We start from the raw sequence: 224,332 nt of genomic DNA, 5'->3' as shown, positions 1-224,332 counted from the left end.
GAGGTTAGATTGGATGCTATGTGATTTTTCTGCTTCCAACATTCCATGGCTATATCATACAATTGCAGAATTGGATCTTTCCTCTGCAAGCTGCTATTTTGCTGCATCTTGCACAGGAGGAATATTTCTCTGCTCTTCCCTTCCTCTTGTTAGTAATCAGATTACATTTGCATTGAAAAGAAAATGTTTGTTAACCAACTGCTGTTTTCTCGCCAGTGGGTTTAATTTCCTTGCAGATTTCACAATCAAGTGAACATACATTGGCTCTCAGGCCCAGGCGTATTTGGGTCAATTATTACCCGTCACTCTTATGCAGACAAATACTGACAGCCAGATCCTGCCAACAATGAGTTAGCTTATCAGTGTATTTGATTTGCTTTTGGGTAGAGTTCATTGCCTTTTTGAAAAGTACCTGAACGAAAAAAATTGCAGTGGGGGGGAAGAGGGCAGTGGAGTGGGACTAACTGGCACAGATGTCGTCGAAGGACATCAGTGAAGCAGATGGGTTTTTAACAGGAGCTCAGCAGTTTCATGGTGATATTTAGTGATGATGTTTTTGATTTATTCTAGTTCATTTAATAAATTCTGTCCTGGTGAAATTTGAACTCCTGTCTCAGGACCATTAGTACAGGCCTCTGGATTATAAACCCTGAAATATAATCACTATTGCTCTACCCCATATTTTGTATTTAAATGTTATCAATCAAAGTATGACAGAGAGATGTGACACAAAGAAATACATCAGATGCACTCTTTTAGTCTTTGCTCAAGGTAGCTCTTGGGATATGAATGCAGGTGTCACTTTGTGGTTGGGAATTGTGTGTGTGTTCTTTCTGTAGTTTAGTTTGTGTGTGCTCTTGTGCCTTGGTCTATGTTGTGCTTCTGGTCATAAGGCTTGCAGTTTCTCCCTCCTGGCATCATATTTGCACAAGCATGATTTTTTTGGGGGGTCAGAGAGAGTGAAATATCAGCTTATGTAGAGAAGGCCAAGGTTGCATTATTGCAGCATATCTTCTAATGAGTTGTTGGCATGTACAGCCTTTCCACATCAGAAGACAGACAAATAAGTGAGCCTGGAGATATGAGAGATTGCAGGTGCTGGAATCTGGAGTGAAATACAAACTGCTGGAGGAACTCAGTGGGCAAGGCAGCATCTGTGGAGGCAGAGGGATGGTTGCAGTTTTGGGTTGAGACCCTGCATCGGGACTCAGACGTATACATACTAATGTATTTCCCCAAATTACTCACTGTGTCCCTAAGCCTCTAATACATCACTCCTTGCACCAATTTACCTTGGAGGTGCATCCATTCTTCTCTGTCCGTCTAATTCCATTCCTTCCCATCGGTCCAATCACCATGACCTCATGGTGATTGTCACAATGTCACAATCCTCAATCACAAAATTTCTCCATTCATTCACTCCCTGCCTTGCTTCTCACTCTGGTCCATCCTCCCCCTTGTTCTAGAAACAAAGAGCACAGGATGCGGGGTGGGGGGGGGGGGGGGTTTGAAGCAGACAATTGGGGTGACCCTGCAGTTACCTCACAACCAGGGCTTCAAATCCGACAGCTCTGGAATTTAAGGCACATATTAGAATGAGAATGGGGAAGGGGTTTCCCACTCTCAGGTCCCCTCCCACCTGCAGAGGAGGAGGCATCAGAGGCTGCGCTTCACTGGGGAGTCCCAGGTCATCCTCAGAACACAATGACTCGCAGTTTATCTTCATTTTGGCGCAATTCACATACTGAATTTGACGATCCTACATTCCCGAGGCGTTTGCTCCGCGTGTTTGGGGTGTGCACATCTTGAGTTATTTTCCAAAACGTCGTTGCTTTAACTATATATATAAAATCCTACACACGAATCAAATTCAACCCCGCTCTCGGTCTGGGTGGAAGGAGGATCTGTCCGGTTTTCTAAACTGGGATTCTCTCCTCACCCAGAGTTTACATAAATTAATGTTTAGCCCCGGACCAGCCCGGAGTTTGCATCAATCAGTATCCCGGCCTTGTGGAAGGAGAGCCGGGGTGGGGAGCAGCCAGAGGCAGTGGCGGTGGGGATGCAACGTGCGGTGCTGGTGACCGGGGCGAGTCGCGGGCTGGACCAGGACCTGGAGCTGGAGCTGATCTGCCAGCTGGGCCGAGCTGAGCGGCCGCCGCGTTACCTGTTCGCCGCCTGCAGGGAGCCCGGGGGAGAGTGGGTGGCTTCGGCAGATTAAACTTGTTCAATGAGGTGAATCCACAGCACTTCTCCGGTTACTATGCGAATTACTGTGGCTGTAAAAACCTTCACCTAAACACTAGAGATTACAAAGGCTGTAATTAATACCCCAGCACCTTTTCTGTCACTGGCAGGTGTCCCGCCACGTTGCCTAAGGTACCTGCTGTGACAGATCTGAGCGCTGCTCTGAAGCTTACAAGGGGAAGGAGATGGTTGCTCAAAGAATAAAGCAGTGGGTACACTTATCTGAAGGAACAAAGAATGTTATTTTCATAGAGGGGCTCTGCCATTAAGAATGAGCTAGTCAGGCACTTCAGCAACTCCCCCTGTGGAATTAGTGAATGCCTCAAGAACCTTCAGCTCACTCCAACTGGAACCAACATGTAATGGATATCAGTGCCTGCACCCCAACTCTAGAAGCCATGGATTAGGCCAAGGAGAACTTTGACTCCAGTCTTGGAATAAATAAACCCTGGTCTGCATTCCCGAGGGAAAATAATTGATCCTCCTGGGAAACTTCAACCCTAGATGAGAAAAGACCCAACTGATTGGCAAGGATGGAGTAGGGGAGGCTAACTCTGAAGTCCTCCTGACAGACATGACTGGGAGTGCCTCGTCATAACCAACACCTGTTTCAACGGAAAGATGAGGACAAGACCTCATACCAATTCCTCTTGTTTAGTCATTGGCATTGGTTACATTATATTATTGTCTCAACGAAAAACTGCAGGGATGACTGTTGGACTGATCACTACCTAATTTACCCTGGAGGGTGTTGGAACTGCACTGGAACAGTTTGGCCAGAACCATGGTTACTTCTGGTGCACATCTTCAGCACTACAACTGGGAGGTTGTTAGGACTCTTAATCTTTACAATTTCCAATTTTTCAGCTATTTTTTAATATTATGTTGGATGCTCATGGAGTCAACTCCTCCACTGATTAAGGCATTGATTGTGAGAATGCCCAGCCCTACTTCTCCAATTTAGCATCCATCTGTAATTCTGCTTTGGCCCCTAGGTATGTCAACTGCTGTTCCTGGCTTGCTCTTCAACACCTCATTGGACCAGGATTGAACCCTAGCTTGATGGCAATATTATTATGAAGCTGACGTTGGGTGATGTGGTTACAGATTGTGGTAGATTTCCATCCTGTTGCCACTGATAGTCCAAAGTACCCCTTTGATGCCCAGATTTGAGCTATTGGAGCATTTTTTATTAGTGCCACAAAATTCATTGAAGGATGATGTCAGAGGGTGGATTGGTCTTTAACTTTATAATAATTGTGCAGTGTCATTTCTACCAAAACTTTTTTAATTTATGTTTATTACGCAGTTATGGCTCAAATCCTTTATCTATTTCTGCTTTTGAGTTTAGCTACTCCCATTCTATAAACATACTGGAAAATAATTATTTGCTGATTAAACCCTTAGGAAACATTATTCACTTTAATGCAGTATATATTTAAGGACCTAAACTGGCTTGAATCTGCTGTACTGATCACCAGAGGGTTAGTAACCACAGTGCATTGTCTCCCAGTAAATCAAACCACAAGGAGTGATTCATTCTTTCCCAACAAATGCAGTTTGGTTGGTCATTTGCAATGTATCTACTGTCTGAACATTTTGACATGTTTCATGGAATATAGAGTCCTCAAACTGCTAGGGAACAAACAATGCACTTGAGGGATTTAATTACTAAAATTGACTGTGCAGTTTTATTGGCATAGTGGGATAATTAACTAAAATGAGTACAAGCTAGACAGGAATGCCACGCATGTGTGTTTACAAACAGTGGATGTATCATTTTTGAAGAATCATTAAAGTGGTCCAATTGGGATCAGCGGTCTTAAATAAAAAATATATGCAGGAATAAAAAAATGCTTACTGAAAATAATAAAAGTGAATAATGTAGTCTTTGCACTTAAATAATATTAATTGGGAATATACTAATTAACTGAAAATAAAACAATATGTCTATAGCATGTGAGCCACACAGATCTTAAAATGCAAAATCTCAGCAGGTGTAAGACTTTGTGATGCAGGCACTTATGGAAATCTTTCCAAATTTTCTTCTTCCATGTGCCAATTAGTATAGTATTATGTATTCATCAAATGCTTTTGGATGATAACATAACCAACTTTTTCTTCTGATCCATGTGTCTGCTCCATAGGACCTAAACAACCTTGCAAAATGTTTCTCAAATGTAAAAACACTTAAGATGGGTAAATGATAATAAATACTACAGTAATTTTCGTTAAGATTATCCTGAATTCATTTCAGAAATTCAGCTTGCTAATTATATCAAGTACTTCATGTAATTTGCCTTTTCATACAATTAATAAATTAATTGGATTTATAAAGTTGGGCTTCAGAATTTGCATTTTCTGATGTACACAATCTGAGTTAATTCATAGTCCCTGTACTATTGGGAGAATTTATTGAAACCATTAGATGAAAGATTGTGAAGAACGGACTTCTGCCAATATGAATTTTGTTATATAAACATTCGTTTTATTTCCATCAATAATTACTTCAAAACACCAAATAGTCATGCAGTGAATGAATTGTCTCAAAGAAATTAATATAATAAATTGTGATTTAATCTTCCTTACTCTTGGTTTCTTTTGTTTAATTATCATTTTTTGGAAAAGAATTTCATGTCCCTCCAGTTTGATCTGATGAGAAACTCGCAATAACTTTTGGCTAGAAATTCTTTCATGGACAGAGTTATTTCCCAAGGCATACGCCCACCATTATGTATCCTGTAGAATATATAAGTTGCCCTTTAGATGTCACTTTTTGTTCCATGTGCAAAACAATTATATAGAAACCAGTAAATTAACTCTGACCTGGAGCCAAATTCCAAAATCCCTTCACCAAGCTGAAGAGTGAGGGAATTGTGTTTATTAAATAACTTTTGCGACAGATCTTAACTCCTTCCAACAGCAGTCAAGAAGTTAAATTGCAGAGGTGGGTTTACTGCCTCATTTGCTGTTTGCCGCCTCTATAATGTGGGCGGCTTATGCAATGTGTTTGGCTCAAATGGGAAACTTTGTAAATTCATTCATAGTGGGGCCCTGCAAAATATAATGGATCCTGATGCCATTTCAACAGCATCCTGGATAGAGCATCAGTTGTTAGCAGGTGTCAAAAGATGAATATGAGACCAGCCTGCATTCCCCACCCTCCCCACCAGTTTACCTTTCACCCAACTGTTGGCTCCTAAGCCTTGTAACATTTTAATAGCAACCTGCATTGGGAAGTCTCCTTGAAGCACCATCTTGCCACTGTCATGTTTATGAGACTGACCCTCAAAATGGGCCAGGCTGTTTATGTCAGGCTGTTGGCCCAGCTAGTGCCCAATAGTTAAAAACCACTCCTGAGACTTTGTAGGGTTAAAAGAAACATTATTCCTCAGCAAAATCCTAAAATGTGTCCATGGTAAATAGCAAATCAAATGAAGTGGTATCGGCAAAGCCATGGGAGATTAAATTAAAAATAGTTTCCAGCATGCTTTTCCTATCTTGCATTCTCCATGTGTCATATTTGATATATTTTCTCACATTTATTATTCCTAAAACAGCTACAAATCAGAAGTTGTATCATTGTTAAGTGATCAAAATCTTGTGAAGACACAGCACTTGCTCGAGAAAGTTTTCGAAAAAGCTTATGTTTGGTTTCCGAATAAAATTTAAATGTCCAGGTTTCAAATTAAGGTTTAGAATATCATTCTTTTATCCAAGGTATTCACAATTTGGTTCCATGAATTATTAATAGGAGGTCCCTTCTCCTACTGCACTATAAATGGTAGAACATTATGCATGATGAAAGCCCCCCTCATATAAATAATTCAGGGGTCTGACCGGGATGTTTTTATATTTAAGAGAAAACATGGGAATGAATAACATGTTTTTTTTATTTGTTCTGTGGGACAAGTCATTTTTACTAAATCTGGCAAAAGTTTAAATAGTCTAATTCTTTGCTATACAGTATATTCCAGATATATATTTGATATATCATAGATATTCTTCAGATATTATTACCTGTGTGGTAGTTGGTTCTTGCTACCTGATGAGGAATCCTTGATTATCCTCAGTCATCAGAAAAGAGTCTTTATGCACTCTTCTGTAGTCATAGCTTTTCATCCCCATTACCTAAATGAAACAGTTTAAACAAACATTTTGAGGCTCAAAATGTTTGTTTATTTTATTTGTTAGCAACAGTAGAAACTTAATTAAAGTTCAAAGCTTGAATGATGTAGATAAGCAAGATCCCAAGGGTGAATCTCAATCCATGCCCAATTAGCATATTGCAGCTGCAAGAGAGACAGGCTACAAATCAGAGTATCCCAATGCAAGTGAAGGGGGAATTGTTAAGTTCTGCTGCTTTCGAGATCCAGAATGGAAGTGCATCAGGCTGATATCACTTGAGACATTTGTTTAGAGGTTTGTGCAATGATAATGTCTACTTGACTGAAGTATCCAAGGGTTGCAATGACAATGGAATTATATCCATCCAAGGAGCCAAGAAAAGGAGAACATTGGTTGAGGAAAAGTACTTTTTGAGACTTGCAGAGCTTGTAGCACATTTTTACTTCAGCTTATATGTGTTAAGTGTACTTTCAACCCAAACATTCAACATTCAGAACAACCCCAGTGTTAGAAAAAGTTTAGTAGTGTCCTAAACTGTAACATGATGGGAGTTACCTTTAACCTGGAAAAATAAGTATATATGTGCAATTAAAGTTCTTTATTATGCAACATTTTAAGATGTGGATGACCTTGACGGTATTCCAGAGTACAGTGAACAGATTCAAGATGTATTGCAAAATAAGGGTCTAAGTTTGTTAGTGAATAATGCTGGGATCAACCTTGGTGGAAACCCAATGAAATTACTCTGGAAACAATGATGAAGAGTTATACAACCAATGCTATTGGACCAATGATGGTTACCAAAGTAACAATATGTTTTAGTATTCTTTGCAAGTTTGTAATACTGAATTTTAATTTATTTATTGTGCCATTGATTCCATTTTTTTTCAATGGCTGAGTAGGGAAGGCTGGAAAGAGAGTGGTCCCCAAATCCAGAAATATGTAAATGTGATGGTATGTGAATGGTGTACCTAATGGTACAACTTTTTTAACATGCTGGGTAATGAGGCACTTTTTCATTTCACCTGAGCTACAGTAATTAATGCTATCTATCCATGACCCTTGTTAGATACTGCATCTGTTTATGATAAGTGCAAATTTGAGAGAAAAATTGATGTTTGATAGTGGTTGGACTGCAAAATCATCTGAATTTCACCGATTTAGTGTATCATGGAGATTCTATTTGACACGATGTAAAAACTCTGATGAAGAATTTAGCAGTGATGAATGAATGATAATTGGGTTATCTTGATTGTCATAATCATTTGACATTTCTCACCTGAAAACTTTTGAAGACTAAATGGAATATCACGATGTTCATCGCTGCTGGTGGCATTTCAGACAGTCAATGGCAGCACTGAGAGGAGATATCAATGAAATGTACACATTCTGACAAGGCTTGATAGGCAGGATGCAGGAAGGATGTTTAGCTGGCTGGTGGAATCTAGAATCAGGGAGTCTCAGGATAAGAGGTGAGATGCTTTGGACTGAGATGAAAAGGGTGGTGAACCTGTGGAATTTCCAATCACAGAAGTCTGTGGTGGGCGAGCTTCTGGATGTATTTAAGAAAGAATTGAATACATTTCCAGACACAAAGGGCATCAGTGGGTATGTGGGGAGCGTTGGTAATATGGTATTGAGATAGAAGATCAACCATCGTGGAACACAATCATATGCAGGCAGATAGGTTTAGTTTAATTTAGCATCGTGGTCAGCACAGACATCATGGACCAAAGAGTCTGTTGCTGTGGTTTACTGTACTATGTTCTATGTCCTAAGTGGTCTTGGATTTGGGTATTGCACCTGTCTGAGTGGTTATAAACTGCAAAATTCTTCATGTTATCTTTGGCTCTTACTGATGTTGCATTTTTAAAGTTTAATTTTGATTATTGGAAGTAAATTAGGGTTGGTGTTCATTGGATGTGCACTATTATGGTTTTAATTATCAAATATAAATGATGCTCAATAAGATTATTCTGAAATGGAGAATTTTAACAGATGTTTTTGGTTTGAGGTGTTAATTTTATGCTAGTTTATTAATCATAAAATTGAATTATAGATGTAATTATATTTATGATTTTAATGGTGGTCACAATACACACTTTTCAACAAAAATGATTCCTAGCCATTCAGAATTATATTACATGATGGCCTTAATTTATAATATAGGGTGAGATTTCAGACAGGTAGACAATTATATAATAAGATCAAATTTCATTATGTAAAGTGACTGGAGGGCATACTAGGCAGGAATCTAGAAAGACAGATTTTCAGGGCCAGGCTTTCATTGAATGGATCTTGCCGTCAGAGGGAAGGGGTCAGGAGCTGGCACCGGGGAGGGGAGGGTTAAAGGGGCCCGGCTTTGGCCATTCACTCTGCTCGGGTCCCGGGATGGGAGGATCTGTTCAGCTTCCCCGCACTGCGATGGGACTTCCCCTCACCCAGAGCTTACATAAAAGTTAATGTTCAGCCTCCGGACCCGCCCAGAGTTTGCATCAATCAACGTCCAGCTCTTGTGGAAGGAGAGCCAGAGCCAGCAGCGGCGGTGGGGATGCAACGTGCGGTGCTGGTGACCGGGGCGAGTCGCGGGCTGGGCTTGGAGCTGATCCGCCAGCTGGGCCGAGCTGAGCGGCCACCGCGTTACCTGTTCGCCGCCTGCAGAGATCCCGAGGGAGCCCGGGGGAGAGTGGGTGGTTTTGGCTTCGGCTTCGAATGGCAGCTTAAACTTATTGTTGGAGAAGATGCTGGAGCGGCCTTTTCCCGGTTCAGTGGAGGAGCCCCGTGGAAGGGGGCGCGGGGAATGTCCCTGCAGAGGGGACCACTCGGCCCGAGACCGAGCCAAATAGTAACACCCTTCAGGGCCCACCGGTCCTGAAGCTTGTTTCCACTTCAATTATGTCACTAAGACTTGTTCCCCGTTACAAAACCTCCCCATTACTCCATTGAACAGCATCCTCCAGTAAGGATGGATGTCTAGAGCGCCGAACAGCAACCTTCCCTGCACCTATTTTGTTGGGACGTCGATAAGTTGTTCAGATATGTTGTGATTTAGTTGAATGGCAGAACAGGCATGAGGGCCTACGTGTGTTTCTGTGCTTCAAGTAAACGACATTGTCATTTGACCGTTGGCTCCATTTGTTTGCATTTTTATCATGTTTTCCTTTGGGTTATGTTGCCAGCATTGCACTTTTAAGAGCATTAAGAAGGGTGAAAAATTCATTAAAAAATTTTGCCACCTTTGAAAAGATCTTTCTTTGCTTTTGTGTTTGATATACGTTAACATTGCTAAATTTTGTCTGCCAGTTGTTAAAATCTCATCACTAAATTTCCTTTTACTCTCCCCATGCCCAGATGTTTGAGCTTTATGGACTCCCATTTCATAATGTCAGTGGAACTTTGTACACTGTTACATGAGTGAAAGGACCAAAGCTAGCCTGAGCCAAATGTTTTGTGTTCATGTTTTCAACCACAACAATGTATTTTAATACTCTATTCTTGCTCTTTGTCCAATGCATGCAATTTGGCTGTTCTTTCACAATAGATCTACTGCTAAAAACATCAATCCAAAACATTTGGATGCATGAAAATGTCCTCAAGCCATTCCCTTACTTGTTAATATCTCTCTGGACTTTATAGCCATCTTTTTCATGCAACAAAAAAAATCTATGTAACATCTAATGTAATTTTTATTGATCAAATGCTATTGGATGATATTGTGATAGCAGATTTTCTGTACAATATTTAATTCATGTCTCTATGCTCTGTAGGATCTTAAGAACTTTGCAAAATGTTTCTCAAATATAAAAATAGTTAAGATGGGTAAGTGATTATTAATGCTATAGTGCCTTCTGTTTAAGATTGTGAATTTTCCTACATGCTCTGACTTAATTTTAGTATTGGGCATCTTCCTATTAACTTAAATTTATTGGTACTGTTAATGTGAGTTTGTATTTAAGTAAGATTATCTCCTCACACAGTCAATAAATAGATGTATATTTGTTTCTGTACTGATTAGCTGAATTTGTAAAAAAAAAAGTCTGGACATGGAGAGGATGTTCCCGGTAGTGGGAGAGTCGAGGACCAGAGAGCACAGCCTCAGAATAGAAGGACATCCCTTTAGAACAGAGATGAGGAGGAATTTCTTTAGCCAAAGTGTGGTGAATCTGTGGAATTCATTGCCACAGATGGCTGTGGAGGCCAAGTGATTGGGTATATTTAAAGCGGAGGTTGATAGGTTTCTTGATTAGTAAGGGCATCGAAGGTTATGGGGAGAAGGCAGGAGAAAGGGGTTGAGAAGGAAAAATAAATCAGCCATGATCAAATGGCAGAGCAGACTCGATGGGCCAAGTGGACTAATTTTGCTCCTATGTCTTACGGTATGGTATTAAAATAATACAAGTGAGTGATTATATATTACAGTTGAGAAGACAGAAATTACCTTGGCCTGTTATTGTGAATTCTGAAAAAACGTTGAATCTCATTTTAACTAATAATTCAAAACATCAAAGTTACCTCTTGTGATGTGATACATTCACAGAATGAAAATGTAATAAAGCTGGAATTAGATCCCCTATAGCAAAGTTCCTTTTAATATTATTAAACTTTTTTGAAACAATGTTTCATGTACCTCCAGTCTGATCTGATCTGTTAATCACAAAAAATATTGGCCAGAAATTCTTTCGTATACCAAACTGTTTCTCCCAGATGTATTAAAGTTCCCATCAATACTTCTCCTGTGGGATAAATGTGACTTTTACTTTGCATGTCAATCTCTATTCTGGGTGCAAAACAATTTTATCAAGAAATTGTTTGCCTAATGCTGGACACTCGAACTTGGCCAAAATCCCTTGACCAAATTAAAGTGTGAGTTAACAGAGTTCATTTACCAACATTTAAAGACAGACAAATTCAGCAGTAGTGGAGCTAAAACCATTGCAATGGAGTCACTGCCACATCACCCTGTCTGCTGCCATGTATCCGCTGATGTCTCAGTTGACATTTTAATAGCTTGTTGGATGGAATTTCCCCATTTTGGTACACCTGGCTTGTTTGAAAAGATGATTTTATTATTTTCCTACTGCACTAGCAGGAGTCAGTATTTCTTCTTCCATGACTTTCTTCCCGCTTACTCCTTCCATCCCCCACCAACTGTACAGCTAACTTCTTCCCAGACCATTGGCCTCCAAAGCACCTGGCATTGCGCAGGTGAGCTGAATTAGGGTAGATATTGATTTTTTTTTTAATATTTGACTTTTATGCGATGTGGATATCACTGGTGAGGGCCTCATTTTATACCAAACCCTGATTGCTGTTCTTGTTGGAAAGATACTCTCAGTGTTGCAAGGTAAGGAAATTGAGGAATTCAGCCTAGTGGTACTAAAGAAATAACAATATATTTCCAAGTATCTTCAGCTGATGCCACAAGTGTCCCAAGATTCCACCCATTCTTCACTGAAGTAGATGAAATCATTTCTTTATGATTACAGTACCTGTGGAACCTCTCTGTGGTAACACTTAGCACCAAACTGGGAATCATGGCAGAGATCTGCTGTGGTGGCTTGGTGCAATCTAGTAGTGAGTAAGTTGAGGGTCAACGTGACCTTGACCTCCAAAGAGAAAGCAGTCCAGGCACTAGACTTCTTGCAGAACTCCAGATATGAGTGATGGTGCGTTTAAAAACCTGAACCTGTGAATACGTTGATCATCAGAAAGTGGTGTCACTGGAGACTCTGGGAATAAGATCTTCACAGATGGGCATGTTTTTGTCGTCTTAGTACTTGTTTCTGGGTATTTACCCAAACAGCGTTTCAAACTTGGCTCATTTTGTGGGTGTTTAACGCTAAATGCAGCTATGATTTTCTTCCCACTTGCTCCTTCCATCTCCCACCAACTGTACAGCTAACTTCTTCCCAGACCATTGGCCTCCAGAGTACTGAAAGTGGGTGCAATTCAATTTAAAGGTGTATGGCACGTTTTCCCATCACTGTTTGCTGCCTTCATTTGATCCCAGTTGAGCAACACACCCATTATTTCTTGCCCTTGCCCTTTTTTTTTGTCCTCCATCCTTAAAATTTTCTGAAATAGTGCTGCTCTTTCAATTTAAGGTTTTGATCATCTTCAGATTTATTAATAATGGTAATGCTTCGGCTACCCTAAGCTTTAATGTCTTGAACGCGCACAACCTCTTAAATCCTATCTTATGGTTTTTGATGGATCTACCTTGCACAGCTCCTTTAAACTTTTCCCCTCTTACCGTAAAGCTATGTCCTCTGGTATTTGATATTTCCACCCTGGGGGAAAAAGACTCTTGACCACCTACACCATCTGTGCCTTTCATAATTTTATCTACTTCTCTTGGGTTTTCCGTCAGCTTCTAATGCTCCAGAGAAATCAATCCAAGTTTGGCCAACCTTTTCATCAGGCTAATAGTGTCTCATCTGACTTGCCGTGCACAAAGCCATAGGGGATTTACTAATGTAGTAAAATTAGTTGTTGGGAGTTGGAGTTTTCTTTTGTTGATGTATGATACATTTTATGAATTTGCATATAATAATGTGCTGCAAATACTTTTTGCTTCAACTATAATGTTACCAATGTTTAAATAAATCTTGCGCTGCTTTTGTTGTATCAGGACAGTTTCGAACCTATGGGTATTGTGATTCCTGTGGGTGTGACTTTTTGAAAGATTCAAGTTACTGCAGCTACCTGAGATGATGTTTGGTGGTCAGCCCAATGTGTTAAATGTACATATCTCTAAAAACGATCTTTTAGCAGTTTACCTGTAATCACAGTACAACTCTCAGGAACCAAATTTTGAACTGATTTATTTCAGCATATTATATGTCAGTATCTTAACTAAAATCTTAAAATATGAAACTATGTAGATTAGAAAAAATCTAAAAGTTGTTGTCAATCATGTGTTAGTATTTGCATATTTGTAAATAATATTCTCTATTAGCTTATCGATAGCTCTGAGAGAGAGAGAGAGAGAGAGAGAGAGAGATGCAGACTTGTGCAGCGACTTAAGTGGCTAAGGTACCTGTAGGTATGTCCATCCAACAAACCAGTACCATTAGCACAATAACGGGGAAAATTGGTTGAGGAAAAAAGGTGATTGTTTAAGAGTTCCAGAATGTATTACATTTTTACTTCCAAGTTCAGATGCATTGCATTTTTTTTTTACAAACAATTTGCAGAATATCACCACTGTTGGATATAATGTGCAGCTGGTTTCTGTGTGCTGTAATATGACACGAGCTGCTTTTATGTTGGAAAAATGCAGTACAAATGAATAACCAAGACTTCATTTATCATCTTTTTTTTTAAGATCTGGATGACTTTGACAGCATTCAAGAGAGTGCTGAAGAGATTCAAAAGGTATTGAAAAATAATGGCCTAAATCTGTTAATAAATAATGCTGGAATTAACCTTGGTGGAGGTCTGAATGAAATTACTCCTGAAATAATGATGAAGACTTACACGATCAATGTCATTGGTCCAATGATGGTTACGAAGGTAACACCATGTTCTGTATGTTTATAATTTAGGTTTGGTTTTAGTGCATTTATTGTGCCATTGGTTCCATCCTATTTCATTGGCAGGGCAGAGGGGACAGAGAAGAAAATGGTCTTTAGATCCTCCTGATACTGTCTTTCACAATGGATGCAAGGGATGGTATGCAAACACTGTGTTTTGTACCCTAGTTATTAAGGTTCTTTTTTTTCCCAAGAAAAATAAATCTTGCTTTAGCATTGCATTGTTGGGTTTTCAACTTTATTGATGACTTGTTCAGCCATTTTATTATCCTATATCTTGTCCCTTATCAAATCATCAATTAGTGGTATATGCATAAATTGACTTGTAAAGGAGCGGAAAACATCATTCATTGGGCAACTGAGAGGAGAAAAAGTGATATTGACTTCAAAATAAAATTTGCCACTATTGAGCCCCTTTCAGGTCTCCCAAAGCACATTAGAGCCAATGAACAACTTTGGGGAAAAATAGTCTCTAGCCAGTTTGTGCAGAGCAAGCTGCAACATACAGTGATGTAACAATGACCATATGATTTATTTCTAGTAATGGTGAGTGGGCATAAATGTTGGCTAGATTATTGGTTCTTTTATATCCACCTAAGAGAGCAGACGGTTGAATAGTTCTGTTTAACATCTCATCTAAAAGTCAGTATCTCTGCTAAGTGCAACAAGCTTTCAGTACTGCTGTGTCTTATCTGCCTACATTTTTGTGCTCAATTCTCTGAAATTGGACTTGAAACCGGAATCTTCTGACTTGGAGCTGAGATAATTACCAATTAAGCAGCAGCTGACACAAAGGTATCAGTAAATTCTGCTTGACAAATTGTAGACAAATGATAAATGCTAATGAGAAGAGTTTAAGACTGGTATACAGTGATAATCTGTTATCTTAACTTTCGTTATCATTTGACATTCCTCTCCACATAATCGTACTCCACATTTTTTTTAAACTCTTTGGAAAGGTTATCAAATACTGAATGAGATATAATAGATGTTCAAGTTGTTTATTGTTCTTGCATTTTAATCAATTTTATTAATTTCAATGAAATTCTTTCATTTTCCAAAAAAAATTAACATGCCAAGTGCTATTTTTGTTTATGGTGCTTGTTTGTACTAATTCTCTTAGCACCTTTTCCTTTTCCTTTTTATTTTGTAGGCTTTGCTGCCAGCTTTACTGCAAGCAGCTCAGCTGAGTGATGAACCTGGCTTTAGCAGTAAGAAAGCAGCAGTTATCAACATGTCCTCTATCATGGCCTCCATGGAGTTGTTTAACATTCAACATGGGAAAACATATGCCTACAGGATCAGCAAGGTCAGTGTCCTGAACTGTATGCACAAAGGGTAACAATGATGAAACAAATCCAAATGAATTAGTTGTGTAAAAGGAATCTCTGTAGCATAAGTCGTGTTTGTTATTGTTTATACATCCTCCAGGCCATTTACAGAACTTTTTCTTTGCCAGTTGCAGGTAGTGGATGTATTGGCTGTTTGTACTTATCAAGATTAAGCTTTCCATGCAGCCATAGTTAGCGCCAGTTACTTCCAGTTATGGCATCAGTGATTCCTACAGCAGATGCAACACAGCTGGATGCAGAGTAAATCTTCTAATTTTTCCAATTACACTCCTCAGCTCAACCCTCAGAAGAACACCACTGTATTTATCAACATGATATATTTCTAATCTTCTGCCCTGGCATCCCACTGCATCTTGACTGAAATTGCCAATTGTAAAGACTTTAACAATGTCAGCTGAGTGCTAATTTAGCTGCACAAACACATTTTACAGACCCTTGGAAGAGATTTTCACCCATCTGTCTTGGCTACATTGAAAAGTCAGTACTTTTGTACAGAGCCACTCTTTTGTTCTAGTGTCTTATTTTTAATGTTATTAGGTGATGTTGGGTATGTCTGGAAAATGGTAATGCAACCTTTGTAGACTATGATGAATGATCACTTGTTGCAAGTACAATAAGGTTATGAACAATTCTATGAAATACCCAGCAAATAAGTCACCATCTCCTTACAGAGAAGGGTGAGATTAAAAATAAAATTCAAAGTAAAAAGTGGAAGCAATAACAGGATATATGGAAATATTGGGGACAGGCAATTCCAATCTTGCAAAATACATACACTACAGAGTAATAAGCACATTGCTGGTGGATAAAACACAATTGCTTTGAGTTGAAGTTTTCCAACAGTCATTAACAATTTCATATAAATGCCAAGGATCTGACTCAAGTTAATATCGTGCAATATTCATGACTTAAGTTTCTGCACAGTTCTAGAAATCTTTTTTCCCCCCCCATGGAATCATCTAGTAAATTTGGGCATTTTTTATGATGTAGTTTTGTTGAGGTGTCATTTTAATTCTATTTGATTTAGTATTCCTCTTTGCATATGTCTGGTAAAATATCATTTTTATGCATCCTTTTATCCTTTAAAGGATATGCCACAGGATCATCCTAATCTTCATTATACACAAACTCTGTCATTTTCTATTAAATGACTAGATTACCTTTTGCTGAACTTGTTATAAAGTTGTACATGTTAATTAGTCACTGTGGGGCTGTGGATATACTATTTGAACCACAGTGGCTTGCATTGTCTGCCACCATGCTTATTTCAGGCAAACAAAAATGCAAAATGGATAATATAATTTTGTGAATGTTATAGCGCATCTGTACTGTGCAAACTAAGAACTGTGGAAATGATTTCAAGCTGCATTTTTTCTCAAGATCCAAAGCTGTGCCAGGCTTTACAACATTGTCAATGTAAAATCTTTCTTTCAGAAGGTAGAAAATGAAATTTCAGATACGTACAGTCCAGTTAGTCAAATCCATAATTTGAGATAAATTAGTGAAAATAAAGATCTTGCACTTTGTCTACCTGCGCTGCACTTTCCCTACAACTGTAATACTATGCTCTGCATTCTCTTTTCCTTTTTCCTACTTCGATGTATGGAATGATCTGTCTGGATGGCATGCAAACAAAAGCTTTTCACTGTATCTCGGTACATGTGACAATGATATACCAATACCAAAATAAAAATTGATTTGAACAAGCAGCCTGGACTAGTTAAGTGCAGCAGAATTTTTGGATATACGTAGTTAATTTGGACTTCAGCATTAGAAGCACATGATTAATTTGGAATTTTGAATTGCAAGGATATTTTCAAAATGTCTTAATGACACAACTAGGTATAAGACAAACGGTAACAAGAATGGGCAAAAAAGCAGAGTGGTCAAGTCATTAACAAAATCTGACTCAATGCATACAGAATAAAGCACAAAATGGAAAGGCAATAAGGGAATAGATGAACAATCAATGGGGATAGAAAAGACTGCAAAAACACAAATAACATTGAGCTTTCTGAATAAGAACATAAAGTGCATGAATGATGATGAATGCAAGTAAGTGGCTGGAACCCAAATCCTAAAGCAGATTGGCCATTCCACTATGGAAAGGATATTAAAGCTTCAGGGTGTGTACACCAGAGATTACCAGGATAATACCACAGTCGCTAAACTATAGCAACTTGGAAAAACTAGGACAACATTTCACATTTTTTTCAAACATGCATAGGGAAAAGAATATATTCCTTGTCTGGAATATCTTTGACAAGGTGTCACCATTTTAAAAGTGAAAAGGCGCAATATGAAATGCTTGTGACAGGGAGTTTGGCCTGAAGCCATTGCAGGTTTTAATTGGAAAGGCAAATGAGCATTTGAAGAAAAGTAAGTTTTCTGGGGAGGAACAACAAAAGAAGTGGGATTCGCACTTATGAGTTTGTTATCTGATGCTTTAAAGGAAATTTGTGGATTGTAATTCTACCAATAATGATGCAGTCACATAATTATATTGGTCTTTCAACCAGGCTGCATTGAATATGGTGACCAAGTGCTTAGCTAATGAACTGAAACCCCATGGAATCCTTTGTGCTTCAGTGCACCCTGGCTGGGTCAGAACAGACATGGGTGGTGAAAAGGTAAGAAAATAATCATAGTGAATACTCTAAAATTGTATGCAATTCTGTCATCAATATTACTAGTTGTTTTAGATATGAATATTTAATTCCAGCTCAGTAATTAATCTTTTGTTATGCATCTTGAATAATCAACACCCACCAATTTTATTCTTTGCTTATTCTATTTGCCACATTTTCCTCTTCAATCTTCATTTTAACAACTGCCAAGCTTGAGTTTTCATTAAAACTGTTATATCAAAAAATGAACACTTTGTTTTTGGATTATACAGCATCTTGTCCTTTTCCCCTTTCTCCATCTGTGAGTTATGTTGCCATATTAGAAGTAGTTCATGGCTGTATGTTGAATGGTGTCAACTACATTATTCTTTAAATGTAATTGATGGAAAATATCATATTTGTTATCATATTGTCTCCCACTGGTCCAGGTTGGTTCACTGAAGCTACTAATGCAAGGAATCTCCATGTTCATTTTAACCCAGATTTTCCCAAAGTCAGGCAACCAGTTTGGATATTGATTTGGAGCTGCCCTGGCCAAGTAAAATATTCTTGACTGGGAAACTCAACCTTTGTACTTTATTTCTAACTAATCTTCTGTTTTGTTTGCTTTCACCAGGCACCATTAACCAAAGAAGAAAGTGTGCAGGGGATTCTCAAGGTACTTTCAAGGCTTTCAGAGCAAGACAATGGATTGTTTTTAGACTGGAGAGGTCAGCTTTTACCTTGGTGAATTAATTTGAAATAGAAATGGAAATTATGACCTATGTGGCAATCCTGTTTGTTAAGTATTGAAAATTATTATGAAATACAGAATATATTCTTCCATTTTTAAAGTTTAACTTTGTGTAATGGAAGTGATTAACAGTATCCTTGATGTACCTGACACTTAATAATTAGATATAAATTGTTAATAAAATTATCTCTGATTTAACTGATTTATGTGTATCAATTTTCGTGCGTTTCATTTGAATATAATCAACAGTGGCATTGGCCACCTCCATGAAGTCTGATTTGAATGATCATCAGGAAATTGGAGAGACCACAGGTTGCAAGCTGCAAGTGCAGGTCATGAGTTGAGACTAATAGATGATCAGCATCAATAACAAACTAACATTCAAAGGGAAATTAGGAAGGAAAGAATGTGGGTAGGGCAGCTGCAATATAAAGGGACATTTGTCTGGAGGAACCTGTAAGAGATGTGAACAATTTTGATAGTTGGTCTTCAAGTAATATGAAATCAATAAACTGCTAATGCAAAAGGTTTTATCCAGCAGGCAGTGCATCAGTCAGGTGGGAAACTGCTCAGTGGTTGCTCTGTGTAAACTATTAATCTGATTCGTGGCAGAACTCTGCAGGATTTATCATCCAATTATGCAAGGACTCTCATGCCTGAAACTTCTTTTAATGTAGAATATATCGTGGCATGATGGATCATTGCCTTGATATCAACGTTGTACTTGCTGTCAAGAAAATAGGCATGTACTTCTGTGATGGACTGCTGGTGAGCACACAATGAACAACCAATTTTTTTGAACCCTGGAAACGTGTCTTGATACTGCTGAATGTCACTGGTGAAAGTGATTGAACTGTTCAGCACACAAGGTATCAGTCACTACCTTAATCCAGCCATGGCATGCAGACTAACAATGTCAAATGAAGTTTAGCGCTGCAGTGACCTCTACTGCAAGAGGCTGTGATCATGGGCTTCCTTTGGTATTTGATCATGGTTTCAAGTTTTGATTGAGGTGACGCAACTGTTTCAGATTCTGTAGTGAAGTATAGGCTTCAATACTGCTCCTCAGGCATGCAGGCATTTTATCCCAAGTTAACTTTGTTTTAAGGTTGAATATGTCTCTTTCTATTAATCTTTTCATTTTGCAGCATTTGCTTCTCCTCCGCCCCTGCAGCTGGGATTGCTAGAATAGTTGCTCTAAAATGTATAATTTGGTTGCTGCTTCCTCAGAATCAGATAGTTGTAAGTTAAAGTTCCACTTCCGATGCAGGGTTTCAACCCAAATCGTCGACAATTCCTTTCCCCCCACAGCTGCTGCTTGACTTGCCGAGTTCTTCCAACAGATTGTTTGTTGCTTCAGATTCCAGTATCTGCAGTCTCTCGTGTCTCCATTTGATCACACATTCTTGCTGAAATTCCAGTGCAGTACTGTGCTCTTGTGGGTGAAGTGTTACACCAAGGTCCCATCTGCTGTTTATAAGCAACTAAAGATCCAAAGGCACTACTTTGAAGGAGAGTAGGGAACTTATTCCTTGTGTCCCTCAAGCAACTTTATGAAATGTTATCTGTTCATTATAACAGTGCTGTTTGTGGGAACTTACTGTCAGAAGATTGGCTACCATGATTCATGCATTACAATCTGATGATAGTTAATAAATATTTCATTAACTGTAAAATCCTCTGGAGCATCCGAAGGTTAACAGGTGTTGTAAAAACAAAGGTCTTTAATAAGCATTTTAAAAATGTAGAATGCAGCAGTTGCTACATCTTTTTGAAATCAACCTAGAGTACAATTGTCATAATGCAAAAAATACTTTTTACAGCCTTATTTGGGAACCAGTGGATCCTTTAAGCATCACTGGAAATAGCCATCTGGAAATTGAGATGCAAAGAAAAATCTAACAGACATTACGTTCATGTGAAAATTGACCAAGAAATATGGTTAATGTTGAAATATTCAGATGCTGTTCCAAGAGTTTTACTCTAGTTTAAGAAATACAAGTCAGTAGAAGAACACTAAAATTAGGTGAAAGTGAAGAGATCAAATTCCTGTGGCTTTGGAATCTGTTTTGTGGTAGAGTAAAGGCTAACAATAGGAAAGCCAATTGAACAGAGCTGAGCTTGTGTGGTAATTCACTGAAGGTGTAAAGGAGGAATTAAGCTATTAGGCTTTCTAGTCCATTGCTGTTTGAACCATTGATAGTTGAACATTTTAATTCAAGACCCAGACAAAGAGATGTTCAGATACTTAATATGATCTACAATTCGATAAAATGAACCTACCGAAACACGTCAAGATTATTTAATTGGAGCGACAATGGCGGTACGAGTCAGTGAGGCTGTTATGATCGGATCTGCATCTTGTATTTTGAATTGCGCGGTTGTGTTTGAGGCGTTGTTACGAGAAACGGCTTGACAGCTGCCGAGAGCCGTACCCGACCGCGGCAGGGAAGATGTCGGACGAGCAGTCGCAGAGTACCGCAATGGAAGAGGTGCAGCAGCTGGTGAAAAAGAAAGATGCCATCGAGGCGCAGATCAAAGCTTACTATGACATCCTAGAGGGGGTGAGTGGTTTCAGGGGCCGTGCCGGAGGTTTCAGTCTCCAGTGGTAACTCTGACAACACTTTGCTCGTCCATTCAAACATTAGAACCTGAGTATCAAATTACCAACCCAATAAACCAGACAGCCCCAGCTTCAGTGCTGCTGAACAAGTTACGTTATTTTATATTCGATGTCAGTATTAGTGCCTTTCTCATGCATCTGGGAGGATGTGAACTTTTCCTGTTTACCTTCATGGAGGAATTCGAAAACAGGGTCTGCAACGTCCCACTTGTGTCCCTGGATTATTTTACTTTCCAGTTGGGGCCCTTATCCAGCTTTCCACTATGGTTTTGTGCGGGAACACTGCATGATTCTGATTCTGACTTTGCACCTACCTGTGATGCAGTGTATATGACACATTCCACTTTTGCTGAGGGGGAAATGAAGCTCATTATACTTTTGTCTTCCAGTTTCTGCTTCTGTTACTTACAGGGCACTGCTGCTGTCTCAGTTCCCTGGCACAGTAAGTTCATAGACAATACAAAGGTTGGTGGCATTCTGAAAAGTGTAGAAGATTGCCAAAGGATACTGCAGGATGTAGATCAGTTGCAGATTTAGGGGGAGAAATGGCAGATGTGTTAAGTGTTGCACTTTGGGATATCAGATGTAAAGGGACAGGACACAGTTAATGGCAAGACTCTTAACAGTGTTGATATATAGCAGGATCTTGGGGTCCAAGTCCATAGCTCTCTGAAAGTGGCTGCACAGGTTGATAGTGTAGTAAAGAAGGTGTTTAGCATGCTTGCCTCTATTAGTTGAGGCATTGAGTTCACAAGTCAGGAAGTTATGTTGCAGCTTACTAAACTCGGGTTAGGCTGCATCAAGAGTATTGCATTCAGTTCTGGTTGCCCCATTATAGGAGGGATGTGGAGGCTTTGGAGAGTGTGCAGAAGAGGTTTATCAGGATGCTGCCTGAATTAGAAGGCATGTGCTATGAGGAGAGGTTGGACAAACTTGGATTGTTTTCTCTGGAGTGGTGGAGGCTGAGAGGATACCTGATAGATGTTTATAAGATTATGAGGGGCATAGATAGAGTACCTTTTTCCCTGGGGTTGAAGTGTCTAATACTAGAGGGCATGCATTTAAGATGAGAGGGGGTTTCAAAGGAGATGAGCGGGGCAAGTTTTTTGACACAGAGAGTGGTGGGTGCCTGGAATATTCTGCCAGGGTGGTAATGGAGGCAAATATGACAGAGGTATTTAAGAGGATCTTAGATAGGCACATAGATATGCAGAGAATGGAGGTATAAGGACTTGTGTAGGCAGAAGAGACTAGTTTAGCAAGCTTTTAATTGCTAGTTTAATTCGTTTGGAATCAACATCGTGGGCCAGAGGACCTGTTCCTGTGCTGTACAGTTCTATGTTCCATGTTCTGTGCTGTTAGGAAGCATATGAGTTAACTCCAGCAATCCAGTTGTCACGGGAATTATAGGACTTGCCTGAAGTTTAAAAAAAAATGAACAAGGGGAATGTGGGCTATTATTTTGTTTCTTACAAGGAGCCCATTAAAAGGGAAAACAGCAATGAAGTGCAAATGACAGAATGTCTGAGTATTTTAAGTGGTCCCAAAATCATTTATTTTCATGGAAGCTGCACAAATACTGAACATGTGATTGTCCTTTGATAAGTGAATGACTAATCATTAAATATCAGTAGCATCTTTCAGTAGACCTATTTAGGGTTTTGAAAAGTTGAATTTATTATGTCTCATTTATTGAAACATACTTCTCATTGATGACTGGCTAGAAAGCTTTCCAGCCCATTGCTGTTTGAACCATTGTTAGATGAATTAGAGGACATTTTAATTCCAGACCCAGACAAAGAGATTATGGCACACTAGTATTTGGTGCTTACATTGATCTACTGTAACAATGTGGTCAACCAGGGACAAAGCGAACATGTCCTATTTTGAGTCTATCAAATTATATGAATTCCTGATCCATGCACAAAGATTATAGACATGGGGTTCTGATGTATGCTTTGGTGGTGCATTTATGTGTCTTTTATTGCTCAAAGTACTTGATTATTCTGTCCGGTGGTGTAATGTGTTCAATAATGATGAATAAATATTAATGTAGACACAGGAATCTGCTTCACCAATTTATCTTGCTGTACAAATTAGATTTGAATAATAGTCAAAGAATAGTCAGTATTGATGGAGTCAATACAGCTTTATCTTCATGCAGCTGTTTATTAGAGCTACCCTATTAATTCCACACCACAGTTCATTCCATTCCACTTTGTTTTTCCCATAGCTCATGTATTTATTTAATTCACTTCTGAATGTTACTTTGAATCTGTTTCCCACCACCTTTTCAGGCAATGCATTCCAGATTTTAAAAAAAAAGTTCGTGATTTCTAGCTCTATTTCAGTCCTTACTGAATGCCCCAATTGGTGTTTGTCCCATTTTCATGCCTGGTTTGAAAAGCTAAGAAAGGTATTCAATCTTTCATTTGCATCTTAACTCATTGTACTTGTTGAATCTGTGCTGTTTTAGCAAAGCCAAGCTGGAATGGATGAGCCATTAGTTGATGTTGAGGGATACCCAAGATCAGATATTGATGTTTACCAAGTTCGAACAGCTCGACATAATATCATTTGTAAGTGTTGTTGACAGTTGTAAAAATAAATGTTGAAGTACAATAAAGGAAAAGATGTTACTTTTAGCTACTAATACAGTATACTCTCAGTATACTTTTGCTGGTTGCATGAGCATTCTGGATGCGTAAATACTGGATAAACAGGAGTTTACCATATAAACAATTCAGAATACAAAAAAAAGTGTCTGTTATTTGATAATTCCACAGTTAGGTTACTAGATTCTTCTAACTTAAATTACAGTGGTGATTATCATCAAGATTTTTCTTTAATTCTGTGATTTTGTTTTGCTGGTTCTTGACTGGCGCTTGCAGGATGGTTGGTTGTCAGAATCATACAATAGGGAAACAGGCCATTCAGCCCAGCACATCCATGCCAACCAGTGGGCACTGGAGGAATCCCATCTTCTAGCACTCGGCTTGTATGCCTAGGTGAATTAAGTGCTCATCTAGACACTTCTTAAATGCGGTCTGCAACTTAGCTTCTACGACTCTCTCAGACAATGTATTCCAGGTACTTGCCACTCAAAAAGGTCCCTATCAGATTCCCTCCAAATCTCTTGCCCCTTACCCTAAATCTATGCCCTGTCGTTTTATCTACCTCTGATATGGGGAAAAGATTCCCGCATTCTACCCTGTCTATACCCCTCATAATTTTATATACCTAAATTATGTTGCCTCTTAACTTCCTCCACTCCAGGGTAAACAGACCTAGCCTCTCAAGTTTTTCCTCATAGATGAAATGTTTCATCCAAGGGCAACATCCAGGTGAATTTCCTCTGCAGCATCTCCAGCTCTATCAAATCTTTGCTTCATCTTGAATTAAAATAAAATGACTGTTCCTTCCCAAAGTCTTTTCAATTTGACTGTGAAAAAGCAATTGTTATCTCTGATTTTGAAGGAGATGCCATTTAGAAGGAAGCAAAGAGAGTAGATTTAAAAAGTTTCACATTTTGTCTTTTTTCAGCATCCAAGGTGAGAGAGAATTAGGTTTGGGTTTCCATCTTCTGCAGAAGTCTTTTATTTTGCCTTATGTTGATGATAAGCCTGAAATTTAATGTGGAAAATGACAATGTGACAGATTAGGTATGATTGCTCTTGTTCTGACTAAATGCTTCTCTAGTCTTATAAAAATATGCTGTGGATTTTTTTTCTTTAAAAAGGTCTACAAAATGATCATAAAGCCTTGATGAAACAGATTGAAGAAGCACTGCACCAGCTGCATGCACGTGACAGGGAAAAACATAGACTAGATGAGGCAGAGGTACATCAAGAAACAATGGAACAGGAAAGTCGAGTATTACCTGCTTTTGCCAAAGTAGGTACTGTTAGTCCAGGTTCACCAGCCAGTATATCAGTAAGTATATATAAAATTAAAATTCAAGTAATCAAGGTTATTTTTAGATGTATGATAAATCCCTTAAGTTATTTTTCATGATGTTTTTGTCAGTGCAGGTGGCTGCTTGCATGGGGAGAGAGGCACTGTAGTGCCTGACTCTTGCCAATGTGCTGAGAGCCATCATCCCAGAGAAGACTGCAGCCAGGATTACCATCAAAGAAATAGCATGGTCCAGGGTGCAGTTGCCTCTGATCTCAGAGCAGTAGAACTTCCCAGCCAATGACTTTGGTCTACAATGTTTAATGCGTGGAAATTATTGCGCAAGACTGGATGTTGAAAGCAGTCTGGCAGCATAAAGACAGTGGAATGTTTGAGGTTGGAAACTTAAAGTTAAACTTGGATTTTGCCAACTTGCATATGGAAGTTGACCTTATGTCTTTCGATAATATAGGCAAGGGGGAACATGTAAATGAGAAATAACAGGAGCCAGAGCAAATTCATGGGGTTAAGTTGGAAGGAGGTCTTCTGACTATGGACCAAACAAAAAATGAATCATGGAATCTTTGCAATGCAAAAGGAGGCCATTTAGCCTACTGTGCCTGTGCTGGTCAAAAAGAGCTACCTAATCTAATTCCACCTTCCAGTACTAGGTCCATAGTCTTGTCGATCACAAATTTTCAAGTACGAATCTAAATACATTTTAAATGGGAATAGGTTTTTGCCACTACCATTCTTTCAGGCAGTGAGTTCCAGACCCCTGCCTCCTGAGTGAAAAACCTTTTCCTCATCTTCCCTCTACTCCTTGTACCAATTACTTTAAATCTAGGTCTCCTTGTTTAAGGAAAATAGAGTAAAAAGGGTAGTGTAAAAGGTAGTAAAACCCTATTTTGATCCCTCTTACTTTTATCCACTGTAATTATGTCTCCCCTAGGCCTCCTCTGTTCCAACCAATCTAAGGCAATTCCATTGATCTGAACAGTTGTGGAGAGATATTAAAATAATATGCTGTGGTCTCAGAGAGTATAAAATGGAATAATGCATTACTGAGAGTGTCACTTGCGATTTTAATTGGGTTTGGTATTGTGTTAGTGTAAACATGATTTGAGAGATTTAGATAGGGCATTGGCTTAAGGACCTGTGAGATGTAATAATACATGCTAGAAAGGGACAACTAGAGATGGAGAGAAAATTAAATAGTAGTATGTTATGTTATGGTTTTCCAGCATATTGTGCAATTGGAACAGAAAGTAAGGTTTACACAAAACAGAGTTGTTCTGTCTTGAAGTACATATGTGAAGGAGAGTGAGATGCGGTCCACATAGTTAAACTCCATTTCTTTGTCAATCATTACAAAAATATTTTGTTTTGGGAACAAATATTGGCCATCCAATAATTACAATGGCATTTGTAATAGAAGGCACTTTTATACATACATACTCTTTCTCTTCCAGGGTTTACAGGTTGGTGATGAAATTATAGAATTCGGTTCTGTAAGTACACAGAACTTCCAGAATTTGCAAAATATTGCCAAGGTCGTCCAACATAGTGAAGGGGTGAGTGCCTGTGTGTCTTTGATGACAAATACTGCTTTTATCATAATTTTTGGATGTATTCTGCGAAAATATTTCAAATTATCTTTCCTTATGTGCCTGTTGCAGTTTCCTAAATACAATGTCTAATGAGAAGTGAGTTATCGTAGCGTGGGTGAAATCTTCAATGCCCTTATATTTTCTTTGCAAATGTATAACTGGGATCTGTCAACTTTATTACAAATATCTCTTCGAAGATAATATATTTTTCAGTTGTTTATTGAGCCTGTATCATTATCTGGATGGGAAGGATGAGAAGGGATCACTAGCACGTGACTAGTTCTCTTAAATTTTGCCCACACTTCTCCACAACTAGAAAGTGTTTTCATCATAACTTTGAATCTCTTGTCCAGTGGAAAATCTTTGGCAACATCTCCTCCACTTCCTGTACCATCCTGATACCACTCCCCTCCACTATAGCTTGACAAGATTAAAAAGTAGAATATATAGCAGGAATTTATTTTTGCACATTGGATTATGAAGCTGCCTAGTACAGTACAGTGGTTGAATGTGAGATGGAGGTGTAAAGGGATTGTACATCCATGGTAAAGATGATCCTTTTGGGGTCAGGGAATTGGAAATGGTCAAAGTAGCAGAGGGCATCAGAGATATCATGGATGTAAGTGGGAAGGTAGTGGATCAGAGAAGAAAGGATAGACTTAAGTTAAGACGAAATAAGTTTGGAGGCACAAGGGCAGTCTGAAACAATGGGCTTGCCAGGGCAGTCCTTGTGGACTTTGGGCAGGAGATAGAAGCATGCTTTGCCATGTTGGGACACTATAAGGCTGGAAACTATGGAGGGACGATCTCCTGACGATCCAAATGTTGTTTCCTCAGGCTGAATAGTCTAGAGTTAGCAGTGTAGTCTCAGGGTAAGGATCAGTATCACTATTCATTCTTTTAAACTCCAAACAGAGTAGGCCAGTCTTACTCAATCTCTCTTCATAGGACAACACACTCATTCCAGAAATCAATCTAATTAATCTACAGTGCACTCCCTCTAAGGCAAGCATAACTTCCCTGGATACTTAGCCAATTCTAGCATTTTCTGTTGATTAATTCAGATTTCTAGCATTAGTAACATCTGCTTTTCTAACTAATTTACTTGCAGATATGGGAACTTGAATTATAAAATGGTTGCCTGATATGCTGAAACAATATACACTGCATTTCAAATTAATTGTGAAATGCTTTGAAGCATTTCTGGGGGAATCAGTAAAGCACTCTATAAATGCAAGTAATTGTTATCCCTATGATTTTCAAAGTTTCTTTGATTTTTGCCAAACAGCAAAATACATTTTATGAAAATATTGTCTTGTTGACTTATTGTGAAAAATTATGGTTGTTGATATTTTTATACTTTTAAGACTAAAATTATAAATTACTTCAAGTTAAATTGAGAACAAATTTTTCACATAACACTGACTTGCATCTATAAGATGAAAAATGAAACATTCACTTGTTAAATCAGTCTTATTTGTTCTTGCATTGATGGGGAATTTAAATTCATTTATTTCTTTTGGTTTACTATAGTAATGTTTCCTTACAGAAACCCATAAGCATAACAGTTACTCGAAATGGACAGAATGTACATCTCAGCCTCACACCTCAGCGATGGAGTGGAAGAGGATTGTTGGGGTATTTTTTATTATATTAAGATAACTAACTGGAAACTTACAATGAATAACCGAATAGAATATTTGTCTTTTATGTGTGTTTCTTTAGTCTCAATGGGAGGCCTGAAAGAATGATGGCTTTCATTGGGTTACCCAATTTTACTGCATAGGAGCAAACACCAACAATCAGTTCAATGTGTCTTTATATAATACTATAAAGTAATGCATCCACTAAAATTCTCTATCTAACTTGGTTGTGTTACTTAAAACAACTCCTAACCACTGATTTGCATCTTACTTTTGAGCCTACATTAGCAGCTTTCTCTTTGAATGACCATCCTAGAACCTAACTTGTCTTTGTTTTTTTTTACTGGCATTGAAAAGGATAAGATAAAATGGATACTTTTGAACTGAATGGGTTTGAGTACTTATTGATTCCCCCAGAGAGGTTAATTAATTCCTAATTTATGTGTAGTTTACAGAGAAATGACATGAAAGTGAGTTTAAGAGCATTTCAATTGCCTATTGTCTTGGTTCCATTTTTCAACTAATTTTAAAAGAGATATATTTTCTAAGTAACTCCTTGGCCTTGATATTAACCGTGCAATCATAGATGGGAGAGGGTTGAGGGGATTTGTCCCCATCATTCCTGCCACTTTTTTTTTATGATGAATATTGGGGTCAACCTGGCAGGAATTGATTCTTAAATGGGGTGCCCTAAATATGATGTTGTGTGGGTTCCCAGGGGCTGAGAAACTTTGCAGTGGAAAAAATAGGCTGAAACATTGAGCTCCACAAATTAAGTCCCTTTTTTAGCACTAACAGGCAGCTGTGGCTCAGCTGGAAGCACTTTTTCCCCCAAGTCAAAGTGTTAGGATTTAAGATCCACTCTAGAGATTATAGCAAAAAATCAAGGTGAATGCTCCAGTGCCCTGTCAAGAGTATTGTCGTTCAAACAGTAAAACCAGATGATTGTCTGAAGTGATCCCAAAGCACAGGATCTGAGGATTTACCCCTATATTCTAGATGAAATGTGTATATATCCCTCAACCAACACCTTAAAAAAAAGATTATTATGTTGCTGTTTGTAAGGGTTTGCTGTGCACAAATTTGTTGCTGAAGTTCATTCATTATAGCATGGACCACACTTCAGACATACTTCAATGGTTTTAAGGTACCTTGGTATGTTCCAAGAATGTATAAATTTGTATTTCTCTCTTGCAGACCAGGAGGATTGGGAACACATTCCACAATCTCTCCAGGAAGCATTTGCCTTCTCTTTGTCAATTACATTCTCTCTCCCTCCCCTAGTGGTGTCTTTCTTGACTTTGCCCCAATCTTTTGCCAATATCTACAGCCAACATTAGTGGATTCCTTCCTCAGTTGATAGGGACCATCCTAAGGGTTATTATATGTGGCTTCCTGCTACATTTGTATTGTATTGGCCTCCAGCTGAGTTGGGTTTTTGGGGTGGTGCAGTATACTTAATACTGGCTACTGTATCTTCAACCCATCAATACAACATATGTGCATTTCTGATATCAGTGGGCACATTTTCAAATGTTTTAATTTGCATCCAGAAAATGTAGGCTAAAGCAAGTCTGTTGCAGAAGTGTATTTAAATTTTGAGCAGAAAATAATTCACAATCAATTTCTCTTTTTCCAGATGCAATATTGTCCCTTTGCAGAAATGAATATCGTTGATTCCCATAGAAAAATTCTTCAACTGCAAATTGCTTATTATAGTACTCTATTATGAAAATTGGAGCAAAGTTGGACCTTGAAACATTAGAACAACTACTTCTGTTACAGGTTTTGAATATGTCCAATTTGAATTTGAAGAAGACTTTTTTATTTGAATCTTGTATATCCTTAGTTTATTGTATGTGTTTTTTTCATACATTGTTATTTTTCAGCTTTAATTTTAAATCCTTTCATAGTTTTCTGTCACCATTTCATTCTTCAGCTGAACTGGCATTAGGGATGTGGTTTATTATTCTTGGACACTTGGCATAAAGTGATTGAAAAGCTAAATGGAATTCTCCTGTTTAATATTACTCCACTTTCAACCCAACAGGAGGAAAAGGCAATTTCTAATTCAAGTCCAGGGTGATTTTAAGCTCATCACATAATGGGGTGTTGAGTTAAAGTATTTTGGTAATTTATGGGAGTTGATGAGGATCTGTTCCTGCTTTGATGAATTAAATTAAAATTTAATGTACAATTATTATTCACACACATATTACACACTTATCTTTAATAATGAAATTGCTGTATCTTTTTAAAGAAAATGGCAATATTTAGTTTTTGGAATTTGAAATGTGTTAAGCATCACAAATGTTTGATGTGACTGGTTTTTGTTATACTGATTAAATTTATTGATCTTTACACTTCAAAAATTCTGAATATTCGTTTCAGGTAAATATGAGTGCTGTTGAGGAATCAAATGCTAAACAATTTAAGAATAAACATAAATAGTTATGTTAATGGTTATTATTAATGTCCACCTTAACTGTTTTATTTGAAATATAAAGGATTTTTCTTTGGTCAGCTGTAAGGTGGTGCTGCTGCTAAATCATGATTTGTCCAGGGGTTATGTACTGCTTATTCCTTTCAATAAGAATAATATCATTTTCAATTTTTGAAAATGTTGATAGTTTTGATGGTTGATAGTTCTAATCTTGTTCCCAAAACTCTAGTTTACCAAACAGATTGTGGATCATTAAATATCACTGCTGGATTTCCTAGATCTTCCACAGAATAAATTTTCAAACTTATTTTTGAGAAAGCAAAATGTAATTTGAGTATGTAGTGTTTATTCACAAGGTGACAACTATTCAGAACAAGGGCAATATAAATAAGAAAAAAAATAGTACTTTTTTCCAACATTATATTTTATACAACCCTTGCCGTCATTGTGGAGGATAAATTAGAACTAGCACAGTTAAATTAGAACTGAGATCCCAAACATTAAAGATTGCATTTGAGCCCACTGTTGACCATCCCTTTAGGTGTTTCATGAATCATATTTTTCCTAAAATCTTCCTCCCCAATTTTCCTTAAGTTGCTGTTTCTCAACCAGGAATTTGTTTTACAGCACCTGTATGATTGGTAGTACCAGAAAGCACAAACTTTTAAAAAATTTGCTATTCATTTAGTGATGGGATAAAGAAAAACTAGTTACTAGATTTGAGAATTTGCATATGATGTACCAGTTCGAGGTGTGATTTCTGTTTTGGAAGAGCAAATTGCTTATAATCTAACAATTTTAGCAGAACTTGCAAATGCCTGGTGCATTTAACTGAAGACTTCAGCCTAATTTAAATGTCTCCATTTCAATATTGCAATTGCTTAGAACTGTCACATTCTAAGAACCTTGTAGCACAAAAGGAAGCCATGTGGTAACTCCTGTCTGTGGCAGCTCTTTTTAAATGCAATCTAGTGTAGTCCCACAGCCTAGCCTTTTTCTATAATATTCTCTCTTCATCTTTGGATTAATTGAACAACGTTATGAGATCTGTTTCTGTCATTCTTGGGAGATGTATTGTTCAGATTTTATCAATCTTTGGAGTGTGAGCAGGGTGGATGGATGGGTGGTGCATAGTGAAAGTCTTATTTCTATCCATCTGTTTGCCATTTCTTTTAAAAATGAGTTTAGTTGTGAGTCTCCTTGCAGAGGGAAGTGGTTATTACTTTTGGTTTATCAAAACTGCATTTAATTGTGATTGTGTTGGATTTCTAAAAATGCAGCACTCCCTCAGCTCAACACTGAAGTGTCAGTTTAGATTATTGTTAAATTGGTGGGGGGGGGGAGGGGGGGGGTTGGAATTTTAAATATTTTGATGGAGGTGAGACTGTGTCTATTTGAGATACAATGACATATTCAGATATTTTATGGGTTATTATGAAATTTGTTTCGATGTTAGAAATGCCTAAGCTGGAAAATAGTACTAGACTTTCCTTTGAATTTGTGTACATTAATATAAGTGTTTGAAGATAATATTCCCTTTGAAATACTCAGCTCCATAAGATATAATATAAATTTATCAGTTTTGACCGAAATAAATTAAAGATTGCATGTTAATTTTAACCAGACCTAGTTACCTCTGAATAGTGGCTATTTGCAGTGTTTTAATTACCATAGTTTAATCCAGAATTTCCACTTTGCCACTCAAAGATGTTAATGCAAAATATATTCAGAATGAATGTACTAAAACTTATTCTAAAAAAAATAAGCAACCTTGCACTTTTGCAGATGTTTGATTGTTCTCTATTCCACAGAAGGATATTTGACGTACATATATCCAATTACTGGATTAATTTATGCACAATTTGTTGTTCAATTATTTCTACATGGTGCCTCATATGGGAAAATTGCTAACTTTCTTGATTAATTGCATAATATTTCAAAGTTGCCCCCTTTTTTTCAAGGAGGCCTCCTTTGCACATGCTGCAAATATAGTCAATTTCTTTGCTTTAACTTGCAAAACGACAATCCATCTTCATAAAAGTAGCTGGAAGTGAAGCCATAAAAATGTGTTCTCTTTAAACATTTAAAAAAAACTATAATCTACTGAATAACATAAACTGAAACATCCTTGCATCTGGTGATAAAACAATGAAAGTCCTTTTAGTCCAAGTTGGTAAACCTGTGTAAACTGGATCCTTCGTGAACTATTAAGTGCTTCCAGCATTTTGTTTTTATACTGTATAAAGTTCACTTCACTGCAATCCCTCTCATGGCAAAGAATTCCCTGAACACAACAGAAGAAGACTGTGGAGGAACAAACTACATTTATCAGCACTCCCAAAAATACACTGCCAACCTTAAGTATGTTGATCTGCATTCAGTAGGTTGGCAGATAATGACCAATTAGTGTATATTTGAATTTTTACAAATCATTCAAGCCAACATTTTCATCATGTCATGTTATTCCAAGTACTTAATATTAGCATGACATCAGTTATCATTAATATACAACCCTTAAGCAAACAGTTCATTGGGTTTTGACACAGATTCCATCTACCTCGTGCACATTGGCATGAGGCTTTAAACTGTGGTCCTTCCCCATTAAGCCTTTGCAGTGTCTGCACCCAACTTCAGTGTGACCCTCAGCATGTATTCCTGGACCTTAGGTTTGTAGCACTCAGTTATGGACAACACCTTGATTTAGAAGACCATTGAGCTTTATGTGGACCGGAAGGCATCTTTCACCATGTAGGTGGTTCTCTAGCAGTAATTGATCCCTATATTTTCCCCTGGCAATAGCCTGTAGAGCACAGAGTTCTGCATTAGGTGGTTGTGTAGGATGAACCTCTTCCCAGATCTTTCTGGCAAAATCACACTCTAGGAGGAGATGGGCAAAAGGGGTTTCTTCTCAATGCAGCTTGGAATATGGCTGATAAATGAAAGTTAGTCTTTCTCACCACTGGGAAAGCAAGTTCTTGGTGCTTGCTTGAAAGTTTTGCTGCTGAGACATTCTGCCAAATGAATCGGATGTCTAATTTATGAATGGGTGTGATTGGTGAAGTTTGAAGCGATGATTCACCCATGTTCCTGCTGCCCTTACCCATTAATCTATTGGTGGTAGTATTGAAGAAGCTTCGAGGGGTTGAGTGCAATGCATCCTGTATACCCTGCTTGTTATATTACTGTAGTTCAGTGATCGAGGAAAGTAAAATTTTAAGGTAGCAGGAAAGTTCCCAGCTGGGATATTCCGCGAAGAGAAAACAACTTGTTTTCTCACTTACCCAGTTCTGAAGAAGTCATTGATCTTCGTTTCTCTCTCTCTCTCTCTCTACGCACGCCGAGTCTTCCCACTACTTCTGTGTATTTATTTCAGTCGTATGTTTTTAAAACAAATGTCTAGTCAGTAACTCTTTCGTTTTCCTGATTTATTGTATCTTGCCAAATTCGTAAAGATGATCATGTGTGATTATGTATACATTCCATAATTATTCCAAGAATTTAACCATCATGTATTGCTAGCAATGTATTGATGTGCACTGCACCCTCAATGGGACGGCTCAATTGGTTACAGTAATGTGCAGGCCAATCAGCTACATTGATATTGTGAGGCTGCCCTTCGACCAGCCTCTGGCAACCAGTTCGTTGTTACCTGTATCCTAGCAACAGTGGTGAGCCTGGAAACTGGCCGAGACCTTGTGGAAACGGCCGTTTCTTGAACCACTGAATCATTTGGGTAAGTAGCGTTTATTCTAAAGCGGGGAACTGTTGGCAGTATTATTGAAAAAAAGTAGTTCATCCGTGTCGCGATGCAAAGCAAACTTGGCGGGATGGAGAGAGGACCGACGGGTGTACTCGGGTACAGAGGCTGGGTACCTTGCAATGAGTGCCTCGACTCCTGTCCATCTTCCCCCGGCTCAACTCACGTCATCGCCATGAATACAAACAGACGGAAAATGAAGAGGTGTCCCGGATCTGAAGTGGCGAGTGTTTCTTTTTCCACGGGTGCTGTCTGACATGCTGGGTATTTCCAGCATTCCTGTTTTTGTTTCAATTCTCCAGCCACGGCAGTTTTTTCTTTGAGTTTCGTGTGATGGATGATTGCAGTTCCACCTTCAGCTTGAGAAACTCCGCATCACCCAGGACAAAGCTGGCCTGAGCTGCGACTTACCTCCCACTAAAGGTTCACTCCCTCCATGAGTAAACTACCGTGGCGAAGTTTGTAGTGGCTGCAATATGGTTTAAAGTAAACTTTGCTAACACTGCCAACTAAAGGGTTAAGGGGAATATGGGAGAACAAGCACTCCAAAATTCTCCACCAATCACATGCTATAATGAATTGGACATCCGTTACTTTTCCTTTGCCACTGGGACAAATTCCTGAAGCTCTTTACCTAACAGAACTGTGTGATAGTGTTCATCATTTCTCCGTGTAGGCAATTAAAATGGTCAGCAAAATTATTGGCATTACCAGAAATGTCCACATCCTGCACAGAATTTTTTCTAAAGTCACGAGCATTCCGATCTCGGACTAATCATAAAAAATATAGGTTACGTTTTTTTTCATGGTTAACTTCCTTATGAGAGAGGTTTTTGTTGCAACCCATATAAGTCTCCAAATGGATTTTAATTAGAAATGACAAATATGGAAAATAACAAAAATAAAATATTAATGCCCAGTAAAGTTTTGGTTAAACTGTGGCCCTCTAGGACATTGTTTCGAGATTTGACCAATATCTGGTAAATGTCAAAAGATAAGTGTTAATTTAAGATATTTATTTATTAGTCATATGTATATCAAAACACATAGTGGAATGCATCTTTGCGTTTCTGAGAATGTGCTGGGGGCAGCCTGCAAGTTTCGCCACTCTTCCGGCGCCAACGTAACATGCTCACAACTCCTAACCTGTAGGTCTTTGGAATGTGGGAGGAAACGAGAGCACCCAGAGGAAACCCATGCAGATACAGGGAGAATGTACAGACTCCTTACAGACAGCGGTGGGAATTGGCCTGGGTTGCTGGTGCTGTAATAGCATTACACTATCCACTACATTACCGTGCCGGCATGGTCATTTCCCTTGACCGTGGTCGTAGATTCTCTTGAACATGGAATGACTGCATCCATAGCCACTGCCTTCAGTTTTACCAGAGCTCCTCAATGCTACACTCAGTCAAGAGCAGTAACTTTCACTTCATCTCCAGAATTCGTCTCTTTGGTTCATGTCTAGACTGAGTATGTGTTGAGGTCTGAAGCCAAGTTGTCTTGTGAAACCCAAACAAAGTATTAGTGAGCAGATTATTGGTGATTGACTGTTGTTTGATAGCAGTTTTGATGACACTGTCCATCACTTTGCTGATGACTGAGAGCCAACTGGTTGGGTAGTAGTTAGCTAGATTCAATTTGTTCTTTTTGACAGAGCATGCCTGAGTAATTTTACACATCTTTAGGTAGATGTCAGTGTTGTAACTGTATTGGAATAACTTGGGAGTGGCTAGTTCTGGAATGTACCTTTAGTACAACAGCTAGGATGTTGATGATCATAATCTTTGCCGTACTCAGTGCCCTCAGTCATTTCCTGATATCTTTGTGGTGAATCTAGTTGGCTGAGGAATGGATTTAGTGATGGTGGGGATCTCAGGAAGAAGGCAATTTGTAATGTCCAATTAGCACTGGTAAACATGGCTGTGAATGCTTCAGCCTTGTATTTAACACTCTCATGCTGGGCTTCACCATTGTAGTAGACCAGGATTTTCAGGGGCCGCCTCCTCCCATTGTGTTATTGGTGTTATTGTCCACCACCATTCACATTTAGATGTGGCAGGATTGCTAGGTTCTGATCCTATTGAGTAGATTTGTCTATTGTTGTTGGTTATTGTAGCTTTGCCAAGTTGGGATCTGATTTTAGGATTACCTGCTATAGTTCCTGTTCCTTTAAATCTTAGTTATTGTGTGTTTACTGTCACAACTTTTCTTGCAGTTTTCTAATCAGCCATAACCACCTTGCACATCATGCCTTCATTGTCTGCTGCATTAAAATTTAAGACCCTAGTTTCTGATTGAGTTAAATCTCTTTAAATGTTTATATAAAACTATATAATATTGTGATTATACTTCCCTAAAGGTCAACCTAGCTACAAGCTCACCAGTTAATACTTTTTCATTCGGCAAACCAGATTTAAACTTAGCCTGTTACCACACTGGTTCCTCAACATATGATCTAAAATATACACCTCTTATACATTCCACAAATTAATTCTCCACATTATTACTGCTCAGCTGGTTTGTTCAGTCCATATATAGATTAAATTCTCTATGATTGTTGGATTATAATTGATTATTATATTACTGTAATGGCATACCCACACAGTCATGGGGAGAATGTACAAGTTCCTTGTGACTGTGTGGGTTTCCTCTGGGTGCTCCAGTTTCCTCCCACATTCCAAAGATATACGGGTTAGGAAGTTGTGGGCATGCTATGTCGGCGCCGGAAGTGTGGCGAAACTTGCAGGCTGCCCCCAGAACATACAAAGCAAAGATGCATTTCACTGTGTGTTTCGATGTACATGTGACTAATAAAGAAATCTTACAGTCAGGGATATGACAGGGCATGAGATTACCATTTGTTTTTGAATATAATTCTGCTGTTGCCAATGACCCACAGTGGCTATTGGAGGTCTAGTTTTACTACAGTTGATATCAGTAGGAATCAGCAGTGGGAAAGACTACCATTAAGTCCTGGAAACTAGCAGTGAGAGGATCTTAAATCAATGATCTTGGAGCCATTGCAGAGCAAAGTATGGTTAGAGGAGGGAAAAAAGCAGAACAGAGGAATGGGTTTTTATTTGCAAGCATGGTGCAATACTTGAAGGAGAAAATTTGCAGAAGGGTATGGGAGCAGGAAAATGAGGCTGATTAAATAGCTGAAAAGCAGGTACTAGAAATCTGATGTGTGATTCTAAGGTAGGATCACTGACTGAAATGTTAACTCTATTTCTCATTCCACGTATGTTGCCTGACCTGCTAGGTATCTCTAGCTTTTTCTGGTTCTATTTTCAATTTTGCAACTTCTGCAGTTTTTTGATTTTCAATTACTGTTTAATGCACTGGCACTTCTCTTCCATGAATGCCCATCATGATGAAGTTCTGTTTCTCCCTCTGATGGGATTTCTGCCTGTCTCTTTCACTTTGCTCGCCCTCAATGGTTTTTGCTTTCCTTCTTCTCTTTGATAACTGGTTGATCAAAACTCTCTTCCATTGCCATATCACTTTCCTTATCAAATGTGTTTGGATCCATTTTATTCCATGTGGATTCCAACTGAAACTTCACCCTTCACGGTTTCAGATTCACCCATGATCACAGGTATGTTCAAACTATCCAGTGTTTCTCAAATCACTGTTCTTGTCATATCCTGAGATCCATGCTTAACACCATGCATTAACATCTGCATAATCTTGACTTCTTATTGCAACAGCACTGACTCACTCTGTCTCAAAACTGTCCTGGTCTACTGTTCTGATGAAGCGACATTGACTTGAAGTGCTAACTCTGTTTCTCTTTCCATAAATGCTGCCTGACCTGCTGAATATGTCTACCTTTTTTTTTAATTTTTAACTTCTAATTATATAGTTCCTTCCCTAAAGCATGGTGAAGAAGAGTGAAACACAACTGATTTGGTTACAATGCAACTTTCACAATTAAACAAAACAATTGTAAAATATATCTTAATTCCTCAGGAGAAAATGAATATCACATATAATTACAGCAGTAATTTGCATTTATTTGTTTTTCATTTATATTGTCCCTAAATGGTGGGCTTGACTGCTGTATCCTTGCACTAATATTCAGTGAGGTCTGGAGGTGTAGGAATATACCTCAATGTAGTGGGACCATGGTGGTCCAAGGCTGTAGAAATCAAATCAACCATTGGAACTTAGGACGAGTTGTACCTATTTAATATAATCAGTTACTCCATACCGCGATAAGTGCTTTAAAAAAACAAATTACCTGTTTCATTCCTAGTTCTGGAAAATTACCATCACTACATTTAGGGACAATATAAATGAAAAACAAAGAAATGCAAATTATTGTTGTTAGTCAGTGTAACAAATGTGCTTCTGCCTCCTGAGATGCTGATGTTCAGCCTTTATGATGTCATAACCTAAACATATTTCCCTTTATCATTCTCTTTTCACACCACTTTATTTTTCTTGCATCCCATATTTCTGAATTGTGTTCAAGCTTTGGAACTCACAGTCAGTGTTTCTTGATGTCCTCCCTTTTTTTCTTTGAAATGTTTCTCGATAGAAGTATTTTCTTTCTCCGTTTTTAATTTGCTTTACCTCATCCTCTTGACAGCTACAGTTCCAGGCAAATGGCCTGACTTTGTAACCAGTTCCATAGATTGTCCACTATCTTTCCTGTCATTTCTCTTTCCACTTTATATCAATGACTAACCTCCAATCAGCTACACACAAAGCTACAGATGACATAGCAGATCTACTGCATCTAACTGTAATTTATGTAATTTTCTTTTAGTGATTAAATATGGATGAAAGTAAGCAAGATCCAGCCATAAGTCCATCAGGTGAAGATGCAAACATAGTGTCTGAAGATCCTCAAGAATTAATGAGGAATGTTGAAGAACATTTGGATCAGGAAGAAATGATGAAGTCAGAGAGTTTAACCCAACCTTCCTCTGACCCTGCAAATGCTGTAGAGACTGAAAGAATTTCAACTCCTGAAGAGACTGGGCAGCTCAGTAATAATAACATGAATGGAAATGAAAGCACTGTAAAAGCAATTGACAGTACTGATCAGCAGAATGAAATGGTCTTTGAAGGTGTAGACTCAATAGTTGACGAACAACACTTACATTCTCCAACACTTGATGGTGAAACACATTCAGATGAATCTAAGGAAAATACACAAGATAATGAACTTGGACGGCAGATGAAAGATGAAGATCAATCTGATCAGGTTAAACCAGAAGACCAAGGTCCAGCACCAACCCCAATTATTGATCAGCTTCAAACTTCCCGTGAAAATCTTCCAGAAGCAGAGAGAGCCAAAATTTCTATGAACACAGGACAGGTAGATGCACATGTTGTTATCTGTTGTTTACTGTTCATTGCAGGGTTGCCTAGCTGGGAAGTTGGTGGAAAGAAATAGTGGGAAGGAGAAATGTGGGTGAGGAGAGGAGTTGGTGGAAGAGGATCATGGATGGGAAAGAGGATAGCAGGGGAGTGAGAGAGAATAGGGAGGGGATCACTCGGGGTGGGTGAAAGAGATTGAAAAAGGGCATCACAGGGGCGTGTGAGAGATTGGCAGAAGAAGTAGCACGTGGTTAAAAGAAGTTGGCAGAAGAGGATTGCAGGAAGATGAGGAGGAAGGGAAAGAGCATCATGTTGGTGGGTAATGGGAATAGTGGGGAAGATGATCAGGACGGTATGAAAGTGATCAGGAACAGGTTCATGAAGGAGCCAAAGTGATTAGAAAAGTGGATTGCAGGGGTATGAGAGAGATTGGGGGGGAAAAGGATTGTGAAGAAAGATTGATGGGGGTGGCCTCAGGTGGGGACATAGTGGAAGGTCCCAAATGAGTGACAATTTAGATACTTTGGGTGGAGTGCTGGAAGAATTCAGACACATCAGGGGATATGGGCATTGTGTCCCCATGGCTTATGCACTTCAATCAACTTAGAAGCAGGTCTCGACCCTCTGGTTAGGACCTGCTTCAGTAGTCGATGCCCCTGGTATTCATGGGTCTTGTGTGTACAGTAGTTTCTCAATCTGATGTCAGTCATTCATTGCCACTTAATGTTCTTGTAGCTCCATCCATGCTAATGCAAATAATATGCATGGAGGACACAAATCACAATGGACTTTCTTTGATTAAATGTATTCAAGTGGTGGATAAAAGTATTGTACATTGCATTATTCATCTTTGTATAAGTCTCTTCTATACAGAGAGCATGATTATTATTCATACTGACTTGATGTATTATTTTCACTGATAAATTGTTAAATTCAAATTTAAATATTGCAAACTAGTCAAAAATAATTTCAGATATTATTTTGATGAAAATTATCTTTAATGTTAGTGTATTTTAAATTTAAGATGATGTATCCCAATGGTTCATAAAACTAGTTATTCTATGGAAAGATGTAATAGTTGGGACAGATCAAAATCATCTGTAAAATAAAACAGTTGGAAGTCAGATCAATAATTTTAATTTTGTCTTACAGTTAACAAAGGATGATTTAGGATTGCTTGGTCTTAAAACAGAGGGACAAGGGCGGATTGCTTCAGCTCCCGCAAGATTGGCTCCTGATATATTTTGCCAAGATGAAATAATACACCAAGATATATGCCGCTGTGCAGTGGCAGTTGGAGCAGATGATACTATAGCAGAATGTCCACCAGAGACTTCTTTGGTTGATACTGCAGTTTGTGACACTGTTTTTGAGGAACACTCCTACATTAAACAAAATTCTTTGGTAAGAACTGCCTTTGTTACAACTACCAAATAAAATTGATTTGTTCAGTAGAAAAGAACATTGTCTCCTCCCTCCTTTCCTAATTTAGTTCTTTACTCTCCCTTTTTAAATTCTCCTTTCCATGCTATGCAGTATCCCCTTCAAGAAAGCAGACAACTCTTGCTAATATTTTATTGATGTGGCTTTTTAAGAAGACATTGGGAGATATGTAAGATAATTGTAGATGAATATTATCATGGCTGTAACCAGCTGAGGTGACAAACTTGTTGAATAGGCAAATCATGTTTGAAAAGTTATGTTGATATTCCAATACACTGTGCCAGCTGCAACCTCTTTCTAATATTTTGACCTTATTTCTTTGGTATTACTAATTATCAATTAAATTAAAAATAATTCTGCTTCAGTTTTCTTTTGGTAAATCTGTTCTTTATAAATACTTTATTTAAAAGAAAAAAAAGATTCCATTGAAAATTTTGTAGATATAGTTCATGTAAACACAGGCAATATTTACTTATTTGCAGTTAATATGTATGTATATTACAATCATACCTAGACCAATCTCTTTTTGTTTAATTATCACACCCATTCATATTATATCCTGTCTCACTGTGTGCAAAAGAGATCTGGTAGGTTTGGCATTACAAAGGAGCCACCTCCCTAAGATCTTTTGTGTAGATTGCACCTCTGAATGATCCCACAGAACGTTCTCCAGGACCTTGATGTGTGTTGCTCAGCAACGTTCAGACCTGGATGATTCCATCCTCTGGGATACAATAGATTTTAAGCAGTTCAGAGCCTTTTTCCAGAATCGATGGTCTCATGTGGTAGTAAAAAAATGTACAACCAGAAACTTGTGCTTGAATTAAAAGTATGAATCTACACACTATGCCTTCAACATTATGTTATCTTGCATAATTGTTTAATATCTGGAAGGAATGGCAATAGAAAGATGGAACAAATTTACTTTCTTTTTACAGAACTTAATATGGTCATTTGGAATTAATCAAGATACTCCAGTCCATGCTCTGCATATTGACAACAGGAGAGTGATACTTTACGCTTCTTCACATACTGCAGTTATGAGTAACTTTTCAATTACCCAGCAACATCTCTTGTTGGCAAGTAACTTTGGATATAATTTTGTTTCTTAATAGAGTGACATTGAGCAACACAGCTTGGATATTGGCCCTTCGGCCCAACTCGTCCATGCCAACCAAGATGTCCATCTAAGCTAGTCCCATTTGCCCGCATTTGGACAATACCCCTTTCCTATCCGTGTCTTTTAAATGTTGTTATTGTACCTGCCTCAACCACTTCCTCTGGTAGCTCATTCCATATAAACACCACCCTCTGTATGAAGAAGTTACCCCTCAGGTCTGTTTTAAATCTTTCCCCTTACCTTAAACCTTTGCCCTCTAGTTTTTAGCTCCCTTATCCTGGGAAAAAGTCTGTGTGTATTCACCCTACCTATGCCACTCATGATTTTATGCCCCTATATTAAGTCCCCCCTCCATCTTCTACATGTCAAGGAATAAAGTTCTAGCCTGCCCAACCTCTCCCTATAACTCAGGCCCTCCAGTCCTGGCAACATTCTTGTAACTCTTCTTTGCACTCTTTCCAGCTTAATGATGTCTTTCCTATAACAGAGTAACCAAAACTGTACATAAATACACCAGGTGTGGCCTCACCAACATTTTGTACAACTGCAACCTAACATACCAACTCCTATGCTCAATGCCCTGATTGATGAAGACCAGCATTGCCAAACACCTTCTTTACCACCCTGTCTACCTGTGATGCCATTTTCAGGGAACTATGTACGTGTATTCCAAGGTCCCTCTGTTCTACAACACTCCCCAGGGCTCTACCAACCATTGTGAAAGTCTTACCCTGGTTTGACTTCTCAAAACGCAGCACCTCTCACATTTGAATTGAACGCCATTTGCCATTCCTCGACCCACTGACCTTGCTGATCAAGATCCCCCTGTAATTGTTGATAACCTTTTTCACTGTCTATGATACCTGCTATTTTAGTATCTGCAAACTTATTAACCAGGCCTTGTACATTATCATCCAAATCATTTTTATAAATGATGAACAACAATGGGACCGGCACTGATCCTTGTGGCCCACCACAAGTTACAGGCTTCCAGACCAAAAAAACAACCTTCCACCATCACCCTCTGCTTTCTACCAATTCTGTATCCACTTTGCTAGTTCTCCCTGGATCCCATGTGATCTAACCTTCCAAACTAGCTTTCGATGTGGGACTTTGTCTATATGGACTTTAGCAAGGCCTTTGGCAATGTCCACCACCCTGCCCTCATCAATCCTCTTGGGTACCCCTTCAAAAAACTCTACCAGATTTTAACAGATTGATATGAAGGTAGGAGGAGGTGGTGACTTAGTTAAATACTGGCAGAGATCAGTTGAGCCAATTGCTCTGTTACTATATGGAAATGTTCTATGTAATTCCATACAATTCCATAAAAGAATTAAGATTTGTCAAACATGACCCGCCTTATGCATGTCCATGCTGAATATTCTTAACTAAGCCACACATTTCTGTATATGTAATTTTACCTAACTTACAGAGAATTAAGACTTTAGACCAATTGGTCTATAACTTTCTGTTCTCTCCCTTCTGCAACAATGATGCCATACTACCAAGAGCACAATTTTTATACTTAAATATTCAAGACAAAAGGTGGCGATTCCTCTGCTACCTTTTCGCACATTTTTAACAGACAAGGTGTGAATTTAGTGAGGGCAATGACTTAATTACCTTAAGCACTGCTAACAATTTTAAAAAGATCTCTTTCTAAAGGCAATTCATTTGTTCCTCCTCAAGTAACCCTGCATTCTCATTTCAACTACTATTTTGTAAAAGTCCATACAAGTTATTTATTTAATATTGATACTTTTTCTATCTTATGCATTTAGATTTATTTTTGTCCATGAGTGATCCCATTATCCTCTAACTATTTCAAAATGGCAATTTCCATTGACTATTTGAATAACTTCAACTACAGCATTGCTATAAACAAGTAGTAATGAATTGGTTAGTAAATCTAAAATGCTCTTTTTTTCTGTATATGAAATCCAGTTTTTGTCTCCTTGTACAACTTGTAATTTGTTCTCCAGGGCCATTCTAACCACATTTCGTGTATAGCTGTATGTGGCAACAGGAGATGGGTAGCAACAGCAGACCAAAGCCCAGAGAGTTTAGTCATTGTATGGGACACTTTCTCAGGGTAAGTTTGAGTCTATGATAATTAATATTATTAAATGAACTCTGTTTGTCTCGATGCTACAGGTGTACATCTAACTTGTTTTAATTACAGATTTCAAATAATTTGACTTTTCATCCTTTCACATTTCAATTGGTCTCCACATGTTATCTGTATTCAAGATGGCAGAAGTCCTATTTGCAATACTGGAATGTAACTGGGCTGTGAGATAATGTATGGGAGTCCACTTAGTAGTACTATTTTCTGTCCCATCCTTTGGGGGAAACTCATGGTCTTCATTTGGCTGATATTGCCTGTTTTTAAAAAAAAAAGGTACTCCATCTCCTTGTAGTTCTACAGATTGAGGTTTTGGAGGCTGAGAAGTTTATATTCAGGATAACATAAAAAATAATGATGATCTTGAAAATTTGACATAATCATTCTAGTAACAAAAATCATAGTAATCAGAAAAGTGAATATTGGACCAGCCGATTTCTATGTCAAATTATTATTCTGTGGTCTTTTGTAGCATTTATAAAATCCATTGTTCAGTAGCAGAAAACTTTCCATTGTTGTTGATTACTTGCTTGGTTTGTGCTACGTTAATTGCTTGTGCACCCTTAGCAAAGTTTGAGTGTCTTCAAAGTAGGTTAACATATAATAGTTTCATTCAAAGAATATAGGGCAATGATTAAAGGTAACTTTTTCCTGAGGCCCTCATATCACAAAAGCCAGTCTTTAGCCAATTCTACTCACTTGACATGATATTGGTAAATTGGTTTATTATTGTCACATGTACCAAGGTACAGTGAAAAACTTTATTTTGCATGCCATCCATGCAGATAATTTCATTACAACAGTGCATTGAGTTAGTACAAGGGAAAACAATAATAGAATGCAAAATAAAGTGTTACATTTACAGAGAAAGTGCAGTGCAGGCAGACAATAAGGTGCAAGGCCATAATGAGGTACACTGTGAGGTCAAGAGTCCATCTTATTGTAAAAGGGGACCGTTCAATAGTCTTATAACAGGGATGGAAGCTGTCCTTGGGCCTGGTGGTACGTGCTTTCAGGCTTTTGTATCTTCTGCCCGATGGGAGGGGGGAGGGGACAAAATGTCCGGGGTGGGTGGGGTCTTTAATTATGTTGGCTGTTTTACCGAGGCAGCAAGAAGTGTAGACAGAACCCTTGGAGGGGTGGCTGGTTTCCGTGATGTGCTGAGCCGTGTCCACGACTCAGTGCAGTTTCTTGCGGTCTCGGGCCATACCAAGCCGTGACGCATCCAGATAGGATGCTTTCTATGGTGTATTCGAGAAAAATTGGTGAGGGTCAAAGGGGACATGCCAAATTTCTTTAGCCCCCTGAGGAAATAGAGGTGTTGGTACGCTTTTTTGGCTGTGCCGTCTACATGGTTGGACCAGGACAAGCTATTGGTGACGTTCACTTCTAGGAACTTGAAGCTTTCAACCTGTTCGACCTCAACACTGTTGATGTAAACAGGAGCATGTGCACCATCCCCCCACCTGAAGTCAATGATCAAGAAATGGATGAGAGTGCTGAAAGTACCAAATTATGGAACCAGCTACATTACTGAAGACGTGCTTTAGAACTAGCTTCATCTGTAGCAAAGCTCTTTCAGTTTTATGGTGCACAATGGTCAAATAGTAGATGTAATGTGTACAGGGAAGGTGAGGAAGGATAGGCAGAGGATGGGGCATAAATGCAATGTTAGATGGGTTGAAATGTGTTTACCTTAATGTGAGAAGTGCTAAGAATAAGGGTGATGAACTTAGAACATGGATCAGTACATGGAATTATGATGTTGTGACCATTACAGAGATTTGGCTGTCGCAAGGGCAGGAGTGGCTGCTTGAGATACTGGGGCTTAGATGTTTCAAAAGGGATAGGGAAGGGGGTAGAAGGGGTGGGGCGTGGCATTGCTAATCAGAGATTGCAGAGAATCAATGCAGTGATTTTTGACAAGACAATTAGGGATGGACAAATGTTGGCCTTGCCAGCAATGCTCATATACTGAGAAATATTTTTAAAAATTCCTACAGTCTGAAGAAGTAGATCACTCTTGCTCTGGGGTTATAAGGTTGTGGGTACTTTTCTCACTCCAAAGACTAGATTATAAAAACCTAGGCTCTCCTGGTGAGGTGCTGCAGTAATTATGAGCCATTAAAGGTGGCTGTCTTTCAGATGAAACATTAAACTTAGGCTCTATCGACCTTTTTGGTAGAGTAAAAAGATCCAATGCCACTGTTGCAAAGATTAGATATTAATACCATACAATTTCAGGTGCAATTTATTTTCTTGTCATGCTCTGCATCTTTTGAAAGTTATAATTTAGTAGACCAAAGTATTTCTCTATAGTTGATAATATGCTTGGTTATCCCTGCTGTTTTAGCCAACATTTATCCTTCAGTCAACCTCACAAAAACTATCAATTCATTATCACAGTTCTGTTTGGGTGAGCTTGCTATGCACAGATTGGCAGTCATATTTCCTACATTATAACAACAACTAAAATTCAGTAGAACTTCATTTGGTTGTGAAGCTCTTTTGAGATGGCTGGGGGTGGGGGAGAGAGGTGACAGGTACTTTGCAAATGCAACATTTATTTTCTCAGAGAATCTGAAAAATAGCTTTTGGGAAAATGCACATTATTAGCATCAGTGTCTTTCAAGAATCAATATTTGCTTCAAAAGTACAGTTCTTTTGCATATTCAAAAAGACAGATTATTCCTTTCATGTAACTTGCAGTCATTGGATTTGCACAATTAATGCAATGTTAACTGTTCTTTTGTAAATAGTGATATTTAGTTTGTAACCACTAAATATTTACTTCTTGGCTTGCAGTATACCTGTACAAACACTCTTTGACTGTCACCCAGAGGGTGGAATTGGAGCCTTAGCTATGTCTCATGATGCCAAGTATCTTGCAACAGTTGGGACAGGATCAATTCAGGTGCACAAGTAATAATTATTATTTTCAATCAGTTTTACTTCCTTTGAATATACTTTAATCCATTGACATAATATACAAAGGAATATTTTAACCCTGTAAGTACAACAAACATTTTTTGTGAAGATGAGAGAATTCATTCTTTTATCGCTTTGCTACTCTTCCCTATTTTTGTCACAATTTTCAAGGAGCCAATTAAACTATGAACTGATATCAAATAATAATTGAAATCATATGATTTCAGGAATGCAAAATCTCTTTCTTCAAGAAGGGAAGACAGAATGTCATGGCCTGGGCAGCTTTATGAACCTTAAAATACCTGGGTCACTGAGGGGAATGATAGTTCTGCTAATTTTTATCTTGTATCTCTGCCAGAAAGTACGAATGTTAGTGTTTAGGTGAGGGCAGCTTGCACCTGGAAGTGATCCCTTTTATAACTCTGCTTGACCAGTCTATAAATTCTTGATGATTAACCATGTGTAACAAGATTTGTCTACTTGGATTAGTAATTGTTATTATGTAGACCTGTAGCCCAGAGCTACACAAAGCCTTCAGGAAAAAATGGTAAAGTGGATAATTGAAAGGAAAAAAAACATCAATAGAAGGCTGATTTTCCTGGCTCATCTTTGCTCAATAGCAGACAGAAGTAGCACCCCTGAAGGTAGATACTCTCACTTTTGGTACTCTAGCAATATTTAAGTAATATCTGGATGAGCACTTGTTGGCTATGGATGAAGTGCTGGTAAGTGGGATTAGTGTAGATTGATGTACTTGATGATTGGCATGGACATGATGGGCTAAAGGACCTTTTATGTGATGTTTGTTCTATGACTATATCACTGGAACTGTTCAGTCTGCAGGTGACAAAGGTATTGAGAACGATTTCAGTAGTAGGTAAATTGTGGTGAGGACAGAGGTGGTTGATATTACGCACACGAAAAGATTTTGTGCTGAAGGTTTGAAGATTAGGTAACTTGTTCGGGTTCAATTCATTCTCAGTTTGATGCAGTGGTTTGTTCAGAGGATGAAATTGTTGATGAGGATCCAGAGTTTGTAACAATGGATTTATTGTTTCCAATATTAAGCTGCAGGAAACTGCAACTCATCCAAGACTGAATCCTGGCAAGCACACTAACAAAATAGACAGTGGAGGATTTGAATAAAATGCTGGAGAGGTAGTACAGGTTCTCGTTGATTATATGTGGCCTTATACCTTTGTGTAATATTGCCAAAGGGCAGCATGTGTATAATAAAGAGGAGGGCAAAGAAAAGTCCTTGTGAACTGTGCAAAGGTAATATCACAAGGGTGAGAAAAGAACTCTTTGCTGGAGATGCTGTCACAACGATTTGTTTAGAATCAAATAAAGATTATCCACTAAACTGGATAATGTGGTTAAAGATGCCTTGGGTAGAGAGAAGGCAAGGAAGTATAATGCAAATACTCTTTGTGGAAACTTGTGCACAGGTAGCATTATGCACTATAGCCACAAAGTATGATTTGTGATCTTGGTTTGAGATGTTTCAATGCTTGGGAGGGGTCTGAATGGAGAAATGGAAATTATAAATTTAGAGCTATGAAATTTGTCAGAAATATTTGCATCCCATTCAGTGCTGCTTTCATTGTGACTAAAACCACGTGTTTATGCTTTTCTTGAAAGCGAGTATCTATATGGGACTGGAGTTCAGAAAATAAAGAACCACTTTGTTCTGTGGACCTGAGTCCTGCCTTTGACCCTCAGGTATGGTTTACGTTATATACTACAAGTTCATAGAGTTATATAGCAGAAAAACCGGCCCTTTGGCCCACCATGTCCATGCCAACTTTTTGCCCTCATACACCAATCTCATTTGCACCCATTAGGTCCATATCCTTCAATGCCTTGCCTAATCAAGTGCCTGGCTAAATGTCTCTTAAGTGTATTTGATTCCACCACCTCTGGCAGCTAGTTCCAGACATCAACCATTCTTTGTGTAAAAAAAAAGTTTCTCTCAAATCCCCTTTAAAACTCCTTCCTCTCACCTTAACCCTACACCATCTTGTTTTTGATACCCCTAACATAAGAAAAAGATTTTGAATCTATCTATGCCTCTTATAATTTTGTATGCCTCTTATCAGGCCACCCCTCAGCCTCCTTCACTCCAGGGAAAACAAGCCCAACCTATCCAACCAATCCCCGTAACTGAAGTCCTCCAGTCCAGGCAACATCCTGGTGAATCTCCTCTGCACTCTCTCCAGCATAATCATATCCACCCTATGGTGTGTCAAACCAGAACTGCACATAATACTCTAAGTGTGGCCTATCTAGTGTTTTGTAAAGTTGCAACATAACATCTCAACTTTTATATTCTACACCTGACCTATGAAGGCAAGCATACTTTCTGACTTCTTCACCACCCTATCTATCTGTGATGCCACTTTCAGGAACTATGGACTTGAACGTCAAGGTCTCTCTGTACGTCAACATTCCTTCATGCCCTACCATTTACTGTATGTGTCCTACCCTTATTTGACTCCCCAAAGTGCATCACTTTGCACTTGTTGGGATTGAATTCCATCTGCCCAACTTTCAGTCTGACCTGAATCCTGCTGTAACGTTTGACAACCTTCTCTGCTATCCACAATGTCACCAACTTTCATGACATCCGCAAACTAATCAGTTAAGTTATTTTAAAATAATATAAACCAAATCAGCCTCTGTGCAATACAGTATACGTAATGTTTTCAAGCCACATTAGCTGGCTTTTTGGCCAGTTTCTACCAGCCTTCTACTGTCATTACAATAAGAGATCGAGCATCTTTCAAAAAGCCTTACTTTTAAGTGTGATTTCTAATCCAGTGATTATTTAAAGAAAGATTTACATTTATATGGTGTCTTTCATGTCTTCAGGACATCCTAAAGTACTTGACATCCAATTATATACTTGTACAGAAAGACCTTGACGTTCAAGTCCATAGTCCCTGAAAGTGGCATCCAATACTAGGAAATATTGTCACTCCTGTCATGGAGGACGTGACTGCAAATTTGTGCACAAATTCCCACTACAGCATTTGCAATAATGAGCAGGTATACTGTTTTAGTGATGTTTGTTGAAGGAAAAACATTTGACAGGACACCAGGGAGAATTCTCCTGCTCATTGATTTCTATCCAGAAACAACTTTGTCCCATTTTTATACTTCTGTGCCTTAGCTATGCTTTTGATTATTCCAAGGTTTATTTATCTTAAAAGTCATTCTAATGCTATGTTTAAAGTGTGCTTCATTTATTTTGAGAATGAGACCAGTTGGTCAAAAGTTATCAATATTTCCATATTTCTATGAAGTGTTAATTTTCTTTGCATTGTCTACTTTCTGATCTAAAATTAACTGAAGGGGAATATTTTCCAAACTGCAAAATCTTGCTTGATCTTGCATTGATCATTTATTTTTGTAAAGAAGTTCTTCAGAAAGTGATTACATAATTCAGACTCTAAACATGACAAAATCTAGTTTACATTTGCAATTATTCAGTTGTTCAGTTATCAGGAATGAATCTGTACTGGAAATAGATTTGGGAATTTTAATTTATTTTAATTTGAATCACTTGGCTGGTAATCACGTTGACTTGACTTGTACAAGGCTGAAAAGTAGCTTGATGGCATTTTAAAAGTTACTGTTTTGTTCTTTCTAGACATTTATAGTATTTAATCCTGAAGATAATACTGAGTTGCTCAGCAATAATAAAACTGAGGTTGTATTCTATAGTTGGGTGAGTATTAAAGAATATTAGTGGAGCATGATTCATCCTGTTTCTTAATGCATTTTTATTTTGTTTGACGTACAACAGAAAATGTATACAGACAAGCCATAAAACATTTTTAGTAAAGTTGTGTATGATGCTGGGTATATAAACCATGACACGTTTAATTTACTGGCTGTTTTATACAGTAAAATACAATGTAGTAATTTAATTCCTTTAAAATGTGATGTCTTTGTTGAAGGATTTAGTGAGGAAATGGGTACATTTGCCGTTGACATCCCTACTGTTTGTATCTATGTAGGTTTGTTTATTTTATATATTCAAATGCATAGATTCATAGAAATGTACAACAGGGAAACAGGCATTTACGGCCCACTTTGTCCATGTTGACCGTGATGCCTACCTACACTAATCCCATTTGTCTGCATGAGGCTCATATCCCTCTACTCCTTTCCTACCCAAGTAAAAGTCCTCTCCAGCTTACAAATGCATGACTTATGTACAGCCCATACATACTTAGGACCATTTGGAAGACCAGCGGTATGGATTTTCCGGCTGCTGCGGGGCTGCAGGAATCTTCTGCTGTGTGGGAACTTGGTTCACAGCCACATTTCTGACTTGTGAACTGTTCGGGTTATGAACAGTTCATAGGAATGGAACCCTGCCGTAACCTGGGGAGGATCTACCAGTCCAAATGCTTTTTAAGTGTTGTAACCATATCTTCCTTTACTACTTCCTTTGGCAGCTCATTCTAACTATTCACCACCTGATGTCTGAAAAACATATCCCTCAGATATCTTTCAAATTTCACCCTCCTCACTTTAAACCTGTGCCTTCTAACTTTAGACTCCGCTGCTTTGGGGGAAGAAAGATTCTGATTATCCATTCTATCTATGCCCGTGATAATGTTGTAAACCTCAATAAGAATACCCCTCAGACTTCTATGCTCCAGTGAGAATAAACCCAGTCTATTCAACCTCTCCTTATAACTACAGCCCTCTATTCCAGGCAACATCCTGGTGAATCTCTTCTGCATTCTATCTATTGCTACCACATCCATCCTTTATTAATACCACTTACTATCTTTCTTGCAGTTGCTTACACATAATTAGATCCATGGTGCACACTTGCTATGAATATTGCATGCCTTTTTAGGTTCATTACTCAAGTTTTTCCCATGGATAAGAGCTCTAAATAGGAAAATCCAGATTACTCTAGCCAGTTATTATCTCTTGAGGCCAAAAAGGACTTCTGTAACTTTTTATAAATTCAACTCCAGTTCACATACTGACAACCTGGTGTCTATCACTGTTGTACTTTGCTCTCTATTACATATGGGTACTGAAGAGCAATTGAAATGGATTAAAAAGCAAAAGGTAAATGGAACATAATTTAGTCTCATTTTAAGACATACATTCTGTCCATTATATAAAATTCTATGTTAATATTTAAAATGGAAGCTGTATTCTGTAATAACAACCCTGTTCTTGGGAAGACAAAAAACGGTAAAGAGAAGGATTTGCTCAAAAATCCGTTCTCCTTGTTGATCAGTAGTCCTGACTGAATAGTTCTTCTATTAAAATCCCTAATAAACAGCAATCTAAAATGGATCATTGGCATACATAGAACTTGCCTCATGCCATTAGGAAACAATTTTAATTGTCATTTTTTTGCTGGTAATTTATGCACATTTAAAAGTGTAACTTACATTTAAAAAATATCAACCTTTTATTAATCTATGTATGCATTGAATGCCTTTAGAAAGAGAACCAGCTGGAATTTGCATCACCAATTCTTACAGATGAAGTAAGTATTGATAATATTTTGAAACATTAGAACTTGAAACAAGCTATATATATGAGTAGGCCAAAAATTAACCCAGTATAGAATTACTAAAAAAAAACTCCATAATATTTTCTGTTTCTGTTGTGTTTCAAAATGTCTGAATTTTAAAATTAACATATCTCAAATGAAACTAAAGTTTAGGAAATTTTGGTTAGTGCAGGAAAGTGGCACTGAGGTAAAAGATCAGTCATGATTTTATTGGATGGCAGAGCAGGTATGAGAGGCTGGCCTACTAGTGCTTCTATTTCTTATGTTCTATTTTAACTGCTCAGTACCTAACAAAAACACTTAATGATGTGTCGGTTAACTCACAGCAACATTTACTTAAGCAAAAGGTTGAAAGATGGTGTGGTGATGCCAAATGACTGTGTGACTTGGTGGGAACAGGCACAAGTTTGAGTCTTGCCTTGATCAGTCCCTGATCTGAGCAAAGTAGAAGACAAAGAGTCTGATCTTTCCCTGAAGTGGAACTGAAAGTCAAAAGAGACAGGCAGACGAGCGGTCTCCAATGCACCCTGATGGAGGCTGCAGAACCATTTTCCTGCTTGGTGCAAGGCATTCAGCCAAGACATTTTACAAAGAGTACTGTATCTCCTATTTGCTGAAAATAAATTATGTTTATTCAGTTCCTACGATTATAAGATGGATAGCATTTTCCTGCTTGTGCTCAGTTGTTAACTTTCCAAACTTTACCCCTGTGACCTTTTTATTCACAGACATTTGACAAGGTTGTGGGACTCTACAGTCAATCAGTTTTCCATCTTGTCCCTTCACAAGTACTCACTGCTACTTCTGCAGGGAATTTGGTTATCTGGGACACTGTGGGTACAACTCAAATTCAATTTGATACTATGAGATCATACAAGAAAAAACCTCTTAAACTGGTGAATTTACAGAATGATAGTATTACAGTGGTCACTGTAACTGACAGGTAAGGAAGAGGAGGGTTTTCATTAGTCAATTACTTGTAGAACTAAGATGTGCATTTAACTTTCATTGTAATCATATAAAATTGTATTCAAGAATGGTGAAATAGTTTTTGCTCGCTTACTGTTCTCGCCCAAAAATTCTGAGAAATCACAAATCTCAAAGTTGAACATTCCAAAAACATTGATAGTGTTATTAATGGTGGAAAGTGACAATTCTTTTTGCAATTTTGAATTATAATAATGCTTTTTCTCCTTAGGGGAGCCCTAAAGCGTATATGGAATCACTTTGATCCAAATTAAAAAAAATCAAAATATAATTCTTTATAAAAGAATGTCAATAAATCATTTTGATTAAAGTGCAATAATAAAGAGATAAAAATATATTTAGAATTTTGCTTCTGTGAACTAGAGGAGGATGTTTCTATATTTTTTTTCTTTTCAGGGTTTACGTGAAAAACAAAATATGATTATCGAATAGGTGTTCCCAAAAGTCATTTTTTAATACAGATTCATTTGGAAAAAAAAAGTGAATTGTAGTAAAATTCCACAATCTGTTATCAGATTGTTTGGAAATCCCAATGGATCGCCATTTGGTTCATTGCTGATCTGCACAATCCTTTCAACATACCAGAGCCTCAGTTCATGCATCCCCTTTAATATACTAGGCCTCTATTTCCCATGCCCCTTTTAACACTCTGGGGTCTTGGTTCCTGCGCTCCCTTTAACACATCAGAGCCCTGATTCCTGCACTCCTTTGAAACACACTATGGCCCTGTTTCCTGCGCTCCCTTGAAACACATTTGGCCCCCATTTTCCTCACCTCCTTGGTCCAAATCAGAGCCCCATTTGAAACTTGCCAGGTTCTATTTCCTGCACTCCCTTTAACCTAACTGTGTTCACTGGAAAAATTATGCTACTACTGTGTAACATGCAAAAGAAAACAAATTAAAAGTGTGTTGGAGTATTGGAATAACATCATCTAATTGTCTGGAAAAGTATGTTTACAGCTGAGCTATCTGAATACTCTTTTGGTGTTTAAGACCATAATTATGCCACATTTTACAAAATTATTGCAAAATATTTTCTCAGAGAATGTGATTATAATACAGAATAATGGATAACAGTAAGTACTTCCAATGTTGTTCCTGCTGAGAAATTTGGTTGTCATCATGAAGCATAACTCAACGTGTGCTGGAAACTTGAAATCATTCCATGGTACCTGATGCTATTTTGAATTGTACAATGTCTGAGAGCTCTGGAGATTTTATGTTGTTTTAGGTTAGTTTATATACTGGTATTGCTGACATCAACTGCTCAAAAGTATGGTGAGTAATAGCTTACATTTCATAGGACGTACAACTGCGACAATTATTGGATAATTTATCCAGTTTTCAAATCTCATTTCATTTTTAAATTTCTGGTTTACCAAAGGAAGTTGCAAAATGACAAGTCATGACATAAATATTAGGAAATAATATGCCCAAAATACCAGAACGTTTTGGTAGATAAATGATGTAGTTCTGTAAGAGAAGACCACAGTCAGTGCAGATCACTCGTAACATCTCTTCCTTGCTGACAATCAACGCAGGCGCACCTCAGAGATGTGTGCTTGCCATCTATAAATTTGACGATGACATCATTGCTGTTGGCAGTATCTCAGATGGCAATGAAGAGGTGTACAGGAGTGAGATAGTTTGGCTGGTTGAGTGGTGTTGCAACAACAATCTCGCACTCAACGGCAGCAAGACCAGGGAATTGATTGTGGACTTCAGGAAGGGGAAGTCGGGAGAACACACACCAGTCCTCAGTGGTGGAAAGGGTGAGCAGCAGTGAGTTCCTGGGTGTCAACATTTCAGAGAATCTATCTTGGGCCCAACACATTGATGCAATCATGAAGATGGCATGCCAGAGGCTCTACTTCATTAGGAGTTTGAGGAGACTTGGTATGTCACTAAAGACTCTTGCAAACTTCTACAGATGTACGGTGGAGAGCATTCTGAATGGTTACATCACCGCCTGGTAAGGAGGCTCCAATGCACAGGATCGCAAGAGACTGCAGAGGGTTGTAGACTCAGCCAGCTCCATCACGGGCACAACCCTCCCTGCCATCGAGGACATCTTAAAGAAGCAGTGCCTCAAGAAGGCGGCATCCATCATTAAGGACCCTCACCATCTGGGACACACCCTTTTCACATCACTACCATCGGGGAGGAGGTACAGAAGCCTGAAGACCCACACTCAATGTTTCAGGAGCAGCTTCTTCCCCTCCACCATCAGATTTCTGAATGGTCCATGAACCCAGGAACGTTACCTCGTTATTCCTCTTTTGCACCATTTATTTATTTTTGAAACTTATGGTAATTTTTATGTCTTTACTGTACTGCTGCTGCAAATAATAAATTTCATGACAAATGTCAGTGATAATAAACCTGATTCTGATTTTGAAGCACAACTCGGCTCTGCCAATTAGACCATTCCAGAATTGACACTAAATTTATTGATTGCTGGTGGAGCATACACCTGTGCACAAAATTTCAGGTAATTGCAAAAGGCAGGATAAAATGGGCCAATGTTCTTGACCCAGAATTTTTGCCATTTATATCAGAAATGCACCATGTTTAATTTAAGCTTATTGAAGTGATATCCAAGTGTTTGGACCATCAGTTGCCTGTGGTATCAGGAATCTCAGGACTGTAGTAAACCTTACCTCAGACCTCTGACTCAGGCTCTGTCACTGAGTGACATCTGCATGAATAAATGTTGGCAGAAGAGAAGACAACTCATGAACACTAATTCTAGCCTCCATCTTCAACTGGATTAAAGGACTCTGAAGCTCTTGGAAGAACTGAAGGCAGGCGCATTTAAAGTGAATGCTCAATATTGGGTAGCTCGTCAGACTGAGGGATGAATGCACTGAATATGATGATGCAAATGTTCATATTTTTACATTTGTTGACATGTTATTTAAGGTAAATCTAAGTTAGTGTTGATACAATATAAATTGATTGTATTTGTTTGGATAGTAATTACATCTTTAATATTTATTACAGGTACATAGTGACTTGTGATGTCAAAGGTTGCATCAAGTTTTACGATGAAGAGCTTTGCTTACTTAATTGGTATAGTAACTTAAACCTGGGACCCATCCATTCAATTTCCTTCTCCAGTCAACCAGCTCCCAAAGTCAATGAGAAAACCTCTTACCCATCAGAGTCTACCATCAATGCTGAACAATTTGTTGTCAGGTTAGTAACGGTAATATTTATTTAGTTGAAGTCTGGTTAAACAATATGACTTACAAAATTTCTATGTAATCATTTCTTAATTATAGACACCATTGCAAATTTCTAATTCATAGGAATATATGGCATAAATCACATTAGTGCTACATAATAGTTTATAGGTATCAGAGATGAAGTCCAACCTACAAACTAATGTTACAGAAATATAAAGAATTTTTATTTATCTTTGACCTTTGAAATGTCTCAAGACTGTTTCTCCCCTCCTTTTTCTGCCTCTTTGCCCTCTGTCTTCTGTCCTACCCGGAAGGTGATGCTCTCCTTTTTCACATGGCCCATCTCTAACTCTTCTCTTCCTTTTCAGTTTCTTGGCACTGCTAATCTCCAGCACCATACCCTAGTGGCTGTTCTTATTCTGATCTAAGGCAAGAGGCTCCTTTGACATCACTGGCAAACATATGGCAGTATTAATAAAAGTCATTAAAGTCATAAGATGTATTACTTGAATTGGCTGTTGTAAGATGCAGAATATGTCATGATCACTCCAACCCCTAAACTAAACCCTTTAAGTTAATTAGGAAAATTACTTGTATAATCACTGCTTTTCAGTGGCCCCTCACTGACAGAAGAATGCCCAAGCTTCTATTCCTGCATAAGCCATAAAAAATACTATGATGAATTGCAAAATCAACTAAAGTTATGTAGATGGTTGAACCAATTGAAAAAGGAGTATTTCCAAGTCTGCTTTCTGACATAATGTGGAAATAAAGCAAAAACAATTTTAAGCATATCTCCTCAATCCTGTGTTTTAGTTTCCTTGGTTTCAGATATGCATCAAAGTTAACAGTTAGGAGTACAGGAGGTTGGCAGTAGGGTCTCACCAGCTGTGAAAGCCATCCTGTTTGTGCTGAGATAGCCCTTATATTATGCTGAGTCATGCTAGAGTGCTGGGAACTTGGCTACTGTCAAAGAACCATGCAAAGGAAAGTGCTGGAACAAAGAGCACTACCCAGGGCAGGTGGATGGCAGTTTCAGGGAAATGAAAGCTACAGAATTGCGCAGCACAGAACTGAGCCTTCACTCCACCGTGTCCATGCTGACCTTTTTGCCCATGTACACTGGTCCCATTAGCCTGCATTAGTGCCATATGCTTCTACACCTTGCTTACTTAAGTGTCTGTCTAAATGCTTCTTAAATGTAGCTATTGTATCTGATTCCACCACCACCTCTGGCAGTGAATGCCAACCACTCTCTGTGTAAAAACAAAGATTGCCAGTAAGATCCCCTTTAAATCTCCTTCCTCTCACCTTGAAAATATGCCCTCTTGCTTTTGATACCCCTACCACAGGAAAAAGATTTTGACCACCTATCCTATCTATGCCTCTCATAACCTAGGTACTTCTACCATGTCTCCCTCGGCCTCCTTCGCTCCAGGAAAAACAAGCCCAGCCTATCCAATCTCTCCCCACAAGTAAAGTCCTCCAATCTAGGTAACATCCTGGTGAATCTCCACTGCACTCTCTCCACTGCAATCACATCCTTCCTATAGTGTGGTAACCAGAACTCTCAATATTCCAAGTGCTGCGTAACCAGTGTTTTGTAAAATTCCAACATTACATCCCAACACTGATGTTCTATATCCTGATCCACGGAGGCAAGCATATGCCATATGACTTCACCATCCTATCTACTTGTTTTGCCACTTTCAGGCGACTGTGGACTTGAATGTCAAGGTCCCTCTCTTCATCAACATTCTTTTGTAACCCATCATTTACTGTATTTGTCCCAAAATGCATCACCTTGCATTTGTTAAAATGACATTCCCTTACCCAATGCTCCACACAACTTTCCAACTGATCTATATCCTGCTGTATCCTTACATAACCTTCCTCATGGTCTGCAATTATACCAGTTTTTGTGGCAGTCGCAAATTTACTAGTCATTCCCCTGCGTTCTCATCCAAGTCATTAATATATATCACAAGCAGCAAAGATCCCAGCACTGATCCCTGTGGTTAACCACTTGTCACAGACTTCCGATCAGATCTACCATATTCTGTCATTATTTTCTTTGTACTGTATATTTTCATACAAACAACACAATTTTATAACAAAATTTAAAAAAAACAACTGATGCTGAGAATGAATGAACAATTACAAGAAGTATTATTTAAAACTAATATATTCATTTTGAAATGAAAAAAATCTAACCATTCCAGGATAGGAGAAAATGCCTTTACGTGTAATTATCTCTTTTGAGCGCTCTGACTTCTCAAAGCCTTTCACATTTACCAGAACCAAATGCTAGGATTCCTTGAGTTACAAAAGTTTTGAAAATGTTTCCCAAAGCAAAAATTCGTAAATCAAAAATGCCAGGCAAAAGACATTATGGGAATTTTGGTACAATGTATTTTTATGCATGGAGAGTAGTAAACTATTCATTACGGTGAAAAATAGTTTTCTAAATTGAGAGCACACACACGAAAGAGTCAATGACATTATAGTGAAAATTTGTAAATTGAATGCTTGTAAATTGAGTAATCCCTTTATTACAGTGGTAGCTAAACCAGTGTTTTATGAAGGTCCATTATGACTTCCTTGTACTCTATACCTCTGTTTATAAAAATACAGGAACATGTATGCTTTTTTATCGATTTTTCTCAACCTGTCTTGCCCCTTTCAACTGTTGAGGTTTCCACAGGCAGCTTTTATTACTATTTCCTTGTGTTCCAAGATTAATCATGTAAACTGGGAGATAGGCATTGCTTCAGCAGGTTTAAACTAAAGAGGTTTCCAAAATTTTGATCTCCTCAAGGCATAACAAGTTGTTTACATATAAAAGGCAAATTTTCACTTATTACAGAAGTATTAAAAGTATGTTTTTATTTTTTGTCTATTTATTCCTTATAGAAACTTTGTTGTAGCTACAGTTGATGCTACAGTGGCTCATGTAACTGGAGATGGGTGCAAACTTGAAATGTTATTGCAGGAGCACAGTGCAGCATTACATGCCATAGCATGTCATCCCTCTCAGCCGCTCATCTGTATGGGAAGCTATTGTGGACTTTTGAAGGTCTGGGACTATGAGAAGAAGAAACCTATTTGCAGCAGGCTCTTTGGAACTGGGAGTTATATTCAGTGTGTGACCTATAATAAAACAGGTACGAACGGTCATTTTAAGATATTTTAATTTTTAGTATTTCAGACATTCATAGTCAGCACCAAGCTCTTTGATGTCAGCTATAGGAATAAAAGCAATGCTTCCACAATACCGTCCAAACGAGGAGCCTCTGTACACGAATGTGGTATTTTTCAATGTTTCCTATCTGCTAGCCACTGTCCGTGAGACTCCTAATTGAGTGCTAATTGATCTTGAATTAGGGGCAAATTAATGTTGTGATTCATGTTTATTAAGTAGTGGATTGAACTCGCCAGTTAGCGAATACATCAGCCTGAGTTATATTTGTATCTAGGTCCTGGATGTTAAAGAACAGTGTAGTATTCAGGCCCTCAAATCACTGGCCTGGAGTTTGCTGGTAAATGCAGCTGGTTCTGTGGGGTTCAGCAGAAGAACTCAATCTTGCTGAGATGCCCAGAATTTACATTGGGGGAATCCATTTTTGGATCTTGTGCCAAGTTAAATCTGATAAAGATTAATTTCAATAGGATTGTAGCGCTGCACAGTGGAGAGTAAAGGGGATTAGATAGGCACATAAACAGGTGGGGAATTGAGGAATATAGACCACTTGTAAGCAGAATTACAGTTTAAATTGGCATCATGGTTGGCACAGACATTGTGGGCTGAAGGGCCTGTTCCTGTGTTCTACTGTTTTATGTTCTATTTTCTAAATATTTAAATTGAGAAGGTTTTCTCAAATGTCAAAGCTGTCAAGGGAGCTTCAGGGTCAGTGTGTTGTTGGAGATCCTGCTCTCTTTCAGGCCATGTTGCTGGCATTCAGGATGCTTCTGACCACAAGCTCGGCCCTCAGCATTTGCACCAGATAAGTTTGGGCATGAGGTGACTGTGAGCAGCAGACTCGTTCCAGCAAGATTTGTCTAATGGCGTTGCACATGGCTTACGTAGAACCATAGAACAATACAGGCCCTTCGGCCCACCGTGTTGTGACGACCTTTAAACCACGCCTAAGACTATCTAACCCCTTCCTCCCACATATCCCCCTATTTTAAATTCCTCCATATGCTTATCTAACAATCTCTTGAACTTGACCAACGTATCAGCCTCCATCACCACCCCAGGCAGCACATTCCATGCACCAACCACTCTCTGGGTGAAAAACCTCCCTCTGATATCTCCCTTGAACTTCCCACCCATTACCTTAAAGCCATGCCCTCTTGTACTGAGCATTGGTGCCCAGGGAAAGAGGTGCTGGCTGTCTACTCTATCTATTCCTCTTAATATTTTGTATACCTCTATCATGTCTCCCCTCATCCTCCTTCTCTCCAATGAGTAAAGCCCTAGCTCCCTTAGTCTCTCCTCATAATCCATACTCTCCAATCCAGGCAGCATCTTGGTAAATCTCCTCTGCACCCTTTCCAACGCTTCCACATCCTTCCTATAATGAGGCGACCAGAACTGGACACAGTACTCCAAGTGTGGTCTCACCAGAGTTTCGTAGAGCTGCATCATTACCTCGCGACTCTAAAACTCAATCCCACGATTTACGAAAGCTAGCATCCCATAAGCTTTCTTAACTACCCTATCCACCTATGAGGCAACTTTCAGTGATCTGTGGATATGAACCCCCAGATCCCTCTGCTCCTCCACACTCCCCAGAATCTTGCCATTAACCTTGTTCTCCACCTTGGAGTTTGTCCTTCCAAAGTGTACCACCTCACACTTCTCCAGATTGAACTCCATCTACCACTTGTCAGCCCAGGTCTGCATCCTATCAATATCCCTCTGTAAGCTTCGACAGCCCTCCACACTATCCACAACACCACCGACCTTTGTGTCATCTGCAAACTTGCTAACCCACCCCTCCACCCCCTCATCCAAGTCATTAATAAATATCACGAAAAGTAGAGGTCCCAGAACCGATCCTTGTGGGACACCACTAGTCACAGCCCTCCAATCTGAATGCACTCCCTCCACCACAACCCTCTGCTTTCTACAGGCATCCATGTCAATTGTAAATTGTTAAATGGTTTTACACTGTACTCTATTTCCTTTTCCACTGACTTTAAAAATAAATGAATATTTGAATGAGAAAGAAACTTTAAGTAATTTCATTCCAAACTTTTTTATTGACAAAATACTTTTCCTTAGGTTCACTGTTGGGAGTTGGACTTACTGATGGATGTGTTCACATCCTTGATGCGCTTTCCCTGAACGATGAATGCTCGGAACCTTTCCACTATGCCAAAGATGCTATTACTGACATTTCCTTCTCGCATGACTCAAGTTACCTAGCAACAGTTGTGAGTTTTAAAAAATGCATTGAGGCAGTGGATGCAAAAACAGTCTAAATTTATTGACCATGACAAATATAAAATAGGCTTTATACAATTAAAATATTTTAGACTATTTAATTTTCTTTTGCTTTTTCAAGCATCTTGATAAAGAAACAGGCAGATGTAATATTTCAAAGGCCTCTCCCCTCTGTAAATGTGTTCTAAATTCTCACACACTGAAAAGTGCTCGTGTGAATGTTTTGTAACAGCAAGGGCTGGGCTCAATTAAAATGCACTAAATTTAGAATAGTCCATGTAAATTTACACATGAAGAAAAGCCAATTCAATAAAGTACTGAGGCCACTCGCACTTTTGGAATTGTGTCCCACCTGTCAGGAGAGTGTAATGCATCAACTCCGTATCTACCATGCTGACATACCACAATCTGACAATATAGTGGAAATTTACGCCACCTTTCTTGTAATTAAAATATTTGAGAAGAGCAGATCTAATTTACTAATTGAAAATATTCAGAGGGAAAATTTGCTGGGGAACAGTAAAGTTGTAGTTGTTGCACAGACTAGATGATGGAAGTAAGATAACCAGTTGCGTGAAGTTATGGTTTTATATGGTTAACCATTTAATAAAAGGCTTTATTGAGATGATTATTGGTAGTTTTACCTGGTTACAATATTAACATATAAGTTCCTATTTCCAATATTGCTACATTCAAATATTTCCAGATACTGTAAATTGTCTAATAATTTATTTTGTCCAATGACCAGTTAATTCCAGATAAATAAAAAAATCTTGGATAATTCAATGGTTCTGTCATTAATGTGTTCTTTTTGTTGCAGGATAGTAAAACCACAGTGACAGTGTTTTATTTCCTCAAGAAGTCTTGGATGTATTTAGGAAGGCAAAATTCGCACTTTAAACCAATTAAATCTCTCATGTTTGGGATATATTTGGATAGTAACCAACCCAGACTATTGTCTCTTGGAGAGGACAGGGTACTGGTAAGTGAATATTTAATGTTTGATCTTGGGTAGATTCTTTCTTTAGTAAACAAAAAACATGCTTTTAGATATAATCTGGAATGATAAAGGAAATGCTAAGTGTGCAATAAAACAGTAAATATGATTTGGCTGTGAATAATTCTCTTGTTGGTTAGCAAGTCATAAGCCAAGTAAGAAATATGCAATTGTGCTGCTGGATTCATAGTCTGGTCCCCATTTGGTGAAATTAGCTTTTACACTATTTAAAGTATAAAAATAAACAGAAAAGAACAAGAAATCCTTGCAATTGTTTCATCTTTTTAAAAATGGTAAGGATGTTGATATGTTTCCAATATTGGCTCATTCAGTAGTGGACACGCATCTGGATTCTTCTGACTTCAATAAAACTTTTCCGAGTTCATCTCATCCTGAATTTTTTCCTAAAATTTCATAATTAATAAGATAGATCATTTGTAGATCCTTGAATCATCACATTTTCTTCTAAAACTATTCAGTTTGCAAAGTTTTTGATTATTCATTATCATGTTTTTTACTCTTTGCTTGATAGTACATGTTGTTATTCTATTTCATTCATTTCTTTACGTTCCTTGTTGTTTTTGTCACTGACCATAATTATTTTCTAGTTTTACTAGTGATACAAGTAGTAGTTGTAGACCTCATTTAATAAATTCTGTTTTTTTTTTATTCCTCAGGTAGAGTATGATCTAGCTAGTAGTACTGAGGATGATCTGCGGATCTTGGGTAGTGATAGAATAGAACAGAGTGCTATACCTACGTGCATGACCTGGTACCCACCTATCACTAAAGAGAGCTTCATTATCACAGCCAACAACCAGTATAAACTAAAACTCCACAACGCCACTACCAAAATGTGCAGGTTTGTGAAACCCGTTTATTCAGACATAGCAGAATGACTTTACTTAAACGTGAATTCTTTCAAGGCACTGTCCTGACGACTGGATCTTGCTGATGGTTCTCTTCCAAAGTGCCAGCAAAAGATGCATATGTTTTGACTCATAAATATTTGAATTCTTTACTGCCGCAGTCGTTGAGTATATTCAAGGCTGAGATAGAGTTTTGAATTGAGAAACAAGATTGTAGGGATTGGGTGGAAAAGTGGATTTGAGTACAGGATGACTCATTACCTTTTTGAATGATGGAGGAAGCTCAAGGGGCTGTGTAGCCGATTGCTACTATTTCTTAAGTTCTTAATGTTGTTTTTTTCCATCTGTTGTTTTGCCGTGTTAATTTTACTGCTGTTGTTTTGCTCTTCAGGTAACCCCTTAAGGAAGCAATGCACATTCATATATAATTTCTTTCTTTTACAATGTTTTTATTAATTCCACAAGAAAATACAGAGTACATGAATCAAAAAGATAAAATACTACTAAATACATTGTGTTAAATCATACTTGAAATCACAATACCCTATATTAGTAATCAAAAATAATAATTAATTAATAACAAATATATTGGAATAATTTTATTATTAAAAAAATCTAAACCCACTACCAAGACCGAAGCTGTTTGGTTTGAAAAAAAGGACAGGGAAAAACCCTTAAACACATAATGATATCAGCCAATATCTGTACTTTAATCACCAGATCAAAGGTTTTGAAAATAGTTCAAAATATATAATTTCAAGTGGACTTCATCTCCTTTGTCCTTGCATGATTCGAAGAAGCCAACTTTTATCTTCATTTCATTTGTGAGTTGTTTGTTAATCAATTTAAACTCACACTTGTTTGGTATGAGGTTAATTAAAAATTGATGGCATTTTTGTCATATAAACACCTGATATGTATTGCTATCTTACAGTTCTTTTTTATTGCAAAGTGTTCAAATTGTTTCTTTCTCCACAGGAAGACAGTATTAAGTCCAATTTATGGATCTCCTCTAAGGAAGATAGAGATCCTACCTTTCTCAAGCAGCAGTGAACCTAACATTGGTTATTTAGCCTACATCACAGATGACAAGGTATACATTCATCCACATTAAAAGCTGCATGCAGTGATGCAATTCTCAGTTTTCACTTATAGGGACAATCTTTGTAATATTCTTTTGTATGTAACTGCAAGTTTCTGAAAATAATTCCTCATGAACTCATGATAGTTCAGTGCTTAAATGTACTCATTTGAAATGAAGTAGTTAGCTTTACAGATGAGGAAGATCCCATTCCAGATTTTTTTTGTATTGTTTGTGCTGAGTAATCTTCAATGCAGCCAAACTATTAATCTCTAGACAGGGGAACAGCAAACAAGAATTCCGCTCCTGGTTACCATACAATGACTTCTCCTAAGTACTGAATTTCAAAATGAATCTGATTTAAAAACATAAAGGGAAATAAACCTTCTAATGAAAGGCTGTTATAATCAAAATAATTGAAATAGCATGTGAAACAACCGTTTTTAATTAAAACCTTATTGAATTAGTTCCCTTGGACTAGAATATATTTGTATTGATTGATAATGATAAATATGGATAATTTAATAATTTCACAGTTTTAAGAAAGCCACTGGACATGTCTACTTTGATTTTCTGGTGAAAGTTCTTGGATAAAAGGCTTAAGCATCCATTTACACTGGTCTCACAGGGATTCCACAGCTTTTATTTTATTTCATATGTGGAATGTGGTTACTATTGTTAAAGCCAATATTTATTCCCCTATATAAGATGATAGCAATAAACTTGGAGATTACCATGGGAAATTTGGGGACTAAAAGTTTTTTGGAGAACGATAGAGAGAGATTTATTTTCAGAACCCAAGCTCTTGTAGAAGATGTACCAGTGTGTTGATCTGCTGATTAGTAAGATAAGCATTTACACCTATGAACTCTGAAATTGTATTTTCCTACCTTGTGTTATCTAGGTGGGTTTACAAACCCTGCCACTAGATGGAAACCCCCACAAATCCTGTGCACTCATCTGCCATGGAAGTATGGTGTCCAACATTGCCTGTTCTTATGATGGTCGTTATATTTTCACAGCAGGAGGAGATGATTGTACTGTACATATGTGGAAAGTTGATCTGGTGTAAGTACATTAGTGTATTACTTCTAAGAAAAATTGTTCTCGACAATAGAACTTTACCAGGTTTAGTGGTGAGATAGTTCATGTCCAAGGATGGAAGAATTTAGATTGGATTGGGTTGGCTGTAGTGTGAGCTGAACTATGTCAAACCATTTGACTGATCTGTGGGACATCTCTCTGTTTTTGTGAGGAGGATTTTACAACTGGGCCTTTGGATGTACCTTCATGGAAAGCATAGAAAATTTAGTCAATTGTGCATGTACCAGTTGAAGATAATTACCTGTCTAATTCCACCTTCTGACACTAGGTCCATAGCCCAGTACAACCAAGCTCTACAAAATCATATGGAAGTGCTTTTCAAATGTAATATGGGTTTCTGCGTCAACTATCCTTTGTGAATTGTGAAATTTTTTTGCTTTATCTCTCTTTTAATCTTTCTACTGATTACTTTGTTTATACCACTGATTTTTGACTCCTCTGCTGAGAGAAATAGTTTCTTCCTCTTTACTCCACCTTGGTCGCTCATAGTTTTATTTTCAATTAATTTTCCCCTCAACCTCCTTTGTTCCAACAAAACCCCTGGGTTATTCAATCTTTTCTCTATGCTGGTGTTTTTACATTTTGGCAATATCCTTGTTATTCTCCTCCGTATCCTTTCCAGTGCCATCACATCTTTCCTGAATTATGCTCAGTACTTGAGTTGTGGCCTAACTAGCATTGTAAAACTTATCTGTTCTTATATTCTATGTTTTGGTCAATAAAGGAGAGCATCGCTTAAGATTATTGCCTCTTTTTAGGATCTATGACCATACACTCCAAGGTCTTTTTGTTCATCCACATCAATCACTCATAGTTTCCATTACTGTTTGTTAGCTAATATCCCATGTTAGATCGTGCACAAATATTGGAAAAGTGATCTAGGACCAACAGTACTGTCCACATTCACCTCCTTTGGTGTGATTGCTAAACTCCCTACATAACAAATATGAATACTTCAATGCATGTCTCAGTAATACATGTGAATTTTCTTTTCCCTATAAGGATGCAAAAGATCACCAGAAATATTATTTTTAAGTCAGTAATTATCTTTAGAGAGAATGCATTCAGTCACAGTAATCAGAAGAATAAACTGCTATTTATTTAAAGGGCTCATGAAGCAGTCACTGCACTTGGAGGCGAGGATTTGATACCATTTTATGGTTTATTGGAAGGTGGAAGAGATGGAGAATTGTTTAGGGTAATAACTTTTCTGGATACTACTTGTTTTTTTAAATTTTATTACTCATTCTCTACGCAGACCTTCACATACATACACTCTAATGCACATGCTTACATGCATGCACACAATTTTAGAAATCATGGTTTGATCCTATTTTAGTTTTATTGTTTAAAAAATCTAGTGCTGATTTACCAAGATTTGTGAACATAGTTCTATACTGCTGTACCCTTGAGATATATAGTGCTCGCATGATTCATTAAATGTATTTGGAACTTAATTGGTACTTCCAAAGATTTGATGAATTTTACATTGAATGCTTGCAGAGACTTGCACATGACCATGAAAACGGGCTACTTCACTGATGCCACCCATTTGGAATTAATTCAGAGGCTTATTGCATACAGAACATCAGACTGATTGAAATGGAAAGGATTAAGAGTTAGAAACTGTGTCAAAATTGGTGTGTTTCACCTCTCATCCCCTCGTCCAGCACCCCTCCCCCACAAAAAGTACACTGCAGTTTCAGAGTATGTTACATACTCATGTTAAGGGACTTGGTTTTAGAACAGTAAATGTAGAAAGCTATAGTGGAAACCTTTGATCTAAAAAGCAGAATCACCATACATAAAAAGTACCTTAAGGCCCAGTTTGAATTTTGGCATAGGGACAAATTCCTGCACCCATTTCCACAAAGCAATAGGGTCAATGGTCATCTACAGACTGACAGAGTTTGAAGATTGTAACATCAACACCATGTTAATAAAAATAGTGAGGGGATGTAAGCACTTTTGGAACACCATGAATGGGAAAGAAAATACGTGGTTAGGATGTGGCATAATGTGTTGGCAATACAATAAATGATGCCAATAGATTGTGCTCTTTTGCCTTTATCATAATGATCCTTATTTTTGCTGTTTTATCATGATGCATGATCCATATAAAGTTTTATTCATCAGTGGGCAATAAAACGCAATTCTACAGGATTTTGGATGAATAGGTATCAAAAAATGTGTTTACATTTAGAGGTTTTACTACTAATCTCTAATATTTTCTTTAGGTTCTGATCAATTAATATTTTGTGTTTTCATGTTCCATAAAGGAGATGGAGAACTATTTCTATTACTCACAATTGCGTTATCAGCATATCAGCACAATGGAGACCAGAGTGGTCTCAACTCATATTCCACTGCAGGAAATTCCATTTATGATGAGGGCACTGGGATTCTATCCAACAGAGAAAGAGGTACATTGTATATGTTCACATTCATAGCATTTACATATTCTATTACGTGTTTGTGTAAAGTTCCTTGATATTGAAGGCTAAATCAAAGAGTAGGCAGTCTTCTGTGTTGTCATGTGGGTAGAGTTAAGGCTGTGAAACTCTTGTGCAAAGAAGTAGTGGAAAATGAAATTTGGGTTTGTTCAAGAGAGACCTCTGATGTTTGAGCTTAGGAAAAATGGAAAGCTAGAATGAGGTTAGACAGGATGCAGCAAAATGCATGTGATGATTATAACATGTGAACAGAATTTGGGAATATGAAAACAGGTAGAGCAGGTTAAGATTATTTATGCAAAAAGTACAGCAGAACTAAAATAGACAACAACAGTTGATAAAAGACCTCAACACTCCTTAAGAAGGCACCGATGAAATTTACCCTTACCCAGGATATTTAATTCATGGAAGACCCTGGCTCCCACTAATGTTTGGACCAGATCCGGTTGGTTTTCAGCAGAGAAGTTATATTAATAATTTTTATTTTTATGTGCAGATTGAGGACATGCTGAATGAGGTGAAGTTCAGTAAATACGTGGATATGGGAAAATATGTAACAGATATAGATTTAGGTGAATTCATTAAACTGTATATAAACCATCGACCAGCTTTTGGTATATCTGCTTCTGAGCTGCAGCATACATTTGATGTTCTTGGTTATGAAAATGAGAATGGAGAAAAAGCAATTGCCTTAGGAGAATTACTACAACTGTTGCAAACTAGAGGTGAGTCAAATGTCAAAGAATAATTGAAATATTCTCTAAATTAGAATTAATATATTTCAATGTGGATGTTTACAGAAATAATTCTGTAGAGTACCAAGGTAGCATGTGAACCCATATGGTAATGCCATTATTCACACTTTTCCTTCTAAATTCCTCCCCATCTCCCCTGAGGGCTTAAGACCAGATTCAGTTAGTTACTTGACAAAAGCTCAGATCTTATTTGAGTAGCCGTTGTTCACATGCAAATTTTAAAGGTGTGCATTGGCAGGTTATTCACAGAATCACAGAAAATTCCACCATGCACCATTTCACAGCTGAGTATAATATTGTCCTTGCAAGGCATCCAGATAATTTATTGGGTAGGAAACTGTACTTCTGCAGATATTGAGGACTGCATCAAACCCAGCTTTAAATTGCGCAGTCCTGAAAGTATGAAAGAAATCAAATGCCTTACCAAATATTTTATCACCAGTGAATTAACAATGATTTGTGTGGATTATTAATGGTAATCCATTAGATTCTGCCCTTTGTGCACATCATCTTCCATATTAAGGATACAGCAAATTACTTAGTTCTCCATAGTGATGTAGGGGGAAGAGTTTGCTGGTTTCACGTGGAACTGATAGAAAGGAACAGGTGGGCACACTTCACATAAAAAGAGCAGAAATAACTTTATCAGCCTCTTCTCTGCACATGCAAAAAAGACAAAAATATAAATTCACTGTTTTGCCAGAACTTAATTATTATTAGTCTTTGTTTAGTTGTTTAATGTAAACAATCATATTTTAAGTTATGAGTTTTGTAGATTCAACTCAGTTATAACTGCTTGCTACTAAGAAAACCAGCATAAATAATTTAAAAGTTATCAATGATAGTAATTGTCAAGAACCCAGTAAGTGCATGGAGTCCTATTTCCTCGATTTAACTGTTATATTTGTGAAAAGAGCAGAGCTAGAAATTTCCATTCCAGTATAATTGCATTTGACTTGCTTTGCTTCTGACAAAAAAAATCCAAACCAGAGAATAAAATTTGATAGGATAAATGAGGGAAGTTATGCCTGGACCAGAGGATGTGGGCGAGGTACTAAACAAGACTTTTGCATCGGTATTCACTGAGGAGAAAGGTATGGAGATCAGTGTGGGGTATGGTAATAATGTAGGGCTTGCTGAGATCAAGAAGGAGGTGGTGTTGGGTCTCTTAAAGGACATTATGGTGTACAAGTCCCCAGGGCCTGATGGGATCTATTCCAGGTTATTCCAGAGGCAAAAGAGGAGATTGCTTGGGCCTTGACAAGATCTTTGTATCCTCTCTAGCCACAGGACTGGAGAGTAGTCAATGTTGTTCCTTTGTTTAAGAAGGGCAATAGGGATTATCTAGGAAATTATAGACCAGGGAGCCTAACGTCAGTGGTAGGGAAGCTGTCGGAAAGGATTCTTAGGGATAGGATTTACTCACATTTGGAAAAGCATGAGTTTATTAGGGATAATCAGCATGGCTTTGTGTGGGGCAGGGCATGCCTTACAAACTTGATTGAGTTTTTAGAGGAGGTGAATTAGATGATTGATGAGGGCAGGGCGGTGGTTGTTGTCTACAAGGATTTGACAAGGTCCCTTATGGTGGTCTGATCCAGAAGATTAAGATGTGTGGGATCTATGGTGACTTGGTAGATTGGATTCAAAATTGGCTTGGCCATAGAAGACAGAGGGCCATTGTAGAGGTGTATAATTCTGACTGGAGGTTTGTGACTAGTGGTGTTCCACAGGGATCAGTGCTGGGAGCTTTGCTGTTTATGATTTATATAATTGACTTGGACAAAAATGTAGGTGGGCTGATTAGTAAGTTTGCAAATGACACAAAAATTGGTGGAGTTGTAGATGGTGAAGAAGGTTGTCAAAGAGACAGCTGGATATAGATTAGTTGCAGATATGGATGGAGAAATGGCAGATGGAGTTTAATCCAGGCAAATGTAAGGTGTTGCACTTCAGGAGGTCAAATGTAAGGGGAAAGTATACAGTAAATGGCAGGACCCTTAGGAGCATTAATGTACAGAAGGGTCTTGGGATCCAACTCCAAAGGTCCCTGAAAATGGCAACACGAGTAGATAGGGTGGTAAAGAATGCTTGCCTTTATTGGTCAGGACATTGAGTATAAGAGTCAGAAAACCATGCTACAGCTATATACTGTAAAGCTTTGGTTAGGCCACATTTGGAGTATTGTGTGTAGTTCTGGTTGCCCCATTATAGGAAGGATGTGGAGGCTTTGGAGAGGGTGCAGAAGAGGTTCACCAGGATGCTGCCTGGATTAGAGAGTATTAACCATAAGGAGAGGTTGAAATAACTTGGATTGTTTTCTCTGGAGTGTCAGAGACAAAAAGGAGACCTGATACGTTTATAAAATTATGAGAGGCATAAATAGGGTAGATAGAATATTTTTCCCGGTGTAGAAATGTCAAATACTAGAGGGCTTAGCTTTAAGGTGAGGGGGATAAAGTTTAAAGGAGATGTGCGGGGCAGGTTATTTTTTTACATGGAGTGTGGTAGGTTCCTTGAACGCGCTGCCAGGGATGATGGTGGAAGCAGACACAATAGTGGCGTTTCAGAGGCACTTAGACTGGCACATGAACATGTAAGAAATGGAGGGATATGGAAATGCAGTCAGATGGGTTTTGTTTAATTTGGCATCATGGTTGGCACAGATATTGTGGGCCAAAGGACCTAATCCTGTGCCGTACTCTTCTATGTTCTCGAGTGAGTCTGTTTATCGCCTTGCTTTCTAGGTGAATGTATGTCCGAGGAAGAAGTTGCAGAAACTCTCTCCACATTATTGGGCTTGAATCCAGAGGGAGGAAGTTCTGAATTTGAAGTCTTTAATGCCAAAGGTGCCATTTATTTAGATTTTATATACTTGTTTTCCCTAAATTCCCTAAATTAAAAGCTGCTGCAAAACAACAAATTTCACATCATCTAAATCAGTGATAATAAATCTGATTCTGATTTAGATAGTTCAGTTGCAATATCTTTTGTTGTGGATATTTAATTCAATAAATTTTTAAATGAGGAATAGTGGTGCAGTGGTTGTTATCAGACTAGGAGTTTAGAGCAAAAATAAACTGTTGGGAGAACTCTAGTGAGTCAAGCAGGATCTGTGGTGGAAAAGGGATGGACAACGTTTTGGGTTCAGACCCTGCATCAGGTCTTGATTGGAAACGTCAATCATTCCTGTGCCTCCACAGATGCTGCCTGAATGACTAAGTTTTTACAGCTTTTTTTTTGTTCCAGATTCCAACATCTGCTGTCTCTTGTGTCTCTTATGAATTTAGAGGTTTTGATTTATAATTCAGACATTAGGGATCTTGAGGTTTGGATTTACAATCTAGAGATATGAGTTCAAAACCCACCACAGCCGAAAGGAAATTTAAATTATTTTAAATAATTTGGAATTTTAAATAAAGCTTTGGTTGTGGTGATCATGAAACTACCAAATGTTCAGTTTGGGATTCAACTGGACTGCTCATCAGGGCCTCATCGCATCCTGCAGTCATTCCAACAATGGGTTAAACCTGTAGAATAAATAACAAAAATTTTGGGAAACTCCCTTCTCATCCTTTCCTCCACTAATCCCCAAAATTAGACTCAGAAAACTTTCAGCTTTTAGTAGAGTTTGAGACTGTGTTGTAGTCTTAAACAAAATGCAACCACTGCTGGAAGTACTTGTGATTGTGAAGTACCTTAGATTCCCTAGGTCAATTATTGAAAATATGGATCCTGTACATTTAAGGCCATATGAAATTTTGCATCCTCTCTGACTTTCAGTTTATCTCAACTCCATGAAAGCTAATTGAATCTACAATTATTAAGTTCACTTGTTTAATTTAGTTACTAGTTGTAACTTATTTTAATGTGTTTTACGAGCTAAGTTAACAAAATCCTTAAGAACCTTGACATCAGGAATCTTTGGTTTAAGTTGCAGCAAGCTAAAAAAACAACACCCAGCAAAGGATGAGTCAGATTACGTGTTTTGTATGAGTTGCAGTGGCAATAGTTTAAGACAACATTGAGCAGTCTCAACCACATCAAATAGAAACAGTGCTGTCATTATTTCACGTAGATCTAAATCAGATATTTATCATCATCAATATTGCAATATATTTACCCCCATTATAATCAAAGCAAATGTGTAAACAGAGCCATAGGATATGACAGATGTTTCACACCTACATCACATGGAATGTAAAACCGTCATTATGTAACAGAATCAGCATGCTAACTAAAATTCATCAAATGAAAACAAAATACTATTGCAATTACATGAATCATTTCTTCTTCAACCAAAGGAAAAGTGGATGAATCAAAAATCCTTCACAGATTTTGTTCTAAGCTCTGGATAAAAAAAACCTAATTGGGAGACTCATTAGAAACGGGTGAATCTAATCTTTGGGAATTTTAATACAGAGGTATTGTCGAGGGAAGATAGAATTTTGCCGCTCAATTTTGAGAAGGTTTGGGAAGAACTTTTAAAATCCAGGCTGCAATCTACAAAATGTTTGTTTCCTTAATTGGAGGTGGATTCACATACTTTATTCAGTAAAGTCACAAACTAAAATCTCAAAGCAAGAGAAAGAATTATTAATGGAATGAAAAGCTATATTGAATTGGTTAAATTAATTTTGCTTATGTTTGTTTGGATTTGACAGATACATCAAAATTGCTCAAACAGCAACTTCCGCAGGCGATCACAAGTGAGCTTTTTATATATGATATGTTGGGGTTTCCACGCAATTTATCTACATTCCCTTGTGATGAGATGATGACCACACCTGCAGCTCCATTGACATAAATACAGGATGAAATGTGGAAAGAGAAACAGAGTTAACATTTCCCTTTGTCAGAACCGTTTCCAGCATCTTCTCTTTCTATTTCAGATTTTCAGCATCTGCAGTTTTCTGATATTCACACGTTGAAATGTATTTTTTTGTTTAAAATAATTGGTATTTCTTCTTTAATTTTAACCTTCAAATATAAAAAATTGTTAACTAACCCCAGAAATTGTTTGGATATTTATTAATTTATTGCTTCAATCTATGCCAGTATATTACAGTTTTATAGATGTGTTATAGTTCTTGGGCCTTGTAATTTGTTGCAAGTCAAAATTTCTGAAGTGAATGACCTACACAGGATGTTGAGAAAACTTAGAATATTAAGTGGTGAAAAGGACCCAAATGAATGACAGAAAAAATGTACATAAGGTACCAATTTTATCAGTAGCTCCTATGAAAATTTAATAAATAGAATAATGCTCTAGCATTGCCTTACTTCTGATCAATTATATGTTTTCTTTGTTCTGGATGTGGGAGGTTTGACATGAGAAAATATAGAACAAATTTTTGAATACTTTCTTGTCTTATGACAACTTATTTTCTAATTAATTCTTTTATTCACTAAATAACTTGGAAATTGCACAATACTATTGTCAACACATTTATAATTATAAATGCTTCATGTTCAATTCCATCATCCATTATTTCAGCTGAAAACAAGAAAATGACTAGGAAAGATAATCAATGTGAAAGGTTAACTTTGTTTTTCTCTCTCCTCAGGTGCTGCCTGACCTCCTGAGCATTTCCAGCATTTTCTGTTTTTACTTATCTTTCTCATATCCAAGACATTCTGCTTTTGTATTTCAGTGGAATTGTTGCCTATTCATCATAAATTGTCTTAGAACAGCAGTCAGCAGAGTTGCTGATAAAACATTAATACCTAGAACATATTCACACCTGATTTTTATGTGCAAATAGCACCTGAAAGCCAGTTAAGACATAATTTAAAGCAATAGCAGCCATTTACATTGGAAATAGTGCCCAGGAACTACCATGTGCTACCCACCTTAATGTGACACATGTTTTCCTGTTAATGTGCAGGTCATTCACTTCCAAATGTAATGGCGTAAATTGGGCCTTTTGGCTGCCGTTCATTACTTTTGTTGTTCATTCACAGTACTTTACATCTTTGTTTGTGATTTAAAGGGACACCACTGACGAAGGGACACCCAACAAGCCTCCTCAATATGCTGTGCAACTTCCCTGTACAATCCGTCACCTAGCACTGGTCCTCACTCATCTGATCCTTATCATTTAACGTGTGCTGTTTGTGTGGTTTTTGCATGTTCTCCTTGTGATCCTGTGGGTTTCCTCCAGGTTCTCTGTTTTTCTCCCACAACCCAAAGGAATACAAATTACTTGGCCACTGTAAATTGCCCCTAGTTTGCAGGTGAGTGAGAGATGGGAACAGAAATAATGGGAAAATTGGGAGAGTAAAATGGGATTAGAATTAGTGTAAGAGAAACAAAGGGCTGCAGATGCTGGTATCTAGATGAAAAACATTATGATGCGGGAGGAACATAGCAGGCCAGGCAGCATCTGTGGAGAAAAGCAGGTGGTCAACGTTTTGGGTCAGGACCTTCCTTCAGGAATTAGTGTAAGTTGCTGTATGATGGTTGGCAGTGACTTAATGGGCCAAAGGGCCTGCTTCCATGCTTGATGACTCTGCGACTCTTTAACTACTCTGCAGAATGGCAATCTCCAATAGAAGGGGCACATGGGCACATAGCAGAAATTTTCCTTCTCGGCAATCCTCCGCCATGAATCCCTGCCTCAGAGGTGGCAATGATAACCAGTGTGAACTCGGGAGTAAAATCACATGGAACAAAGTTACCTTCCATTGAAGATCAGATGCAATTAATGCCAGAACAATACATGGATCTACAAACTCAGAGGCATACAGACATATGGCCACAATCTTCAGGGAGAAGGGGCAGGGAAGGCATCATACAAATCAAGGATAACCTAGAGCACATTCACAAGGCATGTATTACAGTATCAAGCTTCCTAGATGAGGCATAGTAGCCTATGCAGTGATGTCAGCAGATGCCAGAACATTTTCAGTTATCTCCAGACAATAACAAGTACAATGAAGGCTTAGTTTATTGTCATATACAGCAGGGTGCAATTAAATTCCTTACTCATATGAAACTCACAGAGTAAACAGCACACATGGCAATAATAAATACAACAATAAATAGAGCAATGAGCGCAAAGCAGCAAAATGGTGCAAAGGTTATAGTACAATCTGAAGCAGTGCAAAAAGAAATGCTGAAGTTACAATAATGGAATTAATAATGAAGGTAAAATTAAGAGTGAGAACATGGCTGCACCACTGGGAAGAGGATGTGAAGGAGGTGGAGACTCAAGAGACTGCAGATGCTGGAATGTGGAGCAACAAACAGTCTGTTGGAGGAGCTCAGCAGACCGAGCAGCATCTGTGGCAGGAAAGGAATTGTCGACATTTTGGGTTGAAACCCTGCATTAGGACCCAAGTGGCCTCTGAGGCCATTTCCTGTTCAGTGAATCACATAGTCTGGGGGAAGGGAGTGGAGCAGCTGCCACATAGGGAGGGTGCCTCTAGTGTGGTAAGTCATTTTTAATGATTAGTATATGATTTTGAGTAAGATATAAAAGTCTTTTATTAATGTTTACTGCAGTCAATTTTTGAGCCAGGTAGTGTTTCAATACATTTATTATAAATATTGAAATTCTTATTTAGGTCATATATTGAAATTATCATTTTGGTCATGTGTTCCATAGTAATCATTGATATGAGTTCTTGTCTTCCAACTGGCAACTCTTACATGTTACATTACCTGATGCTATATTCTGCAGTTTTTTTGATATTCAACAAGCTGCTGTAATGTATATGCTAATGTTGGATGACTGAGGTAATTTGTAATAATTGCCTATCACACTGTTAGGTGATTCTGTATCATTCTTTTTCCTCAAAAAACAAAATATTTTTACTGCCTTGTTTTTCTATAATGAATTTGAATGGATTTCATTTCAAACACTTAATTGAAAGCTTCACACAGGAATGATCTGGCATTAGCTAGTGCTCTTACTTGTTATAGAACAACATACACAAGATGCAGATATTTCCTTCACAAACAGAAAATGAAAGAATTCTGCTACTCTGAATGTGGTGAAATATAATCTATTCACATTACAACCAATCACTTTCCATTATATGCTTACATAAAAGGTATTGATGTCTGTAATTGAACTGTCAAGCTCAACATTGAGTTGTATAATTTTGCTGGTTGCTTTTTATGCATCATACAAATAAATACTTTGAAAAATCTTTATAATGACCCATTAGTTTGAAGGATTCTTCACAACTAAATGGGAGCTTTACAATTACATAGTACAAAACCAAACTGTTAAGGAAGACGCGTCTAATTGCTATAGACAGTACACAAATTCATAAACATTATCCTTGTAGTATGTAATTTTGTATTTTCATAATTATAGTATTTCCAGGCCACGTAATGCTGATCCATAAATTAATTTATGCAACATATGTACTATTTTACAAGGAATGATTAAGGGTCATATCAGATTAGGAAACAATGAATGATAAAACTGTCAATTATCCTAATATTCCCAAACTAGGGAGTGATTTTGTTCCTTACTTTATTATCAGGTACAATAATAGTTTTAATGAAACTTGTGACTTGAGGTGAACACCACTTTCTGCAATGTTTGTCTTTTTTTTGTTCCTGGTTCATATTCAAAGAATACATTTTATTTGATGATGGGTTCTCCTTTGCATAGTGTAAAGTTGAAACCCTTTGGATTACTTATAAGCAGTGTCACTATTTCTTATTCTTCTGGGGGCTCAGAGATACATCTATAGATGGTTGTTCTCTTGATTTGAGTGGTAAAACCTTGCAGATTGGAGATTTTTTAAAATGGGAATATAGCCATTTTTGTAGTAGCATACTCCTTTTGTGTATGATAAAGACAAAAGCTTTAATGTTGTCATTGTTAGGGAAGTATTTAAGAAATATAAAATAAAATCAGAAAATGCTGGAAATACTAACCAAATCAGGCAGCATCTGCAGAAACTGAAACAAAATTAATGTTTCAGATTGACTAAAGGAGTGAGGGAAAGGAGGAGACTTGCAACATATGGATAATTTGGGACCCACTATAATGTAAATGAATATCAAAAATCTCTATGAGATGGAAATCTGAAATAAAAATAGAAAATACTGGTAATACTCAGCAGATCAAGCAATATCTATGGAGTTAATGTTTCAGACTGAAGACCCTTCATCAGAACTGGAAAGAGGAAAAATAAGTTGCAGAGAAGATGGATGGGGAATGGATAGAATAAAGGGAATAACTCTGATTGGGTGAGGCAAGGGTGGCCATGTGATAAGCTGTTGATGAAACTATTTGGCTGATTTACTGGTGAGGGAAGAGAGACAGAAAACAAGGAACATGTAAATGCTGTGAAATACAGGTTAGGGAAATATGCAGCAGATCAGGCAATATTAATGGAGAGAGAAAATATTGAGTGAAAGACCAGGATAATTCAGCAGAATTAGCCAATTCTGATATAAACAGAGAAAGTGAGATACCTAAAATTCTTGAATTTGTTGTTGAGTCTAGAAGTCTACAATGTGTCCAGACAAGATATTACTGCAGCCTCTTTGCAACTTAAAACTAGTTTTCTCTCTTTCCCAGTTTAGATGAAAGGTCTTCGACCTGGGAAAGATTAACTGTTTCTCTTTTCACAGATGCTGCGTGACCTGTGTGATTTCAACATTTTCTGTTTTATCTCATTGTAATACAGTGGGGCTGAATGTTGGTATGGTCAATGAAGTGAACTGGGGATAGGATCGACTATATCTCATGAGACAAGGTGCAGGCTATGTCAAATAAATAACAAAGGCTTCCTTGTATCACATGTTTACAGCCTGATGCTCCTGGATTTTCTGGTTGTGCAGGTAGAACTGCTCGCCCTCTGAAAACTAAATGCCCTCCAACTGACCCTGCAGACCCTGACAGCGTGAGTACAGATCCATAAATCCTCAAAGCTCATAGTTCTTATTTTGTTTGATTAAAATATCCTAAAATCTTAACTTTATTAGGATTTATATTTAAATAATTTCTCAGCACAAGTTGCTCCCTGGCAAATCCGAATACTTCGATTGGTCTGCGCTTGACATTACGTGAGTCACGCTGTAGGCTTATTCTTTAAAATAAAACTGCAAGTTTACGAAATATTGCTTATGTTTCATTAAACGCGCTCAGTGCAAAAACCAACCGCGCAAAATAAAAGTTTAGGAAAGAAGCTCCCCCCCCCCCGTGCAGCAAGGGCTGCGGAGACGTGATCTCGCGATAGGTGCCGCCTTTGTTCACGCGGCTCTCTCCTTCCTCAAGTGCGGACAAAGCGGGCGGTGCGCAGGCGCGGCGCGGCGCTCGGGCGGGGAGAGGCTCGCTCGCTGGCTCGCTTTGTGCCGGCGCTTCCCTCGGCTCTCGGATCTCCACAGTTCAGCATGTCTGGCAGGTCGGTGCGGGCCGAGACCAGGAGCAGGGCGAAGGATGACATCAAACGGGTCATGGCAGCTATCGAAAAAGTACGGAAATGGTAAGGGGGAAACAACAACAAAATAAATAGATTTAAAAGGCCGGCGTTTCCCTTGATCTCTCCGTGTCGGAGAAGGATGAGGGGGGGAGGGAGGATGTGAGGATGACTTGGGTCGGAGCACAGTCCAGTTTTAAAGGGGCAAATCCCACCCCGCTTCCCGGCTCCGTGGGTTCCAAGGCGCGGGGAGCCGGACGGTGGTTGTTTTGAGTTTAATTTCTTCGTGAAAAGGACTTTAAAGACCTGACGGCGGCGGTGAGCGGCCGAACCCAGAATCCATTTCGCTGCAGTCACATGAAGCCTCTCTCGCTGCTTTGTGTGCGAGTCGGTGCCGGCTGGTGGCTGCGGCCGGAGGGCGTCCTTTGTGAGGCTGGCGGGACCCCGGTCGTCTCCACTCGCCGCTTCAATCGACCGACGGCGCTCTAGAGTCCTCTTATTTCTGTATTATTATTATTGTTGCTGTCGAGGGTTTTTAAATTTAGCGCTTTGGAGCGCTCTTCAGTGGCGGGCGAGGGCAGGAAAGGAGGAGGAGGAAGTGGGGGATGGCAATTATTGCAGCCAGATCGCAATCTGCCGAGTGTAACACTAAATATATTTTGCAATCTTAAGAATAAATACAGAAAAAATACTTAATAAATAGTTTGGACTCCGTGATCCGCAGATTATAAATACTTGCATTAATGGAGAAATATATTTTAATGAATTATAAAATCACGAATAAAAATTGTTTTTCTTGTATTACTTTGTCCTGTGTATTCTTTCCAATAACTTTGAACAAAATTAAGACATGGCACAGACATTATAAGTTTAAAATTAAAAAAAAACATTACTGCTGTGAATACAGAGAATTCGTTATAGTATTTTCAGTTACTTGTAAACAATAAACCTAAATTCACGTGTTCAACTCGCATTGTTGATATCTTGGCGTCCTGAAGTGACCTCTTACCCAGATTTAATTCTCTTCGTTGTTCAGGATTACAGCTTGTCGATCTCCCTTCATCTTGAGATGCATTTTTTATGTATTGTAAACGATCGATATTTTTACTTCAAACAGAATTGTCCTGATTCCAGGAATGTTTGACAGTTTTTAAAGAGAAAAGTGTGTAAAGAAAATAGGCTTTCATTTGTGTAGCCCTTTTCATAACCTTATATCCCAGTGCGCATTTTAGCAATTCAAGTATTTCTGATGTAACAACTGTTAAATTGCAGTAGCCAATTTGTCTGCATCAAACTCTCCACAAACTGCAAAATTATAAGTATCTTTTTTTAAAGGCAATTTGAGTTATAAATATTGGCCAAGATTCTTGGGATAACTATCATCTTTAAAATAGTGCCATGGCACCTGAGACTAGACCTTACTTAACATCAGTACTTCTGTACTGGCTGCGAATGAGACACACCATCTTCTGACTGTGTAGCAATTGAGCTGTGGCTACACAGTATGGAGTTCTGTTATATTAAATATTCCCGTAATCTAATTTGATAAGACAAAGCTTTTTTTTTTACAATGTTGTTTCAAATCCCTTTCAAGATTTTATTCAATGTACTATGCTGTTTTGTAGTTGTTTAAAAGTGAACCATGTGTTGGCAGTGTATTCATAGAAGAAATACATAATGCCAAGTGTGATACTATCCAGCATACTTCCATCACCGCTCTTCAGCAGTGGACACTGAATGGCCTTTGCCAATGGCAGTAATTGATTTTTTTTTAATCCTCTCTTTGGGTGGACCAAATAGCAAAAGGATTTTTCCTGCCCTGGCTGAGATTAGAACCTGATGTTTCAGGTCTGTGGTTCAGTGCCATTTTGGGCAATGGATTAATCCATTGTGGGGTCTTCCTATTTAGCTTGTATAATTGTGCAATAGGATTTTGATGAATACCAAGTGGAAATGCAGCTAACTTCAATGTTAAATTACAGTTTCAGTTAGAAGGTGAAAGGGACAATATGACTTCTAATTTTGTTCAAATTGCAAGCATTTTTACAATGTAAGAAGCAAACACCATGTTGATTGAAAAGTCTTTTGGAAGTGTATTGGTATGGAGCTCCACCTCTCTCAATTTTATGGATTTCTGCGCAGTGTTCATTTGCTTGAAGCTAATGCTTTGTGAGGTGGGTAGAGTTGCCTATAGCATTTGAGGTCCATAATGTTCGCATTGGATACCTTTTTGTAAACAAGTTTCTTGAATCTTTGATTTCAGTGCAGGCTAACGTTTATTTGTGATATAGTCTTTTAATGCAGTATGCTTCCTATTAAGGTTTTTACTTTTTTATTACAAATGTCAGAAACTTAGTTATTGTATTGACAACTTTCTGCCAGAGGCAATGCAGTATCACCTTAATTTTGCATTTCCTTTACTGCTGAAGAGCACCTGTGCTGCAATCAATTCTTGTAATTATTTTGGTTGCTCTTGTTTAATGCAAATTGAGTGATTTTTTTTCAGAACGGATGTTAATTATACCTGCAGATTCTGGGTTAAATCATTCCTTCCTCCCTCTCCACTTCATTTGAGCAGTTTCCACCTATAATAGTAGAGATGAGCTTTCAAAATTCTTTTGAGCAGTTGAAGGTTTGTCACATTTAAAACAAACACAAACAAGCTTGGCTTTTTAATGTTAGTGCATATAATTAAACATTGTTAACATAATTTAAATTCTATATTGCTCCCAAATGTTCCTGTTCCCAAATTTATTTGATCCATACCTTGACTGACTTTGGTTTGGTAAGCCTGTCACCCTGTTTTAATATTTTCAAGTTTTCCAAACGTGCAATTTGAACTGTTTGAGAGAAATTTCTTAAAGGGTGGTGCATCTTCAGAATCCTATTCCGCAGAGGGCTGTGGATGTTTGGTCATTGAATTTATTCAAAATAGAGGGAGCTAGATTTCTGGATATCAATGGAATTTAGGATTATGGGGATAATATTAGGAACATGGAAAGGAGGTAGAAAATCAACCATGATTCTAAAAGGCAGACCTAGCTCAATAGGCTAGATGGCCTACTGTTACTAATTATTCTGTTAAGCAGAATTGCTTGACCTCATGCAAGTCTCATTTCTGTTGGTTCATGTCACTACTATGTAGTTTTCATTGTTTTTCTAAGTTTCCTGGGATCTCAAACCTGGAAACTCCTCTTGCTTTGCTTCAGTTCTTAAATATTTTTGAATTTTTAAAACGTAAGAGATCTGCCTGACCTTTTTACTCTACGTTATATTTTAAAGCAGACTTTTGGCCCTTTTCCCTGTTTTATCATAAGTATTGGATTTAAAATGGCTTGAATATCAGCTCTTGAGCCGATATAACAGCACACAATTTTGAATTAATATGTTAAATACAAGAAATGGGAACAGTGCTATGCTGTATAAGCAATTGAGCTTCCTCTGTTATTCAGTAAGATCATAGCTAATGTAATCTTGGCCTCAACTCCACTTTCCTGCCAATTCCCCATAACCTTTTACTTCCTAAGTAGTCCAAAAATATGTCTCTTTGCTTGAATTTAGTTAGAGAATTCTAAGTATTTGCAACCCTTTTGAGAAAATACATCCCTGCTTGGTCTTAAATGGCTGACTCCCCTGACTCTGGAGCTGTGCCCCATGGTTTTAGATTCACCCACAAATGAAAATATGGTCTTGGCATCTAACCTATTCAAGACCCTTTAAATTTTGTCGGCTTCAATAAGATCCTCTCATTCAACCAAACTGCAGTTGAGTGTAGACCAAACTGTTTGAGCATGAGGTTTTATTGAGAGAGGTGGTGGAGAAAGAGAGAAGAGGTTGGCTGCTATGGTATTGGTTGAATTTGTACATCCATTGTCATAAAATTGTCATACCCCCTCCTCATCTTGTAGCGTGGAGGGGTGTTAATTTCTTTGGGTAAGCATCATGCAGACCAAGCTCTATTCTCTTAGGCGCTGACTATTTGTCTCCCTGGCACATCTGAAACCTAACCAGGCAGTTGCTGTCATCTCGGTATTTGACCCTGAGATGAGGCTGCATTTCCACATAGTTACTAAGACTACCTCTTGCTATCTCTGTCTTCCTCCAGTTGTATGTTGGTGAAACCTTCATTCATAACTTTTTGGCTTCCACCTTTAGTTGATTCCAAGGTATATCTAGATTAGGTTCCTTCTGCCATCTGAGAACTTGTCACCCAAAACTCCGTTGCATGTGACCTTGCATACTGAACAAACTTGGCATACTGTATGTGCAATGCCTTTTTTAAGAGAAACGGAGCTTTCCTTTCTTGTTGAATCCATCCATGTATTCACCTCTTCCTGTTTGTTGGTTCCTTCAATCCTATGAAAATCTATGCACCTTTTTAATTTTGGTCTGATCATGCAAAATTTAATTGCTTCGCCATTGGCTGTATCTTCAGTTTGTTCTACAAGAAGTATCAAGTATGCTAATGTAGTCCATTGCAACAAGTTTCTGAAATAACTGAGGAACTCCTTGAAGCTTCTTTACTGATCAAGTTTTCTAATCTAAGCTGTGAGTGAAACCTTTTCCTAACATGGTTTTCACTTTATTCGTTAGTCAAGTTGTATTCAGACTGCATTTGCATGATAGTATGCATCAAACTATTCTGCTCTTATTACTGTAATTGTACTTTTAACAACAGTATCAAATCCATTTCAGTTATTTCTAAAACTATTTCTCATGAGCTCAAACGGGCATTTTAAGGATTGGAAAATGCATCTAAATACAATTACAATCAAATTGAGGTAGACTAACTGGGTACATGATTTTTTTTCAGCTAAGAAGTAATTAATTTCCTATGTTGTGTTGTGATCTTTTGTCAGAGCAGATATGTGTTAAGAATTGTTCAGTTGTCACTGGCTGACTGGCATTTTGCTGCTAGTGAGCAGGAGTTTGCATTCACCTTGGCCCAGAAAGTGCCAGTATTCCCCACATTTCTCTGCATTTTCAGGCATGGTAGTGCAGCGGTTAACATAATGCTATTACAGCACCAGCGACCCAGGTTTAATTCTGGCTGCTGTCTGTAAGGAGTTTGTACGTTCTCCCCGTGTCTACGTGGGTTTCCTCCAGGTGCTCCGGTTTCCTCCCACATTCGAAAGACATACGGGTTAGGAAGTTGTGGGCACACTATGCTGGCACCGGAAGTGTGGCGACATTTGTGGGCTGCCCCCAGAATGCTCTTCACAAAAAAGGTGCATTTCACTGTGTTTTGATGCACATGTGATTAATAAAGATATCTTGTTATTGTCATTATATACACCTTCATGGGCTACAAACAAGATCCTGGAGGAAAGCAGTGGGGCAGGCAGCATTTGTGGAGGGAAATGGGCAGTTGACATCTCGGCTCGACCGTCCATGGGCTTTCCTATTTGGAATTGGCTTAATTGAATTGATGTGAAATCACTTATTTGAAGTGAATTTAGGCTTTTTATAAATTAGTAAAGAACAAATGGATGAGGTTCTGAAAAGGGATGCTAAATTTCTCAAGGCTTTGTTAAATTGATGCCAATGTAATATAATAGTAGAAGGGACTATAAGCACTATTAATACTTTAAAGTTGTATAATGTATAACACTTTAAAAGTAATCTTTGGCTGCTGTTGCATGAACTGGTTCAAGTAGTCCATTTTTAAAAAAAGTGTTGCTAGGGAGATTATAAAATACTTGTAGATTCCTGTAATGTTGAGTAAATTCTGGGATGGAAAAGTAGTTCATATTGGACACTTCATCCAAACTGAATTGCTACCTTATTCCTGCAGAAATGCAAGATTCAGTGTAGTGTGTGTATGACTCTTCTTGTCATCTTGATGCTTTGCTTTTTTGTTCTCTGTATACCCTTATTGCATAGTATAGCACAACAGTACTTGGAATGAACGTACTGGTTATTAGGAACATGTTGCAATAGATAGACTTTTTATCAAGGGTCTGACATGGTGCTGGTACAACTAATGGCTTAAAAGCAGAGTTAATCCTACAACGTTTAAACCATATGCAATGGTTGTGTTTGAATTATTAATTTTGTGTAACTATTTGGCTTTGTGGTCTGGGGTATTTATCTAGGCTTTGCTTTTAAATGTCATACTTGCATGGATCTGTTACTGCATCAGCTTGAATTTCTGCAGCTGCTCTAATATAGTACTTCAGGGGTGTGAAGAAATTGTAGTGAGACACAGATTTTCAGGACAGTTGATGGAAAGGGATAGAATGTGAGGGATTTCAAGAGAGAATTGATTTGATCGACTGAAGTGATGTGGGGGCAAGGGAATGGAGATAAAGAGCCCATATGCTGTGGGATGTTTGAAAATGAAATTGCCATGACATGAGTGATATAGAATTGAATATGTGCGACAGGTTTTTAGCTGGAATTTATGGAGGGTGGAAGTTATCCAAGAGAACATCAAAGATATTAAGGAACTTCTAGGATGGCAGATTTGCCTGTGGGGAGAGGTTGAACAGACTGGTGCTTTACTCTTGTGTAGAAGAATGAGGGGTGATCTCATTGATGTGCATAAAATTTTTAGTGAGCTTGACAGGATAAACACAACAATGAGTTTCCTTTGGTTGATGTCTAAACCAGGATTGGCCTCAAAAATAGGGGACAGATGTGAGAAGACACTTCACCCAGAGGTTGGTGGATCTTTGGAACTCTGTCCTAGAGGGTTATGGAGGCTTGGTTACTGATCTAGTGAATGTTTGTGCAGGTAAATAGATCTGAATGGCCTATATTTCTTGTGTTATTATATGGAGTTGAGTAAAACATACATCTTCCAGTAAAACGGTGTTCCAAAGATGGAAGTAGGTGATGATGGATGTGCAGTCAGATGTAAAAACAAAATGTAGGGAATACTCAGCAGGTCAGGTGTCCTACGTGGAAAGAGAAACTGTTGATGTTTCAGGTCATTGTCCCTTCTTCAGAACAGGAAAGTGCATCATTTCTGTCACAGGAGAGGTGGAGAGAACCAAAAGGATGGAGACCAAGGTTCTCTAAGTGATGCCATTGCTTTCGGTGCTGTCTGAGAGAGGGATGAATGCTAGTTAATCATAACTAATCTGCCCTGAATTTAAAGAAAAACGAATGAGGACAGTTGGAGAAAGGAAAAAATGCTAGAACTGAGATGCATAGCAGTTGCAGAAAATCTGAAGCGAAGGAGAATGCTGGTAATATTCAATGGATCAAGTAGCATCTGTGGAGAATAAAGGTGAATGACCTTGAATCAGAACTGGCCACTGCTGCCAATAAGGAAAGGCTACTTAAATGTAATTGTAGCTCTCAGTACTCAATTGAATTTGATGTGTCTAGATGGAAGATAAGGTATTGTTCCTGGAGCTTTTGATGGGCTTTATCAGAACACCAGGAAGCCACAATAGGTGGGAATAAGATGGAGAATTAAGTGAAGTTGGGGCTCATCCTTGCAGACAGAAGCAATTGGATGTTTGGTTTGGGTTTGAACTGGATGCAAAGATCGTGAACTCACTCGCCTTAAGGCAGCTTTGGTGATGGTTATGACAGCATGGAGTTTGTCCATGGGCTCCATTGCAATTCAATGTGACATTTAAGGCTGGATGTTTGCTAATCTTTCATGCTAGTTGAAATAAGAGTTTAGATCAAAGTTGGAAAAGCAGAAAAGCTGGGGGTCATCAGTACATGCGCAGGAGCCGACTAAATGGAGTAGATCTTGAATTTGTATTTACTATAGAAACATAAATGCTTAAGGGTCCTTTAATTTTCTTGTATTAAGAGCTTCATTGGGTAAATTACTTGGCCTTAAAGCTACCCAATTTTTTTTAAACCTATTTCACTAGTTAAAATTTGCATGTGCAAAAAATCTAGACAGACAATGACAGGGTTCCACAAATGTTAATGAGACTGCCAACCGCATCTCAATTGGTTTAATCAGTTTTTGATGTGTTGGGTTGGATAAAGATCACATTGCAAATCCTTTGACAGGAAAATAGGGCCTTGATTTAAAGTCTTAATGCAAAATTTTCTGGATTCTCTTTCATTGCTTTCAGTCCCCTAGTCTTCCTTGAACTTGTTTAAAGCATCTGTTGCATTAACAATTCTGTTTATATCGTCAGAACCATTTTTATTTTTTTTAATGCAACTTAGATTGAATAGCTGCAACTGTTTTCATGCACAGCTCCTGCAAAACTAGAACAAAAGTGAAAATGTTTCCTATTTTGTGTTTTAAATCTGTTAATTTCCTGAAACAGGGAGAAGAAATGGGTGACTGTTGGGGACACATCGTTGAGGATCTACAAATGGGTACCTGTAACAGAACCTAAAGTTGATGATGTAAGTTGACATCCAAGACAAAGGGATTGGAGAGTAGAGAAGTATTTAATATAAAATAGTTAGCTGTTAACTGAATTGTTATGACAGTTTTTTTTTGATTTCCATTCTCAGAGGTGCTGCTTTGTGTATCAATAGTAGAAAAAGTAATTCTGACACAGTTTATAAGAAAATGTTGCAGATGTGTGATGAAGATCTACTCTAGAAAATTTGGGGGAAGTGAATTTCGTCATTAAGATTTATGAAACTGATGGGTGACGGAAAGTTACCACGTAATCATTTTCAGTTTTCCCACCCTCTGTGCTAAAACGTAATCAAAAATTCAGTGAATGTGGGAAGGTAATGTTTTGTAAGGAGATCTGAAATGTTCAGAGCATGCTTTGAGCAATATGTGTGAATCTAATAACAAGACTGACGTAACAAATCCTTGCCAAATCCCATTTAGAAAGTCAAATGCTTGCAGGTGGTTGCTGAGGAAGAAGTAATCCATGAGAACTTCAGCAAAGAAGCTAGAGTGAATTTAAGATTTTCTTCTATAGTTTAATGAATGTGATGTGTAGATTAATTTAGTGGTAAAGTCACAGGAGTGGAAGTTCATGTGAAGGGAAACTATCAAGGCAAAAGTTGGATGGAGAGGTTGAGAGATTGTTATGGGTCAGTATCAATATGAAACCAGCCATCAAATGAAGTTAAGCAAGTTGTAGCTCTGGTTGCAAATGGATATAGGAGATTTGCAAATAGTCTTTTTTTAGAAGGAAAGACAAAATTGAATTTTAAATAATGATGGTTGGATAATGGGAGGGCTTTCTGGCTAGTGCATATCTTTAATGATGTGAGGCTTAGACAAAGCATGACTGATCAGAAAAATGCTCATTGTATTTTCACCACATCTTTCAGCAGTTAGCATCATACATGTTTGTACTTCATAATGTTGATATAAAATTGCTCAAAAAATCATAATGGGAGATTTGTGAATAGGGAATGTACACCATAATCAAAGTTTAACTGTAGAAGTGTTATAAAAATTAGTTGCAAAATTCAGACTTATTTACTTTGTTTGGTCCAGAAAAACAAAAATAAAAAAAAGGGAAAAGATGACAAATGTGGTTCTGAAGTGACTACTCCAGAAAACAGCTCCTCACCAGGCATGATGGATATTCAAGGTAGGTATATTTATGTTTTTGGTAGATTGAAAATGATAAAAATGATGATTTCAGAAATAGAGCCATTTGCCTTTTGTGTCTATTCTGCCATTCGATAAGCATTTGACTAATCTTTTACTTCAGAACTTTTCTGCAGCAGTCCCATATCCCTTGATTCCTTTGATATACCCTAATTGCTTGCTGTACATGTGGGTTAACTTGCACTAGATTGTGCAGAAGGACACCTGGATCCCTTAGAACAACATCTTTCAATTTTCACCATTTTGAAAATATCCTGCCTTTCCCTTTCCATGGATGACTTTGCATTTTCCACATTGTTTTCCATCTCCTGTGTGCTTGACCATTTACTTAGCCAATGTGTATCGTCCTGAAATTTTTTGCATCCATGCAGCCCAATTCTGTGTCGCCATTACTCCTGGATCTCTTGTACAAGTCATCGATTATAGACTGTAAACTGCATTGATTCTGCAATGCTCGTTATTGAAAACTACCTGTTTACTCCTGTTTGTCTGTTGGCTGGCCTTAATCTATGCCAGTATATCATTCAAATTTCAGTGAACTAATCTTTTTTTAATCATCCTTTATACCTTACTGAAGGACTTCTGAAAATTCAAATACATCTATTGGTTCCCCTTTATCTATTTTGCTGGTTACAACCTCACAAGACAGATGCGTCAAATGTGATTTACTTTTTTCCTTATATCTATGTCGACTCTGCTTAACATTTATTTTTTAAGTGCCCAGTTACATTTTCTTTAATAATAGATTTCGATAGTTTCCTCCATGCTAATCTCAGGCTAACGGGTCCATAGTTGCCCTTGCTCTCTTCTCATGTAGTGGGGTAATATTTATTTCCTTGTGATCTGTGGGAACTGCTCTAAAATCTAATGGAATCTTGAAAGATGACAGGCAGCTGCTGCCTCAAAAATGTGGGATTCGGGTCATCAGATCCAGGGATTTATTGGCTTTCATCAATATGCCCAGTACTTTTGTTAATTTCTTTGAACTTCTCATTCTGGATCTGTAGTCCTTCATTATTTCCAGGAGGTTTTCTTTGTGAATAAAGACACAAAATATTTAATTTCTCTGCCATTTCTTTATTGCCCAATATAATTTGTGCCTGATACCTTTTGTAATTTTCTTTGTTTTGACTTAAGTCTCTGGTTTCAGTTTGAAATAAGTCACTTCCAAACTCTATATATCATGCCCCTCGAGGCCTTTTAACTATCAGATTTATTATTAACCTTTTTCACTGCTCAAAGCAAATCCCTGATACAGAAAACAGCTGGAAACCCAACACTGGTCCCTTGTTGGTTCTTCAACATACTGATGTAATAAAATATCTCTTGTACATTCAATTTGTCCTCTTCATTATTATTGATGGCTTGGTTTGCCCAATCTACATAGATTAATGATCTCTTGTATATATTGTTTTGTACTTGTGGGCTTTTATGCATTACTGTTTGAAGCCTAAACAACACTTAAGTTTTTCTGCCCCTTGCTGTTTCTTGGCTTCACCCAAACCAGTTCTACTATTTCATTTTCTCTTCACTGGATTTATCCCATTCTTCATTATCAGGCCTGCCTCGTTATTTTTATTTTACCAAACTCTCTTTAATTGTTCTGGAATATTCCAAATATTTTATTGCAACCACACCTTTGTTATGTCTATTAGATTGTATCCATACATTTGTTTTGCCATACATTAATTCCTTTCTTGTTATGAATGTTGCATGTTTTAAGATAAAGAGCCTTCAATGTAGTTGTCTTTTTTCCTGCTATGATTGCAGTTAGAGGTAAACTCTTGTACTTGTATGCTTTGTCTCTTCTTACATAACTCAGTCTGTAGATATGATTATCCATTTCCCCACCTTGTGCTATCATCCTTTAACTTTTTTCTATATTTCCTCATCAGAGCTGTTCCCCTGCCCCTGGTTCTTTCTCCACCCAGCCCCACTTAGTTATTTAGAGCACGAGTTATTTGACTTATTGAGACTGGTCCCAGGCTCATTCCAAATTAAGCCCATTTTGGAGGAACAGCTCCCTCTTTCTCACTTCTGGTTCCAGTGCTTCATGATTTTCATAGTTTTCCTCATGAATTTCATCGTGGTGTATTTTGTTTCAGTTGTTACTCCAAATTTCTTAAGTTTTATTTAGCTGTCGTGGCCATTTTGCTAAGATGTACTATCAAACTGGTGATTTCAGAATTTTTATAAGTTAACTAGTTTCTGAAAATGATCAGAATCTTGGTGCTTACTGGAAATTAATTGAAACAGTTTGGAACTATTTATAAACATTTGTCTGTACCTCAAATGTTTATGGATTCAATCTACAAATTTCATTGTATGTTTTACACTGGAGTAAGTTGACATTTCTAGCAATCTAATGCTTTCTCCTGTTAGGATAATGTTGCTAGCCACAAAGAAAAGCCCATCCAGTATATCTCAATATATATCCATAATCTTGTTTTGCGAGAGCACTCATTGGATGTAAGAAGCAGGCATCGCAAAGTGGGTCACAGCATAGGAAGCTGCCATTCAACCATTGTTATTGTCTCTGTATAAGGCGGCATTTGATAAGGTGCTGTATCAAAGGCGTTTGTGGGAAATAAAAGCTCGTGGTTTAGGGGGTAATAGGAAACTGTTTCAGTTGGCAAGATGTAATGAGTGATGTACCACAGGGATCTATGCTGAGGGCTTTTTGCAATTTGTATAAACAAATTGAATTAAAGGGCAAGAGGTATGCTTGCTAAATGTGTGAAGTGGACATATTAGAACAGATTTAGATCGAGTGGGCAAAGATCTGGCAAGTGAAGTATAATGTAGGAAAATGTGAAATTGTGCATTTTGGCAGAAATAATAGAAGCCTTTATAAAGAGATCTGCATGTTCTAGTGCATGATTTGCAAAAGGCGGATATGCAGGTGCAGAAAGTAATTAGGAAAGCTAATGTTGTTTACTGCAAGGGAAATGGAATGCAGAAGTTGGGAGGTTATCCTTCAGTTGGAAAAAACATTGGAGAGATCAATACTGTACTTAGTACTACATATGTGATCTTAAGCAACAAAATGAACTGGAAGCCATTCAGAGATTTGCCAAACTAATACCTGGAATGTAGTCTGCGGGTACAAATTCCATAAAATAGGTGTTGCTTGTATCCCCCGGAGTTTAGAAGAAGGAGTGGTGACTTTATTTAAAACCTACAAGACCCTGACTTGTCTTGATGTGGAGATAGGGAGAGAGTGTTTCTTTTTGTGGGAGAATTTAAAACAAGTGTTACCATTTTAAGATGGATGAGGTATAATTTTCTGTGAGGGTTGAGAGTCTTTGGAACTTCCTCAAAGTGTGGTGGAAGCAGAGTCTTTCAGTAGATAGTTTCTTGGCATGCAAAGGGGTGAATGGTTACCTGGAGGAATTCCAGGAATGGAGAGTTGAGCTTACCATCTTATTAAATGGCAGAGCAGGCTCAAAAGGGCCCAGTATGTTTGTATTTTGAATCCAATTGAAGTCGTCCCTGCCCACTTCCTGTAGACCTGTAAATTCTTTCCTTTCAAATACCTAGCTCCCTTTTAAAAACAAAATGGGTCTTGATGTTTCTGCCAGTGGGAACATACCATCTGGAATACCTGAATAACATTTAAGTGATCAGAACCTTCTTTGACACAAGGTGAGGATTATTCTTTTACTCGTACACTACCCAGGACAAAATTTATTATCCATTTCCTAAATGCCCTTGAAGATGCCGATGAGCTGCTGCCTACAAGACAGTTCATTTTGAATAGAGAAGGTAATCCTATAGTCCCGTTAGGTAGGGAAATCCAGGATTTTGACATGGTGATTAATTCCAAGTCAGAATTGTTCCACCACTCTGATATTCAGAGACTTCCAGGTCATTGCCAGTCTTGAAGTAAGTTCTTGCTTGCATCACCCTGCATCTCTTGTCAAGTGCCTTAAACCTATCTCCCACAATTCATTATACCATCAGTTGATGAAAAATTTTTTTAGTCTTCCTTATCTAAACCTGTCAACTTGTACCACTCTTTCAAATCTTCCTTCAGCCTTCCTTGCTCCAAGGAGAACAATCCCATCTTCTTCAACCTAACCTTATAGCTGAAATCCCTCAACCCAGGAACCATTCCAATAAATCTCCACTGCATCATTTCAGGACTATCAAATTTTTAGTTTAGTGACAAGAATTCAACATACTATCCTAGTTAGGCTGTCCTGCCACCTTAAGTACATGATCACAAATGGTCCTTCTACAACCAAGTTTGGAATCATTGGCAAATTTTGGAATTTTATTCATTGGGAGGAGGAGAACTAGTGGTCCCAGCACTTACTGTGGGTACACAACATTATTCCCTGTTCTCCAGTCGGGACTATAACCATTTATCACAACTCACTGTTTACTGTCAAGCCTACATTTTTACACTTGTGTGCCCCGTCATTCCATGAACCTCAATTTTGTTAACTCTCCTTTTATTAGATTTTGAAATGCTTCTGTATCAACCAAATGCTTTGCATTTGCTTCAACCTTTTTTATTTCCTTTAAAATTTCAGTTATATAAACACAATATGCTTTGTACAAATCAGTACTAGCTCTTTGTAATTAAACTTAATGATTTTTTTGGCCAGATTGTTTCTAAAATCATACCCAAATGTGGCAGTGACTAGCCTGTGGTTACCATGAATGTCCTTGTATCTTGAACAATGGTGTTATTTACCTGTCTTCTGGCATCTCCTTCATACCTAAGAAAGATCACAACAAACTCTTCTGCTATCCCTACTCCCAATTCAGCCATGAACATCAGACTACTTGGCCACTTTAACCATTGTCATTCTTTCCTGTGCAAGCAAGCTGCCAAATTAGTTTTTCACTCCATCCACCAACGTCTATCTCTACTTTAACCAGTAGTTTTCTGCATTCTCCTCCTGGTTAAGCACTCTCTGACGCCAAATAGTCTTGAGTGTTCTAACTTTGTCATGTATTTCTAGGCATGTTCAATCATGAATTTGCATTCTGCAGCTGCACTGGTGCAATTTGAAGTTGTCTTTTGATTATTATTCCATATTTTTGATCTAAGGAAAAAAAAATTCAAAGAAAAAAACTGCAGATGCTGAAAATCTGAAATAAAAAGTCAGGATGTTGGCTGACCTGAAACAATGGTTTCTCCTTCCACAGAAGCTGCCTAACCAAATGAGTGTTTCCAGCACTTTGTTTTCCTCTAGTCTGCTAGTTCAGCAGTAAAATAACTGCTGCTACCATATTCCTTAAAGGAGATTGCTGTAGGAGATTGTTAAAGATCCATAGTGTTACAAATTTAGATTGTATCACAAATATCTCTTCTGATCTTTCGGTTTAATTAATTTCAATATTCTATTTGTTCTGTGGATTTTTAAGTTATCTTCTGTACCAAACGATCTCACAATCTTGCCTTTACTACTTTTTAAAAAAAAAACATTGTTTGAATTCCCATAGAAGTGATCAAATAGGATTTAAAGTCAACGTTACCATACTGATAATTATCTAATGTTTGCAGCTAAATATTTATGTTGTTATCTCAATGATATCTTTAGCCTGGGTCTGCAGGTTGTTAATCCTGTAACTAGGTTATTCCTGGATGGACATTGCACTATAGATTTCCGCTCAGTAGCATGTGAAAAAATCTGTACTGCATTAGACTCGTGACATCCAACAAGGAATGTTGACTGGTGCAGATTTTTCAGCTCTTGGGCTTATTTTTGTTTTACTGTGTACCAGATATACTTTATTATAACTTATTTTCCTCTTGCCTACACCTAATTGCAAAACTTTAATGACATAAGGACAAAGACAGTATTATCTGTGCTAATGTTGAGTTAATCTAAGAAGCATGGAAATAAGGGAGAGGTGTGAGGAAAGGTCGGGTTTAAAAAAAACAATCAAAATCTAGTGACTGGGAAAGACCAGATTATATAGCATTAATAATGAAAATGATAAAGCCACTTTACTGCAGCAATCAATTGCAGCCCACATCTTTACAAAGCCTTGCATTAATTATCAATGTCATGGTGTTTTATGAATAAATTTGTGGAAGGATACGTTTTGACTTGTACTTCATGCATTAATTGCTTAGAATGCATCAAAGAAGCCATGTAGTAGAATACCAAGTACTGGTTTCAAATTTATAGTCAAAATTTAGACACATTTCTAGTGTGTAGCCTCTGATTACAGTGCTGGAAAATGTGAAGCTGCTGTCCTTTGATAAATTACCAGAATTTCATTACTCGAATGTTTCTGTTCAACCTGTTGGTATTTCAGCAAAGTGATAAAGACTTGATCTTTTACAAACACCACGTTAGCTCAGCATCTCTTTCCTAGTCTGCTTGAAATTAAGGGAAAATGTACATTTCTTTCCCTCCATTCTCATATAGGACTTGTTAAGGATAATTTTGGAGCACAGAGAGCTAGTCCTTTGAATATTGCGAAATATTTTAATATTGTATAGATTTGTATTGGCCACGAACTAACAAAATAATGTAACAAGTAATTGTAGCATTAAAGGATGACTCAAAACTTATTCATGGTTCAGCAAATTTATGAATAGATTTAAATAAGTTTTCTGAATCTAGAAATAAGTTTAGATTTTAAGTCCACAACTGCACTTGTCTGCAACTGATTTCTTTCTCTTCTCCCTCTTTCAATTTGTAGCAATTTGCCAGTTATGTAAAATTGTTTATTCGATAATTTTATTTTTGTGAATTAGATGAGAACAGTAATCAGAGTTCCATAGCAGATGCCTCTCCAATGAAGCAAGAGAATAGCAGCAACCCAAGTCCTGCACCAGAGCAGAACTTAGTAACTCAAGCAGAAAGCTCCGACACCCGGACTGAGGAAATTCATCCCCCAGTCAAAGAACAACCCAGCTCTGATGGTAAGCCTTCAAAAAAAAATTGGTGGATGGGACTAGGCCTCAAATCAAAATTATTGTTAACACAATGCATTGGAGATATTTCATCTGCAGTGGTCATAACCATCTTGTTGATTGAACCCATTGATGTCTGGGTGGAAAATCAAAATGTGTTTATAATAATATAAACTTTTGAGAATGAATAGACTGCGTTGTGTTTTATAAATTTAACTTGGAGGGAGAATGTATTGGAATAGAAGGCTGACAAAATTACATTCCACCAAAAAAAATTGTTACAGATGGGGGAAGAGATGACAAATTGAAGTCCTGATGGGACTATTTAGGAAAATGAAGCAAATGTTCTAATATAAAGTGTAGTTAAAAAGAGATTGTTAATAAGGTATGAATTTGCAACATATTTTACAATGCAGTTTGCCAAGACTGGAGGTTAGTAAACAGTTGCACTTTTTTGGGTCCATGTAAAATATTTGACAACACTTAAAATTATGTAGTTGCAAGACTCTAGTATTGTTCCATTTTGTTTAAATGGAGGAGCATTTGTTAAAATCATCCATCCAAAATATTTGAATAAATCATTGTTACTACATCACATTGTAGTTTGATGCCTGTAAAGTGTATAGCACCCATGTCAGCACTTCAAATTTGATATGATTTTTGTATACGAATTAGATAAGAACAGTAATCAGGCATTTTTATACCGGTTTATCCTTTTTTTTTCCCTCCTGTTGTAATGACTAACAATTGCTGTTTATTGCACAAGATTCCACATGAATTGGCAACTCTTTAGTGCCTCACTTTTTTTGTGGACCAAAGTGGCCACATTGTGGAAATATGGGTAACGAGTAAACCCTGGACGTCACCACCAGGCTCAGCTGTTAGTCGTATGCGTTTTTTAGTCAGGGTCACCTATTGGATTCATGAATAGGAACTCTTTCATTCACATTTTGGTTCTCTAACATATGCTGAAGCTAATTCCAGCACAGTGTTGCTCATTGAGAATAGTTAATATAAAACAAATGAGCATTGAACCTGGAATCTTGGCTTATTGGAACATTAAAAGTTGGTTTAAGAATATTCTTTTGGCTTTAAATTGAGTACTAAAACTAGATGAGGAATAATGGATTCCCATGAGAAATTGCCAGTTAGCGGATTTGGGTTCATCTGAAGTCTATTCATTGTTATTATATTTAGTAATGTGTACTTGGACAATCCAGTTTTTACAGAACTGGTGTCAGGACACGTGCTTGTGTGTCTACCTTGTTGCTGATGTGTGGTGTTCCAGTGGAAGATAATCGTAAAGCAAGTTTATTAAACTGTAATCTAGTTGGTCAAATGGAAATGGTGTATAAATAGCAACAAGTAAAATGCATATGTAAAAATTGTTGAGATCAAAGGAGTAGGTAAAGAAAACCTTTCCTCTGTTTATCTTCAGAAGCCTTTGTTATTACTGCTGCTGGAGATCTTTTTATGTCCCCTTTTGTACAGTTCATTTCCTGTCTTGTCAGTGGAGTGATCTCTAGAAGGCGAACAGGATGGATTTTGAATTGATAATGCACAAAAGGAACCCAGGTGACCTGTTCTCTGGGGAGGTCAACAATCTACTCTCTAATTGGCAGTACATGGAGTTTGCAAAGTGACCTCTCTGGGAAAAGTCCAAACCTCAATCTCACTATCACGTGGCCTTGCAGGTGATCATTCTTCTTTTCAACTATTCAGCCTTGCATTACACTATTATGCTGCTCTCCTGATTTTTATTTCTTTTAATCCCATTATTCAGGCTCACTTACAAAAAAGATAAACAAGTAACCTGGCTCTAGTATCATTTATTGCCACAAAATTTGGTGCATATGTATTTGCCTCTCATGGTACTATACCCCTAGTTGGCAAGGTAGAAGGGAATAAAAGATTATGTATTCTTTTGGTTAGACTTGTAAAGCTATCACAAACTTGTGCACTACAAAAAATGTACTTGAGAATTGGCTTAAGCTCAGCGGTTTCTAACTAGCCTGTGTAGACTTATGGTAATTTCCAGGGTTGCTCTGTTAACTTTGCTTTTTCAGAGTGTGTGCAGTGGGATTGAAATATTGCCTCCCAAGTGAATTTATTTTATTTGGAGAACTCTGAGGGCTACTTAATGTAAATTGGTGGAAATGTTTAGATCTAGAGTTGGCCATTTGCTGCACTAGGCTGTTTATATATAAAAAAATGTAAAGTCCTGTCTGGTCATGGGTCATGACTAGCTTGGCTATGTAGGCTCTTGGTAATCATTTGTGCCCTGAAGGTAGACTACTTGAGTGGGGGGTGGTGGTGGGGGAAATCTGCACACCTTTAAGTGGTTGGCATTCTCTTTTTTTTTAATTAAATTTTGATTTGAATTCTTTGAGCCGTAACCAACAGAAACATGTATTAATTTAAACTAGATAGCTAGACATAATTTTTTCCTGTAATTGTTTTAATTTGAAATCTCCTTTTCTATGCCTTCCTGCCTCCAAGCTGTCCTTCATCTGGGAGGACGGGACCGTCTGGGTAGCAGACTTCTTCAGAGGCACCATGGAAGCTCCTCCATGTCTACCAATAAGAGGTGTGCTTTGTGGGATGGGATAGGTTTCTGTGTATGTACGTGTACATGTATGTGTACTTGTGTGTTTTTTCTTTACCACAAAGGCTATCTAACTGCAAAGCTGAGAAGTGGAAAAACTCAACTTTAGCAGGATTGAATGATTGGAATTTTGTTTTAAACTCGTTTCCTTTGTGTAACCCACATTAAAGTTGCAAGCCACCTTTTGGGATTAACATTGAAAAGCTTATTTTAAAAAAAAGCCCATAATTTTTGGGATTATTTATGGAAGTAATTGCTCTAATCTTGGTGCCTTTCCAAAAGTTCAGCAACATGTTCTGATTTGGTATGACCCTAGCTACTTCGATATTTATTTACATTTTGTCAATTTATAACTAAAGTGAAGGCAGTAATCTGATATTTTTCCCTCTCTTTTTGGATTTAACGTTTCAGAATGTTGTTGATTACAGTTGACTGATATTTTCCATCGCCAATGTTCTCTCCTTTCTGCCTCTTCAGGAGGCACTAGTCCCTTGTGTACAGTCAATAATCCCAGATGTCCAAATATTCATTATTCAAATATGAACTTGCTCAGTATCAACAAACAATAGAATAGCATTGCAGGTTTAGCCTTTCTTTTCAGGGTCAGCCTAATTAGGAATGATAGGACATGGTAGCCAGACAAGTTTTACTCAAACCTAGGGATGCTAAAGCAAAATGTAGTTCTAACTGCAGTCTTGCTGAAACCAGTTAATGCAGAGTGAAGCAGGGATTAAATTAAATTCATCCTGGCCTCGATAATTCCTTAACTTTCTGGGGAGGGTTTATATGGTGTTTTTATTAACTTCTAACCAAATGTCTTGTGGTTAGAAGCTATTTAAAAACACTATATAAACCCTCCCCTGAAGATAAGTTTAAAATCTAATTTTCCTAAAATTATTTGAACCCTACATGTCACTGATTTGTATTTTGTGCTTGGATCAAGTTGTTCATTTTGTTTTGAGATACAATTTACATAAATTGGTAATTGCACTCTTTACAGAATGTCAGAGATTAAATATAGAGACGATGAAATTTAACTTTTCATAACATGGAAGTGGAAAAAACACGCTTTACCAATTTTGTCATCTGCACCCAATATTGTGCAAGTTGATTTCCTACCCTTGGCAAATTTGTTATATCAATTCATCCCTGCCCCAACAAATGTTTGATGGACTGCAAACCATGGAAAGACCTCCATAAAATGTTCCTGGAAACCAATTTCCATTACAAAACTGCTATATAAATACAACTCTCATTACATTGGCAAATGTGGGAACTCTTATGCCTTACTGTTTAAGGGTGAATTTTTTAAACATATTACCATGATCCTCTATGATCTTGTCCATCCACAATTCAATAGTCCTTTTGGGTGCTGTTTTTGAAAGGTGAAGCTACACATCAAATGAGTCTTGCAACTGGTGCTTATCAGTATTGCTGTAGGATTTTCTAAATTCTGATTGTGTCCAGTCTTCTGTAACAATATTGATTTCATTTTGGTTCATTGTTAATGAGTTTTATAATACTGAAATTACAATGATGTCCCAATTTGCAGATAACTTTTTACATGCAGCAGTTGGATATTTTTGATGGATGAATTTCATACTTACAATTTTAGCTTTCTTTCACACATCAATTATGCTGTATGAACTACCCATAATTATAATTCACAGAACCTTTTTGCTTATTTAAGCATTTGTTCTTGAAGGGTTTTTTTTTGAAGTACCTTGAATATTGCCAAGATGAGCCTATTTGGGTTGATTGATAAGATAATTGGCTTACAGGGGCATTTATAATATGGCACTTAGAATGGTACTGATCTGTAACTTAATCAATTGATCTTTTTCAGTTTAAACAGGTTATTGTAATATTGCATTTCTTCTCCTCTAATGAATTAAATCCATTTCTATTGAAAAGAAATTCTAGATTTCCTTGAGATTGGATTCTTACTCAAGATAACTATTTATTATGGGGTCATTGGACAGCACAGAATGATGATCCATGTGTGCACTGCTTTTGTTAGTACTATGCAGGAGTTCCATTCCTGTAATTAATTGACATTGGAGAAGCAATTGGTTCAGTAAAGTGTTTAATTCTGTACCTTCACTGTAGCCTATATTTTAAATTTACCAAACTGCACAGTACTCTTTAAGATGGGATAGAGTCTTCCATAACTTAAGAATTTATGGAATTGTGTTTTGTCAGTTTGATGTAATATTTTATAATTTCTCAGACCTAGATTGGTTTCAGCTATTACAGTAATCATCTTTTAAACAGTTACTGACTAGTCTCAATAACTTAACTTGCATAGTCCCAGAATTTCCTGGTGTTAAATCCATAATTTTGAGATGTTAAATTGAATTTTAAATATAATTGAATTAAACTCTAGTTTTCTACTTTCTCTTGCTTAACCAGCCAATCAAAACAATTCACTCAGGAAAAACTCTAAATATTTGTACAGTTCATTTTCCAGATTTCTGTTTTGGATTTGGAAAGGAAGAGGGAAAAAAATCATGTAATAATTGGAAATGTAATTTTATAGCTAATTGATATAAATGCCTTGTTTAATTTTTATAAAGATATATACTTCATTTTTGTAGGCCTGTGCATTTTTATATTCCCATCCTTGGCTCAAGGGCAATGTGGCATTCCTTTATCAAACATGATTGTGGACTGCATTGAAAATAATTGTTAGGTTCTACTACTGCATTTATAAATGCTGACTTTTTGAAAACCTTCCGAAATAGTTTCAGGTTTATCATGTTTGACAAAGAGTTCCTGTTATGGATTAGTTACAGTTATCTGAACTTGAATATAATCATGCTGAATCGAAAAAGTCAAGATAATGAAAGAATAGAATTTTTAAAGAAAAAATTATTGCTGCAGAATTGGCTTATCTTATTGGGAAGTGATCAAGGATGCACCAACTTTTCAAAAGTTCAGTATATAAAATAGTGAATCTTGTATTTTACCCTTGCAAACAGTTTGGCAGCAATATTTTTCCATGCTATAAGTTGGCTTTACCAAAATGCTTCACTGAATATGAAGATTTTTATCCAACTATTTATATCCTGTCTCTCCTTTTAGGTCATCTATATTTCATTTAACAGCTAAGAGGACAGGCAACCTGCTGGGTACCTATTTAACTTCTACTTTGTAAATCCTTTCTAGGACGTGCATGTGTGACTTGTGCATTTTACCCCACTGGTTAAGAACATAAATTTGTCTGAAATCATGGATGGGATCATGTGACTGCCAAACTCTGGGGTAGTGCATTGAATGGGAGGAGTGTGGGTGAGGGTGACACATTCTGCTGTGCCAATGGTCTTTGCGTTTTATTTGCAGAATGATAGCATTATAACTGATTAAAGAAGTTTATTTTGAAAACCTCCCAAATTTGGTGTCTAATGTTACTCCAAACTGTATCCATCTAGACCAGCTTGTGCATTTATTGATAATATTTTGAAGTACCAAATTTCCAGAAAAGATTTATAATCAGTTTTTCCTAGTGGGAAGGATTCAGTTGAGTGTTTGTTCTTTTGTGCCATGTTTCTAGCGAAGTTGATGGATGTGATCATGTGACTGCCAAACTCTGGGGTAGTGCTTTGACTTTATCAAATTATTGGTTATTTACCACCTCTTGCATAATCTCTATTTTAAATATCTAATTAAGGACACCAGTCCACTGGGAATCCTAGTAATAGTGTTACATAAGTAAAAAGACTATAGATCTGATAAAATTGCATTTACTCTTTTCTTTTATTATTGTAGACACATCGCCACCAGCAGAGCCAAATTCCCAAACTCCAGAATCATCCCTCACTGATGTAGAGAAATCAGACGTGCAACCATCAGGAGTGAAAGAGAACACAGAGACAACCAAAGATACTCAGGTACAAATTAGAAAACATAGTGCAACAAATTCCAAACAGATAATCATATTAGAATTCCACTGTGAAAGCTAAAATATCCAAGATAGTGAAAGTTTTAATATTCAACAGATTTTTTAATTACACTTGAATTTGCACTCAAGTTGACAACAAAAATAACTAATGAAAAGCATTCATGAGTAGTTAATGGATGTGCAAATGCTTTAGCTCTCAATTTGGCTCCAAGGGCCAACAAATCTTATGTTGTGTAGAAATATGCCCATTGAAGTCTGTTCTGATTAAGTTATGATAATAAAGTAGGCAGGATTGAGTACAGAGGAGGATTTACAGAGGCATCAAGGAGGATATAGACCAGCTGAGTGTGTGGGCAAGGATAAGGCAGATTGAATCTAATGGGGGGGAGAAAATAACATCATCCCTTAACAGAAATGGAGTATGTGTTAAATGGTGAACAACTGGCTTATGCCAGAGGAGGAGTGCAGTAAAGATTCACTAGATTGAGGAGAGACTAAGTAGGCTGGGAGGGTGTTCGTGTTCAAGTTCAGCACCATAGGCATACATTCACAGGGTATAAATGTCATGAAAATTAGTTTTTTGCAGCAGTACAGTACATCACAAACCTGACAAACATAAGTTAACATAAATTATACATAACCTGCACAACAAAATTGACATAACAACCCTAGTACAAATTGGGGGAGAGAAAAATATAGTCTGAAATAGTGTTAGGGTTTTTTGGGTCTGTTCAAGAACCTGATGGCAGTGGGGAAGAAGCTGTTGTTAAACCTTGAGATGTGGGTCTTCAGGCTCATGTACCTCCTGCCTGATAGCAGCATCTAGAAGAGGGCTTGGCCCAGATGGTGGGGGTCACTGATGATGGATGCCGCCTTCCTGAGACGTCGCCTCTTGTAGATGTGCTTGATGGTGGGGAGAGCTGTATCATGATGGAACTGGCTGAATCCACTACTCTCTGTAGCCTCTTGCGTTCCTGTGCATTGGAGTTTCTATACCGGGCTATGATACAACCAATCAGAATGCTTTCCACTGTACATAGTCATACAGCTCAACTTGTCCATGCTGACTGTTGCCCAATGAGCTAGTCCCATCTGCCCACGTTTGGCCCATAGCTCAATAGATTGATAGATCTTAGAAATTTCTTCATTCAGTGGGTGGTGAACTTTTAGAATTCTCTATCCCTGACAGCTGTGGAAGCAGAGTCGTCGTATGTAGTCATTCAGAATGGAGATCGATCGATAAGGGTTGCAAGGCCGATTTTTCATGTTTTTTAAAAGATACCTGATAATCAAAGCTAAAGAATTAAGTATTTATTACACATTCAAGGTAAAATACAATGTATATAATGCTGTGTACCAATGTTTTTACGCAAGTCAATTTTATGCCTCACTTGAACTAAAGATAGTCCTTTCTGTGTAAATTTTGTGGCTTTGTGATTGAACTTCGTGCAACATTTTAATTAAAATGCCACCATGAGTCTTGTAATTAAAAACCTCAGGAAGATGATAACTTGATTTTTTTTTGTTTTTTTTTCCAGGAATCTGAAGATGGGGAGCCTCTTCCAAAAAAGATCAGAACAGAGACCTCTCAGCAGAGCACTGAGGAGAGTTAGGCTGTTCAGAAAACTCTGGGGTTACCTTCCACATAAAGGTACATCAATGGGCCTCATTTCAGACCAACCTTCTAGAAACTTTCACATATTACTGAACATGGAGGAACCACTGGCCACGAAGGAATGTTGAGTCATAATCCAAGTAAAAAATTTGGGAAGACTGGACAGATATGAAGCTGACTAATTTCTCCTGTGAAATAACATTCTAGTGATTTATATATTTAAATTACTTTTTGCTGTTAAAGTTGGGTGGGGTGGGTGGAAGAAATGGACTCAGGAGGGTTGACGCACTGGTAGTTTATAAAACTTGTCAAGATCACATGTTTTTTGCTGCTGTATTTTCATTCTTTTATTTATGTTGTGAAATATTTAATGATGGTACAGGTCAGAATTAGTGTACGTATGAAATCCATTATTCATGCCATTTAATTCCATTTTGTGCCTCAAGAAATGACCACTATCTTGTAGAAAATGCCCTATGTTTGCGTAATGCCTTGAAAGTAGTAAGATTCTATTTGTGATCATGTTAATCAGTATAACACAGTGAATTATTTGGTCCATCTCACATTTAGCTTTGTAACTTTAAATGTAGTGCAGGTATCTATAAAAGAGAACTATTTCCTTGAATACATCCACACAGGTTGTTATATTCATTTACCAAGGTGTGAACATAAGACTTAGTGAGAAGTTTAAGGGTGTTTTTTAAAAAATGAAAATGCTATCTATAGTAGGTGTGTAATTGAATTGAATTGATGACCAAATCAAAAATTTGGATTAAGCTGAAAATTTCAAATAGTGGGTCAGTGTTTTGGACCATGTATCTGATGAGCTAAGTCTCCAAGTTTGTCCATGATTTGGTATACCCAGTAAAATCTGTGCTGATGTATGTGGAAGGTGTGCTTGTTCCTTTTGATATTCTGCAGCAGATTTTGGTTATATATGTGCAGACCTAACAGTGGGGTGGCCTTTGTTGATGTTGCATGCTGTGGAGAGACCAGTAGAACTGAAAGAAAATACTAAACCTTGAATTTTATCTTCTTAAAAAAAAAACTTGAATTATCCTGGTTTGCTAGCTCATGATAGCTAACCTCCCACTTTAGATATTGTAACTTTATTTCTGCTTCAGTAATTTGATATCTGCTTCAGTACTGAAGATGCATTTTATACTATTATGATGTGGAAATTGTAATAGTAAATGTTTTAAAGTTTAGTAAAACTTCCACAATCCTTACAAGTGGGGCATTTTCTTAAATGACATCATTTTGTGCAGTGAAATAAAAGTGAAATTCCATGGATTAAACCCTTGTCACCTCGATGTAAGGGCCATGGCACAAAAAATGTGGACTCAAATATGAACTATGGAATTCATAGTTCACAATGTCCATAACTAATTTTAACATTATTTCATTATAAAATTGCCACCAGATACACTTAATTCCAGTCCTGAAATATTGGAAGACATCCATACTTCATTCATTCCCCTTTAAATGGTAACCTATATTTTAAGATTTTAAATATTGATGGTTACCTTTCCCTGTGAAGATGCATGTAAGTTTTGGACTAAATGATTGATGAAAATAGTAAAGGTGTTACTGCTTTATTTATTTGAGCCTCAATCACTTTTGAGACCCATTGTTTCAAACACTAATAATAGAACTTAAAATTAAATTCAGAATCCTGGCTGTATTCAAGGAAGTAACTTTAGCACTGAATCACAGTTGCACTATGCATATGTAATGAGTGCTTATGTTTAAAAAGTAAGAATGGATATAATTCTGGCAATTGTTTTGCCTAAGAATATCACACTTTCACATACTGGCATGCCCAAGATTCTCCATCTTAAATGAAGTCACTATGTGATCACCATATACAAGAATTTAAGCTCCAAGTATTCATCATTGTCATGTATAAATATTTGAATAACTCGGGTCATTTTAATTCTCCAAAATGCCTTCAAATCCTATAACGTTGCCACCAGTTTGCCAGCATAAAATTGAGAGAATATCCAGGTTTTTCATTGTGTTTGGTTATGTTTGAACTGCATTGGTTTCTCACATAACCTTTATTTATCTAACTTGTTTTGCTTGGGCTTTAGCTTTAATATATAAATCTGAGACATTGCTTGTAAAGCACACAGTACAGAATTTTGGTACTAATGAGTACATAATGTGCATGCTGGTACCAAAAGCTTTGGGCAGACCATCTTTAAAGGAACTTTTGCTCCTGAGAAGGCCCAATAAATATTTTAAGTTGTGCTAGAACAAAAATGCTGCCCTTGGCCCACTTCTATTAATACAGTTAAACCTATTCTGTCCCTAGACTCTTAACCTGTTGGTATAGGTGGTGGTTAATTTCCTCTGCAAAAAAACAAGCAGTCTGTGGCTCTCAGGCAACATTTTTTTTTAAAAGAAGTCCGAAGCTTGGGTTGGTGAAGACTGATCTGCCTCACCTAGTTTTTGAGTGCAAGTTATTTTTGTCAATTATTTGGCCCTTACTACTTGTTACTGGTCTTCGATTGATTATAAATTTGGCTTCTATTATACTTTTTTGTAGGAATTGGTTTCAAATTTGTTGCTTGGCTATCTTATTGCTACAAGAAATGTAGAAAAAGAATCAGCATTATGTACAGGGATACTATTTGTCATGGTGTACCAGCATTCTGTAATGTACTATTTTGGAGTGAATCAGTAACTCTTATTTCTGGTTACATGCTCAATCAAAAATAATGCTGGCAAAAATGCATCCAGTGATTTTTTTTTGGAGATCGGCAATTTTATAAAGTCCCAGTTGGTTTACAATTCAATTTTCATGAGCAGCTAGCTACATTTCAGCTTGAAAGGAAATTAAAGATTTTTTTGTGATGGAGACTTATCTGAAGTTGAATTGCCTCCTGAAGCAAATGAAACCTGTTTGCATGAATAAGTCAAGCAGTGGCTAAGTAGAAAGAGATCATTTTGCAATTAGTACAACTGAACCACAAACAAATTATCAAATTAGTTGCAGTTCTTTAAAATTGAGTACTGATAAATAACTATGTGCTTCTCATAAATAGTGTGTACTATTTGAAAATTCCTGTATGGTAATTGACAAGGATATTTTGAGTCATTACTTTGTACCTAGTTCAGAACGTTTTTCCTACGTTGTTTCAGCTACCTGTTCCATAAGGGAAGGCCGGTTCATTGAGAAAATCCATGCAGGACTATCAAAGTAATTCTATAAAACTAACATACTGTTTACCTTTTAACTAGTCCATGGTTCAGTTCCATTTATTCTGGGAACCTTGTTATAAACTACTGGGGACTGACAAAACTCGAGCTAGGTTCAACAGTATTACTATTTTATTTGCATTTTGTTTTGGTTACATAAACCAAAATGTTTTAATGGTGGATTTACTAAATATCTGGTGTATGACACCCCAAATGGAAAAACTGAGTGATTTTTGTGTAGATATTTGTCAGTTTCAAGACTGCTGCAGTGAAAGCTAGTTGTATACCTCGTGTCATGAAGGGGCTTAACAGTATAATTTTTAAAACAATTAGCAACACTAATGAACTTTGTAGATGTGGTATGAGTTTTTTTAATAAAGTTGGGTGTAGTCTTGCCTTTCCATAATTGGCTTTTGCTAATAGAATTTCTGTACAATGTAATTTTGGTACTGTCTGTTTTTCCATTTGAAACTTGTAAAGTTGTATGTTCAAGAAAGCTTCTGGCAAAAGGTATATAAAATGATTTCCATTCTATTGTGAAGGCAGCATCACAGCTAAAGCAAGAAAATCTTGTAATTTTAAAAGCTGGGTGGTGCCAGTTTTCCTTTTGTACTAAGTAATTACTGGAGCTTCTGTTACACCTTTTGAAACTTTTCTCCATCTAAGGAAGGCTTTAAAATGTATTCCAATCTGGATCTATAAATTCTAATCTGATATATTGTTAGACTGCAACATTGCTATGACCAGAATGAGAGTTTAACTTTATAAACTAGAAAAACAATGACTTTTAAATTTGTGTCCTTGGAATTTTTAAGAAATTGAAGCACCACATTCCAAATTTTTTTTTTGTAGAAGTGCTGGCGCTTATTTATTAATAAATTGACAGCAGCTCGTACTGCTGCACTATTAACTACAGAAAACTATGCGAATCCTGTCCAGGTATCAACATAAATTTATCTAATTGTCCATATTTTAACCTATTATTTCTAGAGATCACAGCTATCATGAAAAACTTAACACTTTCCAATTGAAATGCAATGTGTTGTACAGCAGTGTTTTCTTTCTTATTTATTCCCTTAAGTATGGTTTGTACCATGTACAATGACTGTTTTCATGAATAAAAAGTTGTATAACATGGATTGTGTTTTAATGAATATCAATATTTTTTATTTCCTGAACCTTGATTACAAGGCTATAAATGTAGAAGGGGCTTTTTAAATCTTCTGTTGTCTCCTTCAGTGTATTAGATTATTAGTTACTTGGCATTAATGTGTTGTTCAACTACTTGGTGATGACAAATGTTAAATCTAGTTAAATTCATTGTAACATGAGGCTACACACTGTTTCCCTCCCCTAACCTTTTATATCTTTGATTCGTCCTCGAGTGTGTTTCTTAGACTGTTAGATATTTAAAAGGTGGAATGTATTCAGACCCCTCCATCTCTTCCCTTTTCTTCCAACGCTCACCCTCCCAAGCCAGTTTGGGGGAAAAATACATATCCAATAACTTGCCACTGAAATGACCACACAAGTGAGAAAATCCAACAGATACAAAAATGGTAAACACCCATGGTGGGGAAATGTGCAGCAGTTGCAAGTGAATTCCTTTATGAACTCTGAACCAATACATCTGAGTTAAACTTTGAGGCCAATGAATCAATTGCACCTGTGCTGCCTCTCTGAAAAAGCTATGCATTTTGTCAATTCCAGCTCTTCAAGAGGTTGTAGATCTTGCAAGAGCAGCAGACCAGAAGTGGTGTGGAAAAGTAAAAATAATCAAACTGAAGGAACCCAAGGATTCAAGACTCATTGCCTTCACTTGCTCCAACAAAAGTTAATATTTTTGGTAGTCCTGTTTTTGATGGATATTTTCCATTGAAATTTAGTTTATGACATTACAGGTTTTTTTAAAAAAGTAGTATGTGTTTTTCCTTAAATGTATTGACACTTAAGTATTTACATTTTTTGGATGTTTTTTCAATATATGTATTGGGGATCAAAGGAGCTCTACTTAAACTTCTGGTATATTGCATTAAATTCTGGTAGTCTTTTGGGAAAGATACTGACTTTTTTTGGAGGGGCTGCTGAATGGATTGATACTAGGGCCAAATATTAAAAATTATCAATTTGTTCATTATAAAACATAAGCCAGTATTCCTGTGCATACAGAAAATTAATAGGGGGTAGTTGTTTATTGGCTGTACAAAAATGATTCATCAGAACAATTACTTGTCATTTGTCACATGCCTTTGAAGCCCCTGTTACAAGTGACAGAAAATAAGAATGCATTAACTAACCCCAACTAATATCATTGGTTGAAGGATGTCCTACCATTGACCTGGGATTTAGTTGGACTCAGTTCCATGAATACTTCAGCTACTGAGGTGAGTGACTTTGGCCATCATTGCCAAGCCTTTTTGCTGTCTATTAGGTACAAATTAGGTGGATGATGAAATATTTCATATGGCTAGATGAGCGTAACTATGAACAACAAGAAACTTGACCCCTCTCTCTTGCTTCCCCCTCACTCTTTCTCCTACTTCCCCCTCACTCTTTCTCCTACTTGTCCAGGTGAAATCATCGTGGTTAATGTTTATTTTCTCCACATCATTGCAATGTGTATGGCCCAAACCCAGCACTACAATTATTCTTGACTAATGCTCTAGCCTTTATCATATGAACGATACACGGCGCATGAGAACATCACCATCTGCAGATCTTTTCTAAGTGTCAATCCTACTCACTTTTCCATCATTGTTGGTTCTAAATCCTGGAACACCCAAACCAGCGTTGCAGGAGGGTGTTATCCTTGCTTTTTATTATCAATGTTATATATTTTTTGAATGTTCCCCAAATGATTTTCCAGGAATCGATAGACTCAGGCATGGTTCCGGAGGACTGGAGGGTTGCAAATGTATTTGCCACGTACAGCAGTGGAGGCCTGATCATTGGAGGCGTTTAAGGGGGAGATAGATAGTTATCTAGGCAAGGGATATGGGGATAAGGCCAGAAATTGGGGCTAGAAAGGAATAGTTTTTTTTCTCATGGACATTTTCCCCCATTTCTCTCTTTTTTTCCTTTAACCCTTTCTTTTCTTTGGAGCAGACTCGATGGGCCGAATGGCCTACTTCTGCTCCCTTGTCTTGTGATCTTGTGACTCATTGCTCTCTATCGTCAATTTCTTTTAATAATTAGATATTTATATTTTGGTCTCTGGCCAACAATGTTTTTTTTAAAAAAAATCAGGTCAATTGTTCGTTCCCGCAATCTGCATTGCTTATGCAGTCACCTCGAGTGGGCGTTGTCCGTGATCTGACCAATTCCGAGCGGCCGCTTGCCAGTTGCCATGCGCCTTTAAGAGATCCAAGATTGTGATTGGCCCGGGCTCCCCCACCTCCGTCCTGCCATGATGTCATTGCGAGCTGCCGAATGAAGGGAACAGGGAATGTGGCTGCGGAGAAAAAGTCGCCACTTGTTCGCCTCATTTTCCAGCGGCAGGCTCCATTAGATCAGTAGGATGGCCAAGGACGAGTTTTTACTGCGCTCAGCGAGGGCGCCGGTGATTATAAAGCAGGAGCCCGACGACGATTCGGACGCGGACGAGCCGAATTTGAAGAAGTCGGATGAGCTTCAGATCATCCACAGCGGGCATTTCATGGTGTCGTCCCCGCACCGAGAGCACCCTCCCAAGAAAGGGTACGATTTCGACACCGTCAATAAGCAGACATGTCAGACTTACTGCTTCGGACCGTACAGCACGTCGCATCTGTCCATCGACGCCTCGCTGACCAAGCTGTTCGAGTGCATGACTCTGGCGTACAGGTGAGAATCGGGAGGCCTGTAAATTCAGAGCCTTTGTGTGCGGGCTGCTCTCAGATACGTGGGGGAAGGGGGCCGCAGGAAACTCGATGCCCGCCTTTGTTTTCCTTTCATCACCCACGAAGCGGCCGTCACAAACTATTTTTAGACGCTTGAAAGCCACCCCGCTCCTTTCCCCAGGCCTGATAAGGCTAAATTGAAAACAAATCCGTACGCTTTTTTTGGTGTGTGTGTTTCTCTGAGCTAATTGCATGTTTGGCTTTGAGGCTGATACGTGGGGAAGTTCTGTTTAAAGCGCAAGGAAGGATCCTGGTTTAAACGGAGTTACGAAGCCGATTTTTTAACTTGATGTTGGTGGATCAGTGTTAAAGTGGTCTTGTCGATAACTTCACCATTCCTACGTTTATAAAAAAAATTGATAGGAAGTGAAGACCATGTACTCATAACGCTCTGTCACATACAATTGCAACCTTACAAAGCTGCCACTACAGCAAACTTTAAAATCGAAAGAGATTGCATTCGGCCCATTCCACCAATACGGACCCTTTAAAAGAGCGAATCAAAACACCATTCTGCTGCCATTTTTACTTTCGCGTAACTATCCAATTCCCCGCTGAAATCTAATTATACAAAATATATTTTTAAGGGGGTAATGGTAGTTGATTATCATAAATCCTGGGTAGCCAGAGGAGTCATCTAGTTTCTTGAAAAACAAAAGGCATTAAATCTGAAACTAAAAGAGAACTCTCTGGAAACAGTCAGTAGATCACGCATTATTTGTGGAGAGAGAAAAACAAGAGTTACCACCTCAAATCGATGATCTTTCGTCAGAACTGGTAAAATTTAGAAAACCTGGATGTTTTAAATAGTAGCGAGGATTCGGGGAGAGCAAAGGGATAGTTTGGAGACTAAGAGAAAATGGATGACACAGATTGGTGATGGCTGAGAGTGGGTGAAGAGGTATCAGAAATTATCATAGAATATTTATAACACAGGGCCATTGGCCTAGAATGGCAGTTATAAAAGACCGAATTCCACCTTTCAGCGCATGTCACTCTTTGCAAATACACGGCCTTAGTACTATTTAAATGTGATGAGGATTTCTGCCTCCAGCACCTTTTACAGATAGCAAGTTCCTTATTCTTGCCACCCCTATGGTAAGGAATATGAAAAAAGATTTATCTTTCTTTAATCCTTCCACAGACTATTTTAAATCTGTACCCGTTTTTTTTGACAGAAATAGGTGTTTTCCTCTTCACTCTATCCAAACAGTTGTAAGTTTGCACCATGTCCCCTGACTCTTTACCGTTCTAGAGAAAACAACCATAGCTTTTATGATAACTGAAACTTTCCACCCATGGGAACATCTGGACTCTCGAGTGCAATGACATCTTTACTAAAATGTGGTGACCACATCTATGTACTGTAATAACGCTGTGGTCCAATTAATGGTGTGTACAGGTCTGCCATAATGTCCCCACTGGTATGTTTGGCTGATAAAGGAGAATGCCCTTTTTACCTTGATTAACACTTTGTTGACCTGTCATCTTTAAGGATGTGTGGATGTACACTTCAGGTTCCTCTGCTGCTCCATGTCGCTCAATGTTCTCTCTTTAATATGTCTTCTCTTGCCTTGTACCTCCACAAATGTATTACTTTCAATTTTTCTGGACTTAGATACATTATTTTTCTACCTAACTGACCAGACCATTGATTTCTTTCTGCTGTCTAAAGTTTTCTTCCATACTGTCAACCACACGGACAACTGGTGTATCATTTGCAGATGTCTTCATCGTGTTCCCTATGTATAGATCTAAGATGTTAATATGCATTATGGAAATCAAAGAACCAGATAATGGCGGCTTATCAGTCCCTGGCCAGTTATGCCAGAACTGACTAAGATATTTTAAAAATTGGAGGAGTGCCATTATTTCAGTGTTTCTTTTAAATACAGTTAATACCAAAGAAAAATATGCTGAAAATAAAAGTAAAAATGCTGGAAATACTCAACAGATCGAACCGAGAGAAAAACAAATTTAGTGCTTTAGTTCAGAGATCTTTTATTCTGATTCCAGCAGTCACAATTTTTATTCAACATAGGCATCTGAGGAAGACAGTGTGCTCAGAAGTTAATTTCAAAAAAGTCATTTTCCTTTGTGAAGATGTCAGCATTCTTGGAGTCTAAGGCCATTTTAGAAATTGCATTTTCTGTCTTGAGAGAGTAATGTACATGTTTGCTGGAAAATTCCATATTCTAACAATGGATGTTCCAATATTTCATGTTGGCTTTACATTTAAGTTGCAAAGGGATGAGATCGCATTAAATGGTACAGAATCAACCGGGAGGAATGTGAAGTTATCCTTGCAGGGAAAGGCGGTTCAAAAGATTTTCTGATGGTGAGAGAATTGGAAGTATGGGAGAACATAGAGATCAGGGAGACAGAGAAAATAGAAAAGGAAATCCATGAAGGGTAATGGAACTTTATCTTGCATCCCAGACCCTTAACTTTATCTTAAGGGTTTGGAAGGCAAAAGTGAATGTTTAAATTGTAGAGAGCCTTGGTTGGACTCCATCTGCAGTATTGTTTTTTCTTTCAGTCAGTAAGCCTCAGGAAAGATGCATTGGCCTTGGAGTGTTACAGAACATTAAAGGGAATTAAAGTATTAATTAATAATGGTAAATGCAGACAGTATTTCCTCTGGTGGGGGAACTCAAGTACAAGGGATCATCATAAAATTAGAGCAAAGCTATTTAGGAGTGAAATTGGGAAACACTTTCTCCACACAACTGATAGAAGACATCTGAAGGACATTTCCAAAAGTCTGGATGATGGGTTAGTCGAAATTTTCATGATTGTATGATAGACTTGTTGGTTGAGGATACCAAGCCACATGGGACGTGAAAAGAGTTTAAGTGTAACAATCTGGGTTTTTAGTTGGAGGTTATTGTGTGCTTGATGTTTTCCAAGAGTATATGGCTGAGGATGCCATGTCTCCATTCAATGCAGCAAAGTATCATAGTTCCCACCATTGCAACTTCCAAGTGCTGCCAGAAATATTTCCAGGATTTTGCCTCCATGTACAAATTTGCTGCTTATGTGATGACCTTTCTTAGAGTTTTAAATTTGTCTTTCGCTAGTTTCAGCTTGCATCACGTTGCTCCACCTTGCCCTGCCATTGCAAATTAGCTTCATCTAGTTTTAGATTAACTTGAAACTTTATTGTATTATTGTTTAACTTGAGTGAATCAACTTGTACTCTTATAATGCCTGTTATAACCACAGTATATCAAATTGTTTTACAGCCAATGAAGTAGCATTAAACTGTCATAATGATTAGAAGGATCAATTTTAATTTTTCCTTTCAAGACTGGAAAGCCAGAGTTATGTCAATTCTTTTCCTTACTTGTCTTGTATCAGTCCTGTAACTTTTCTCTGAACTGCATTTTAGAGTTTGAAAGTCTCCCTTTATGTGCTTTATCTCAGTACTTTTTAAATTTGAGCTGGAATGCTTTGCCTCAGTTATGCAGCCCTGTATCTTACTCAGTTGATGAAGTTGAGACTGAGTTTTGTACACGGCTTAGGAAAGAGGATCCAGTTTCCTGTTGCCAGGATAAGTTGGTTATATGAAACTTAATGGGGGAGAAATCTGTCAGTATTCTAATGCCAACAGAATAGATGGGTTAGTGTATGACTCCTCGGATAATTGCTAAGTCTGATCTCTAAGATTTGTGCTCCAGTCCTTCCTTAAACAAAAATCACCAAATAAATGCAGAGACTAGAGATTTTGAACAATGTAATTGGATGTAAATTCTTATGAAATTTCTCCACTACTATGAGACTGTAATTTGTGGTGGGTAGTGGCGCACCACCTTTACTCAGGGAAGGCCAGATTGATGATCTAAATCACTTCACATAATAACTCACCTGAAAAATATTTTACTTTAACCATATATAATTAGATACCGGTACTTTTAGTCATGCAAATGAAGACACAGATTCCAGAGCCCTATTAACAATCTAGTTTTTGTTCAACTTGCTACCAAGCAAGATCAAGCTGATAATGGACTCCTTATTTTAAATTCTGGGAATTATGACTTCTAGATGTGTTTAAAAGCGTAACTTGCTTAAAATGATTTTACAGACCAAATCTGGAGATTCATTAATAGTCTAGACTTTTGATCTATGGTTTGGTCTTGTGACCCAAGTTTCTTAGTCATTGATTAATGTTCACTTTACAGATTATATTATGTTTTGACAATTAAATGTACTCATTTACATTGTAAAAGTACAAAATTACTATTTTTATTACAATTTGTATCATTCTCTTCCAGCTTTCCTTAGATTAGGGTCTAACTTCATGTATTACCCACTACTCTTGTTGAAGACTTTAACCTTAGCCTCATTGCATCATGTGCAACCAACAGAACACTAGGACACAGTGCTATTAAGGCCTATCACTAATAGCAGTTTAATTATGGCCCATGCCACAACCAGAGAATTTGCCATTATCTGCGTAGTGCCTGCCACCAACTGTTGTTTTGTCAGTGTTCCTGCGCCAGGTATGGGGTGTGTATCAGGTGATTTCCAGTCTGCAATAAAGCTCAACTTGGTAGCTAACTACTCTCTGGGTTTTTGACAATAAGATGGTCACTGACTGCTTGGACAAATAAAAGTTTACAATACAAAATTCATACAAGGTTTGTGGTGTCAGATGTGGAGAGGCTGTATAAGATATGTCGAGAAACAGTTTATCCTGTGCTTAAAGAAGCAGCTGGGAATATGACAGAAAATGCAATGGAGCAAAATTTGGGAGTCTTTGAGTTTGGAGAGAAAGCAACATTCCTCTCACAATTTAAGTCAAAGCAAGAATACTGATGTTGCTTGTACTAGAGAACGGCATGTTGCTTATCTGGCCCCCATAGCCATGTAGATAATTCTGGGATGGCCCAAAAAGAAATAGCTGGTGGTCTGGAGGTGGGCTTTGGGCTATGTTTTGTGCTGAGGTTACGGATGAGGTTGGTATCAGTAGTGAATGAATTATTTTTAAAGCCCTTGTATTTAAAAACAAAAGCTGAACATTTGTTCAGTGATAAGGTGATGAAAACTTTTATTCAAAGTTAATATGTTTCTTCATGAGCTGTGAGGAGGAGATTGAAATAATCTTTTGTTACGCAACTCACCATAACAAATCATCACAATGTTGGAATAGGCTGTGAAGGCAAAAGTTTATAACAGCACAAGGGTGTGATAGATAAGGCCAAACATACTTGATATCTGATAATAGTTAAACCAGTTAAGAGGGTTTAATCATGGTCTGTTACATATTTGTTAAATTAGGCTGTGTTAATTATAATTCCTGGGTAATACAAAATACACAAGCTAGTCACATTAATAAAATTTGAAATTTGCTTTCAATACCAATCATCCTTCATTTGGGAAATAATGCCTGACCTTTCCTACTTCCTGTTTCTAGATTTGACCGTAGCTTTTTGTCCTTAATCCAACCACATAGGACTGGAATTTCTCTATCATGCTTTATGCTTACTTATCTATATTCTACTCCTCCCTTGGATGATGTTTTCCTTTGAAGAGGTCTTGGGTGTCTCAGTAAATTAAGACAAATCTAAAGAAAGAGATATAATATGACACTGACTTGTAGGAAGGCTACCAATGGAGGCAATTGCTATCATAATAGCAAGACCTTAATAGATCCTTTGTGATTCCTTGTGCAAGAATATATCCTGCTTCTCTATTCATTGGTCATCCAGGATGACTTTGAGAGTTCTTCCAATGTTATCAATGAGTCAGTATTTATGACTGGTATAAACTGTTGTCATTCAGTAAGGATGGGTTTGTACTGAGATTAGATTGATAGCTATTCATGTCATATATTTGAAAATAAAATTATAAATGTTGAACACTGTGTCTATTGCAATGTGTGTCTATAATGTGCATTGTTAATATATAACGAAGCTGGGCCTGGAATTTAGTGTACATATCTATAAGTTTCAAATATACTGGAGGGTGCATTATTTTTCAGCAACAATTGCAGAATTTATGTAAGAATTTATTTCTATATTTTCTCAAAAGTGATAATTAAAACAATTGGAAATCCCAAAGTGAGGCCTTGCTTTATTTAATGAGGTTTGGTGGTTCATCGGTGAAAATGGAGTTAATTTAGTAATCGTCTGATTGCACTTTTCTGCTCTCCTATTCTTTTCCTGCAGAATGCTTGTTAGAGTGTGATTCCATGAATAATAATTGCACTATCTTGTTCTGGGGCTCCTCATGGAGAATGTTAACGTGGGGCATTGCTGAATGAGTTGGATCCTGTCTTTTTTTAATATCTAAAAATGCAAGAGTTACTAACTAGGTATCAGCAGCTGAGAAATCATCTGAAATTTCTTTTTCTTATCCTGGGACCATCAAGACCAATTTTGGAACCCCATTTATCACCTTAACTTACAATAGTTGGATCATTACACTCAAGCCAATGTGGAGTCTTCTGTGGTGTGTGGTGTAGCTACATACTGGTTTTACACAATGATCAATTAAGGAGTTAACTTAAGAATTGTGCCACTAATTTCTTAAATCAAGCAATATATTTATCTGAAATTGATGGCTTGTTTTCTCTGTCTTAAGTATCCACTCCCTATGTCAAATTTAATTTTGGTTCTCTCAGCTCAGCTCTTTATAACTGAGTTTGTCTATGTTTTTGCCTGTCTCCATTGTGTCTTGGACTAGGTTTTTTTGGATTAAGTTGTTTGTGAAAAGGAATTCTACTTCAGTGTTGGGAAACAGGTGTAGCCTTCATAACTACAATATTGATTGCTGTTTAACTGGAAATGGGAATGCGTTCTTTTTATGTCAATTTAGATGGTGTGTTTTTGCCAGAAGTATTCCTTTGGCAGGTTGAGTTTTGGATTTGGGTTTGGGTCAGGGAAAAGTTTCAAAACTTCTTTTTAAAAACTGCTTTCAGTTTTCACTGTTCAGATGCATTGTCATATGAATTCATAGAAAGAGCCAAAATAAAGGCTTGCTAGTTAAGTAATGAGGAAACAGAAATGGAGAACCAAAGTAAAAGAGTAAAAGTAAAGATGTGTTGTAATAGTGAAGGAGATGCTGAGCTTCCTTGCAGGCTGAGGGATTGAAATTAAAGGATTGTTCAGCAGTGAGGGAAAGTTAAATTACAAAGACATTTTAAAAAAAAAGTTTAATCAAAGTGGTATTGGAAAATTAATTTTACAGGGCTAGTGAAAATGGCAGGCAAAACTTGTGGAGTGCCAGAATCTGATGTCACTGATCCCTACTTAACCATCATTTTGATCATGAGTATGCTTAAATACTTGCTAATTTTGTATGTTTTTTATCCAGTTGCTGCAAACTCTTTGTGTATTGGTACCTGTAAGGTACAGTGTAAGCCCAAGTGCCAACTGCTTATTTTCAAAAGCTTGGCTGCAAAAATGTATTGGAGTTTTGTGCTGCTATACAGAATAAGTAATATTGAAGCCTGAATTTAGCAATTTATATTTGCATATTCATTTCTGTTAAAAGCTTAAAAATTGAGCTAATTCTAACAATCTATTTCCAGAGTTGTCATGGTTTTGTGGTCAGATTGTTAGTACTGCCATGTTGTTTAAAAGAGATATGAAAAGTTGAATTTATTTCAAACCATATACTTTGCCAAGTCACCATGGATCCCATGCATCTTAATCTTTTGGATCAGCCCACCACGAGGGACCTTGTCAAATATCTTACTAAAGTCCACCTTCTCAAAAAAAAACTAAATCAAGTTTGGAAGGCATGACCTGCCCCACACAAAGCCATGCTGATTATCCCTAGTAAGCCTATGTTTTTCCAGATGAGTAAATCCTATCCTTAAGAATCCTCTTCTACCACTGATGGGAGGCTCACTGGCCTATAATTTCCTTAATTATCCTTATTGCCCTTCTTAAACAAAGGACCAACATTGGCTACTTTCCAGTCCTCTGGGACCTCGCCTGTGATTAGAGACTTATCCACCTTAATGTTCCTCAACAGACCCAGTACCACCAGCACCTTGATCACAACATGTGCTAGATTATTAGCATACCCCACACTGACCTCACTATCCTCCATGTCCTTCACCTTGGTGAATACTGATGCAAAGTATTTGTTTAGTACCTCGTCCACATCTTCTGACTCCAGGCATAAATTCACTTCTTTATCCTTTAGTGGTTCTACCCTCTCCCTAGCTACCCTCTTGTTTTTAATGTATGTATAAAATGCTTTTGGATTTTCCTTAATCCTACTTGCCAAGGACACTTCATGGCCCCATTAGCCCTCCTAATTCCATGCTTGAGTACTTTCTTGCTTTCCTTGTATTCCTGAAGGACCCTGTCTGATTTTAGCTTCCTAAATCTTATATATGCTTCCTTTTTCTTTTTGATTAAATTTACAACATCTCTTCTTATCCATAGTTTCTGAACTTTGCCATCCTTGTCTTTTCTCCTTACTGTAACAGGCCAGTCCTGATTTCTGATCAGTTGGTTTTAAACAACTCCCACGTGCCAGATGTGGACTTGCCCAATAACAGCTGCTCCCAATTTACTCCCTAGCTCCTGCCTTCCCCCAATTTAGCACTTTCTCTGAAGGTTCTTTCCTTTAATTAGACTCTCTACACACTGTTTCAAGAAACCGTCTTGGATGCACCTAACAAATTCTGCCCTGTCTAAGCCTCTCGTACTAAGGAAGTCCCAGTCAATATTGGGGAAATTAAAGTCTCCCACTACAACAACCCTGTTGCTTTTATACCATTCCATAATCTGCCTACATACCTGATCCTCTATCTCCTGGCCTATAGTATAAACCCATCAGAGTGAATGGACCTTTTTTTATTTTTGAACTCCACCTACATTGCCTCAGTGGATGAGCCTTTCAATAAGTCCTTTTTGAGTGCAACTGTGACATTCTCCCTGATTAGTAATGCAACTTCACCACCTCTTTGAAAAGACTTTTTCCAAGGCATCTTGCAGTCTTTACATTACAATGAATCATTTCCATGAAGTTCACTTACGTGACATAATTTTAGCATTGCACAACTGGAAATAGACATTTTAGTGTGTATTCTGGAGTAAAAATAATAACGGTCACTTCCAAGTCATTGCTACGTTCAAAAGATTTGATTTGGTTTAGCCATGTAACCACAATGTGATCTCTGATTTCTAAGAAGTGTCATCTTTTCCCATGTAGTGCTCATAACATGCCGAACTGGGAGACTTGTAAAATGAGTAAATGACCCACCTACAACTTTTTAACCCTTGCCATCAAGCCCAGCAATTCATCTGCCTGAGCTTCTCTCTTTGCCCCTACCCCCGCCTCAGCAAGCTGTTACCGTACTTTTGCCCTCCCCCGAGCATGGCCTCAAGCGAAGAAAACCAGGGAGCATATTTTCACCTGGGGCCTCGGTCATCCCTCAAATTTTCTACAGTAAGGCAACAACCAAAACAAACAAGTGGCATTCTAATACACCCTGAACCCTACAGCAAAGTTGCCATTTGAGTGAATTACAAATTAGGATGTGGAAATAGTAGTTTATATTGGTAGGCTAGTTTGCATTGCAAGCTCCCAATAGAAAATTAGAATTTGCTCCATTACCAATTAGTGATGGTCAGTAGATTGAAAATATTGCTACATATTTGTTACTCGCCAACATGTAAAAGAAAGAATATTTGCATAGTTCCTTCAAAAAGCTTCATGACTAAATCCATTTTGAAGTACAATCCATTTTAAAGAGGCAAACTTGACAACAACTTTACATCAGTAAGCCTGACAAACAACATTGAGGCAAATGTTGAAGGATGAATGTTATTCAGGGCTGGTTCAATACCATTATTTGTCCATTAACTTCAAGAGATTTTACATGGCTATTTACGCTGGTTGATGAGATATGCTATTCAAAAGAATACTTGCATTTATGTAGCATCTTTCACAACCTCCGGGTGCCCCACAGTGTTTTATAATAATCAAAGTAGTTGTGAAATATAGTCACTGTTGAAATGTAGGGGGTTATTTCTGAAGAAGTGGCAGAGCTGAATCAGTGTTTCCCTGGATAAAAGTATTCAGTGTTTATCAAGATTATTCTTTATTAAGGAATGTTTTGGCATAGAGCATGTCCAAGTATCAGAGAAGTTTCCCAGTGCAGAACGTTTAGAATTTATTTTGAATTTTATTATGAATTTTTGAAAACATTGATTTGCATCTTAAGTTTTAAGATTGAAAGGATGGTACTTTCAAGCTGGTATCTTGTTATCTATTTTCTAACAATTCAGAATTGGCTTGCCTGTAGAAAGCAGAGGGTTGTGGTGGAGGGAGTGCATTCAGATTGAAGGGTTGTGACTAGCGGTGTCCCACAAGGATCGGTTCTGGGACCCCTGCTTTTCGTGATTTTTATTAATGACTTGGATGAGGGGGTAGAAGGGTGGGTTGGCAAGTTTACAGACGACACAAAGGTTGGTGGTGTTGTGGATAGTGTAGAGGATTGTCAAAGATTGCGGCGGGACATTGATAGGATGCAGAGCTGGGCTGAGAAGTGGCAGATGGAGTTCAATCTGGAGAAGTGTGAGGTGATACACTTTGGAAGGGCAAACTCCAAGGCAGAGTACAAAGTTAATGGCAGGATTCTGGGTAGTGTGGAGGAGCAGAGGGATCTGGGGGTTCATATCCACAGATCCCTGAAAGCTGCCTCACAGGTGGATAGGGTAGTTAAGAAAGCTTATGGGGTGTTAGCTTTCATAAGTCGAGGGATCGCGTTTAAGAGCTGCGAGGTAATGATGCAGCTCTATAAAACTCTGGTTAGACCACACTTGGAGTACTGTGTCCAGTTCTGGTCACCTCATTATAGCAAGGATGTGGAAGCATTGGCAAGGGTGCAGAGGAGATTTACCAGGATGCTGCCTGGTTTAGAGAGTATGCATTATGAGGAGAGACTAAGGGAGCTAGGGCTTTACTCTTTGGAGAGGAGGAGGATGAGAGGAGACATGATAGAGGTATACAAAATATTAAAAGGAGTAGATAGAGCGGACAGCCAGTGCCTCTTTCCCCGGACACCAATGCTCAATACAAGAAGGCATGGCTTTAAGGTAATGGGTGGGAAGTTCAAGGGAGATATCAGAGTAAGGTTTTTTACCCAGGAAGTCATTGGTGTGTGGAATGCGCTGCCTGGGGCGGTGGTGGAGGCAGGCATGTTGGTCAAATTCAAGAGATTACTAGAAAAGCATATGGAGGAATTTAAAGTAGAGGGATATGTGGGCCGAAGGGCCTGCCTTGTGCTATGTTCTAAAGAAAGATGGTGTGTGCTCCATCGATCTGCATAGGGCAATGCATGCTTGGCTACTGAAGCTCCTAATGTTTAGATATCAACTGATTTTCTTAAATCATGTCCATTTGCTATGGATGATCATTGTAAAAGCAAAAGTACATTGCTATGCTGACATCTGTTTTTTTTTAGAACATATGAAGATTGTGGCAAAGGACCAAATGTTGATTGGAGCTGGAATGTTACCAGCTCAGTTGGCACAACATTGAAGGTTGCAAGAGTGCACAGTAAAAAGACTTAAATAAACAGTAACATCTTTAATTCTATGCCCAGAGCTTGTTGGGGACTGGCAATAAAAGGCATAGATGAGCCTGATTTTGTAGAAGTAAAGATGTGGGTGATAAGAGTACTGGATAAATTAGCTTCTATAGGTTGGTGTGCATTCATCAAAGTTGGGCCTATTGATTAGCATCAAAATTAATTGCTCCATCATTGGCAACCATGCCTTCAGCTGACATGGCCCTAAGTCCTGAAAGTCCTTCAACAAACCTTGTCACCTTTAAAATGTACCATAAAACAATCAAATTTTTGATCATCTGCCCTGGGATCTCCAAATGTGCCTTGGTGTAAATTTTTATTTGACACTCCTATGAGGTGGCTTTGGGAAGCTTTGCAGTGTTAAAGATGCTGTAAAATGAAGAGTTGTTCCCATTGTTATGGTGGCTAATTTTTCTTGCTGTGCATTTATACTTGATGCCTTCTTGGCTTTCCTTTTAAAATCCTTTTGTTTATTATTCCCCCTTCACTGGCCCTCTCCCTTCTATTTCCTGTTGGCTTTATATTTTTTTGATATTTTAATCTTCATCTTCACTTTTGATTTGGATGTGTTGGCTGCATTTCCCTGAGAGGGGACACCTGCATTCACCAGTTCCCTGAACTACTCCAGATGCAGGAGCTGATTTTGCTGTCCTCGTTAGTGGCCAGGCTCTAAATGGTGACATGGCCTCAGGTGATGTGGACAGGCCAGAGCAAGCCTGGCCCTTGAAACTGCACTGCACACCTGGAGCAGAGAGCAGATCCCTGTTTCCAGCCATGCTAAATGTCAAAAACAATTTTTTAAAAAAGTGTCATTAAAACATTTTAAACATGTAATTTCTACTCCAAAACACCTAAAATAATCAAACATTAAGTCAAGCACAGTTAAATGAAAGAAAATGTAATTTACTTCATCCTTCCTTCTCTTCCAAAACAACCGCAAAGTCCCCATTCGAATGGATGGACTTGTAGATCCTGTGTTGGGTCTCATCTGCTGAAGGATCCTTGGATAGATTCTCCAGTGTGGGTCCTGGGGAATCTTAACAAACTCCTGTTCCTATCGGCTAGTTAGTTCATGATCTTAACGTCTACACTGGAGTGCTGAAACTTGTGGACACGTGCTGCAAAATGCTGTGAGTTCCATCGCGTGCTTGTCCTTGCAAAAATTCTATTGCGAAACTTTCTTCCCGGCAGTTTATGATTATAATTTTCCTGATCTCCCCCTTTTCTTTAGCCTCTTCATTCCAATGGTCTTGATCATTGATTAAACAGTTTCTGACCATTCCTTTGGGCTTCTAAACTATCATGTGTGTACACTTCCCATTTTTAGCTTAACAATCCTCTACCTTGGGTTGCTTAAGGCAGCACTGTTGACCTTTCCTAGCTCTAACCCCTTCAGTCTTTGGCTCTCCATTTGTCATAATGCTCTTGAAGCTGATGATTTGCTCAACCATTTGCTCACTTCCTCTTTTTATGTCCTTGTCAAGTGGTTGAATTTAGATCAGTGTGTGTCTTATTCTTGAAGGGTGTCTGTTTTGGCTGTTGCTAGAAGAATATCTGCTTTGCCGTAGAGCTTGTTTTTAAATACTGAATGTTGAAAGCCAGATTACAATTAACTCATCTGAACTAATGATTTATTAAATTACATGAAATTTTATAATGATGGGAGTATTGAATAGGTTTTGTATATGGGCTGATTTAATTGGAAAAAAAAATAAAGTTGCCAGTCTGTCTTGTGCATGTGATGAAAAATACGATTTTGTAATACTGCCTTATGATTTGAGACTATGTGGTGTATGAAAGAGGCAGTTCTGCTTAACATTTTACATTTGCTCAGCATGCTTTTTTTTGTCTTTGAAGATTTTTCATCCCCTACTTTGTGCTGAGTTAACATAAAATGTTAAGCAGAACTGTCTCTTTCATACATCACATGCTCTCACATCACATGACTGAGGCACAAAATTATACTTGGCAACTTTATTTTTGGCATTTAAAAGCAGTCCATGGCCATAACCTATTCTAAGATTTCATTTAAACCATTAGTTCAGGTGAAAACTACTGTGGTAGGTTGTGCAGCAAGCACTTACCTTAAAATGGTATGTTGTACTTCATGTGATTCATTATAAATAATTGTGGGGAGGTGTTGCTGTTCTTCAAGAAAAGTAATATACGTAAATCTTTGTTTTGTAAATAGCTAAAGTCTACATAGTTAACTATTTCCTGAAAATAATTCTTACTGAAAAAACTAAATGTGCTTAACACTTTGGAAGGATCTGTTTTATTGGGGACTGCATTTTGTTCTTCAAAAGAAAGCTCCATGCTTAAAATGAATATTTTTTCTTTCTTCACCCAACATTTCAGTACTATTTCCTAGATAATGCAGTAAAGAAGGAGTACATTTCTATAAATATTTCAAAAATGTCAAAATCACCTTCCCGAGTGTTTCGTAAAGCCTTATCTGATATGTGCATTGTGGGAGGAAATGAAAATTATTAACTTCTTTTATTTTGAAACCTGCCAGATATCTATTGAACTTTAAATACTTCAATGTTCAATAAAATTTGTAGCTGTTCCATATTAGTTGAACAACATGCAGAACAATTATTTACTTTTCTTTGAGCAAATTTAAAACTACTTCACAAAACACACAGACTGATAGTTGCTATTAAAAAGAACTTTTCTGAAATTTGCCTTTGTTGTGTTTATGTTATTGGATACAACATTAATTTATTTCACCACAAAACTGTTGTTTAATGTTTTATATGCACCATGCATGTGTGTCTGTTGGAGAGGGGAGGGATTGTTTGCAAGTGTTAACTAATATTTTTGCTCAAAAAGACTGTTGTGATGTGGGCACAACATGAAAAGCTACATTTCTCAGTGAAAATATTTGTTAGAATTTACCTTTTGTAGTGGTTGCTACTGCGGAATAAAACAAGACTCTACTCGGAGGATTGCCAAACAGAACTGGTTTATTTTCCTGCCTTGCGCGGGCCCTTTAAGGGAGAATGTTCCCACCCAAAACAACTGGCAATGACGTAAGTCCTACGTCATCAGGACTTTCCCGCGCGTGGGTTCTCCCCGTCGCTCGGAAAGACGAGGCCCGCCGCCACCTTGGGCCTCGTCGCTCCGACGCCGCGCGACCCGACTGCCGAGCCGATTCGCCCGACTAGACGGTGAGTCGCCACACAACTCCCCCCAGAACCGGCGATACAGTGCCCAAGGTCCGTGGGCTGTGCCAGCTGCCGCTTAGGGGGGCGGCCTCTGCGTCGCGGCGTGGCAACCTCGACAGGCTGTTGCAGATCCAAATGGGCCGGTTTGAGGCGGTCCGCCGTGAAAACCTGTTCCCTGCCTCCAATGTCCAAAATAAAAGTGGATCCGTTATTCCGTATGACTCGGAACGGTCCCTCGTATGGTCGTTGCAATGGCGCCCGAGGTGTGCCCCTGCGAACGAAAACAAACTTACAGTCCCGTAGTTCCTTGGGCTGGCAGGATGGGGCTTGACCGTGCCGTGAGGTGGGAATCGGGGCCAAGGCGCCAAGCTTCTCGCGCAGTCTTTGTAGGACTGCTGGGGGTTGTTCCCCTTGGTCCCGAAGGGTAGGTATGAAATCCCCGGGGACAACTAGTGGCGCCCCGTATACAAGCTCAGCTGACGAAGTGCGGAGGTCTTCTTTGGGGGCAGTGCGTATGTCGAGCAGGACCCAAGGCAGCTCGTCAACCCAGTTAGGACCCTTCAGGCGGGCCATCAAGGCCGATTTCAGATGGCGGTGAAAACGTTCCACTAACCCGTTTGATTGAGGATGGTAGGCCGTGGTGGTGTGCAGCTGCGTCCCTAGCAGGTTAGCTAATGCAGCCCAGAGACTGGAAGTGAATTGGGTGCCTCTGTCTGAAGTGATGTGGGCCGGAACGCCAAAACGTGAGACCCAAGTTGTGAGCAGCGCCCGGGCGCAGGAGTCAGTTGTGATGTCAGTCAGGGGGGTTGCCTCAGGCCACCTCGTGAACCAGTCCACGATGGTAAGGAGGTACCGGGCTCCTCTTGAAACCGGCAGAGGGCCCACGAGGTCGACGTGTATGTGGTCGAACCTCCTACGGGTAGGCTCGAACTGCTGTGGTGGGACCTTGGTGTGTCGCTGGATTTTTGACGTCTGGCAGTGCGGACAAGTCCTGGCCCACTCACTGACCTGTTTGCGCAGGCCATGCCAGACAAACTTGCTGGCGACCAGTCGGACAGTAGATCTGATGGACGGGTGCGCCAACCCATGTACCGAGTCAAAAACGCGTCTCCGCCAGGCTGCAGGGACTATAGGGCGGGGCTGACCAGTCGCAACGTCGCAAAGTAGGGTCCGCTGACCTGGACCAACCAAGAAATCTCGGAGCTGCAGACCCGAGACTGTGGTTCTGTAGCTGGGCAGTTCGTCGTCAGCTAGGGCCGTGTAGTCGACACCCAAGGATAGGTTGTGGATGGTTGGTCTGGAAAGTGCATCAGCAACGACATTATCCTTTCTGGAGACATGTTGGATGTCAGTTGTGAACTCGGAAATGTAGGATAAATGTCTCTGCTGACGAGCTGACCAGGGATCGGAGACTTTGGAGAAGGCAAAGGACAGAGGCTTACAATCGGTGAAAGCGGTGAAAGGCCTGCCTTCTAGAAAGTATCGGAAATGCTGGACCGCCAGATACAGCGCTAGAAGTTCCCGATCAAAAGCGCTGTACTTCAGTTCGGGCGGTCTAAGGTGCTTGCTGAAAAATGCCAAGGGTTGCCAGCGGCCTTCGAGTAGCTGTTCCAGTACCCCACCCACCGCGGTGTTGGACGCGTCTACCGTGAGGGCAGTCGGGACGTCAGTCCTGGGGTATACCAGCATCGTGGTGTCTGCCGGGGTGTCTTTGGCCTTAACGAAAGCAGCCGCAGCCTCGTCAGTCCAGGTGATGTCCTTGCCCTTACCAGCCAGCAGCGAGAACAGAGGGCGCATGATACGGGCTGCTGCAGGGATGAAACAATGGTAAAAGTTGACCATCCCAAGGAATTCCTGTAGGCCTTTGACTGTGTCGGGGCGGGCAAAATGGCGGATAGCATCCACCTTGGCGGGTAGGGGTGTTGCCCCGTCGCTGGTGATTTTGTGGCCGAGGAAATCAATAGAGTCAAGTCCGAATTGGCACTTGGACGGGTTGATCGTGAGGCCGAAATCGCGGAGGCGGGAATACAGCTGGCGGAGGTGGGAAAGGTGTTCCTGGCAGTTACGGCTGGTGATCAGTATGTCGTCCAAGTAAATGAACACGAAGTCCAGGTCTCGGCCTACCGCGTCCATCAGCCGCTGGAAGGTCTGCGTGGCGTTCTTAAGGCCGAACGGCATCCGAAGGAATTCGAACAGGCCGAATGGGGTGATAATCGCAGTTTTGGGGACATCATCCGGATGGACCGGGATTTGGTGGTATCCCCTAACGAGGTCCGCTTTGGAAAAGATGCGGGCCCCGTGTAAGTTCGCTGCGAAGTCCTGAATGTGAGGGATGGGATAGCGGTCCGGGGTGGTGGCGTCATTCAGCCTGCGGTAGTCGCCGCAGGGCCTCCACCTTCCGGTGGCTTTGGGGACCATGTGCAGGGGGGAGGCCCAGGGGCTGTCTGACCTGCGAACAATCCCCAGCTCCTCCATGTGACGGAACTCTTCCTTTGCCAGGCGGAGCTTGTCTGGAGGTAATCGTCGTGCTCGGGCATGAAGGGGTGGCCCTGTGGTAATGATGTGGTGTCGTACCCCGTGTGTGGGCCTAGAATTTGTAAATGAAGGTGCCAAAATCGATTGGAATTCGGCTAGGAGCTTGGCGAAATCATCGCCAGAAAGGGAAATGGAGTCCAGGCGCGGGGCTGGTGGGCTGATTTCTCCCAGGGGATAGGCCCGGAGAGTGCTAGAGTGGACTAACCGCTTCCTTCGCAGGTCGACTAACAGGTTGTGGGCCCGAAGGAAATCGGCTCCTAGGAGTGGTCGGGCGACGGTGGCAAGGGTAAAGGTCCAGGTAAAATGGCTGCCGCCAAAGTGTAATTGAAGCGTATGGGTGCCGAAAGACCGTATCGTTGTACCGTTGGCGGCATTGAGTAGAGGACCTGGTGGCCTGTCACGAGTGTCGCGGCCTGTCGGGGGCAAAATACTGACCTCCGCTCCAGTATCAACGAGGAAACGCCGTCCAGATTTCTTGTCCTGAACGAAGAGGAGGCTCTGTCGGCGGCCAGCCGCCGTAGCCATCAGCGGCAGCTGGCCCTGGCGTTTCCCTGAAACTTGCAGGGTGGGCGGCATCGACGGGCCTCCGCACCCCACCTCTGATGGTAGAAGCACAGCTGGTCACCCGTGTCGTCGTCTGCGTTCCTGGGGCGTGGCTGCTCAGTTGCTGGGGCCGGGCGAGGCGGGCGTTGGGCTCGCGGCCTGGTGATTTGACTGACGGACGAACCGCTCTCGCACTTGGCCCTCCACAGGACATCTGCCCGGGCGGCCACCTCACAGGGGTTGCTGAAGTCGGCGTCAGCTAACAACAAGTGGATGTCATCGGGGAGCTGTTCGAGGAAGGCCTGTTCGAACATCAGGCATGGCTTGTGTCCCTCGGCCAATGCCAGCATCTCATTCATTAGGGCGGATGGGGATCTGTCCCCCAGGCCATCCAGATGAAGCAGGCGGGCGGCGCGCTCACGACGGGAGAGGCCGAAGGTCCGAATCAAAAGGTCTTTGAAAGCTGGGTACTTATCTTCCTCCGGAGGCGACTGGATGAAGTCTCCAACCTGGGCGGCTGTCTCCTGGTCCAGAGAGCTAACCACATGGTAGTACTTCGTGGAGTCGGAAGTGATCTGCCGAAGGTGGAATTGCGCTTTGGCCTGGTCAAACCAGACGCTGGGCCGAAGTGTCCAAAAGGTGGGCAGCTTGAGGGCCACTGCGTTGGCTGCTGCGCTGTCATCCATTTCGCGGGTCCAAAAGCCGTTTGGACCGTCGGGGTCACCAATGTAGCGGTTGCTACCACGGAATAAAACAAGATTCTACTCGGAGGATTGCCAAACAGAACTGGTTTATTTTCCCGCCTTGCGCGGGCCCTTTAAGGGAGAATGTTCCCGCCCAAAACAACCGGCAATGACGTAAGTCCTACGTCATCAGGACTTTCCCGTGCACGGGTTCTCCCCGTCACTCGGAAAGACGAGGCCCACCGCCATCTTGGGCCTCGTTGCTCCGACGCCGCGCGACCCGACTGCCGAGCCGGTTCGCCCGACTAGATGGTGAGTCGCCACACTTTCTTATTTCTAGCCACTAATCTTTTCAGTGTGGCTATTCTATCAATACAGCTAAGGCCAGTGCTCTTATCCATGCCTAAAATATTAACACATTTTCCTCATATATCATTCAGTCAGCTGTAGCATTGCATGCGAGAAGTCAAGACCAAGTACAATTTATAGAGTGGATAACTGTGCCAGGAGATACGGATGTACTTTTGGTACCTATTTTAAAGGGACATCTTTTGTTTTAACTTCATATGTATCTGCCGTGGCACAATTGATATATTCATACCTTTGAATCAGTAAGAAATGGGTTCAAGTACCATTCCAGAGATCTGGGCATAGGAGCTAGGCCAGCACTTGAGCAATACTAGGGAGTAGTGCACTGTCTGAAGTACTATCTCCCAAAGGGTACATTATCTGAGGACACACAAATCCGTTTAATAGGCTTTGATAAATATACATGAAGATGACTTACTGAAAAATAAGATGACTATTTTAAAAGAAAATAAGCTATAAAAATGAACAATTTGCTTTAACAATATATGTAATTTACCAAAAATAGTATTTTTTTATTGAATTTGTTCATTTTTTAGAAAAGTGTGATTGATGCTGAATGCTTGTATAATATTAATTCTGTCTTCTGATCTTTAACAATACAAAACCTTGCCTTGAAGTTGGTTACATTTTGAAGTTGTTTTAATGTTGGCCATGGAAGGCTGTACAACATACAATATGGTTCAATAAGGCAAGCATTTTGGACAATGCTTTTGTAGTAATTCAACCTGAATAAGTCCTTACATGAGCAAAGTCTTCATTTTGCACAAAACATGGACTCATTATCAAGGCAGAATTTACTACAAACCTATACATGATAATTGCATACTGATTTTCTCTACCATCATTGATATGCAAAATAATTGAATAGTTGAATTGCACAGATTACACTGGTCTGTTTAGCCAATACTACTAAATGTACAGTGTAGTCAATAGTATTCATGGATTTTATGGATTAAATCCATTAATTGTACTACACTTAACTGGACTGAAAACATAAATGCAAGGGTGACCTGGTAATTATGTGATTTATGGCCAACTCATGATTTGGCTTAGAAGGCCAACAAAGGGAGCATAACAAAAAGTTTCTATGCACCTTTCATTTATGCAAGCTTATTAATGCTGTGTAGAGTATGTTATTCAGAATGGTATTATTGTGTAAAGACAATTACTGTGGGGCCCTGCCCATTTCTACTTTTAAAGAAGGGGAAAGCATTGTAATTGCTGATCTCTTCAGCATTTACCTATTTCTGATTATAATTGACAACCTGGAGCAGAAAAAAACAGATACGTGACTTAAGCTACATGGACAAAGATTATTTTCCATAGAGTATCAAAATAATATGTTATAAAACATTGTTGGAAGAACTCTGGAGACAAAGGCTCTGTATTCATTCTCAAATAAGACATAAATTCTGTGATCCATCTCTCATAAGGCCAGGTCAGTTGCAGTGAAAGTGACGACAGCCCACATTTCTATGGTACTTATTCCTGCAGTTTAAAAACTAGAGTTTTTTTTAAATCATCACTCAAGGGGCAGTCAGGTTTCAAATTCAACTGATAACATGCCATCTTGTGCATATTGTCAAACATTAAGTTTGTGGCATTTGCACAGCAAAGAAATAGTTCCATAAGCTTCTGCAAGAAATTTATCACTGAGTTCCTGTGCTAATCGTCTGCAATACACAGCTGAGCATTGATTTCTGCATGTAAACTCAGCTTTGGAGAAGCACTAATAATTGACACATGCAGACAATAAGTTATATGTCACTTTTTAAAAATTTTTATTACTATAAAATGGATTTAGGTTGGTTTCAGAGGTCTAGCCGACTCGCCTCCTCGTGGTATACCAGAATTTGTCTTGTATCTGTATATAGTGTCATATAGTATCCATGAAGTCCCTGATTCTCCATTTTCCTTACAATGCCATAGATGGATCAATGAATTGAAAAGGAGCTGAAAAGAACAAATATCTTTGTTCTGTCAAACTTGCTGTTCCATCTTGGGCCCACTTTTTTTTAATCCTCGCCTTCAGAATCTTCAGACATGCTCAAATTTGTATCCACTTCTTTTCAAAAACTGTCCTTTATCAAAACAAGTCTTCATACGTATATAAAATGTAGTTGTTGTGTCATTTCTGATTCACGCTAAAGAGAGAAAATTTACATTTGTTTTGTGTCTTTTATGACTTCAGGACCTCCCAGAGAGCTGCACAGCCAATGAAGTATTCTTTTCATGTGTAATCACTATTATACTATAGGAAATGTTGTAGCCAAATTGTGATTAGGAATATTACAAGTGGATACCTGTATGTGATCACTATGTCTTTTGCCTGTTACAAAGCAACTTGGTAGCGTTTGTAACAGGCATGTTCCTCCCACATGGTGCCCATTTGCTCAGTACTTAATCAGCAATGACTCAGTTGTACAAACTGTAAATGCACATAAATTTAGAAGGATCAGAAGGGGTGAATAGTAATTGAACATTAACAAGGTTTTATTTGTCAGAGTAGCCCTTTGTTACACATGCAGCTTGCTTCTGTTTATTTGAAATGAATGGAGGGAACTTAGAAATTAATCAAAAGTCATGTATAGATTGTGTAAAATATGGGTATGGTTACTTTTGAAACTCTGTTATTCTTGTAAACAACTACAGGGAGATAAAAGCCTGTACTGTATGTTGAGGCATGCTTTTGGAAAGAATTGAAAATATCAGGTAAACCCCTAGCTGCCTGAGCAACCACCTGTCTTTTTTATGTCTGATGTAGATTAAGCCTCAGTTAATTTTCAGCAATTATATTCATTGACTCCATAAGAAATAGTAGTGGGAATTTTTTAATTTTTCTTGTAGATGACATTGGGCCTTGTAGCCATCACAGCAGCTGGAGTGGAAGCAACTGTTGTGTTGGTGGGACTCATGGCTACAGCATTGATTCTTTGTTTTTTCACTTTGCCTGCAGGCTGGTATTCAAAACAATGTATTTTGCCGTAGTGAATACTGTTCCAATTTGATATATTAAAAAATGCCCTCCTCTATTATGTCAGCAGTGACACAATTGGTAATATGCTCATCTGAGCCATAAGATTGTGGGTTTGAGTCACAGTCTTGACACTTAAGTACAAAAACCTACCCTGAATATATAGAATGAAGTATTTAAAAATATCCCTTACAAATTAAAATCAAGTAACGATGAGACAATAAAACAAACATCAGAGAGTTTGAATGGAGTCCAAGAGCTAAAAAGGACCAAAGGATAAATGAGCTTAAATAGGACCCAGAGGGAAACTCTAGATCTTACTTGGCACTATTTGAATATGTTGCAAATTACATATTTGTGATGGCAATGTTTATGGGGGTATCTAAATGTTCAAAACCTATCACACCATTGTAAACTATTACTATCTTAACCTGTTTACTGTTTGAATTTAATTGTTTTTCTTTTTGGGTGAGCACTCTGTTTATATGGCAGTGTTGAACTTGTCTAAATTGAGCCTAACTATGAAGTTTAGAATTTCCTGTTTCTTCCCACAGGGAGTACAAAACAACTAATACTGGTAGAAGTATTACCAGATTCTCAGTTCGTACTGAAACTTGGTATTTTTTTCAGCTTAGTGTGATTAAGCAATATTAAACACCATTAACAAACCACTTGTTATAAAATGTTATTGTTGCTCCTAGCTATGTTTTGTATCTATTCAATAAAACTGTTTCCTTGCAAATGAGATTTCTTATGCCTCATTTAATGTATTAATCAGTGTTTTGAGGAAGCATTCTTGCACGTAAATTACGGTATTTGGTTATGAATACCTTCTATTCTTTGAAATGTACAGGGGAATATGTTTTGACAGCACTTTTTTAATTTAAACTTTTTCTCACTGATCTTGAAGGGTTGATGACATAAAGTGGCCGTGAGCAATTGACGGAACCAGTGTTTCTAGTATAACCAATTGTGTAATGTTTTGGGCTTGCAGCTTGTGAAATTGAAAATAAACTTACATTAATCCAGTTGCTTTAATGTCAAAAGAAGCTGAGGAATTAAGTTTTGTTTTTAAAATCTAGAAATGTGAATGACTTATGCATATCATTTTTGCCACATCCATTTATTGATAACTTCATTTTTTTCATATCATAAAGTATAGAATTAGGCCCTTCAGCCCACCATGTCCATGCTGACAATCGAGTACCCAGCCTAGCCTGGTTTTAAAAGACAATTACTTATTTTCCTTTCTCTGGATTTCATGATCTTGATGCCATCATGTATATAACTTGTATTGGATCATTGAAAACAAGGTATTCTTTGGTGTAAACAAGTGTTTGCAATAATCTGTACAATAGTAGGTGCTAATATGTTGGTCTGCAATAGTCCCAAAAGCTATCCATGATTGTCTGGACTGTAATTTGATGCTAAACTTGGAAAATCTCAATTAATCATGCAAAAATTAGGGAACAAAAGGGAAGCATATTTGGAATTAATTTACTAATCCCAATTTAAGTTATTTTGTCAAGCTATTATAATCTTTAGGTTCTGAAGCAGAAATAGATTCCAAGTTTAAATTAGGCTTTGATTTACAAAATATCCCATTCAGATGGATGTAAATTGACTTTCTTAGGAGCAGTTTTGAGAATATTCACATAATTAGTTCATTAAATGCTTCTCCAGTAACAATTGTTGCTTTACCATACCTCAACATTTAATTATTTAAGTTATTCCGTGATGAGGCAAAAGTTTATGCCTGATACGAGAGGCTTCTGGAGTGCATCCACTTGATACTTAATATATCTGTCTTGTTTAACAAAGCTCTGCTTGATCTTGTATGTATTAGTCTGATTGTCTTATCAAAAAAAGTGTTCAGTTCTTCAACTCTGCATTTAATTTATTTTCCACATCAGTCAACCAGAGTAATTCTCTATACCTTCTATATCCACTGAAGGACCTATTGTATTCCATTTGAAAAGAACTTTTGCAATCTACTTGTGTAGTGGCTTGTGACAGTGAATTCCACAATCTATATGCTCTCCTTGTATGAACATTTTTCCCACTTTATCTTTAATAACCCTGTTTGTCAGGGTTTTTTTTTCCTTCTGGTGGCCTGGGGTAGTAATTCCAGTTGATGATCATAACATCTGCTCTGTTCCTCCAATATTGCTGATGCCCAGTATTCCCACTATTGTTACACAGCTTTCTAGCACATAAATAGTAAGCATTAATTAGGGAAGCAAAATGTGTTCATGGATGAAAATCACTTGTAGACTTTGCTTTATATCTTACCACTTTACACACAATAAAAGTGTGCATAGCAGGCCCTGTGACTGATTAGCCCTTTTATACATATTGATCAAAAATGCAATTATTCACATCTGGATTCCCAGTCAGTCACACGTGGCTAGTGTCTGACGAATTGGATAGCACTGAGCAATGTGGCAGTTTTAAACAAAAACTTAAGATTGCGTTCAGTCCTGATGAAGGGTCTCGACCCAAGACGTCGACTGTTTATTTCTCCCCATAGATGCTGCCTGGTCTGCTGAGTTTCTCCAGCATTCTGTGTGTGTTGCTATAGGTTGGCATTTGTTCTGGTCCAACTACTTAAGTGGTCTTAATCACTCTGACTGTTCATACATCTTTTATTTATTGCCTGATCACTTGGTGTCATCAGCAAATTTTAACATTTTATTAAATATTGCCCTGCATATTTAATTGTACAAGTAGCAGCAGCTGCAGTTCTTTGTGGTTCTCTGACCACAGATGAATCCCATTCTATTTGTCATCATTATCTGCTTTTTGCTGTATCTAATGTACTGTTCTCTTAACTAATTTCTCTATTAATTCCTTAATTCAATTCAGTCAGAATTGGAATTTTATCTCCCAGTAATCTGATCACTTCATCACTAAGCCACCAAGTCAAGCTATCCCTGTGTCTCCATAGTGTTGCATAGGACTGTCTCACATGAAGAGGTACAGAGTACCACTAGCATTTGCAGATCTGCCCTCTGTCAGATTATGTAGACCATTCCTGTGACAGATTTTTTTAACAAAATAAACTTTATTCATAATAAAAGAAACTATATACAATAATAAACAGTTCAAACCTTTACATTTGTGTACAATTCCATTCTTAGTGTTACTTCTTATATATAAAAAACACAGCACCGATGCCACACGTGTGGCTCCTTGGGGTGATACCCCAATCCCATATTTACAATATTTGAGGGGCTTCCTCGCCTGACCCTGCCCCTCCCTCTCCTGTGGCAGAAGAACCCTAAACTGTTGTCCTTCCCCACTGAGCCCTTGCGTTGGCTGCGCCCAGCTTCAGTGTGTCCCTCCGCACGTACTTCTGCAGCCTGGAATGTGCCTTCGGCAGCATTCCCCTATGGACATCTCACAGTGCTGAGAGACCAACAATATTCGGGCAGACAAAAGGACGCCTTTCACTGAGTTGATGACCTTCCAGCAGCAGTTGATGTCCGTCTCTGTGTGTGTCCCCGGGAACAGCCCGTAGATCAGAGGATCCTCTGTTACGCAGCTGCTGGGGATGAAACGTGACAAGGACCCCTGCATCTTTCGCCACACCCTCCTTGCAAACCCACAGCCCGCAAAGAGGTGGGCGACCATCTCATCCCCAGCACAGTCCTCCCGGGGGCAGCACGCGCTGGGGGTGATGCCCCAACCATGCAGGAAGGATCTGACTGGGAGGGCCCCTCTCACCGCCAGCCAAGCAAGGTCTTGGTGCTTGATGGTGAGTTCTGGCGATGAGGCATTCTGCCAGATGGTCTGGACAGTCTGCTCCGGGAACCACCCCACAGTGTCCATCGAGTCCTTCTCCTGCAGTGTCTGCAGGATGTTCCATGCTGACCACTTCCTGATGGTATTGGTCCGGAAGAACTTTTCCATGAAGGACAGGTAGTGCAGTAACGTCCACCTGACTGGGGCATTGTGTGGCAATGGGTCCAGGCCCATCCTTCGCAACAGCCGGGACAGGTAGAACCTTGGTACGTAGTGACACTTGGTGCCCACGTACTTGGGTTCCTGATGTCCTCAGTCTGCTCAAGAGACCAGATTTCCTGTCCTCTAATTCTTCTGCATCTTGACTGTATCACCTGGCTGATTGAGTGAAAATGACCAAATCCATGATTAGTTGGATTCTGGGTCTCAAGAGGGTATGTGCCTTGCATTACACTGCTGTCAATATTGTCCAATTGTGATTGATGTTCTCCTCAAATATAAAACTACATTCAGAACAATGCATGAAAAGGGATGCACACAGCAGGCCTATTGCCAAGAGTTGTTTGTATTGAAATAGTTTTCCAATGAAGAAGCAGCAGGTGAAGTTGCCTGGACATTCAAGAAATTCTAGGGCAGTATTGTCACTAGCATTTAAATAAGAATAGGGCAGACCTACAGAGCCCTTGGGCTGGGTTCATTTAAAATGTGAAATATGGGCTGTTCAGAATAAATTGCAGATTTCATACTTACAAATTTATTTCATGCTTGGCAATACAACACATGCTGTTATTTTTGCTTAAAGAGTATTAAAAACTCGATGCACTTTGAGCTCAGGGAGATTCTGGGAGATTCTCCCAGAAGATTTTTCTACCAGGTCTCCTGAATTTCTGTGTGTGCTGAATAAAGACCCTTTACATCTACAATTCCAGTCTCTGTGTGGCTCATTCAAAGTCACAACACTTCCCACCCTGGTGTACATGCTTTTCTAAATTAAGAAAAAACTTGTGACACAGTGTTTAATCTTGATTCATTGTTATGTTAGGAAGTAAAGAGTGAACCTTGCTTTGCATTGTCTTGACCATTCAGTCAGACTCCCCTCCTTGCCTGTTTGCATTCTTTGCTTAGTCTGATAGTTTATTTTTAAATAGGTCCTTTGATTTGTATTGCTTGGTGGAATCTGTAATTTCTCCAAATTATTACGTCTCTGTTCATTGCACTTCTGGTGGTGGTTAGTTGACCCTTGTTGTGCAGAAAATTGTCTTTGTTAATGCATTTCTTTGATCTCTAATCTTAGAGCTATTTAATGTGTGGAAGTAATATATTGACACTCAGTACATTTCTTTTTAGTGGAAAATTGGTTTCCCCTAAATGGAAAAATTTTAAAGGACTGAAACTTCTATGGAGAGACAAGATTCGACTAAACAATGCTATCTGGAGGGCATGGTATATGCAATGTAAGTAAATTATCTTTGTCTCTTTTTCTTTCCTTGATAGAAAAATAGTTATTGATGAACTACAGTTGTGATGTTTAGTTTGTTAGTTAATTCCCTCTCCTGATTTACCAGTTAATCAAGGGTGTCCTAACTCACTTGTTGAGTAAGGTCTCTCACCGATCCAGATTCTGACTAGAAATTTGAGGTTAAAATTATGTTTATTGCTTACTAAGTTGATAGTTATTAAATGTTTTTCTGTTGAAAACATTAGCTGTAACCAACAATAGATTAATTCAACATTTGAAGAATTGGAATACTGTGAACCTTGAAGGCTTTTTTAAATTTATTTAAATGATTTGTGCTCCCCAATACATCTGCTGTTTTAATGATCCTTAACCTAGCATCAAAAATGTAACTAGCAGTTATTAATTGTTAATATAGTATATTTGGAAATAATCTGATATTAAAGATTATTTCATTATGAACCTAGAATAATCAGCAGTGCATATGAAGAGAGAACTAGGTATCCCCAGCTTTTCATGTCACCTAATGACAAGCTCTATGGGTCATTTACTTTTCAATACCCATGCATCTCCATGCTCCACTTCCTAGCACAATTGGATAAAATATAAATTTATTCAGTGAAGAAGACGGTCAGATGATTTGCTGCTGTGCCTCTGCAACTGAAGAGCAGAAGTGGCTTAAGCTGACTGTTATTCATTTTCCCTGTCCAATGTTATTTCCTCCTCCAGCTGGCATGGCTTGTATTGAATGTTTTCAAATTGTACTTCTGCCTGTATCATCCAGCAGAGCACATTGTTTTCAATCCTGACATTCCAAAACTACTTGCTCCTTGGCCAACTAACCATTTTCTCTTCTCTGAAATTTGTGACTTAAATTGGAAATGTATTCCAAAACACAAGCATTGAGTTTTCATCCATGAAGTCATGAGATTACTGGTTTTAAAACTAGTATCCTCAGACCCTTGGAGAACATGGAAAATTGTACATCAATACCCATAGAAAACATAAATGTTTCAGCTGCAATCGCTAGCTTTTTTGCATGAAATTCTAACAGATTGCTAATAGCATAACATCACAAAGCATCTTATCCCTAATATAATTTATACAATGTAATTTTATCCATTTGTATGGTTCATTTTCTCATTCTTACCTTCTCTATTGAAAGCATTGATTTCTTGGTACCACTTGTGTCCTAATAGTTATTGATGCTTTGACAATGTAAATAGCTATATGACTGCTGTGTTGATGATACTTGAGCCTTGTACTGTTCTCAATGAAACCCATATGCACACATCTGACAAAAGTTATTGAATAGAGTTCAGGAGTACACTGGCCACTTTCTCTTCCTTAATTGACTTTGGTGGATGTGAGAAAGAATGTTCTTCTTTTGTGTATTTGGCAATACTGTAAAACATTTCTTCTTTGCTTACATACAAGATTTTATTTTCTCTTAGATGTCGAAAAACGAGAGAACCCAGTTTGTCATTTTGTTACCCCATTAGATGGCACTATTGAGTTTGATGAACCTCGAAGACCTGAAGTAAGTGGTGTGAAACTCCACGTAACCTTGCTAATGCAGACATTTATAGTTTAATAGGAAGACCCAATATAAACATTCAATCTTCTGGTATCCAATTTGGTTTTTTTGTGCTTGTATACTTTATCAGATATTTTTTTCATGTTACCTACTTCAGCATGAATTCCACTCACCCCTGTGATTAAGGGGAAATATTTTATGTTGCTAAGTTTTCATTTTCTAATAAGCAGATAGACATTTGTTTTTATGGATATTATCATACTGTTTTTGCTTAGATGTAATTAGGTGCTGTATAAGATTGTGTGATTTGAAATGAATTCCTTTGTTTTCCTAGGCAGCTACTGAAGGAAAATTTTGGAAGAGGAGAATTGAGATTGTAATAAGGGAGTATCACAAATGGCGCACATACTTCAAGAAAAGGGTATGCTATTTTAATTCTGATGTTTTAATATTGGATGTTTCTGCATTTTGTCCTGAAAATGTGTTTGAATTCTTACGACACATTTAAAGTAGCACAACTGTTGTTGTCTGATTAGAGTGATAAGGTCTTGAGCCTTCTGCAGAGAGCATTTTGCAGTGCCCTCTCATAGTTCTCATATTTTTTCCCCTCTTTTTCTAGTTACAAAAGCACAAAGATGAGGACCTTTCAAGTCTGATTAAAGTAAGTAATGATCACGTCTTTTTGAGGCTGCTCGTAGAATAAATATGCATTATGAAACTTAACATTTTGCCTTGGTGTTATAGCGTGTCTCTTTGGATCCTGAAATCAGAATAGTTACAGCATGGAAGGACACCAGTTAGCAAAAATAGTCTATACCAGTTCTGTACGATCCAACTAGGCACCCCTCACTCCCTCCCCGCATAACCCTGCAGATTCTTACCTCTCTGACACTTACCGAATGCTCCCTTTTGACTGCTGCAATTGATCTACCTCCAAGATTTTCCTGGCAGTGCATTCATTGTCACTATTAGTTCTTTTGCCAATCTATGGCCCCTAGTTCTTGGACCCCTATGCCAATGTGGAAAGTTTCACTCTACCTGTACCCATCATGATTCAGGCCAATGACCTTTCATCAAAGTAATCATATTTCTCATTTTGCCTTCCTTTTCGTCTCTCACTCGCCCTCCCAAAAATGCCCTTGGGTTTGCCATGTTAAAAGTGTTAATCAAATGATTAAAGGATTGTTACCATTTTTGAAAACAGTGCCATCTGTTGGATTTTAAATTGAATTTCATTTTAAGAAAACTCTTTAAGTTGTTACTTCTTTAGTCTCTTAAACTTTATTTATACAGCACAGTAACAGGCCCTTCTGGCCCAACGTGCCCGCGCCGCCCAATTACACCTATGTTAACCTACTAACCCGTACGTCTTTGGAATGTGGGAGGAAACCGGAGCACCCGGAGGAAACCCATGCAGTCACGGGGAGAACATACAAACTCTTTACAGACAGCGGCGGGAATTAAGCCCCGATCGCTGTCGCTGTAATAGCGTTACGCTAACTGCTACGCTACCGTGTATGGGACATCATTGATGACTTCTACTAAATGTAACTCTCAGCATTTCAAGGGCACATTAATTGGAGAAAGCATTGGCTCATGCCTATTTTGCTTTGTTAATCCACCTGGTGTATCTCACTGACATTGCTGGTGTTTCTGAAGTAGTTGTGGAGACAGCCTACCTGAGCAATCTTTTCTAAAATTGAACAAATTTATTTTGCATTGCTTTACTGAATAGTACGCCACTGGCAAAATAGGCCCTTCACTTTTGGCCCGGGCAACTCCTGACTTGGATAAGTTTAAAAAATTATTTGGAATACTTTCTGAAACCTCATTCTACACTTTATAGCTGCCATTTTGTTTTTCTCAGTTTATGATTTACCTTTTCCTGAATCTTCCTTGGTCCTCTTCTTTAGTTCAAAGCCCTATCTACTGCCATAGGTATTGGATTCCTAGGAAACTGGTCCCAGCCTGATTTAAATAAAGCCTACCCTAACGGAACAGCTTCATCTTTCGACAGTACTGATTCAGTACTCCATTAATCAACATCCCTGCTTCCCACTTCACTCTTCCTGCCACATATTTAATTTTCTAATCTGTTTGTGTGTGACTTTTGTAGTCATTTTAACATTATTACTTGTGTTGTTTTATATTTTTTTGGTTCCTTCATGGAACCACAAAAGCTTCTCTGCTGCAAGGGGCGACCAAACTCTGATTCACATTTAGCAGGGTAGTATTTATCCCATTGCCTATAGTATATCTAACTGTTTTAAAATGGTCCTACTAAATCATTACATAGTTGGTAAACCTGTTTATATTTCAGTAACACTAATAAGTAGTCTTTTTCTATCCCACTCTGTAATAATGTGCAGCTTTCTGGATTTGATGATGGATGCCCAGAAACCTGCTGTATTTCATTTCAAGATGACGACTTGGCATTGTGGCGTGCAAAAAGAAAAGGAAGTGATACACCAGTTCCTATGGAGGAAGACCAACTCTTGGATATGGACATGTTAATGTCTGAATTCTCTGACACGCTTTTTTCAACTTTGTCTTCGCACCATCCTGTTGCGTGGCCCAACCCAAGAGAGATTGGTTAGTGACGTTTCATGAAACAGTCATAAATTTTTTTCTGAAGAATTTATTAAAAGTTTTGATGCATCTGCTTAACCGTCACTATGCGCAAAATGTTGATGACAACGTGCTTAGAATATTGTGTGCTGTTCTGGTCGCCCAACTACAGGAAGGATGTCATTAAGTTGGAAGGGACGCAGAAAAAATTCGCAAGGATGTGACTGGGATTGGAGGGCTTGAGTTATAAGGAGAGACTGGATAGGCAGGCTTTTTTCCCTGGAGCAAAGGAGGCTGAGGAGTGACCTAACAAAGGTTTGTAAAATCATGAGGGCATAGATAGGGTAGATAGTCATAGTCAATTTCCTAGGGTAAGGGAGTCTAAAACTAGAGGGCCTAGGTTTAAGGTGAGAGGGGAAAGATTTAAAGGGGGCCTGAGCAGCAAGTTTTTCTCACTGAGGGTGGTGGTTTATGGAACAAACTGCCAGAGTAAATGATAGAGCCAGATACAATTACCTTTAAAAGACATTTGGACAGGTACATGGATAGGAAGGGTTTAGAGGGGTATGGGCTAAATGCAGGCAAATTGGACGAGCTCAGTTAGGCAATTTGGTATGGATGAGTTGGGCTGAAAGGCCTGTTTCCATGCTGTATAACTCTGTAGTGACCACAATTGCGTGAAAAGCTTGTTGATTTCTAATCTTTGGGAAGATTTTTGTTTTAAATTAATTGTCTTGGTTACTTATTTTTCCATACTTAAAGTAAGGTTTCATTAAAGGAAATGGGGAGTTATTTTAAATGCCGATGTGATATACCACCTGCAATCAGAACATTCTATATGTTTCACATGGTTGTCTCTTGGTTTCATGTATGTGTGAATGGGTTTTAGGAGTATGGGAAAATGTGCCCTTTTTTTTGGCACATTTGGAGAGTGTTGGCACAAGTTGGTGGATTAGCAGGATCAGGTTCCTTTTCGGTGCTTGCCAGCAGTGTCAGTAGGCAGACAGTAGGCCAAGTACAGGCTTCTATTTTCAATGTTTGGGGGAATAGCGCAGGGGAGTGCAAGTAAAGAGAGTATGCAGACAGAGGTTATTATCTCCCAGTATTGACATCTTGCAAGAAGTTTGAAGGAATCTGAACTTTGAAGGAATCTTGCATAACCTTTACCGGAAGAAAATAATTACTGTTCTTGGGATCTCCTCGATGAGATTGTACAGATTTAAAAATGTTGGGAAAGCAAGTTCTTCATATAAGGTATTCAGTTGGAAAATGATGGCAGTCAGCAAAAGTTGATCCCAGAAATTGGTCAGTACTTGCACATTAGTCAGATCGTGACAGACTAGTGAACATTTTTTATGAGGGACCAGTGTTGAGAAACTCACTAGCACATGAAGTCCAAAGTGTCGTGTGTTATAAAATGCACCTTACATGAGGGAAGGCTTGAGTATGGAAATCTGGTTAGCTAAGGTCAGGCATCAGATGCTGTAAGTATGGGGCAAGAATTGCAACAACAGTTGGCTACTGGGGACCATTGATGAGGTTTGGATGGTCAGTGGGGTGAGTTGGAATGGATGCTGATTGGAGGGTGGGATTGGCAAAGGAAAGAGAAAGAACAAGGCAACTTAAGGATGCCTGCCCAAGCTGGGAATCAGCACTTGACTGGGACCTGATCAGGCAGGCCCCCTTTAAGCAATGATGAAGCAGTTGTGCAGGGCACTGTGGTGGTCTGGGAATGGTGTGAGCCTTGTATTCCTCAGTGAAGATTATGGAACCGGTGTCCAACTGTGCATTCTATATCACTGGATGCCACACTTTTTCAGTGTCCAAGTCCTTCATGTGTTAGCATGTCAAACGTATGGAGGATCTGGAAAAAATATCAGCGAGCTTACAATCCATGCAGTTATACTTGAGAGAAGTTGAATGCATTGTCACTCAAAAATGTGATATCACAAAGTTCAACTTCTGGGGACTATGATTTAACTGCTATATTTTGAAACACTCTCTTTGCTTCAACAGCACATGCAGGAAATGCAGATATGATTCAGCCTGGATTGATCCCTCTTCAGCCCAATCTAGATTTTATGGACACATTTGAACCTTTCCAAGGTAAGACTTATACAAGTACTTTGAGTTTAAAAAGTAGTTGCTTAGGTACAGTATAAAGCAGGTGAGAACTTGCTTGTTCCACAAAAATAGCATGAAATATGTGTTCAAAATAAACATAATGAAAATATGTGTCAAAGGAATACCTTGTCATTTGTGTTATGTCTTGATGCTCATATTCAAACTCTTGCCTAGTAATCTCCATACAAATAGCATCTTTAATGTTTTTCAAGGTACTTAATGGGAGTGTTATGAAACAAGAAGACTGGATTTAATATACTAAAGCTTTATGTACATTAGCTTTTGTCCAGAACTGTTCATTGATATTTCAGTTTTGTAAGATCTGTATTTTTTTTCCCCACAACAAACAAAATTAATTTTTATCCTTCTTCCTTGGCTTTCTATCCAGAACTTATGGAGCAACCAGACAGTACTTACCCAGCCAATGTTTTCTTGCATTTTTAACTCTTTTATTAGCTTTCAACAATGTTCTTTATGTGAAAATGTGGCTGCATAAGATGCCATTTTGTGTTGAGAAAGGTTCCTTTTCTCTTTCCTTCTCAGTGAAGGTATTTGCCTAGAAATTACATTGCATAAAAATGATAAAAACAGTGCTACATAGTTAAAAAAAGATAGACTTAATTCAATAGAGCAATAATGTGCCTGTTTCTAAGCACATAGTACCTGGCAAGAAATAAGACCCCTAACTTTTTTATAACATTTTTATCACAGCTAGAAACTTATTTCCAATGTAAATGTTCCCAAATGACATCAACAATAGTACAGTACCAGAATTCATCTCCCACATGATTTTCAATCTCTTCTGAAAAATTACAGTTGTTTATTTGTTTACAAATACTGATTGATGTGAAACAACATAACTTAAAATATCCAGTCACACTCATACAGCATTCATTGCCAGATTGCTATGCTCAACTCTATGCATACTTCACATATTGCTCACATTTAAAATTGGGCTACACCTAAAATTGACCTTCACTGGGGATTTGTTTCCACCTATCACCAGAAGTAAACATCTCACAGTTTCATGGCTACGTGGGAGAGATTAGCACCCAAAAACTTTTTTGCTCAGTAGCTAGGCTTCTGAGGAGCAATATCTATGCAGGCTAAGCTTCAGCTGAAATCTATGATTTCCTGTGACCTTGTATACAGCCTTGCGCATGTGCTTTGCCCATAGAGGTCATAGACTTGTACAGCATAGAAACAGGTCCTGTGGCCCACTACATCGATGTTGGTCATCATACCTATCTATACTAATCCCACTTGCCTGCATTAATTCCATATCCCTCTCTGCCCAGCTTATTCAAGTACATGTCCAGATGCCTCTTAAACGTTATTATATTCTTGCCTCCACCACTTCCTCTGACAGCTCATTCGAGATAACTTCTACACTTTGTGAGAAAAATTTACCCCTCAGAGCCCATTTATACCTTCTCCCTCTCACCTTAAACCTATGCATCTAGTTTTGAACACCCCTGCCATGGGAAACAGACATTAGCTATCTACCCTATCTATGCCTCTGATAATTTTATATATCTCCACAATGTCACTTCTCAGTAACGTTTGCTCCTGGAAAACCAGACCTAGCCTATCCAACCTCTCCTGCTAACTTAAGCCCTCCTTTCCAGACAACGTCCTGGTGAGTCTTTTCTGCACCTTCTCCAATCTGAAAAATAACCCTCCACCACTACCCTCTGCCTCCTACCACCGAGCCTGTTTTGTAGCCAGTTTGCTAACTTATCCTGGATCCCATTTGTTCTAACCTTACAGACCAGCCTCCCATGCGGGATCTTGTCAGAGGCCTTGCTAAAGTCCATGCAGACAGCATCGACCACCCTGCTCTCGTCAATCATCTTAGTCACCCCTTCAAAAAGCTTGATCAAATTTGTGAGATACAATTTCCCATACGCACGGGCATGCTCTCCTTTAATCAGCCCCTGCTTTTCCAAATGCAAATAAATCCTGTCCCTCAGAATCCCTTTCCCACCACTGATGTATGGCTCATTGGCCCGTAATTTTCCAGCTTCTCTCTGCTGCACTTTTTTTTAAAAAAAGGCACAATATTAAGTGATCTCAAGTCTTCTGGTACCTTACCTGTGGATAACAGAGGACAAAGGTCTCTGCTAAGGCCGTAGAAATCTCTTCTCTTGCTTCCCATAACATCCTAGGATACATCTGGTCAGGCCCGGGGATTTATCCATCTTGTATGTTTCAAAGGCTCCAATACTTGCTCCTTTGTAATGTTGATATGCTCCAGGATATCAATGTTTCCTCCCCTGGACTCACTAGCTTCCACATCTTTCTCTGCAGTAAATAGAGACGAGAAGTATTCATTTATGATCTTGCTTATTTCCTGTGGTTCCACACATAGATCACCACACTGATCACCAAGGGGACCCACTCTCTCCCTAGCTACTCTTTTGCTATATATATATATATATATATATAGAATATTTTGGGATTCTCCTTTATCTTGTCTGCCAGGAATATCTCGTGGCCCCTTTTTGCCATCCTGATTTCTTCCCTACCTTGTACTCCCAAAGGGACTTGCTTGATTGCGGCTGCCTGTACCTAACATTTGCTGCCTTTTTCCTGACCAGACCCTTAATATTCCTTGTCAACCAAGGTTTTCTCATCTTGCTGGCCCTGCCTTTCACTCTAACAGGAATATGCTGGCCTTGAATTCTTTCTATCTCACTTTTGAAAGCCTCCCATTTGCCAGATATCCTTTTACCTGCCAATGGCTGCTCCCAGTCATGTCTGATGCCATTGAAATTAGCTTTCCTCTACTTGAGGACTTTGACTTGAGTATCTTATCTTTTTCCATAACTATCTTGAAACTAATAGAATTATGATCACTGGTCCCAAAGCACTCCACCACCCCCCCCCCCCCCCCATAGACATATTAACCATTTGCCCAGCCTCATTTCCTAAAAGGACATTGAGTGTAACCCCTTCTCTCATAGGGCCATCTACATATTGCTTCAGAAAACTTGCTCGGACACATTTAACATATTCTGCCCCATCTAATTCCTGAGCACGAAGGCAGTCCCAGTCAATATTAGGGAAGTTAAAATCTCCTGTTACCACAACCCTATTATTCCTACACCTCTTTGCGATTTCCTCTAAATCCCGCTGACTATTGGAGGGTCCCATAGTATAATCCCTTCCAAGTGTTCACCCCTTTCTCATAGCTAAGTTCTACCCATGTAACTTCACAGGATGTTCCCCCGTGATATCATTTGTAATTACTGCCGTCATGTTCATGGTCTCCATCACAATCAACTTCTTAACATCAGGATCATTGTGTACTGCTGCAGCTGGTCAGGTTTACTAATTACTAAACAAGAAAAGACTTCATCTACTTTTGCTTCAGATCAGGGAAGCCAGCAGAGCGGGCACAAGTTTGCCACCATTGCAGTCTTCCCTGAAAACAGGCATTGGTAGACTGTATTCATATATGATCTCCTGCAGTAGTACCTGGCTAAAGTTATGGAGGGTCTACTTGTTCTCCTTGTACACAGAACATCCTTCTCAGAACACCTGGAAGCCTACTCCCTGCTGTCAGGAATCGTTTCTCTAGGCACATGAGATAAGGCAACACTCCCCAGTACTGCTTGTGTTGAGTGTGTGTGCACACACGCTGAGGTTGCATATAGGTAGCTAGGTGCTGACACTTGTGCAATATTGTAATAGAAATTTTATTGTTAAGTGCTGAGACTGAAACAGCACATTGTTATACTTGGAAACCAGACAATACATTTTAAAACTTGCAGTAGAATATTTTGATCTTTATGAGACTTGTGGAAACATTGGGGTTCGAGACATTGAAGCCTTAGAGCCAGAAAAATGTAGTGAGGGAATTTCTAGGCCATTATCTCCAATTTATAGACTGCATAAGATTTCATAGCTGCAGATTTTTACCTAGCATAGTTGAAGCATTGTATAACTTATTTATAGACACATTGCTTCTAAACTGTTTGTGTGGAAAATATCTGGAGTTTAAAGTTTTTGTCATTGTTGGAAATAAACAATATTAAAAATGTACTGTTTAATTTCAGATTTATTTCCAACAACCCGCTTTCCATCTTTGGCTGGCAGCCTCTTCTCATCTCCTGTTCCTTCTGCCCCTTCTGTTGCTCCCCTAGGTGGCAGCAGCTCACCATCACAGGTATGATTTTAGTTTGGTCTCTGCAGAAGCATAATATGAAATTTCTTTTTCTTCCTCATGGTCCTCTTTTGTATACACCTGCAGACTACCAGAACAGCTATCAAAACAATAATAGTAAAACAATATGTACAATCAGTGGTGCAATTGAGCTGTATTTTCAATAAAATGTTTTATGCTATTGGAAAAGGAATCTTGGAATGGAAAATGGGGTTGTATTATAGGTGATACATTTCTAACTTCTTGTGTTGCACAAACTGTTCAAAGTTGCAGTTTGGTTTAGCATCTCTTCTCACTCAAGTGAGTCAATGGTTTTCACAGCAGACTATTCTTTAATTAAAATCTGAAAACTTTACAACCTGTTATGACCAATTTATTGTGGTCAATTATTTATAAGAGGATGTCATAGGATGTCCATTGCACCTTATTAATTTGAATAGCCGAAGGTACGAAGGTATTGCAGAATATACTATACAGATAAAGCTACCATTCTGGATTAATTTACTAGGAAAGTAATACACAGATTAGGTTGAGCAGATATAACATTGAGGCTTCCTTGGGTGGTGGTTCTATAGCAGTACCAATAGCTTGCAGCATAGGCATATTAGTTAGATTTTTTGTTCAAGAGTCCCATCAGTTGCAGGTGACCTGTTGCTTTTGGACTGCACCCTCTTTTATCTGTAAAGCTGCAATTCATTACTGAAGGACCAACCTCTTAAACAACAATTTTGTATCAAAGCAAACAGAATCCAAATAGATATTTTGGGAATTCTGTTTTCTTTTGGGTGTTAGGTTTAAAAGGAATTAACAATACAAAGTTATGACCTAGAAAGGCAACTGCAAGATGCCAAGAGAAATGGCATTGTGAAATTGAGAATGGTATTGACGTATTTAAAGCAAATTTGTGCACATCTCTGGGTGTCTTACACCAGTCATTAACATTTTGGGGAAGATTTTATTTGCTAATGCTATTATTTTGACATCAAATTGATGGTGGTCCAACATCTAAAATTCCTCTGGATAATTTGGTAGTTTGCAATTGGTTTAGGTAGTCAGACCTGTGGGGAATACTGGACAATTGTATCCTGAAAGGGTTTAACAAGGATCTATCTTGTAGTCCCCAGCTATGAAGCCAGCCATATTAATTTCATCTAAATGACTGGAATTCCCAAAATCGTGAGTGACCAGCACATTAGAAGCAGAGGATACTGGGTGGCCTTAAAAATCAAAATGTGTGTGTATATATATCACCTATGCAGGTTGGTTAACCCAAAAGTTACCAAAAGGAGAGAATTGTTGGGGTTGACTGTGGTGAAGGCAGCTACCTCTAGCCACATGTTAAGTTATAAAATGGACAGCTGTGGGACTTGACCACACTACTGTGGTCACAGACTGTTATAGACTGCTCAGCAGTACCTTCGTATCTGTACAAAGGCAAAACGATTGAGATGAGGAAATGTGAAGTATTAGAATTCATTGCGAAAGCCCAAGGATGATTGATAAAGTGTCTGGTAAACATCATGAGATGGCCCAGAACTGACCATAAGCTGATCACGCAGCCATTATGTTGTCTAGTTATTAACTTGATTGGATATATATGTAATCTATTAAATATCAAGATCAATGTATAACTAGCCACTTTGGGCTGAAATAAGTGTGTATATAAAAGATGTCTCATTTGTTGTCTGGTGGAGACGTTGTCTGAATGTACAGTGGCTTTCTTGCCAATGATATAAAACAATAAATGTTTGATCGAAACTGACCTGGGTATCGTGATTTCTGTGATCTATTGATTTCCCCTTTTGTAGGTATAACTTCATCTGGTGACATAATGCACTTTGGCAATTTGAAACTTCTAATCTGATTCAAGCATGCCCTGCCTCTTCTCATTAGAGTGTAAGGGTAGTCAGCATGGAGCAGGAAAGAGAGTATTGAATCAGCAAGGTTTTGAACTCGGTTGTTAGTAGTTGTAATACTCTCTCAAAATTCAAAATGGTGTGGCATTTGCATGGAATATTAAAATAATATTATTGAGAAGTGAGTTTGGAAGAGACGATGTAATTCATAATCAACTGTACTCTATTAATCAACTTTTGAATATATAGTTATATTTGTAATTCATTAAACGTGAATATGCATTATAATACTAGGGAACATTACTGAAGATTTCAACCAAACATAGGAGAAGGGCTGAGCTCAGTACAAGAAAAGTATAACCCTGAGCAAAAGCAATGGAACTTCAGACTATTGCATTCTATTTTGGCCTCTGTTGACTATTTTTAAGCTTTTCAGGCAAACTTCTCTGCTTAGTCTATTGTTCCACCTTTAAACTGTAGCTAACATGCATGTAATGAATTGTAATTGAAGTGAAAAGTCATTTTATTTTTAAGCAGAGGAACTGAACCAAGCTGATGTTTCCATTCAAAATACCAAAGATGAATGCAAGCAAACTAAACACTCCTATCACTGTTGGATTGTTATGTCCATACTTACAGGACCTCTATTCACTTCTTGAATTTGGAGACAGTTGGATTGTGTTATTGGAGTAATTGTGTTCAATTGAACACTACTATGTATCAAAGTATTTGTAACCTATTGTTCAATTGTTTTTTTTAAGGAAGCCATCCTGTCGACCAGCAATCTAACTGGTACAATCTCAGTTAATATTGAGGAGGACTTAATTCCATCCCCTGGTCCTTCAGTGATGAGCCGTGTTGATACCAGCAATGACAGTAGTAATTCAAAATTTACAGCTTTTGTCGAAAACCAAGAGTTTCAACCTCAGACAGTAATTAGCAACCAGGAGACATTTTTACCACTGTTTTCATCTGATGTGCCGTCATCTCAGACACCCCAAATGCAGCAGCAAAAAACGGTCAAGTCTGAAGTGCCTCCCAGCATGTCTCTGAACGCCCAGACATTTATAAGTCCAGGGAATCAGAAGTTTACAATTTCTGCTTCACCACCACCAGCGATTACTCATACTGCCTCATCTACGTTTACGCAAATACCTGCTGCTACTACATTCACCCAAAACCAGAATCTTCATCTTGCCACAAAACAGCAAGGAGTGCCTTGTAATGTTACTATGCAGCCACCAAAAAATCCTACACCTTTTGCTGTACCAACAGCTGGCCCTCTTGCAGGGCCTGGAAGTAGGCCTAAACAGCTGCAGAAATTTGTGCCTGTAAAGTCAGAGCTAGTTCCAATAGCACCTGCTGCTTCACCAAATGCCTTCCTAACACAGTTGTTGGCACCAGGTAAGGACATTTTGATCTTGTATTTGATGTTTTCTATGTAATTGTATAATTTGTTCTTTATGCAGAATAGTGTTTATCATCGACAGTGAATATTTAATGTTATTAGATCCTGTGCCCAAATGAAGTATTCTGTTTATTGCATGTTAACTCAATTTTTTTTTGTTTTGGTAGTCGAAGTACTCTCTTCTAAATTTATTGCTAACAGGTTTCATGTTACATGGTTTGGATTTCATTATTACATTTTTATGACCTTATAAAATAGCCAGTCAAATTTTTAATAGATTTTTAGAAGAGATTTACTCTTAACTTTGGATGCACTGACAAAGTATTAAATAAACTAGAATGATGCAGTATAGAAGGAAGCCATTTGGCTTATTACCTCTTCCATCTCTTTGAGAGGATTATTCTCATTCATATGCTCTGTACCCAGAGCAATTTTTTTTCCTTTTCATGTGCATGTTCGATTCCTTTTTGAAAGTTACTAATAATATTTGCAAATAATTTTGAGACAGTACATTCCAGATCATATTGTGTGATAACCAATGTTCTCACTTTCTCTCGGATTCTTTGACTTGTTAACTTAAATCTGAGATAACTTAAATCTGAGTTACCAACCAACACAACTGCCAGTGGAAGCGATTCCCTCTGTGTAAGCTGCCAAATCTCCAAAAGTTGTTGAACATCTTTAAATTTCCCATTTAACCTTCCCTTGGTTAAAGTGAACACCAGGAGTAGGCCACCTGGCCCTTCAAACCTGCCCTGCCATTCAATATGCTCATGGCTGATCTGTGCTGGCCTCAACTCCTCTTCTGTGTCAGTTCCCCATAACCCTTAATTCCTTGATTTTTCAAATATTTATCTACCTCCATCTCAAATATTATTCCAATGATCTGGCCTCCACCACCCTCGAGGGCAGACAATTTCAGAGTTTCACTACCCTCTGAGAGGACAGATTACTCCACACCTCAGATTTAAACGGCCAGCCCATCACACAAGTCTCCCACTGGTGAAATAATTTCAACTTCTCAAATCTCTTCATGTAACTGACATCTCTCTTCCTTGCTACCATTCTAGTGAAACTCCTTTGCATCTTTTATAAGCTCTTGAGATCACGGTAGTGTAGTGGTTAACATAACGCTTTACTGAATGGGTTCAATTCCAGCCACTGTCTGTAAGGAGTTTGTACGTTCTCCCCATATCTACATGGGTTTCCTTCAGGTGCTCTGGTTTCCTCCCACTTTCCAAAGATGTACTGGTTAGGAAATTGTGGGCATGCTGTGTTGGCGCCAGAAGCATGGCGACACTTGCGGGCTGCCCTCAGAACACTATGCAAAAAGATGCATTTCACTGTGTGTTTCGATGTACATGTGACTAATAAAGATATCTTGTCTTATTCTAGTGTGGTATTCAGATTTGGACACTGTTCCTGGCTGAGGTGCAACCAGTGATCTGTTTAAAAAAAAATTAGCATAATTTAATTGCTTGATTAATACTTCCAATTTTTGTAAATCTATTGAATCAGTAATAATCCACAGTTAGATTTGCTCACCAAGTGTGAGAGTGTTGCCACATTGAACAGTTTAATAGTTTTAAAGGTAATTCTAATAAATTGCTACCTTTGCTTAAATATTAAGATTTAAGGCAATAAAATGGCCTTTTTTATTGTTTAAGTAGAAATTTATTAGATGACTGCAAGGTAATTACTGTTGATGAGAACCATTTGGCCCATCTTAATTTATTCATCTACTCTGACCCTAAAGTCCAGTTATAAATCATTCCAGTTTTTGCCTGCAGTATTGTATTTAGGAATGTATATTGTGTATGGAATTATTTCCTCACCTGAGTCTTAAATCTGAAATCATCAAGTTTGAGATTGTTGTCCCTTATCCTGCATGTTGCAGTTAATTTAAAATAATTTTCTTTTAAATTTAATTTTTCCAGTTTTTGTAGTTTTATGAGCACTTCTGAGATACCTCCTTTGGACTGAAAAGTCGAAATTCTCCAGTCTTATCTGAGTTATGCCCATTGGTCTTGGGGATCAACAATACTGTCTCCAACAATTGACCATTACAATAACCAAGTTTTGGGTTGCCTGACCTGAGCTGTATGCTGTTTGATATTGTGTACCACAGACTTGCATTCTTCATTTAGCATATTTTTGGGACTAAGATTGCCTTGTATATTTGAACTTCATCCTTGACTATAAAAATACTTTCTTGGCATATGTGTTGCCTGTACTTCCTTCCAAATTTTTCTTGTGCATTGCATTTACCTTTATTAAAATTTCTTCAACTGTTATTCTGCCCACTTTATTACTTTATCCAATTCATTATGCATTTTCTGGGCTCACTTTTCTGGTTCCACTGCCCTTCTACCAGGTTGGTATCCTCTACAGACCTGACAACATTGCATTGCGTTTCCAGTCCAAGTCGTCATGTAATTTAGAAATAACACAATGCCAACACCAATCATTGGCATTCACTACTTCTCTCCCTTCAGCCGCCTTCATTCCTCCTCTAAGGATGAAGAACAAAGGGCATTTATAGCAGTACAAGTGGGCTGGCAACTGTTGGTTATTTGCAGATGATTTTAGTTTTAGCTCCATCTTCATTTCTATAAGAAAATGATCCAGGAGTATATCACATTGCTGTTCATTTTCAGATCAACACTAGAAAAATGACTTTGTTTGGTCTAGAATAGGAAATCAACCAATCCAATCAGTCAACCAGAAGTATCTTAACCAATTAAGTGTTTCTACAAGCCTTCTGTTTATTTTACAGTCAGTCAGACATTTTTCCAGTAATATGTGCATATTTTAGGCAAGAGAGGGTTTAATGGCTTTTTGGTGTACATTTATTTGGTGTTGTCCCTTGAGCACAGTTTTTAAAAACTTCCAATTTTTCACAAGGAAATTTGCTCAACTGTTTTATATATGAGACATATTTTTCCAAGACTGTTAATTGCTTTAACTAGCTTTATTCCATCTGCTTGTGTAGAATTACTGGAGCTTGGAAATACAGGTTGGGAAGTAGGTCTGGATGGAGGTAACTTAATTAAAAACAAACTATTGATTTCTATCATATGGACCAAATCTAAAACTAAAATGGATATGGGGGTGGGTGAACAAGAAAGTTTGTCCTATGCTACCCCTCAAAAAAGTAAATCTTCTACTTTAAGTATGATGAGTCCCTTTTGCTAATTTTAACTCTTCAGCTCTTCTGCACAATCTCATTGAGCAGTGTCTTCATGTGTCCTGCAACCTATCCATAAGACTGTTTCGATTTGCCAACTTTTTTGGAACTGTTCATCAACTTTCCATAGATTCCTAAGTTGGCATTATCTGAAAAGGTCTTAGAACTCAGTGTGAAAATGATGATATGATACAGGAAACCAATTTGGCATCCAATCGTGTTGTTTAAACATTCACCGCCTCCACCTCTTCTGCACAATGGCTGCAATGCATATAATCAAAAGCATGCACTATAGCAAGTTGCCAAGACTGCTTTAATAGCACCACCCAAAATAATGACCTTTATTAGTTAGGAGAACAAGGGCAGCGGGCACTAAGATTTGCCATCATATGTACCTGCCCTTTTGTACATACCATCCGACTTAGAGGTATGGTGTCTTTCCTTTCAGCTCGTGGTTAAGTTTTGTAGGGCAATTACAAGGGTTTATTTTTGAATATATTTTTCTTTAGATTATTGGTTGTTTTCGCTTCAGTGGTTATACGCCTGAAGGAACACTCTCTTTTATAAACACTTTCTTGCAGTATCTAGATATGGAAAAACTGTTTCTATTTTAAAGAAGTGCAGTGAAATCTAGAAAAACAATCAAAAACATTTCTGAGAAAATAGTTCTCTTTCTGAGTATTCATCACAAAACATTCAACCATTGGAATAATTATTAGTATATGCAAACCCACTGCAACCTGAGTATTTGTGATTTCTGACTGCTCTAATCCATTTTCTGCCTTACTTGTTTTAACCTCACTTTATTCTGGCAAACACTACATTCTGCTTTGCAATCTAAAAAAATTATGTTTATGAGCTATAATATTTATGTGGACTTCAATACATCATATGCAGTTTTCAGTCCATACTGCATTTTGACCTTTTGCATTTTCTGTTTTTTTTTGGTAAATGTCTTAGTTCCATAGCAATATTTTAGCATTTGACAGAAAAGCAGCATCTTGAAAATACTAGCTCTAAACAGTTTTGGTTGATCTTACCTATGATGGTTCTATGATTAAGAGAGGAAACTTGTTTGAATAGGCTTGCCTGAATTTACAACAAATCATTTTAATTTTAGTACAGAAATTGTAGTAGGGCCTAGAGAATTGAACAAACTTGTTTTATAACACATTGCATAGATTAGACTTAATGTTATATTTGTTTCTTTTGCAGGCTCCAGTGCAGTTCTTGTAACCTCAACCCATTTGAAGGCTGAAGGAGTACTGACTTGTAGAGTTACCCAACCCAGTGTTGTTATCACACCAGCTGCCATTGCCACGGTAAGCTGTCTGTGTGATTTCTTAATTCTTCTGAGTTGGATGGCTTAGAAAAAGTTAAGCTGGACCTATTTTAATTCTATAAACAATAGATATAGAACTTCTTTATTCAAAAAGAATACACTTGGGTAAATAATGGACCAAATTGTTCAGCAGAGAGACTTTCATTTTATCAACTCATTCTGATTTAGAGTAAGGCTCCCTCCAGAGCAGTAAATCTCAGATGAGTCCAACTATACCAGGTGGCTCACTTATGTACTTGTTAGATCTTTTTGTGAGATTATTATCTGTGATGCAATGGGTCAATGTAATTTTTCAAAATCTTTTCATTTTACCTCTTGTTTCTTTGCTAATTATTTTAAATCTGAATGCTGCAATTAATTAGTTTTACCATTGGAAACAAGTTATTATTTTGGCTCAACTAGAAAAAGAGAGTACAACAGTAGTGGACAATGTATTTTTTCCTTGTCTCTGTTTATCCTATCAAAACTATTCATCACTTGGAGCGCTTTCATTTAATCCCCACAACGTCTCTTCTCTCAGAGCAGGCTGCTTCTCTAGTCTCTCTCTAAAATCCTACGTTTCTTGTGCATTTTACTAAATCTCCTCTAAGCATTCTTTGATGTCTTGCCATCCTTTCTAAATGTAGTTCCCAGAATTGAATGCAAAACACCTGGGAGCTATGCAGTGCTTTATGAAACTTCAGCAACACTTTAGTACGGGCTTCTGTATTCCATGCTGCTGTTCATAAAAACCTTTGTTTGTTTTTAACACTTCTCTCAAAGATGTGAGTACATGCACACACCCAAGTCTCTCCAGCCAAGAAAATGGATATTAGCTATTGTTGGTGAGCTAAGTGTTTTGCCCTAACACCAACTCGGGTCACCAAAATAAATTTCTTGCTCTAAAGGATTTCTGTATTGAATATTAATGAATCCTGTATTTAATATAATGAAATGCAGCCTCGTGCATGACTGGCACCTTTCTTTTCTCTCAGTTAAAATGCACTCCCACACTGGGAACATTGTGGCTTCCATGGAGCCACTGAGCATAAAATCATTGTCCCAACGGCTGCTCTTTAAATCACCTATGATTCCCAACTTCCTGCGTGATTTGCTGCTTAAAATTGGAATGTAACACCACTGTTAGGGCCTATCGCAGCAGGAATTGTGCTGTCTGTTTTCACAATGAACAGAGCTTTGGCTGGAAATGGGAGCAAACAATTCAAAACATGGGCAGAATATTTTTTATGTGCAACTTACGCATTGAAAGAATAAGTGCAAATGGTATTTTCCAACCTAGTTTCTACGGTTTGTTCCTAAATCCTCTTTAAAATTGTCCTGATTGGTTTACATTGTTTCTTAATCTTGAAGAGTCATTCAGCCTGATTAGTGATTTTATTTTTTTTCCTCAGTAATGCATTTTAATGTGATTATACCTGTGGTGGAATGTTGTCTCTAGTTGTGTTGACCACCTGTTTTAGGTGAAAATAAGAATGAGCAGTAACCCTGCTGTGAATGGGTGGGTGAGGTGGGTGATGAGTTATATTTCACCATAGTTCAGCAGCGTTTTACTTGGTTATATTAAGCTGTTTTAGAAACAGAAAAATAGGAGCAGGAGTAGGCCATTTGAGCCTCTTCCACTATTCGAAGCTATCTCAATACCATATTTCTACTTTCTCCCCATACTCTTTGATGCTAAAAATCTATCCATGCCTATCTTAAGTATACTCAGTGACCTGACCTCCACAGCCTTCTGTAGTAGAGGGTTCCATAGGTTCACCAGTGCCTGCATTATGAAATGTTTTCTCATCTTGGAGCTAAATGTCTAGTATCCTGAAGCTGTGAACCCTGGTTTTGACCCCACCCCAGCCATGGGAAAACACCCTCCCTATATCCAGTTTGTCAAACCCTGTCAAATAATTCATGGGTCAATGAGATCTCCTCTCATTCTTCTAAACTCAGGTGAATGCAGGCCTTGTCGACCCAATCTCGTCCCACCATTCTAGGAATTTATCTGGTGAACCTCTGTACTTGGTCAAATATATTCTTTCTTAGGGAAGGAGCCCAAAAATTGCATACGGTGTCCAGGTATGGTCTCACTAAAGCCCTGTATAATACTACTAAGATGTTTTTGCTACTATACTCAAAATCTCTTGCTATGAAAGACTATGTACCATTTGCTGTCTTAACTGCTTGCTGCACCTGCATGTTTGTTTTTAGTTTATGGTGTACATGGACACCCTATCCCTTTCTATATCAACATTTCCTAATTTTTCACCATTTAAACAATACTCTGCCTTTCTGATATTTACCCACCAAAATGGATAATCTCACATTTATCTATGTTACACTGCATTTACCATGTATTTGCCCACTCACTTGAAACCTCTGTGTCCTCCTGACAACTCAATCCCACCCATTTTTGTGACATTGGCAAAAATAATAATAAAAATATTGCATTAATTTCCCTTATCCACATCATTGAAATATATCACGAATAGTTGAAAAGCACTAATCCTTGGGGCACCTCACTAGTTGTCATCTATCACATCAAAAAAGCCAATTTTCAATATATGTCAGATTCCAAATCCAATTGCACTTCAATTTTGCACTGTCATCTCTTATGTAAGATTTTAACTAGGGGTTTCTGAAAATCCAAACATTCCTTTTCCACTTGTTCTCTCTTATCTATTCTACCAGTCACATCCTCAAACAAAAATGCCTGTATGTTATTCCCTTTCATAAATCCATATCAATTTTGTGTAATCCTGATGATATTTTTTAAGGAATTTGTTATCACACCCTTTATAATAGTCTCTAGCATTTTCCCTACAACTGATGTTAGGCTAACAGGTCTGTAGATTCCTGTTTTCTCTCTGCCTCATTTTTGATGGGTTACATTTGACACCCTCCAAATTACAGAAACTGTTTCATAATCAATAGGATTTTGGAAGATGACAACCAATGCATCCACTACTTCCTCTATTAGCGCTCTGGGATGCAGGCCTGGGTGATTTATTGGCTTTCAGTCCCATTAATTTCTTCAGCACTTTTTTTGTTTAAACTCATACTAATTTCTTTCAATTTCTCCTTTTCATTAGACTCTTGGTTCCCTAATATAGTGGGAAATTATTTGTGTCCTCTTCCATGAAAGTTATTGCTAAGAATATTTTTTAAATCTATATTGAAAATTGCCGGTGTTCTAATTTTTTTTAAAGTTGTCTTGTGGTATTCACCTATATATTTTTTTTAAAAAGTATTAAATTTTTCCATTCTGCTCCAATCTGTACTGGAGAAAACTAATGTTTCTTAGTTTCCTTAAATATGGTTAATTTGAAAAGAACCTTGCTAACAGTTTTACCACATTTGCTGGTTTTTAACCACATAGGTGAATTCATTGCCCCATTATATGCATGTCAATCAAATGCTGTTGTGTAACTCATGGTTTCACATCTTTGAAAAGGAAAGATTTAGAATAAGATGTAGGGTAGATTTCCCAAAACACTTTGAGGCGACTGGAACTGTCATGTGTTCCCTGAAATCCAAATCTAAAATACCCTAAAAACTGACCCTTTGGTAATGTTGAGTAGGTGGGGAAATTTGCAACTTTCAGTTTCTAATGAAACCAAAAATAGACATGAAAAAAAAACTGTAGATGCAGACCTTAACTCTTAGCTTAGAGGAAAGGGTTTGTCTTTGAGATGTATTCACAGCATTTGAGAACATTGTTCCTCGAGAATTGTCATTAAAGATAGAGTAGTTGTAGTACCATCCCTGTAGCAAGTAGGACTAATGGTATAAGTGTTGTCTTTATGATTACTATAATGTTTCATAGTATGAGAAGAGTTCACAAGGCAGCAGAATTAGCCACATTAGGTTGGGTTTCAGATATGACATCTGAACCTTAGTCCTGGAGGTGATGAAAGATCATTTGGTGTGTACACTCACCATTCACTGGTACAAGTATTATTTAGTCGAACTTGTGCAATATCATTGTTAACATGGATTGGTGGATTATGTTAAGGGAAGTGGATTATCAGAGAGCAGCTGGAGGGGAAAGGTAGTCACACCCTTAGGAATTGATAGTTAAAATAGGCTTTTACAAAAAGAAACTGCTATGAAAACATCACGAAGTGCTCCTAGGAAAATTAGGAAACTAGCTCAAGTTCAGACAAGGTCATTTATGAATAGAATATTGGTAAATCTATCATTGATGTGTTAATAGATTTGGATGGAAGTAATTGTAATTTCTGCACCTTCACCTTTTTGTGGAATAAAGCAGCTCTCTGATTTATGCCATGCCTCATCCTATCTTGTGGTAACTCAAATCTCCATTGGGCTGTTGGGGAAAAAAAATTGTGTGTGTAAACTGTACAATCCCATATAATTCTAGTTGTGATATTGAACAATAGATACAATACCATGAGTCAAATTCCATTAAAAGAAGGTGCTCTGACAACTTAATGGGTACCAATAAGTATTACAAAGTATGTGATTTTAATATATTATTAATAAATCTCCTTTGGACCTGTTCATTGTAAGTATAAGAAATAGTATGACTTTTAGCTATATTTGTTTAATAGGCTGGGAGATCATAATACCACTTCTGACGTAAGAACAAATAATAGCTGTTAAAATAGAAGTGCACGCAGAAATCAACAGGACTTCAAAAGGTGGATGTTGATAAATGGCTGAAGATTTTGGCTTCTGTCGTATTTGCCTTGGCCGTTTTCACATTTTTCTCCTCCTTGTTTTTCCAACTTTGTCTTTCCTCCTCCTCCTCACTACCCCACACCCAAGCAGCCGAGCATGCTGTTTTATGAAAGATGTATCGAGATGTTAGTGAAATCACACACATGATCTCTTTTTATAATAGTTTTGAAAGTGGGTCTTAAATGTCAAGAAGCTGTTGAACAGGAAACCATTAGAAGCTAATGGAAAATATTTTAGCTTATTGTAATTAATCCTTCAAGATTCTTATTGTTTACTGCATCTGAACATAAGGCTGAGTTTCCTCATAATTTGTCTTTTTAAGCCTCACTTTGAAGAACACATTATTCTCAGTTACTGGATCTTCTTGTTTAGTCCCCTATTCTCAGAATTTGTTTTCATCCTTAAACTTCTCTCACTGTGTAAGTTTTTCTACAAATTGTCACAGTCATTCCCTATACTGTACTGTGATCATTTGGCTTAATCCCTCAAAATTTATTACAGACACAGCAAAATCGAAATGATTTTTTTATTTATTTCGTTATTCACACATCCTTTACTTCTCCATTGTTGCTCTATTGTTAGCTTCAACTGAGGGGAAAATAATCAGTTTCCTGGTCATTTTATGTTTATAACGGTCTTGCCTTTGGCCTGTACATATCACAATAGAGCCAATTTTGTTCAAACATTACAGCTTGATCTTTTGATGCCTTGTTTTCCAACCCCCACCCCCCCCACCCCGAAAAATTATCTTGCTCTGATCCCTTTCTTGGCTCATCATTGAACCAAATTAAAGGGGCATAGATCTGAATGTATTGGCCATTCACCACCAATTCATTCTGGACTATATTAAGTACTTATTATGACTTGCACTTTTCCAAAATTTACCATTCTTCCAGGATTATACTTGTGAGAAGAAATTCTTTTCTCCACTAAGAACTAGCAACTTAAATCCCTCCATTTCTTCCACTTCACTTCCAACAGGTAAATGGGGAAATCAGGAACTTCTTTCTTACCAGTCATGCAGGAGATCAAGGGTGGGTAAATGAAGTTAAGGTTCAGATTAATCAAGATCTAATTGAATAGCAGAATAGATTCAAGGCTAAATGGCCCATTGATGTTTCTTAGTTCTATGCTGCTGCATTTTGCCTTCTAAGCCAAGGTTACATTCTGCCCATGTCTCTCTGAATGAAAATTTTCATACCTTATAATCCATTCAAAATAAATCATAATAAAAGAGAAATAATTATCCTGCTTGATTTGAGTTGCCAGCTTGCATACCACAGTGCTAAGATAGACATTATTTATTTGTAGAATAATAATGCTAAATTTCAATATTTATCATCTTTATTTGAATAAGTGTGTTTGAATACCAGTCCTTTGCCCCTATTTTCCATTTCATCCTATATCCCATCTTGAATATTTTACTCTTTGTCTTGTTTGATCTTTATCAATTGAATTATACTGTTCAAACTATTATAGTTCTTTTAAACAAATAGCATACATTGCAGATGCAGAAAATCTGAAAGACAAATGCTGGATGCATTTGAATCAATCAGCCCCTGAAGAATGAACAAATGTGTTGAAGTTTCATGTATAAACCCTTTGTCAGAATTGTTCTGATGAAGGGCTTACATCTGACACACACAGTCATCTGTTCTCTTTACAGATGTCGACTGACAGGAAGACCTTTTACGTATCAGTTTTCCTCCTGTTTCCATTCAGCATCCAATGAAGGTACCAGTACCTTTTGATTTGAAAACAGGCTCTAGTCAAATGGCAATAAAGTGTGAGTTTGCATGGGACAAAAGGTACAGTAAAACTCCATTAATCCAGCACGCTCGGGACTTTAGTGCCGAACGAGCAGATTTTCTGGACTATTGGATGTTATTCTGTTTATACTCCAACGTATATTTAATTCACTATATTTTAGATTCTACATAATAGAACTATAATTTTTTCCAGTGAACCTGGTAAGTTTAATTGGATTGCAGAAATCATGGTCCCGGTAAGTTTCAAGGGAGCATGACTTATAGAACCAAGTAAGTTTCAAGGGAGCACAGTGAATAGGACCAGGTAAGTTTAAAGAGAGCATGGTAAAAGAACATCCCAGTCAGTGGGAGCATGGAAACCAGGGGCCTGACAAGTGGGAGCACAGGAATCAGCACCTGGTGAGCCAGATGCCAAATAGTCAGAATTTCAAAATGATTGGATAACAAATTACTGGAGTTTTACTGTGTCTGTTACATATATCAAAATGTAGGATTAACTAATGGATAATAATTGTTGAATCCAGATGCAATAATAATTAGGTAGTGTTGCATAGTTGATTATATGAATATATTGTGAATATTTATGAATAACTTAATTACAACAGGATATTGTTAATTGTTACAGTGCCTGTAACAATTGGATACAGATCAGAAATCCGTCTATGGAACGCCTTTCTTTAAATATTTCAACTTTTCTAATTTTTTAAAGGAATATTATTGTATTTTATATATTTTTTTCAGCATCTTTTTTTTAAATGTCTTATTGTAGGCCTCAGGTGTAACAGATTTCCATGGCAGTATTTTAGTTGGCCCTGCACAACAACCAGGAGTGATGAGCACATCACGGCAGACTTCGCAGCATGTTAAATCAGCCATGTCACATTTGTTTGCTTCAAATGTGGTCCCGAGTACAGTACGATTACAGCCCAAAACGGAACAAATTACACCTCCAACAAACAGGCAGGCACCTTCACCCACACCTACAAGTAAGCAGCTATCTGAATTTGGTTTTGAATGTTTCAGTCTTTGCAGTGATATAGTTTAAGGGGAAAGTAGACATTCAGTTGGATTTTAAGAAATATTCCATTATTCATTAATTTATCAAACATCACAGTTGCATGTTTACTTCGTGTATGATTTTGCATTCTCCGTATTCTTCCTAATTCTATGCATACTCTTTATACAGTTTTAAGGTTGATGAAGATCATTTGGTGTCCAGTAGATTGGCTGATGGATTTTTTCCCCCTGGTACATTTCCAATATTCATATGTGTTCTTTCTTTATTAAACCATGATTGTGAGCACCCTTATGATGCATTGCCTACATCAATTATCCGGAGCGATACTAAACTTTGGCAGCCAAGAGGTTTACAAGGTTAAACCCTAGCAATATTGAGCTAACAGCTATCAGTGAGGGTTTACAAGTGGTCCCAGTGACCTGTGATATGAGGGGAGATATCCATCACTTGGAATACTGTCAGGGTTCCTGTTCCAGATTATAACACGTGAGCATCTATGATAAGGTACACTTGTGAATTTTAATAAAGGCAATGGTCAAAATCTGCCTCTGCTTTCCCTTCCCCATGGTTCAATAGTCTTCGAACACATAGAAGTAATGTGTAAAGGATGGACTTGCATAAGGAGTTCTGTTTCCACAGAGACATCAGTGTGGCCTGCCACATAGTTTAGGAGTAGGCTGGCATAAGTTGGTAATCATATATTTTATTTTTAGTATGAGTATCGAGATTTTGAAAGAGCTGAATATGCTTAATTTATAACTATTGTTAGTATGCATAAGGGATTTTCTTTTCTAATGTTAACTGTCCCTTAGAAGTAGCATATTGTCCCACAATTTAACTATTATGATAGAGCTTTAGTAAATTATCACTTCCTTGAATTATTTATCCCTAACTTAGACATCAATTGAATCTATGTGCTAGGTAGTTAACATCATTAATTATTTTCATGAATTAATGGAAACTGTACAGTTGTTAGTATGTTATTTTGTTGTAACAGTGTATTCAAATAATATTCACATTAAGTTTTAATTTTTTTTAATCAGATCGAGAGCGACAGAATTCGGGCCAAGGGTCACCAGCTTCATCAGAAAGAATTCCCAGCCCACAGTCTCCCATAAACAGTTCTGCAAAATCTAAACCAGAGCAGCCAGTTGTAGTACTTAAGGTAAAAATAGATTTTCCAAATATTCTTGTGATAATTTTTCAAGTAGTTTTTTTTCAAGTCTGAGCCATAAGTCTTCCTTTGTCAATTTACATGTACTTACCTGATTTCTGGGGCAGTGTTATAGATCTGCCTGCAGACCTCCAGATGCTGCTGTGTTAATGGTTTACTGGATGTGAAAGAGAAACTGTTAATTTATCCATGTCTGAGTTCAGACAGCCTCAGCTTCCTGTCTTTTCACCACTACAGGTCTGTTCTAGGAACACTCGTGTTCAGGAAATAATCTGAAGGCTGTAATTAAAATTTAACTATGAAGTTGAAAATGGTTTCTAGGAATTTCTTTCTGTCCTATTGGTGCACTGTTAAGAACATACAACTAATTTTCTGATCTTTACTTGTACTTCTCTTTCTCCTTCCTGCACATACTGCACAGAGCAGAGACAATGAGAGTTAGTGAGCCGCAAACCCAAATGAATGTGCTATCAGCTTCTAGTTTTTCTGGCCCTGCTTATTGCCAGAACAGTATAGATTCCAATGGTTGTTGCAGCAGAAATGTAAATCAGGAAATAACATTCCAAAATGAAGTTAGTAGTATGCAAGATACTAAAGGCTGTAATCCTCGGTGCTGCTGCATGTCACTGACCCTAAGTATGTGACTGTATTTAGAAGGGAACTGAAACATTTTTAAACAATAATGGGTCATAATTTTATGCTGCATTGAAGGAGTTGATCTGTATTTAATTTGCCTCAGACTTGATACCCAAGAAGGAAATTCTTCTTTGTCATTTGGCAGACTGCCAGGATTTAGCAGCCATTTTAGCTGGTTAACAGGACTGATGGCACCAGCTTTAGATTAACCTGATGATGCCTTTTCATGTAGTGTCACTAATGTGCTTTATTTGTTATGTTTCTGAAAAGTATTCAACTCAATCATTGTGTGTGTGTGTGTGTGTGTGTGTGTGTGTGTGTGTGTGTGTGTAGCAAATCAATCATTAAATGTGCTATTCTGTCTGCATTCTTCAGGAGGATTCTCTTTTCAATAATTTTCCAGCTAATTACATTTTGCTTATCTCTGTCTTGAAATACTGATCTAGTTGGTATTCCACTGGTAATCTTTGTCTAATTGCTTTGCTGTTAGGGTGGAGAGGTGGAGGATTGTATTGAGAAACTCAGTGGCTTGGGTTTAATATAAGTGCAAAGAGTAAATAACAATTAGCACAGTAATCCATCAGAGACTTAAATATCTGGAGTAAACTTAATCAATGAGAGAAAAAAATAGGTAATGACCAAGATCCACTTCATTTTAATATTGTCTTGTTTCTATGTAAAGCCCCCCCCCATCAGAAAACTATAGATGCCCATTATAAGTATGCACTTTACATCAGCTATCTTGGATGTCTGAATGTCAAGAAATGGATATACAAGAATAAAACTCCCAAATTAATGGCCCAGAAAATATATTGGGCATGAAAGTATTTCTTTTTGTTTATTCACTCATGGAATGTGAGCTCCCCGGGCAAGGCAAGGCATTTATAACCCATCCCTTAATGTTCTTGAAATAACAATGATGAGGTGTTTTGAACTGCTGCAGTCCACGGTGTTGTTAGGGAGTTACAGGGATATGACCCAGTGACATCAAAGGAAGAGAAATGTATTTCCAAGTCAGGTTGTTGTGTGATTTAGAGGGGAACATGGTGGTGCTCTCAGCTGCCTTGTATCCATGTCTTTCTGGATGGTAGTATCATACAGCACAGAAATGGGCCCTTTTGGCCTACCCTGCGTTGCCAATCTACACTAATTTCATTTGCCTGCTTTAGGTCACTATCCCTCTGCACCTTTCCTATCCAAGTACCTGTCCAAACACCTTTTAAGTGCTGTAATTGTATCTGCCTCCTCCACTTCCTCTGGCAGCTCATTCCAGATATTCACCACCCTCTGCGTGGAAAGACTTACCCCTCAGATCTCCTTTAAATTTCTCCCCTCTCACCTTAAATCTGTACCCTCTAGTTCTTGACTCCCCTACCCTGGATTTGACTATCAGTCCTATCTATGCCCCTTGTAATGTTATAAGCCACTATAAGGTCACCCCTCAGCGTCCTAGTTTTCAGTGAGAATAAACCCAGCCTTATATCCACAGCCCTCCATCCCAGGCAACATCCTGGTGAATCTCTTCTGCACTTTCCCTATTGTTTCCACATCCTTCCTCTATGTGGCAACCAGACTGTACATAATAGTTTTGGGTTTGGGAGGTGCTGTAAAGAAACCTTGTCAAGTTGCAGGTATGCTGTGAAGAAGGCAGATTTTCCCATTTTTTTCACATCTTACTACTGTTTTAATCTAATGAACATTGGTTATTATATTATAGTTTTAGTAAAGTAATATTGCTTTATTTTACAATAGAATCGAAGAATGACCCATATTTCAGCAGAACAGAAAAGAAGATTTAACATCAAAATGGGTTTTGATACTCTTCATAACCTGGTGACCACGTTAAAATGTCAGTCTAACATAAAGCCGGTAAGTTGGTTGACAAGTTCTTCAAGTGTTTCTCAGGAGCTAGACAAAAACAAATGGCCAGAAATGTTCTGAAAATCAGAGAATTTCTTGTGAGAGAGGAAAACAGTTAATATTCAGGTCACCGATCTCTTTTGGTTCAATGGATGAGAAATTATGAATTAAAAGACAGTTTGTGTCTGTTAAAAGTTTTAGTACTGATTAAGTCTGGATCTATTTTGATAGCACAGGAGCTGCAATATTTTGCCAGTTGATCCTCCTTTGGGTTATGGCAGAGAATTGTTAATTATGGCAGTTCTCTGAATCTTGAAGTTTGGAACTAGATGCACATGGCAAAACCACCGAGTGTACATCTAGAAATCACAAGCACTGAACGCTGCTTTCTGCTTGTGCTAAGAATTCCAATTCCCATGCTAGGAATCCAAAGTGGGGACTCAAACTTAGCAATGTGGTAAAAATGCTGATCCTACTTACTGCTTTGCTCTTCCTGGTTTGGTCTAATTGGTTAACATCTCTTTCTTGTTTTCTTTTGTTTACCTGGGATTATAAAAGTTGAAGTTCTTTAAGTTTCTTTAAGCAATGCAGCTTGGGAAACTGCTTTAATTAGTGCAAAATGCTATTCTTTTTGGGTTTTACATAAAGCAGGAAGGATCCTTTCTAAGCCATACAATTTGAGAGTTTGATTTAGAGTTATGCAATCAGAAGAATTATACAGGCTGAATTTGGCCTATAGGTAACACCTACCCAGTTATGAAAATGTAACTGGATAATGATCAAGAACTACATGACTGAGGTAGAATCTGTGGTGAATAATCAAAATAGTGGATCTTGTCTAGCCCAGTTTTTGTTTTTAAATTTTGATTTCAAACATAAGATGAATCACATAGTACACAATGTAAATTTAATCATTTCCATGTATGTGCACCATGTTCCTAAGCAAGGACAATATAGAATGCACACAGGTGACATCAATCACAACCATTGGTTGTCCTGCAAAATTGAATTACAACAATGTATTTAACACTCATTGTGCATTACACTTGTGTTATTTAAGGGGATCATCAGTCACCTCCAGGTGAGGGCTGAGTTTAATATCACTTTCATTTGATGCTTAGGATGGAGTCTCCAGCACATCCAGAATTAGGGAGAGAGAGCCTAAAGGCAAGAATTATTTATCAGAGGAATCCTTGGAGGTTTCTAGTTTAGAGTGGCTGACCACCAATCCCAACTTCTTCTCCCACCACCTCCACCCACACCACCAACATTCTTAAGATTCTTATCTTCCAGGAGCCACATTCCCATCTCCTGTTATAAGTACCTCCAGAGGCCATCTTCCAAAGCAGTAGTGGCAGAGATCTGTCAATTTCTGCAGCCTCTGGTGGTGAAGATCACTGTCAGCAAAATATGTTCCGTTCCTGGCATTCCAGCAGGTGGAATGATATTTCCAATGTGCAATGCAGCACTGTACATAGGAAATGACTGAGGCTATCTACTCAGAGAGGAATCTGTTTTCTCCTCACACAGAACAGGCATCCAGATTTGCCCAAATGTGGGCTTCCCATATGTTGCTCTACATTTTATGAAACTGGATTTCTTTATGAACCGCAATATGTACAAATGGTAGGTGATCATTCACAGCCAAGTAACAGAATTTCACATGACATATCAGTTTGCCGATACATCGTGTGTAATTCCCTCTTACTTGGCCACGAATACTTCAGCTGACTCCCCAGGTGGACTAAAGACTTTAGAATAAGTGCTCTCCCCTTTATCCTTTATTTTTGCTGCATTATTATTTGCTCCTCATGCTGGAGAGCACAATTACAATCATTGCTATGGGGTCACAAGGAACTTAATGCAGAGTGCCATCAGGATCCTTGAGATTCTGCTGGCCAAATCACCTGGTGGGGGGGGGGGGGGGGGTGCCTGCAGTACTCCTGTGTAACTGTGTTTGCCTGCATGCTACATAATCTGGCCATCATGAGGGCATGGAGTGGAGAGAGGAGGAGGCTGGTGTCAGATGGTGACAAAGACAGGCCTTCTCAGTCCAAGCTGAGGGGATATTCTTTACAGATCTTTGGTTCATTGAAGGATCCCACTTCCACTTTCTCTGGCATAAGCAAAAAAAGCAAACTATGCTCAAAATCAGCATGATGCTGTCACCCTGTGTGGAGTCATAGTGTACTTGGATATTTATTGGCAAGTTATCATCATGCCCTGCTATTCCTAGAAAAGTCCATCTGATCAAGAGGAAGTCTCACCATTTCCCTGACAATGCTATTACCTATTACTGTTAGCCATTCAGTCACCTCGCAACTCCCCTCGCTCCCACAATATGTTCCAAAATGTCTTCGGAGTCAGCATTGATCAGAAGCTGGATTTCAAATCACACAACATTCTCACTTGGAAATATACTGTGCCTTTTTCTGCTCACCCATTCACTATTTTGGAGTCACTTGTATTTTAGCTGTTTTAGTGATCACGATCTAAGTATGGCAAGTGGGCTAAGAAGGGGTCTCGGCACCACCTTCAGTTCCAAGTGTTGATAACAAGTATTGACTTTCCAACCATGTCACCCCCTTTAAACTTTGAAGAAGAAATACTAACCTAAATTCCTATACTGGCACTGTTCCTGTGCTGTCATTCCTCTGCCACTGACAATCTCAATATCCCCTTCCATAGAATGCATGGAAGTCAGAACCAAACGAATTAGCATGGCTAACGTTGTAAATCCACTCAGTATTAAGGTGGTACATATGTTGACTAATCATCCTCTGCATTCCTGTTGTCTTGACTTTGTATTTCTATTCAATGTTGTCATCCTGAGAGAGAGTACCAGATTTATGCCACTTGCCTGTGTTGGGCATCAGCTGGCCTTGGATTCCACTGGAGAATAGATTACAGAAGTACTTTCACTCCTTCAAAGCCCTGTTCTAATCATCTTTAGTAGCTGAGAGGTAGGGGTGTCCCCTCTCAGGAACAGGAGTGTTACCTCTCAGAAATTGGGGTGTCCCTTATCATAGTTATAACAGCATGGAAACGGGTCCTTCAGCCCAACTCATCTATGCCGACCAAGGTGTCTTCCTGAGGTAAGTCCCATTTACCTGCATTTGGCCCGTATCTTTGGCCCATAGCAGGTCAGAGACTAGGTATCCCACATTGATTCACTCCTGACACTCCAGAGCTTAATCGTGATCTACGAGGAGTGTGATGAAATAACTTTCTATTTCTCTGGATGAGTGCAGCTCTACCAACACTCAACGCTTCATCATCCAGGACAAGTAGCCCATTTGACTGGCATCCCATCCACTGTCCTAAACATTCACTCCCTTCCCCACTAATATACTGTGGCTGTAGTGTGTGCCACATACAAAATGCATTGCCACAACTTGGCAAGGCTTCTTTGCATACTTATTATGACACAGAAGGAAGCCATAAGCCTGAAGCTCTGAGGCAACAGCACCAACTGCAGTGCCACACACAATTCCAGTTCATTAAATTGGATTTAAGTTCCATTACTGAACTCTGATCTCTGTTGTTAGTCCAGGTTTCTGGGTTACTAGTCCAGTAACTTGATTACTGCACCACCAACAATACCACCCTTCTTCAACAGCACCTCCCAAAATCACAGTCTCCATCAGCAAGAAGAAGGGTAGCAAGTGTATGGGAATGCTGTCCTCCAGGTCACCACCCCCGCCCAAAACCAGGAAATATATTGCTGTTCTTCCTTTGTTACTGAATCAGAATGCTGGAGCTCACTCTCCAAAGGCACAAAGTGTGTGCCTTCCTCAGACTGCAGTGACTCAAGATAGCAGCTTACTGCTGCTTCCTCAAGGGTAAATAGAGATGAGCAATAAACACTGGCCTTGCCAGTACTGACATCTTCCTTTACTAAATACCAAAAATAACATCATCCAGGGACATGGCAACACCATCATGTCCCACAAATGGTGGCAAGTTGAGCTTGGATAGCATTGGTGTTAGTTTCTACAGTAATTTGTAGGACAGCAAAAGCCAAAAGTGAGGGTGGCACAGTGGTGGAGCTGCTGCCTCAGTTCAATCCTGACCTTTGGTCTGTGTGGAGTTTGCATATTCTCCCTGTGACTGTGTGGGTTTTCTCTGGGTGCTCCAGTTTCCTTCCACATCCCAAAAATAAGGAGGGTTGTAGGGTAATTGATTGTTGTAAATTGCCCTTGGTTTGTGGATGGTGGTGGAGTCTCGGGGAGATCTGATGGGAATGCGGGGAGAATAGAGTGGGTAGGGTTAGGATTGGTGTAAAGGTGGGTGCTTGATGGGTTGGTGCAGACTCAGTGGGCTGAAGGGCTTGTTTCTGTGCTGTGTCTCTCTAGGATTTTAATTTCTTCCACATATGTGATCAGACGCCACACTGTGGTTGGAACTACAAATGTTAATTATAAACTGGGTCCCACGTTCCTGCATTAAAGGATGTGTTCCAGGGTCCGTGTAAAGAGCTAGGTAACGGTTGGACCAGGACATCCCACGCTATTTGGCATCTCATACAGAACATTGGCAGGGCAGACAAATTGCCAGGTGTGTCCATGTGCGTTCTCACCAGTCTCTGTCTGAAGTGCATTGTTGAAGCCTGGGGCGGTACTGATTTGTGACTTTACTGTCAACAAAATTGGCAGACTAGCTGTCCTTTCCACCCTAGCCTGGCAGCACTTATAGCTGGTGATTCGTTGTATGCCATTGTATGCAAAGTATAGGGATCTGGGCAGATGTATGACAGAATAATGTATGATAATGTTATGTCTTCCTCCCCTGAATCTTAGGCTTATCAGCCAACATTAACAATGAAACCAACTGGATGGTATTAGGCAGAAGAGACTGGAATGATTGTATGGTGGCATTGATTATCTCTGATCAGACTTGTGGTGGATTGAAGACCATTGAGGGAAGGCACAAGGTAAAACCCTCATTGATCTCCAATCTACCACTGGCCACTAATTCTGTAGCAGTGGAGCCCATGATTACTAGCACACTTTCTTCCAACTGCATGATCCTCTGGGCACAGAGGCTAATGGCTAAAAAGATCAAATGGCAGAGCAAGTACAAGTGCCCAAATGGCCTACTGCTCCTGATGTAAGGTACAAGGTAGGTGTGTGTGTGTGTGTGTGTGTGTGTATGTGTGTGTGTGTGTGAGAGAGAGAGAGATGGAGAGGGAAAGTATTGTATGCGTTTGTGTTAAGCTCTTATATTGTCAAATAAGGCCCTTTGACTTTGCCAATGTAATGACAATAAACCTTATCTGCTACTGAGTCACAGTCCTTGGAGCATTATTTTGGACATTTATCTTTTTGGCTACCTGCTCCCATTGGCAGTTCATCTCAGCGTGCTTCCTGGGGCTCCATTGCATCAAAGCTCCTGTGTGACTCCATCTTTCCACAAAGTTTTTGAGGTCTGCCTCCAATACGATTCCTGTTCAGCCTGAGTTGCTCATTGTCTTTCAGGCTTGGTTGGATTTAGTGGTCCCTTTGTTTTTAAGACATCAATCAGTGTTGGTTAGGTTCAGCAGGTGGACAAGCTTTACACATGCACATGGCAAAGGTGTTGCACTTACACATGGTGTGTATGCAAAAACCATACACCATCTGCATTAGGACACACAGGTGCATCACACAGAGCAGCATCTTAGCACTTGTAATTGTGATGGAATTTCCAGCTCTTGTTATTAGAATAAAGGTAACAAAGATGTTTTTTAAAATGCAAGTTAGTCTTATTTCCTAGCATTATGTTAGACTGGGAAGGAGAAGAACACTGAAAGTAAAGAGATTCTGATTGGGTAAAAATAACTCGGAGACAGTTCCCAGGATTGATATTAATTTAGCTTGTATTTTCACTGGAAACTCTTGTGTAGATTAGCAATGCAGTCACCCTGCAGAAAACGGTGGAATACATAGCAAAACTGCAACAGGAGAGGGCACAGCTGCAGGATGAAGCAAAACGTCTCAGGGAAGAAATTGAAGAGCTTAATGTTTCAATCAGGTGAGTAAACATTGATGGTTTATTCATTTAAAAAATCTTTTATCATACTAGTGCAATTCTAAATCATGGTTTTGAAGATTACTTTCTCAATTACTACTCCACAGAAAATGATTATAATATGACATATTGTAATATGCATTTCACCAACTACTTTCTTTCAAAAACCAGGTTAAAATGGAGTTGAGATGAATTACAATATTCCTGTAATTACTTTTAAGTTGGATATATTGTTCTGCATATTTTAATACATTTTGGGTGTGCCTATCTACCTTGCTCTCATCAATCAAAACTGCTCACTATTTCAGATCATCTTGGGAACCAAAGATATTTACTGGATTCTTTATCTCCAACTCTTCATTAAACTCTCTACCCTGTCTACTACAAGGGCAGGGTGCTCATTTATCACCATCTAGTCAACCACCCTGCAGCTTTCCCTAGCCCACAAGTCCAAACTTTCATTCTACTTTCATTCCTAGTCCTGAACTTGCTTCTTTCTCTAATTCCTCTGCTATTTTAGACATGAATAATCCTGACCCGTATCCCACTGAACTGTTCACTGCCAACTTCCTTTACTACCCCATGTTGGCTGATATTGTTAATAGCTTTCTGTCAATTTGTTATTGTTTCTCTCTCCTTGAAAGATACTGTTATTAACCCTCCTCAAAAAGAAGACTTCCATTCTATAAACTGCTACTTCATCTTCAGTCTTCGTTTCCTCTCCAAAGTCCTTGTACGTGAGCTTCCTTCAGTGTTGTAACATTTCTATGATTTTATGATTCTTTTCTAATTTTGTTTCCAAAAGGTTGAAGGTAAAGTGTAAAAGATTTGAGGGGACCTGAGGAAGAATTTTTTTTGCGCAGAGGGTGGTTGGAATCTGGAATGCACTGCGTGAGTGGGTGGACACTATTTAAGTGTAGATGAGCACTTGAATCACCAAGGCATAGAAGATTAGGCCAGGTGCTGGTAATTAGGAAGAGTACAGATAGATACTTGATGTCACATGGACATGTAAGCTGAAGGGCCTGTTTTTGTTCTGCAAAGACCAGTGCAACTGCTGGCAAATGCAAGATGGCGGCTGTGTCTAGCACAATCCAGCCCAATCCCACCCATTCTCTCTTTACACTATGAGATTTAACTGTAAGCTTTGGTAAACTTGAACTCTTGTCCAGAGGTTTGGAAGAAGCAGTTAAAAAGCCTGTTGCATATAGCTAGCTTAACCTAACCTCTCTGGTACTCTGTGTGTTGGTGACTGTCTGTTTTCTGTCCTATCAGCTCATAATGTGTTGGCTCCTTTGGTACCTCTCAAGTTCAGCTGAAGTATGCAGGTGTACTCCAAAGAGGTGATATTATAATAGTAAGTGAGTGGAAACCAGACTGATCTTGTGGATTCGTATATTGAGATTAAAGCCTACTCTTCACCCCTATCAATGTCCAACTGAAGATCCAGATCAGGGTTTTCCTGGTTTATCTTGCTCAGTTACTTACTCAATAAATATTACTGAACTGATGGGTACTTACATTAGACTGTATATGTTTTGCAATAGAAATTGGTTATGGTCATCGTCTTATTTAACCCAATAATTGGTAGTCATTTGTGATGTTTTTCAGTATCTGTCAACAGCAGCTTCCTGCTACTGGTGTCCCAATAACACAGCAGCGATTTGATCACATGCGGGAAATGTTCGATGAGTATGTCAAATCAAGAACACTTCAGAACTGGAAGTTCTGGATTGTATCCTTTTTAATGCTGCAAGTTAACAGATTTTTTGTTTCATGGGGTAGAGTTTCCATTGAGTTGTCAATCATCCAAAATTGGGCAAATCATAATAAAAGAATGAAAAATTTTGACCATAAGTTTCATCCAGGACAAATTAATTTCCATAACGTTTTACAGTGGTTTTCAAAACTCCCCACTGGAAACAGGGCATCTAAAATTACTCACACCTTTGGATCAAATTAATGATCATTATGTCTTTCTAGCCATTTGTGAATTTTAAACGGCTCTTCAAAAGAAGCTCTCCTTTTAAATGCACAACCCTACAAAACACCTTAAAAGTTTTTGAATATTGAAAGAAGTGTCTTTCCTTCACAAGACTGAAAGCTGGAAGTACAAGATTCCTAGTTGTAGACAATCTGATGTTACTTTAGATATGCTCTTTGGCACACTACTTTATTTCAGACTCAGCCTCAGCCACGTTGATGTCGGCATTCAGCTAAGTTCTACAGATTTGCTTGTAATATATGGCTGATTGCAAGAATCTTCAGGCTAGTGCAATTGTACTATAGAAATACAATTTCCTTCTTCCTTGAATGAGGTTATGAGTTTTAAATAGCCATATTGTTTAATGAAATTAAAAATTGTGACCCTTAACTCACTAATCAGTTTAGCATAATCATTAAACCTTTGTTTGACTCTTTTAATACCATGGTTACAAGCACAAGTGTAGATGATTTATGCAAGTCAACGCTTTCCTGGGTGGATCAACATTGTTCTCTACCAGTTCTTCGACCGAGTAAGTCAGCTGTGAGAGATGAAGAGCTGATATAAACTGTGCCTTGACTTTTCCTGGTCTGAGACTAGAAGGAAATAAAGAACTTGACAAAATTCAGGCATTGGCTCATAAGGAGCAAGAGTTACACATGAATACCAGGCAACAACCATCTGCAGTTGGAGCGCTGAACCATTTTGCCTTAACATTCCACAACATCATCCTTGTTGAATCTCCCTCTGTGATTATTCTGGGGAGGGGGTGGGTGAAGGGAGTCACCATTCACCAGACATTTAATTTGACCAGCTGTAGAAACACTGTGACCATAGTAACACATTAATAAGTTGGGTATCCTGTGATGAATGACAGGATACATGCAAAGTGCTAGTCAGAGGTGTGAAGGAACACTCTGGACTTCAACAGCACAGAGATCTGGCCACAAGCTGGACATGATTGGAGCTACATATTCCAGCCTATGAGATTTTCAAAAAATGTAGGAAAAATGAGTAACGATTATGCTAGTAATCCTTATGAATCAGTGGATTTGTCAGTTGAATAGATGCCATCAAATGACTTGCAGCAAATTTTCATTGTAACCAAATTGTTTAATACATCACTTGCTCTATATATGTAGATAGCTATGGATTTGTTATTTTGTTCCCTTTTAAAATTAATTAGTTGATTTACCAGAGTGAATTCAGTAATCCTATTGACACTGTATCCTAAAGGCTTGGCAGCATGGTGTTTATGCTATTGTATTAGGTTGTGCTGCTAGATTTGTTATCCATATACCTGAGCCAAAGTCGTGAGCTTGAATCTCGCCATTGGCTGCTGAGGAATTTAAACCCAATTAATTGAATAAATCTGTAATGAAATGCTAACATCAGTAATGTTGTAAGAACCCATCTGGTTCACATATCCTTTAAGTAAGAACATCTGTCATTCTTACCTGGTCTGTTCTATATATGACTGCAGACCTACATCAACATGCTTGCCTCTCATCTGACTTAAGAAGCCACATCGTTCAGTTAGAGGTAGTCTACAAATGCTGGCTTCTTGCATTCTGTAAGCGGATAAATCAATGCTTTTTTTGGGGTGTAGACATCACTGGCAAGGCCGGCATTTATTGCCCACCCGAATCTGCCTTTGAGGTGGTGGTGTTGAGCCACCTCAAACTGCTGCTGTCCGTCTGGTGCATATGCTCCCTTGGTGCTTTTGGGGAGACAGTTCCAGGATTTGAATCCAGAGGCAATATATTTCCAAGTCAGGATGGTGTGTAACTTGGAGGGGAATATCAAGCTGGTGGTGCTCTGTTGCCCTACTGCCCTTGTGCTTTGTGATGGTCGAGGTCGGGGGGGGGGTTAAGAGGTGCTGTCATAATAGACTGGGTAAGTAACTGCAGTGCATTTTGTAGATAGTGTACATTGCAGCCACTGTGTACTGGTGGCAGAGGGAAGAATGTTTGAGGTGGTGAATGGGGTGTTGATCAAGTGACCTGCTTCTTGAATGTTGTTCATGCATCCTGCATGCATCCAGGCAAGTAAAGAGTATTTCATCACATCCTTGACCTGTGCCTTGTAAATATTTCCATTTCTTTTTAAAGTATTTCATCAATGACCTTCCATCATTTGTCAGAGGTAGGGATGCCTATTGATGGCTATGCAATGTTCAATTCCATTCGCAATTCCCCTGCAAATAAGCAGACCCTACCTGCATGCAGCAAGCCATAGACATGATTCAGGCATGGATTGATAAATGGCATTTATAATTTATGCTACCAGAACGCCCAAGCAATGACATCTCCAACAAGAATCTCTAACCACCTTCCTTTGATATTCAATAGCATTACTATTGCTAAGGTCCATCAACAACATCCTTACCTTCATCACCAGTTGGAAACTTAACTGGACCAATCACACGAATGCTGTGGCTGCAAGAGCAGGTCAGAGCCTGGGTGTTGTTAGCAAGTTACCGGTCACCTCCTGACATGCTAAACTCTTTCCACAAGGTCAGGAGGTGACCAATTACTTATTTTTGCTGATTTGTGAGAAGCGTTTAAAATCTTTGCTATTAAATGCTTGAAGCAGAAGCTTTTTGTCTTGTCTATTTTGAAGTATAAGGAAGATTCTATTGGAAAACAAAATAAAATTGAGAGCCACCATCTCCCCTCATGCTGCACTCCTGGCACAAGAGCAGTGTGAAAAACGTTGACACATAAAACACATCGATCAGTGAGCCGCGTTGACAAATTTAGAACTTAAATTTCCAACAAGTTGGCACAAGTTGCTATGGAACGTTTGGTGTTAAGTTTAGCATGTTTTGCTTTTCCATTAGAGCACTTTGATCTTTGTACAAATATGAACTCAGTAAGTTGTCATCAGAAAGTAGATGATCTTTTATCTCCACATCATTTCTGTCCATTGTTGTTCATTTTTGGGAAATTTGTAGTTACTTCATGCCCTGCAAAGGAAATCTTGAACTGATGTTTTCATATGCAGTTGTATGATTGTTACAGGTTTAATAAATCAAAAATCTAATCAATTTCCTTTTCTTTGATTTAGTGGTACTGAGCACACTTCGTCATCTTAGTACTACCACATCCATTTTGTCTGATCCAACACTGATACCTGAACAAGCAATTCAAGCTGTCAATCAAATCAGTAAGAGCACTGGGGAATCATAGCATCTACTCCTGATGGGATTCCCTGTGAAATGTGGAAGTCTCATGGTTGAAGATAGTCCTTCTGGTGGAAATGCGCAGAATGCTTTTCATCCCTCTCTTCCTCTTTGTGACTTTTGCACTTTAAACATTATGAAAGCTGTGATCTGGAAAGTTGGGCAACCTAAAGTTTACTACTGGGTCTTAAACACTTGTTCTTCATTAAGCTTTCTGATTTAATAATAATCCCAATAATTAACCGCAAAAGATAAATTCCAAAATCAGTGAACCCAATATTACCTATAAGTGTCGATGTTTGCATGCTAAATTTCCTGTGTGATACATTACATTTCCTTTTAACACAAGCAATATTTAGTCTCTTTTTTCTGCACTTAACAGAATGTATCAGTGTAGTGCAGAACTTCAGCCTGTGTCACTTGTAGCTCATGGGGAAGGAAGAAGAGAGGAAAAATGTTAAGTACATTGCAAATAATGTATGCCGGCTACTTTTAGCATTGTTGGTTGTGAAGATTAAGAATAAGCTTAATTATTACTCTCTCATTAATTTACTTTCTTACTTTGTGCTTGCTTCCAAATTTTTAAATATGAGTACTTAGATTAATTTTTAGCTTCAAACCTACGCTTTCTTGCAGTTGATTTTACTTTCTTTTTTAATAACATGAGCATAGGAATGCAGTCTCCTAAAGAAAAATCAGAAGGTTTGTCTGTTGGTAATTCAACATCCCTCTTCTGTGCATTGGTCTCATGATCAAGAAGAAAGTAACACTCAGGTACATATAAACTGCAAATGCTATGAATAGCAATAAAATGTTGTTTGTAGTAAATGAAAGCCTCAAGTTATAAAATCCATCTATGTAGGTCTTTGTAAATTGCTATTAAAATTAATGTGTAATTTATTTAAGGGAAGTACCTCAAGAGTGATACTTTTTGGATACTTCCAACAATGTTTTTATTTTGAAACTCCAATGCCTCAGTACTACCCTATTGATTAGTTCTTTCTTAGCAAGCTTTCTGAAAAACACGAAGATTGTACTTAAAAAAACCAAAGACAATACTTAGTTGGTGTAAAAACATGTTTTTGCATTGAGTTTCTATTCTACCAGTGGACAGGCATGAATAACATTAAATAGATAATGTGTTATTAATAACGGTCAATGCATGGATTCACCTTTTATGTTAAATGGGAGGGAAAAACAAGCACGTTTGTTAGAACATTTCCATTGTTGCCTAAAGAAAAAAAGATCTTCCCTTTGCAGAAAATTAAATTGTTTTGTAATGATGTGACAGAAAGCATTAATTCTGTTGTGGTTATATGGGGCTACAGAAAACCAAGTGATATTCAATGTAGATTCTGTAAGCAATTGGTGCAAAATCTGAAACTTGATTGGTGTACATAATTGTTTTAGGGTTCCAGACCTACCTACAGATTGTTCTATTTAGAACCATGATGTATTAAAGCTTCATTTATATTTTATTAAATAAAACAGAAACCAACTCTACATTTGACCTTTCATTTTAGTGGTCATTTGATTAAATCTACATATACTTACAGTGGATGCTGGATTATTCATAAAAGATTTATGCTTTAAAACATTTGTCTTTGCATGCCTCTGATGATTTGTTCAGTCAAAAGGTCTGTTGTGGTATTAAGCCTACAGACTAGGAAGGTCTTGGGGTTGTGGGGTGGCTGATGTTAGCCAAGTCATTTGTACATTGCTGCATTGAGTTGGATGATTTCAGTCAAGGCAACGGTGAATTTGGTTCAGTGGGCTTTGGTGATGATTTAAAGACAAGGAAAAGTAAACCTGGTGTTCTTGAATAGTGCCCAGTTCCCACTCCTTTAAGGGTATGAATGTTGAGTGACAATTGGGATCACGCTTGGCATCTTTGTGGACCATGCGTACTCTGTGCCCAAATTCATATATGAGGAATAGTCATTTGAGGTGGGTGCCAAAGTTAACTATTACTATGAAGCAGTGCCCTAACATTACCTTTAGGGGAGCTAAGGACATTAAATATAACTTTGAAGTGATTCACAGTGCTAGATTGCAAACTGTGAGATTTTTATGTTGCATCTTAGAAGAAGGCTCTTCAGACCATTTATGTTTCTACAAGCTCTCAGAAAAAAACTAAACAATTATTCTTATTCCCCTTTTCTTTCCCCATGACCCTGCAACTTTTCCCTCTTCAGGTATTTATTCAATTTCCTATTGAAAGTTGTTGCTAAATGTGCTTCCATCATCCTTTCCAAGGTGTTTAGTCACATTCATTGCAATTTGTTGCCTTACAAGGATATTTCTTGTGTTGCCTGTTATTCTTTTGCTAATTACCTTAAATCTTTGCCTTCTGTTTACTGACCAGTAGAAATTCTCTCTCCTTGTTTACTCAGTCAAAAACATTCACTATTATATACACCTCTACACCTTTTTTTCATACTCCACTCTGTTGTACAGCAATAAAAACAGCTACAAAATCTTGCATTAATATGGTGCCATTAACATGGCTAACCCATTCCAAAGCACTTCACGGGAGCCCCATTAAACAAAATTTGACACAAAGGTGTAAGATAGTTCTTTGACCAAATAAATGGTATCTAAGTTATAAAGAGCATCTTAAAAGGAGGAGAAAGGCAGAGTGGTTTAGTGAGGGATTTTCAGAGTTTAGGACCTAGGTAGCTGAATGTTTGGCTGAAAATAGTGGAGAAATTGGGTGAGCTCCAAAATTAACCCTAAGAAGAACAGCACTAGTTTTGTTTTAAGACTCTCTACGTAGTTGGAGTCTTTCATCCTGGTGCCATTCTAGTCCATTTCCTTTGCAAACTCCACAAAGAATTGATGCCCTTTCTAAAGTGTGGTCCCCGGAATTAGATACAGTACTCCAACTGACAACAAACCAATATTTTATAGATGTTCAGTGTAACATTTTTTATATTAAGCCTCTTTATAAATCAAGAATTCTATGTGCCCATTCAATAGCCTTCTCAACCTGCCTTTCCTCCCCTAGTTTCTCCAAGTTTCTGCATGTTCTTTCAAATCGTATCATTGAGTTTTTATTATTACCTCCCCAAATTCTTCCTATCATACTTTGCTGTGTTAGGTTGCATCCGCTGTATGTTTGTCCATGTCACCAGTATGTCCATGTCCTCCCGAAAGCTGTTTCTAATTGTCTTGCTGGTGTCATTTGCAGACTTTGAAAGTGGAAGAGTACATGAAATACCTACACTTGCCTACAGTCTTGAAATAACCAGACAGTGATATTTTACAGTAATCCTTCAAACACCCAGGTATTCATTTCTGTCCGACAGTTTAGCCATACTAAGTCGAAGTTTTATTCACAAGTGAAATTTCTGGCAAGTGACTCATTTAAAACTATTTGAAGAGTGTTTTTAAAAAAACAAGATGCTTTGCTGTTTACGATGAATTCTACCTGGTTTCATACTTAATGAAAATATCAATTGAAAGATCATTCTTTGATGTTTTATTCTTGATTTTGCTAAACTTGTTTTCTATACAACATATTTTTAGAATTCTAACGGCAGAAAAGGAAGCCATTTAGACCATCAGGTCTGTGGCAGCTCCTAAAAGAGCAATTCTGTCAGTCTCATTCCCCCACTCCTCCTGCACTGCCCAGCAAATTATTCTCTCTCACTTTCTTGTTGATGGCACTGGTTCAATTTCTACATCTTTATGGGCAGTGAATTCTGGATCCTAATCATTTCCTGAGTTACATTAAAAAAAAATCATCCCATCCCCTTTGTTCCTTTTGCCCAGAATTTTAAATTCTTGTCCCTGGGTCCTTGAAGCATTCACTAAAGGAAGGAGCTTCCCTTTAATTAACCCTAAAACCAGCCATGATCTTGTACACTTCTGTTGAAATTCCTCTCAACATTTTTTTTTCTTAAAGGCTTCTCCATCTAACCTTCTGGTAGAAATCCCCCTTTTACCAAGAACTATTTTAGTAAATTTTTTTGCACCCCCTCTAGGATCTTCACACACTGGTGGCCATCAGATTTTACACAATACACCTGTTGTGATCAAACTATTCCATCTCGGCTTTTCTGTTCTGTGTCTCTATTTGTGAATTCCAGAGACCATATACTTTTCTAATTACTCTCAACACACCTTCCATTTTCAATGATTTATGGCCACACACACACAGGTCCTTTTGTTCCTGCACATCCTTTACAATTATGCAGTTTAGTCCACATCGTCTCTCCTTATTCTTCTTGCCAAGTGTATCAGGTCACACTTCCCTCTTTTTTAACTGCTGTGCTTGTCCGTTCAGATGACCTGTTTACATCTTGCAGTTAGTACTTTCCTCCTCATGGTCTGCCACAATTCCAAGCCCCTCCTCATCAGAAATTTTGAAATTTTTTGTCCAAGTCATTAAATGTACATCAGAAAAAAAACAGTGGTCCCAACACAAACCCTTTGAGGAGATGGCCACCATTTACCATCTTCCAGTCTGAAAAACAATTATATACCACTACTGTCTGCTTTCTCTTTTAAACCAATTTCCTTTCCTTGCTGCTTGTGACTCTTTAATTCATGGACCTCAACTTTTATTAAATCCTTTTTGAAAATCCATGTAAATGATACTCCTTTCCTTGGTAAAGACTGAAATAAAGTAGTTATTTAGTATTCCAGCTTTGCTGTCTGTCTCATCGCAAATATCACATTCTTTATCCCCAATTGGCCCCACCCCTACTCTTAAGACGAACTTACTATTTGTATATCTGTGGAAGACTTTTGAGTTTCCTTTTGTGTTAGCTGCCATTCTCTTCTGACACACTCCCTGCTTGTCATTATCATTTTGCTTCCTCTCTCAACTTAGATTATTTGGCCTGGTTACCTCTGAACTTACTCACTTTGTGTGTCTTTCAGTGTCTTTTCCATTGCCATTGTCATCCAGGGATCTCTGGCTTTGGTTCACTTATCTTTCCCCCTGGTGGGAGCACATGAATGACATTTTCTCTTACAGGTTATCCCAGCCAGCTCCCTTCTCATCCCATTGAAGTTGGGATTTCTCCCTGCCCTGTCGATTACTGATCTAAACCTCACGGTCCAACGATTAATGCTCCTAGGTGTTCTCCCACTTGTTTTTCTGGCTGGACTCACTCTCTGGATCCAGATCCAACAATGTTACCATCCTCATTGGGTCGGGAACATACTAATCAAATCCAAGTTACACTGTTGCACTGAACGACACAGAATCTACATAGAAGGAAGAAGGCACTTGGACCACATCAGTGTTTCTGTCTCACGCAAGCTTCCTCCATTTCTTTTGACAACCAAGCCTTTCAGCTAATCCTTCAGTTCCATTTTCCTGCACGTGCTTTGCTAGCTTGCCTGGACATACATCAATGCTATGTGTCTCAACTACTCCTTGTGGTAGGGAGTTCAACATTACTATCGGTCCTTGGGTAAAGAAGCTTCTCCTGAATTTCTTCTTGAATATATTGATAACCATCTTACATTTATAACCTCTTCTTGTTCTTCACCACATTTAGAATTATTTTCACTACATTCATCCTGCTTAACTCAATGGCTTCAGTCAGGCCTCGCCTTAGCCTTTTTTATTGGAGGAACAAACCCAGTCTTTTCTGAAAAGTGCCACTTTTCATTTCTAGTTTGCAAATATCTGCACATCTCCCTGTGCCTATACACATTGTTTCTATGAATAGGTGACTAGTGCTGTGCATAGCTTTCAGAGGTTCAAAATAAGTTCGCGCAAGTCATAGGGTCATATAACACAGAAACAGGCCCTTTGGCCCACCAAGTCTGTGCTGACTGTCAGGTACCTATTTTGCACTAATCCCATTTTATTCTCCCCACATTCCTATCGACTCCTTCCTGATTCTACCACTCATCTAGATAGTTTACTGTGGCCAATTAACTTTCCAACCAGCACATCTATGGAATGTGGGAGAAAACTTTGGTGCCTGGGGGAAACACATGCATTCACAGTGATAATGTACAAAGCCCACACCGTCAGCACTGGAGATCAGTAGTGAACCCAGGTCACTGGAGCAGTGAGGCAACAGCTCTACGAGCTGCACCACTTTGCTTTTCAGTTATATTCTTCAAGGAATGAGCCCCAGGGTTTTTAATAATAGATTTATTAATATGTGACACTGTTTTCAGTGATAGGTTATTGTAACCTAACCTCACTTAACACCTGTTGTCCATTTAGACTTCTAATGTGCAAGTTGTTGGTGGCTTATTTTATCCCTTTGAAAGCCACCATCTTAAACCTTTAGGAGAGTGACTCCCACATCCGTATTCAAATTATTTCTTTTTAGTTTTAAACATAATAATTTTAAATGTATTACCTTCAGTTGTAAATTTTAATATGTTCTTGTTCTGGATTTAATAGGGGCATCAATGGTTCTTGTACCACTTTCCATATTTCTCCCCCAAGGTAAAGGTGAGAAAGCAAATAACTACTTTCTGGATGACAAATAAAATTTTCTTTTCCAGTTTTCCAGGAACTGCAAGGTGTTTCTGGTCACGTAAAGGAAAATTGGGGAGAGGATTTAGTCAGAGTGGAGTAGGCAGATCACAGTGTTTATTGATCCTGGGAGTTAAAACTAGTATTCTCTAGTTGAAAGTGCCAGTAATCAGACTGACATGATGATTTGGCGGATGGGAGATGAGGAGTAACAAAATCATGTGGTGTAAAATCCAATGGTAGAATGTGTTTTATTTTAAATTAAAATCTTGAGTCTTATTTCTCCATGTGTGCTTTATTTTTAAATTTGACATCTTAAATATATGTGTCATCTTTTACCATTGTGAGCAATGTATTTGAATATTTGGCCTTTGATTATGACTAAATTAAGTAATAATTGACATTCTCAAATTCTGCAGAAGGAACTTGCTGGTGGGAATGCAAGATGAATCCTTCGAGTTGCTGCTCTCAATTGCAATCTGCTATGCAACATAATTATTAACTTTAATTGAATGTATTTTTTAATCAATACTTTAAGGGACATTAAAATTCTTTGTGTCAGGGTACCTACTGGTGTGTGAACCATGTCTGTAAAAGGTAATTTTCTGAGCTTAGATCATAAAAGTGATAATCATTCAATTGTTAGTATTTTTTGCAGAAAATTAATGAATATACTATCTGTACTGCTGCTCTGCAAATTTGAATTACTGAAAACATCTATCCCAAATAGATTGTGCAGCTGATTTATTTTTGTTGTATTTGCTACATGATGTCAGAAATCTAATTATGTATTGGCATAATATTAACTCACAGTTGAGTTTGAGTGTTGGTCACATGAATTATACTTTTGATGATGTTACCTGTTGTAACTATTTTGTTTGTACCTTATTTGCATAAAGTTGAAGCACTTGAAATGTAATGCTAACTGTATATTAAGTCTATCTGTGCACAATCTGTGAAAATTGTTATTTGTTTTCATTGCAGGCCAGGATCATTAAAATTTTGGGTTCTTGATAATATTTGAAATCAACTTGATTAATGAACCTATTTGTTTAAAATATATTTCTTTTAACTTCTCATAATTTTGAATAATTTCATTGCTGCAAAATGACTGCAATAATACTGCAAAGATAAAATAATGTACAGCTTATCAGTCAGTTGAGCTTGAAGCAGATTGGAATTTATTTGAAGCCAAAATTCAAGGCAATTTGCAGAAGTTAGTGAGGCTTGTCATGATGGCTAAATGGCTATGTACTCTGCTCAGTACCTAAGTATCATACAAAGTTTCTGGTTTGATTCAGCTAATTGAACTAATTTTATCTGGTGTAGAGTCAGATGCTAAATTTTTGGTTAACAAAAAATAATCTAAGGGTTGTAACAGCAGGGGTTTAAACATCAAGGCATATAAAGGTCAGGTACATGATATATTCTCCCCTTAATTTTCCTTTGCTTTGAAGATAGAGAGCTAAAGATTTGGTAAGATATACTGCCATTGTCTCATCCCTTACCTTCCTTTTTACCACACCATTGAGGTTGGAAGTTCCACACAGTATATCTTGGTATCTATATGAAGATGAGCAAATAATCTTCTGGTATCACAAGTGAAGAGTAGACACTTGATTGAGGACTACAGGGCTCTTACCATCACTCTAACTGCACTCTTAACATCTTAAGCAACCATCGGGAGAAAACTTAAATATATATTAAAATAAAACAAAAAGCTGCAAATCTTTGTTGCTGATGTCTACAGTAAGTAGCCTAAGGCGGAAGTGCAAGTGAGGACAAATTGTGAATGCCCTCTTGAAAAACTGAAAAAATAATGATGGCAACAGGACTGTCAGGCAAGGGTAAGCATGTTGGGAGAAATTCAAATTAAAAACAAAAGTCATGAAGAATTTGGATCGACACTGTTCCAGGATCCTGCATAAACCTCTAATATGAGGATGACCTTCAAAGAAAGATATTCGCTAGTCTACCTGGTCAGAGGTTGAAATGCGTGCAAGATTAAATCTCGCATGTTACTCTTTTACCACAAGTTTCCATCCCTTTCTGTTCCCACAACGTATCAATCAGTTCTCCCACAGCATCCACTCCGCTCCCCTCCCCTCCCAACCCCACACAGAGGGTTCTGAATTAGACTGCCTATGTATGAAATGCTTAATAAATAAAAGTGAATTTCACTGAATGGCTGGAATTAACAACCATTGTGGTAGTGTATTCAGTCTTTAGCACTGACAGTCTGTTCGCCTCCTGGCACTTTCCAATTAAGTTTAATAGCAGGAAATGCTATGCTGGAATGACTGAGCAAGTCAGGCTGCATGTGTGAAAAGAAATGAGTTAACATTTTGGGTTGAGAATTGGGAAAGAAAAAAAACAATTTGGTTTTAAGTTGCAGAGAAAGTGGAGGAGGGATGAATGGTTCAAAGGGAACATTTCTGATAGGGTGAGGCCAGGGTTACCATGAGGATAAAATGTTGATGAAGCCATGTGGCTTATAGGTTGATGGGTGCAATTAGAGAGAAGAGAACAAAGGAACATGTAAAAACTGAAACATAGGTGGCGTTGCAAAAAATGCCTAGTGATCAAGCAGAGTCGGTATAGAGACAAAAAATGTGTTAATATTACAGATGGTCTACCTACATCTGAAAGGGGTTGTTCTAGTACAAACAGAAAAAGTGAGCAACCTGAAATTGTTGAATTTGACATTGAGTCTGGGAGGCTACCATGTGCCCAGATGAAAGATGATGTGTTGTTCCTTGAGCTTGCATTGGACCTCAGGAGGCTGCAGAAAGGTGGGTCAGAGTGGGAATGGGTTGGAGAATTAAGGTGACAGACAACGAGAAGCTAAGGGTCACCCTTGTTGTCTGAATGCCAGTGCTCCACAAAGCAGTCACCAAATCAGGTTTGATTTCTCTAATGATTTCAAATTTCTAGCAACTGCAGTTTTTTATTCCCAATTAAATAGTTTGTTTGTTAGAGTTTTAATGGCTGTCCTGTTTACATTTCCTGAAAGATTTTGCAGGAACATTGGAGAGTTTGTTCTGCTCATCAGCACTAAGGATATTTTCTACTAAATAATTCCCCTGGTGAATAATGGGTTATTTAGAATTGAAAGTTGTCTAGATATAGTTTGTCAGTAATTGTAAAACAAAATGAGTAATTGGGTGGTTTGTCTTATTGCATTTAGTACCAAATTAAGGTTTCTTACTTGACAGCTAAGTTTTAAAGTAGCACAGTATTACAATATTTATGTAGGTTGGATATGTGATGTTAGACCTTTGTAGTAACAAAAAAAGCAGCAGCACATTATGCTTCCCACAGGCACTCTTATGAATACAGTAATGGATAAATAGTTGTTCAGAAGATTATGGAGGTTGTCACTCGGCCTCTAAAGTCTGCTCAAGTGGAAAATAAGGAAATGGCAGAGAAATTAAACATCACTCTTATTGTATATCAAGGAAATCAAAAGTAGAGAATTGTGTCCATAGTGAATGAGGAACTGAAAGAAGTTAGTATTCATCATCAATGTTTTCAGAACATTAATAGGATTGAAAGATGGTTAACACCCAAGAACCTGCATCCCAACATTTGAAAGAAGTAGCTATGGAGATAAAGGATGCTTTGGTTGTCAACTTCCAAAATTTCACAGCTTCTAAGAAAGTTCCCAGAGAACAGAAGATAAAATTCAAGGAGGGAAGAGAAAACTGGGAATCTTCAGAACCAGTTAGCCTGACGTCAGTAGTAATGAAAATGCTGGAATCTATTATTAAGCAAGTGGTAACAGGGCACTCAGAAATAACAACAGGACTGGGCATGGATTTATGAAGGGAAAATCAATTTGACATCTGTTCCAGTTTTTGAGGTTGCAATAGGCAAGCAGGAACAGGTCAATGTGGAGTTTTTGGACTTTAAGAAGGCCTTCAACAAGATGTCACACAAGTGGTTGTTTTAGAAAAGATCAGAGCGCATGGCACTGAAGGTAATAAATTGAAATAGATGAAGGATTGGTTAATTGACATAAAGGAGTAGGATTATAGGGGTCATTTTTGGCTTGGGAGGCCACAGGGATTGGAGTTGGGGCCTCAGCCATTCACAATCTATGTTAGTAATTTGGATGTGTGGACTAGGTGTAAAATATCTGTGTTCGCTGATGATATAGAGCTGGGTGGCACCGTGAGTTGTGAAGAGGATTCAGAGAGCCTTCAGGGGGATGTTGACAAACTGAATGAATGGACAAGGATGTGCCAGATGGAATATAGTGCAGAAAAATGTTCACTTTTATAGAAAAGTGGAAGGAAATTTTAGAACCGTGGAGTATTGTTTGAAATGGTGAGAGCTGCTGCCTCACAGCTCTAATAACCAGTGCTGCCAGTGTGGAGTCTGCACGTTCTCCCTGGGTTTCTTTGGGCTTTGGTTTCCTCCCATTTCCCAAAAACCTTCCTGGTTTGGAGGTTGATTGGCTACTCTACATTGTCCTGTGTGTAGGTGGGTGGTACAATTGTTGGGAATGTGGGGATAATAGGGGGATAGTGTAATGGAATTGCTCTGTGAGCTGGCTTGGGCTCGATGGCTTCTACTACTGCCACAAGCAGACACAAATATGAAAGATTGTTGGTGTTCAAGAAGATCTGCTGTCATTGTACACAAATCATTGAAACGTAGTGTGTAGGTGCAGCAGGCAATTAAGAAGGCAAACAGCGTATTGGCTTCCAAGAAAATTTGAGTTTGAGAGGAAAGAAGTTTTCCTGTAATTACATAAAGACTACACATGGAAGACTACACCCAAGGAAGGGTGTACTTACAATCAAGGGAGCACAACAGCACCAGAAGCCAGATTTATTTCTGGGACGGGTGGGTTTGTCCAAAGAACAGAGACTGAGGAGACTTGCCCTATGCTGTTCTTTATAAAAATGAGAGGTTACCTCATTCAAACACACAAGATTCTTAAGGGTTTGACAGGGTTAATACAGGGTGATGTTTCTCTGGCCATTGTCCAGAACCAGTGGTCACAATCAGCCTTTCAGAACAGATGAGGAATTTCTTCACCCAAAATGCAGTAAAATTTTGGAATTCTCTACCCAATAGGACTGAGAATATTGGGTAGAGAATCCATCCTCCTATTCCCTTCCCCTTTAACAGAACAGTAGGCAAAAGCTTGCATTGTCTCACTGATATGAACTTCTCGATATAAAAACATATTTGTTTGTCCTCTACTTGGTCTGCTTTAGAGTGCTGCAGGATAACACAGGAACTTAATGAATGTATGTTTTTAATTTTAACTGACAATTTCTCAATAAATTTTCTCAAGTATACCTGCTGTGTTTTTGATTGACAAATCTTTAATTCCCAGGTACATAAGTGAAGCAGCAACCAGAGAAAATTGTTTCAGATTTCACCATGTCATGAATTTGAATAACATAAGAAAGTGACTTTGGTTGGTGAGTGTCTTTTTGATGCAGAGGGTCTGGCACCCAATTCAGACCTGTCCCTACCCCCAGTCGTACACAATGCAGTCAATTCATAGGCTCCCAATTTACATATCGGAGAACAGATTTCAGAGTTGGTGCAACACATGAGATTGTCTATGTAATGGTTAAAGAAAATCCCTGGAAGTTGTTTGTAAGAGTGATGTATAACTAGAGTACACAAGCTTCACTCTTAGAAACTTAAGAAATCGTTTATTAATAGTTAAGTCATCTAGTGTTCTGAGCAGACTTATTAAATTTGTCCTGTGAGTATCATCAGCAAATTGACTAGAATATCTTAGATGAAATAATCTGTTTTTAATGCTTAAATTTTACACCTCTCAATCTGTGCTTTTGAAGTTTGGTAGTTGGCTTGCCATAGCTTTATCTTTTTCAAAGTTTTCTACTATTGGATGTTTCACTAACACTGTATCTAGCCATTTCATTCCCTGTTAAGTCACTGTGGGTAGTGGTTCATTCTCAAATTTTTTCCTGCACAAGCAGTCAGCTGGAGGGATCATGAGGACTATTCTGTTGCTCACATGGTTTCTTAGCTATGTCAGATTCCTTCTTGTTGTTAGATTCTACACATTTTGGCCACTATGGATACTCATTCAATTTCTGTTGGATTGTTAATTCCCCACTGCTTCCATTCCCCTATAGTGTAGTGTGAATTTCATCATGCTTTTGAATGGGCCAATCAGAATCATTTAAAAAAATTCTTTGAGGACATAGCTTCTTCAACATCTTCAAAGATTATAATGGGTGGATGAACACATTGGAATTACACATCTGTGGATCTGAGAAGGCATTAGGTAAAGTGCCACATATTAGACTTGCAGAATCTGAAACTCCTGGGATAGAGGGTCTGTTGCAGCTTGTTACCTAAAATAGAGATCTGATGTAGGTCTATTTCTGTATTGGGATGCACAGTGAACTTTCCCAGACTTCAGTTATAGCTGGCTGTTTTCTCTGAAGTATATTTACTGGCTTGGACTTGAGGGTGTGAGGCATTGTTTCAAGATCTGCAGGTAACATGAAATTTGGATATGCAGTTAATACTGAGGAAGACAGCAAGAGGCAAAGGCTGGTGGTATGCAGACACAATAACAAGAAAGACTTACATTTCTGTAGCACCTTTTAGAATATCCAAATCTCCTTTTCAGCCAATGAAGTACCTTGTGAAGAATAGTCACTGTTTCTAATGTAGTAAACAAGGCAATAAAATTGTGCACAGCAAGCACCCACAAACAAACAAATGAAAATAACACCAAAATCTGTTTTTAGAAATGTCGACTGAGGCTTAGCCTATCAGCCTTAAAACAGCACCCTGGGATCATTGTATATGAGAAAGTAGATGGGATCTCAATTGAAAGACAGCACTTTTGATGCATCTGAACTCCCTCAACGCTGCCACAGGTGGGCAAGAAGAAAGAGAGAGAGAGAGACATAGCCCACTGACACAAGCTCAGTCCTGACTCCCAGTGGCTGTCTGTGTGGAGTTTGCATGTTCTCCCTGTGGCCATGTATGTTTCCTCTGGGCACTCCAGTTTCCCCCCACATCCAAAGGTGTGTGGGTTGGTAGGTTAATTGGCTGCTGTAAATTGCCCCCTGTGTGTAGGTGATTGGTAGAATCGGGGGGGGGGGGGGTGGCAAGGAGGAGGAAAATTTGAAGAGAATATGGGGGTAATTTTAAAAATAGAATTAATGTAGGATTAACAAAAAAATGGGTGATTGATGGTTGGTGTGGACTTAATGGGCTGAAGGGCCTGTTTGTGCTGTATCTCTCCATTGACTCTGCATTTACAGAGTAATCATTCCTTCCCTTTGATGTCTCCTTTCTCATCTCTTCTGCTCCCAGCAATTCTTCATCTCGCTCTTCTGATTGTAAATGCAGGACATAACACCACTGTTACCAATTACATACACTGCAGATGCTATAAATCTGAAATGAAAACACAATTGTTGAAACACTCAGCAGGTCAGGCAGCATCTGTAGAAAGAGAAATGGAATTAACATTTCAGATGATTGGTCTGCTGAGTATATCCAGCAGAAAAGGGTGTTAGCATTTGAAGTTAATGTCAAGATTCTGTATTCACTATGATAGGAAGTAGGCCTGAGATCCATATCCTCTCTGCAAGTCAGACAGCACAGCTTAATTTAGTCAGTGGCACTGATGGAATCCTTTCTGAGAAGTCAAAAGTTGACGAGAGCACTTACAGAATAATTGGTGCTACTGTGTTGTGCTGCTTTTGACAAAGTCAGGGAAATGATTCCTTAAAGTTAAGAGTTAAAAGCAGACCCGCTGAATTGCTGACGAGAAAGTTAATGGAACACGAAATACCACAAAGCTTCCAGAGAACAAATGCTCTCAAGAGTCCTCAGTGTAAAACTTAGTGTCCACTAAGTTGAGTTAAATTTAGAGTGAACTCCTAACCCAGTCTTCACAGATGTATTATAATGGTGTGATTTGTTGCAGCTGGAGATATAGTTCCTTGAAATGTTAAAGCGGTGTATGTTGCCATTAAGGAGGAACCTGATGGTGATGCTTATGAGAAGTCTATGGTCAGAAAAGATACAATTGCATGGTATGAAAATGCAGATTTTTTGGATGCATTCTCCCTTCTTCTGAGATACAAGATAACGTTCTGTAGCGGCTCCAGTTACACAATTGTGGACAAAGCCCATCATTTCTGATCAGCATGCAGTTTGCAGAGATCTTTGCTGGTGTATGAAGACACCAGTTTATGGAAACATACAGAGCAAAGTAATATACAGCTGAAAATGCTAATTTCATTTCTCTCTCCTCGACCAGTCTTGCTGAATGCTTCCAGTATATTTTGATTTTTACTTAAGATATGATAAAAGCTTTAGGAGATATGAGATCACCTTTGAGTTTAGTCATCATTTAATCATTGCTTTATTAGCCCAGTGCAGGCATAAACGTGGTTAAATTAGCCTTAATGCAATTGAATTATTTTTGTGAAAGTGGAATCATCAGCTGTAAATGGAATATTATAGAAAACATCTGTTCATTTGGTGAAATAATGCAGATTCCATAATGAAACTATTAAAGCTGTAACACTACATTTCTGTAGCATGAAAGCACCTGCACATGGGGCAGTAACTTTTTCTGTCAATGTGTCATTTGGGTGGGAGTGTAGACTCCAGTTGCGCATAGCAGACCGGTAGGAAGAAATTCTCCATAGTGGCCAAGGGGAATAACTTTAGTCTTAACATGCATTTAAAGTAATAAATCTTGCTTTAAGTACTTTAAAAGACACTCTGATACCATTGGGCATCGTGTAAATTTAATGGCTTGGTAAGATTGGGCCCCTTCTTTTCCAATGTAAAAAAAAATCACATTTAAAGCAACAACTTTTTCTTATTTCCTTTCTAATCTGTTCATGAGACTAATTCCTGTGATATGTTGGCTCAGGAGGTGAACCTGTTACTTGATCCACTTATCATTACAACAGTCATGGAAGAGGCCTTTCAAACCAGAGTTGAAAATAACTTAATATTAGGTTTGATTCTGCATATTCATTTTTAAATATAATTGATGTCGAGTTTTTTCTGGAGTCAGCATTCATACTAACACTATCTGTTCACTGTGTCACATGTTGGACCTTGTGGTTTTCCCTGGAAGTGAACTCAGTTCTGTTTCTATTGCAACTCTTTCACCACATTCTTATGTTGCCTCTTATCTCTACTTCACAAACTGATCTAAAAGTGAAAAATTAAAACTAGAGGCTGTCGCCATCACATTCCAGTGGGTAAAGAATGTTTTTCTCTCTTTTGTTAGTAGATGGTGGAATCCCACAGGTCTTTCATGTGCCCAACCTAAATTCTGGGAAAACTTGGCTTGACTGTTTATCAATGACTGAGGCTGGCTGAGCCAATTTTCGCCCTTTCTCTATAGATGGGTGTTGGCTCATTAACACAACAGCAAGCAAGAACTTTCTCTGTTTGTTAGGCAGAGCAAGCAGCCCTGATCTGCTGTCAAGCTTTAACTTGATTTTTTTCATTTTCTCAAGTCTGGATCTATTCAGGATTCAAAATGCAAATACAGTCCCTGAAACTTGGGACACTGGCTCTTTAGAAAACACATCAGAGTGTACCATGTGACCTCTTCCAATAAGAGTGGCATGGATTTTGTGGCAGGCCATCCACTGCTGATGCATAGCTTCCAGGGGCAGAGCATGTCCATGTCCTAATGAAACGTGTGTAGGCCACGTGGTGCTCAGGAGCTGGGTGGCAATCATTAGGCTCCAATATTCTCCCATTTGTTGTGTTTTCCCTTGTCTTGTTGCACCTTCCAATCACCACTTTTCTATCACTGACCAGACTATCTATATCTTCATTTGCTCCATAGCTTTCTTCCTCACTGCCATATCTGCAAACTATTCTATCATGTACTCTACATGTAAGTCTAAATTATTAATATAGATACAGTATATGATGAAGAGCGAATGACTGAATACTGAACTCTGTGGAACTCTGTTAGTAACAGTCTTCCAGTTACTAAAACATCATCAAGCACTCTTAATGGAAACATCAACAATTCCTTTCCCCCCACAGATGCTGCTGAACTTGCTGAGTTCCTCCAGTAGGTTGTTTGTTGCTCCAGATTCCAGCATCTGCAGCCTCTTGTGTCTCCATCAAGTGTTCTTTGTTTCTTATCCCTGAGAAAATTTTGAATCCAATTTGGCTCTCTTCCTTGAATTCCAAGGGTGTTTACTCTTCTAACCAGCTGGACACTTGAGGCCTTGTCCAAAGCCTTGCTAAAATCAAATACACTGCCCAGATTACCTCCTCAAAAAGTTCAATAAAGTTAGTCAGAAGCAATTTTCTGCTAACAAATCCATACTGACTGTCCCTGCTTAATCTGTGCCTTTTTAAGTGAAGGTTTATGTTGCTCCTTAGAATTGATTCCAATAATTTACCCAACACCAAGGTTAAACTAGCAAGCTTGTAATTAATCAATGTATCCCTTCCAAACACCCAATCTCTGATGCTCAAAAAATGATGGTCGGAAACTCTGCAATTCCTTCCCTGTTTCTTTGAACTCTCGGGAATATGTTTTGTCTGGGCCTGGTCAATTTATCCACTCTCAAAAATGCAAAAACCCATAATACTTCCTCTTTTACTGTGCTTACCTCATCTAATTATTCACATTTATCTTCCTTAGCTAAATGGAACATACACATCATCTCCCTTTTGTCTACCATGCCCATGCCAGCTTTTTTGACCATCTACACTAATTGCATTTGCCCACATGAGGTCCATATCCTTCTGTGCCTTGCTTATTTAAGTGCCTATCTAAATGTCTCTTAAGTTTAGCAATTGTATCTGATTCTGCCACTTCCTCTGTGGCAGTGAGTTCCAGATATCAACCACTCTCTTTCCCCTCAAAAACCTTTCCCTCAAACCCCCTTTAAATCTCCTTCCTCTCACCTTAAACCTATGCCCTCTTGTTTTTGATACTCCTACCATGAGAAGAACTGTCTACTCTATCAATGCCTCTTATAATTTTATTTACCACTATCAGGTTACCAAAATCCATAATCTTAATGCCATATGCAATAAAATGCTGCTCAATGTCAAGTCAGCCACTCTTACCTCTGGATATCAGCTCCTTTGTCCATGTTTGGACCAAGGCTATAACGAGACCTGCAGATGAGTGGTCTTGGAGGACCTCAAACCGAGCATCAGTGCACAGGATATTGCTAAGTAAATGCCACAGTTTGAGAGCACTGTTGTTGACAACCACCATTGCTTTGCTGATAATTGACAGTGAATTGCAATGTCTGCTTTGCCCCAGTTGGTAGCACTCTCACCTCTGAGTTAGATTTAGGGTTGAAGTCAGTGATTTCAGTATGGAGGATGTCCCTAGCATGAAGAAGGGACATTGCCTCCACCAGGACCATATGGTGGGCAATCCAACTAAAATTGTCACGGACAGATACATCAACAGCAAGTTGATTAGTCAAACAGGTTTATCTCATGTGCTGGGTCCTCCAACATTTTGTATCCTTGCTCCTCTGTCTGGTATTCGAATTGGAGTATTGATTCATGACCAGTGTACATGGTTGTGATCACCAGGAAGTCTGACCTGATGCTATAAAATCCGATGTCAAGGCTGAGGGTTTGCAGGGCCACTTCTTCTGGCATTAACTGATGTGCCATCTTCTCTAGTGAGTGTGTGTCTTACTGTTAGGACAGAACATAGCTGAGGATTGTAATAGAATCTGATGGTGGCTGAAAGGCATGATTCTGTGAATGTTACCACATTAGATTGTGTCGTGACTAGTTTGTGAGACAACTCTTCTCAATTTAGCCACAGGTCTTCAGGTGGTGGTGAATGAGCTGAGGAAGTGATTGTTGTATCTGAATAGGACGTGCAGATCATTGTCAGATGTTTATATATTTGGTGCAGTAGCTTTAGTACAAATAAGTGACTTGCTGGGCTGTGTTACAGGACAGTGAAGAGTCAATCACAACGTTGTGGCCCACACTGCATGTAGGCCAGAACAGATAAAGGCACTGGATTTGGCTTCTCTCAAGTAACATTAGTGAATCACTTAAGTTTTTATGATGGTCAGTACTTTCACGGTCACCTTTATTATTACCAGCCTTTATTTTTATTTAAGTAAATGTATTTAAACTTCACAATTGAAATTATTGGGTTTGAACTCACATATCTGGATTACTAGCTCAGTAATTTAGCTACTAAGCTGCTTTTCCTGACCCCCACATTTTGGGGATAAGACATGCCAGTATGTACAAATCATCGAAGTCCCATAATACACTCTCGTCCCAATTCCTTAATCTTACTTAATCTTATCTAGTCTCCTGGGAAGAATCAGGGTTCTTGAAAATATAGGAAATTGGAACTCTGCATGACAAACATTTTGCAGCAAGTCTGACCATTCAGCTCATTGGCCCTGTGCCATGTCTCTGCGTTAAATCATCTTTCTGAAATAGAAATACAGTAAACAATGAGCATTGTAGCAGATTCCAGGGGATATCAATAAGCAGCTAAAATGGATAGATATATGGCAAATAAAAGGTAACAAAAAATGTTTTTTCACCAGTGCAATTATCATTCCAAAATAACACTTTGGAATGAACGTTTAGGAGATGCTGTATAAACAAATGTAAAATGGAGAAGGAACAGAGAGACCCCGGCATTTGCTTGCTTAAAGATTTATAGGCCACCAGTTAATAAATACATCTGGAACATCTTTTAAACCACAGAACACAAAAGCAAAGGAACTGAGGTCTATTTGGACCTCAGCTGCAGTACTGTATCTACTTCTGGGCCCCACTCCAAAGAAAGGTGTCAAGACCTTGAAGAGGACACAAAGGATATTTAAACAAAAGGCATCAGTGTTGCAAGATTTCTACAATGTGGGGCGATTAATGAAATTCCACAGGAGGTTTAATAAAGGTGTCCATAAATGAAGAGTTCTGATGGAGTAAATAAGGAAGGTCAGTAGCCGGAGGAAGTAAACTAAAGATTAGGCAAAACACAGAGAATTTTTATAAACTTAGTGATGTTCACCACCTAAAAAGCGTGGTGGGTGCAGGTTCAAAAGCAACTTTTGAAAGGCAATTGGATATATACCAAAAGGGAAACATGTAGCAAGCTGTGAGGGAACAATAGCGAGTGGAAATAATTGGAGAGCTATTTCAAACAGCTGGCCTTCACAATGATCAGATTTCTGATGAAGGGTCTTAGACCTGAAATGTTGACTGTTACTCCTTTTACAGATGCTGCCTGACCTGTTGAGATTTCCCAGCATTTTCAATTTTATTTTGGATTTCCGGCATCTGCAATTTTTTGATTTGCGATTGTCAAAATGACTTCCTCATGCGTCATGCTGCTTAATTTTCCATGTCTCAGGGGAAACTCCAATGTGTAGCTCCTTCCAAATTAATGGGAGTGAAATTATTCTGAACTCTTACTTGGGGGAAGACCCTAGTTCTAGAATTCCACGGTGCATCGTTAATCTTAACACAGTGACACATGATTAGTACTTTCCACTGCCACATATTCCTTTGATTAAATTATAGTTTTCAAAGAAATAGATGTAGATAACATAAATTCTGCTACATTTTCTGCAGAATGGTGATAAACACCAATGATAGAAAAAAAATTGCATCTGACATGCTGTATCCACTTCTTTTGTGGTCACATCATATCACCAGAAGCTATCCTATGGTATTGGTTAGTAAGAAGGTGACCTTTTTTAGTAATGGGAAGCATTCATGCAACACAGAAGGTATTAAGGACATCGATATAAAGAAACTAAAATGAGTTGGATTTAATTTTTATGGAATTGTATTTCGGAATATTCACCTGTATTCTTAGGATCAGATTTCACAACTCTTGCTATTATTCTAAGTCTGTAAAGGAAATTCATTTTATTACATTTGTTGCATATTCTACAACAATCTCCATGTTCCCCTTAAAAAAATAAATTACAGTGCTCCCAAATGGTTTTAGATGTTGAAATTCTAAAAGGTTGAACCCTTGATCTATAAAGATGAAATCTTAATCTCTCAGTCTACCTTGCCATGACTTTTGCACTTTATTTGTCTATCTGCACTACACTTTCTCTGTAACTGGAACACTATATACTACATTCTGTTTTGGTTTCCTTTTGTATTATCTTGATGTACTTATGTTTGGGATGATCTGTCCAAATGGCATGCAAACAAAAGCTTTTCACTGTATCTCAGTACATGTGACAAGAATAAACTAATTACCAACACTAGGCCCAAAAATTCCATTTACTTGTCACAATAGTTGGTAATCTTTGGGGTGGTCAAATCTAATCTTTCTCCACAAATGCTTGTGCCTTTTACTGAAAGTTCTAAAATTGATAAGAATTTTTTAAGGTTTTAAAACTAGATATTTTACTTTGTTTGAATCTAACCATAGTCATAATAGTGACCTTACAGTTCTTTATAAAAAAAATTTGCCTTAAAGTCCCAGTTGTTCTATAACTCCTGGTTTTGAATCACTCTTTATACATGACTCTATGTTGATGAAACATTTTTGGCACTTTAATTGAATGAGTAATCATTTATTGCAATTGTTCCATAAAGTGTAGTTTTTATTTCAACATATTACTAAAATAACCACGGACTGAGCTCTTCTACAATTATGTCCCTAAAACGTCAAAGCCTCATGGATGACGACTTGTGTGTGGCTAACAATAAATGCTTTACTTCCCCGTACTTCCCCCAGAACCCTACCACTGTCTGGCATTCTGCTTGAGCATCCCTGTGCTCCCAATAACCTTTAATGTACCTTCACAGGACAAAGGCAAGGAACTTGTTGTGAGCTCAGGGATCAAACTAAAAGATTGCACTATTACATTTTGACTACCGGTATTATCAAAAACTGCCATTTGACTTCAAAAGTGGTAAGATAACTAGGTCAGGTAAGGTTATAGGGTTCAAATAGATGGGTGAGAAAAATAATAGACTATACTTATTGTGGTTACAGATTTACCTTCTTAGAAAATTTTGTCCGTGGCTAAAACTGAATTGGGTACACTATCCTTGCATGTGGATCTTTGTGGCTCTTGGTTTGTGACTGGGCCTGGTGTCTTCATGTAATCTCGTCTTGATATTTCACATGGACAGTTTTTTCAAAAATTCCTGGGAAAAACCAAGCAGATGCTAAAATGTAAATTCCTGAACTTTGGACTTCAGTTACATTTAGAACATAGAACAATACAGCACAGTGAAGGCCCTTCAGCCCACAATGTTGTGCCAACATTTGATCCTGCTATAAGATCTATCTAACCCTTCCCTCCCACATAGCTCCCCATTTCTTTATCATTCATGTGGCTATCTAAGAGTCTCTTAAATGTCCCTAATGTATCTGCCCCCACAACCTCTGCAGGCAGTGCGTTCCACACACCCACCACTCTCTGTGTAAAAAACTTACCCCTGACATTCCCCTTATACCTTCCTCCAATCACCTTAAAATTATGTCCCCTCATGTTAGCCACTGTTGCCCTGGGAAAAATTCTCTGACTGATTTGATGTGCTGAATGAATGTTGCATCTAGCCCTAATTCCCAAAAGCCTTTCCAGCAAAAATTGTGAGTTTAGCCAAAAGCATCTTCTTCAAAACAAAAATTTCTGGGATTCTTTAAACTAAAATGATGTTATAGAACTGGCACATGACCCCAGAGTCAGCAGTTCCCACATTGGCCTCATTATTTACCTCAGAACCCATAAAACTGAAGTGGAAGTAAGTCAAACTGAAGTCTGAGGGATTGCCCAAGAAGAAGAATGCCACTCAATTTGTTGCATCATTCCTTAAAGACATACTCCCCAATGAGGCACAAGAAATTCTGCAAATGCTGGAATCTGGAGCAATACACAAAAAGTGCTGGAGGAACTCAGCAGGTCGGGCAGCATCCATGGAGGGAAATGAACAGTTGACATTTCAGGCCGAGATCCTTCATCAGGACTGGAAAGGAAGAGGGCAGAAGGTCAGGTATCAGTAACACACATACTGACAGCAAGGGTGCGAGGCACGGTTGCAAGGGAGAGGGAGCAACTGTGCCTCCCACCCTTGCTGTCAGTATGTGGTTCACCCTGCAGCACTTACAAATGTTTGTTAATGTCATAGATGTGAGGAGCGAGGTCATGTCAGAGGTCATATAGGAGGACCAGAAGCCCCCAGCAGGGCCACCACTAAGAGGGCTTCGTGGAAGCAGCTGGTCTTCAGTGATAAGCCCATCATATAGAGCTAAGTTGCAAGAAATTACCTGATTTTGAGCAGGTATCTCAGGTTGGGATACGCGGTCATATAGAGGGCCATTTTTGGCAGTGGGAGGTGAAGTGGCAGGAACTACTCACAGGTCCTCCCTGGATGGACCTGGCTATGGCTCATCCTGTGAATCTGAAGATTTCTCTTTGAAGAAGATATTAAGTGTCAACTGTCTTGCCACCGCCTTCCTCTCCTGAAGAATCCCTAATGCAGGACCATCCTTCTCATGGCATTGCTGCACTTCCAGTCTGGGTCAATTTTTGAGAAAGCCTCCATGATCACAGATTCTCAGCTCTCACTGGCAGATACTCACCAATGGACAGCTGCTTGGCTGTGAAGCTGCCTCCTCATCTGCAACTTGCTGTTGTGCCAATTCCTGCAGCTCTTCATTGGTGAGTATCTGTCCGTAAGAATTGAGAGATCCCACACAACATCCTTGTTGACCTTGAGTCCTGCCTGGTTGACTATCTGGGTGATGTAGTTGGTGGTCACTAGTACTTCTTCCTCAAAACCAGTGAAGTCACTAATGATTTCCAATCATGCCTTCTGCTAAACAGTCATCCATGTGGGTGTGGCTTTCTCCCAGGACTCTCTGATATTGTCAATGACCTTAATGATGCTGAAAGACTTCCAGATGTCATGAATATACTGCTGTTGCCAATCATTCTCCTTGACCAACTGGCTGAAGCGTTGCACCCAGTTGGGGCACAGGACAGTCTTTGACAGCTTTGAAACCTGATACATACTTCTCTGGAGATAAAAGTGCACAATGCATGTGCTGCCAGAAAAGCCCCTTCTCATCTTCAAACACAAGCTGGGGGTGTAATTCTCATTTTCTACAATGGTCTTGAGCACCTCATGGAATTCCAGCACTTACCTATACATTGGCGTTGCAGCTTTGCCAGTGATCTCAATGTTGTGAAGATTGAACCAAACTCAGCTGGCCATAAGTGTTTCTCAGCTGAACTTTACCTTCCTGTTCAATTAAATGGTTGTTGATGCAGCTGGTCTTCTCCATCATAATTGCTTGGCTTAATAGCACATGATGCTCTGTCTGGTAGTTGAGTTATAAGCAGAACAGCTTCTCCATCCTCTCAATTAAACTCCTTGCACACAAAAACATTTGTAACTATTAATGAAATGGTCGATTGCCCAGAGACATTAATCTTATCTATTTGATTCAAAATTGTCTTTAATGTGGATGAAACTAAACCTAACAAACACCCTATCACTTGCCCACATTTGCATATCTTTTAACTTGCACTTTCACCTCCAGTGAGATAACTATCCGGGTGACTTTTGCCACTTTCGCCAAAAAATGGTTTGACAGACATTATGGAGCTACTAATTAAGTAGAGGCAAAAAATATTTATTACCCAGCTGAACAATAACAGGGTGGTAGAAAGAGATTAACAAAGCTCTTGACCAATTAGCAGATGCAAAATGTAAAATGATATGGCACCCCCCGCATTTAAAAATCCAGAGCTGTATTTATGTTCATAGCTTTTGAACTGCTATGTGGATCTTCATCAATTATTTTGAAAAATTGGAGTTAAAAAAAAGGAAAAGCAGCTCCACGATGCACTTCACTCCGACAATTTTCTTGTTAGGGGCTTTGTAACACGATGTATTACTGTATGTGGTTGAGAGATGATGGATCACTTGGTGCTTATTATGAAGAAGAAATTGTTTATTTTTCTGTTTAAATTCAAGTGAATTGGTTATAAATTTTTATTAAAACATGATCACGTATGAAGAATATTTTGCACCATGATTAGCTGGTTATGGCATGTTGCATAGACTGCCATGGCTGATCTAGAATATTTGTTAAGTGGATGAATACCATGTGACGGTCCTCCAGGCTGTCCCACATTTGACTAATGCCTGCCCACCAAGGTTATAGGTGACTGGCAGCAGCTGTCTTCATCATTACAGATGTATACTCATTACCCCTGGTGACGTGTGGATCTGAGCTCTGATACCTGGTTTCTTCTCCCTTGATGTTTTCTCCCTCCTTGTTCAGTACTCATGCTGGTTATCATTGCCACTTCTGAGGTAGAGACTTTCGTCAAAGACAGTAAAATGTCATGGAGGTTTCTTGCAGAGATGTAAAATCTTATGCAAGTTGCCCCTCACGTTATGGAGTCCTGTCTTGGAGCAGATCAAATGGACGTGTTCATCTGTGATATGCAGCAAGGGATTGTGTAGGGGAGAGGCATGGTTCATTTTGCTGAGAGCAGCATGAAACTAGATCTTTCCAATCAGCAACTGCACCCAATTATTCCCACTTCCTCCACATCCCCAGCTATCCTCTCCCACAATAAAATGATCCATTTGTGCAATGAAATTGAATGGTGGTTGGTTGCAATCTCATTAAAGTTGTTCTTATTGGCGATTGAGGTGAGATCTGAATGGCTGAATCTCGCTCCTATTTTAATCTCGCTGAAGATCTCCACACCCTTTAAATGCCAATCAGATTACATTGTTACAGAATGCATTGCTCTGCTGTTGTGGCTACTTTGTTCAGCAGTTGGTTAGACCTGCAGAGTGGAACTAAGACAAAGAGAAAGTGTAGTAGTTTCTGGACGACTTTGATTTGCTAAATTCCATCTGTAAGTAACAGACTCTGCAGCAAGTTCTTGCAGTGAGTGAGCCATGTACTTCTTCACTGATGTGTACCGAGAAGTGCAAGTGTAACTGCAAACGAGGATGTAGGGTGAGCATTTATATTATCTGCTGAAGATGGAGCTTATCTGCCACTTCAGCAACATCTGAAGAAGTCCATTGTTGTCAAGGACAGTTTGTGTGGTGGGTCTGGTATCCTGGCTGTCATGAATACCAGACCCACCACACAAACTGTCCTTGTTAGTGGATGATCCCATAGTTCTCACAGGTGGATAGAGCAGTTAAGAAGGCCTATGGGATGTTAGCATTCATAAATCGTGGGATTGAGTTTAAGAGCCGTGAAGTGATGATGCAGCTTTACAAAACTCTAGTTAGACCACACTTAGAGTACTGTGTTCAGTTCTGGTCGCCGCATTATAGGAAGGACGTGGAGGCGTTGGAGAGGATGCAGAGGAGATTTACCAGGATGCTGCCTGGATTAGACCGTATGGAATATGAGGAAAGGCTTAAGGTGCTAGGGCTTTATTCACTGGAAAGGAGGAAGATGAGAGGAGACATGATAGAGGTATATAAAATATTGAGAGGAATAGATAGAGTAGACAGCCAGTGCCTCCTTCCCAGGGCACCAATGCTCAAGACGAGAGGGCATGGCTTTAAGGTTATGGGTGGGAGGTTCAGGGGAGATGTCAGGGGGAGGTTTTTCACCCAGAGAGTGGTTGGTGCGTAGAATGCACTGCCTGGGGTGGTGGTGGAGGCAGATACATTGGACAGGTTCAAGAGTTTGTTGGATAGGCACATGGAGGAATGTGAGATAGAGGAATATGCGGGAGGAAAGGGTCAGATAGTGTGAAGGTGGTTTGATGGACGGCACAACATGGTGGGCCGAAGGGCCTGTTTTGTGCTGTATGGTTCTATGGTTCTTTATCATCAGTCTTCGGACTCCAGGATCCTTTCTTTGCTTCCCTGGGAAAATGCTGCTCTCTCTGTATTGCACAGTCTGGCTATGATAAATGCTGAGTACCTGCTTGGAGTGTAGTAGAGGATGCCATTAGACCACCGGAGATATCTGCGGATGCCTGTGGTGTTCACCACAATGATCCTGGCACTCCCATGGTTTATATTACTGAGGTGTGTTGCAGCAGTGTGTGCGAGAAACCAAAGAGGATGGCTGTGTCTCTCCAAGCCCATCCCTCTGGGCATCCTCTGAAAATGTCTGGCTATTCAGTCTCTCTGGTGATGATTGCATTATGGGGGCTTGGAGGAATCTTTGCTTTGATCACAAGGAGCAAGTTCTGATGATCCACCAAGACTTGAACGTTGAGTATAGGTTGATGAAAAGGACAGGGGTTATTAGGTCGATCTGCTTGGCACATGAGTGCAATCAATTGCTCAGGTTGGCCCAAAATGTTGACTGTCCACTTCCCTCCATAGATGCTGCCTGACCTGCTGAGTTCCTCCAGCGCTTTTTGTGTTGCTCCAGATTCCAGCATCTGCAGTCTCTTGTGTCTGCAATCAATTGCTGCCTGCACCAATGGAAACCCAGCAATCCTTGCAACTCCTACCATGTGGCATCTTCTTCACTGAAATCAAAGTAGCTAAAATCATCCTGACGTGTGTAAAGTGTCTGACTCCCAAATACAGTGGTGAGATGGAAACTGTGATACACAGCAGAGATCTGCTGCAGCCACTTCCTTTGCAAGGAAGTTGACAGTTAAAGTGACCTTCACCTTGAAAGAGAGAGCAGTCTTGGCAAGAGATCTTGGAAGTGGGTCACAGATCTCTGTCATGATTGTCTTTGGAAACCTGAGTCTATAAAGACATTGGGCTTCAAAGAGGTTTAGATGGGAAATTGTGTTTCTGAAGACACTGGGAATAGGCTGTTCTCTAGGCATGTGTGTGTTTTTTGGGGCAAGGTCACCAACCCATCCTGTGTAGTCGTACATCACCACTTTAATCCCTTCAGTAATACATAGCACTCATCGGTGTGACTATTGAAGATCTTATTGAGTTTGTACTTCAGCCGATAAACACGGGAGAAGTCACCCCCTGTGGCTTTCAGCAGGGTCAATGGGTTCTGAATGGCAATAGAGTGTTCTACCCTGATGTCTGAACATTGCCAGTTAGATGTTGGTGGTGTTCCTTTAAATCACAAGAAAAGCTGCAAAATAGCTGCCTGGTGTACTCACAGTGAGACTGTGAGTGAATCCCGTAAGTGGTAGGTTGCACCCAAGATTGGACAAAGTTGGACTGTTTTCTCTGGAGAAAACAGAAAATGGAGAAAGTGGCTGAGGGGAGATCTGATAGAAGTTTATAAAATTATGAGAAGCATAGATAGATAATCGGTCTTTTTCCCAGGATAGAAATGTCAAATACTATTCTGCTGTTGTAAAACTATTGAACGGTTCCCTGGTACGATAAAATGGACGCTTGACCTCCCAATCTACTTCGTTATGACCTTGCATCTTATGTCTACTTGCACTGCACTTCCTCTGTAGCTGTGACACTTTATTCTGCATTGTGTATTGTTTTACCTGGTACTACCTCAATGCACTGTGTAATGAGTAGATCTGTATGAACGGTATGCAAGACAAGTTTGTCACTGTACCTCAGTACATGTGACAATAATAACCCAATTTCAATTCCAATTCCAATACTAGAGGGGACAGCTTTAAGGTGAGCTGGGGAAAGAGAGGATGAAATGGTTTAGAAGTAGGATTTAATAGTTGAGTCCAAAGGCCTGCAAGGTGGAGCCAGCAAGGGCAACACTCTGTCCCCCCAACCACTATTCCACAATACTGTCCTAAGTAAAGTACATTAAGGATTCACACATATGTGCATAATATGTGTTCAAAGTGCCCCTCAAAAAGTGGTGGTGTTAAAATTCCTACACACGTCACTGGCTGAGTTGAAGGTGGTGAAGGCTTAGTGGAGAATTTCAACAACAGATGGAACAAGGAATGCGATGTTACAGAGCTGCAGTTAGCTCATCTTAATTATCAAGTTGTGATAGAGGTAAAAACATGGCTCGGGATCAAATGGGATAATGAGGACTTTGTAACAAATCAGCAAGCAATCAGCAGGAAAAATACAGTGGTGTTTGATCCATTAGCAGAATCCTACAGAGGAAAGGTAGATGTTGGGTGGGTTGTTTGGAAGAATACTCGTGAGGTTACATCTGAGGAGACACTCTAGAAAGGAAATTTGCCAAGTGCGGAGGATGGAACATTTGGGATTGCTGCTTATAAGGAGATAGCAATTGGTTCATGAAAAATACTGTACAGTAGGTAGCCATGGATAAATTCATGTGCCACAGAAGTAGGAAAGGGAAGGCAATTTGTCTGGATTAGAAATGGAGTGTGGAAGAAGGAGCAGATAAAATGTGCCAAGACTGGGCAAGAGCAAGAGAAGGAGAGAAGCAAGAGGAAAATAAGATTGAAGGAAATAATAGATCTGGATTCAGAGCAAGCAGTTAAATCATACACGTGAAAAACCCAAAGGAAACTTGAGTTAGTTTGGATTAGGACTAAACTGGTTGTCCCCAGCCTTCAATCAATCCTAGTGCTGACATGTAGTAACAAGGGATCCACCAAATACTCCCAGTCTAATCCCACACTTGCTACATAACTTTCACTCTCCCTGAATAAAGCTTCCTCCCACAATTGTCTGAGGCTCTATTTGTGAGGACCAGGTGCATTATGCTGCTCATGGTACCCAGTCAGTCTCAGAATGCCACAGCCACAGTTGTGAACTGACTGTAACGTTTTGTCAGTTCAGGGTTTGATCTGTAACCTTGCGGTGGTTGGAGCTTGATGGATATGGAACTGTTCTCGTGTGACTTGTTGTCCACTGTTAACAAGTAATGAAGTAAGAATAAAACATAAATAAATGAATGCTTATCTATGGGTTTAAAAAATATTTGTTGTACTGATGGTGAAGTGAGATTCCAGTGCTTGAATTTGATCTGGTACATATGAATTTGCAACTCAGTTGGATGAGGTGGGTCATGAGGCCAGTGTTCCATTGTGGAATGTTTTGTGGTGACTAACAGGAATAATTTGTCAACAAGTTAGGAAGCTTGCCTGATCTTTTTTCACTCTGTAAAAAATACCATAAATGATCTGTTTGCTTATTGATGACTGTTGGGAGGTGTGTGGGATTGTTAGTTTGTAACCCATTTGCAGGGCACTTCCCATCATTCACTGCTGGGAGTAAGAGCTTTGGCAAGCATCCTAACTTTAAATAATGAGGCCAGCAATACTTTTGAAATGAAGCTGTAGTTGACCTCATTTTAGGAAATGTGGGCAGATGGTGGAGGTGTTGGAGGGAGAATACTTTGGGAACAATGACTTTAAAGCTGTAAGTTTCAAGGTAGTTATGGAAAGAGAAAAAGTGGTACAAAAGCTGATCTCATTAGTGTAAGAGAGGACCTGCCGAATGTAGATTGATAGCAGATTCTGCAGGTAAAATAACATCAGACAAGTGGGAATCTTTCAAAAGAGAGTTAGTAAGAGTTCAAGGCCAACATGTTCTGGTAAGGGTGAAAGGGAAAGATTGCAAGATTAGGGAACCTTAGATGATGAAGGATGTTGAAGGTTTGATCAGGTTAAGGAAGGGTATGACAGGTATAAACAATTGGAATTGAGTGAGTCTCTTGAGGAATGCAGAGGGTGTAGAAAAGAAATAAGAGGGCAAAAAGGAGCCATGAAGTATCCTTGACAGGTCAGACTGAGGAAAATCCCAAGACATTCAATAAATATATAAGCAGCAAGAGGGAGGCCAGGGAAAGCGTGAGCCCCCTAGGGACCAGAGGAGTGACGTATGTTTGGACCAGGGGATGTGGGCAAGGTCCTAAATGAATACCTCTCGTCTGCATTCACCAAGGGGAAAGACATGGAAGATGATGCGTTCAGGGAGGGGAACATTGATAGTCTGGAGAATGTCAGTATTAAGAAGGTGGAAATGTTAGATTCATGGAACGCGTAAGTGTGGCTAAATCCCCAGAGCCGGATGAGATCTATTCCAGGATGCTATGAGAAGCAAAGGAGAAAATTGCTGGGACCCTGATGGAGATTGTTCCTTTATTTAAGAAAGGCAGCAAGGATAAGCCAAGTAATTGCAGGCCAATGAGCCTTACATCAATGGTGGGGAAGTTATTGGAGAAAACTCTAAGGGATAGGATTTATGTACATTTGGAAAGGTAGGGTCTGATCGGGGATAGTTGTCACTGCTTTGTGCAGGGGAAGTTATGTCTCACTACTTTGACTGAACTTGTTGAAGAGGTGACTCAGAAGACTGATGAAGGCAGAATGGCTGACATTTTCTATACAGACTTCATTAAACATTTGACAAGGCCATGCATATAGGCTGTTACAGAGGGTTAAGGCACATGGCATCCAAGGTGAGCTGGCTAATTGGATCCTAAACTGGCTTGGTGATAGGAGGCATAGGGTAGGGCTGAGAGGATGCTTTTCTGATTGTAAATCTGTGAGCAGTGGTGTATCACAGGGATTGGTGATGGGACTTTTATTGTATGTGTATATATCAATGACTTTGATGTGAATGTAGTAAGTCTGCAGATAACATGAAAGTTGGTAGTGTTCTTGATAGCGAGGAAGGTTGTCTAAGGCAATAGCAAGATATAGATCAAATAGAAAGTTGAGCGGAGCATTGGAAGGTAGAATTTAATCCAGAAAAGTGTGAGGTGATGCATTTTGGTAAGTTAAATTGGGGTAGTACACTCACAGCTAAATGGTAGGGCATTGAGGAATGTTGATGAATAGAGAGACCTTTGGGTTCAGGTCCATAGTTTGCTGAAAGTGGCAATGCAGATAGGTAGGCTGGTGAAAAAACCATCTGGCATGCTTCCTTTCAAATAAAAGTTGGACCGTTATGCTGCAACTTTACAAAACACTGGTTAGACCGCACATGGATATTGTGTGCAGTTCTGGTTGCCTCACTATAGGAAGGATGTGGTTGTGCTGGAGAGAGTGCAGTGGAGATTCACCAGGATGTTGCCTGGATTCGAGGAGGTTAGTTATGGGAAGGGATTGGATAGGCTGGCCTTGACTTCCCTGGAGTGAAGGAGGCTGAGGGGTGACCAGATAGAGGTATGCAAAATTATAAGAGGCATAGAGGGTAAATAGTTAAATCTTTTTCCAGTGGTAGGGCTATCAAAAACAAGAGGGCATAGGTTTAAATTGATAGGAATGAGTTTTAAAGGGGATCTGAGGGTAAAATTTTCTTTACACGGGAAGTGGTAGATATCTGGAAAGCACTGCCAGCGGAGATAGTGGAATCAGACACAATCACTATGTTTAAGAGGCATTTAGACAGGCACTTGCATAGGCAAAGCATAGAAGGATAATGACCTATTGTGGGCAGATGGGATTGTATAGATGTGCAAAATGGTTGGCACAGATACGATGGGGAAAGCACCCATTTCTGAGTGGTACAACTCCATGACTATGATTCTGTGACCTTCTAAAGGATGCCAAATATTGTCTCACATCAATAGGATTTGAAGTTTTAACTTCAAATATGATGTTGGATTAACAAACAAATTGAAAGGTTTAAGGAGAATTTCTTTTAGAAAACTCTAAAATTTAGAGCAATCCCCACTGTCAGCAGTGCCTGTACAGGAAAAGAGTAAAATGAAAGGAAACTGCTTATCTGTGGTTAATCAAATTTTGGTGTTTCATTACGTGCAAATGTTTATTCTAGAGCATTGCTCTAACTTCAACTGAACAGCTTCACATATATCTACCAGAAAGTGGAGCAGTAAAATCACTAGCACGATACAAAAGCATCTAAAGCAGTCGAGTGTGAGGAATCAGTTGTACTCACAAAGAGAAGATGACAGCAAGGACGGGCTTGGAAAAAAGAAATGAAAGGTTGAAGTGAGTAAAGAAGCAAAGGACTGGTGAGAGTCATTGTAGGTGATTTTCTTTTTATTTAAGCCTTGTTCCATTATCACTAATTGCTTAAGTGGGCAGATGGGCAAAGACCTTTTCATTCTGCCAGAACGTAGAATTCAGTTCTCTACTGAAGGTGGCTGCTATCACTATGAAGTGGAATTTGATTTGCATCAATGTAAAAACATCAGAATAACTCGGTTCTGGTTCTAATATGACGCTGAAAAGATCTGATGCAAGGAAATATGAACCCACCTTAACTAGTTCATCTTCCACTAGTTGGACTGTTAGAAATTTTTGAACTTAATATGGGACGTTCTAAGGTGATGAGGAGAAAGGATTTGTTGAATTGGGTTTGTCATTTACACAGCACCGTACTAAGAAATCAGCCAGTGTTTAACTTAGAATTCGTTCATTTTTCAGTTGCAACGTTGCTGTATTGTGTACATTGCAAAATAAAACCTATATTGTAAATGTTTTATTAAGGAAAAGTTTCAGTACAAAATTAGTTACTATTCGGATTAGATTTATTCAAATAAAACCATTGCACTTCCCAGCCTTTTGAATGTATTGTCATTAAGTACTGATCCCTCATGCCACCTGCATTCTTCTCAGAGCATGATTGAATCATCAACAAAAACTGAAAATCTGATCACATCTTTTGGAAAATATGACAAACAATTGGATGAATTGTTTGTTGCAACAGAAGCCACACGTGCCAATGTTTTCAATTGCAGAGAGTATAGAAATTAACAAAACTAATGTAATATTAAAGTCTGACTTTTGAGGTGCCAGTAGAGAAACATATCATAATACATAAATACATATATTTAAGAAATATTAAATAAATACATTTCAATAGGCATTTTATTGCCAGTCCAATTTAATAAATAAGTTATAGACAGTGAATGGAGCTCAGTAAATTATACATCAGTAGCACAATAATCACATTCATTCATTTGCCTCACATTGCAGCATTTCGTCAGTTCTGGTTTTTCAGTAAGCTTGGGGTTTCTTCGTCTACAAATGGAGCCAAAAATAAACGGGTGATAATCCATCTCAAGGGACGTACTCCACTAATGGAAAGTAATGAAGCAGCAAAAATAAATCATAAATAAATAAATATAAAAAAATCAAATGATTTTGTCTCGTACAAATGACAGTAGCTTAGTTTAGTGTGCAGCATCTACATCAAAATTGTACTTAGTTGACTTAAAACAACAACAAATTATACCTGAACAGAGACATATTGTCAATAGATTAATTCTTTTCCCTACAAAACGTGGAGATAGGTTTTGCAAACAGTTATCTATTAACAATCATCAATTGGTTAGTAAGTGAGCCATTGAAATACCCGATTATAATAATTGGATTTTATGAACTTACAAAGTCAAAATATTTTTAACATGGTTGCATTTTTGAATTTACCTGAGCAACTTCATAAATGATCAGCTATCAAGTCTGATTTAAAGATCTACATCTAACAAAAGTATTCCTTCAGTGCATCTAACCACATTGTATAGAGACTCAATACTTTGTATCCAAATTGCTTCTTTTCAAAATCCGATTTTGGATGTTGGATGGATGTTGGGTATGTGGAATGAAGTGCTGTGACCACCGCTTTCTGAATCTCATTAGATATTATTTTTACATGGTTTTTGTGATATTCTAGGTACGTTTCCAGTCCATGATTACTGCCTGTATGGATCATGGGCAGGTACGTTTCAAGAGCTTTGAAGGTTTTGTAGAATTCGAGAAGATAGTTAGTTTTGTCCGTTGATGCCATCTTATTTAATTTGGGAATACCATCAACCGTCAACATTCTGTTCATCAACTCCAAGTGCTCAGAAGTGAAACCTTGATCCTTGATCTATGTGATATAAAGAGATGGAACAATGATAACTTCACAAATTAAAACAGTTGGCAGATTTTGACAATAATTCAAAAATAATATGAACTTGGAATACCAAGCAATTGATTGAAAAGAAATATTAACTGTATACTTCATAAAATGCTGTGTGTAAATATTGATCTCAAGCTAGACAGCATAATCTAATAAAATCTGTTGAAAATGCATTACACCCAACCCAAGGTGTGTGAAATACAGGCATATCAGGAAATGAATTTAATATCAACTCACATTGATGTTAATACTAAATGTTTTACAAGAAAAAACTAATGGAACTAATTGAAAATACTACAAAAATAAGGAACAAGTGTATTTTACAAACTATAGTTAATACAAATGTTATAAGAACTTTTGATCTGTAGTTGGTATTATTAAAAAATCTGCAGTTGGTAGTATTAAAAGTGGTACTTAAGGTAACCACAGACCAACATTTTGTGGCCTTCAAATTCTAGTGATAAGTCTTGTTGAAAACTTTTATAACAAATTACAAAATATTTTTTTAACATATACTCACATAGGGTTGTAAGAGTTGTAGATCAGGATTCAAGAGTTTAGCGACATTGCATGAACCTTTCAGGGGCAGTGGAATACAATGGACTGCACTAAATAGTAGCATAAAGCAGAATTCTCTGATTCCTGGAATGACATAGAATAGATGTTAAATAAGTCAAATATTAAAAATAAATTAGCATTAAAAATCAAACACAAGTAAAGTGATAGTAAATAAATTTTGAAGAACTTTTTTTACCTGCTATGAGGTTCATTGTGAGTTACTGGCTCTAAATCAGAGATTAAAGACCCGCACACTTCTTGCAAATAGATTTCTTTTCAAATGTGACAGCAGATATATTTATACCTAAACCAATTGTTGGAATTTTTGATGATTAAAGCTGGAATCGATCGCCAGACAATGACCTTGATCTGATACGATGTCACTCATTCAAACTCCTCCTTCAGATGGTGATTAACTGTATGATTAAAGATGAAATTTTAATTTGGAAATATAATTTTCACTCATTCTCTCTATTTCTTTAAGATGTGGAGGGTGAAGTTAACTTGGATGTCTTTGTGATATTAATTTTTTTCAGTAAAAGTGTGAAATAAGCTATTAATGTGCTTTCTCCCTGCACCAACTTTCCCATGAAGAATATCAAACTACAGAAATTTGACTGTATTACAGGTCAACACTAACGAAACCTAGAGACAGTTAGTCAGGCTCAAGTTGCAAGAATGAATGTGAGCATGTTTTCCATATGTCCATCCTCCCGCGAGGGTGATTGTAACTGAATGCCAGATTGGGCAATGCTCCCTCATGCCTGATCCACTATTCAATATGATAATGACCGATCCTCTGCCTCAAGTCCGTATTCCCAGACAGTCCTCATATCCCTGATTCTCTTAAGTGTTCAACAATCTATTGCTCTCACCCTTGGATAAACTTAGTAACTGAGCATCATGGTACTCTATGAAGAAAATTCCTATCATTCTGAATAAAGAAATTTATCCTCATTTAAATGGTTGATTCTTTCATTTGTGCCTACTTAATTTTAGACAATCATAGGAAAAGTCTCTCAGCATCAGTAATTTCAGAATCTTTTATAACAATGAAACCACTTCTTAAATCTTTTAAGTTCTAGTTTGGGCCCATCCTACTTAATCTCTCCTCTTGGGACAACGCTCTCATCCTTCTACAATGTACCATTCAGGACAAGGATATCCTTCCAAAACTGCACCCACAACTCTAGATGTGATCTAACCATATCCTTACAGAATTGCAGTAAAACTTCTTACTCTTGTCTTCTAACCCACTTGGCCAATGTACCATTTGCCTTTCTAAATGCTTGCTGTACCTAGATATTAATGCTCCATATTTCATTATCAACACATTATTTATTACTTTCTTCCCATTTAAAAGATGTTCTATTTTTCTATCCAAAATGAACAACCTTTCCTTTCCCGAAAATATCTTCCATCAGCTATCTTCTTGTGCACTCACTTAACTCTGTCTTTGTTAACTCTTTACATTCTTCTTCCAGCTCACTTTCTCATACAGCTTTTAGCAAACTTGCACACTTTACAATTTATCCTGCCACCTCAATCATTAATCCTCAAATAATTGAAACTCTAGTAATGATCCTTGTGTCTAGTCTAGTGGTAACTATCTCCTGATGTGAAGAAGACTCATTTCTTCCTACTTTCAGACCATAAGACTTAGGACCAGGATTAGGCCATTCAGCCTGTCGAGTCTGCTCCGCCATTCGATCATGGCTGATTTATTTTCCCCTCTCAACCCCATTCTCCTGCCTTCTCCCCATAACCTTTGACATCCTTGCTAATCAAGAACCTATTAACCTCTGCTTTAAATATACCCAATGTACCCAATACTCTCTTGCTTTCCATCCTTTAATAATATAAGCGCACAAACCACATGAGTTGGAAGCAGTTGGAGCCTCTCGGCCCCTCTCACTTTCTCTTCCATTCAATGTGTTTATGGATGACAGACTGTAACCACAGCTCTGCATTCCTTCCTATTCTTTCACCCTATTGCTTATCGAGGTACTATCTACCAGCACAGTGAAAGCATTCTCTGCTTTCACCTCTTTGAGGAAGAACGTTCCAAAGATCCAGTGAGAGAAAGAATTACCACCATTTTGCTGTTTTAAATGGGTGACCCCTTATTCTTAAATAGCAATCCCTACCTGCCCACCAGCTGTGTAACCTCACTTTCTCCTATCTGTCACAGTCCTATCACTTAGTTTTCCATGAGTAACAAGATAAGATTTCTTTATTAGTCACATGTACAGCGAAACACACAGTGAAATACATCTTTTGCGTAGAGTGTTCTGGGGGCAGCCCGCAAAGTGTCACCACACTTCTGGCGCCAACATAGCATGCCCACAACTTCCTAACACATACATCTTTTGGAATGTGGGAGGAAACCGGAGCACCCGGAGGAAACCCACACAGACACGGGGAGAACATACAAACTCCTTACAGACAGTGGCCGGAATTGAATACGGGTCATTGGCGCTGTAGTAGTGTTACAATAACTGTTACACTACCATGCAATCAGCTGGGGGAAGTCAATGGGTCATGCAGCATCTTGGGAGGAAAGGAATTATTGATGTTTCAGATAAAAACCCTGCATCAGGATTCCGTTAGTACCTTGCTGCTCCTATCCACTTTAATTACTGCATTGCCAGAAGACATAGCCATAGGACTCTCTAATCCTTTATCCAAGCCATTTATAAGTGAAGTGAAAAACTGAGGCCATCACTGATTCCTGGGGGACACCAGTAACCATATGCTGTCACAAGTGTACTCAGGCAGGGGATCCAAGCTCTTGACCCAACTGCAGGATCTAAAAAGTAATTAGAGCAATCATTTACCACTGACATCAGTTTGGCAAGTTGCAACGTTGCTGATTTCTGTCCCTGCAACTCAATGGCAAAAATGGAAGAGCCACCTATGGAGTCACCTTTTGTGCTTTCCTATGATAAATTTTGTTGGACTGTATCAGATAAACTACTCAAGAATCAGTTAAGGTGATCAGTATTTGTTTCTTGAATTTGTTTCCTAGACCAGCCTGAAAATGTTTTTATGATATTATCCCTTGGACAATATATTGTCCTTCATCGAAGTGCAAGCATTGATGTTAAAGTGATTGGCTCTCTCCCATTAACTCCTCCTGATGTCCTGACGAGCAAATGACCAGATCATTTATTTCATTGTTGCAAAGAAATTGCTGCATTTCCAACATTATAACTGTGAGTAGATTTCAAAAATATTACATTGATTGTAAAGTATTTTGGGATATGCTGAGATATTAAAAGGTGCCATATAAATATCTAAATAAATACAAAAAATATTTTTTTAAACCACACGTTTACTACCAGGAAGATTCTCTGGGTAGTTGGACACAAGCAGACATCCAGAAAATTATTTAATGAATATTGCCTAACTTGGGTGTTGCTGAAGATTTTGATCATGTCATTTGATTATGTCATTTGTGTTATAGGGAGAAAATTTTCAATAAGCGTATGTCCTGCGTCATATCCTCATGTCTAAACAAATGAAGGACTGTCTGGTCTGGTATCTCACCAAAATCTCTGATGATATGTCTGAGAAGCAGGATGAGGAAGTAGGGCAAATGTTGCGGAGGTACAGGCTGCACACTGTCAGCATCACTATGACATAAGAGAAGCGATAGAAAAATAAAGAGGGAAATTAGATTCTCAGGGTTACAATTCTCCACAGGATGAGCTCACAGAAGTCTGTTCCTGAAAAAGGAAACTTTAATAAATGTGAGTACTAATAATAATATGACTGAAAAGGAGCAATGTTTCATAAATTATACACTAATTGTTATTAATCAGTATCTGGGAATAATAGCTCCTAGCAACTGTCATGTAAAACTACAAGCACTTGAGTCATTAAACATTAGTAAACTCTGTGATTCCCTGTAAATTGGAGGAACTAAATGCCTTTATTCCTCTTAAAATATTCCCAAACTATTTACCTTTTTATACCCAGGATCTGGACAGATGTAATTGATGATCAGCGCCCTGGCAGATGAAGCATGTTAAGCTTTCAGAGTGCTTTAACCTGGCTGATGTTTCTGCCCTTGTAGCTTTCTAGCAACAGGTGAAGACTCAATGCCTGAATGACTTTCTCGGGAACTGGGAATGAACAGGCTAATCAAGTCCAAGGCATTGGGCTAAATGGATCCTTGGCAAAGTAAAAAGACAATGAAATTATGACTGCATGTTGAATGTGTGGCCTAAATAACTATTCACGCGGACACCAGGAAGCATCCAAATAGGTCTAAGGAATGTTATATTCGCACCTTTTAGTTCATCCTGAGAGAAATGCTATTTAGTTCTACCACTTAAAACATCCATGGTTCGTATGGTTATTTACTAAAATTGGCCATAAATATACACCTCAAATTTCCTGTGATAATAAACAGTTCAGATCACTGATTTGACACAATCATTTACATATAATAAAGTTCTACATAAGAGACAGTTAGCTAATATGGGAATACCTATATCAAGGTCAAGTTTAAAACATGGATAGGAAGTTGGTTGGGAGTTTCAAGGCAGATATCTGGAGTAATGAGGACCGGAGAAAATTTTCACTTTGACAAGGGTGGAAGACCAACTGTTTGTGATTGGCCACTGTTACACCTCACCCAGCCAAGGACTGTGCTGGTGCAGTGAAGGAGGAGGTGAATCTTGTCCTCTATGTTTGCCTTTACTGAGGGGTGGTTCCTGAGATATGGAAAGCAGCCAATGTTTACCACAACATTGACTTTTCTTGTTGACAGGTAGAGCTGTGCAGGGGCAGGTTGGTAGAGGACACTTGTTTTGTGGATCAATCAAAATAGATTCTCTGTCCACTTTGTGCCTTTTGTGTGATCTTGCTCTGTGAAAATCAGCTGCTCTGCCTGGCTTCCTAAATTAAAGGAATTTCTTTAATTATTTTCAGGAGCAGGAATGTTTTAATGGTTCAATTAAGAAGGATGTAAACTTCAAATTATCAGACAGTAAGGAGTAGGTGCTGATGTGAATACACCGATGGTAACAGCTTCGCCCTCTGGTGTTCAGTATGAAGGCTAATTGATCAGTCAGCGACACAAATGAGAGTAAATGTACTTCATTCTGAACATGAACCTGAACAGTGGATACTTCAGTTGAGCCATCCTCCTTCAAGTGACCATCCAAATAAAGGACGTTATCGTGCTCCCTCTTTATAAATCATTGGTCGGGCCTAGACTACCAATCCTCCAGGGCAGGCCTGGAACTGAAGATTAATCTCTGGGACACTGCTGGAGAAATCATGGGGGCTTCAAAAAGAGTGTACTTTTAGATTATGTTTATCATTATAAAATGTTGGATGTGGGAGGCAGTCAAATATCCTCCTGTTAATAACGACTTTCCATTTGAGGTCACTTCTTCTTCTTCTTCCCTTTCTTAAGACGCTTGCTGTGGTTTAATCCTGTGTACTTTGGGATAATGGCGTAAAGAGGGGGGGCTAAAGTGGCAATCAGACACTGTATACTGCAGCAACAAACAATCTGCTGGGGGAACTCAGTGGGTCGAGCAGCATCTGTGAGAGGAAAGGAATGGTCAAATGGAATTCCTCCAGCAGATTGTTTGTTGCTCCAGATTCCAGCATCTGCAGTCTCTTGCGTCTCCGCTAGTACTGCACTCTCCACACGTTTGCTCTTGCTGCCATTTTTATTCCTGGTTTGCGAGAGGGTTTAGTCTGTCCACTACATACAATTGGTACTTTGTGAATAGTGAAACACTGGGGTTCATTGATGGGTATTGAGACCTACACGGTTGTGGGGTCACGCCATGCTGGAGCTGCCACGGTGAGGAGAGGCTGCGGTGACTTCTTAACAAAATATAGTTCTCCATGGCAGCAGAAATGAAAAAATGCTTCTTCTAACCCCTCAAGGAAGCCCTGGGTAGTGCCATTGACTTCCAGCTACTCATTTTCACCCTCCAGTTCTGGGTCATCCTTGCTGGCTTCAGGCTGAAATTTTATCTCTCTCATTCATCGATGACCATCTGTTAATTTGATCTCTCTGTTGTTAATACTTACATTTATATTACCTCTTTACCTCACAAAAAATCATCACTAACCTTTCCTGTCCTGCCCCATACACACCTCCATTCCCGCCACATGGCAACCATTGACTTTGTTCAGGAGCACACCACCCCAGTTGAATTACCACAAGGATTCAAATGTACTTTTCAAATGCACCTAATTCTCTAAAAGTTCATTTCATAATACATGATTTCAATGGGTTTGTTTAATAAACTGCTATAAGTAAATAATTAATTATGTGCATGAACATAGCTCTGACTTCAGGAAGAAGGCATTGGTGGTAAAGCCAACATTTATTGCTCATCCCTAATTGCATTTAATTCGGTGGTGGTGACCTGCTGCCTTGAACTGGCGCAGACTTTGCTGTTGAGCATGGAGTTCCAGCATTTGGACCCAGTAACAATGAACAACCAGTGATATATTTCCTGGTTGGGATGGTTGCAACTTGCGGAGAAACCTGCAGGTGGTAGTGTTTCCATGTGTCTGGTGTTCTTAAACATCTTGGTGGAAGAATTCACAGCTGTGAAGATGCTGTTGGAGAGTAACTGCTAAAAACATGCTCTAGATACCTACAAGGTTAACCTTAATCTTTCACAGAATTATAGTGTGGTCATAACAGGGAAGGATGCTGTTCAGTCCGCCAAATCAATACTGGGAGCAAACCAGCGTCTCACTAACCCCTGCCTTTGCTTAGACTTGACCTGAGTGTTAAGCTAAAGCTAACATTATTTCCACTCAGTCCTCTTCTACTGCCACTTGTGTTTTGTCAATTCTTCTGTGACATTTTGCAGAGCAAACTTAGGGTCTTCATGTTTTATCTTTGACAGATTCTTGACAGATACCATAAATTATGTGTATCCTGGATAAGCTATCTGTTCTTCATTCCTCTGCAAGTTTTCTGTAACAACTGTAATTTTGAGTACCCAAATCCCAACTCTCCCTAAAAACCTTTTGTCTTGTAAAAACACTTTCTTGAGAATGCCTAAACTCTTCTGACACCTCTCCACATCCACAGTTTGCAATATTTAACTGGTGTTTTGAGGTGACATGTTCTATATTTGGCTTGACATCCTGTTCCTTATCACTCTGTTCCATTTGGTTTCTCATGGACTTGTTAATTTTTCTTTCCGCCATGCATTTGAACTATCTTGTGATGGGTAAGGAATCAATAATCTTGTTATCTGCATATATTCAGGGCTAGAATGTCATTCTAAAGATCTCCTATATTTTAAATAGCTTGAAATCCTAAAGCTTCACATATCTGTATTTAAAAAGAAAATAATCAGATTTTACTTAACAGTTCTATCTACCACTGTTTTGTGATCCAACTTCATATTGCTGCAGCTGATTACATGCTTTACTACACCATGTCCTGTGTAAAGATTGCTTTTTTTTACTTTATCAATCATTTTACTATGATGTCAACAAATATTGATCAACCATATCTTCAGTTTAAAATTAACCCCTAAATACCCACAATGTACTTAACATTCTACAATGGGCAAAACAACCCAAAAAAAGCATATTTTAACACAATGGAGTATAAAAGGTGGAGGAAATTTTATTAAGTTATTTAATATTATGAGGTGTTCTGAAACAGTTTTGGGCATCTGTAAACACGGGATCAGTTTCCAGATGTGCAGACTGCACAGTAATTTGTTACACCCCTCGCTCTCAATTAAATATTGGAAAGACCAAAACCATTGTCTTTGGTCCCATCTCAAACATCACTCTAAGTCCACCGAATCCATCCCCCTCTCTGGCAACTGTCTGAAACCACAGACTATTTGCAGCCTTGGTGTCATAATGAGTCAGGTTTTGGAGCTCACTTCCGTAACGTCATAAAGGCTGCTATTTCCAATTGCATGATGTCATGTGGCTCCGCTCCCTCCTCAGCTCATCTTTTGCTGAAGTCTTCTGCTGCTTCCAGACTCATCCATTTCAATGCACTCCCAGTTGGTCTTTCTTGAATCCAATGCTCTTGAATTCTCTCTTTAAATATCTCTGCCTCTCTCTCTCTTTCCTTCTTTAAAATCCTCCTTAAAACCTAAGACACCCTTTGAAAAAGCTTTTAGTCATCTGCCATAATATTTTGTAGTAAGGCTGGGTGTGTGATTTTTTTTTGATTTAGTAACACCCCTGTGAAGTGCCTTGAGATCTTTTTGTTCCATGAATGGAAGCTGTTGTTATTGCCGTTGTCTCTTCCCTCCTGGACAGAGCTACAATGGGCCATATTATAAATTGTGAAAGTAACAGAAATGTTAGCACAAACCCTTGAGGAAAGATCGGGTAAATACTCGTCACCAAGCCAAACAGAAGAGAAGTGGAGAGGGGAAAAATTTTGATACATTCTAAATCAAACGGGAGCGGTGAGAAATTTCTGGATGACTGGATGGTTACAGCCCAGCGAGAAAAAATACATTCAGGAGGAGAAAATGGTACTGTGAGGGGGCTAGGTGGCAGGGGTTTAGAGGGGTTGAGAAGATGATTGCATAAGCAATGATCTTGTCCAGCAGGTATGCGTATTCACTCACAGCCTTTGGGAACAAGTAAAAAGGCTGTAGGGAGAAAGCTCCAATGCACAACACTCAGGAATCTGTTCAAGGGGGCAGAAGAGCAGAATGGACTGTGGAAGGGATGGGGGAGTCTGTAACCGAGGGTTTGGCACCATCCATTGCAACCACAGGTGAAGGTCCCAAAGAGTGGGTTAGTGGGTTACCTACCCGATACCAAGGTAACAGATATCTTCAGATGACTGGGCAGAAGTTTGATGAGAGTGAAAATCCAGTTACAGAGGAACTGAGGTCCAGGTGAGGGAGATTTAAAGGGTTGGAGTTAAATTTAAAAAGCAGAACTTCAAGGGTATCTTCTTCTTCTTTCTTGACGTTTCCTTGGGACGGAAGCTGGATTGGTTCCACTCTGGTTTTGTGAATGGACGGGGGTGAGGGAAGGGAGAGGAATGTGCAAAATGAAACAAGTTTGAAAATAAATAGCACAGACAAGGAGAGCAAGACAGACGCAATGGGCATACAGCAGGGGTAGAAAAAATGGTCAAAAATAAAGTGAGAACAATAGCTATTGAAGAAGGAGATGAACTATTCAACTCTGTATCAGAGTTTATAATAGAATTGAGAAAATGGATGCAATGAGAGATTGCAACAAACCATTTACAGTCAGAATGACTAAAAGATAGCTGTGGATAAATCAGAACTGGGAATTAAACCAAGCAAGTTATAATATTTTAGAAAAGGAAGAAAGAAAATAACAGAAAATGAATGGTTGTACAAAATATAATGGTAAAAGAGAAAAGTTGGAAGTATCAGGAAGATAGAAACAGAATCCAGGTGGACAATAAAAGATAAGAAAGGATCAATCACTGCAATCGAGGTAGAAGTGCACAAACAAATTAGGGAAATCAGTAAAAACATAGAATAATAATCTTGGGGATATTTGGCTACCACAAAACTAATTAGCCTGAAGAATGAAATGAAGGAGATAAGGGAATGGAGTTCTTGTGATGTGGTTGTAACTCTTTTCTGCCCATTATGTTAGAAGACAACAAAGAAGACGTCATAATCGGATCTAGCGACTTCTCAGCAGTGGTGTTGGAACAGCATTGCGCGAGGAATGAGGTCACATCCTGTCTACTCTTCATACTTCCTCTACCTGCAACTGTTGCGTGAGCATCCATGTTAATTAATTTGTTACACAGTGTGAGTTACACTAAAATTAAATGCTTACAGCTTTTGGAAGTAATTTGAAGCAGGTCATTACTTAATACGCTGAAAGAGCAGGTATTATGGAGTCCAATTTCAGGGCCAGGGAGAACTTTTCGACTTGAAGGGAAAGGAGAAAAACAGAGGCCATCGATATGAGAGTCAGCGAGAAATCAAATTGGGATTTCCAAAGAATCAACTTATCCCAACGTATGGTAAAGTTATAGACTAGGCTAAGAGAGGAGAATGAGATAGATGATCATGGTGATAGAATTCACAAAGGGAAGACTGGAAGGGGCTCAATTGGAGCATAAATG

General features: G+C 38.6%; 5 protein-coding genes across 9 annotated transcripts; all 5 read left to right on the top strand.

The window, feature by feature from the left end:
• Positions 1 to 8,772: 8,772 nt before the first annotated feature.
• On the top strand, positions 8,773 to 18,818 carry LOC127579418 (C-factor-like). 2 transcript variants are annotated; one of them, XM_052032214.1, is made up of 6 exons: positions 8,773 to 9,058; positions 10,140 to 10,191; positions 13,700 to 13,887; positions 15,061 to 15,216; positions 17,779 to 17,889; positions 18,503 to 18,818. In XM_052032214.1, the coding sequence occupies exons 1-6, from the start codon at positions 8,924 to 8,926 to the stop codon at positions 18,614 to 18,616; spliced, it is 756 nt and encodes a 251-aa protein (XP_051888174.1). In that variant the 5' UTR covers positions 8,773 to 8,923; the 3' UTR covers positions 18,617 to 18,818. The 2 variants fall into 2 exon arrangements, with proteins under 2 accessions (XP_051888174.1, XP_051888175.1); XM_052032215.1 differs by having other exon boundaries at positions 13,700 to 13,749; positions 18,503 to 18,812.
• Positions 18,819 to 21,061: 2,243 nt separating this feature from the next.
• psmd9 (proteasome 26S subunit, non-ATPase 9) lies at positions 21,062 to 30,761 on the top strand. Its single transcript, XM_052032251.1, has 6 exons — positions 21,062 to 21,183; positions 23,719 to 23,821; positions 24,982 to 25,175; positions 26,609 to 26,710; positions 28,296 to 28,384; positions 30,029 to 30,761. The coding sequence occupies exons 1-6, from the start codon at positions 21,073 to 21,075 to the stop codon at positions 30,054 to 30,056; spliced, it is 627 nt and encodes a 208-aa protein (XP_051888211.1). The 5' UTR covers positions 21,062 to 21,072; the 3' UTR covers positions 30,057 to 30,761.
• An 8,614-nt stretch (positions 30,762 to 39,375) lies between these two features.
• Positions 39,376 to 74,790, top strand: cfap251 (cilia and flagella associated protein 251). Its single transcript, XM_052032513.1, has 20 exons — positions 39,376 to 39,921; positions 41,076 to 41,327; positions 44,472 to 44,581; positions 47,420 to 47,528; positions 49,184 to 49,264; positions 51,195 to 51,272; positions 53,025 to 53,069; positions 53,825 to 54,039; positions 57,088 to 57,282; positions 60,186 to 60,436; positions 62,563 to 62,714; positions 63,545 to 63,706; positions 64,399 to 64,583; positions 65,569 to 65,683; positions 66,576 to 66,739; positions 67,883 to 67,973; positions 69,055 to 69,198; positions 69,725 to 69,953; positions 72,731 to 72,832; positions 74,648 to 74,790. Exons 1-20 carry the CDS (start codon positions 39,376 to 39,378, stop codon positions 74,788 to 74,790), a joined length of 3,369 nt encoding a protein of 1,122 aa, XP_051888473.1.
• A 5,438-nt stretch (positions 74,791 to 80,228) lies between these two features.
• On the top strand, positions 80,229 to 109,201 carry bcl7a (BAF chromatin remodeling complex subunit BCL7A). 2 transcript variants are annotated; one of them, XM_052031754.1, is made up of 6 exons: positions 80,229 to 80,438; positions 88,622 to 88,703; positions 89,767 to 89,863; positions 96,608 to 96,775; positions 103,140 to 103,261; positions 104,811 to 109,201. In XM_052031754.1, the coding sequence occupies exons 1-6, from the start codon at positions 80,347 to 80,349 to the stop codon at positions 104,883 to 104,885; spliced, it is 636 nt and encodes a 211-aa protein (XP_051887714.1). In that variant the 5' UTR covers positions 80,229 to 80,346; the 3' UTR covers positions 104,886 to 109,201. The 2 variants fall into 2 exon arrangements, with proteins under 2 accessions (XP_051887714.1, XP_051887715.1); XM_052031755.1 differs by having other exon boundaries at positions 80,261 to 80,427.
• A 2,310-nt stretch (positions 109,202 to 111,511) lies between these two features.
• Positions 111,512 to 186,977, top strand: mlxip (MLX interacting protein). Of its 3 annotated transcripts, XM_052031751.1 has the most exons (17): positions 111,512 to 111,913; positions 138,892 to 138,998; positions 140,455 to 140,540; positions 140,872 to 140,958; positions 141,157 to 141,198; positions 142,907 to 143,129; positions 145,122 to 145,211; positions 149,291 to 149,400; positions 152,015 to 152,657; positions 157,064 to 157,170; positions 164,421 to 164,637; positions 165,713 to 165,834; positions 168,232 to 168,348; positions 174,224 to 174,351; positions 175,960 to 176,083; positions 176,735 to 176,864; positions 179,402 to 186,977. In XM_052031751.1, the coding sequence occupies exons 1-17, from the start codon at positions 111,609 to 111,611 to the stop codon at positions 179,521 to 179,523; spliced, it is 2,760 nt and encodes a 919-aa protein (XP_051887711.1). In that variant the 5' UTR covers positions 111,512 to 111,608; the 3' UTR covers positions 179,524 to 186,977. The 3 variants fall into 3 exon arrangements, with proteins under 3 accessions (XP_051887711.1, XP_051887712.1, XP_051887713.1); XM_052031752.1 differs by lacking the exon at positions 176,735 to 176,864 and having other exon boundaries at positions 175,960 to 176,040; XM_052031753.1 differs by lacking the exons at positions 176,735 to 176,864; positions 179,402 to 186,977 and having other exon boundaries at positions 174,229 to 174,351.
• Positions 186,978 to 224,332: the final 37,355 nt, after the last annotated feature.

The sequence above is a fragment of the Pristis pectinata genome, chromosome 17 (assembly GCF_009764475.1).
Source record: "Pristis pectinata isolate sPriPec2 chromosome 17, sPriPec2.1.pri, whole genome shotgun sequence".
Classification (NCBI taxonomy): Eukaryota; Metazoa; Chordata; class Chondrichthyes; order Rhinopristiformes; family Pristidae; genus Pristis; species Pristis pectinata.
Note: the sequence above shows the minus strand (reverse complement) of the source record. Positions and strands in the feature narration are given on the sequence as shown.

Excerpts from the sequence above, each read along its gene's own strand:
- LOC127579418 (XM_052032214.1), top strand. The coding sequence starts at position 8,924 with ATGCAACGTGCGGTGCTGGTGACCGGGGCGAGTCGCGGGCTGGGCTTG. Across the intron at positions 9,059-10,139 it reads CCGAGGGAGCCCGGGGGAGA|GATCTTAAGAACTTTGCAAA; the intron begins GTGGGTGGTTTT and ends TATGCTCTGTAG. Across the intron at positions 10,192-13,699 it reads TATAAAAATAGTTAAGATGG|ATCTGGATGACTTTGACAGC; the intron begins GTAAGTGATTAT and ends TTTTTTTTTAAG.
- bcl7a (XM_052031754.1), top strand. The coding sequence starts at position 80,347 with ATGTCTGGCAGGTCGGTGCGGGCCGAGACCAGGAGCAGGGCGAAGGAT. Across the intron at positions 80,439-88,621 it reads ATCGAAAAAGTACGGAAATG|GGAGAAGAAATGGGTGACTG; the intron begins GTAAGGGGGAAA and ends TTCCTGAAACAG. Across the intron at positions 96,776-103,139 it reads AGAACAACCCAGCTCTGATG|ACACATCGCCACCAGCAGAG; the intron begins GTAAGCCTTCAA and ends TTATTATTGTAG.
- cfap251 (XM_052032513.1), top strand. The coding sequence starts at position 39,376 with ATGGATGAAAGTAAGCAAGATCCAGCCATAAGTCCATCAGGTGAAGAT. Across the intron at positions 66,740-67,882 it reads ATGTGGAAAGTTGATCTGGT|GGCTCATGAAGCAGTCACTG; the intron begins GTAAGTACATTA and ends ATTTATTTAAAG. Across the intron at positions 72,833-74,647 it reads TGAAGTCTTTAATGCCAAAG|ATACATCAAAATTGCTCAAA; the intron begins GTGCCATTTATT and ends TGGATTTGACAG.
- mlxip (XM_052031751.1), top strand. The coding sequence starts at position 111,609 with ATGGCCAAGGACGAGTTTTTACTGCGCTCAGCGAGGGCGCCGGTGATT. Across the intron at positions 168,349-174,223 it reads GTCAGTCTAACATAAAGCCG|ATTAGCAATGCAGTCACCCT; the intron begins GTAAGTTGGTTG and ends ACTCTTGTGTAG. Across the intron at positions 174,352-175,959 it reads GAGCTTAATGTTTCAATCAG|TATCTGTCAACAGCAGCTTC; the intron begins GTGAGTAAACAT and ends GATGTTTTTCAG.
- psmd9 (XM_052032251.1), top strand. The coding sequence starts at position 21,073 with ATGTCGGACGAGCAGTCGCAGAGTACCGCAATGGAAGAGGTGCAGCAG. Across the intron at positions 21,184-23,718 it reads ACTATGACATCCTAGAGGGG|CAAAGCCAAGCTGGAATGGA; the intron begins GTGAGTGGTTTC and ends GTGCTGTTTTAG. Across the intron at positions 25,176-26,608 it reads GTTCACCAGCCAGTATATCA|GGTTTACAGGTTGGTGATGA; the intron begins GTAAGTATATAT and ends TTTCTCTTCCAG.